Raw genomic sequence first — 229,194 nt, forward strand, 5'->3', positions numbered from 1 at the left:
GAACTTTCTATTCGGTTTCCCCCAAAAATCTTAAGCAGCACAACTGATTTTTTGCTTTGATGTGTGTTACACCTAAGACAAAACTTCAAAAGTTGTCAAAATATTAGTCAGGTTTTGACGATGTAAGACATAACATGTCTAAGCTCTTGCTGCTGTCTAAACATTTAAGCAATGTTGTGTCTTCAAAGTCCTCTTTGTTTTAGGCCATTAATCCTGAGGATTCTCATACAGACCCAATTTTCATGTAACTATGATCTAATAGGTTATCAGTTCAGAAGTGAGTTGCAACTCAACTGCAGCAAAAATAATAAAATCATAGGCTGTATGAAGGAAATCTAAGGCTTAGGTTGCATGAGCTTCATTAAGGTTGAGGGAAATGAAAAGCCATGTGGACTATGTTTAAAGAAGACAGCAAATACGAATCTGTGGCCAACCACATTTTATGCCTCTAGGATTCCAGCAGCGCATGTAGATGGTACAAAGCAAACCACCACTACAGCTTCCGATGGTTGGGGTTTTAAAAGTTGAATCAAAAACAGATCTCTTGCTCATCTGCAACATGGCAACTCTTTAACAGAAAAACAAATCTCAAAGTAAATACAAAAGAACAAATATGGTGGTATTTACATGACACACCAAGGTACTTTGAGAAATACCACGGTACTTTTGATTGCTAGAAAAGTTAGAGGATAAATTCTTTAATGGTAAGATAGATAAAGTAGGAACTAAGGCAACAGGAGGTCTCGCTCTCTTGAAGGCTCAGCAGTGGTGAGTTTTGTCAGAGTTTTCTTCAGGATATTTGGAAGAGGGGTTTAAGTTGGACCTCAGTAACCGGAATGACTTCTAAGGTGCTCAATCAAGCGAACAGAGCCTGAGGCTTTAAGGCCTTATAGAAACGGATGAAATTGCATGCCCTGGTCTTGTGGAAAGTGATCTGGGAGTGATCACAGTAATCCATCATTATCACAAAGCTGTGGGGGTCTAACTATATAAGTTTGATGTGGAATACACAACAAATGGTCTGACTTTTGTTTTGATTCTGGAAATCAGTTGTCATCCATGTCCTCAAGGCGTCGGTTGAGGTTTCCCGGGTCTAGTTTTCATATACCAGGCAAGGATAATGAATCACAACAAGTAGCTCAGATTTAGAGCTTGGAATTTATTACAAATCCATTGGAATGTCTGCTTAAAATGCCTCACATAATTCACATACAACTAACTTTGTAAATCGTGAGAAAGACAATCAGGAAACGTTTTCTTTATCCCTGTATTATTTTATCAGACTAGACGTTTCTAACTCGATACTGGCATGAGACTGTGCGAAACCTACGGCAAGCTCTGTACTCCTCAGCGCAGTTTGTTTTCCCAAGAAAAATTTAATTTTGTGACCCGTGCCCTGAAGAGAGAGAGAGGACTGCCAAGGTGGATCAGCATAGAATTGTAAAGGACAGGCAAGGGATTACATAAATCCATAACCACCAACGTTAAACCAGACCATCTCACCTATGAAGAAGCAGCAAAAGGTTTTTCTGTTGTTAGCATTAAGATGTAAACAATAAATCTTTACTAATCCCAAATAGTTTGACTGCTGTTATTAAAATGAAAAGCTGTGATAATTTCTGTCCTGTGAAACTCAAAACTTCGGAGGAGCATGTACTGTACAGTACTGTAGTTCCAGCAATTAAATGTATTATTTGTATTCACTTGCTGTAAAGTATATTAGTCTAATATCCTAGAGATTTGCACTGCATACATCCAATGCTGAAACTAAAGAGCTCAACAACAAACTTGGTTATGGAAAAAAAATGTGAGCCAACCTGCAACCATGTTAATCGATTTAAGAAAATGTCCCTTGTAAAACAAAAAATGATTACAATAAAAAAAATGACTGAAATGTGCTTTCAGTCTAATGTTTACAGAGATAACTTGCACTGGCTATGAACTCTGCATGCTATTAAAATGAAGCCTACCCACAGTGCAAAAGCCTTATTTCCTCCAGCTAGACCATTCTGAGGCAACTGTCTCTGCTTTTGCTCCACCATGAGGGAAGTTACATGTTCTGTGGTCCATAGAAGTGGTAGGAGATGGCCTACACATGGGGAGTTTACACCCTTACATGCTCAAACCAGACGGATTAAGAAGCATTTTACGCCACATTTAACCCTAATTCAGCAGTTCAATCTACTTTTGCATGACTAACTGCATATTGTGACGTGTTATAAAAGCAAAGACATTTGATACCGAAAATCTACATTGGGAACTGACTGTTAGACAATGTGAGTTAATTACAGGGGAGAAAAAGACAAAATTCTATCACCATTTACTCATGTTGTTCCAAACCTGTATGACTTTGTCTTATATTTTTTAGTAGATATTTTGAAGAATGTTGGTAACCAAACCATTTCTTAAAATATCTCTCATGTTCAAAAGTCAGTTTTAGAATGACATGAAGATTAGTACATGATGACAGAATTTTCATTTTTGGGTGAACTATCCCTTTTTTCTTTAAGCAACAACAATTAGTTCATCCCTTCAAATGACAAGAAATTTGCTAAACAAATCTTTTTGATATTAAAATTTGATGTGAAAATACACTCCAAGTGCAAAGAACAAACCAGAGAGAATCTGATAATGAAGTTTTTACAGCAGAAGATTAAAATTAAGCAAACATTTTTCAGATAGTAAAAATATTCACAAGATTTGAGCAGAAAGCCAGAACTATATATATATATATATATATATATATATATATATATATATATATATATATATATATATATATATATATATATATATATATATATATATAAGAAAGATGATAGCCATTTACCTTGTTGTTCCAATATGAAAACAACCGCACTTATTACAAATAAGAAGGAAAAATCCATGATGCACAGTACTTTAATTGGAAAGCCTGTCTCCTGGATGTCTATCCGCACTCAAAGAGCAAAGCTGTGTGGAGAGAGAGCAGGTTGTGGAGTTTCTCAGGAACTCCTGCCACTCTCTTGACACCTCCAGCCTACCACACCCTCCTCCCCCCAGCTCCGTCTTTGGATCAGCCTGCCAAGTTGCTCTTCACAATGCTGGGGACAGGTGTTTGACAAGACGCATCGTATGTGAGTGTCAGTGGGAGAGAGAGAAAGGGAGAGCTTGTTCTCTTTCTCTGGAGATGCTCTATCTCCCATGAAAGTGCTTGTGAAAGAAGGTTTCTCAACCCAAGTGCTTCCAGCATGATCAGAGGCATGGGCGAATTGGGTGAGCAGGGAATTTTTTCACACTCTTTGTTTTTGCCTTCCCGATGCTGCTAATGGAGGTTTGAAGAACAAAGTCAAAACTACAGCCTGGAGAGGAAACCCAAATATTTCAAAGTGGAAAGCCTAGACAGACCAGTTTTTCCCCCAAACCAAGGGAAGCCCATTGTGGTAAACCTCCATCTTAATTAAAACAATAAAAAGCCAATTGAAACATCTCAATATAAGCATCTGCGTGCCAGACTCTATTAACTGTGGAGGGTTCCTCTAACATTTTCTGCAGTTCAAAACAGTTCTTGCTCTCATTTTAACATCTCAAACTTTGTGAAAATTCATATAACAAGAGATCCACCGTCCAAACAAGCGAAGAGGTATGAACTGTGGCGTGAAAGTTGTTGAGAATGGTCCTCAATGGGGCCTGTCATTTAATCACAGTGGGGGCAAACTGATCTATTCTATGCAGTGCCACAGGGGTTATTTTTTCCCACCCGTAGTTCTATTTAGCTCACTTTTTGACTTCTCATTAGTCCAGATTAGGCTTAGTTTTGCATTCAGGAGAGATAATTAAAGGCTGGGCACAACACAAAACAACATATTTGGTCACAGAGCCCCTGGCTACAGCAATTAGATCTGTGAGGTGAGGTGCTGTGGAGAAGGAAGGAGAACTTCAGAGCTCCAAACAGCTTCTTCCTGCAGCTGTGGGAGAGACTTAATGAACAGTTTGACCGACTGTCTGAAAAAATGCTCATGCTCCTGAATTGAACTGTGAACTATGGGACACCGTGCCACTATATACAAGTTAAACTGATTTTTTTTTTTCCTTTGTTCTTTTATTGAAGACTTGCAGTCTTGGTATTTAGAAGAGAACGACTGGTGGAAAAGGACAGGAAAGTTTTTGTAATCTTTGTGCCAGTCTTTGTTGCTGTATGGCATTTCATATCACATTATGTCAGCACTTTATATTTCTGTTTGATAAATAGTCTTTCGTAGCTACATGTGCTGAACAAGTGTTTATTAAAGTAACAGAAATGAAAATACTAAGGCATGCGGAATCTCTCACTAAATCAATCAGTATATCAATAACTTTTCTGTTTTCACAGAACACTGACCTCTATACAAGAAGAAAGCTTTGTAAGCTTTTCAACAGAATTATTGTTAGCTCGCCAAGCTGGCCTAAAATGAAACAATCTGTTCATGATTATCCATCCTGGAACCAGCAAATATATTAAAATGAAAATTAAAATATTATTGAGAGAAGACAATGATAAAGATAGACTATCTCTTTCTCCTGAAAACCAATGCACAGAGTTTCCTGCCCCCTTCATCTGCTTCATGTGCAGGTGCTTTTTACACACTCCCCTACTCTCACTGACCCCCAGCTGCACTTCCCCCTTAAGCCTCTAATAATATATGCAAAAAAACATATTAAATAGGCTGCCTGCTTCACTGTCATTTCTTGAGATGTCCCAGATGTCTCAAGAAATGCTTTCTATATGATGGAGGTGATATTTGCAGTACCTATCTGAGATTGTCGTGATGGTCCTATTTTTCCTAAAATCAACAATTATTCAATTCAGTAGAGTATGTGTGTGTTTGTGTGTGTTTTTGTGATTTTTTAGGACACAAATTTGTATAATGACATGGGAGGGGTATTATACTGGTATCACGACGTAAACATGAAATATGAGGACATTTCATGAGTCCTCATAGCCTATATAAAATAGCTTTAAAACATACAAATGTTTTCTGTGATAGGTTTAGGAGTAGGGGTGGTGTAGGGGGATAGAATGTACAGTTTGTACAGTATAAAAACCATTACGGCTATGGAATGTCCTCACTTTGATAGCAAAACAAACGTGTGTGTGTGGATGGTACTTATCAGCGTGATCAACAATTCCAGGCATGGATAATGAAGGTGATGTCATCGACAGAAAAAAGTGCGCTATAACTCCACCTAGTGCTCAGATGTGGGAATTAAACGAAGCGTTCAACTTCAATCTCATTTCTAGGCCAATTTTTAAAGGTAAGTAAAACGTTGATCAAATGAAGATGAGTAAATTAGCCTTCTTTTAATAACTCGACAATCATGTCTCCTCCATTGGCCCACACAGTGGATAAGAAATGGTTGTGGCGCGTTTTTCCCCCTGTGTGTCGAAATAAGGTGAGAGATTCCCGCTCAAAGCAGCACTTCAGAGTCAGTCAGAGCTTCAGCAGGACTGGATAATGTCCGCATTGTTTAGAATGATTAGAATTTGTGGGCACCTCCCAATTCGATTTCTATTTAAATTCAAAATGCTATTTTAAAAACTCGATTCTTGATTGAATTTGTGTACAGCAAATGTGTTGCTACATATTTTGAAAAGTAGGCCTAAAAAGTTCTCATTAGCCTACTGTACGTTATGCTTTACATTAACTTTATAAAGCATATTGCTTTTGAAAAATAAGCAGTAAGCAGTAGCCAATGCCAGTATTGCACTACAAAATAAATCCTGATTTTTATGTGCTGGATTTTTGGATTTCAGTTTTATTAAGTTTTAAAGTATAATAAGTTAATTAAAAAAAGATCACAGCAAAGAGTGAAAGAAGTTATGATAATAATATGATTTTAAAGTAAGTTAAGTTTTTTTTTTTTTTTTTTTGCCAGCACAAACCATGTTATATTTACAAAAATACCTCAGATTGTAAAAGGTCAGGAAGTGCTAATGCTTTCTTCTTTCCAGAGTGAAGCATAATGTACAAGCGCATGGTAATATTATAAAAAAAAATCCTGCTAACACAGGTCCACCACATCCTGTCTCATATTCAAGCGCTGGGCTTAGACACACATACGCAGGGAAATTAAATGTGACTTATAACCGATTATCCCAGCAGGAAACCAGGGAGCCGGATGCATCAATCTGAGAAACTTTCTTACTAAAAACCATACTTTTTACCTTTGATTACAGAATGAATAGGCCTGTTGGTTGACTGTTCCAGACAGCTAATGGAGCAGAGGTGACTTTTATTGCCACTGAGAGGCTGTCAGCCATCAATTTGATCTCAGGTAGCATGACAGCTTGTCAGGTACAGATTTTGTCCTCTAATTTACACTAAGAACTGCTAGAACTTTTCTGTAAATTTCTCTACAGCCCCGAGGCCAATATTTTGTTTTAAGTTTAATTGCTTTCAGTAATTAAAAGTTAATAATTTCTTCTTTAAAAAATAAATAAATAAATAAAATTCTTTAATAATTTACTCAAGCAAAAGACTGACTTGCCTTTGGCCCGTGACCCTACAGAAGAAAAGCAGTTTAGAGAATGGATGGATAGATATGACTGACTTTCTTTCATAGATCACAAAAAGAGATTTTAGTTACACTTCTTTTTTGTACAATGAAAGTGAATGATTATCAGAGGATGTTAAGCTCCAAGAATGGCAAACAACACCATAACAGTAGTCCATAATAATTGTGCAGTATATATAAGTTTTCTAAAGTCATTCAATAACTTTGTATGAGGAACTAAACAAAGAAATTAAGTCATAAATATTTACAATGATGTGACGGTCGTAAATGATGACAGAATTTCCATTTTGGATGAATTATTCCTTTACGATGGCCCTTCATTTTGTGGAACCATCATTGCATTGACAAAATGTCTAGTATTTAGGGAACTATACACACTATAAAAAAATTTAGAAGTTATAAATAAAACAAAGATTACTGGAGTATGTTTTACAAGAAAATACTATTTGAGTCTGTCTACTACAACATTTTATTTAATTCAGTGAGTTACTAGTTAATAATTCAATGTGTTACTAGTTAATTATTTGTGAAATTTCTGAGAAAATTTTTAGTGTATTGTAAAATGATGTGCAATAATACTAATATACCCGCTGACACTAATGCTGCTAAAGAGTTTATGGATGCTTTTATCTGTCTGTACATCAGCATTTTAATTGTTCTGATAAATCCAAGAACCACTTATGGAGCATATGAATTAGATAAGACAACAAAACTAATTAAAGGTTAAGCAAATGATAATTATGTTATTTTTGTGCCGAAACACAGTAATTACACAACCAGAAAAACACACGTTGGTCAACTGCAACTTGAAATACCGAAAAGATTTTGAGGCTATATTTAGATAATTGGGCTCAGGCAAAGGTCTTAAAGAGTTATTGGGCAATTTCTGGCAAACATTGAAAGTAATGGTTACAAATGCACATTTTTTTTCTGATGACTTACCTCTGATGACTTACTTACATTTGTGTGTGTTGCTTTTTTTTCTTTCTTTTTTTAAATCACTAATTTTATACATACAATACTGTGCTAAAATCATTGGATGCAAAAAAAAAAAAAAATCTCAATTATTACAATAATTGTAAAAGGAATATTTGAAATGATGTTTTAATTTTTCCTACTGGCATAGATAACCCTATTAAAACAAATGTTGTTGTGAAGCATCTAATGTGTGTTTGCACAGTTTGTACAAACCCGATTCCAAAAAAGTTGGGACACTGTACAAATTGTGAATAAAAACAGAATGCAATGATGTGGAAGTTTCAAATTTCAATATTTTATTCAAAATACAACATAGATGACATATCAAATGTTTAAACTGAGAAAATGTATAATTTTAAGGGAAAAATAAGTTGATTTTAAATTTCATGGCATCAACACATCTCGAAAAAGTTGGGACAAGGCCATGTTTACCACTCTGTGGCATCCCCTCTTCTTTTTATAACAGTCTGCAAACGTCTGGGGACTGAGGAGACAAGTTGCTCAAGTTTAGGAATAGGAATGTGGTCCCATTCTTGTCTAATACAGGCTTCTAGTTGCTCAACTGTCTTAGGTCTTCTTTGTTGCATCTTCCTCTTTATGATGCGCCAAAGTTTTCTATGGGTGAAAGATCTGGACTGCAGGCTGGCCATTTCAGTACCCGGATCCTTCTTCTACGCAGCCATGATGTTGTAATTGATGCAGTATGTGGTCTGACATTGTCATGTTGGAAAATGCAAGGTCTTCCCTGAAAGAGACGACATCTGGATGGGAGCATATGTTGTTCTAGAACTTGGTTATACCTTTCAGCATTGATGGTGCCTTTCCAGATGTGTAAGCTGCCCATGCCACACGCACTCATGCAACCCCATACCATCAGAGATGCAGGCTTCTGAACTGAGCGCTGATAACAACTTGGGTTGTCCTTGTCCTCTTTAGTCCGGATGACATGGCGTCCCAGTTTTCCAAAAAGAATTTCAAATTTTAATTCGTCTGACCACAGAACAGTTTTTCACTTTGCCACAGTCCATTTTAAATGAGCCTTGGCCCAGAGAAAACGCCTGCGCTTCTGGATCACGTTTAGATATGGCTTCTTTTTTGACCTATAGAGTTTTAGCAATGGCGAATGGCACGGTGGAATGTGTTCACCGACAATGTTTTCTGGAAGTATTCCTGAGCCTATGTTGTGATTTCCATTACAGTAGTATTCCTGTATGTGATGCAGTGCCGTCTAAGGGCCCGAAGATCACGGGCATCCAGTATGGTTTTCCGGCCTTGACCCTTACGCACAGAGATTGTTCCAGATTCTCTGAATCTTTGGATGATATTATGCACTGTAGATGATGATAACTTCAAACTCTTTGCAATTTTTCTCTGAGAAACTCCTGTCCAATATTGCTCCACTATTTTTCACCGCAGCATTGGGGGAATTGGTGATCCTCTGCCCATCTTGGCTTCTGAGAGACACTGCCACTCTGAGAGGCTCTTTTTATACCCAATCATGTTGCCAATTGACCTAATAAGTTGCAAATTGGCCCTCCGGCTGTTCCTTATATGTACATTTAACTTTTCCAGCCTCTTATTGCTACCTGTCCCAACTTTTTTGGAATGTGTAGCTCTCGTGAAATCCAAAATGAGCCAATATTTGGCATGACATTTCAAAATGTCTCACTTTCAACATTTGATATGTTATCTATATTCTTTTGTGAATAAAATATAAGTTTATGAGATTGTAAATTATTGCATTCCTTTTTTATTCACAATTTGTACAGTGTCCCGTTTTGGAATCGGGTTTGTATATATACTGTAAGAACACACAGTACTAATATGTAAACAACATGCTAAATATTTAGTACTGTGTGTACTCTGAGTGCAATTGGCAGTTTGCTATTTATGAGACCATCAGTGTACAGCAAGATGACGACAAAGTGTTCTAAATATAATAGACTATCAGAGGGTGGGCAGCCCTACAGTGCTCAACTGGATCAAAATGCGTCAGCTCCGCAAGAACAGTATTCTGTGTCTGCCATGACTTACTGGGTATGCTTTGGCTAAAGGCAGCCTGAGAGCCACTTAATAACAGAGAAGAACAGATTTTTCACCATATGCCATGCAGGTCTTGCTGGGATTGCATCTAGCCCTTCTACTGCCCGCCTGCTTGTCTGCCTGCCTGCCCGGTCACTTCCTCCCTGACACTGTACATTATACATCTCTATTCCACTCGGGTGTGGAATCCTACAGTATGTCCATAATGTACAAGATACGATCAAAGCCGAACTTCCAGGAGGAGATTAAGCACAGCTAAACATCCTCTCCTGGCTCCTGTCCTGCAAAAACATGACACCTTTGAGGCTGTAGGTGGAGTGATTTAGAGTTCTGCATTAATGGAAAGGTTCTCCTGCTCTTGGCCGGACTCCTGCTCTGTGTCCTTGGCCTTAGTCTATGGATGGAAAGTAACCTCTCTGTATGTACCTGCACGCCTCCAGCTTTTCCACAAGCCACCAAAGCAAAACTGATGTTGTTCTTTCCCCAAGTGTTTCCAAATGAATCACTTTTAAAGGTGGCAGCGGTGATCACAGTTTAAACTCCTCTGACTAGAAAGCTCTCATCTGTCTCGTCCTTCTTCCTGATGTTTGTATTACCCTTTTTAACTTTACTTTGTCAGGAGACTGCCACACTTTATTCACCATTTAGAATTGTTGATCGTTGATGGTAAAAAAAAATTCATATGCTAATGCCATAGTCCCATAGAGATAAACGTAATGGAAAGTTTGGAATGTGTTGAAAACTATAAACCAATCAGTAATGTTCTGCATTGTTTGCCAGCGGTTTCCAGTTGTTTTTTTGTGTATGGAGTTACATAACAGTCGACAGTTCAGCGGTTCACAAAACTCACAGTTCGGATCATATCACAGTTTTTAATTCATAGATCATTTTTTGGTTTCCACTTTGCTTTCCATGTCCTTTTTTTTATTATTTTTTTTTCTGATACCACAGCAAAAACTATTAAATATTACAAACTTACAAATAAATTAAGGTCTAACTGTAGTGTTTTCAGGTACAGATGTAATAATTAGGCCTAAATGTAAAATAACACTGTATGTATATATATATATATATATATATTATAACACTATAAATTAAAAAATATATTAATCTTTGTTAAAGCCCTTTGATTTACTCACCCTCAAGCCATCCTAGGTGTATGTGACTTTCTTCTTTCAGACAAATACAATCAAAGTTATATTAATAACAAAGTCCCTTTAAGACAAGTCATTTCACTCGGCGGCCATCTTTGAAACGCCTCTCGGGCATTCAAGTGCAGCTCCTATCTCTTTGAATGGGGAAACATCAAATTCTCCAAAGCTGTTTGCCAAGCTTTCGATTAAATTTCATATTTAAAATCACCAATGAAATCTGACAAAAACTTTATCGTAAATTTTGTTTCTAAACGCTCGAATCGTGACAAAAAACTTGTATTTTTCAGGCTGGATCAACCTAATGTGCATGCGCAGTCTCTTCAAAAGCGTGTCTCTTGTGCCTCATTTCGGGGGCGCGCTTCTGACTGTTTCTATAGAAACCGGAGCTTCTAATGGCCGCTGCAGTGAAGTGATGACTTTACCAATCGGCGATTGGCTCTTACTTAGAAGGCAGGACTTATTCCGCCATATTGCGTGATGCACTTTCTCCCATTCATAATAATACGAATGACGCGTCTTGTGTTATTCTATAATCTTTGCTAATAATCACCCTGATGCTCCCAAGCTTTATAATGGCAGTGCACAGAAACCACCTGTTTGAAGCTCAAAAAAAGTGCATTCATCCATCACAAACATACTCCACACGGCTCCAGGGGGTTAATAAAGGACTTCTGAAGCGAAGCGATGCATTTGTGTCAGAAAATATCCATATTTAACATGTTATAAAGTAAAATAACTAGCTTCTGCAAGAACGCCTTCCATATTCAACTTACGAAACAAACTTTTTCGTAAGTTACATACAGAAGGCGGTCTGGTCTGGTTATTAATATAACTCCGATTATATTCGTCTGAAAGAAGAAAGTCATATACACCTAGGGTGGCTTGAGGGTGAGTAATTTTGGGTAATTTTCATGTTAAAGTGAGCTAATCCTTAACAAAATTAATGACATAGGCAGCAGCAGGTATTAGGTCACTGTCACTTTAAGACTGAATGCACGGATCCAATATACTGATCCTCACCCGATTTCTTTCTCAACTGTTTACAGTCACAGACATAACCAACTGTGTTTTATGAGAATACTTGCCGAGACTGGTATTTTGACACAATTTTGTGTATGTGTCCATTCAAGTGCTTGGAGATGTGAAAGAGAAATCAATTAGCTGTTCTGAAACGCGCCTCTCGGTTTTGTGCTGAATTGATGGTGAAGCTTAGCAATTAATTTGCAAAACTCATGGTTGCTGAACCATGGGGCCTTGCCCGTACAGATCGCGGATCAATTACAATACGGTTTACCCCTACATTAACAGCTGTATCATTTGGCATCACAGCGTGGTGTAATTTTCTTTGGAAAAGAAAAAAAATTTTGCATGTGAAGAGCATAACATATAATGAAAAATATATATATAGTAGTACCTTGCTAAATAATAAAAATTTAAATGTAAAATGTTGGATAGGCAACTCAACCAGCAGAAAGTTGAGCCTTTAGGATTGTATTAGATTGCATAGTGCACAAGCATTGTAGCATTTGTTGTCCACTCTTACAAATAAAGGTTCCAAAAGGGTTTTTTGTAGGGATGCAATAGAAGAACAATTTAGGGAACCTTTCTGTTAACAGTTCTTAAAAGAACCATTTTTTTCTTAGTGTGAACAATATTTCAATAATATTGTTCACACTTTCCCACTATAAAGAGCCTTTTGTGCAATGGAAATGTTCCAGTAAAGTTGTCTTTTACCCCACCCTGCAGATGCTTTAACATCTGCCATGGTTAATAGCTGACTGTACAGAAATTCATTGACTTATATAGTGACTCATGTGACACTGTGACAGTAACATTCCATCCGCTTACTGTCATGACATAAAACACATGATACATGTCAGCACAGAAGCAATTAGTTTGCACAGCAAGAAAATCTCTGAGCAAGTATTCTTCCATGATAAGAGTGGGAAAATTATTGCCTGTAAATTGATTTGGAAAGTTTTACAGAAGCCCTTCAAGCACAAGAGAAAGCTGGAGGAAACGGGCCGTAAACAGTGCTATAAGTCTGACTTTGAGACCGTCGCTGTCTCCTTTACATCTGGTTCTTATTATTGGCTCTGAAGTTCCCTCCAAGCCATATATGTCTGTCCCTTACAGACAGGCCCAGACAAACAAGCTCAGTATAGTGAACCACATCACCTAACAATCCACTCCTTTAGTGCTTACATGTGTCTTATCTGTGTGCCTTAATGAGCACTGATAGCAAACATAGGGTGAATTCAGGTTGATTGGGACACTTTTTCCAAGTCATCTCAATGGCAAAAAGTGTCCCAATCAACCTGAATTCAACATACTATTGACATAAGTTGCCCGAGTGCACTTGAACACTCAGATACGGCCTATTTCATAGACCACCTTGATTTATAATTCAGGCTAGTATAGTGGAGCTGGGTAAAAATTTTGATTTTTCTGAGATTTTCATGTGTAGTCCAATTTATTTTTATTATTTTTTTAAATTCTCACTTGGTTGTATTTATTGATCAAAAATACAGTGATACTGTGAAATATTTTTCAAATTTAAAGTATTTGCATTTAAAAATACATTTTGAAATGTAATTTATTCCTGTGATATTAAAGCAAAATTTTCTGCTTCATTACTTAAGTGTCTTAAGTGTCACATGATCCTTCAGAGATCATTCTAATATGCTGATTTCTTATTATCAATGTTGTGCCGCTTAACATTTTTGTGGAAACGAAAAAATATAAAAAAAAATTCTGGATTCTTTGATAAATAAAAAGTTCAAAAGAACAGCATTTATTTGAAATAAATGTAACATTATAAATGTCTTTGTCACTTTTGATCGAAATATTATTTAAAAAAAAAAATCTTAATGACCCAATAGTAAAGTAAAACACACATTATAATGGCAATATACAATCAAAATGAATCAAATTCTGCATGAATTGGGAAATTTGTATCGCCATCCTGCTCTACAGTGTAGTGCACGGATAAGAAAAGACTTTTCATGGTGAATTAAATACTGTTTGCTTCCTGTTATTGCATATTTCAAAGATCAGTAGATCTGACAAACATTTTATTAAAATTGCATTTTTAAAATATTGCAAGTCACACGTGCATGCTCTGCGCTGTATTATTGCTCATTTACAGTATAGTGCTGGAAAAAGCACAGTTAAATCCTAAACCAACAGATGGCAGTATGTCTTAAAGAAAAGACCAGGACGAATACTTGGTTTTACACACACACTGTAACACTGCAGCATGTGACATACTGCCAATGTGAGAAGTTTGAAATTACACTAAATTTAGCTTGAGGCCTCTCAGTAAATTTCTATAGACTGATCTCCAGACATGATCTTATTCTCAGAGTTTGTCAGAGATGACATCCGGTCACCTCCAGCAGGACAGGCACTGTTGTCGCCCTTGAATAAAGCTGTGCGGGAACATTGACTACACATGGAAAATGTGGGCTGTGGTTTTCTTCTCTTCTTGGCAAGAGGCTGCTGTAGTAAAAAAAAATTGGAAAAATGTTAACCGTTCCAAACATATGTTCTCATGGAAGGGGGTAGCACTTTTAGTTGGTCCCCCAACCAATGTACAGGCCTAACATACTAATTATGAATTATTTTCTCCACATTCAGTCTGTACAGAAGCTGTTTAGATATAAAACAGCAGAGGAAAATATGTCAGTCTGGTTAAATAGATCACAAACATTTATTGTAGCTCGTGTGTTCCAGTTAATTCTAATCACCATCAGTTTGAACAAGGTTGCCGCTATTTTTTGAGACTTTGTTATTTGTGCGCTTGTGTAGAATTCTGATACACACATTTTTATGACAGCAATCAAGTTTCTTCTTGCCCAATACAATGATTCAGCTGCATGAGGCTATATTGCGCACTCATTCTATAGAGGGAGGCATGTGAAATGGTTCATTATGTAGAATAGGGAGGCAAACTGTGTCACATTTCTTAAAACACTCAAGATTTCCTCATTGTTCAGGAAACACAATTCTCTTGTTCAGTTAAACAGTAATGGATGTGTCATATGACACCACATAGTTAATGATAAATGTAATATGTCTTATTTTGGCAATAATCAAGAATAGTAAAAAAAGGAATTCCACATTATTTCAAAAGTACTGTGACAAATAATACAATGGATTTATCCCAATAATCTCAACACTCGATCAGATTTTGGATGACGTGGTACAAGGTCAACAGTGTCTCAGGAAAATGTTCAGCTCATGTAACTATGTTAAATGTACAAAATGTGTAGATATTCTGATTATTCTGATTCTGATATTGTAATACTGTAAATGCGGTGAAATTTTGGGGAGCAAAAGGTCTGAGTTTAAATAGGTTGGAAATATTAATAAGGTTCAAGGTCAATAGTTCTCTAAAACTTGGTCATTCAAAAAATGCATTTTCTTTTCAGAGGATGCAAATGATCACATCACTGATTATTAGAAGTTTACAACTACTTTTTTGCTGTTGAGATTATAATAATTTAAAAGACTATTAGATAAAGATTGATAGGTTGATCTAATTGGTAAATGCACAAAAGATGTCTCATCAACCTACTTGTGTCAACATGTATTAATGTTTTGGCATTACAGTTTTCATGTAACAGTCAGACTACTAAAATTAGCAGTGCTAGACACGTCTTTGTATACTGACGTCGATCTGATCACGTGGCTGATCCCTTTCAAATTTGTTGTTTTGTCTTCTGCTTTCTTCACCTCTCTTTTGTACAAAAGTTGAAAGAGAATCTGAGCATTTGCATTTTTGAAAAACATTAAGACATCACGGACATGCAAAGTTGCCATAGTTGTATTTATTTGAAAACAGCAATCTGTATTTTTTTCACCTGTGCTGTGATTCGTCAAAACCGATATTGTACATAGTTTTTCCACTGAAAATCACAAAGATACCCTTTTTTATTTTTTTATTATTTTTATAATTATGTTTGTCTTTTATTCTTTTTGTTTGTTTCAATACAATGATTTGTGCTTTTGATACCTTAGGTTTTAAAGACATGTTAATACAGTTAAGTGGATAGCAGGGACTACTGACAAAAATGTCAAAGGAGTCAATTACATAGATCATATACACACAATACAAAATACAGATATACACACAAGAGTGCACTGGCTTCATTCTCCAGTTCAGTTAGGTTGCTTCAACTCAAAACATGTATAAAAAAAAGAAAGAAAAAAAAAACTATTTCCAATCCCAATTCTAAAAGTGATATAATTTGGGATTCTTTAGGAAGGTTTAGGAAACATAAGGTGCATTTTAGGAGTTCTCAGTATTGGAGTTTTTGTAAGTATAGTTATAAAAGTGTTTGAGGACTGATGACATGGCCCATGACGAACTCCTTCAATGTATGAATATGTATGGCTATGAGCGTACAGAACCGTAGGCATCCAGTATTTACATCTGTTGGAATGTTCCCCATACTAATCATCAACAAGTCAAGTACTTCAAGCAACATAATTCACAGAAGATCAAAATACCTTTCACATCTACCTCAGTAAGTGGTGGAGGAAATGCAGAAGTGCGAAAGTTGATTCACTTGCTTAATGCTTAAACAGTTCTACATTTAAAATGTGAACGGTGAAATCACAACTAGTGTAGCCTACCAGCCAATAGGAAAGAGAAGGGTACAAGCACTTAGAACCAACTACCATACTGTATGTGGGTGTCAATCTAAAACATGTGCAGATATATTGTTTTTTGTTTTCTGTATACTAGGTATATAAACATTTACTTAAATTATATAGAATTCTAAATAAAGCGAGTTTACTGAGAAGTATATGCACACATACTTCTAATATATAAAGCCATATTACATGTACATAATTTTTGCTCTAATTATGCAATAGCAAAACCCATGCTTTACATAGAAAAGGCATCCACAACATTAAGAAAAATGTACAATTTATGAAACAAGATACAATAAATAGTATTATAGAATCGCTGCTGTACACAAAAGCCATTTAATTTCACACATATAAAAATATGTTTTAGTGCAACCTTACACGTATTGATACTTCACATCATTCAGACCGAAAGTGTCCAAAAAGACGGTAAATTGCATTTATTACAAAGCGGGGTACACAAAACTCGATATATATTTACATGTCTTCCTGTTTAATGCTTATAAGAATATAAGCAAAAAGTAAAGAAAAGGCACACACATCTGTACATTTTTTAAAAGTACCAGACAAAGTCCATAAGCAATTTTGGTCAGGCTCATATATGTATAAGTTAACATATATATGTATGTATGTATGTATGTATATATATATATATATATATATATATATATATATATATATATATATATATATATTCTTTGAAACTTTAAATAAGAAAGTAATTATAGTTGAGATAGCAAACCATTTTATAAAAGGCATGCTATACATGTACATTGAACCCACGGAATCAGTTCACTTGTTTCGAGACTGTGTGCATGGATGTACATTTGTAAATATAAAATGTGTTAGCATAATTTACCACTCTCCCTTCGACCTTGTTCACCTGTTGTTAATAGCGTCTTTTGAATCTTTGCCTTTCTTTATGGTCGCTGGCCTCTCTCCACGGCCCTGTTGGCCAGGCGCTCGCTCTGCCGTCTCTGTGTTGTAGAGAGTGGGATGGCTTGCTGCGGGAGTCTTTGATGTGGCAGACATACTGCTCTCTGCTCTGGAGTGTAGGGGGTGACTGATCTCTGAGCTGCAATAGTGTTGCGCTCTCGCCGCACAGTCTTGCTGAGCTGCGGGTGAGTGAGATAATGTGTGTTGAAGGTAAGGATCAACAGGAACTGACGATTTTTCGGGGGTTTCCTCAGAGGCGATGCACAGCGATGCAATTGCCTTAGTGCACGTTTGGATGCACTCTTCTTGCTTGCTTTCCTTGTCGGACACGTCAGTGCTGTCCTCTCGTGACTTTTGTGAGGAAGGTGATGGAGCATTGGGGGACATGGATTTTTCATGGGGTTGAGGTGAGTCTTCTGGGCCTCTGCTGAAGGGCCCTCTGCCCTCAGAAAGGTGGTAGGACACCTCACTGGTGCTGGACTCCTCCGAGGTGCTCTTCTGCAGGGGAAGGCGTGTAGGGTGGCCATGACCTGTGACAGAAGCGGGCACAGAATGGACCATCTGGATGCCGCCAATGGGTATCATGGAGAACGGAGTGCGGATCTGTTGCTGGGAGTGCAGGGGAAGGTGGCTAAATAATCCCTGGTGGATGCTGGAGGCATCTGTGTTGCGAGCATCCCCTTGACGATGAGATGTCTTTCGCTGGTCCTAAACAGTTGGAAGACATGGTTCATTTACATTGCAAATTGTCAAAATTCCTGGACAAAAAAGCAGTGTTCAAATAAATACTTGTGAAGCTAAATTCACATTAGATAAGATTAGCAAGAATTCTTGAAATACTTATTCTGCTTATCTGGGGCCTGTTTCACAGTTATTTAAACTGGACCTCTTCGAAAGTTTGGAAAATTTAACAAGACCAACAAAGAGCAAAAACAACAGTTGCCAGTAAAAAGGGCCAAGCTTACATAATAGACCTTGCTCATTTGTCTTATTATCCCCCTAGCTTCATGGGAACAAGCCAGGTAGAGCTGAAATGAATTACTCTACTGCATACACTGTATAGGCACTGCAGGTTCCCATTTTCTCCAGAGGGTTCTTAACTAGTACACAGTATAAATAGAAATGCTCCATTCTGTTGTATGATGGCCTTTTGTTAGTCTGTTAGAACTGGCTATCACTGCAATTTATTTGTCCACACTTGTCTTGCAATTGTAAACTTCAGCATTCTATATTTCATTCAGAATCATATACTGTATTCACATTGCCTTTCCTTTTGGCATATTATTATTATTAGCCCTCATTTTGAACAGAAATTATTTTAACTCATCAATGTATGCAGGCATGTGCACTGTGTCATTTTGAGATGGACTGGATAGGGTTGCCTAGCTAGTGCACTGTTTATAGCTATAATAATTTTCTCTAAAACAAATTAAATGTGAAAAACAGTTCTGTAATGACTGGAGCTATAATGTTTTAACTGTTTATGAGGCAAGTATAATAACTTACCATCTCCAATTCTGCATGGCCCTTGGTCTTTTGGCTTAACGATATCATCTCTGCATGTGGACTGGGGCTGAGCGCCCATGGGCTACTTTGATAATGGAGAGCCCTCCTGGGAGACACAGGTCTGATCATGCCCCTGCGGCTTCTGGGAGAAAGTCTACCCGAGAGATCCCTTCCTGGGGATGTCGGTCGTCCTGTCTGGGAGATGGGAGAGAGATGCCCTCTAGGTGAAAGGTCCCTCCTTGGTGACAAATCCCTTCTATAAACATCCCGCCTGGGGGAGATATGCCTAAGGGGAGATGCTTCTCGCCTTGGTGACAAACGGCCACGTGGAGAGAGGTCCCTTCGAGGGGACAGATACCGCCTAGAGGAAGGTGAGCTTTCTCGAAGAGGGGAGGAATCACAGCCTGGTGAAGACAGATGGGAGCAGAAGTCAAAGGAGGATGAGCTATGTTCCAGGTCTTCATCCATAGAGCTAGGCACATCCAGTCTGTTTTTGTGATCTTCACCCAAAGCCCCTTGAAGGAGCTTCTGGTATTCAGCCATCTGGGCCTCTCCAGCTTTCTCACTGGGTGCCATGAGTTGGGTGATCTGAATACTGGGCAGACTGGTGAAATAAGTGAAAAGAGGCTGTTTGGAGACGGAGCCCAGAGGCTCTGGGGTGGATTCCTGTGAAGCAGCGACGGTGATGGAGTGTGAGGGGATGGCACATGGCTGTGGGCTTGTGCTTCGAGACCGTGTTTTCGGTGTTGAATCACCATCATACTCGTCATCCTCATCCTCATCTTCATCAACTTCATCGCCATCCTCTTCAGCACCCTCTGAGTCATCAGCGTCAGAGAACTGGTGCTCTGCCATTATCTCTGACATCTTCTCTGATGCTCTTTGAACCTCCTCAGTGGTGTCTGGGAAAACATGAAAAATAGCACATTTTCTCAATTGACTTTCACAGGTCAACATTGTTTGAGGTGTGGTGAAATCGAAGTGTTTCATTTGTTCCTTTGAACAAAAATGCATAAATCTTGGCCTAGAAAGGTTAATGGGCTTCCTTGCCTCTTGTGCTCAAAATCAGAAAAATGTTCTTTTTAACTTTACTGTTTAATTAGGCCAATATTCCTGTACTTTCAGATTCAAATATATTGCAATGTTGGGTTCTCTCAACAAAAGCATACCTGGTTCTTCTGCCTCAGCCTCATCCACAGATGTCACTGACACTCCAAGCTCTAAGCACTTCTTCATGTGAGCTTTTGACTTCATGTGTTTCGTAAGGTTTCCTGAAAACAGATTTTAAAATGTGTTTGAACTGCTTGCATTGGCTAAAATTATTTCTAACCCTCAATTTAATCTAATAAAATAGTACAGAGAACTTCTGTTGTTCAGTGTGGTAATGACAGATGTTTTTATTATTTATTTTTTTATTATTTATTTAAAACTTATACGAATCATGGTTTAATCAAACTATAAGACATTATTTGTATATTTGCATGTGTGTTGCTATTGGAAATGAATGAGAAAACCCACCTTTTGTTTTAAAAGCAAAGTTGCAAAACTTGCAGACATATGGCCTGACATCTGTGTGTGTGCGAATATGTTTCTTCAGCATGCTTGGCTTTTTGCAGCGGATCCCGCACTCCTCACAGATGTACTTTCCCCGGCCTCGGCCACGCACATAAACATAGTCTTCGTTGGATTTGTACCTGAAATTAAAACAAGGCAAGGGTTATTAACATTATTGGAAAGTATCAAATATATTGGTGAATGCTGCTGATGGGGAATTAAATCACATACATCAAAAAGCTAATGTCATATATTTTGATTCTTTTATATGTTTTAAACTAAAACATTTTCACAGCTGTATCGATTCAAGTTTTTGTTCCTGCCCAGGATAATATTATATGGAGCACCAAATATTTTAAAAGCACAAGTTTCATTTTAAATATATATCAAAGGCACATGCATTTGCAGTACATGTGCAATCTATATTATGATACAAAAACACAAAACAATAATATATCATACACATTTCAGCTGCTTCAGTTTTAACCGATTTAGGCACCATTAAATGAATTTGTATGTTGACAGATGTTGGATTCCTCAGCTCCTAATATTTGTTTCCCAGCAGTATTAAACTTTAATTGGATTTTAGAAAAGGGGGAGTTCTCATGTTCTATAAAGAACACTTAGTTAGATGTTCAAAAATAACCATACATCTTCACATACCCTCCTTCAAAGATTTTGATGCGAGTGGGTTCAGCCTGCTTTGAAGAAGCTTCTTTTTCTCCATGGTCCTCTTTTCCCCTGTCTCTTGAGCTAATTCCCTTCATTTTCTTCCCAAACTTTCCGACATCAAACTGTATAAGCTCAGGCTTCAACTGGAAATGTAAACAGAAAACAGTTTGAATAATGAACCCAAAAACTGTAAACATAATACACAAGCAACATTGGTCTGTCCATTTTCCCATCCATATTTTGCAAGCAAAATATATAGCATTTTCTAATTTTACAGTTTGAAAGTTGTAAATTTAACATTTTTCACAATATATCTCTATTATATATATATATTATATCTCTATATATGTTATATTATCTGTCTAGACAAATACTATTAAAATCTCCATTTTCTAGAATAGGTATTTATTCACAAAAATCAATAAAATGAAATGTATATTGTTATGTGTAAATATTTTTCTTTTCAATTAAATTTGAATTACTTAAAGTTCTTATATATTTTAGGAAAGTCAGGACTACCTGCTCAAACTTCTGTTTCCACCGGAGGGATGAAACAAGTTTTCCAGTGCCAGGTTGATGCATAGCAGCCATTGTATACATCTCTGTGTTCTTCCTCTGTTTGGACCGAAGAAGTGCCAGGGTGGCCTTGGTGCTGAGGTTGAGTGGGTTGGGATTGTAAGAGCTGACGCACCAAGAACCATACACAGAGGTTAGGGGAGTTGTATGTGCGTAATTTGGCTTGGTATAATTTAAGAAGCACCAGCTGACACTAGTTGGTGTGCGAAGACTTGGGAATTGAAAGAACTGATGTACATCTGCCAGATCAGTGAGTAGGAGAGTGCTACCAGCAACTCCTCCACCACCCTGATTGGCAGCTAGCTGCACCAGCATGTTTACTGGGAACTTGTTACCCATGTTCTGCTTGGATTCTTCTTGAGTATCACTTGAGGAGATTACTGATTGTGGGCTTGAGCTTGCCTCTGGAGTAGACTCATCTACATCAAGCTCTTCTGGGGAATCTGCTCTGCTAGCCACATTTGTAATAATTTGCAAGGGTGGAATGAAGTTGTCTTTTGGAGGCACATCAGGTAAATGAGGTGCAGATGGGTACCCAAGTAATTTAGACGACAAGAAATCAGAGGGTGGAGATGAGGACATCCTCTCTTGTTCATCTATGGAGTCATCTCTCTTTGAAAATTCAGGTTTGGGGGACTTATCATCTTTTGGTGCACTAGAATTGCTCAGCTCAACTGCACTAAGCTCTTTCACTATCTGTCCATACATCTTCTCTTCCTTGACCCGTTTCTGTTGTTTGGTTTCAATAAAAAGCTCAAGACTGCTAGCTGGCGACAACATTCTCTTGCTCCCCCCGATACTAGAGGAAGCATCTGTAGTAGAGATAGTTCCTGACGTCAGAGACAAAGGAATTCCTGTATTAAGGCTCCCAGGTAAATATTCAGGAACTTTCCATATTGGAAAATTTAAGGACCCTTCAGAATGTCCTAATATTTTGGATAAATTGATGCCTACTTGGTGCTTTGATCCAGTGCCTGTTAGGGAAGCAGTCGACACACTGTCTGTGCATATAACTCTGATAGAATTTGTGCTCTGAGCATGAGTGACAAAGATTTGTGAAACACTTGTATACATAACACTACCATAAGATGGCACATTTGTCTGGATCCTGACTGGGACCAGCATTCCAGGGAGTGATGGTTGTGAACCTACATTTTGAGTAGCAAAGACAGGCTGAACTTGTTGTAAGAAGCCTGTAGTCAGCACTTTAGATGACAAGACCCCAAGCTGCTGTGGGGAGGCTCTTGAGGGATAGGGATAGTTGTGACTTGCCCCATCGGTTTTTGAGTCTGTTTGCACTTGAATTTGATGAGGAGGTTGGTATTGTTTCTGTAGAATGGGCTGTAGATTTGGCTGTTTGATATGTAGTTTCTGTAACTGATGTGTCTGGAATGCCAGGTGCTGCTTGTTTCTTTGTGTTGATTCAGGATGCCAGAGCATTGGTTGAAATGGCATGAAGGGTGAGGTTGCCAGGTTGCTCTGAAGTGAAGAGTGCTGAATTATATCCTGGGTCATGTGCTCATGCACTGAATGCTCACTATCTGATGAAAGCTGTGCAGGCAAACGAGGAGCGTTCTGGAAATGATCCTCAGATTGGCTGTCCTCACTGATGCTTTGTTGCAGCAAGTGATGCGATCCTAGAACTGACTGTGTAGCTCTTCTGGGTCTTGCCATGTCACTAGTTACACAATAGGATGTACCAATTAAAGCAGCTTGAGAAACATGGTCAGAATGCTCTTGTTTGATATTCAACTCTGAGATTGGCTCTTGAACCACTACTTCAGGATAGACACTGAGAGACGCCTGTCTAACCAGGTAACCACGTCTACGCTCCTTCATAGCTGAAGCACTTGCATATACTTCTCCTTGTCTTGAACCGGTTGAAAGACTTCCATAATCAAATGACTTACTACGTATTTCTGGTACTTCAGTGAGCAAAGCACAGGGTGCCTGCTCTGATGAGGAGCGTCGCATCTCTCTTTGATGATGCCCTGGTATAGACAGAGAATGGCCACTGCCTGGAACAGTTAAGAACTCAGACTGCTTAGCAAAGTCATCTTGTTTAGTTGGGGACACAGATTTGATGCTTTCCTCTCTGTCAAATGACATTGAAAAACTTGAGCTATGAGATAAGTTACTTTCTTGACTAGGGCTTCTTGAAAGGCTAGTACAAGTGGACTCAAAGCTTGACTCCCCAGAAGAGTGCTCCATATCTGCGAGACGCAGACGTTTCTTTTTTGGGGGTAGCTTCTCTGCAGGAAGCTGGGACAATGTTTCACTCCTTTGTGGCCACTGAAATTCCTCAACATGTTTCTCTGGTTCTTTCACTAATACTTCAGGTTCTTTTTCTGGTTTGTCAGGCTCTTCTGTAACTCTTATTTCAGGCACTTGAATGTTGGGTTGTCGTACAAGTTTGTGGGGTATATGATACAATGGGTTAGAAGAGAAAGATCCATGCTCATTGTCACCCTGCTGCTGATGTTCCATGCTTTCTGATTTATGATGAGAATCAGGGCTCTGCACATCATCAATGTTTTCTGTGTCTGATTGCTCAGAAAGATGTCCAGCATGCTTATCTGGCTGATAAAATGGATGTTCAATGGATTCAGTCTTCTCAAATGAGTTTGGCCTGCTCAGCGAATTAGTATGTTGAATGACAGATATTACATTACCAGCAGTCTTTGTGTCTGAATCTTGAACAAGTACCACATCCTCTGGTGTCATACATGAGCCTCTGTCAAAACTGTCTGATGGACTGTGGGCTCTAAACATAGATCCCTTACTTGCAGGAGCAGCCTTGGCAGAATCTTGACTTCCTTGTCTTAGGTCATAGTCCCCTGTGATTTCAGTAGAACCACTCCGACTGCCATCATCTTGTCCAAGGCAATCTTCCTCTTCACCAACACTCTTTTTCATGCGCCGTTTTCTTGTGGTGAACTCTGTTATTCCCACCTTTGTACCATATGAAGTGTATGCTGTGCGTACTTCTGGGCAAGCCATCTCTGAGCCAGAGCCTTTAAATTCTGGCATCAAAGACCCCCTCTCTCCCATTTTTAAAGAGTTCGGACCTGTGATCTTCCCATAGTTCTCTGACTCTCCATGCCCTTCTTGGGCAGAGTGTTCAAAGGCACCCTGTCTCCTTAACCTCTTTAGACCCACGGCTCCTGTGTAAAAGACGTCATCTTGGGTCATCATCTCATCAAATGAGTGACTCCCTCTTAGACTTGGTGGGACATTGAGGTTGGTAGGGGAAGGTGTTGGCATTGAATTGCTTCTAATAAGTGGCCCTGAATCAGAGGGTGCTTCAAGAAGACCTGTGTTAGTTTGGCAAGAGCCAGCATGATAATGCTTTGGGTCACATCCAGCAATTAATTGAGATTCTCCATTATCACTTTGATAAAATACATGACCCTCTGATATCTTTCCCATGGCCAACTCCTGCATGGCACTAGAACTGTTGATATTAGTGTCTTGACTAGCAATAGCTACCATCCCAACTGTGACTGATTGTCTAGATCTGGAGTTGGTTCTGTGGTACCAAGTTCTTCCAAACATTATCTCTTCATATGTCTTTACATTGGTGTTGGGTGGACTAATCTGCTGTTCAGCACTCTCTGAGCGGGAAAAATAACCAGAATCAGTGCTACCTTTGCTGTGGGGGCTTAAGAGATTTTGCGACTGCTCTGAATCCTGGTCCTTTTTCTCAGTTAGTCTTAAGGCAAGTCTCTGTTTAACTGTATGAGACTCATCTCCTCTGCCCATCTGTCCACCAATAACTGAACCTTTAATGTCTGTAAACTGGGGACACTCTGTGGCAGGTGATGGAACCCCTTGTTTTGGAACAATTAAGATAGGCACTTTCATAGATGCCACGGACATTTCCTCTGCTGGATCTGCATATGCTGGTCCCCTTTCCATTTGGCTCTTGTCAGACTCGAATGATATCTGTGGGCTACGTTTTTCAGGGAACACAGCCCCTTCTGCAGTTTCCTCATCAGTGTCTGTGCTTTGTTCACCGTCAGAGTGTGCCTCTGCTTCCCCAACTGAAGATGCTTGATCAGTGTCTGTTCGAGTTGCTAGCTCAGAGAATGGAACAAGTCCTGCTTTGATAGCATGAGCATGAGATTTTCTATGTTTATACAAATTGCTCTTGGTTTTGAATGAGAAACCACATGGAACACAGGGATAAGGACGCTCCCCTGTGTGGGACCGGATGTGTTTTTTGAGCACACTGGGTTTAGCACATGCCCTGCCACAGTAGTGACATATGTACTTTCCTGGTTTCTTGGGTTTTTGTTCCTTCTTATGACTTTCATCTGGCTGCTCGGGTCCAGATTGGGAAAACTGGCCAAAACTGGCTGGAGACTTCTGACGGGGAAATACTCCATGAGAGCGGGAGTGAACAGGAAACATATCATCTGGTGGCAGAGATTGCAGTTGACCAGAGAAAGGCCAGGCATGGGCCTCTAACCCAGGTTGTGGCTTTGTACCACCAAGGAAAGGCTCTTGCGGGTATGAATGTGGCAATTGGTAGGAGTAAGGCCGAGGGAAAACCTGTTGAAACTGGCTTTCTTGTGATGAGTGTGTCACTGCAGATGACATCAACTTTCCAGAGCTAAACTTTTGAGTTGAGCTTGCAAGGCTTGTCCCACTTGTAAGACTTTGCTCACGATGCGAGTGTCTTTTAACATCTGGATCTGCGAAGGTACTTCTTTTCGTCACAGCAGATGGCTCAGAGACCCATTTTCTTTGTAAGAGGTTCTTTTCTCGTTGCTCCTTGGTGCATTTTTGGCCAACAGCAGGTTCATGTGGCTCCATTTTTATTAGTACTTCAATGGGGTTTCTTAAGATGGGTGTTTGCTAAATTTCATTCATGTACGCTGTCATGTCAGATGAGTTACTTAAGTGACTCCTAAATAAAAGGTCCTTCCACTTCCATAGTTCAAGTGTCGCTCCACTTTAAAAATGTAAATTATGTCCCTCTGTGACAATCAGGCCAGTATTTTTCCATCACTCATTTCAGCAGTCCATTCACTTTTTGTTTCATCCAAGGTTGTTCCTCCTCTGTTTAAAGACCTCTGATGTTTCAGTATCTATAAGAGAGAAAAAAATCAAACCAAAATTTGAACATTGCTTTTTAGAAAAAGATTCTAAATGTACTAAAGAAAATACTACATGTTCAACACTACTACCTTAAGATTTTGAAAGTTGATATCTAAATAAGCTGGGGAAAAATCATACTCAGCTGTCTAAACAAAACAGTATGGTAGTTGATCATGTGACTTGCTCATCATACTTCAAATACAGCTTGCTTTCTTGTTTTATTTCAGTTTGATATCTAGACAGCTGCACAGATGTGTACTTCTCGTCTAGCAAGTGTGTCAAGAGTTTTCAATGAACTGATGCAGAGGAGCTACCACCTCCCTCTGCTCATGAGTCATCATTAACAACCTTGCCCACTCATTTCCTAAAGTGACACAAACATATAAAAATAGCCCAAGGAATGCAAATGACATTCGAAGTAGTGTGGGTGGGTGTTTAAAGGGCAAACTCTAAGCATTTTCTTCCTTAAGAGTTTTGGGTTTTTCTGAGCTTTGAAAAACTTTAACACCGTGAACACTTAAGGACAAAGGAGGAAGCAAAATACAGTGTCAAGGTACAGAACAACTTTGGACAGCTTTTTGTACAACTTTACAGAACTCAAAGCAATAAATAGAACATGAATGTGTTCGTAAAGGGAAGACGATGAACACGCTCTCTGTGTGATGTATATCTTAAACTCATTCTGATTGCAACAGACAGCGCTGCTTGAGAATGAGTGAGGAAACTGTGTGACGCTGGTGTCTGGAAGGCGATGTGAGCACTAAAAATAGCAGGGCAGAAAAACCACTGGTATTTATAGCACTTGAAACATTAACTTTTGGTTCATTTTGTTTTCATAATTCTTCCATGCCTGACACAGGAAAGTATGTGTTCACAAACCAAGACAAACCATGAGTTGAACTCCTCAGTTGCTGTTGCACTAAAGCAGTGATTTTAATTGTATAGCAGCCTTGTCAGCCATTGTTTCCTACAGCAACATGCACAACCAAATTGTGTATATTAGTGAGGCTTTCAGAATGATGACACAGAAACTAGAGATACTGCTGACACCCCTATAAGGACATAGATATGATATGTATTGACATACATCTGGTCTTCTCTCAAATGTTTACATTCACTTAAGACAAAACTGTTTTAATGAATCGTCACAAAGACAGGAATTTTGACATAATTCAAGTACAATAAGCCATGAGTCGCATTGAGTTCTATTTTGCTGCTTATTGCACTTTACACTTTTTAACATCAGGCACTTTATTTTTCTCATTCAGGCATGCCATGTTTCTTTATCACTCTGAAGTGTTAATAAATTTAAGTAGTACTGTGCAACATGGATATTTACCAATGTAAACAATATAGAAAAACCTCTATTAATAGACACTTTATATTGCCGCCATTATACATATTGTCATACTGTCCTCCCCTATTACTCGTGCTTTTCCCCACTTTTTTTCCTGACTTTCGTGACATGATGGATTTTTGGGTGGCGAGATATCTATTGAATGAATTGCATAATCTATGTTTTAAAGGCAGGTTAAAAATACTTTGAATCATTTTTTTAAGAGGCAAATTGATGTGCTTACAATTTGAGGGCACATGTGTGGGACACATACTGTGAAGAGGGTAAGAGCAGTGCCTCCATTCACAGCAAATCCATCAGAATTTGGAATAGCATGACTAAGTCATATTACATAAACCACAAGATGTTACAAAAGTCTTACATGACATGACGTCACTGTGCTCTCTTCTACTGGTGCCCTGTGAATCTACAGTAAGTCCTGTTCTACACACATAGCTCAAAACATATTTTTCAACCACCCCATGTTAGATGGTTATGAAACTTGTTTATGCCTAAAGATTATTGTGATCCTTGCATGGCTGAGATCAGTACGCTGCTGTCTACTGTCCCACTCATCTTCCTGCCCAATTTTAACATACAAAGTGTAGGAGGTACGTAGCCTGGGGCCACAGCAAGGTCTCTACACTGGATGCACAATGCCAGTATAATAAAGAACATAAAAACTTTTATGAGGACACTTGCTCATGAATAAAAATACACCACCTAATCTAATGCAAGGATTATGCATTTTACAGTTCTGCTGTCAGATTCCAGTGAGAGGATTAACATCAGTCTTCTCAAAGTCTGTTTGTCAAGGAGTGCTGCATGGTGCAGCAGTCCTAAAAGGATTTGGAGAGGCATTATGTCACATTCTAAGCCATTTGGATATCCTTTTCACTTGAAGGGAGACTCCCTGTCTTTTTTAAGTGCCATCACATTTAAAGCCATTACGCAGTGGAAATGCCTAATCTCCCAGAAGTTCACCACAGGACACTGCAAGACTACAAACAAATAAATATAGAAATGAACAACTAAATAAAGAATAAAATAAAAGCAGACCTATTTCGCCAAAGTATGTTCTTAAAATATTCTGAGTCATGCTCTTTAACAGGCATTGTGATTATCAACTGCCTAGCTGTTTAGCTCCTGCCAAAGTTACAGGGTTATAGCAATAAACAACTAGAGTAATTCAGTCAAGCTTGTCCATTTACCGCTCACCACGTTTTAAAGGGATGGTTTTTCAGTCCAAAGCCCTTATGGTGTGATATGTTGGTTTAAGTACAAAGAACTGCAAATTCAGTAGTGCAAATGACTCGATAAATAATTAGGAAATATGTATGTGACTGCAGTTTACATACTTAAGCTAATGGACTCTTTGGAGGTAGACAGTGATACTAGATCATGTAGTTCACTGAGGTGCACCTGGACACTGAGCGGTATGTTCCAGAGATTGGGTTCCACCTTTTGTCTACTCCCCCATGACATCACAGCCACGATGCTGGGGAGGTACACAAGCCAGATCTCATTGCCCGGAGTCCAAAGTGGGACAATTTTTTGTTCCTTATAGGACAGACACTGAATAATTCAACAAGCTGCTAATTGTTTCAATTCAGTGGTTATAGAAGTTATCGTGACAAACTTCTACTGCTAAAACAATTGTTGTCATTCCCTTAAACTATTTTGCACCTTATTTGTATTTGTCTTGTTGTGCTCTAAATTTTGCTTACGCCTTGCTTGGTTGTCTCAAGAGTAACTTTACTGCCATAAGGGAATTTCAAGTGTGCATGAATACCACTACTCTTGCAGAGGAGGAGAGGTTGCTAAGTTGATTTTTCCACGGCCCTTGTTCCAGCTATCCCAACTCATTAGTGATGGAGGCAACTTTTACTACTCCAACTGAGCTTTATCATCTGGCACAGAGCAGATAAGAATGAGTATGAAAATAGATTGAAGTAAGGACACCACAATAAAATCTTCTGTTTTAAAGGAACTGGCACATGTCTTTTCAAAGCAATTATTCAAGCAACCTCGACTGCATGCTGGAAGGATCTCAATGGCTGCTCTTTTATTTAACTTCCTTTAACTGAAAAAATCCATCGTCCGTTTGCTCAAATAAAGGAATTTTCTGAGACAATCCTGAATTATGGCACACTAATGCTATCCTCACATTACCTTTTCCTTCACTCGCACAGAACTTTTGTCTTTGCAGTTTATCTCAGCTCCCTGCAAGATTTACCTTTTGCTCATCCAGCAACTTTTACGGTGTGATTTTGGTCTGTGTTAGCAGGACCAGAGGATGTATCACCCAAAATGTGTGTGAGTCAGCCCCCTGGAGTGTCATACTGACTCCTCATTAAGACTCCAAAGTTGAATCTTGGGCAGGCGACTCATCCAACTCCACATGCAGCCGGGTGAGAGGCCAGCACAGAGACACAGGCCTGCTAAAATCATGTCCAGATGGTCAGCATAGGGGAGTTCTACACATCGGCAATATCACAATCACATTCCAAGGGCACAGGACTTCCATAACTCGCTACTTAACAATAGCTACAATGCCTTCAAAGCCTTCTGAAAGTAGGAAATAGGTGGATTGATAGGAGTTCATAAAAAGGCTCACATGCAGGTCTTTTTTTTTTTTTTTTTTTTTTTAAGAATCACACCACTGCATACAAAAGGAACCATTACACTAAATGGCAAGCAGTTTGAAATAACTTCCTTCTATGAACTCATGTGGCTTCTTATCACAAAATGAGGCAGAAATTATATTTTTTTATCGTATTCTATACAGTGATAAAGGCTATGTTGACTGGCATTGCATTATACATATACATTATCACTATGAAAATACCCAAGATGGCTTGAAGAACACAGATAAACCATATATTGTCGCAATTGTGTGTTAATTCTCAAATCAGTCAAAATGCCTCTATCTGCATTTCATTCAGCTACAGTGTGCAATATCTGGATGTCTTTGTCCATATTAGGGATTTCCTGGAACATCCTAAGTTTCATATCTCCTATAAGTATCACTTGTGGACTTTCTGTGTGATTGAGCCCTCCAGCGTCAGGTATGAATGAAGCAGACCTTACATGTGAGAGTTTAGCGTTCCATAATGCTCACATCGTCCTAATTTAGGTAAAAGACAGGTATATTGTGACACCCCTAGATCAGACAGATAAACCAGTCTTTGAAAGCTATATGGAGGAGAGGAAAAAGCCATTAAAGCAAAGGGGAAGTATTTTTAAAACTCTGTACTGGAGAGCCTGAACATTTATGTGTGCACTGGAGAGAGAAAGCATGCGTGGGAAGCATCTACAGCCATCTCGAGACGGGGTGAGGAGAGTGGGTGACTGTTCCTGTGTGGGTGGAGAAGGCATGAATACCATGCAGGGTTATGGTGTTGATGAATTGCGTTATGAAAGGGGCTTCAGTTACACAACCCAGCCTATCTAATTCACTGCCTGTGTGGGCCGAGAGGGATGGCAGTGCTGCTGTGATCCATGCGCAGCCGGAAACGAGGTGCATACAACCCTTCAAGACATTTGGTCGAATGCGTAATTATCTAGCAGCTGTGATGCCAGCAACTCAGCGAGAGTGAGAGAGTGAATGTACCGGAAAAATCAAGCATCAACAGACTCACATTCATAGAAATGATGGGCAATTCTTTCATAAGGACAATATCACGGCATAAAGAAGAGGGAGAAAACGCTCGCTCGCTCGCTCTGATTAGTTTTGAGATACGGCAGCGGAAAGGACACATTATCCATTAGCTTGTCATTATAATCATATCAATGGTGATTATTTAAATAACATCATCTGTCCAGACGGCTGCTCTCTCAACAAATTGCTATGCGCTAAAATTTGACTGGGCCTTGACATCAGTCATTAAATAAGACATTAGCACTGTCTCAGTTTGGGAAATGTTGCGATTTATCTTGATGAACAGTAACAGCAGTTAAGAAAGTGCCCAGTTATTATGTCCGCCATTTATGTCCTAATATTGAAAAAAGCTACTGATACCTATTTGCTACAAGCCAACAAACATTTGAAGGGGTCTGATGGGAATAAACCTATCACACTGAAGCAGCGGTTCTTTCTATCTTCTTTCTCTGTCACCGAAGAGGTCTATATTACAGCGATACCACAATCGAAGTTCTGCTGTGGGTGTCGGGTCAAAAGGCAGTGCCTGCTGATAGAAATCACAACAGCTATTAAGGACAGAAGAAATCCCTTTCAACATGAGGTCATGTCTAATTTAACTGCCACACTGAAAGCCAAAGCACGAGATACTGTTACCAGTCAAATTAGTGACTGGACCGACCAGTAGAGAAAGAGGGGTCCTGGAAGGAAAAATGTCCCCCAGTCTGGGATAGAGGTCTGGCCCGGGACTCTGAGGCACACCAGCAGTCCAATATGGGGCAAAGCAATATAATTACAGGATAGCTCCATAATTGAAAACGGCACAGATGAAAACATTCTCTGTGAATAACCCGCTCCCAAAACAAGAGCTACATATTTGTGGACTGGTGCAATGCAGGAAAACGTCATGGAAGTAAATGGAGTAAAGATCATCAGCACCATGTATAGGTCATTAGATGGATTTATGACACATTCCTGGAGGCGGTGTTTAAAAACATGCCCGCCTTGCGGACTGTGGGAGGGAATGTGTGATTTGACACTAAATCTTCCTGTAGGTGCCACTGCTTAGATTGCTTAGCAAAGCGCCAACAATCCTAGGGGTTTTTCAGACTCCACAGCTGTATCTGTTTTAATGTACATGTTTCCATTTAGCCTTGGCTTAAACATAGAACACTGCCCTATGGAAGGAAAGACAGATTAAAAAAGTGAAAAACAGGGCTTCATGTTGGTCTTAATTGTCTATGGAAAGACTGTCATATTTTCCACTGGGTAAGCTTGAAACCATTACAAGCTAGCCTTCATTAAATTTTCCACAACATTTTGCAGAAATGTCAGGAAGCAGCTGTGGAAGCACTGATTAATTGTCTTTCTTACTGGTTCCCCACTTACAACATTATGCTTCATTGAAATATATCCTTCTTTTTTTTTCACTTCCTCTCACCTACATTAGGAAGTCAACTGAAGCATGTATAAACGTAAAAGCTGTGTCTAGTTGTTGACATTTAAAATCACAGAATCCAAAGGGAAATGACTAAGGAGGTCTTAGCTTGGCTCTACCTTTAAAGGGGTTTGGACACAGCATGGATCTTGTAAACTAACACATGTCGACCCTTCCGCCACATGAAGGTCTCCCCACAGCTTACTGGATGCAAGTACATCAAAAAAAGGTGTTGCACAGGACTAGCCAAAGCAAGTGGAACAGTATACCTCATAAGTATGTCCACTGCCAAAATTCTATAAAGAGAAGGTGCAAAACAAGAGAGCATCTGGAGGTTGTGATCCCGAGTTAAAACATCTGCAACAAGTGTGCCCTGGCCTCTTGGAGTAAAACAAATAAAAGACTCTAGTCACTGTCCGAGGTTAAAAGCTTAATCACTGGTGGGCGAGCAAGCACGAGTGGGACGTCTGGCTGCCACTACTCTGAGCACCACTGAAAATAAACCGTCACTGTTTTGGGCTCAGGCTTTGAAGCACCGGCATTTGTGGTGTCCACAAACACATCATAGAACTGTGGAAAAGATTCAACGGTCTGATCTTTGTTCTGTTGTAGGAGACTGAAGGCTGCAATACACTGCATGACCTTTGCCTAGAATTTTGCAGAGTCAAGAGCCAGTCAGAGCCAATCTGCAGATTTTGGCTAGTGTATGATGGGCATAAACTATAATTTTTTTTTACTTCAGACTGATTCTATCAGTCGGCAGTTATCAAACATGTATGATATTTTGAGCGATTGTAGAGAACCTGCAATGAGGCATATGATTCTGAGTGAGTTTGAAACTAGTGTTTGAAACTATTTGAAAGTGTGTAAATCCTCAGTTGTTAAGTGTATGTCTAGATTTTCTCTGTAACTATTTACAAAGTCGGCAAGTGTTTTAAAATCTGTTCAGATTTTAAAAGTCCTATAGTGTATTCCAGCCTTAAGCCATCAAAAACGGACATTAGAAATTACATTTAGAGGACTAAAAACTGGAACTGATACCAAAATAACATTTTTAATCTTAAAACTTACTAAAGATACGCTCTTAAATATAGATGCATCTATATGGTTCCACTCGCATGCTAATCAAGAGTTTTATTAGACGTGGTAAATCAGACATCATCAGCGATGCACTTTTATCTTCCTACTGCATCTGTGACGCATGCAACCTCAGCACACGGTCCCGCCAGATGCACAGCCCGCAAAACATGTGTCTCCCTAACTTCTCTTTTCCACTTTTTCCATATTAAACACCTGGGTCCTCCATGGGCTCCCAGATATTCCGCATCCTGCTGTCTTTGCTCTTGTGTGGTGTGACATTGTGAACTCACCCAAAGGTTCTCTGTAAGTTTGGGATCTGCTTGTTTCTCAGGGTAAAGGCCTCACGCTGCGTCCTCTGTGGTAGTCGGGTTAGGCAGGCAAAGGCTGGGCAGTGAGGTGACAAGTAAGATCCCCTGGCCAGGGTGCTGAGATTATGCAGACCACTGTAGAAACAATGAAACAAATATAATAATATATGAGACCATATAGACACTATCAGAGTAGCTGAAGGCTCTTCATATCGAATAAATAAACTGGAACTGAGCATCTGCTAGAACAATATTTCCACTCCCCTTGGAGCAATCTTACTCTATTAATATGAATCCTCTGATGTGTTTATGCACAAACCATATTGCAATGAAGAGCTTGTCTGTGGGATAATACAGGCAAAGCATTATGAGACATGGCAGTACAAATTCAAACTGATTAAACATCAACCTTTCCTTTGTCACATGAATGCAAGTATAATGTATCTTTATTCACATTATTCTCTAAAATTGTTCTTGGACTTTTGCAGTTTCATAAAAAGATACCAGAAAAAGCCTCTCTGACAATGGCCTTGTAGTTTTAGTTCTTAAGTTAAACAATTTGTTTGGCCTTTGTAGTGCTTTTGAGGCCTGTTCTCCAAAAGCCCATCGAGAGAAGCATGCTTCACCGTGTTTTTATGCTCCCTGTCTTGGAGTGAATGCAGCCAAGCTGTGCTCTTCAGCCTCGCAATCTTAAATGTGCCCCAGGGCTGGAGATATTACAAACACCATTATGCTGCTCTGCTGCACTAAGACAAGCTCAGCTAACCCAGAAAAACAAGACATTTCTGTGAGGTTGCATCACAATCTGCAGTGGAGCTCACCCAGGGTAAACACAGGCAACACTTCCTCTCACCCGCAAAAACAGAGAAAAAAAATCCCTTTTCACCAGGACTCACATATATCGCACTGCACACCAAATCAAGACATCAGACTTTCAAAATCTTTTGATCCCAGTATAAGGAAGGTTTAGTATATCTTCATAATAAAAAATGTTTCTTAAAAAGGTATAAATCATCAACCTTACAGACTAGGCATGAAGTGAAGTATATTTTGATTGATGAAATAGCTTTCAACGACTTTGGTGCCAGTAAACCCACAGCAGGCCCCAAAGTATATTATTAAGAGTGAATGAACAGGAACTGATGCATTTACTGTACTGTGCTGGATGAACATGATTTAAAATGTGTTTTTATTGTCATTCTTTTATAAATCCAATTGTCTACCACTAACTAAACTCTAAAAAGGAAACTCTATAAATTATCCAACTTGTAAGAGTGACAGTTGCTTGAAAATTCTTTCAAAAAGCAGAGATTCTACATAAGCACATTAAAGGGTTAGTTCACCCAAAAAACAAAATTTCTGTCATTAATTACTCACCCTCATGCCGTTCCTCACCTGTAAGACCTTTGTTCATCTTCAGAACCCCCATTGAAAGCAACTGACCACATTCAAGGTTCAGAAAGGTAGTAAAGACATTGTTAAAACAGTCCACGTGACTACAGTGGTTGGCCAATACTTGGTCGGAGTCAGTGTTCTGACACAGAACCCGTAAGCGTAGGAGAATGTAAGAGAAGAAATTGGTGAATAAAGTCATGTTTTTTGTTTTGTTTTTGCACACAAAAAGTATTCTCGTCGCTTCATAACACTAAGGTTGAACCACTGTAGTCACTTGGACTATTTTAACAATGTCTTTACTACCTTTCTGGACCATGAATGTGGTACTTGCGTTGCTTTCTATGGGGTATCAGAAACCTCTCACATTTTATCAAAATATCTTAATTTGTGTTCTAAAGTTGAACGGGTCTTACGGGTGTGGAACGACATGAGGGGGAGTAATTAATGATAGAAATTTCATTTTTGGGTGAACCCTTCAAGTGAAGGAGAAAGTTTTGAGCAAGTAGCTTGAATAGCTGGGCTGGCTTCCAAAAGCATTGTTATTCGTAGATCTTCGAGACCACCGGTGCCAATGGTTTCTACAATCAACAGTATGTAGGTTTATGATGCTTTTTGATTACTTGCTCAAAACACTTTACCAAGGAGCTCACCCACAACAGGTTGCAAGAAAAATTATTCTTACCACAGAGATGTGCTGTGATGGGGCAATGACGAGTGCTTTAAAAAAAAGCATCCAAAATAGAGATCCAACATAGGGCTGGTAGCTAACTGAACAGGCGATGAATTGGAGATGTACAGGGTATAAATAACTGCCTGTAATTATATGCCTCCACTTTTTTCCCTGGAAATTATCATTTGAAAGTACTTGAGGACATGTGGCACATTTTGTCAAAGCTCTCATAAACTATGCTCCGTGCCACTCCACAGTGTGTGAATTAAAATGTAAAGAGTGACAAGTGAATGCATATTTTCTATTTCAATGGTCTGAGTAATTTCTGCAAAACGATTTCAGAGGAAAAAGCACCATAAAATGTCATGCCATAAATGCATTTCCAACCCCCTTCCCAACATCCTCACACCATTTTCTGCCTCTTTGTCTTAAATTGAATAGGATTACAGAACTGACACAGGAAATATATTATTATGAAGCTTTTTCTACCCTAATCCATTTCATGTACTTCAGTGAGAGAACACAAACTCCTCCGGCAGCCTGGTAAACCAGGAGGAAGTCCTACTTGTTCAGATGGATCTTATGTAATATATAAAAAAAAAAAAAACATTTAAACAATTCTTTATTTAAACATTCAAGTTTTATTTTTAATGCTTGTTGCGTGCTAAGATGTAGGCACAATGCCAGATTTGTCTTGTTATTTATGTACTTCTTTGGAGAAATCTGCAGTATATGAGTCACAGAATCTGAGATACCAATTTATACAGGCAGGTTATTGAGCACATCCTGCCCAAAAACCAAGCAGCTGAGTGTAGCTTAGTGCATTACCCTTATTTACATTGACCCGGCTCTAATGTTGCACGTGGTCAGTGACCACATCCTTTAAATAAAATTTGTCAAGGCGAAGAGCCTTCCTGTTGCCTCACTTCCACAACATTATTCAGGGTGCTAAAAAATTCATGCAGAGTAATACAGGAAAGTTAGCAAGATCATTTGAGGTGGCATTAAGAAGCTAAATGTATCACGGAGGAGGAAGGGCCCTGGGGCTAGTGAAGCTGTCAGCATTCTGACTCGCCACTCATCGTACCGACCCTGCAACCATGGGAACCAATGAGCACTCTGTCAGGTGCACCTGCCTCAGCCTGACACCTCCATTGCGCTCAACGCTCTCTTTCATTTCCTCTTGTACTCATTCTCTTTTAAATCTCTGCCCGTGTATCATATTGCATTCTCTTGCATGTCTGACGAACCATGACGCCATCCTTTCCAAAACCGAGACTCTTTTTACTTGAGGAAGTCGGTTTAATGAAGCCCAGCTGGGGACAAATAATAGGGTGAGGAGGATCTGTTGATACCCAGAATAGATCAGCCCGACACCAGTCAAATCATCGATATGCAAAGTATTGACAGCTTCATGAGCAAATCGTGCTAACATTGAAATGGCACTCGTGACCCTTGCAGCATCGCAAGTTCTCATCTTGCTCTCTCCTCTTCCTCCATAATTAATACCATACTTTTTATTAAATACTCTTAACACTCACTGCCTTTGTGTCTCTTTAATAGGACTTGTAGCTCCAGGCACCATATAGAGACAATGCAATTACCTTATATTTAATGGGCCGGCTTAAAAATTTATGGAAGGAAACTGGAAAGTACTTTTGACAAATGACACAACTAACAAAGGTGACAGCTCCCTCCTTTAGCTTAGTCTTAAAAAAGAAGGCAGAAAAAAAGGAAAGGATCCCGTTAAACCATCACATGTCTTCCAGCGCAAACAAACAAATCAGTAGGCTCTGTTGTTCTCCTCCAGCCCCAGCTGCACACAATCCCCCACTGAAACCCCCCTTTCTATCTTTCTCTCTGGTTCCTTCCACCCTTTGATTCCCATGTCTCTTCATGACAGGGCGTTCTAATGGAAAGAGCACCTCTGATAGATGAGTGCATCGGTGAGGAATTTGGCACATAGTTGCGGTCATGACATCAGAGTCACGTTTTATTGTTGGGCGGTGAGTGTTCCCCTGACACCCGGGTTCCAGTGTCATGTTACCCCTCACAAGAGCCGGGAAATCAGGCTAAGTGGATTTCCTGACGGCACCCGCTGACTTGTACTCAAATTAGCTCCAATGATGGGTTAAAACCAAGATCCGAAATAAAAGTGGCAAGAATGGCTCTCTGTGCTTTTAACTAATATATCTGATCTTTACAGCAGACTAAAAAAGCATTCACATCTGGTCAGTGGGTTGGCCATCCAAACATTTGTACTCTGACAGAAGAGTTACTTTCATGTGTGTATGTTTGGTGAATCCAGAGCAGTATCTGAACAGTATCAATTAAACAAAAGCAATAAATAAAGGCACCTAAATATATATATGGGGTGTTTCCTCAAAGGAGGCAAGGGAGGCAGTCTCTCCTCAAAAAAAAAAAAAAAAAACAGATAAGAAAATAATCGTCAATCGACATTAAAATCAATAATGTAACATTATTTAAAAAGCGTAAAAGTCACTTGTTTTTTTTTTTAAAGTAACAGGTGAAGCTGCAGCGGGGGGGTGGGGGGGGCATGCCTCCTCTCCCTTCATTGAGTTAAAATAGAACCCCTAAAGCATGCAGTGGGGTTGAGGTAATTGAGAATGAATGGGAGAAAATCACTTGAGAGGAGGCAATGTCTCCATCGCGTGTTGATTGGATATAATTGATTATATTTAGATATGATTGGTTCACGCAAAAATCCTGCCTCTTGTTTTCATGCGAGTTTTCATTGGCCTGAATGAAGACAGCGATTGCGTTAATGGGAAGACTAATTAAAAAGTAAGTAAACAACTAGACAATAAAGCTATTTCACCACTTTGTCACGTCAAAATCAAACTTGAAATGGCCTAAAAAACATGACTGTGGGTTTTTTTTAGTGAGCAATCAGCTGGGGAAATTAAAGGTATATCTCCGTGTCTGTGACCAGTGTGTACAAGATGAAAATAAGTAAAAAAAAAAAAAAAAAGCTGAACATTAGTTCACAAATAAAATATATTGTTTAAATTGTTACTGCATTTAGTTATTATTTTGGAATAAATGTAAACATGCGTAAAAACACTAACTAGATGAAATTTATACTTGGTTTTATAAATAGAACTAGGGCTGCACGATTAATCGCATGAGATTGTCATGCGTGTCTCATCAGTAAAGGCGGTTCTGTGATTAGCGGTAAATGTCCATCACCTGCTTTCAAATGGAGCGGCGCTTAATATACAGAGCCGTAGTTCGCGGACAAGCTACGCAATATCTGCGATTATGAACGCGATATTGCGTAGCTTGTCCGCGAACTACGGCTCTGTATATTAAGCGCCGCTCCATTTGAAAGCAGGTGATGGACATTTACCGCTAATCACAGAACCGGCTTTACTGATGAGACACGCATGACAATCTCATGCGATTAATCGTGCAGCCCTAAATAGAACATTACATAGTTATTGCAAAAAATACAAAATAGGATTGTATTTGGTCTCTCTTTTTTATGTAATGTTTATTTAACGAGGAAAATTAAGAATTACGAACATACATTTACATTTGATATAAAAAAAAAATGTGAGGACTTCTCATTTTAAAACATCACCGATATATATATACATTTTTATTTTATATAATTATATAATAATATATAATAAAATAAATTGTGCACAGCAACCATTATATCACGACTCCAACATCATGAACAATTTAAATGCCTTTAAGATAATAAAAGACGCACATAACAGAACCAGCCACATGCCCCTGTGGAAAATTATGTTAGGTATTCAATGATTTTACGAGTTGTCCAGTCTTAAAAGGTGAGAAATTGATTCATTGCTCGTGACTAATTTGAAACATCATGAGGCAAATACCTCTAGAGACAAAACTGCTGAAACAAAAATATTTAACTTTCATGGTTTATTGTGATTTAGATGAGCTATAAAGCCCTGATCACACAACGTTGATTAGGCAAAGTTCCAGAAGGAGTGCTGTCTCTTCATTGCTTGTTTATCTAAAGAGTGGAACCACGTGACCAAGAACGAGGCACAATGAGCATCTTCTCAATCCAGCAGGTGTAGAAGAGCTGGGCTTTCGCCCTGTAATCAGCGCATTGGGAGACAGGATTTGGGCTGCAACAAATTGGAGCCACATGGTGTTTAATGGCCATTAATCACAGAGTGCCACGGCCATCTTGCGCAAGCCACGACAGTCGCCCCCAGAGCGAGCTAATCAGTGTCATCTTCTCCAACCCAGTGCATCTGACTCTAAGGCCCAGACTGAAAGGGGGAAGTGACATTTACGTCATTGCGGGATGAGTGAACCGGTTACCATCCCCGTCACCCCTTTCACAAGCAGCACACTCTTTTCGGATAAGAGGGGGGCCGTGGCGAAGGACCAGTGCCAGTGTCAGTGCGAGTCCATCCGCTGCCAAGAGAATCCTCCCCTGAGATTGAAACGGAGAAAGTGTGACATATCGCACAAGCTGAGCACATTACATTGGGTGTGATAGTAACACTGAACCGTAACAAGCACACCAAGACAATGGCTAGAGGAACCCATTTGTAGAACACCCCATCCCGGCATCCACGCTGGCCGAGGGCCGAAGAAGAACCTCTCCTCAAGGACCACACCAAGGTCACTGGGTTCATCTGTCTTTTGCCGTGTAAGGCAAGTCCGCCCACTTGTCCTTCTGTTCTGCTTCTTCTACTAAAGAAAAACAAGAGCAGATTCTCCATGATAGCACCGTGAGTCAAGCTCGCTCTATCTGTTCCAATCTCTGCACTGTTATACAAGTCAAGAAGCTGGCGCTGAGCTGGTGTCTGAGTCAGTCTGTAAAATACATCCAGGCCCCGTCTGTCCAGTTTCCACTCATTTTCTCTCTAACATGCCTTTTCACCAATTTACTTTAGCTGAGGGGGAGGGCAGTTGTTAAAAGTACCCAGGCAGTTTGGTGGGGACTTTGACACAGCAATGGCAGCTATTTGGGCTGAAATGAGAGCTTTACGGCTGTGTAATTGATGGGCTTGGGCAGCACAACCGCACAGTGCCATTACCCTGCGAGAGTCATGCACTTCTTTTATAGAAGCCCACCATATATAAACATACCAACTCAAGGTTGAGGAGTCAGGAGACTTGAGGCAGCACTGGCTATTAACACCCAATCAACAATGGCACCAGTCAGAATGAAACACAAAATAACACATTTGCCACCTTTTAGGTTTTCACAGAAAAAACATCATTCCAGATGGCTGGCTAGAGAAGAATGGGAGAATATATACTGTAGGATCAGTACGATTCCCTGCTAAATGATCTGAGGTGACACAGGGCTTTTTTTTTTGTTGGATATTAGGTATTGCAGCAGGAAGAGGGTCTTCCTGTAATGGTCTTTGATAGACCTGTAGTGAGAAAGCAGCTGCTTTCACCAGCATCCTCTAACCAATAACCCACTGCTTTCTCCTAGGGGGTAAACAGCACTTCCTTTGCAGCAGTCTCGTAACACAGTGCCACTCCTTCCATCCCTGCAAACCTAACTCTGACTTTCTTGATTTATGATGAAATTTACTGAAACCTGCAATACACAACTCGCAAGTGAAGAATGAGTATATAATATTTCCTTCTATACATCAGGAGGAACTCACAGTCAATGAGGGTGTCGAGAAACATTTAAATACAGCTTTATAGACAAGTTTCCATGAGGAATCAGTTTTGTATCTCCAAAGCACAACTTCTAGAAAGAACTGGTTCTGAACTTCCATTTGAACCAAACTGTACCCAGAATATATGGAGAAAAAGAAAAAAAGTGAAATTATTGCCTCAGTATGTGTAAAAATATTAAACAAAAAGGTTTATGCACAATTAAGAATTTTTAATTTTGAATGTATTATAACTTCCAATCCAATTTGTAATTTAGAATTTAATTTGAATTAAGGTAGCAAACAGGATGCAGAATTGCAAGTTAAATTTGAATGTAAGGAAGTAGAATTAAAATGATTAAATTGCAGATTAAACTAAACCTCAACCTCATTTAGGTTTTGTTTATCATTGGTCACAAACTATTCATCAGTCTATTCTATTTGTTAGGCTATCAATATCGAAACTTTTTAACCAAGTTTCATTCATAATTTTTCCCTTTTTATCTTAAGTAAAATGTCACACAAGTATGATAGATAGATAGATAGATAGATAGATAGATAGATAGATAGATAGATAGATAGATAGATAGATAGATAGATAGATAGATAGATAGATAGATAGATAGATAGATAGATAGATAGATAGATAGATAGATAGATAGATAGATAGATAGATGGACGCACGGACAGACGGACGGACTTACAGGACGTCAAGGAGTTTCACACTGAAGGGAAGTTGCTCATAAGACTTTTCCGTAACCCCAATGACATTTCCAATGAACAAACCTCAATGCCACAAATAGGTCAAAGGTGACAATGAGTCCAGGAACTACTGCATTACATACTAATACTATCACTCATGACCACACTTTAGCAAGAGACACTTCTAGGAAAATGAGTATTACAGCTGTTAAAAGTAAGATAAAGAGTTGTGGGCCTACTTAAACAGCACTTTAGGGAACATAAAGAGTATATTAAACTTCCTGTTGTCTTACTGAAAAGTGGATCTAGCATTGCTATACCACAAACACTGAGAAAAGCTGTTTCGAGGGGGTGAAATGCTGATTCACCACTGCAGGGATAACAGTGCCGTGGTCATACCATTCTCTGGCCTTTGATATTCACTCTGCTGTGTCTGCACTGAGCTGTTTTTAAACCAACACCAGCGTCAAGGAGGCTGTGCCGCTGCTGAAAGCCCTTCTTCAAGACAAAGAGTTTCCTGAGAAGATGGTGGTTAACACATAAACGAGACGCTCACACACAGCGAGAGTGTAGCAGACAGTGCAATATGCTGATTCAACCTCGACCGTGCTCCATTTCCAACTACACAGGAGGATTTTGCCCATGATCAGAGCGCATCACAAAGCCATTAACGGAGCTGAGAAAGTTTGACATTTTGCGGCTCTCCCCTAAGACCCGATAGAATAATATTATTACTGGAGAGAAAGTGCCCTGCCCTCCAACCACTCCTATAATTAAGAGTGAATACAGGCCACGGGGGACAATCCTGGGGGCCAAGAATATCAATCAGTCACCCCACAGTGTTTCTCTGGGCTCTGCTGGCTGGCCCACATCATAGAGAAAATGAGCCTGTTTGCTCTGTGGCGCCTGTCCCTTTAACTGTCACTCTGTTGGAGACAGACATGCACGGGAGATAATAACAGCCCCCTCCGCAAGCCTCCTGATGCATTAATATTGAAGTGCAGGACTAAAGTGGCCCACTACAGTCAAGCCCGGCAGTCAAGGCCACATAATCCAGCGGAAACAGAGAGGGAGGGAGAGCATTTTGAGCAACTTGAGTCCTAAGGACATGGTTGTATTTCCAAAAACAGGACCCTGTCTTTATGCTGTGCATGTGGGAAGAGCTTGTAAAGTAGCTCGTGTCCCACACACACAATAACAGAGCCAGAGTCACACCTCGTCATGTTGTCCAGGTGCCAACTTTCCCAGGAATTGCCGTATTTCCATTTCCCACCAAAGGAACACTGTCAGAGTCTCGCTCTACCGTCACCAACCGCAAACAATTCTTGATGCTAAGATCTTTATCAGAGTAAGGCCTTTTTCACAAATTGGTCCTATCTGTGTAATGCGATTAAAGCCTTTACTTCCAGGAATCTGACAGAGAGACAAAGAGTCTTTGGTGTCTGGCTCAAGTGCTGAGGGTGGAACTGTCACAGCTGTGTGAGGAAGGAGAGGAAGCCACTGTGGCATCATAATTATGGCATCTTCAGTAAAATAACAGCATCTCCATTTCCTGTACACGGCTGCTCTTTACCCCTGGCTTTGCGCCTTTAACACATCGACTGGCCAATGCACGATGAATTTTCAGTCTTTTCACATGTGTTTTTTGGTGGTCACTTCTAAAAGTCTGTTTATTCCTGTAAATGGAATAAATTTGTGCAGACTGTCGCCGGAAAATTATTTTAATTGTACACCTATAATTGCAACCAATCCATCCAGTCCTTTTCAGCATGCAAGACGTGGCTAAAATAATTATTATTCAACATCTTTTGACAGAGCGGCTGCGACAATGTTTTCAATGCCTCAAAAATCGGGATCTATGGAAGCCTGTTTTCACCTCAGAGTCAAAAATAAAACGGGTAATTATAAGATAAAGTTTAAAATAAGAAATAAATTCAGATTGCATAGACTTTTTGAGATATTGACGTGCAAGTCACAATAAGTCACTGAGTTATTGCAATTCTGAGATATAAAGTGATATATAAAGTAGTGAATACCAGAAATTCATTTGCAATTGAAGTCACAATTGTGGGACAAAGCTATAGTTTCGAGATATTAAGTCAGATTTTGTGATATAGCCACAAGAGAAATGGAGTCACAATTATAAGGAAAAAAAATCATTTTTCAGTTTCATCAATTCTGAGAGATATGTGAGTCATAATGCGAGACATAAATACGAGAGTTGCAATTGCAAGATATAAAGTCACAACTGTGAGACATAGGCACAATTACCAGAAATAAAGTTGCAATCGTGAGATGTAAAAACACAATTGTGAGACATAAAGTCACAAATAGGAGAAATAAAGTTGTAATTACGGGATATAAAATAATATTGTGAAATATAAAGTCATATTGTGCGATATAAAGTCACAAATACCTTTTAATTTTTTACTCGAAGGCAGAAATAGGCTTCTATGGGTCTGATGTAAAGAGGGTTTTGGTAAAAGAGAACTGTCAGACAACAATATAATAATTGTGTCTCCTTATCTAAATCTGCCTGTCTCTATCCCTGAAAGGGCCTCAAGCGTGTGCTCAGTGGGGACAGATTTTTCCGACATTTCTCAAGTGGCTCTGGACCTCTGAGGAGCTGCTGAATTCAGAGACAAACAGGAGATATTACTTTAATAGCGTGACCTGTGATTTTGATGACTTTACTAGTTCTTTCCGTCAAGTTATGCATTAATGTTCAAGATGATAAGGAAGGTTCATGGTAACTGAGAAGATTTTAGCACTAACACTAAAATTACAATCACAGAAAGTCAGTGAATGTAAAATCTTGGGTGGCATCCCAGGTTGCAACGTTCAGATCCATACAGCGACTACTACTGTTGAGGCCGGAACTGTGTCAGTGACGCTGGAGGAAGTGGTAATGTAAAGGTGTGAACTCAACTCCCACAAGACTGTAGCTACAACACCACAACAGTGCAGGCGACTGACTCGCTCACACACACGTACACATCCGCCCACATGCAAATCTCTTTAGCTCTCTTTGAGTGAGGAGACAAAGGAAGTGGGGCAAAGAATGGTAAAGAATTGTTTTTTTTGTTGTTTTGTTTTTTTTAAAGTTTGCTCTGACTAGAGGGGCAGGCCTCAGGTTTTCCGGCCATGGAATTGGGGTCTGCCACATGTACTTGGGCTGAGAACAAACACTTATTAACAGTTCCAGGCTTGGAAACTCTGGGTACCACTGGAGAAAAACGAAATGGAGGAACAGGCCAGATTTCCCCAGACCAAATATTACCCATAGAAAAAAAACTAGGCACTAGCACGCAAACACACATATTTGCACAAACAAGCGCAAGCACTTTCTGATGGCATTGTCATTTTTTTCTTTCCCTTGTTGTGAGTCTCTTTGAAAAATTATTTTTCCAAGCTTCATGGAAAGTGGAAAATCAAGCAGCTCTCTGCCGTTTTCCACATCTGTCATAACGTGACGAGTCCTCTCCCTGGGCATGTTCATTTCCAGAGACAGGTCCGTAGTGTAACATGAACCATGAATTTCCATTTCTAACACAACTACATCACAAAGGCAGCACAGTGGGGATGAAACCGCTCATTCACAATTTCTCAGCCTCTCCCAGCACTGGGACAAATCCCCTCAATACAAAATTAAGATAATTGTTTTTCCAGTTCCATTGACATGCAGCTGTGCCTTTCCGTGTGCCCGTATTTCCCGCTCAGTTTGTTCAGTATCATGTTTGTACCATGGCCGCATTCAGCTGAGTCACAAATGATACTGGGGAGCTGTGCATCTACATCAGCATCTACATTGACTACCATATTGAAACTACAATTTCCAGGGATGGAATATATATATAATATATACAATATAATATAATATATATGTGTATATATATATATATATATATATATATATATATACACATAAAAATTTTAGCACTAAATAACTATAAATAAGATAAAATACACACCAAAATATATACTCACTCACACACACACACATATATATATATATATATATATATATATATATATATATATATATATATATATATATATATATATATATATATATATATATATATATATATATATACACACACTTATTTTAGCACTAATTACTATTATTTATTTTATTTTTTATATTGCCCACCCCTATATATATATATACATATATATATATATATATAGGGGTGGGCAATATAAAAAATAAAATAAATAATAGTAATTAGTGCTAAAATAAGTGTGTGTGTATATATATATATATATATATATATATATATATATATATATATATATATATATATATATATATATATATATATGTGTGTGTGTGTGTGTGTGTGTGTGTGTGTGAGTATATATTTTGGTGTGTATTTTATCTTATTTATATGCATTTTATTTACATTTTTGATATATTTTTACTAGTGGGTGCAAAATAGTGTGGATAGCAAAATAAAGTAAACTGTGACATATTATACCCAAAAATTCTTCCTACAGTGGAAGTTGTGGAAGAAGTTTTCCACTTTAAAACTGATTATTCAGATTATTAAGTGTTACCTGACATAATTAAGATTATTTTTTTCTGACACAGTTTACTTCTGAGATCTTTTCATATTTTAATCTATAAACTATAGTGAATAAACCGTATTAATGAATGAAATGTTTAAGGTGTCTGAATAAATTTTGGATGGACTGTATATAAATAAATATATATATATATAAAATAAATTCTATATATATATATATATAAAACTTATTAATACCACTAGTCATATCAATCTATAATTCATCAGACTGACTCACATAAGTAACTCCTGAGTTTGTGAGCTTGTAATTCTAAAAAGCAAAGTCTTGTCTATCAGCACCAGTCAAAGCGAAAACAACATCCATGTCCAGACACAAATCAAGTGCTCCAGTCTGAATGGCCATTGCAATTTCAACAGGCAATTTCCCCTCAGATTTCGGTCTTAAAAACACATCTGCCACACTCAAACAACCTGAACATTCATTTCACCTGACAGACACAAAATCTTTTTTTCAGTTCTCTGCGTGCAGGAAAGTGTAACTGTGGATGAGAGGAAAGTTCAGTTGATGTCATAAGTTGGCTCTCAAGGGGAAAGCCCTGTCTTAGAGGATCAGGTCCAGACAATGAAGCACTAGCGTCCTCAGAGATCTGAGGTAAGTGTGGAGCAAATACAATTCAGCACAAAGAAAGACGAAAAGAGGGATGAGCCTCCAAATTCCCGAAATGTGAGTCTGTTACGTAACACCCAGGATGCCCTCTTTTGTGTCTCTGACAATGCAGACCTCCTCGCAGATGGAGGGGACGAGGTGTCACTGAGATCCACTGCCTAACTCAGTTGAGAACCTCGCTGTGAACTCTGGCAGTATGTGTATGTGACTTACATAACAGATGCTGCGCTGTCTCGCTGGGGCAGAGGGGTATACAAATGTGCTGTGCGAGTCTGTTTGTGTGTGTGTGTCAGAGGGGTGGAGGGCTACACTAGCTTCTCTGTTAAGCGTCTGAGGTCACTGCTGGCCCCCATCACAAACAAGTCCTCATCATCTGGCTTCGAGCAGGAACGCACACATGAGGCCTCTTCTGAATGTTTAAGTGTGTACGTATGCTGTTTGTGTATGTCTCTTAAGGGTGTGTGTACGCAGCCTAGGAGAGCTTGTTTGTATGCGTGTATTTACATTTATCCCTGGAGACCCATCAGACTAGGGGTAAGAGAAGTAAATAAACACATAAACAAACCGCATATGCAAATCACAGTTGTTTTTTAAAATGAAGCAAAAATGGATACGCTGTCTTGCTGCTGAGGTCTTTCTGACCCACTAAATACATTTTCATGTGCAGTTATAATCAAGCTAAAGTCTTTATCAACGTTGAGACCAAATGTCATCCAATTTACATGTATGCATGCTGGATGAAGCTGAGCTACAGTCATATTATTTAGGTCTGTTAGTTCAACAAATGATGAGTCTGACTTGAATCGAATTTATAAAATTCTATACTACTTTTTCTAAATAAATTAAAAATTAAACAATTAAAATCCATAGGTTGAAATGCTACAAATAATTTATGCATCACAACATTATAATTTACAGTACAATATAAAGAGTACAGTATATATAGTTTGAGATTTGCTAAAGATAACATAGTGAAATTAAATTATTAGAGTTTTTTTTAAAGATTAACTTTAAGTGAGCGGTAGATGATGGCTGGTCATCTAAATGTAAAAATAGGTGAAATAAACAATTCAATATTCAATATCGACCCATATACTGCTAAATTAAATAAACGTCTAATAAACGTCTAAGCCAATAAACAATATAGTAACTAGTAGTGTTGTCAAAAGTACCGACTCCGATATACCAAGTCGATACTGAAATTTTAAAAACGTGATGCCATTGTGCCATTGTGTTCATGCGCTCAACATATATGTCTGTGATTGGCTACAATGATCAATGCACAGGAGCGTCTGAAAGCACACAGAAATGTTTGAAAGTGTTTTGGGAGCGGGAGCCTTTCAAAATGTTTGTATCTGTGTAAGCGTTCAGTGAAGAGCATCACTGATGTCTATTTGCATGTTTTTGGAGCGTTGATCATTGTAGCCAATCCCAAACATGTTGAGTGCGTGAACACAATGGCCAACAAGAGGTGTTTGCGAATCCACTCAGCACTCAAAGGGTCACATTTTTAAAATTTCAGTATTGACTTGGTATCGAAGTCAGTACTTTTGACAACACTAGTACCTACAGTATATAATTCTGAGCAAATTTCCCCAGGATACTGTATGTATCACTGAACTTAATGCTACTAGTAAAAGTCTGCATCTCTTTTGGGTTCACAGTTTCATTAACCTGTTGACAGTAAAGTAATGAGTAATATTTGTGACCCAGGAACCAAAACCTGCTAAAGCCATCTAACAATAGTTTTGAGGTAAATATAGAACGGAACATCTAAATAATAATGTAATCTGTCACGTTTACGAAAACTGCTAAAACTGCCACATCACTGCAGCACCTGATTGCGAAGCAGTCTTAGATTAATATAGAAAGGGCACCCAAATTCTACGTAATCTATGATGCGTTTACGAAAATGAACTAAAGCTGCCACGTCACAGCTGCACCTGATTAACACGTGTTGCTATAATCTAAAAAGAGGTTCTGGGCTTAATTTAGAACAGAACACCCAAATAATACCAAAAATGGATTGTAATACTTCTCTAGCAAAACAAGGCTGATCCCATTTTAACCCAGATTAGCTGTTCATGTACCCTCTATTGTGGAATTGTAGTGAAATGTGACTACGTCAAATCTGTTCAAGAATCTCAGACGTGGTCGTAGACGTCACAAATTCCAAATGTGTTTAATATGGATTTCAAAGAAAAAAAAATACCAGATACAATTGTTACAGTGTAAACTAGACTGCTAAATGAATTCCAGGCACTATCATTTATTTGCTGAATAAGCCTGATTCAATATCCTCTGCACTGTATTTGAACTTTGTGTGTATTTATATATCTAAGACAGATAATACAAGCACATGACTTCTAGAAGGCAAGAGCCGGTATTTCTACATAACATCATGCATTGTGCTGTCTGTATTGCGTCTACAGGACATGATTTTCTGGTGTCGCTCGTGTCAAAATATGTTCTGACAACCATAAATACACCTATTTCAAGCACTAACAAGAATGAAATAACATTCAAACTGAAGTCTTGTTTAGAAATCCTTTGTCCACCCTGCATATTATACAACCAGTCCTTTTCCATGACACATTACAAATCTATCAACAGTTCCTTTTCAATTTTCCATCGCTAAAAACACTTAACTGGCATTTAATTACTTTTGGATCAACAAACGCTGAGCGAATGACTGCCTGACCTGCCAGCTCATGAGGTCACACTATATCGCACGCACAAAACATGCACGCATGCAACTATAATATACACATATTATGTGGTGTTGTGTTGCATGCTGATGACTGGAGAAGTAGAGAAAAGGAGCATACCAGTTTTTTATACCACTATTAAATGAGCCATGAAGGGGCCACCCTACGTTGTCTCGGAAAGAGGCCCCCCAGTCAGGAATGTAGCGGCCGTGCCGCCCAGCGCATCTGTGCTCTGGAGCCACCTCAACGGAGGAATTTCCAGCGTTCTTATAAAACTGATAATGGGATGTGTACGCAGCAGGAGTGGAAAATCAGAGGTGCGTTACAAGGTTTTCCACATTCCTCTCTCTCCATGGGCCAGACATGCATGCCCTGCATATGCTGGAGTCTGAGTGTGTGTGGATCTCTTGGTGTGTTTATGTCTACCTGCTGACGGGATATCCCCACAGGCATCCACTGGTGTTGTTTAGCACTGCCAGAGTTTCTGTATATACACTGCAAAACTTGTAATGGACTTGGAACGCTACAAGACAATTATATTTGTGAACATGCGGACAGAATCAAGTCTAGACATTTTAAAGAATGGAAAAAGATATACACTACCATTCAAAAGTTTGGGGACAGTGAAAGAAGCCTCTTTATGCTCACCAAGGCTTCATTTTTGATCAAAAATACAGTAAAAACAGTAATATTCTGAAATATTATTACCATTTAAAATAAGTGTTTTCTATTTTAAAATGTAATTTATTTCTATGATAGCAAAGCTTAATTTTCAGCATTATTACTTCAGTTTCTTCAGTGTCACATGATCCTTTAGAAATCATTCTAATATGCTGATTAGGTGCTAAAGAATCTTTTTTTATTATTATCAATGTTGAAAATATTTTTGTGGAAACAGAAATGAACTGAATATAGAAATATATAAATTTGAATATAGACAAAAAATGAATATAGACATATGAATATAGAAAAAAAACTGATTGACATCTTTTTTATCTATTTTATTATATTTTAAAATGTAAATTATTCCTGTGATAGCAAAGCTGAATTTTCTTCAGAAATCATTCTAATATGCTGATTTGGTGGTCAAGAAACATTTCTTCTTATTAAATAATAATTATGTTTTCTTAGTATTTTTGTAGGATTCTCTGACGAATAAAACATTCACTTTCTATCTATTTAATGCATCATTGATGAATTAAAATATTACTTTCTTTGATTCTCTGACAAATAAAACGTTCACTTTCTATCTATTTAATGCATCCTTGATGAATTAAAGTATTAATTTCTTTGACCTCAAGCTTTTGAAGGGCAATGTATATCAAACTCGCCCAAAAGTGGCACTAATGGCAGCTGAGGTTTCATTCTTTAAGGCCACATCCTGGCTGATACAACCAATGGCTGGCTTCAGCAAACTGCTATATTAATACAGTCCAATAGTAAAGCCAAAAACTGATACCCATTTTCTCCAAGGACGCACGTTTTTACTTCCAACCTGGGCAGCATCAGCCATTTTCACAGATGATAAATGCAGACAGAAACCAAATAAAGATCTAGTTTCTTCCATTGTTGAATGGCTTCCTGCTCAGCTTTTGTTTGGTGTGACTGTATGCAGATGGACGAGTGGCAGTCTCCTCTCCTCAGTATCACAGAGCGCTCTCCCTTAACTGGCAATGAGGGACGAACAACATGAACCAGTGGGCATATGGGAATCGGCTCTCTGTGTTACAGACTGTTGCCACAATTTTACAATGTTTCAACAAAGTTCTTTTTCCTGCGATATCAATTTAAGTGTTTTTTTTTTTTTATTATTATATGAAGTGAGAATTTTTTTATTTTATGAATTACTGTTAACTTCACTATTCAAAAGTTTGGGGTCAGCAAGTTTTTTTGTTTTTTTTTATAAAAGAAATTAATAATTTTATTTAGCAAGGACACGTCAATCTGACCAAAAGTGACAGTAAAGACATTTAAAATGTTCTTCTTTTGAACTTTTTATTCCTCAGAGAATTTGGAGAAAACAAAATCCATCACGATTTCCACAAAAATATTAAGCAGTGCAACAGTTTTCAACATTGATTATAAGAAAAAACATTTCACCAAATCAGCATATTAGAATGATTTCTGAATGATCATGTGACACTGAAGACTGGAGTAATGATGCTGAAAATTCAGCCTTACTGTCACAAGAATAAATTACATTTTAAAATAGAAATCAGTAGCAGTAGTAGTAGAAAATCACAAAATTCTACTGGTATCAACTACTGAAATTCTGCTATCAAAACAAACCCATGCTGAATACTGATGCAAAACCATCAGTCAATCACTTCAATGCTCACCAAGGACAGGGGTCAAAAGACAGGGATGTTAAACTGTAAACAGTCATACTATATCATTCATAGATAAGTGTCATGCCCACAGCAGAATGTGGCCAGATCTGTGTCGCACTGTAATGAGGGCTGCAATGCTAGCGGCAGTTTTTCTATTTCCTACCCTCTGTCCTCCCACTTACTTACACACTCCTGTCTCTCCATCTCCACACACATAACATGTACCCCACGGCAGCATTAACAAACTCCTGTGGTTTTTAAATAGAGCAGCAAAATCTCAGTCACAGAAACCCACGGCTGCTGCCTCTCCATCTGCCTTCCCATTTCCTTTCTGTCTATTCTTCCCTCTGACTCAATTCATGGCTCCTTCCATTCACAGGCTAAAAATATAAGTGAGGCCCTCACCTTGCCTCTGTGTCAGTGCGTCAGAGCGTCAGTAGGCTGAATAAACGTCAGCTGCTCTCTTCTCTTTAGTGCTTGAAGATTCAGGTGGGTTCCATTAGAATAACCTCTCTCTTTCCCCATTAATCTGATTCTACCCTGTTCTGAAAGCTCTGTATGATTCCCATAGGATGTGTCACACACTGTCTCCCTAGGGCACAGGGATCTTGTATATCTGTGTCTGACAGGTAAATGCAGATGATGCATTCCCAACATCCTCCTCTAACATCATTCTTTTATCATTTTTAATGTTTAAAATCTGTGTTGCAGCACTAAAAAGGTATGGTGATTGCAAACACGTTACACACATATTTAGCTGTGGTGCTCAAGTGGGAAATGAAGGTTCAAATCTCGTCTATGTCCGGTTTCCTGCTGAAAAGACCAGTATGCACCAGAATGATTCCCATGTTAATGCAGGCTGGTTCATGCTGGTCTAGCTGGTTAATATAGTCAAGAAGCCTCATTGGAATCAGTGTTGTTATTGTTAACTAAAACTAAAAATAAAAAAATATAAAATAAACGTTAACATGTCAAAAGTTTTATTATATTATTTCCGTTAGTCACAAAGGCAACATTTCATTTAGTCTAAGTACTAAAACAAAATTAAAATTAATAGACACTAAATTATGGAGGCTTGTTTCCACCACTGAATAAAATAATCAAAAAGGTAATTATGAATTTTATATCTTATAATTTTATAATTCTGACTTTTTTCTCGCAATTGCAAGTTTACATCTTACATCAAACTTTTTTCTTTGAATTGCGTGATATAAAGGTGCAATTGCGTGTTATAAAGTCAGAATTGCATAATTTTTTTTTCTAATTGTGAGTTCATATCTCGTAACTGACTTTATAACACACAATTGCGAGTTATAAAGTCAGAATTGTGAGATATAAAAGTCATATATATATTTCTGACTTTTCTGACTTTATAATTCGCAATTGCGAGTTTATATCTCACAATTCTGACTTTATAACTTGCAATTGCGACTTTATGTAAAGATGTAAACTCGCAATTCTGAGAAAAAAATCTGAATTGTGAGATAAAAAGTCACAATTATCCAGTTTTTTTAAATTCTGTGCCGGAAACAAGCTTCCTTGCTAAATAGATACATTTTTAAAAATAATGCAATGACTAAAAAACACAACAAAATAACAAAATCTTTAACTAAGATTAAAATTAACATGGACAATAAAAATAAAAACTCATTTAAAAGGTAAAAATATGTACCGTTGGCGCTCTAGTGGTTAATAAACAAAACTGCATGCGTCTTGCAGAAGAACATTGTAGCTGGAGCTATTTCTCATATGACGAGTCACGCAGGTACTGGGATACTGCGCAGCAGTTGTCGTCCCACTCGGATATAAACACTTATTATAGGCTTACCGTAGTGATTCAGGGTAAGACAAAAACACGGTTTGGAAGATGGATTCATTATGTTCTCGCTCATTATATAAATTTTGTACATTTTGAACAAAAAAAGGTAAATAGTGTACCTTTAAAGTATGAATACTAACATAGTAGAGTAATGATAATAAAATAGCACTGGTTGGAATACCAGCAACTAAAATACAACATATGCTTGCCCTCCAAAAAAAGCTTTTGTTGAAAAAAAGGATTTGTTGAAACGATTGCCTATAAAATCTTGCATCCAGCATGGAGTGACTCATATGCTGGATGATATGTTTTATAGGGTACAGTGCAGTCCACCAGCCTGGTGTGTAAAGCCAGATTTTTTTTTACATTAATAATGGAGGCCACAGACTCTCAGAGAGCAAAGGGAGTCTGGGTGAGAAAAAGAGAAGGGGAAAAAAAAAAACAAAAAAAAAAACTATGATCTGTCTGACAAGGCTGTTTGAAAAAAGAAGAGATAAAAAAGGAACCTAATTTTAAAAAAGCACCTGACATTCAACTTCAAACTTTTACCTTTAAACCATGCTGTAAAGGTGGGTTCAGACAAGGTTGTCTGATAAATTTATGCCTGTGCAATAAAAGTCATTGAATATATGCTATCAACTCTGTACCTGGGATAGATCTAGACCATAAATTGCTTTTATGTGAATCTCAATTGCAGAAAACTGATTTTCCGGTGTGAAAGCTGCCAGGAATGTGGTTTATTCAGGCCAGTAGAGACAGGTGGTCTCACCTGTGATTCCATGGAATAAACCCACCATTTTCCTGGCTGTTCTCGAGCATCTTTCTCAGCTCTGCATCTCCGCTCCCCATTTCTCAAAATCTCGCTCAAATTTGCCAATGCTGCGAGCCGCCTCACCTGAGCAAAGGTAAAGTGTCTTTGTGCGTCTTTCATCTGAGAGTCTCACACTGTTGTCTTTTCATCCTTTGGAGCTGAGAATGTCATGAGACTCGCTCTCTCTTTCTCTCCATATGATGTCTTAGCTGACCCCAGGCCTGGGCTAATGTCAGTGGGCCATCTGTGATAGGAACCCTGGGGCCCAAGTGGCGGAGGGCCACATGCCTGCCTGCCCACTTCCTGAGTTCAGCCCACACACTGGGCCTGGCCATTGCAATGCCTGCACACACACATACAGTATGATGCACACAAACACATACAGACACACAAAAAAAATGCTGCCGGCAGTACACTGTACACAGTCAAACACTGAAATCTACATAAACATGCTATAAGCCAAGGGGTCAGCATGACTGAACTTCCTACCTACTCTCTGCTGCTTTACTTGTGCTCACATTATGCATTTCAAGCCATACACAGCATAAATAACTATACAATCATCAGGTCTGGAGATCACATTAATGTTAAAAACAAATCATGATTCTGAATGTCAACACTGGATCCCATTTTTTTCACCTTCTCTCTCTCTCACTGAAGTGTGAGTCACTGAGAGCTTGCCCATTTGGCTCAGGTTGGGTATCCAGGTCTCACTGTTTGCTACAGATCTGGCATTGGCCAGGACCGAACAGACGGTATGGAGAGCTTAGCCCAGTCGGAGCCTAGGCCACAGACACAGAGAGGGGACGCAGTCAGGGTCTGTCCAACCTCCATCCACACACCTCCACACTCTTCTGGCACTCGGATCAGTGACATTTGCGTCACAAGGCACAGCTAGAGTAGGTTTGAATGAAAGCCTAAGCATTCATTATGAAAACCTGACCATGCTGTTTCGATCAGACCCTGATGCATTCGCCCTCTAGTTGCTCATATGCGGTTTATAATGACGGCAGCTGTACATTTTAGCACTGTTTCTTCTACCTTTGATCATGGACAGTTTTGGTCAAAATAAAAAGATGATTTATATGGGCCATCTGTTGATATTACATTATATTATATTAAATTATATTATAATACAGCTAAAGTACACACACACACACACACACACACACACACACACACACACACACACACACACACACACACACACACACACACACATACATTATATATTATATATATGTATTATATTATATATAATAATATATTCTATATATATAATATATATATATAGAACAGAATTTTTGGTATGTCCTCACTAATTAACTAATAGAATATATATGGAAAATATATTCAAAAATATTAATGCAAGAAAATTGTTAACAAAATGACAGCAGCGATATATTTCAGCCTTTATAAAAATAAATAAATAAATAAATATATAATAAAAAATGGAAGATAAATTGAATGCATTAAAACAGAAATAATCAAGAAAAGGATTAACCAAATAGAAATGATTGAACAGTGAACAGGAAGCAGCCACAAAATATGCAAACCATCTACACCTCAGCATAATTAATTCACAGAATAGCCACATTTACTCACACAAAGGTCAGAGAAGTTAATAGGGGCAAAATGCCAGTCGCGTCACCATGGACACGCTGCCTCTCTCCTGTGCATCTCTCTAATGCTGCTCAGGTAGCAGTCTTGACTTTTAACCCGCACTGATGGTCACTACAGAATCATTCAAGACTGCAGATGCCGAACCCGTTGTCAGGAGACAACAAAATGCTAAGCTATTTCATCAGTATCTGTCAACACATGACAAAAAGGGACCTCTATGTCAGCACAGAGTTTCTTGGGAAAAAAGGAAATCATGTGGGAGTGAGTGAGTGTGGATTTGCTGATTGTCTCTTTCACTCCTCTTCATCAGAGGGAGGAGCGTCGTGGTGCAAGGTCATAGAGGACCATTCCTCTCAGGTGTACAGGTGGCCTCCTCCTGCCATCTGTACTCTATCTTTCTCTATTCATTTCAGACTTTTTGTCTCTAAATAGAGCTGCTTTCAGCTTAGCCATTGAATGGTGGAATTTTTCATCAAAACACTATTTTCTGTACTCCTAAGAAATCAGGTCCTTAACTATAAATGGCTGATTCTAATCTGCATGTGAAGATGCAAAACATCCACTTCTGCCTGGAAAAGGAATGAAAATGTGTCATGATTATGAGGAAAATGCATACTAATGTGTGAAAATGAGTGGCGAGAAATTGTTTCATTCAAGTAAACTAAAAAGAGGAAGTGTACAAAGAAAGCAAATGAACACTGTGTATAGGAAACACAAAAGAAGACAAGGTCAGATACTGAATGAAGTGCCATCTTGTGCTCTTCGAAGGCTGAAAGAATCTTGATGGTTGGTCAAATATTTATCTAGCATTTTTAGGGTTTTATAAAAATAGTTCACTTTCACTCATCATACACCGTCATGTCATTGCAAAATAGCTTTCATTTTCTATGAAATGCAAAGGATACAAATACAAAGAATTTTGAATAATGTACTGGTTTCTCTTTTCCTTGCACTTACAATGAACTGGGACTGGAGCTTTCAAGCGCCAGAAAACAACAAAACAAAAACCTTGGCAACTAAATGAAATAAAATAAGTTGAAGTTGAAGTACTAAAAGTACTACTTACTAAAGCTACAGTAAAACTTAAATAAAAATAGCCTAATTAAAGCTAAACAGAAATATAAAGTATATAAAAGTTCTAAAATTAGAATAAAAATTGAAAATATAAAAATAAAATCTATTTTAAAAATATTATTATTATTAAAATACTATAATAGTATATAAATAATATTAAACAACCCTGCAAACTGTTCTTGCAATGAATTAACTGATCTGATTCACAAATCAAGAATCATGGACTGATTCATTCAACACACCAAGCTCAGTGACCTGATCGAAGCGGTTTACAAATTCAGTAGATTATTAAGCAAATTGAAGATTATCAGTTATCAGCTGAAATGATGGTCTGTTTCTCAAACAAATTTATCCATATTTACTTTTATGTTCATTTTATGATTATTTTGCTATCTTTTCAAAGCTTGAAATCTTCAGTACAATTTAATTCAATGTTATGGCCACATTATTAAAACATTTTCCCTTTGTGTTCCACAAGAAAAAGAAAGTCCTACAGGTTTGGAATGACATGAAGCTGAGTTAATGTTGTCTTTTGAGGTGAACTATTCCTTAAATTAATTGAAATAAAATTCCTTCAAAACTGATCAGTAAATTGGGAAAACAAACTAGTAGACTCATTCCAATGGCTTCTGGGTGCATATATCTGTTATGTGAGATACACACACACAAATCCAGAAAAACAAGTCTTTGGGCTAATCAAATAATGGCAGGCAGAAAACAAGCAGTAAAGAATGCAGTGCCCAAACCTGGACACAATTACTTCCTGTCCCACTGCCAAGACAGAGCAATTGATGAAGCGGGGTCTGTATCGGGTTGTTGTGCACAAGGGTCTGCTGTAATCCCGTGAGTGCAGCGGTGGCAGGCTAACATCGCATTACTCTCATGCTCACGAGCGGGCAGAGCTTCCGCACCGATCGTTAATTGCTTTCTCTCTCACGCCGGCAGGTCAGAAAGATCCGCCGTGGCAGGCTACCCTCCGCTGACACGCTTTTGATGTTCAGAACCCAAGGGAAAAGTGGAAACACCAAACAAACAACAAAAACCAATCTGTACACAAGAGATGCTTGATATTCCTTGACGCATGTCAAATGGGGCATTTCCTGAACCCCGTCACAGAGACACCTCTCCGAACTACAGTACAGCAGACAAATCCAGAGCGTGGAGTATTTGTGAATGGAAAATGCTTTAGCACACTTGGCAGGGAGGATCATTCCACTGCTATCAGACAGACTATTGCAATTCTTTCTCTACACAAGCAGAAATACAACAGGAGGAGGAGGATAGAAATAAACGAGGAGGATGTGCTCTCCTGACCTGCATCTCAAGGTCACTGTTGAAAACGCTCAGCATTTCTGAATGAGACTTAGATTGTACGTGCATATTAGTGTGGGTTGTATGCGAAAGAAACTGCTGCATCTTTAAACTTGTGACGTTCAACTAAACGCGCCTGTGACATTCGCCTGGTGTCTGCATGGTGTTCCCCTGCGTTATCACCGGAGCCTTCCCTCACATAATGAATTATGCCATGCTGATAAGGCAGACAGCTGTTTGGGGGGTAGCATATCCGGAGACAGATGAGACGCAAACAAGCATTTTTTAATAATTCCTGGTGCAGTTGATGGATGACATGAGGCATGTGAGCCCAGGGGGAATGTGGTGGGGGTATGTGAGGGGTGTCCCTCGACCGAGAAGGGAACTGACATTCCTCTGCACACAGACGCTAGGATGGATCAGTATCAATGGAAGTATAACAGCTACGTGCCATCCACAACAAGTGCATCGCCAGGAGAGAATGGTAGAAGAAAGGGCATGCACAGGAAAAGGACTCCTGACAAACGCAAGGTTTGTTAATTCCTTGTGTTAACGTTATGGCAGTGTACGAGCTGTACGGGGAAATCGAGCATGCAGAGGCTCTGTCACTGACAGCTTGCTGCAACCCACAGATAAACAGCTAACACACGCTTCTCCACTCCTGTACCTGCCCTCGCGGCTCGCTTCAGCCCCCTGTCAGTTTACAAGCACAGACGGGGATATCACCTCTCTGATCAACACTAGATACATTGGTAGAGACAACACGAGAAGGGGAAAAATGGATTTGTGAACCAACCTGGCTTCTCAAGGTCCTCGGTCATCCACAACATTCCGCCAATCTCAAATTCTCCTTGTCCATTCTAGGAGGTCAGGAATAAAACGGCAGCGAGCCCCAGCCGAAACTCCCATCAATCAGAAGGCTCTCGCTGATAGAGCGTATACTAGGAGACCTACTGATGTAAGCTAGTCACCAGAGAAAATACCCAGTCGTGACGCATATCCAGGAACAAAAATAGCACTGGGGCCCCTAGAGGGATTATACAACAGACTACACTGAGAGGTACTTTCGCAGTGCCTTCTCTTCTGGGCTGTTTTAGTGCCTTTTAAATCTCTAAAAAGCTTGACATGAACACAAACAGATGGGACAAAGTACTTTGCGAAAAATCACAGACGACCTTTTGAACGTTTGCTTGCATTTGTGGGCAACGGCACTCGGGTTTTATCGGCCAGTGATTTAATTGCAGTCTGGCCTCGGTGCCTTTGACCCTGGGATTGTCCACAGAGTGCGGTGTATAACAACACGGTATCACCGCTCAACCCTCCCTCCCCACCTCCCGCAGGGCTATAAATAGCTCACCAGGCTAATTCTTACAAAATCCCTTTATAGATGTGCTTTCACCGATCACTCTCGGCCAGGCCAAGACACTGATACGATTAGCGTTTAGATCACGGCATGTAATTGCGAGTCTGTGCGAGCCTGTATGCATTTAGCAGGTAACAGAACAAACTGTGACATTGGACAGGTGTGCACTGCGACAGTCCCGAAGAGAGGATTTAATGGGAGAACCAGGCTGCTGAGCGGAGACTTCCGGCCACCCCCTTCACCGCAGAGAAGATTAATTCAAACTTATGCTAATATATTTATCTCCGCCACTCTGTGTCATGAGTGACAGCAATGCAGCTCTTCTGAGGGTCACCTGAATGAGCTGTCGACTCAAGAGTTATGGCCACATCGGCCCACAGCTGCGGCGCTGTTCCAGGGAGCATTTACTCAACCTGCAGATGACATCAAGCTGTCAGGAGTCACCATGATAACGACCATCCCGGTTATCCCAAAGATGAATCAGTTAATCACATCTGTGAGCTAAACATACACAGCTATTCAGCAGACTTTTGCCCTTACCAAAGAATCCAATTTACACAGCTAAATATATTTGACCAGGTCTGACCTCTGGAGAGCGACTCAATGACTAACCGAGAATCTGGCCAACTGGGAACCAGTATCCCCCATGACATCGCCCACTCAGAGATGCAGAGAATAAATAATAATAAAAAAAAAAAAAACATTAAAAGGACCCAAACCAGTTCCCTGGGGGTTCTCACTCGCTGTCTGAACAAGTCTCTCTGTAAGCCAATCTGTTGGTTTAGCTACCAATAGACCTCCAATAGGGCACCACATTAAAATGTGTTGGATTGTTTTTGATAGTCTGATAAAACTATTTTTAATTGGAGTAGCAAAAGAAAGGCAGAAATTTGTCAAAATACTTATTTAATAATATACATTATGCATTTAAAAACAGTTAATTATGGTAAATCCAGTAAAAAATGAAGGCTTTTATGGCATTTAGCTTTTTAAATATCTTTAATAAAATAATAATCACAAATAATATCACAAATCTACCATTGTGATAGTTTCAAGGTCACAGAAAATATTAATAGGATTACATTTATTAAAATGTACACTACCATTCAAATTTTTGGAGTTGGCAAGATTTTTTAATTTTTTTTTTTTTTTTAAAGTATCTTATGTTCAGCAAGCCTGCATTTATTTGATCAAAATACAGTAATATTTGAAATATTATTACAATTTAATTATTACAATTTTTAAACTGTTTTCTATTTTAATATATTTTAAAATTTTATGTATTCCTGTGATGGCAAAGCATAATTTTCTTCAGAAATCATTCTAATATGCTGATTTAGGGCTCAAGAAACATTTCTTATTATTATCAATGTTAAAAACAGTTGTGCTAGTTTTGTGCTACATTATATTTTTTCAGGATTCTTTGACGAATCGAAAGTTCAAAAGAACAGCATTTATTTGAAATGTATTTTTCGTAACAATATAAAAGTCTTTACTGTAAATTTTAATCAATTTAATGCACCCTTGCTGAAAAAAGCATTAATTTCTTTAAAAAAAAATTACTGACCCCAAACTTTTGAAAAGTAGACTTTTTTTTTTCAAATCAAAATGCTTTCATGCAATATTATTTATGATTCGCTATCAATATCTATGAATATAAATCAATCTTTTTCTGTTTTACTGAACGATCAGGTGGTATTCACCACAGGCGTCCATCATGAAGAATGCCATCTGCTAACTGGAGAAATAAAGAGCAGGCTTCATCTATGTTCCACTGTTTTGTTGCACAAATTAATTATTTATCCACCTATACCTACATGCATGCAAGCATACAAATGTATACAAACTCCTACTAAATGCACTAACACATAATAGAGCATTTCTTGCTAAACTAGGCAGGTGAAGTTTAATTAATATTTAACTGCTCAGAATGTGAATGCCCTTGATCTAAAAGCAGCGTCAGTCCACATTCTGCCTACATGTAGGTGCCCCTTAACCCAAGTCATTGCTGATGAGACAATGTGCTGAGCGTGAGAGCAAATAAAAAGGCTCTAGTGCCATCCGTGCAGACAGGTACAGGCCTGTCATGTTCACGGTAATGGTCAGAGAAGAGATAACGGTCTAGGACAAGATCTAGGGCAGGATGGACGTCTGGCTGTTTCTTTGCATCATCCTCAGTAAGCAAGCAGCCTGACAGGTCTGTGGCCAAGGGACAATAGGACAGGAACAAGATCTCAGCTGGCATTAGTGCTGAATGAACAAGTTTAATGGCTGAGGTGAGGCTCTGGACCTTTGCCAAGCTGTGAGCACTCCTTTAATCAGCAGGCTGCGATGAGGGGAGAGACTCAAGGGAACTGAAGGATCCTCCCATCACCACAGTACACTCTGTTTACCTCACAACCCTCAAGCTGGGATTGGCCATTATTTTTCCCCTTCTCATTGAAGTTTTCCCTCTTTGACGTTAATGGCAAATCTATTGTACAAGCTACCTTGAGAAGTGACCTCACTGCCGAACTGCCACTGTGGAGAGATTAAGGTTACAGTACCAAACCTTTGAACTTTTTGACACTGATATATTGCAACTAATTAGTCATGGTATTATTCATAGGATTATCATTACTTCATCAGCAACCACTGAGAACTCACTGAAGTTAGACATCTTGTGAAACAAGATGAAAGACATGTCAACCTCTGTTTCTTGTATATTTAGCATGTATTAATTCTAAGATCAGATGATCTATTCCAAACTGTGTTATAAGCAAAGGATTGTACTTATGAGCAAAATCAATCTCCATCTTCCCTCAGGGCATTTCATGCAGTATTTCTTAATTTGACATTTCATTTGAGGACACAAAAGTTCTTGTAAACACTTGCTGTACATAAAAAAAAACTTTTAATTACTTTTTAAAATTTGGAAACATCAGTGCAATGATTCTATTCAGGAAATTTCCTCAATACTAAATATTCCAAGGTCAACTGTTAGAGGTATCATAAAGTGGAAGCAATTGGGAACAACAGCAACTCAGCCACAAAGTGGTAGGCCACGTAAAATCACAGAGCGGGGTCAGCACATGCTGAGGTGCACAGTACGCAGAAGTCTGGGTTTGGTGAAGGAGAACGGTACTTGTCTGACTGCATTGTGCCAAGTGTAAAGTTTGGTGGAGGGGGATTATGGTGTGGGGTTGTTTTTATTTTTTTTAGGGGTTGGGCTTGGCCCCTTAGTTCCAGTGAAAGGAACTCTTAATGCATCAGCACACCAAGACATTTTGGACAATTTCATGCTCCCAACTTTGTGGGAACAGTTTGGTGATGGCCCCTTCCTGTTGAAACATGACTGCACACCAGTGCACAAAGCAAGGTCCATTAAAACATGGATGATTGAGTTTGGTTTGGAGGAACTTGACTGTCCTGCACAGAGTCCTGACCTCAACCCGATAGAACACCTTTGGGATGAATTCGAGCGGAGACTCGAGCCAGGCCTTCTCGCCAACATCAGTGCCTGACCTCACAATTGCGCTTCTAGAAGAATGGTCAAAAATTCCCATAAACACACTCCTAAACCTTGTGGAAAGCCTTCCCAGAAGAGTTGAGTCTGGACCACAAAACCAGTCATAAGTACCATGGGTAGCCAACAATATATTGTATGGGTCAAAATTATTGATTTTTCTTTTATGCCAAAATTCATTAGGATATTAAGTAAAGATCATGTTCCATAAAGATATTTTGTAATTTCCTACCGTAAACATATAAAAAAAGTATATTTGTGAGTGGATATGCATTTTTAAAAGTGATTTTCTCAATATTTTGATTTTTTTGCACCCTCAGATTCCAGATTTTCAAATAGTTGTATCTCGACCAAATATTGTCCTATCCTAACAAACCATACATCAATGGAAAGTTTTTTTATTCAGCTTTCAGATGATGTATAAATCTGAATTTCAAAAAATTTACCCTTATGACTGGTTTTCTGGTCCAGGGTCACACACACATATATTTATACACAATTTAATATATGCTATAATTATAATAATTAATAATAATATAATTCACTGTAAACAAGAATAATAATTTAGAAACAGAAAGTTTTGCTGTAAATAATAATAATGTTTTTGTTATTTGCTTTGTTTTTCACAGACACAATGTTAATTGGAAACTTCAATTCCCCCAGTACACCTTTACTGCATCAATTATTAATATTACGTATTGCTGAAAGTATTATTTTCCCATGGAGGTGTACAAGAAAGACAACTTCTGATATCTGTATCAAAGTGGTTTCATTTAATACTGAATAATTAAACGTTTCTCTATAACAATGTGTTTGCATCATAATCTATTTGTGGAACTGTAATGAAAAAGCGTCTGTTTAGAACGGAAATGAGGGATGTTTTGTTTCCATGCTTAGCTGACAACAGAAGTTCGTGCCTTTAGGAACCATCAATCCTCCAGCGTGGTGTTTGTCAAGGGAGCGTACAATTGTATATAACTAGCAGCCAAATCAGCAGGGTACATCCTGAAATCACTTCTCCTGAGCCCGTTTTACTTTCACAGTCATTCATTCACATTTGCTGGAAGTACTGGGGTTGTGAAAAGATAGTAAAAAGAGGGAAAATCATGCAATAGTGGATAACTAGAGCAGAGAAAATTGGGAGGCAACCTGTGCTGGGTCTCATTTGTAACGCTGCACAGTACTTTCCATCAGATCCCTCAAGCGCATGAGAACAGGGCACAGCCAACTGCTCGAAAACAAGAGCTTACGCACACATAAATGAATCACACAATTAGAGCATGTTAACATGTTAACAGTACAGAGGGGTTTGCAGATTCAGTAAGTGATTAACCTGAAGATAGTCTGGAACTGAGGCACAGTGCACCAAAAGCACTGCAGTATCCAATTAACACAAAACATCACAGCTATCAAAATACCTATGTTCTTCCATATAGGACGTGATAATTCAACTGTAATTACAGAGTGATCGTGAGGAGAAAACTATTATTCACTAGATGATCTGGGATATAAAAGAAAGAAATCGATCAGAACAGCAACAATGAACCAAAGTGAAATAAATGCATTCTTTTATTCAATGTACAAATGATTTGTTGTGTAAAAATAATCTAATAATCTTAACCAAAATCTGAGTATGTGCAAAATGACACGATTTCACAATAGGACAGTTCACACAAAAATGAAAACTGTCATCGTTTAGTCACTCTCATTTCATTCCAAATTTCCAGTGCAGATTTTTAGGTCCAGAGCACTGATGGTGCGAGGACCCTCTTGGAATTGTTTTTCAAAATATAAAATTGTTCCACAAGAAAGGTATATATGTGATCCGTGCTTGCAAAATAAGTCGTAATGCATACGGACTAATTTCGAGCTACAGGCAAAACAAGTGAAAAATGTAAATTTGGGTCGAAATTGAGGTTGACAAAAATGAGCTCATTAAGCCCTCGTTTAGCAATCCCAATGCTCCAAATAGCAAATAAACATCTAAAAGTATCTTTATTTGTACATTTTCTGAGAGGAGTACCTTTGACCATGAAAAATGACATTTTTCTCTGCTCGCTTCTTAATGACTGGTGCTTCCCTCAGAACAAATTTGGTATCCTTTTAAAGCACAGCATTCCAACTTTGTGAATATTCTTAGTGAATTATCAATGGTATAAATCTGCACCAATGAAATGTGATTTTCAAACTCATGCTGATGTAAACAAAAAGATCTTACTCGCTCTGACAGACAGATCCAAAGCGTGCTCACAAAGATGCCTCAGGCAGCGTGCAATCCCGATATAAACAGAATTACAACATTTCAAAAAAATCTATCTTGGCAAGTATTCACGTAAACATTATCTGTTATGTCTTAAGTGAACGTTTGGTTAACTATTGGGGGAAAACTGACTTTGCTGACTCGAATTCAAACAGGTGTAGCTCAGTAATTTGTTGTCGGATTCCAACAAATCATGCATCATTTTGAAGGTTTTTAATAGAGAATGAGATTAACAATAAATAATTTTTCAAAATGTGCTCATTGCAACTCATTTTCCAGCACAGGTCACATATATGTACACACACACACATATATATATATATATATATATATATATATATATATATATATATATATATATATATATATATATATATATATATATATATATATATATATATATATATACATACGTACATACATCAACTAGTTGACCATCCTGACTATTAATACTCTAAAAAGGAAAAATGATATTGTGATTTGCATCATACAACTTTCAGGCTAATTTTCCTTAAACTACTGCATTCCAAGCTCAAGGTTTCATTAAAATCAAGATTAAATTAGCTTTTCATTCAACACACTGCAGGGTCACAGTCACACATTTCTGACATCTCACTTCAGGCCTTGATAAACAGAGCACAAATTCATGTCAGTGTTCCATTTGACCTCTCAACCCCGGCGTGACTCGCGGCAGGAGTGATTCTCCGACCTAGGAGGCCCGGTGGGAGTTCAGGGGGGTGCGTGTGTAGTCTGATGAAAACAGTCACTCAGCAGCCATTCCAAAACAAACAGGCTCTCAAGCGAGGGCTGCACAATTGCTCACTGGAGTGCAAGGCAGTGGCTCACACTCCGTGCACCATCGGGGACCTGCTTTCTCCTGTTATGCAACCCAGGAGCGTGTTTTCCTATCTGCGCCGCTCCCCGGCAGCTGTCTCCAATTTTGCCCGAAGGAAAAAAACGGGGGGAAAGAAACCTTCTGGAGTGAATACCCCTCTGAGCATACTCCCCAGTGCAGCTCTCTCAGCAGTCTGTCATTCCACAAAGCTCAAGTTGCCCCACTGCACCTGTTACATTCAGAGGCAAGGCACGGAGGGGGCAAGGCCGCCCCAAAAGAGACCCCTTGTCCGCAGTGTCGGTTTACAAAAATCGTCCAGACAAGCACGACCAATTTTAGCTTTGGCCCTGAGTCAGATCAGCTGGCTGATGTTGGGAATGAACACCGGGGGCTTCCCAAACAGAAGACCCCCTGTTGCGTCCAATTCCCCTCCGCTTGCCCGAATCATAACACACTGCGGCACAGGTGACTCACCCGCTGCCGCCTGCCCGATGCAAGAACAAGAATCCTATTAAAGTGCACAGCAAACAGATTCAGGCTTTGTACATGCCGCCCACCGCTTATTCAGCGCCCAGAACCGGATGCAGTCCACCAGGGCATGGAAAAAGGACCTCGGATCATGAGTGTAATTTGAGAAATTATATTTTTTCACTTCTGAACAATTACCGTGAATAGAACATTAGCAGCTGGAATTAACTAAATTGCTCTGACAACATGTTTCAGCAACATAAGAATTCAAAAGAAATGTCAAGCACAAAAGGCAATTGCAGCTTTTTTAAACAATGCTTTATACATCAACTCTATATTTTAATTCTTATTGTATATTTTCATTTTTTGTAGAATGTGCTATGCAAGGCTAATAACACATATGAGTGAAAAAAAAAAAATCTTTAAACAAATGTCCATTTTACAATAAATAGTCTTATTAATGGCTTTCTGAAATTCAGTGCTTGCTCTTTTCATCACAAACTTCTAAATCCAGTGAGTTAAGTATACCCTTTTGGCAACAGTTTTGTTTTTGCCTCCATTTGCACACCGTGTAAAAATACAGGGCTCTAATCTAAACTTCTGTGCAAAAGTGTTTGGAAATATTTAGAATAAAAAAAAAAAACAATAAAATTGTTTTAGAAGTGAAAAAAAAAACAGTGAAACATGGTGCTCGCAACACCAAGGTCATGGGTTCACTTCTCAGGGAATGCATGAACTGAAATAAAATGTATACAATGTAAATTAAAGAAGCAAATACCCTCAATCAATCAATCAATCAATTTATTTATTGTATATTGTATTTATTATCATGTTTGCTACAGTAAGACAAAGTCAATTCAAATCCAGGAATTTAAATCAAATTTAAAAGGCATTCTCAATTCGGCGCAGAACCCTAACTGTGCGGCAGGTCTAAACTTGGCCCTTGATCCTGGCTGAACAGTAGGGCACACTGAACATATTGTTGGACTCTAAAAATATGCTAGGCTGTCCCGTGGATGCCCCTGTAAGACTCTGGAACATTCTTAGAGTAAGTGCATGAGCCACTCATATTCTCTAAATGACCTCTGCACTGTGAGAAAAACTGAAACTATTTCTGTTATTTTAGCTTCAAAAAATATCACCAAGATACCACTGTAGCATAAAAATAGTGGTAAAAAAAACTAAGACCAGTGGTTATAAAAGCTGGCAGGACTAGGTTAAAAAGAAAATTGTCTCCAGTAGGAGGATTTATTCCAAGGCTAAGCAGGTTAGTGAACATGAATAGTTTGCTGGAGAGGACGAATAAATGAATTTCTGTCAATGAGCTGGGGAACAGTATATCCATCTCTCTTGAAATGTGATCCACTCACAATGCGATGGCCTGGTCACAAGCGCCCCCTCCGAGCACCCCCCAGATGCCACTATCATCCCACCAGCCATTGCATCGCAATCAGTTAGCAGTTTGAGAACGTCTGTTTGCTCCAGGAAAGGCTCAACATGCTGTGACATTATTTCCTGCAGTGCAAAACAAACACAAAGATCAAATCTGCCTTGTAAGACTTTGAGAAAGAATGACTCAGTTGGGTGTATCCGTGTTAACTCACGTTACCTTACCATATCACGGCCAGGTCATGACACTTAACGTTCCAGTTGTAAACTATACAAATGTTCTTCTCCTGAGGGGTTATTATGTTGCAGCCCGTTTCCAGTCAGATATTTGTAAGCTGGTGCCATGCCATGAGCTTGTTAAAATCTACTGTAAACTTCTCTGCTTTTGGGAAAAGAAATGACTCATTGAGGCTTTCGGCAATTACTCCAACAATCAACAAGACCTGTTCGTTTACAAAGAACATTGGACTAGAAAACATCTTGAATTGATCTCTCATTGAGAGATTCTGACAGGCTAATCACGCACAACAAAGATAAGATGCCAACTATACAATGGCTTCAAAAACACTTTTGCTGCAGAAATGTCTTTTATGTAAGCAAAAGTTCAGTTTTTTACATTAGTAGTTTATCAGTCCATTATAAGACAATAAAACAATCTAAAGCGATTTCAGTACAGTTTCTACAGGAACATTGCCTCCTGATTCTGATATATATATATATATTTTTAATCTAATCTATTTTAATTGCGAGAAAAAAAGTCACAATTAACCGTTTCATTTTTTTATTTTCTGGTGGAAACAAGCTTCCATGCGTCCATATAATTTGATAATTATTACCTTTTGCAACCTTTTGATTACCAGCTCAGATTTGACAAAACTGACATAGAATGTTCCAGGTTAATGACAGCAGCAGTTTCCCCTCAAGCTGCCTCATATCTCCAAATGGAACATAAGCTTGTACTTTCTTCTTGACCCTAACACTCATCTTCAACTACAGGATGGGACTGCAAAGAGCCTCCTTCTCCAACATTCAAGATGAAATATGCATCCAATTATATAACGCATTATATAATGCATCCAAGACGTACTCTGCCATGCTGTGTGCTAATTAAGCCATGCACTGCAAACACAACAGAGAGTGCGAGGAGCTGCTAAATTTAGGTTTCTCCCAGAGCCCATCCGCAGAACGAGAGATACATGAACGGATGCCCATTCGCTCACCCAGATCCGCATCTGACATCACACAGGGGAAAGATCCTGAGCTCGTTGGGGGAGAGAAATACAGACCTACAACAGCCAGGATGCAGAAATAGAGGAGGACAAGTAGGGAGGGAGAGAGAGAGAGAGAGAGAGAGAGAGAGAGAGAGAGAGAGAGAGAGAAAGAAAGAGGAAGAGAACATCTATCAAGGTTGCAGCATGTGCTTAAAACACACTCACAGCCAGACGCGACAATATATTCAGAGATAGAAAGGAAAAAACTGTGTGTCAGTAGGAAAAAAACATGATAAAGTGTAGGAGCGGCAGAGAGTGTGAGGAGAGGGAGGGAGTAGTAAACAGTAAAGGAGGGAAGGACTGGGGTTGAAAGTGGCCTTGATGCAGAGTAGTGACAGGACGAGAAAGAGAGAGAGAGAGAGAGAGAGAGAGAGAGAGAGAGAGAGAGAGAGAGAGAGAGAGAGAAAGAAAAGTGCAGCTGTGTCACTCCTCCACACACAAATCCAGGGTCTGTCCCACCAGAGGAAATCAATTCACCCCCCCACTGCCAGGGCTTCCAGTGCTGTGTATTTACACAAAGCAGATAGTCTAAGCCAATAAAGTGCTTCCCTCAGCAGGACATTGTAAAATCCAGACTACGATTCTCTTCCATTTACTCTGACCGTGCCAATCCAAGACTGAATATATGTAAAGCAAGACTAAATATTTCACACATCAAAATACAAGGCTCTACATAGTAATTGGGAGTTCCCCTCTCAAATGGGAATGAACCGTGTCCCTACAATCCCAAAGCGGTTTGGGCAGAACACTGATGTACCCATTTAGTGCTAATTAACACAGTTCAGCTTCCTGTGCTGAGCCCCAGTCTCAATGGGAGCCACATCGCCGCATCCAGTTGTGGTAAACACAGCAAAGCCTTCTGTGTCCTAAACTTTTCCTGCATCCCTCCTTGGATCTTTAAAACATTACTCACCGTGCAGCAAACTGGCAGCCCGTGACAGTGTTAAATGTTGGCTACGAAACCCTCAGATGGCCCCTGCATATATTTATGGAAAGGAACCTCAGCAAAAATTCTGTCAAAGATAGTTGCATTTCAGTGCTGAGCCTTGAAATTTGCTGCTTCAAAATAAAATAAAATAAAATAAAATAAAATAAAATAAAATAAAATAAAATAAAATAAAATAAAATAAAATAAAATAAAATAAAATAAAATAAAATAAAATAAAATAAAATAAAATAAAATAAAATAAAATAAAATAAATAAAATAAAATAAAATAAAATAAAATAAAATAAAATAAACACTTTACAGTAAAATTATTCCATAGTGGTATATGACTACAATACCACCTATATTTACTGAATGTTTCTAATATGTATTCATATATAATTATTAATATATAATTATATTACAATTTGTATTATACAGTTCTATATATTTTTTTATAATTTAATTAATTTAGGTGAACATTAAATATTTAATTTAAATAAATTTTATTTTTTTTTAATTTAATTTAATTTAATTTAATTTAATTTAATTTAATTTAATTTAATTTAATTTAATTTAATTTAATTTAATTTAATTTAATTTAATAATTCCAAAGGTTATTATTTAATCCCCTGCATGCCATTCCAAACCTGTATGATTTTTGTAACACAAGCAAAGAAATTTGGAAAAAATGTACTTTTTTGTTTGTTTGTTTTTGTCTGTTTAAAAAAAAAAAAACCTGTACAGTATTTCAGGAAGAAGGACCACTGGTGCACACACAGTATATACCAAACTAGCATGCCACCACAGTCCACATTTCCTCAACGCCATGGAAACCAGCAGCACGGGAGAACGGATGCACTTGCGATTCTTGGATGGGCTGCAGGGCAAAAATTAGAAGGTGAGATAGGAGACTAGCAATGTCAGTTTAACAAGGCTGCCAAGCTCACAGATGGGATGAGGAAACAGACAGAATTGAGATAAAGTGAAACCCCCCTCCTGCCACGCTACCGGTGCAGCCCTGCCAAGATACAGTCCTCCAGGAACAGCGCCTCAAGTCTCACTTAAAATGTTCCTGCTTTGCCACACAATTTGTTTTGGCTAGAGGGTGACTGGAGGGAGAAAGTGAGCAAGGGTTGAGATATTTTGGTTCCGAAACCATTTAAATGGACGTCGTACTCGCAGGTTGCAATTTACAGAGATTGTAAAGCCACTTTCATATGTTGTACCTCCAAAGCTTTAAAGGCTAGTAAAATATTTTCATGGAACCGATAGACACCTTGTGACTAATGCAGTTTTGCATTAGGAGGACTGCGCACCTGACATTTCAAAGGAACAGAATTTCACAGTGTTTGCACTTGCAAGCACAAACGCACACACACATGCTCGCACAAGCAGTCAGAAGAGAGCAGATTGTCAGCTCAGGCAGGAAGCTGAGTGTATTCAGAGTGGGTTGCTGGGAGCACCAGAGACCTGCCACTGTGGCAGCTCACACTTCCTAAGCCTTCCCAGTACGGTGTGTGCATGTGTGAGTGTGCGTGTGTGCGCGTGCACCAGCAACACCTCCTCTCACTCAACCACCCTACATCACACCACATGTTGAGCAACGAAAAGCAGACATCACTGACATCACACTGAGCAGGTGGCTACCCCTTAAAGAAGAGGAAACCTATATCATCGAGCTAAATGAGTGTGCTTCGCTAAACGACTGTGTAATCTTCCATCTATTTCATGACCACAAAAAACAAAAAACAAAAAAAAACAAAAACATTTTGAAGCTTGAAAAGGGATCAAATACTGATTTTTATCATCAGGTTTTGTGTTTTGACTATGATGTCTCATGTCAACCATACAAGTAACATAAAATAGCATTTGAAATCTGTGCTATAGTCCCAATCTCAGATGGCCTGACCACTGACTGACCATGAACTGTTTAATGACTCTAATGCATATATGTGTATATACATACATACATACATACATATACATACACATACATACATACATATATATACACATACATACATACATATATATACACATACATACATACATATATATACACATACATACATACATATATATATACACATACATACATACATATATATATATACGTATATGTATCAATATTGCATGATTACAGGAGTGTTTATAGGTATGCATTTGTACATTTGTATATGTATCATTATTTTATTTTTTTCTATTATTATTTATTACTTTTTATTTTCAAGTTATTTATATATTATATATAGTTTATTGTTTGTTATTGATTTAATGGCATGGAGGGGGGGTTAACCCCACTGTTTATTCTGTAAAATGTGAAAAACTGTAAATAAAATATTTTGAAAAAGCAATAAAGAAAATAGAATGAGAGAGAATAAATAATAATAATAATAATAATAATAAATTATATAATAAATAAAGATGCATTATACACACTACTGTTCAAAGGTTCTGGGTTGGTAAGATTCTTTTATAGTTTTTGAAATAATTCTCTTATGCTAATCAAGACTGCATTTTTAAAAATAAAAAATACAGTAATATTGTGCAATATTAATACAATTCAAAAGAACTTTTTTCTATTTGAATATATGTTAAATTTTAATGTATTCCTGTGATGACAAAGCTGAATTTTCAGCATCACATTACTCTAGTCTTCAATGTCAGATGATCCTTCAGAAATCATTCTAATATGCTGATTTGGTGCTCAAGAAACATTTGACCACTTTAATGCATCCTTGCTGAATAAAAGTAAAAAAAAAAAAAAAAAAAAAAAAACTGTGGTTGGTCAAATGTCTTATTCTTTGCTAGAATAAGCTGCAGTGAAGACCTGAAGACCTGACCAAGGCTGGCATAATGAAACAAACCATGCTAACTGGGTCAGTTGTGAAGAAGACCAGATGGGTTAAACAAAGTAAACACACTCAAATAAAGATAACACAGGTCTATTTTATCTCATCACAAACTTCAAACATCTGGTAAGGCATAGTGTATGTCTAATATTGTGGTTTTTATTTTTTATTTTGGCTGTCAGCGAAATAATGTCTCTGTTTGCAATGCTTCCTGTCACACAGTGGCCCAGACAAGCTGGTTGATCATGTCGCTCAAGCAAAAATAAGCCGTTTCTTCCACCGCACGAAGAAACACTCGTTCACAGCCAAAAGCGTTTAAAAAAGCATGTCATGAAGCGTAGTTGCCCCCCTCCCTCGTCTTATTCAAAAGACTCCCAGCTTTCTCAGTGGGCTCTCAAAGCAGGGCATATTTCGACATACGTCAAGTCGAGGGCTCATCTCTTTTGCTAATACTGTCAGTGTTTTCATTTCTTTTTTTCAGAGAGACTGGGATCAATGCTCCTAGGCAGACAGCTCGGGACTTTGAAGCATCATGCACCACACATACTGTACGTCGAGCGGGTTGCATGTTTGGTGGTGCAGGCGGCTGTAAAGCCTCTGAATGTGCTGATCAAGGGAACCGGGCTCAAAGGAGGAGGAGTGGCGGCCCTTCCGTCCCTTCCTCCGTCCTCCTGTGATGAAGAGCTTAACACAAATCAAATGCAAAGACTCAAAGGGCATGTACTTCAGTAGCCCGCGCATTTAAATGCCTCAGAAACATGCTGGGCAGCACACCAAAAGTTTTGCTGCTTCAGTTTTGTTCAATTTGTCACTCAAAACTTATAGTTATTTAGAGGCCGTAACCATGTTTTGAACATTGGATTATTTTTTGGGATGGGTTCTTTTTTATTTTAAGGATTTAAAAATGGATTTAAGGTATTATAGAAAAGAACAGTAAAAGAACTACAATCAGTTTGAACTATTTGCTAATATTTTTGTTTTAAAACATGTACACAATCATTTGCTTAATGTGCTGAAAACAGCTGTTAATGTTTATTGTCTCATCACAATCTGTTATGAATTACATGAGCCTATATTTTTAATTCAAACAGTGAAATTTGACAAAAACGTAAAGTAGTTTTGCATCACTGTATATTACTGTCCGTCGTTTAACATTTCTATCATAACAGTTGTTGAATATTACATATTTAGCTACTTATATCTTATCTCGCATTCTTGCATTGTGCTGTAATTCATGTTTTGCTTATGTGGACAGTAAATCCCACCTTCTTTGATTTGATTTGATCAGTCATTATGACATTGACAAGTGTTAGACCTCTGAGTCAGACCAGCCTAAAAATGGAATTCCACCATGGAATAAAGCAATTTAAAATATAATTGTGACTTTTTATCTCTCACATTTTTTCTCAGAATTGCCAGATATAAACTTGCAATTACGAGTTATGTCAGAATTGTGAGTTATAAAGTCAGAATTGTGAAAAAATCTAACTTTTTTCCTCACAATTGCGGGTTTACATTTTGCAATTCTGACTTTTTTCTTGCAATTGCAAGTTTATATCTCGCAATTCTGATTTCTATAATGAGAATTTACAACTGCTGGGTTATAAAGTCCCATTCTGAGGGGGGAAAAAAGGCTGACTTTATAACTCGCAAGTTTATATCATGCAATTCTGAATTGCAAGATGTGAACTCGCAATTGCGAGAAAAAAAGTCAGAATTGTGAGATTTTCTTTTGTTATTCAGTGGGGGAAACAAGCTTCCATAGTTAAGCTTACAGCCCTGATTTAGAGTATAAATATATAAAATGTCATAACATTTTTGTCTTGCTAGAGACAAATATCAAGTTAATTTGTGAAGCACATTTTAAAAACCCAATCCCATGATGCTGTTGTTTCCAACACCTCTTTCCAACTTGTCTGGAGGGACTGTTAAAGTGGAAAAAGAAATTCTATGACAGAGACGTCAGGTGAGTAATATGTCGTGAGTTTTGTCAGCACTTTGCTAGCTTTGATTCATAACGTCTGTGACTCCCTGTCTTAACAGTGTGAGATATATTAAGAGTTTTCTTAGTCAAAACCTTAATCCATGAAATAACAACACAGATACATCAAAGTTGCCATCTCTTTATAAATACTGCAGCAGCTACAGTGAAATCAGAGAAATGTTAACACATACAGTAAATTAATTTAGTGGCCTTTAAAATCAAATCAGCCAACTGATAGACCCAAGATAACCAGCACTTTGATGCATCACTACTTTTGAGTATTAGTAAAGGTGACTCACTAAGGTGTATTTCCAAGGCAGTGATACATAGATCTGTACTACACCTGTAATCACCTTTCATGTACAGGGAGAACAAAGAGCTTTAATATGTGTCTCCGCTCGCATGCCGTAATTAAACTTTGGCTTCTATTAATCCCTGCAGTAAATTGAAGCAAGGGAAAGATTTAGCAGGCCATTCATCACCAGACGACGTGAAGATGGCAGTTTTAATAAAAACATTCCAAGCAGTCTATTGGGTAGTCCAAAGAGTTCAGAGTTTTCTTATTTAGCGAGGAAGAACAACAAATTATAAAGAGCCATTCTGTCCATGTCATGACAAAATGTCTCATTAGGAAACAAAATGAACACTATATACTGTATATAAAATGTTGGCAATCCTGCATGGATGGATTGGTCAAAAGCTATGAGGAGGGCAAGAGAGGGATTATTAACATATGCAGATTCAAATGTGTTCTCCATCACAAATGCCTAAAGATCAGAACCACATGTGTACTGTACGTCCAGAATTGTTCTTTTCTGTCTCTCACCTCATAAAACTTCATTAACGTAATTAAATCCATTAACGGATTCCAGATGTCCAATAGTGGCCAACCAATGTGTTTTTTTACCTCAATGGCAACTGAAAAAATAGGGTGGCTCATCTCTAATACTGTACAATTACAATAAAAAGGGTTATAATAAATACTGATGGGAATCAGAATTTAGCGATGCCAGTTCCGATTCCTCTTAACGATTCCTTGATGCTTGTTATATTGTTATAATAATTGTTTAATATCCATATGGAAGAAATGTACAGTTCTAAGAGAATACAAATTATCTAGTTAGCTAACATCATGTATTCATTTAAGCAGAAACAATTAGATAAAGTTCTCATAATGTTTACAATATATATAGAAAATTTGCCAGTTTTGTCTCTAATCACATTACTGTGTATAACAATAAATGGTCGATAAAAATGTTTTGCAACGTCACACATGATACCACTTTATGAACACAATTTCTTAAATTATGGGAAATATAAAGCATATCTGAGAGAACAACAGTTACCAAAGGGCTTAGTAAAAGGCCAGTTGTCAAAGACATGACCTGGTAGATATTCTGCTAATTAGCCAAACGCATGCAGTTATTGGCTAATGCCAATAATTGCAATTTGATGTTGTTGAGGACAGACAGATCAGATTCTGTTTAGCTCAAACAAATCTAAGAATTTAGTTTGACCTAGAATTAAGTAACCACTTCTTGATCCCCATGTGTGCTGTTGTTAGTCTCCTGGCCAAAGTACAAACATCTTAGGGCACCTCTTGGCTGCATCTTCAGCTGGAGAAACCGCCGCTAATTAATCGCAAGCACCCTTCCTGATTGCAGAGAGGCTGAGTGTCATCCGCCGCTCATTTGTGTCAATAGAAGCACACTGTCCAGCCTGTGCTCTGTTTAATAAGCACTTCAATGTACTGCTATCAAGTGTGAAGGACAGCTGCTGAGGAACAGCGTGGGACTGCTAATGACAGAATGTTGGATTATTGACCTGGGAAGATGAGCCAACAGGCCAGTGTCGGAGGTGCTCTATTCCCAGCAGGGCACACATCATAAGGGCAGGGGGGTGGCCTACCCCCTCTATACCCCTTATCACCAGCCAAATCCTCCATATGCAAGAGTGTTGGATGACAGATGACATACTGTAGGGATTACCTGCCTTATACCACACAATAGGGGAAAATACTCCATGTCAACTTATAAGTAGGTCACCTTCAAATAGAGGAGATGGATGAGACTGCTGTTGCACCAGTGAACAAAAATTAAGCATATATGATAGACTGAGGAAATAAATCTTGGATATGAAGACTGACAAAATGAGCAAAACAATGACTACACAGTGTCCAGATACTAAAAACTGTCAAAAAGGCAAAAAAATCACCTCTGAATGCAGGATTAAATGCCTTAGTTTTTGTTTTAGTCATTGTTTTTACATTTTTTTCAATATTTTTTGTCATATTATGATCATTTATTTTACACTAAAAAGGCATAATGGCATCTAATCAGTGTTGTTATTGTATAAATAAAAAATAAATATTATTGAAAACTTAACCAAATTTTAAAATAAGAAATATTGCACTGGCAACCAACTAAAATACCAAAATGACTAAAGCTAAAACTGATATATATATATATATTATAATTTTATATGTATATATGTGTGTGTGTGTTAAAGAATACACTGAAATCTTTCCTCATCTCTCCGTTGCACTGATTGCAACACCAAACACGCCCCCCCATACACACACCTCCAACCAACCGCCCTCTCACTACACCCTCATCCCGTCACAGCGAGAGTGGGGCGAGAGCCTCTCTTTTCGGCATGCGGGTGGCACGTGGGTGTGCTGAAAGTGAGGCGGGAGGGAGGAAAGCGCTACTTTTTGCTCGGTGCTCAATGCAGCTGCCACCTCACCAACTCAACGAACAGCCTCTGCCAACCAATCCTACCGAGCTCAGCTCACCACCTGTTCAACAAGCACCACAGGAAAAGACAGAGTAAAAACAGAGCTCTCCTTGAATAACCCCCAATCAGGGTTTCCTATTTTCTCCAGCTTTCTGACAAACCACTGCCAAAAAGTCATTATGATGAGCAATTACAGACAATTCATGTATTAGCCGGTAATATGATATAAACATATTCCTCCATCCAGGGATATGTGATCAATTACAAAAAAATGAGACAAAGGACAAAAAAGCTGTTTACATAAATATACTGTGTACACCGGTTACTGACAAGCCTTAAAGGTGCCCTAGAATGTTTTTTCACAAGATGTAATATAAGTCTAAGGTGTCCCCTGAATGTGTCTGTGAGGTTTCAGCTCAAAATACCCCATAGATTTTTTTAAATTAATTTTTTTAACTGGGGTATCATTAAATATGTGCAGGCTGCGGCCCCTTTAAATCCTCGCACTCCCCGCCCCCGAGCTCGTGACTATAAAACAGTGCATAAACAAAGTTCACACAGCTAATATAACCCTCAAATGGATCTTTACAAAATGTTCGTCAAGCATGTATCGGATAATGTGAGTACAGTATTTAATTTGGATGTTTACATTTGATTCTAAATGAGTTTGAGGCTGTGCTCCGTGGCTAAAGCAAACATTACACACTGTTGGAGAGATTTATAAAGAATGAAGTTGTGTTTGTGCATTATACAGACAGCAAGTGTTTAAAAATGAAAATAGTGACAGCTCCATGAATATAGTAATAAACGATAGTAACTTTAACCACATTTAACAGTACATTAGCAACATGCTAATGAAACATTTAGAAAGACAATTTACAAATATCAATAAAAATATCATGATATCATGGATCATGTCAGTTATTATTGCTACATCTGCCATTTTTCACTATTGTCCTTGCTTGCTTACCTAGTCTGATGATTCAGCTGTGCACAGCTACAGACGTTAATACTGGCTGCCCTTGTCTAATGCCTTAAACATGGGCTGACATATGCAAATATTGGGGGCGTATATATTAACGATCCCGGCTGTTACGTAACAGTCGGTGTTATGTTGAGATTCGCCTGTTCTTCAGAGGTCTTTTAAACAAATGAGATTTACATAAGAAGGAGGAAACAATGGTGTTTGAAACTCACTGTATGTCATTTCCATGTACTGAACTCTTGTTATTCAACTATGCCAAGATAAATTAAATTTTTAATTCTAGGGCACTTTTAAAGGATCAGTCCCTTAAAAATGATTTCAGACACAGGGTCAGAATGAGAGTTGAAAAATAATATTTTTTCCAGATATATTTGTTTTTATGAGCAAAAAAAGCTTTATTGACATTATAAGTGAACCTCAAGGGATATCTATTCATATAACATCCATGCCATGACCTCTTCAAAACTGATTGTGTGAAGAAATAAAACAGTTATCTCATTGCCATCTGGTGCTATCTTACAACCATCTAGTAATCTGCATACTGGGTATTAGTAATGTAATGATGTTAGTAATCTAATGATGGATTTTCATGCAAATTAGCGACACATTCTGCTGTTCATCTACAGATTCTGGGTTAATAGATTAAGCATGATTAAAATAGAGGATTAAGTAAAAGAGGTGTCACATATGTGTTTCTTTGTCCGCCTTTGACTCCGCACACATCCGGAGACAGATAGCAGTGCACAGGGGAGCCTGTGAGATAGGGAGATATGCATCACTAGAACCCAGAGTTCGACTCGTGAAACCGCCGCAAATGTAATGGGTCTCTTACTGTGATGCAATACCATGCCAGAAACGGCATCGCCATCTGACCTTATCAAGACAGCTGAGCGCCCGCACACACACTTGCATGTGGCAACCGAGTGGGCATGAAAACCACAGGCCCGGCTTCATCTCCAGCACGCATCCCTCCACCTCTGCAGAAGCTCACGCATGCACCTTGTCAAACAGGAAGCGTGCTCCGTTGCAGCGGTGCAGCTTTTGGACGGTGTGTGATTTGCATTGACAAAGAGAAGGAAATGAAAGGAGGGCGTATTTCAGTTCTCTGCCAGCACGCCGTGTATAGTGTGCGGCACGATGTGTGGGAGAGCAAGGCAGGACAGTTCCTGCTCGCTCTCTCGCTGCTTTCCATGTGCTTTGCCTACGGATACATGCCGCTCGCCTCGTCTCTGCCCGGCTACAGGAAACAGCAGAGCGCAGGCTTGTTGTCCAGTGCTGGACTATTCAAATTCAAATGCTGTTATCTGGAAGTGGCATGAGGAAGAATAGAACAACTGAGGGGCTGTGCGGTGCTGAATGCCTACTGTACAGCCTGGCTGTAAACCAGGGCCCAAAATACAGTTATTTAAAGGGATAGTCCACCCCAAAATGAAAATTCTGTCATCATTTACACACCTTCATGTGATCCTGTATAACTTTCTTTCTTCACTAGAACACAAAAGGCATTTTAATAAATCAGAATTTTTTCTATATAAGTGAAAGTGACATGTAAAGGCCAAGTATGGTAACCCATACTCAGAATTTGTCCTCTGCATTTAATCCATCCATTTAGTGCACACACATTAGGAATATGTAGTGAACACATACACACTGCAAACTCAAACCCGCAATCTTCGGGTTACTGGTCTGACTCTCAAACCATTAGGCCATGACTGTTCCATATAATGAAAGTGAATGGGGTCCATACGACTAATGCACTATATTACAAGTAAACCAATAGAGTACCTCAGAGATTAGATGTTTTTGTAGGCCAACCCGGAAGTTAGCAGCGCACGGGTTTCCTCGATCGAAAGCCTATGCATTTTTCCCATAGACTTTTGGAAAATCGCAAAAAATAAGCTCAGTGTTTAACAAAGGGTTATGACACTTACACGTTTTGCCTATCAAGATAATCTTTACAAGTTAACAACATTTATACATTTTGAAGCCTAAATAAAGTCGTCAGATATAAAAAGCTAACAGTAGGCTATAAACGGACTACAGTACACCATGGTCGCGGATCAACGTCACCACCACCAATCTTCCACAAACTTTATTAAAAAAAAAAACATTTTAAAAAAAATAAAAAATCATGTTCGCTGATTTTGATCTGCGCTGTGTATGAATACTTATCAACTTTTTCATGAGAAACGCTGTCCAAATGTGGTGTGACTTATGTCATAGATCAAAACGAGAAAATATTTAGAGGCTTTGTTAACCACAGAACTTATTTCAGGAGATTTAGCAAAAAAACTCATTCAAAAAACCCATAGACTTTAGGGCGATGGAACCAGAAGTCCTAAAATGCTAACTCGCTTCCGGGTTTTGCATACAAAAGCACGTCATCTCTGAGGTACTCTATACCAGTGGTTCTCAAACCTGTCGTGGGGACACCCCACCACTGCACATTTTGCATGTCTCCCTCATCTAACACACCCAATTCAACTCCTGCAGTCTCTACTAATTAGCTGATGACTTGAATCAGGTGTGTTAGATGAGGGTGACATGCAAAATGTGCAGTGGTGGGGGGTCCCCAGGACAGGTTTGAGAACCACTGCTCTATACAATAGAGTTGTGTGAAGAGCAATTCGAAAGTAGTTTTTCACTGAAAAGTTCACAAAACCAGATTTGTCCATGAATCAGACTAATCCAGTTCTCAAATTCAACTTGCTAACTCAGTGATCCATTTGTAGCAGGCCGACTGGATTGGAAGAGAAATCGGTGAACAATGACTTAAATTTCAGTCTCATATATTGTACACAGTAAAAAAAAATCCCCCTAAAATTTACGGTAAAAAAACATCAACTGTGGTTGCCAGAACTTTACCGTAAAAAATACGGTAGAAACATTTTCGTTTTTTTGGGACAGCACTTAGTTTACTGTTTATTTTAGAGTTCAAAAACCATATAATTTAAAGGTTTATACTGTAATAATTACAGTTCATAACTGCTTATTTTACACACTTTAAAACAATTCCGTTAAATTTACGGTAAAAAAACGGCAGCTGCAGTTGCCAGAAATTTACCGTAAAAAATACAGCATAATTAAAACAAATCTGTTAAATTTACGGTAAAATAACGTATTTCATTAACGTATTATTACCTTTATAATACACTGACAGTCACCAAACACAGTGGTGATAAGAGTCACATGATGAATCAAAGTTCATCACAAGGAGATTTTCCACAAGCTGAGAAGGACAACACTGACATATAGAAGGTGCACACAGTGTCATTCACACACACACTAAACACCATCATGGTAACATGCATGAAATTTTAAAAATGCAATAAACATTAATTTAACAACATTAGATGTAACATAAAACCCTAATGTACATAACTGATTAGAAAAAAATGAGAAAAACTAAGAAGAAACAGTTATTTCAATGAAAATATATCAAATGTGAAGTGTCACGCAGGGAATTGTGGGAATGTCAATTTACGGTTTTTCACTGTAAATTTTACAATGAATTGTTATTTTTCACTTCCAAAAACTGTGAATTTAACAGTATTTTAACGTAAAATTACATTAAATGTACCGTTAGATCTATTACAGTTATTCACCGTATATAGTACGGAAACTTTCTGTAAACCAATTGACAGTTTTTCACCGCAGCATTTTTACAGTATTTTACTGTTAAAATCACGGTCATTTTTTACAGTGTGGTTTCCATTAATTACATTAAATGTATGGTTAGATCTATGCACTGAATATAGTACAGAAACTTTCTGCCATTAAACATCATCATTTAACATCATTAAACGAATTAACTGTTTTCCACCGTAGCATTTTTACAGTCTTTTACTGTTAAAATCATGATCATTTTTTTACAGTGTAGAATCTGGAATATAACACACAAGTTGTATGGACTACATTTATATTTTCTGATACTTTTATGGTGCTTTTTTGCAGCTTAAAAAAGAAAGCTTCCATTCATTTCAGTTGAACAGAGAGTGCCCAACACATTAGTCAAAATATCTCCTTTTGCATTCCATGGAAGACAGAAAGTCATAAAGGTTTGGAACGACATGAGGGTGAGTAAATGATGACAGAAATTTCATATTTAGGTAACAACTCCGTTAACCTATTTTCCGTCCCACAGACACTGTATCTAATGTAGCATTGTGTGTTAAAGAAAGGTGCGCTCCATGCGTGGTTACTCGTAAACGGTTTAGGTGAATGAGAATGTATGTGTGTGCTCGTTGGTGCGTACGTACGAGTTTCCGTGTGTCTTTGTATAACTGTATGTGTGTGTGGGTGGGTGGGTGCTCTATTTCTGATCAGATGAAACACCTGCACATACTATTGTTCTGCTTGAGAAAGATGAGACTGGTTTTGGCCCCTGTGCGGCATGCGCTTCAGTTTTTACATGTGTATGTGTGCGTAGAGCCTTCCTCTTTGTTTGTCTTTTTTTACTGTTACCTAATTAGTCAGCAAAGAGACCATGTAATCTAGTGACATGTCTGGCAGCATAATAAATTCTTAATGTATTGAATCAATACAGACAGATCAATCAAAGCAAGGGTTGAGGGTCAAGAGTCTCCCCACCGTGCTCAAAGACAGATGTACTGTATCTCCATTCATCCTCACACATGCTGCTTCCTGCTTTTTATTCTTCTTTCTCTGTCTGTTCCTCTCTCTTCTAAGCTCCACTAATACAGCTTCTCTATCCATCTGATTCCATCAAGGACAAAGCACAGTTCTGGTAGGTTCCCATAGTAACAAAGTATGTGTTGCTGCTTTAGGGGGCTTTTGTGCATTGTCTTCATTGGGGTTCACACAAAAGCGGCGGGCTGACCAATAGCTCTCATTTTCCTCAACCTCGAGCCGTTGGTGCGACCTGGAACCCCTGCCGTTGTTCAGATCGTAAACAAACAGCTTTGTATATCAGGGAGGTCGCGCTCTTCTGATGAGCAAGATCCTCCATTAACATATTACATGCAACTGCTGACAGGGAAATATTCGTATAATCATCATGCATAGTGTTTTTGCTGCGTCTTGTGTTTTCCTAAGTCAATCGCTCATACTAGACCGCCTCCTCCACTTAAGGGCTAATGGACGACTAAATGTATCAAGGAAGAATTTAAGTGATATCAGATGGCATAAAGGAACTGTAAACAGGCAGTGCATCTGGGTAAATTTATGCTGTACTACCTACACACTATGGCTGAGAGATGGAGTTTGCTTCATAATGCATATTATAAGACGGAAGTTTCAATCGACAGCATTTGTGTCATTATGTTTTGTGTACCACAAAAATGTATGTCCACTTGTCAACTCCGAATCAGAGTGACAGTGTTGCATCAAAGTAGGAATTTGCAAAGGCTGTAACCCAAATCGTGCAGCCCATCATAGAAGTAAACAAGGCCAGTCTGTAAACGTTAAAATACTCAATGGTTTACCCAAAAGACATAAAAAAATATGCTCATTAATATGGCTTTTTTTTTTTTTTTTTATTCTAAGAAAAATTGATATACACAATTTTTTAAATATTCTAATGACTTGCATCCTTTGTAGTGCCTCACTGTAACCTTGATTATATTGAACCCTGAATATTCCTTTCCTGGGACCTATTATCCCCTTTTCACAAGATGTAATATAAGTCTCTGGTGCCCCCAGAATGTGTCTGTGAAGTTTCAGCTCAAAATACCCCACAGATCATTTATTATAGCTTGTCAAATTTGCCCCTATTTGGGTGTGAGCAAAAACACGTAATTTTTGTATGTGTCCCTTTAAATGCAAATGAGCTGCTGCTCCTGGACTGCTTTCCAGAAGAGGGCGGAGCTTTAACAGCTTGCGCTTCAATTGCTCAACAACAACAAAGCTGGAGAATCTCACACAGCCAAAATGACGATTGTCAATGACGGTGTTCAGCCTTGCATTGTTCAAACAAAGTCGGACACTGATGGAGAGACTCAGGAAGAAGTTACAACTTTTAGAATGCAAAAATGCTGTCATGTTAATCTTTTGTGCCAATCCAGCGTTGAACTGACCCTCATTTGTGAAGCAGTCTGGCATAAAATGACGGCATGGTAACAACACTCTATTACAACAACTGTTCCTCGTCTCTAAAACAGCCCAACATGGCCTCGCCCCCTTTGTTGCATGTTCCCAGGAAAAGGGTTTATGTAAATTTTGGGGTTTATGATGTCACCAACCCGGGCAGAAGCTTGTTGTAGTCCCAACCAGATGTTTGTTGTAGTCCTTAAAAAGCAATTTCTGTAAAAGAAAATATCTCCCTTTGTTTATGCTTAAACAGTAACATTACACACTAAGTGTGAAATGCAAAAGTGAAATCATAATCAAGGTAAATCGCATGTCAAGCAACTCGGAAGAAGAGCATTCAAATGTTTTTGCATCGATTTGTACAGGAAAAAAAGACAAACATGAGCCAAACAGTTCAATCCCTCACTCTCCTTGCTCAGTTTCATTCAGTTGTTTATTGCTTTCTCCCTGTTTGGGACAGAATGCACACTTAACGAGTATTCAGAGAGATTTTAAACCGCTTACGTTCTGAGTTGGCAACAATCAGGGGCTTTTTGTCACAGACTAATTGTAGATCAAAACATTAAAGAGCTGTAAGGCAGAAAGCACGTCTCTCTCCAGAGAACTGTGGTCACTGCATTGGCAGCTCTGACCTTTTTGCCTTGGATGGAAGATGCCTGACCTGACAGCCTCTCAATAGGGTGAAAAGTGTCATGCACTATAGGGACAAACATCTACATATACACACACAGGTCAGGAAATGCCCTGACCATGACCATTTTATGAACGATAATCCATAACAAAAATCCTGAATCGCCACATTGAGCTGAAAAGGTGAGGAGGTGAGAAGGTGAGAAGCATTACTCAATGCTGGCTTATTATTGTTATTGCTGGACTGTTGTTGAGCTGAATGACATCACGCTCGTGCTGGTCAAAAGTTCAGATGGTATTCAATACTAATGTCACAAAAATGTGATCCTGAAAGAATGTTTAAAAATATTTCAAGCATTTTCAAAATGTATTATTTACAAAGACAACTTGCTGATGAAAATAATGGGCTGAAACATCAGTCAGAAATTAAAGAGACAAAATTAGTTATGTGATTAAATGCATGGTGTGCTGGGCACTTAAAATAAAAAGACTACGTGCTTCAAAATATTGACAATAAAAATGTCTTTCTATTGAGTTGTCCTAGGGCTTCACACAAAACAAACATACAGGGAGACCTGCGTAGTCTGATTTGCAACCAAATGACCCTTACAAGTCTGTACTTTTTAGTGAATCAGAAATATACCAATCATCGTCACTGTAATTAACACAATTATTATTGTTTAATTAGCTCAAATTGTTAATTGGTAATTAGGAGTCAATAGTTCATACTTTAGATTAGGTAATGGAAAATGGGAAATTGCCATTAATTAAGTGCTTTCAAACCAAACTTTATTAGACATTAATTGCATATATAATCAGTTCCTTAAAATGTTTGTAAATGCATGAAGCACACACACACATGTATATGTGTGTGTGCTTCATGCATTTACAAACATTTTTTTTTTTTAAGAAATAGTTCCATAAAATGTTTTTAAATGCATGAAGCACACACACATATACATGTGTGTATATATATATATATATATTTTTTTTTTTTTTTTTTTAAGGAATACTTAATACCAATGCAATTAATGTCTAATAAAAGTTTGGTTTAAAGCACTTAATTAATTACATTTTCCCATTTTCCGTGACCTATTCTAAAGTGAGCTAAATTACAATTAATTGTTAACAAATCTCAAAAAAATACATTATCTAGACTAACTCTTTACATATGAGCTAATTAAACAATAATTTGGTTAATTACAGTGACAATGAATGAAGAACTCACTCAGTAATAAAGTACTTTATTACTGTATACTTATTATAGAGTGTAACCAATGAACTTTATCACTGAAATACACACAAATAAAATAGAATCTGAATCAAAAATCAGAATCAAATCGAATCAAAGAGCTCAGGAGATCTGTATCAACAGTCATACTCAGCATACAGGTTAATATATTATCTGGCATGATGATTCACTTCAACAGGTTGCAGTATACAGCATAAATGACGTCCAAAATGTGCAAGTATTTTCCATACTCAAAAGCACCCATACCAAAGCTCCTTTCATCACCTTTGTCATTTTGACCCAAATATAACCCAACCCCTCAGTCAAAGAGGATTGGCAGAATGACCTTTTGACCTCTTCATGCCCACCACACTCGCACTCCCTGAAGTAAACAAGGGCAAATTCATATGCCACTCAGACAATGCCTGACTGTAGTACAGCTGTCTTTCTTCCAGGGGCTGCATGTTTTTCCAATTAGCACAGCGTATAATAACCAGAGGGTACTTTAATGTCACCTTAAATCAGCAAAAAGCATCACAACACTGCTAGCCAATTGGAGTCAAGAACAATTAAATGGCATTTAACCCACAGTGATACACATCAGCATGACAAAACCTCTCATCTTATCGATCAAACCATTTAAAATTGTTGCTCAACATTACCTGAACTTTACAGACTAAACACAAACAGAAAAGTTCAACAGCCTGCCTGTTCCATCCCCTCAAGCAAACTGTGGTTACATCACTGGATTGCTTCAGGCATGGATCAACATTTGCCACCCACAATACTCCGGTCCAGACAGACACAACAGTTCACACACTACCTACGGCCCTTGGTGCTAACCACCGAGCTTCACATCGACAAACACACACTATAACAGACATGACTTCACCACACCCTGAATCAACCAACACACATTCAATTTACCTTTATACACTCTTGTACAATTTGCTCAGCGTAGCTGGTGCCTCATTTTGTTGATCCACTGGCAGGCTTGTGTGGTGCCTGATGGTTATCAACATTTTATACATCTATTTTTACGGCGCAAACTATGTATAGTCAAAAAAGGCTCTTTGTATACTGAGCATATGGTCAAGGGAGACTGAAAGAAAGAAAAACAGAAGAGGTCTGCTCTACACAAAGAGTGGCACACAACAAGACAAATACATTCTCTCAGGCCTACCTCAAAAACCTCCGCTAAAACAATGCATGCACTGAAGATGACTGAATTCAAGAATAGATTAGAAAGTGCATTCTACTTTTACTATTTTCACTTCCTCTTTCCGATTCTAGTCCCACTTATTCGTTCTGTGTTATCTTAAACTCATCCCTGAACAAAGTTGAATGCAAGTTCATCAAAAGTGACTGAAAATAATGAGAGCCGAGAAATGCTATCCAAATCGGTCTGTTGCGAAGATATTCATCATTCTTATAATGAATAATTAGCCCAACTCAATTACCTGCACATTAATTATTCAGTCCTATTAACAAAGCTCGGAAACTGCAGTTTAAAAAAAGTGTGATAGCTTTCAAGTAATACATCCTTGCACAAGCGTTTCTGGGGATGCTTTACCAAATACACCGAAACCGATGACGTCGCCTCTTTGCGAACTTCTGATTGATACAGCTATAAGCATAGCTTAAACACCTGTGCTAATTTATGTAAATCGACATTAAACACAACATATGTCAAACATACTGTACCCAGTGTTTGGTTTTCTTCTCCTGACAGTCCCGGGAATCTAATCCAGGTACACACCCTCCTCACACACCCTGTTTAGAAAAAGATAATGTCATTAGTGAATGCAACACTGGTTTTATTAAAGTACACACACACATATACCAACAAAAAAATATGTGCATCAACATTAATTATGCCATGTCATCTAAGTTATCTATAATCAGGTAAGGTATCTGTATTTAAAGACTACCCATTATCAGCAAAGGTTTGACAGTGTGTTAACAAACTTGTTCCCGTAAGCCACTAAACTTGCGCGAATGTGTCCAGCATCGGTCAGACCCCCTGTCAATGCCCGCTAGCCAGATGTCACTTCAGACAGACTCCATACAGGACTTAAAAACAACCAGCAAAGCAGCACAAAACCAGCTTTTCTTTACTTTCATTCTCTTTTTTTTTTCACCGCTTCTCTACTATCTCCCTCTGCCCAGGTCAGTTGCTCACCTGACATGGCATCCTTCAGATCCTCAGGGGCTCCAAACCTCCTTCCTCTCAGCTGAGTCAATCGCGCAAGCCCGTACAATCACCATTCGCTCACGTTCTGTGCAAGAAGCTATTTCCCTACCGCTGTCTGCAGCCTTCTCGATCTCGCTCGCTCTCACTCCCTCTCTCTCTCTCTCCCTCCTCCTCTTTCGCACACTCTTTGGTTGCTCCCACTCCTGCTACCTTCACTTGCTCAGAGAAAGGAGCAAAAGAGTAAAAAAAATGATCATGTTTCTTCGGCGTAAGCAGCTGCACTCTGATTGGCCGGATGGTCAGAAGGAGGTGTCACAGGCATACGGGCAATGGCTGCAGGCATTAAAATAGGTCTCGCCTTGCCCTGCTGCTGCAGAAAACGAAAGAAAAGAAGGGCAGGAGAGTGAGCACGAGCAAGAGACTACCTCTTTTTCAAAGCAGGAAGGAGGGGAGGCCGTGAGTATTTCCTGTTGTGCAGCTGAAGCGAGCGAGGACGTCACATGCAGCATTCTCACTCTGGCGGGGTGTCAACACAGACGCCGGCTCATCTTGACACTCTCAAGACGACCTCAGGATTACAACACACACATGCAGATTCTTCCCAGCATCCTTACCAGATTCAATTTAACACTGTGATGCGAGTTAGAGAGCTAGATATAATGTTTAATATTGGCATGAAATAGTGATTATTTGCTGTATATGTTGTACAAACTGTTATGAGATTATTAAAACCACATTAAAAGAAGCACACTCACTCTTCACTGATCTCTGATCATCCTTGATAAGGAAACGGACCCAAATATGTGGCCACCCCAGATCGCTATCTTCCTTCTTAACCTTGTATTTTCAACAATAAATCCAATTATGTAACCTGAAGCAACAGGTGGAAAAGCACAACCCAGATGCAGGCATCCATTCTGTCACACTGGGTAAGCGGTGATACGCCTCAACTGTTTCCTTCCATACCAGCACCATGAGAACAAATCCTTCCCCTCGTCATGCATGCAAAAAAAAAAAAAAAAAAACAGTGGCTCACTGCACAATTCAACATTTACTTTTTCTTGTAGCTCAAACAGCATGCCACTAACAACCCCAAGGTCATGGGTTCAAGTGATTAAATGTATACCTTAAAGGGATGGTTCACCCCAAAATGAAAATTCTATCATCATTTACCCACCCTCATGTTGTTCCAAACCTGTATGAATTTCTTTCTTCTGTTGAACGCAAAAGAAGATATTTAGAAAAAGGTTGGTGACCAAATGGTTGATGGACCCTGTTGACTTACTATGGAAGTCAATGGGGTCCATCAATTGTTTGGTTACCCATATTCTTCAAAATATCTTTTTTTGTGTGTGTGTGTTCAGCAGAAGAAAGAAATTCAAACAAGTTTGGAACAACATGAGGGTCAGTAAATGATGACACAATTTTCATTTTGGGGTGAACTATCCCTTTAAATTAGGGGCGAAACAATAGATTCATGTCACAATTCGGTTCAATTGTGAACCGAATTGTTTAAAATTGTTTATTTTATTAAACTTCTCCCGGAGGCACAGGACAATGGTGACACCAGAATAGAAATATTTATGATTCTGCTTAGCTAAAAATACAGAATTATGTTAGACATGCATACTAGCATACATTTAAAAAGCTTAAATATTGTATTTTATTAATGCATTTTATTTTTAATTTATTAATCATAATTAACATGGAAGCTCAAATGTGTGACCCTTTTGGGTTTACCATATTTGATGTTCAATTGCCATATTTTATGTTAAATTAAATCTGTCTAAACTTTCATTTTGGGTGAACTATACATAGTACATATTGTTGCAATCCATGATACATGTTGCATTTTTGTATTAGGATATATTGTGACAACCCTACATTGAATACAAAAGCTGCTTTGGATAAATTGATCTGTTAAATTCACAAATGTAAATACAACTTAAGTGTGCAGTTTGTTCCTTCATCCAATTAAAATGGCATGAGCTCTAAAAGACTTGAAGTGAGAGCCCTCTGTAGCCAATGACAGTGCTGTGGTTTGAGTAAGCGCTGGAGAGTGACCTTTGCCTTCCTAAAATTGTGCTGAGGGTTCTCTGCATTTAATGGTTCGGTTTGCACAGAGGAACTGGCTGTCACAAAGAACGCTTATTAAAATTTCCGTCAAAGGGCTACTTAAGAATTTGAAGCCTTTGAATACGCTTCCCTAATTCCAGGAACCCATTTGTTTATGTTGGCATTAATGAAAGCCATTTTGAGAGGAGAATCATAAATGTGTGTGTGTGTGTGAGGGTTTAAAGTGAGAACATGAAGGTGGGTCAGTTTACCTTTAAAAGTGACTTTCCATCAAAAACAATTACAAACAAATTGCCAGAAAGCCTAGATGTGTCAAAGCTCAACATGGAATCAATGTGATTGATTTTGTTGTGGAAAAAATGCGTAAGGACATTTGTCAAACCTCCAGCTCTGTCTGTTGCTTCTTGATGGATAGAACCCAGGTGATGGAAAACAAAATGATGTTTATGTATCATATGTCAGTGTCAGGAAGAGATACTGTGGGTGTGTTTATGCATTGCCCTGGATATATATATCAAGCCAGAGCAAAGGGCACTGGCTCATCTATTTGGCATAGTCAAATAAACTAATTTGCCTGATGGGTTGTAAATACTTGGCTACACCCTTGACCCTGCTCTGCTACTGTGATGCTGTCACGCTCTTACATAACCTCACTTTCTATGTATAAGAGATATACAATATATAGGCCCGGTTTCACAGACAGGGCTTAGACTAAGCCAGGATTAGGCCTTAGTTCAATTAAGATATTCAAGTAACTTTTATAAACGTACAACACTAGAATAAAACATTACTGGTGTGCATCTTGCGGCAAAACAATGGCACCGACATATTTTAAGATATGTCAGTACAAGTTCCTTTCAGTTAAAACAGCTCAAACATGCATTTTAGTCTAAGACTAGCCTAAGCCATGTCTGTGAAACTGGGGGATAATGTCCTAAATTAATCACAAAAGAACAAAAAAAAATACAAATTCAGAATAAAATGAAATAAAAATGAAATAGAATACAAAAAAATTTTTTTTGACAGACAAGTGATTGATGCAATGTACATGGGTCACATGTTTTAATTATATATATATACACACACACACACATTTTTTTGTTATTTTTTCAGTTCTCTAATTGCATGTAAATTATAATTACATGTATGTAATGTATGTTTGACACAAACAAAAAATAATAACTGTTCTATCATATCACAACATAGTAATTTATAGCAGGTGCCACCTGACTTAAACAACAATCGCACATCGAGAGTCTCCCTAAAGGGGCCCTTCACTGACTGAGAGCGCGTCATGGAACATTCCCGGAACGAGCCAAAGTCCCACCCACCTTCTCTTCTGCTCACACACATACACGCGCACTGGCGGTGTGTACATGAAAATACAGATCACAACATTACCCATGCTGAAAAAACGAACGGTCTACAACAACACAAACAGCACAGACCCTTCAACATTAATGACAGTCGCTCTTAAGATAGAGATTTATTTCGCTTTTCGCACCAGCTGTGCAAATTCCTTAGGATATTACGCAATATTCACTATCTGCAACCAAGCAAACTGGGTATTCCCCACATGTCCCAATAACTGGAGGAGATCCATCCGCAAGTCATTTTACTTGAATCGCTCTTTCAAAAGAATTGTCACTCCCTGACATAGGCTACTAAGAACAAGGTGTACTCGCACTTACCGGTAGAACGTTTTCAAATCCGCCCACAACATTCCAAAAGAGTGTCAAACGCCTCATGCAAATGCCACTGTCGCTTTCAGACGGACACAAAATATCAGTTAAATTCGAATTGTGACAACTCGAAAGCTGCAGACGCCAGGTGTTGGAGTACAATGTTGTGCTTCTTTGCTTCAGGAAGAGATGAAAGTGAGTTAGTCCGCTTCGGCTGGGGCTTCGCGACCGGCTCGGGGGGGGGGGGGGGGGGGGGCAGACGGGGTTATTCCTAGCGTCGCTTCCCAGAATAGAAAAGCAAGAGAGGGAGAAGTAGAGAGAGAATCTGCGCGCGCGCGCGTGTGTGTCAGTGTGATTGTGACGTCATCGGATCCCCCAGCGCGCGTCCCCGTGGAGCGAAGGGGGGAGGGGGGGTGTGGGGTTGACCGAGACTACCCGCCCGGCCTCTTCCTTGTCTTGATAGGAGGAGGGAACTCCCTTGGTGAAATTTCTCCAGAACGAGCTCCTCTGACTCCAAACCGCGACAGATGTCTTGTGTTCCTGCAATTTGATGCATCAGGGCAGGGCGAGAACGCGCAGAGACTTTAGGTCTACTTGAATTGCACATCACAAGATTTCATTTTGAAATTTTGAATATCTACCAAGACGTATATGTTATCGTCCATGTACTAGCCTATTGCACAAGATGTGACTTATTTCTATATTTCTATTCAAATATAGAAGTGACCTGTTTTCCCATGCCTCCATGCATGACACATTGTTTAGGAAAGAAAAACTGTAGGCAGTAAATGATGAGACACCTATTGTCAGCTCTGCATCATTGACTCTTTACATACAGGGTCTGATATTAACGAGAATTTAGGCCTATTTTGATTACTGTAAGTGTCATGTACTGATTGCCATACTTTAGACCAATGTCGAAATCTGAGAACAGCTGGCATATCCCTGTATTAATTAATAGCTAATTTTAGGTCATGAAAACTCTTTAATGTCCAACCAAAGAATTAGAAAGAAATATATTTTGTAAACATTTAAAGAAACGTCATGGCCATCACACATTTCTTTGTTATTGTTAAGGACACAAATTAAATGAATACAGAATATTATAATGTTAATGAGAATTTGGTCATATTTTGATTATATAAGTGTTGTGTAAATGCATTATCCTGATTGGCATACTTTAGAGGTCAAAATTTCACTTTCTCAAAGTCTGAGTAAAGCTAGCATATCCCTTTATTAATTATTTATTTGGGGTCATGGAAACACTTTAATGTCCAAACAAAGGTAATTCTGGGTAGTAAAAAAGACATTTTTAGAGGAAGGCAGTGCTTCAACATTTTGTAATCATTAAAAGAAATGTCACATGTTTGTGTTATTGGTAAGGACACAAATGAGAATTAATAAGTTAAAATTAGTTGAATAACTTACAGTTGTTTTCTGAGTAAAGTTTCCAGAATTGGAAAATTATATACATGTAAACATGATCATTGTTCAACTGTATAGATCTTGTTTGGCCCTAAATAAACAGGGATTATTAAAGGGTAAGAAAATTCTGTCATTTATTACTCACCCTTGTGTCGTTCCACATCCATAAGACCTTTGTTCATCTTCAGAACACAATTAAGATATTTTTGATGAAGTCTGAGAGGTTCCTGTCTCTCCATAAAGAGTTAACACCACTACCACTCCAAGGTCCAGAAAGGTAGGAAAAAGACATATATTAAAGGTGCCCTAGAATCAGAATTTGAATTTATCTCGGCATAGTTGAATAACAAGAGTTCAGTACATGGAAAAGACATACAGTGAGTTTCAAACCCCATTGTTTCCTCCTCCTTATGTAAATCTCATTTGTTTAAATCGGATCTCAACATAACACCGACTGTTACATAACAGTCGGGACCATTAATATGTATGACCCCAATATTTGCATAATGCCAGCCCATTCGACGCATTAGACAAGGAAAGGCAGTATTAACGGCTGGATCTGTCCACAGACAAGGTAAGCAAGCAAGAACAACAGCGAAAAATGGCAGATGGAGCAATAATAACTGACATGATATCATGATATTTTTAGTGATATTTGTAAATTGTCTTTCTAAATGTTTCGTTAGCATGTTGCTAATGTACTGTTAAATGTGGTTAAAGTTACCATCGTTTCTTACTGTATTCACGGAGACGAGAGTTGTTGCTATTTTCATTTTTAAACACTTGCAGTCTGTATAATGCATAAACACAACTTCATTCTTTATAAATCTCTCCAACAGTGTGTAATGTTAGCTTTAGCCACAGAGCATAGCCTCAAACTCACACAGAATCAAACGTAACCATCTAAATAAATACTTTACTCACAAAATTCGAAGCATGCATACAGCATGCATGACAAACATCTTGTAAAGATCCATTTGAGGGTTATATTAGCTGTGTGAACTTTGTAAATGCAATGTATAGTCGAGAGCTCGTGGGGCAGAGGGAACGCATCTCTTAAAGGGGTCGTGCTGAAAAAATCAGTGCATAGTTAATGATGCCCCAAAATAGGCAGTTAAAAAAATTAATAAAAAAAAATGTATGGGGTATTTTGAGCTGAAACTTCACAGACACATTCAGGGGACACCTAGGACTTATATTACATCTTGTAAAAAAAACAATCTAGGGCACCTTTAAAGTACTCCATGTGACTCCAGTGGCTTCAAGCTATTTTAAGGCTTCATGATGCATGTTAAAGTCTCCCTGTAGTCAATAATGTTTTTTCCTGTGAAAAAAATTCTTAATGCCTTAAAATAGCTTGAATGTAACTCTACACCCTTGCCTTATTTAATATACACATATCTATGAGTATGATAATTAGCCCTGCCTCCACTCGCTCGCCCGAGCTCAGACGAGATCCACTGGGTCAACTTACTGAGGTAAACGCTGCACAATAGTATCACTTTTTACAACGGTCGGACACATAACGGTAATTAATGTCGGTGTCTGTGAAGTTTCAGCTCAAAATACCCCATACATTTTTTAAAATGTATTTTTTAAACTGCCTATTTTGGGGCATCATTAAATATGAGCCGATTTAGGCTGCGGCCCCTTTAAATGCTCACGCTCCCTGCCCACGGAGCTCGTGCTTGCCTTAAACAGTGCATAAACAAAGTTCACACAGCTAATATAACCCTCAAAATGGATCTTTACAAAGTGTTCGTCATGCAACGTCTAATCGTGTAAGTATGGTATTTATTTGTATGTTTACATTTGATTCTGAACGAGTTTGATAGTGCTCCGTGGCTAAAGTTAACATTACACACTGTTGGAGAGATTTATAAAGAATGAAGTTGTGTTTATGAATTATACAAAAATAATGTTTAAAAAATGAAAATAATGACAGTCTTGTCTCCGTGAATACAGTAAGAAACGATGGTAACTTTAACCACATTTAACAGTACATTAGCAACATGCTAACGAAACATTTAGAAAGACAATGTACAAATATCACTAAAAATATCATGATGTCATGGATCATATCAGTTATTATTGCTCCATATGCCATTTTTCGCTGTTGTCCTTGCTTGCTACCTAGTCTGATGATTCAGCTGTGCACATCCAGACGTCCTGCCCTTGTGTAATGCCTTGAACATGAGCTGGAATATGCAAATATTGGGGGCGTACATATTAATGATCCCGGCTGTTACGTAACAGTCAGTGTTATGTTGAGATTCACCTGTTCGTCTGAGGTCTTTTAAACAAATGAGATTTATATAAGAAAGAGGAAATAATGGTGTTTGAGACTCACTGTATGTCATTTCCATGTACTGAACTCTTGTTATTCAACTATGTCATGATAAATTCAATTTTTAATTCTAGGGCACCTTTAATGAACTGCTAAACCCCGCCGGCACGTTGACGTGATTAGTTACAAGGTAGTTTGTGACATCAGAAACACCAGCGACTGTGTTTGGTTTACTGCAGTTTTCACGAGTTCACACTTACAAATAATCAGATAGAAAAATGTATGCGTAGTAGTATGCGTATTTGGCGTGCTGTCCGAGGAGAGGGCTCCGAGCTCGGTATTTTGGCCCGAACCCAGATTACTCCCCCCATTCTGGTTAGTATTCTGGAAAGTAACCAGTGCAGGTGTGAGGAGACAGGGTGGTGGAGGGATGCTGTCAAACTGTCGAGGAATATGGGTGAGTCGACCGTGTCATATATATATGCTTTCACTCGTGCTGATTGGGTAGATATGTTGATTACTGATTGCTGACAGCTGGCCGAGATGACGTGATGATTAGTCAGATTATTTGAACATTGCTCCTCCCGAATTTTGTTAATAAAACATAATTTAAAGAGAAAATACTCAGCAATGGTGTTGACTTATGATTTTGCACATGGTTTGTCTTAAAGCATGTTAAAAACACCAGATAGTCATATGAACAACATTAAAAACCTGATTTTCACCACAGGGGAACTTTAAAACTCGCATGTCAATGCACATGCGTTTTGTGTTTACGCGAGAGCTGACATTATTGCGTGAACATGCGTTGGATAATATTATTTTGTAAATAAAGTGGTAAATTATGTTTTTTTTTGTTTGTTTGTTTTTTGCACAAACAAAGCACTCATGTTGCTCCATAAAATTGAGTTTAAGCCATTGGAGTCACATGGAGTACTTTAACTATGGCTGCACGATTAATCGCATGAGATTGTCATGCGTGTCTCGTCAGTAAAGCCGGTTCCCTGATTACCGCTAAATCGCCATCACCTGTTTTTAAATGGAGCGCCTTTTAATAGACGGAGCCCTAGTTCACGGACAAGCCACGCAATATCGCGTTCATTATCGAAGACGATTCATCTGCGATATGAACGCGATATTGCGTGGCTTTTCAGTGATCTACGGCTCTGTCTATTAAATGCCGTTTCATTTGAAAGCAGGTGATGGTGATTTAGCGGTAATCAGGGAACCGGCTTTAATGACGAAATGCGCGTGAGAATAGCATGCGATTAATCGTGCAGCCCTAACTTTAACGATGTCTTTTTCCTACCTTTCTGGACCTTGGATTGATAGTTGTGTTGGATCTCTATGGAGAGACAGAAACCTCTCAGATCAAAAATATCTTAATTTGTGTTCTGAAGATGAACAAAGGTCTTATGGATGTGGAATGACATGAGGGTGAGTAATAAATGACAGAATTCTAATTTTTGGGTGAACTAACCTTTTAAAGTAAACTGGGAGGATTTCTTGCTATACAAGGACCTGTTACTGTTCAATTTGTGTGTGAATCAGCTTTTTCCTACATTGTGGGGACCAAATATCACCACAAGAACCATAAAAATGCAGGAAGGCTTGTTTGAGGCTTCGGTTTAGGGATAGAATATAGAAAATATCTTTAGCTCATTATAAAGTCAGTAGAAATCAAGGGAAAAATCCTGTTTGCGATATGAACCATGTGTATTGTCTTGTCAGGAGTGGTGCATCTGTTCTGTATTGTGTTAAATGGATTATTAGGTTAGAGTGGCTTTCGTTTCCTTTAAGGAGCTCGTGATCACATCAGCTGTGACCTGGAGTTCCCATCACAATGGCAATAGGGATCTCCTCTGTAATCCTCAGCAAGGGCATCCCCAAAGAAGCACTGGCATCTGAGTCACTCAAGCATAATTGACAGCACACAGACATAAATCAGAGTTGCCGGACAAGCTTAGACATCACAGCCAATAGCGCTTTCCCATAGGAAATAAAGTGGAAATGGAAATGTCTGTGCTTGACCCAAAGGGCATGTTTCATCAACATTTATCAAGTCATCGTGTTGCACTGGTTGGCGTTTGCTTCTGGTGAGCGCCTGTGCAGGTGTCTGCATGTATTCAGTGTGTAGAGTCATTTTGCTCAAGGACACCAAGGGTGTTCCCAGCAGCACAGAGCTGTTCTCAGTTAATTATCGGCAGACTGGATAAAAACACTGCTCCGTGCTATTATAAGAATTTGAATGTCATGAATCACAATGCACTCTTGTTTCCCAGAAGTGATCACCACTCCTAGAAGCAAACTATATCTCCCATGACCAGTGATGACTGAAGTATATTTCTCCTCCTCTGCATCTTCATTTATATACGTAGCTATATCAAATACAGAAGTCGTAGCTTTTGTTTAGAGCAAGGAAATTAAGGGAGGGCCTTTATATCCGTACGTGCTGTTGTGCCACATATCTTTGTTTGTGAATGTGTGCATGTACATACTGTATGTGTGTGTTTGTATTTAGACATAAATGCTGGTGTAAGCATAAGCATGAGTCATTCTGAAATATTACTTTGTCTCGTTCCTTTTCCAGATTTGCATGAAGCGCAAGTTTCTTAGAGGTGACTTAAAGGTGCAATAGGACATTCTCTACAGAAACATTTTTTGTTACACTGGTTGAAAGACTGCTGCTTATATCCTGATAGCAATCACTATGTTAAAGGGTTAGTTCACCAAAAAATGAAATTTATGTCATTAAGTACTCACCCTCATGTCATTCCAAACCTGTAAGACCTTCGTTCATCTTCGGAACACAAATTAAGATATTTTTGATGAAATCCAAGAGGTATCTGAACCACACATAGGCAGCAACGTCATCGCACATTTCAAGGCCCAGAAAGGTCGTAAAGACATCGTTATAATAGTCAATGTGACTACAGTGGTTAAGACCTTTATGTTATGAAGCGACGAGAATACTTTTTGTGTGCAAAAAACGATAACAAAAATAACTTTATTCAACAATTTTGTCTCTTCCCTTTCATTCTCCTATGTTGTTGACATTGTAGACACAGTGCAGCGCTTCCAGGTTCTACGTCAGAACGCTGACCCTGTTCGCGCAGACATCATACGTCATCAGCACTTTTCATGCTATGCAGAGTTTATACAGACAGACCTCAGTCATGGAGCACTGCAAACAAACAACAGCCACCTTTTACAGTTCCTACCGAATCAAAACAACGAGCTTATGCTGCATTCACGTCATAACTACCGTAATAAGAGACAGCAACCCGTGATGTTCTAACCAAAGCTGTTCAGTCTCGGATTTATGTGTATCCATGTCAACAGTATCAACGCTGAAATTAATCTGCAGCAGTCAGGTACAAGCTCTCTGAGCCGTTTACGTTCATTATTATTGTAAAGTTATGTGCTTTGAGACACAGAGGTGCAGGAAGACGTTTTAGGGGCTTGGGCCTTTCCGTAAGCTCAGCCGAACAGCTGATCATATCTGTACAGGGAGGGGTTTTATTTCTCATCTCCATAAATATATCTAATAGAAAAACTAATGCAAGGCCTAAAAATTAATTAATCCTTTGCTGATACTTCCTCGTGGAGAGCACAGTTCATGGTTGCATAGCAACGTCAGACGCCACGGGAGCACAAGCACTTTCTACACGTATTTAGACGCGACATGTGAACAGCCCCTAAAACTCATCAAAACTCCATGAAGTACAACAAGCGTATCAATGAGAACGCTAGTTTGAAAAGCATACACTCCGGGGCATTTGACTTTTATCACGGGGCATTTGACTTTTAGCACAAAAAACGGCCTACCTTACACAAAATCGAAAGTGAATTCTTTCTACGCACACTGCAACGGTCACAAAATGATGTCACGCTCTGCGCGTATGTTTTAAGAAGCATAATTTAACATATAAATAACAGCTTTTAATAGCCCACTTAAAGTGTTTAATACAAATAAAATACTACATGCTACATGCAATCTGAGTTGCATTGACAATCCTGTGAAAACAGGGGTTGCTGCAGCACCCCCAGCACCCCCACTTCCCGTTCCCCTGTTGAGACATGAAGTAGTTTAACGCTGTCTCTTGCCGAGAGCAGCTGTGTGTGTGTGCACGGTCATGTATTTTGGAAAAGGCGTGGCTTTGGACAGCGATTTGCAGGGAGGGTGGGTTTGTAAGCTTTCAATGCTAGTAGGCTAATGTTAGCATTTCCCAGATCACCTACTGTACCTTTAAGACTTAAGATGTTAAAAAGTTGTTTTATAGTTGATCAATGTTAACAGTCAGGCAATAAAAAATAAAATGAGTCAAAAAAGACAATGGATATATTGTGGAGTCAGTAATTCTTTTAAGGAATTAATACTTATATTCAGCAAGGATGCATTAAATTTATCAAAAGTGACATTTTTAATGTTACAAAAGGTTTATATTTAAAATAAATGATGTTCTTTTGAACTTTCAATTCATATTAAAATGTATCACGGTTTCCACAACTACATTAAGCAGCACGTTGAGCAACTGTTTTCAACAAATATAATAATTAGAAAAGTTATTTAAGTACAAAATCAGCATGTTAAAATGATTTCTGAAGGATCATGTGATACTGAAAACTGGAGAAATGGCTGCTGTAAATTCAGTTTTGCCATCACAGTAATTAATTACATTTTAAAATAGTATATTGTAATAATATAAGTTCAATTGTAATAACATTTTATATAATGCATTTTAGATCAAATAAATGCAGCTTTGGTGAGACTTCTTTCAAAAACAGTAGTGTATTTTGTCTTACACCTTCTATTCCATTTTGGATTAAAGCAGATCTGAAATATTCAGCATAAATATATCTAATCTAAAGCCACATTCTTTGTAATCAAGATTTCAAAACAACTAGACAGTGGTGAACTTCCTCATTCTTTCTTAAAGACACATTTCTCATCACACTTCAAAAATCTGAGAGAAGTCACGTACACACTCTCGCCTATATATGACACAGAGGAATATATCCCAAGGCTGTATCTGTTTCTCCTTTAGAAATGGTGTAAAATTGCTTCAACAGCAGTCATTCTGCCAGAACCTACACAGAGGGATCTGCCTCTCCCTTTTCCACTCCTAGTTTTACCCCCAGTAATCTGCTCTATATTGTGCGGCTTTCACATCCCTGTGATTAACCTCATACTCAGGAACACGTCATTCTCAGGAATCCCAGAGCTTTCTTTCTGCTCTTATAGCACTGCCAGGAAATTACATAAGAATATGTTACACTTGACAAAGGTCAGGTTGTCTCTGCATAAGGCAGGGCACTAATGTGTGAATCCTTGCCAAAAAACTCCTTTCATCTCATGCACCAAAGCTGTAAAACCACCGTCTAAAAATGACAAAGGCCCGGCGAGCAGACACACCTAAAGTCTCAGAGTCCATACCATTTTAAAAAGTCCTTTATTGGGTCTGCTGACTAAAAGAGAATGCTGCCGTTTGTTCAATTGCAAGCGGTCACCTGGATTTATAATGAATAACATACTTCTTAAATGAATATTGGTTGAAATAACATCATCAGGACCATTAAATTAATCTTCAACATTTTTTTTTTCCAGACACTAAGATTTTGTCTATTTAGAATTATGAAATATAGTAGTTTGGAAACAAGTTTCCAAGGTCATTTTCAATGGAAGTCATAAGTTCTCCCTATTTTGAGGAGCTGCCTCAAGACCTCTGGTGGTTGAGAATGAAATTGCAATATCATCTGATCAAATTTGACATTTATAAGGTTACAAAAGATTTCTATTTCAAATAAATGCTGTTCTTTTGAACTTTGTATTGATCAAACAATCCTGAAAAAAAATTAGCATATTAGAATGATTTCTGAAGGACCATGAAAACCTGAAGACTGAAATAGTGTTGAAAATTCAGCTTCGTCCCCAAAGGAATAAATTACATTTAAAATATATTAAAATAGAGAACAGTAATACTATTTCACCTGAAAGTTACTTTATGTTACAGCCATATTGAGAATAAAAAACTTCTAAAAAAATAATATAATAAAACTTTTTTTTTTTATAATATGTCACCTGGTATTTTAGTGTCACCTGATATTGTGCCATATTTTGTTTGACACTTAATTTTGTGCCTTTTAATTGCCTTCTTTTTCATGGTCAATATGACTTTCAGTGTGAGCTACCTCATCCCAGAATGTCTATCTCATTTTCCAGGATCCTGGAAAGGACACAGGGGCCCTGCACAAAGGCAGTTAACATGTTTCCATGAGATAAAAGCTCAGTGATTCCAGACTCCTCACTCCCGTGAGACCGAAGCTTTGTGTTTGAAATTGACAACTGACAGAAAGCGGTCAAACATTGATGCCTGGCAGTGCAAATGTTTTTCACAGTGGACTTGGCACACATGAATTCTGTCCTCATGTTTTCCCACAGATCATGAAGGACATCCTTCTCACAATCAAACTGTTTTAACAGCCACTGGCTCATTTTTGACTGTCTGTTAAATGCAGTGACATTCATTGAATATAGTCAATGAAAAGGATTGTCATGTTAATACAGTTTTTTAATGAAAGACAACACATAGTCGCAGTGAAGTGTGACTGCTGATATTATTCTGAACTGGTCTACTACACCAATGATGAATAAAAATAACACTCTTGGCTGAACACCAAATTAATTAAATGAAAATAGTGCATCCATGCATCTGATATAAAAGAAGATGATAATAGAACCACACAGGAGTTCCTATAAGATCACAAAATGATATCTCTCTCCACAGACAACCCACCATTTTATTTAATAGTTGAATGATTTATTTGCACTTTCAGTCTAACAGCCTGAATGACTGGTTCAGGGCCTAAAATAAAAGCCAATAAATACACAAAAAAAAAAACATTTTGTGCTTTATTTCTAAACAAGAAATCTGGCGAGTGACCTATTACGAACAGGTAATGGAAATACTTCAGCGTAAGGAGGCGAGGTATTCCTATTCAGTCGTCATCTACATGTTATTATTGCTCATAATTCTGTTTGCCCAGCTCTTATGCTGTCATTGTGGATGTTTGCCTTTTTTAATCACTTTCATCACCAAACCAGTGAAAGTACAGTGTTTGCACACCTCTCATCGGCCATCTGTCTTTTCACACCTCTCCATTATGGATACACACCTTGTGCTTTAAATATCTCTGCAGGTGTGTATGTGTGATCTGTATATTTAGACAGACTGGGACCGCAGACCATAAACAGTAATGATATGGAAGTGTGGTGTGACTATGGAAACACCATTGCTTTTGGTGAGTGTTTTATATACACACACAGTATCATTTATTGCATGTTAAGATGATGATGAAAGCCACCGGCACAGTAAACAACACTCAAATCTCGAAGTCCACAGGGACCATCATAAACTGCACCACATGCATCATTCATTCTCAAGCAAATGGGCCATGAGAAGGAGGGAAGATACAGGATGCAGACCTGCCAGGGTTGTGAAAAATTCAGAATTGAAGAACTGGCACCATTTCAAATCATAAATTTGAATTTTAATAACAAGATATCACAGGAAGTTGAATTGGAATAACAGGAAGAGGAATTTTCTGAATTGCAGTTCAAAGACATTCAACAGTCGATACTTGGGAAATAAAATGTTGTACCAACTTGGTCCACAAAAGTACATTTTTTTATGTTGAAGTAGGCCTATATTAAGTGAATACAAATTTCTATAGGTGGCATTTCAAACATATCTAACGATCCAACGCTTTCTCACGACCAATTTGTACGTATTTTACGAGGTGGCTAATTCGTACAAATTCGTACGACCTCACTCATATGAATTCATATGATTTGTCTAAACCCCAGTGACGGGTAGGTTTAGGGGCGGGGTTAGGGCTAGGTCATTTGTACGAATTCATATGAATTTGGCAACTCATAAAATACATACGATTACGATTAAGCAAAAAACGCATGAATTCGTATGAATTGTAAAATATGTTCGAATTGCCAAACAATCTACACTGCTGTTCAGTTTTTAATGTTTTTAAAAACATCTCGTGCTCAAAATGGGTGCCTTTATAAAATAAAGTAAAAAAATTAATATTGTGAAATATTAATACGATTTATTATATTGAACATGATTTCACCAAGTACAACATGTTCCTGGATCAACATATTTGTTGATCCTGGAACAAGATTCCAATCAACCAATCAGATTTGAGGGACAAGTTTACAGTTTATGTCAAGTTTAGGCTTAAAAGCAGGGTTAGGTGCTTCTACATCAGTGTTTTTCACCTATATTTCCCTCTGATTTTAAGGATTATTATGGGCAGGGTTAGGTTTAGAGGTAGGGATAGGGTTAGGACAAAATTTCTTGGACAGGAATGTTGTTCCAGGATTAACAAAATATGTCTTAGGCCGCGTGTTCACCAAAGTGTTTTAGCCAGCTGAAAACGCTAGACGCTCTGCTGAAAAGTTGAAAACGCCAAACTCTCAGCGCTTGAGAGTTAAAAAGACGCTCAGCGATTACGCTCCTGGCATTTAAAAAATGCAGCGTTCCCATTGAAAACAATTGTAAAAGTATGATAGCTACTGGAAAAAAACGCTTTCGTGGACGCACGGCCTTTTACTACATTCCAATTTTCAATTCATTTTAATACTTGTTTATATTCAAATTCTGCGTCCTCTTTGCTACCTCAATTCAAATTCAGGAATTTAAAAACAGCTCTAAATAGTGCACAACGCCAAAGACCTGAGCCCTCAATGTGTGCAATGTGATGCTGAAACTCTTGCGGTCCTGCCAACCTCCATCCAAAAAGCTCATAATCTGTGTAGATGTTTTCTGATTAACCGTAGGACAGTTATGAAACCAAATTTGAATCTGGAGGCAATTGTAACAAATGAATAATATTTCCTCATTATCTGTGGGATTAGAGTGGGAGGTTTCTGAGAAGAGACATCTAATTGGCGGATCCAGGACAAAGGTATGGTGAGCAGGCAGATGTGTGTGTTCCCTCTCTTCATTAAACTGATTGGGCAGACTTTGATGTCTGCAAACAAGTCTAAACATCAGTGCCCACTCCAGTGTTTGGTCCATAGCATTATGTTGATGTAAACAAAACAACATTTTAATGAGACACTGATAGTCTGTTTATAGGCTGCTACAATGCACTTTGCTACAATGTCACGCTGGTATACGTACGTAAGGGCAACTCGCCCTAATTACATGGGATCTTGTTGCAGATCTGACCAGAGATTGATAAGGGGGAAAGGGATTAGTATGACTTTCCCCACACAACTCCAACCATGACGATAATGTATCCAAAAGACAGATATATTGCTCTACGCGCCGTCTGGGAACTGCATTAAAACTTGCGGTTCAGTGCCTTAAACTCTCTTTTCAAATGTGGTTAAATGATGGTTGCCATTGCGCATTTATTGGCCATAAGCAAGGCTATGAACTTTAGTTAATAGAAAATCTAAAGAGACATATAGAAAGCAGAGCAGGCCAGCCTTACAAGCCACAACTCCATCACCTCAGCAGGCCTCTCCACAGTCACTGCTTTTTTTTTTCTTACTGCATTCAAAAAGGCAGTATTTCTTCGTTAATTCATTATACACATGTTTGGTGTTGCATTACTTTAAATAATACAAAGTTTTACGCTCTCTGGCATGCATGATTGGTCAATCGAGTGGCATTCATCAATCTAGAGAACGTTCAAAAAAAGATTGCCTCAGTCATGATAATTCTATCCTCATTCATTTGCCCTGTTGTCGGAAGTTGTACTTTAGCATTAGAATGGGGAAAACAATTGTCTGTACTACACAAGGCAGTGTGACATACTTAACACAAGCGTGTGAAGCCACAAGCGTTTGGCCAGCACACATACTGTACTTGCTTTTGGTTATGAACCGCATGCCGACACATTTTGCAAAGTCGATCTTGCGTCAAAAGTCTGAGGTCAGTAATTTCTTTTTAATGTTTTTGAAATAGGTCTCTGCTCAAAAAGACTGCATTTATTTTATAAAAACTACAGTAAAACAGTAATATTATTACAATTTAAAATAAAGTTTTCTATTATAATATATTGTGAAATATAATTTATTTTTGTGATAGCAAAGCTGATTTTTTTAACAGCCATTACTCCAGTCTTCAGTGTCATGTGATCTTTCAGAAATCATTCTAATATAGCTAGTGATTTTGTGCTCAATAAACATTTCTTATTTTTATCAATGTTGAAAACATTTCAATTCATTTAGGCCACTTATTTGTATTCAAATTCAAATTCTCATTCAAATTCCTACGGCATTAACAAAATAATCAGTATTAATTCATTATGCGCGTGTTTGGTATTGCACTAGCTTACTTGATAAACTTGAATAAAACAACATTCTATTTGGCTTTCCGGTAGCTATAAATGATTCTGATTGGTCGATGACAATCTAGACAATCAAGGAAAGTCTGATCACTCGGCAGCCATATTTGCAATGCCTCCGGGCAGCTATTTCGGGCATCCAAGAACAAGTCCTATCTAATTGAATGGGGGAATCCTATAATCTCAAAAACTGCTAGTCGAACTTACAATTAAATAACATATTTCAAATCAGCAACACAATCTGACATGAACTGTCCACTACATTTTGTGTCTTATGCACAAATAGCATTAGAAAAAAGCTTATTTTTCAGGTTACATGAGCCAATGCGCAATCCTAAGCATGAGTCTCAAGTTTCTATGGGAACCAGAGCTTCGAATGGCAGCTGCAGTGACGCAATGACTTTATCAATCAGCGATTGGCTCTTTTACTTAGAAGGCAGGATGTATTCCGCCATATTGTACATTGCAGTTTCTCCCATTCATAACTAATAGGAGTGAACCAATGCTATGTCACGACCAATTCGTACGTTTTTTATGAGGTGGCTAATTCATACAAATTCGTACGACCTCACTCTTACAAATTCATACAATTTGTTTAAACCCAGCAACTCGTAAAATACGTATGAATTAATGTGAGATCAGGTTAAACCATCTTTCTATATCTATAGTCTTTGATCCAAGCACAAATTGTGCCATCTTACGTACATTGATTGTATTGAAAAATAGAATGTACAGTAATCAGACTGAAGAAGGCTTCAGTAGGCTATTACAGTAGGCCGATTCAACATAATATACAGGTAAAATTATATATTTCAACTCAAATCAATAGCCTATTTGATGTTTGCGTACTATATTTATTTATTTAAGGAGTAAGCGTATAATGTACAATCATCCAGTTATCTCAAAAAAAAAAAAAAAAAAAACTAAACCGAAATAAAATAGATTGGCTGGGCTGACTAACTATACACTACCCTTATTTACTTAGCAAGCATGCTTTTCAAGTGAGAGATGGGGTGCCAAATCTTTTTTTTTTTTTTTTAATAAACACTGAGATCTACTCTTGCACATATTTTGGACTTGAAATCTGAGCTTCCCATGTCAGAAAGCTTGGGGCCAACTGAATGAGATGAAGTTTTGGGTTGCTGGTGGGCGCACTCATCTAGAACCACACGCACATGCATCTCACTCAAGTGCACTTACTGTGAACAAGCTTCCTCAGCTTTGGAAACTCTTGCATGCTCCCCACAGCTAACCACAAACTGTGGAGCACTCCTGCACTCTGGCAGACCCCATCAAACCCCACAGTAGGTGAAGAGCCTGCATAGCAGTCAGTGTGCCTTATATTTTCTTTATATTTTCTCATTTTGCTCATGGGGCTCAGGTTGAGTTAGATAAATATGAGGTTTTAAATATTTCAGAGGGAAAAAAAGGACTGTACACACATCATCTTGTGACCTGGTGAGTTTAAAATATAAAAAAGCAATAACATGCTGGTAATAAGTGGATTTGGTTGAGATAATATGGCATGTGAGTGACAGTAAGTCCAAACATGAAAGCGTCCAGTTTCATAATGCTACTTGAAATGTGAAGACTAAACTTGCGTATTTTATGCAGGTTATCCCTTTATTCAAAATATTTTAAAAAATGCACTGTCTTAGGTAATATAGGGATAAACTTAGACAAGAACATATAGTCCAGGTCACAGGAATCTCACTGGCCCCTGTAACGCTGCTTTAAGTGGAGTAGTTCTTTAATCCTCATTCTTCCATCCTCTTAATAGCTTGTTCTAGGAACCATTTGTATCCCTGTGGAAAGGGATTTTCCACTGTAAACCTCTTTGGCTGCCTTGTTGTATCATAATGTAGGTTTTACGGGGGCAATTTTATTTATTTATTTATTTATTTATTTATTTTTATTTTTTTGGTCTGCTACTGTCCAACATCTCTCAAAAAGTGATGGACTAAATGGGCAATTATAGGTTACAGTAATAGGCTACAATTCAAAAATGACCTGGTGAGAACGGGTAATGTTTTTAAATGGTTATTTATGTTTCATTCTATTCTTGTAACCTCTATGCCTGATTTTTATGGTGGTTTGAAACATTTTTGTGATTTTTTTATTTATTTTTTTATTATTATTAAATAAAAGCTAGGTCTTTTATTTTTGAGCTAGAATCTTTTATTTCAGCCAATAATGGTGGAAATGTGTAACCGTTATTTGTTTGTTTGTTTGTTTGTTGTAGGTAGGCCTACAGTATTCACCATATTTTGCAGGTAAGGGTGCGATCGTTTGTAAATTTAAAGGGTTATTTCACCCAAAAATGAAAATTATGTCATTACTCACCCTCATGTCGTTCTACACCTTCGTTCATCTTCGGAACACAAATTAAGATATTTTCGATAAAATCCGATGGCTCGGTGAGGCCTGCATCACCAGCAATAACACTCCCTTTTTCAATGCCCATAAAGCTAACATATTTAAAACAGTTCATGTGACTACAGTAGTTCAACCTTTATAAAGCGACGAGAATACTTTTTGTGCGCTAAAAATAACAAAATAGCGACTTTATTTCACAATATCGATGACGCTTCAAAGCTTTTCGAATAATTTGTTTCGAATCAGTGGTTCAGAGCGCCAAAATCCCATGGTTCAGTACTTCGTTCACGTGACTCTGGCAGTTTGTTACGCGCTCCGAACCACTGATTCGAAACAAATGATTCATTAAGCTTCATGAAGCAGTGTTTTGAAATCGCCCATCACTAGATATTGTTATTTTGGCGCACAAAAAGTATTCTAGTCGCTTTATAATATTATATTATGATGAACAAAGGTCTTACGTGTGTGGAACGACATGAGAGTGAGTAATTAATGACATAATTTTCATTTTTTGGTTGAATTAACCCTTTAATGTGTCTGGCTTCCGGTGTCATTAGCTTTCGAGTTACTTTTAGCTGTCCAAAACTGCTCGTTGTGCTGCTTGATATATTGCAGGTATTTATTGCCATATTATTTCAATGTATTGTCTTAATTATAAAATTATAAACACGGTTTGAAGCGCAAACAGTTTTAGTTTGCTGCTCTTTAATATTCTTCCCTTAAATCGGAAGTCTCGCACATTCACAGAAAACACCTTACTTCCACGTTAAAAAAAACATATTCACAGAGTAAAAAGTGTGACCAAACAATGATCTTGAATAAATAGTAGACTATATGTTTCACCTAAATATTTTACACTATATTTGGACAGAAAATGATTTGCCTAGTGAGAAACAAACGAAAAACACCAGATCTCCTCTTCACAATGAGCATGCGCGAGCACAAAGAACAGTGACACACGAGCTGCTCTGCACAGGCAGCGATGCTCGTTCCTATAGCAACAACCTCTCGCGCACATCCGCCGCCTCCACCAACGTCTCGCACGGATCCGCGCGACCCTCTCCTCCTCCCCACTGCATAACAGCATCCCTCTGTCAACAGGATATTTCCTGAGACGGAAATACGACGGGGGAAGGAAAATGGCGCTCATCCCATCACAGATCCTCAGAGTAGCGATACTCCTCTCTTATTTTTCTATCCTCTGCAATTACAAAGCCATAGACATGCCCGCGCATCAAACATACGGCGGTAGCTGGAAGTTTCTTACGTTCATAGATTTGGTAAGTGCATGTGCATCGTTCCCATGCAGTGCCTGATTATATATATGAGATCTCCATAATGTATTATATAGACAGGCCCCTGTTATGCTGAAATATGCCAGGTTCCTACAAAAAGGAAAACGCCAACACAAATTGTCTTACGTCATATTTACTGATTATTAAATGTTAATCACATGACGTAATGACTTTTTAAGTCTCTAACGATGATGTCATGCTTTTCATATCTCACATCCTCATTAATAATGAATTTTATTATGAAGGGTTGTGCTGAATAATGATCAGTTCTCTGGACAATTAGAAGGACAAATTAAGGATGCATACACAGTTTTGAAATATAAATAGCAGCATCCTTGTCTTTTGTTCTGGCAGTCTGTTAGAGTAAATACAGGTCACATTAGGCGCCAGCATCTGTACGCACACACACATACGCATTGACTGTTATGACAGTCTGTGAGCCAATGACTCACATTTTCCACATAAACAGCCCCTTTTCACCCCCTTTTTCGAACAGTGATTTTTAATAGCAATAAAAGTTGTTTTGTTACACTTCACGTTTGCACATCTGGTCCAGTGCGCTGTTTGCTTTTTTTAATTTTTATTCTTGTCTGGGAATAATTTCACATACAGATATGTTCTGTACAGATATGTTCGGATTATTGTGGATGGAGCTTTGTAAAACTCATGTTTGTTCATAACACTTGTTATGATGTTTTCTTTAGCGCTCTAGTGACTGCATTACAATTGAAACACATACTATATTTCACAATATTACTGTATTTTGATCAAATAAATGCAGCCTTGGTGAGCATAAGCAACTTCATCTAAGAACATTAAAAAAATTTGCAGACTCCATATTTGAATGTACCAGCAGTGACTGCATTACTATTTGAATTCCATGTACACTGTAAAATTGTTTTATACATTGAAAATACAGTTATTTTCATACTTTTAATAACACAAATGACACTTTATATACAGTGTATATTAAAGTGGTCATATAATGCCACTTTTACAAGATGTAAAATAAGTCTCTGATGTCCCCAGAGTATGTATGTGAAGTTTTAGCCCAAAATACCCCACAGATCATTTTTTATAGCATGTTAAATTTGTCACTTTTTGAGTGCTCCATTTTTGTGTGTGTCTCTTTAAATGCAAATGAGCTGCTGCTCCTACAAAGAGGGCAGAGTTTCAAGAGCTCATCCGCTTGTTAAGTCGTGATGTAAGGAACGCCGTTTCTGGGTCCAAGCCTCCACTCGTTTTAGTTGAGAATGCCATTGACGTCCGTTTATGAGTGCTATTTATTCATATTAAACATCAAACATTTTAAAAGTTAAACATTTTAAATACTTACAGTCTACACAACAGTCTCCGTGCTCACAGCGTCACAGACATTAATATTTTAACAATTTATAAAAGATGAATCACTGTCACTGGAATTTTGGTATGGAGATAAAAGTTATGATTATAATTTTTTGTAGTATTACACCACATTGTGTGTGTACTGTAGCACCGTTTGTTGTTTTTCTTGTGGTATGAGATAGACCGTTTGGACCCGGAAGCACGTAACGTCAGACTTAACCGAATATTAGCAGCGCTGATTACCTCAAACATACTCACTGACAATGGCAGAAACTGTTCAGCCTTTTATGTTCAAACCGGAGTTAGACAATGATGGAGAGACTCAAGAAGAAGTGACAACATGTAGAATGCAACAGGACATTTCTGAATGGTTAGTTGATGAATTTATGTAGCTGATGTGGTTAACTATCTTAAAGTTATTGATTGCATATTCTGTTATGATAATCTATAAATCGCTCATGTGGGAACTGTTGTAAGATGCCTATAGTGCCAGAGAATATATATGAAGATAGAACAGGTATAGTTTAGTTTAATCACGGTTATAACTTATGTTGGCATCTTGCTTTTATGACATGCTATTGCATTTGTGTTACGTACTGTGTTGCAATAACATGGCCTTACCCTTTGTTATGTTCTCGGGAGCAGGGTTTATGTAAATTTTAGGGTTAGTGATGTCACCCACCCGGGAAGAAGCTTGTTGTAGTCCCTACCAGCCATTTGTTGTAGTCCTTAAACAGAGAATTATTTAGAATAAAATATCTCCCTTTGCATTGAACTTTGAGCATTGTAACTTTGCAGATGTTGTTAATGCTCTAACAGCATCATCACACACTAACTAAAGTTTTAAAAAAGTGAAATCGCAATGAACCACCCATTTAATGTTACATTAATAAACTCTGTAAACACAGATGAACTGGAATCACTTTCTCCATAACCATAGAGAGATAGGGAAGTGAGTTATTGTTTGTGCTGCTTTGTGTTATAGTAAAAAGATTAATTATGACAGTATTTAAGGACCTCTGACACCACTCAACCTGGATGATGGGGCTGTGTGAAACTAATATTAGAACAAACGATAAACACATGTCAGATTCAGAAAGACAGATTATCTCATCTTGGCACAAGAAATGCAAGTACGTCTGGATCAAATACTTTTCGCTGAAATATCCACAACTGATATACTCCACTGTAGCATTGTTACATTTATTAACACTCTAAGTAACTACTATTGTGCTAACTGTGCCACTTTGATTTCAGCCATTTATGTTTTCGTCAGGCCTCATTAATTATTAAATTTAGGGGTTTAGATTTGACTTTCCATTGTCACAATAGGACACTTGAGGAGCCTGGCACTGAGTTGAGCTCTCGGTGTCATACATAAAGTGCCTGGTCAAGTGTGGCCGAAAGCTTTCAGTGATCAGACAATGAGATACCCATGGATTAATTAGCAGAGTTTAATTAGCACAGATGCACAGGTTTTTTGAGTGTATCATTACTTTGATGAAAGGCAGTCTATATTTTTATGAGAGCAGTTGCTATGCTGCAAACGCCTTGCAACTATTATTATAAATTGAAATGATGCATTTGAATGCATAGCGTCTGAACTACAAGTGCACTTAGTTTTATGACATTTATTTGAACATGAATGCAATATTACCTTAATTTTGTTGCAAGCCGCTGTTTCTGCAGTATACTGTAGCAGCAGTCTGTCATTCGATAAGAAGTGAGTTTTCCTTATAGCCCAATTATTATTATTCCCAGCCTCAAACAAGCAATTCACTAGATTTCATGGAGACTTGAATCTCAGTCCAGGAATCCTTGTGGTTGTTTATAAGCACAAAATAAGGCTTTGTATTGCTAATAAATGATTTTATGCCTCTTTTGGCTTCATGTTCTCGCACCGAGGCTGTTTTTTAAATCTTAAATGATGCGAGAAAAGGATCGACGTCCATTTTTAGCTCAGCTAAAGCGAAGATCAAAAGCATTAGTGAGGGTAGAGTAAGAAAAATAGATCATTTTAGGCGGCTAGTAATAGGGATTTAAGACTTTTCCAATAAAAGATTGGTTTTGAACAAATCGAACATTTATATGAAGCCTTAGCAGGGCTTCTCCTGTCTGCAGACACCAGGAAACAAATTTAGGAGCAGAAAGATAATGAGGAATGAAATATTAAAGAGTGTATTAATGGGAGACTTTTTTGCATGTTGGATATCTGTGGAGGAGATATAATAAAGAAACCCTCATAATTCCATAATGTCTTTCCATCGTAAATTAATGTCAAAGCAATCTCCTAACACTCATCACGAATGTTCACTAATGGAAAATGGACTAAAAAAAGACATATTAGCTTAACACAAGAAATAGGTTATGGAGGAAAGGTTGTGTATTAAATCATTTCAATGGCAGTTTTCTTGCGGCCTGTCATGCATTGTAACATTTTAAAGCATGTCAACTGTATCAGTATATCGTTCTGTTTTCTGTGATGTGAGTTTGTTTGCTTTGGAAAATGATGGCACTTAGAAATACTCATTTTCTATTTTGAGACAACCAAAGATGAATGCATGGCTTTCATCAAGTTTCCCTTCAACTTCCCTCTTGTGTTCCTTTTAAAAGACAGCTTTGATTTGTGTGTCAATGAAAGGCCTTCAAAAAAAAAGAGGTAATTTCATTTATTTATTTATATTTATAAAAAAAAAAAGCTTTACCTGCTCTTTTCAGTTAGGTCCTCAAATACAGCTAAATATACAGTTTGTATTTCCTTAAACCAACATAAATATTTCATTTTCTACAAACTGCCATTCTTGGCTCATTTTCAGTCAGACTTGTGAATTCAGTGAATTGTTAACTGGAGACTCGCTCTGACCGGATGATTGGAATCAGTTAGTTGTTGACTCTATGCAATCGGATCGGTCCAGTTCATAAATTAATCATTCAGATTTGCAAACCCATTTAACAGGTTAATTTAAGAGAATCGGCATGTTCACAAGTTAAATAATGAGGAATGACGTGTTTTTATGAAATGTAGTGGAGTTAAAAGTATGTTATTATGCTTTGGAATGTAGTGAAGGAAAAGTAAAAATACTCCGATAAAGTACAGATACATGAAAAATGTTTTCAAGTACAGTAATGAAGTAAAAATACTTTGTTACTGTCCACCACTACTACTTTTTGGACTACATTTTTGAATAAGTTTATATGTACTCTTTACTCCAATACATTTGTAATGATTAACACTAGAAGTCCCAGAGATTTGTAATCATCCTTTACTTTAATTACTCATTGGCTGCATCTGAAAGCTTAAAAATGCTGACTTTGGAGGATGCGTTCCAAAGTAGGAAGGCATCAAGGCACGTCCGAATCCAATGTTAGCTAGCTTCACTTCTTGTTTCCTGAGATATCTTCATCTGATCATTTTTTGAAGGCAGCATAGATAAATCTTTCGATATCTAGCTAAAAGCTAAAAAAATAAAGATGGCGTCTGAAAGTTGCGGTTGGTGGTCAGGCTGTGTGTAAATGTATGTTTTTGATTGTTTTTCACTTCTGATGCCATTTCTAGCAAGAAATTACTATTGTACTAATTAAATATTTGCTTAGTTTTCACCAAAGCTCGCTCTGTTTTGCTGTAGATCATTAAACATGACCTCAGAAGCTTGTCAGAAATTTTGTGTGGTACCTTCTTGCGCAAACGCTGCCTACAAAGTCATTGTCTGATAAAGCAGCAAGGCAACAAGTCAGCTGCCTAACTTTTACATTTTTCATGGCACCTAACTCTTTCTGCAGCAGTTTATTTCTGCTACAAAAGAAGCGATCTCGCCATCTACAGGGCATTGAAGATACTATATCTTGTGCGTTTTTCCCTTACTCACCCAAACTTGTCAACAAGGCTACTTTACTCAAATGTGAGTGTATTAGCGGGTAATTGTTGAATCACGGGTGCTTAGATGAGAACATGGCTACAGCTGGGGATGATGCCAAAACTAGCACATCCAGAGCAAGTAGACTTTGACTATTTGATTTTACTTAACAAAATTTTATTTATCTGTTAACTGTTATATCAAAGAGACCTTTTTGAAAGATGTCTTATGTCCTTTTGTAAGCTTAAAGGGTTAGTTCACCCAAAAATGGAATTTCTGTCATTAATTACTCACCCTCATGTCATCCCAAACACATAAGACCTTCATTTGTCTTCAGAACACAAATTAAGATATTTTTTATGAAATCCGAGGGTATCTGATCCACACGTAGGCAGTCGTTATTTTTTTGTTTGTTTGTTTTTGCGCACAAAATGTATTCTCGTCGCTTCATAATGTTAAGGTTGAACCACTGTAGTCACATCGACGGTTTTAACGATGTCTTTAGTGCCTTTCTGGCTCGCAAAAGGTGCAACATCGTTGCTGCCTATGTGTTGATTATATACCTCTCGGATTTCATCAAAAACATCTTAATTTGTGTTTCGAAGACAAACGAAGGTCTTACAGGTTTGTGAGGGTGAGTACTTAATGACAGAAGTTTAATTTTTGTGTGAACTAACCCTTTAAGTGAGACTTGAGTGTTTGTAGACGTTTAAGAGGCCAGTTTTAGAAAATAAACATGATTGCTGCAGTCCTCACTAGTCAACCTTTTCTTATTTTTAACTGGCATATCTCTTACTGTAGATGTTGAGGACTAGTGCATCTTTAAGCCTATTTTCAGTATGAGTAAAATACTAAAGTAGTGTTAAAATCAGATACTTTAAGACTTTTACTCAAGTGGTAATGGAATTGGTGACTTGTAATGGAGTCATTTTCACTGCAAGGTATCTCTACTTTTACTTAAGTATGGTTTTCGGATACACTTTACACCTTACAAATCTGCCCCCTTTCTTAGGTATACTACATTAATCTTTCCTAACCAGTATTTTTGATTCTCTATCTCAGGTCATTCAGGCAGTGTTCTTTGGAGTATGTGTCCTGACGGACCTCTCAAGCCTTTTGACAAAAGGCAGTGCCAGTATGGAGCAAGAGAGACAGTTGAGGAAGCTGATTGGCTTACGAGACTGGATGATGGCTGTTCTGGCCTTTCCCGTTGGTGTGGTATGTATAAATCACCAATCAGATTTCTCATTTTGCATATGTACACTAACTGACTGAGATCCGTAAAAATACACTTTATTTGTGTTAGTTGGACCTACATCCGGAGATTATGGGCAGTGCTACAGGCTCAGTGAGAATATGTTGATGTTCAGATAACATCAATGCTTAGGATCAACATTGAAAATTGGATTGAAATTGAATAAAAACACCAATGTGGCCAATTTTCTAAGTAAAATAATGCAGTGATCCAGATTATTTCAGTGCAAAACAAATCTAAAGTTTGGAAAAGTTTCAGCTTTTATATAAGCCTGTACATATATGCAAACATTGCACTTTTTTATACAGAAAATCAGAAAAAGTAATTGGCTGAAGGTGACTTATGGTGCGGTTAGTTTAAAGTGTGTGAACCTACCATAAACTCTCTGAGCCATCAAGTTCAATTGTTAATGCGGGAAAGAAAAAAACAGTACTGTAACGGAACATGAATGCAATACTTTGTCTGGAGCTGCCCTTCCCCTCCCACACATGTCATTGACATTAAGATGTCTGAAACCACAGAAAAACAGAGGCAACTGTTCAAAACTTGTTTCAAGCAATCATTCACTGGATCTAAGAAAGGAGGTTTGTGTACTGAGTACATTTATAGAGGGTGCCAATGGTAAAAATTCTGCTTGCTGCAAATGTATGACAAATGTTTTAATATTTTTGCAACCTAGCAATTTTCAATGCCATTCTGTGTTTCTGTTTGGGGTCGGTATGTTTTTTTTTTTTTTATGTTTTTGAAAAAAGTCTCTTATGCCCAGGGCTGTCTTTATTTGATCAAAAATACAATAAAACAGTAATATTGTGAAATTATTGTAAAAAAAAAACATTGCAAAGCTGAATTTTCAGCATCTATTACTCCAGTCTTCAGTGTCACATGATCCTTCAGAAATCATTCTAATATGCTGATTTGGTGCTCAGGAAACATTTCTTATTATTATCAAAGTTAAAAACCAGTTTTACTGCTTAATATTTCTGTGGAAACCATAATACATTTTCAGGACCCTTTAATGAATAGAAAGTTCTAAAGAACAGCGTTTAGGCTATGTGTCCAGCAAAGTGTTTGTTCCCAAGGTTTGCATATTTTTCCCATTGTTTTCAATGGGAGCACCGCGTTTTGAAAATGGCAACAGCGTGACGAGGTGCTGAGCGTCTATTTCACGCTAAGCATTTTTTACCGGTTGCTGAGTGTTGAAGAATCTTCAACTTTGGGAAAAACACAGTGCTCATCACTGTCACTTTTTACCCAGCCGTCCAATCACAGAGGGGCGGGACAAATACCACACCAACCAACTGCCACATCCTCCTTGTACAGCAAATAACAAACAACAACAAGCACATCTCTTCATCCAAAACTAGTCATAGCATTCATGTTGTAAAAAAGTTTTTTTTTCTTTAAAAAGAACGTATTAACCCCAAAATGTATTTTTTTAAAAATCACATTTTACGATAAATGTAAGTCCCTCTAAATAAAACAAGAAAACTAAACAAAATAACAATTACAAGACATATATTACATCAAATCAACATGCATATGTGCAATCCAGTTCAAATATTTACTGTGTTTGTCTTTGTAGGACAGAATATACACTAGGTGCCTTTAGATCTGTATTTAGACCATCAAAACAGTGAATCATCGCATTCCTTAAAAGGTATAAGCCTGCAAGTCAGGTCAGACAGCATCTGTATTCTCTCAGCATATACCACTATATCTGGACACATCAACACATGCTGCTTTGCATAAGGGGACTATACAGACACCAATACGCATTGTCTTAAATGTACATCTCGTTTGCTTTGCAAATCCTGATCTGGTACTGCCACAAAATCAGCTGTGCAATAAAATCCTGTCCTGCAAAGTGGAGAAGGAAGCACTGTGTTGTTTCTGTTTTGTGTGTGTCAGTGATGACCATCAGATAATTACATGGAAAATATTTAAATTGTGGTCACAAATGTCTTGCTTTGTCTCTGGCTGGCTAAAGATCTTTTAATATTGCATGGCACAATGTTATTGAAGAGTTTAAGATGTCAAATGACAGTGTCAAAGTGACTTAAACCTTAAGTGGAAAGAAAATCGACTCTGCTCATTTTATTTTAATGAAAGAGACACAGGCAATCTCCTTACATTGCAAGGGATCACTAATAATAGAAGCCCTCTCTTCATATAAATAAAGTAAAGTACATTTTGAAGTGTGCAAGTAAATCAGCACTTTTTATTTTTATAATTTTCCTTACTCTTTTGGGGGGAATTCTGCATAACATATTTAAAATAGCTTATTTTTATGTTTATATTAAAGATCATCTCTTTCTGTGTATATTATATTTAAAAATAAACTGTTCAGTTTGGAATGAACATTTTTAAAGTTTTTGAAAGAAGTCTCTTATGCTCACCACGGCTGCATTTATTTATTTTAACAAAAAGTACAGAAATACAGCAAAAACAGTAATATTGTGAAATATTATTAATGAATCTAAAATAACTTTTTCTATTTTAATATTTTTTTCTTGTAATGACAAAGCTGAATTTTCCTTCAGTAATCATTCTAATATGCTGAATCAATTATTATTGGTGCTCAATTATTATTAATGGTTCTTATTATTATCAATGTTGAAAACAGTTTTTTGCTGCTTAATATTTTTTGTGGAATTATTTATTTTTTGAGGATTCTTTGAAGAATACAAAGTTCAAAAGAACAGCATTTACTGTATTTGAAATAGAAGAAATCAGCAACTCAGCACATTAGAATGATTTCTGAAAGATCATGTGACACTTTTGACTGGAAGTGTAAATATTTGTTGTTGTTTTTTTAAATACAAAATTAATACAGCATTTTAAATATAATAAACATAGACATGCAGCTTTGACCGTTGCATCATTCTGTGGATATTTGCAGAACTTGTGGTTGCAGATTCTCAGCGAGGCTTAACGAGATGGCAGCCCGAGGATGCTTCCTTGTTAGCTTGTAAAAAACTTAGCAGCCAGACAGCCATGATACAAACACGAAATAGATGCTTGACTTGGCCCTGGCCCTCAGTTTAAGAGCTAGGCATGAGGCTCAGCTTACAGCCATCTCAATGAGCATCATTAGTGCTGAGGTTAATATTGGGAAACGGGCTCTACTGTGTTTGATTGATATGCAGACTTTGTTAGCCTTTGCCAGGTTATTTTATGACACCTATTAGTGGTATGTGTGTCTTGCTGATATCCACTCTTCTGAGATACAATGGGACCAAATTCTGCTCCATCTGCCTGATGACCTTAGACTATACAGTATGTCAGACGACAGAATGAAGTTTCCCAGTCCAGCTAGTTTGGCTGGATAATAGAGAAGGTTTGCCGCGTTCTATGTGGTTCATCCACAGTGCCCAGAGAGAGTGCATGGAACGGGCAAATCCAAATAAACCACCTGTCCGGCAATGAACTTATTTAACTTGCACTTTCAAAAAGAAGCCCAACATTTACTTGAAATATGCTTCAAAAGCACAACAGATCCTTTCACAAGGCCTATCCTCACAGTGCCGCCCGTTTATTTGGGTACGGTGACCATCATCCAAGCCCTTACTGGAAACAAGAATCCTGCAAAATAATCGGAGACACCCAAACCAAACAGAAATCTGTCACGCCCATAAATGAGACCCATTAATGCAAATACGTTTGAGCAGTTCAGGATTACAGCAGGGGAACTGAAATTCCTCCTCGGAGAGCCTGGGACTTCAAACGCTCTTTCACAAGGCCTGCATGCTCCACACCAATGTGCCTGTTTTTTAAAAGCGTGTGTGATGTCCTCATCAACTTAACACTGTCCTTTTTCACAGAAGGCATCTGTAGCTCAAAGTAAGTGCTGGATAAAAGCAAGGAAGTAGTAGTCAGCTCTCAGGGATTAATTATGGTATGCTGATATGAAAATATGAGCTCTGTGTGTTGGTTTGCTGTGCTCATGACTGGTTTTAGTGCTTGTCAGTGTTTTGCACAGAGATTGTGTCCTGTAGATGGGGAATCAAAGAGGATATTAGACAAGTTTTTTCAGCATAATGAGATGTGCCGGCATCAGGCGGGAGTTCGGCAGTCTTCCTGAAGACCTGCTGGGAATCTGGGGGTGAGGAATGGGCTCAATTTAAAGTCTTTGTGGGGAGTGAGAGGTCTTAAAAAGTTATGAAGTTCCTCCGAAGATAAAATGTAGTTGCAGTTTCTCTTTTTGAGCCCTTTTTGACAGAGATGGCTGACACCTGACATACAAGGCTGACATATAGGAAAGCACTTTAGCAGTGTTGATTTTTAGTCATAGAGCTCAGGAATAATCACAAATATGTCCAGTAGCATGTTCATGAGCAGAGCTGTGTGGTTTCGGCCATGTGACAGTAGAAGTAGATTCTGCTGAACTGTTTATCTCACACTATACAGCATGAGATCAGAGCTCACCATCATCAAATCCGTCTGTGATTACATGAAGAAACATATGAAACTGAGACAAATCAAATCCAGAAGAACTGTGGCCGTGTCTCCAAGAGATTTAAAGAAACCTGCCTCCAAAGCTTCCTGAAAAATGATGCCCAAATGTACCTGGACAAGAGCTGTTTTAAATGCAAAGGGTGGTCACACAAAATATTGTTTTGATTTAGTTAATATAAGTTAATTGATAAATAAAATCTATTTATAACAGTATTTTTAAAAAACATCCTTACTTTACAGCATTTTTACACAAGTGCCTAAAACTCTTCACAGTACTGTATCTTTGCAGGCAGGTTTCTTCAGGCATCTTAGAGACACGGCCACAGTTCTCCTGGATTTAGTTTGTCTCAGTTTCTTCTGTTTCTTCATGTAATCACAGACGGATTCGATGATGGTGAGATCAGATCACTGTTGTCAGACTACTTGTGTATTCAAAAATCTCACTGGATTATTACAATTAATGGCAAAATGAATGTTTGGAAATGTGAACAGATATTTCCTATTTACACACTATAGCAAAATATATAAATAACTGGCTTAAAACCTTTTTGGGGGGGGTGAAAATACTGATATGCCTAAGACTTCTGCACAGTACTGTATATATACACAGATCAGGCTTAACATTATGACCACCTTCGTAATATTGTGTTGGACCCCTTTTGCTGCCAAAACATCCCTGACCCATCGAGGCATGGACTCCACTAGACCCCTGAAGGTGTGCTGTGGTATCTGGCACCAAGATGTTAGCAGCAGATCCTTTAAGTCCTCTAAGTTGTGAGGCCTCCATGAATCGGACTTGTTTGTTCAGCACATCCCACAGATGCTCGATTGGATTGAGATCTAGGGAATTTGGAGGCCAAGTCAACACCTCAAACTCGTTGTGCTCCTCAAACCATTCCTGAACCATTTTTGCTCTGTGGCAGGGCACATTATCCTGCTGAAAAAGGCCACAGCCACCAGGGAATACCGTTTCCATGAAAGGGAGTACATGGTCTGCAACAATGCTTAGGTAGGTGGTACATGTCAAAGTAACATCCACATGGATGGCAGGACCCAAGATTTTCCAGCAGCAACATTGCCCAAAGAATCACACTGTCTCCACCGGCTTGCCGCCTTCCCATAGTGCATCCTGGTTCCATGTGTTCCCCAGGTAAGCGACGCACACGCACCCGGCCATCCACGTGATGTAAAAGAAAACGTGATTCATCAGACCAGGTCTTCCATTGCTCCGTGGTCCAGTTCTGATGCTCACATGCCCACTGTTGGCACTTTCAGCAGTGGACAGGGGTCAGCATGGGCACCCTGACTGGTCTGCGGCTATGCAGCCCCATATGCAACAAACTGTGATGCACTGTGTGTTCTGACACCTTTCTATCAAAACCAGCATTAACTTCTTGAGCAATTTGAGCTCTAGTAGCTTGTCTGTTAGATCGGACCACTATGGCCATGCTCTCCACGTGCATCAATGATCCTTGATCCACCCATGATCCTGTCGCCAGTTCACCACTGTCACCACTGCAGACCGGGAACACCCCACAAGAGCTGCAGTTTTGGAGATGCTCTAACCCAGTTTGGCCCTTGTCAAACTCACTCAAATCCATACGCTTGCCCATTTTTCCTACTTCTAACACCTCAACTTTGAGGACAAAATGTTCCCTTGCTGCCTAATATATCCCACCCACTAACAGATGCTGTGATGAAGAAATAATCAGTGTTATTCACTTCACCTCTCAGAGGTCATAATGTGATGCCTGATTGGTGTATATATAGTATCTATAATAATCAACTATTTATATTAATTTAAAAAAAAAATATTTAGGCATTTGATACCATATTTTGGTCATATCATATACTACACATAGTCTACTCATCTTATTAATTACTAGGAATTACTCTAAAAAAATACTATAAAAATTACTATAAAAAAACTGATTTTGTTTGTGATCTGATGATTATTTATCAGTTGCGTCTTTCTTTTTTGTTTGCAGTTTGTGGTGACTATGTTCTGGGCTCTTTACCTATATGACAGAGATTTGGTTTACCCAAGACTCCTGGACAACTTTATACCACAGTGGCTAAACCATGGCATGGTGAGTGGGAAATGTTTCTTTCTTTCTTTCTAGAAAGTACAAGACAGGAACAAAAGAAAAAGTACATTATGTTCTTTATAATCTCTTGGGCGACATTGACATCACATGTGTAAATGGCAGTTGTTGTGCAACTGTTCATTTCAATCAGGTGGAACAAAAGCTCTAAGGTGGGGTCAGATAGTGGCAGTTCTTGTTTTTATGACAGGATCTGAATTGACGTGTGGTGGCTTTATTGTTTGGTGTGTAATTCCAGTAGCAAATGTGTCTCTGTTAGCATCAGTGAGCAAGAATGTTTACATAAACATATTGTTATTAATCTGTCATTAATGTATCTACAGAACTGAAAAGCCTTTGCTGCAATTAGTCTAGAAGAGTCTCCACAAGAGATATTTTATAACCTAAACGCTTCCATATTGAATCCTTCTTTAATCTGCTGAAGTGGCCTTGAGGAAAGAGGTTTTGGGACCTAGAGGCTTCTGATAGATTGATAGGAAATACAGCTCAGAATGAAGCTATTACTGGAAACGTGGTTGGATGTCTTAGTCGTTGCTAATCACAGGATGTATTCAGTTGACTTGGGTATAGCCCGGGGCCACTGACAACACACGTAGCGGTTGCTAGGGAAACATGCCTCGGTTATTAATCAAAATGAATGTAACCTTTGAGCCTAATCAGAAATCGCCTCTATCTTTAATGTGCAGTGGCATTGTGAAATCATATGCAATTGGATTTTCCGCAGGGTTTTTAAACCTTTTAACATTTTTCATTAATACACATTAGAGAGTACATGATTTTTTTTTTTAGGTTTGGTTTTTAAGTATGTGCTAAAAATGTACATTTCTTTGCTTCATTTTCCCCTAATGTTAGATCAGTGATCATCAACTGGTGGATTGTGACCCAAAATGGGTTGAGAATCTGTTTTGGTCAAAGACAGCAGGGAAAAAGCAATTCAAATTATAAAAACTAAATGCAAATGTAAAAGCTGTGATAGTACATTGTTAGGATAAAAAGAAAAAAAAATGGTCCAACCCCAAATTCACATAATTAGTTCAGCCGATAATGCTAATTCGGGGTTTTCAATGAAGAAAATGCTCTTTCCTGCTAGTCAGTGTGTTTTTCCAGCCAGTGAAGCTGCAGAGGTCTTGTGATCAGTACAGTTGGACTGCTGAGGGTTGACCCACGGGAGAGAAGTACCTTCCAGCTGAGAACAATTTGTGCTATGCAAAACGTTCCAGATTATCCCGCCTGCGACCGAAAGAGGGTTACTCCATTGTAAATATTTTGAAGCATTCCATGGTACCACATTTGTTTGTTTACCCATGCTGCCATGGCAACAGTCTTCTGTTCACTGGCTGCTCTGACAAAGAAACAGCGATTAAGCCTTGTTACTCTTTTAGCCAGAATCAAAGTCGAATCCGAGCTGTGGCCCCAGCATTCAGATATTTTTACAGATATTCATACAAAAAATAAATCTGAAAAATATTTTAAAAATGAAGACCATTTAGACTGCAAAACAACTTTGCATAAATTATAACAATAAAAGTATATTTAAAATAAATCTGAAAAATATTTTTAAAAATAAGCCCATTTAGACTGCAAAACAACTTTTCATAAATATAAATTATAATAATTTTTTTTCTTAAAATTTTAAGATTTATTAACTTGCATAAATTATAACAATAACATTTTATTAAACATAAATATGAAAAATATATTTAAAAAATAAGCCAATTTAGACTGCAAAACAACTTTGAATAAATAATAATAATAATAATACTTTTCTTAAAACTATAAAATTAATTGATCAATTAACATACATTATAACAATAAAATATGTTTAAAAATATAATAAATAAGACCATTTGGACTGCAAAACATCTTTACATATTCAAAAAATTATAATATTAATATTTTAATTAATGATTTATTAAATCGTATATTATAATAATACAATTATAATATTAACTTAAAGGTGCCCTAGATTCAAAAATTTAATTTATCTTGGCATTGTTAAATAACAAGAGTTCAGTACATGGAAATGACATACAGTGAGTCTCAAACACCATTGTTTCCTCCTTATATAAATCTCATTTGTTTAAAAGACCTCCGAAGAACAGACGAATCTCAATATAACACAGACCGTTACGTAAGAGTCGGGATCATTAATATGTATGACCCCAATATTTGCATATGCCAGCCCATGTTCAAGGTATTAGATAAGGGCAGAACGCCTGGATGTGCACAGCTGAATCATCAGACTAGGTAAGCAAGCAAGGACAATAGCGAAAAATGGCAGATGGAGCAATAATAACAGACATGATCCATGATTACATGATATTTTTAGTGATATTTGTGAATTGTCTTTCTAAATTTTTCGTTAGCATTTTGCTAATGTACTGTTAAATGTGGTTAAAGTTACCATCGTTTCTTACTGTATTCACGGAGACAAGAGCCGTCGCTATTTTCATTATTAAACACTTGCAGTCTGTATAATTCATAAACACAACTTCATTCTTTATAAATCTCTCCAACAGTGTAGCATTAGCCGTTAGCCACGGATCACAGCCTTAAACTAATTCAGAATCAAATTATATAATATATATATATATAAATACTATACTCACAGGAATCGATGTATGCATGATGAACACTTTGTAAAGATCCATTTTGAGGGTTATATTAGCTGTGTGAGTGTGAACTTTGTGTTTGCTGTTTAAGGCAGTTGAGAGCTCGTGGGGGCGGGGGAGCAGGAGATTTAAAGGGGCTGCACACTTAATCGGTGCATATGTAATAATGGCTCAAAATAGGCAGTTAAAAAAATTAATAAAAAAAAAATCTATGGGGTATTTTGAGCTGAAACTTCACAGACACGTTCAGGGGACACCTTAGACTTATATTACCTTTACCTTTTACCTTTATATTTATCTTTTGTAAAGGGGTTCTAGGTCACCTTTAATAGATTACAATGTTTATAGAAGTATTCTTATTTTAATATAATAATAATAATGATAATAGATATTATTATTAATATTTTGTATTGTTGTAGCCTAATGATCATTTAGTTATTGTGTCAAAACACAAATATAACAAATCAATTTGGAATACTGGTATCAAAAACTTGGATATATCAATCTATCTCTAATTCATACCATGATGTGCCCATCAGTGAAACCCCCACAGCAGGGCATTTATGAATCCTTTACATCTTGATTCACTGAAAGCGAGAGAGAGAGAGAGAGAGAGAGAGACTGCTTTTCACAGGCTTCCTTCGAAATTAGACCACAACAAACTATAATAAAGCTGGACGACTGCTCCTTTTAAGTCATTGATTCTGAATACACTAGACATATTTATAGTTATTCTGGTGCAAACAGCTCATAGCTACAAAGTCCTTTAAAACTGTCAGGGACTCATATGTAGACACATGCAAATATTTGTGAATATTAATCACATCACTAGAATTTGAAAACTTTTTCTCAGTAAGTGCAGACAGGAAGTGACATGAAAAGATGAGACAAAAAACACTATATTTCCCCCAAGTGACAAGGGAAAGGACATTTTCCCTGTTTTGAAGCCGTCAGCGGCAATTCTGTATGTTTGGCAAGCCTATCAAGACTCATAATGTGATGATAACAATCAAAACAGAGCTATTTCAATAGGACTTAAAGAGGCCGCTACTAAACTTTCATGGCATCATCGGGAGGCAGTTTACCTGCGTCAAAGTATCTGTGACAATAATCCCGTCTCTGCTTTGTGATTACTCCACTGCAGAGAGAGGCCTGTCAGAAGAGCGTTGCGCTGCTCTAATGTTAATGCCAGTGGCCTCCCGCTGAGCAGCTCCCACGTTCAAAGCGAATCGCTCCAAATGCATACCGCAAATAAACATCTTACACCTGCTTAGAAAAAACACTACTGCTGCACATCTCAAAATAAAAGCACCAAAGAATCAGAGAGGCCGACTTCCCACGTGAAGGTATTTTCTGGACTAGCCTAGCTCAGTCTGAGCGTTAACTTTCCTCATATTTAATTCAGCAGGTAGCTTTTAAACGATACAGGTCATTGTGCTTGGGGGCTTTTATGACTGATTACCTGTGGTAAACAACCCCAAGTTCTCCGCCGCTCCTTTATTCACACTGCTAATTGTTCGGGGGAAACAAACACGATACACGGCCATTCCTTTTCCACGGCGTGACCTTGAACACACTTGATTCTGCTAATTAATCATGCAGTAAGTTCAAAGACAAAGTCATCAATATTTATGAGCGACTTACAGTTTCAAAACCTTCAAAAACATCCATTGCTGCAACAGAGAACAGGAATTTTTACACAAGTATCCCATTTAACCAAGCATTATAGGTCAGTAATGAATTCCAGTTGCAATTTCAGCCTGTAAAGAAAAACTCACACCGAGAGGAACCTGACTTTGCAGACTCCTCTTTTTTTTAATTGTCTCTCAACCTGTCAGTGGCATTTCTCAACAATTCCTTCTTCTGGATTTGTGGGATGTTATTTAGAGTAGAAAATAGCTGTGCTCACAGGCCAATTTGAAGAGTGCTCTCTTTTGAAAATTGTCTCTAACTGTACACTCCCGCTGCGACCACCAGTATGTTTAGACTGTGGGGATAAGTGTTTCACCATTTACAGTAACAAGAATCCTTCCTCCAAAAGAGAGGAGAAATACATCCATGTGACTGAAATCGATCAATGTCACAGTCCATGGCTGCGCTAAACTGATCCGGGCTTCGGATGCACTCCAGTGGTGTTTTCTCTGCTTCTAATAACATGTTTGGTTTGCCAGTGTCAGATGAACCTCAGACAGACTAGTTTCTGCTTAACCAATGGTATTGCCCACCGTCTTTAGGATACCGCAAGGATAAGAACCAGATGTCAGAGCATATCAGACATTTTTCAGGATCTGTTACACTTTACACTTTTATGAAAAAAAAAAAAGTCACTCACTGTAAAAATTAATTTTCATGATTTGTTATCACAACATTTTTTCTTGTCAAATCAACTTAGATAATTAATGTGGTTCAGATAACATAATATTTTGAGTTTCTGTTGAATAAACCAATCACCTTGATTGTATTAACCCTCTGGAGTCTGAGGCTGATTTGGGGCCTGGAGAAGTTTGGACATGCCCTGACATTTGTGCTTTTTTCAGTTGTTCATAAACATATTAATGGAAAAAGTGTCATTACACTGTATTCAGCACAAACTAGGCTACAATAATATGTGAGGAACATGTATGTACATGTTTGTGTTTTTGAAGGAATAACATTTATGCGTGGTTGTTGAAAAAACAAAAAACTTAAGTCACTGAAATAAGGCCAAAAAAAGTATAATAAATCTGTGTTCATAAGACTTTAGGGTATTGGAGGTTGTAGACTAGAGTTTTTGCTTCAAAATTATGTAAAAATTATGCTGCCTACTCCTTCATATAAAACAATATATTGATTTAGTTTTTGTAAGACACTTTTTGCCAAGAAACACCGTATGCGAGGAGGCGTGAATCACCACTGAAAATGGGCCATTCTCACCTGAGAAGACAAAAGAATTGGATAGTAATGAGCTGAAATGACTTGCATATTAATGAGGCATTTCAGTCAGGTAGGCTGTGAAAAAAAACCTTCTGTGATGTCTCAAGCTCATTATGATATATGAAACATATAGAAAAATATTATTATAATATAAAGTAATGGTTTTATATTATACTTTAAAATATAATGTATTTCTGTGATGCAAAGAGTCTGAATATAGGCTTTTAGTTTAAAAGCATGCACATTTGGAGAAATATTGGATTCTCATATGCTTATGTCAATTTTCTATACAGAGGAGTTATATTAACTTAATATTCATTGTCATTACTATGAGCGCTGGTGTTTTCAATTCATCCTTGAAGTCGGAGGGCGCTCTGTGCATTTTAGTCCACAAATTCATCTAAAAGAAGAAGAGGCTATTCCATGAATGGATTTTCCAAAACATACAGTAGCCGGAGGGCGCTAAAGAAACAAAAACTCATCTAAACTTCATCTGTAGAAGACAAGTAAACAGGAAGTAACTGCATGTCTTCTAGAGATCGCTAACCATGACTTTTACATCCAGATAAACACTTTTCAAGACAATAAATACACGATTGAGATAATAAATGCATGTATTGACTGAATTAGCGTCTGAATAGCGCTGGCTCCGTGGGCGTGGCCGCATTAGCAGATAATGAGCTGAATCACGGATTTCTGACATGGCTCTCTTTTCATACAGATTACATAAACAAAGAAGGTTTGTTTTCGATTTGACTTACATGATTTAAAACCTGACATCTTAACGTTTTTTTAGACATAAGTGTAATTTTTTTGTCATTAGTATTCACTAAGTTACAGTTCATTTTCTGAGAACTATCAGATTGGAGTTCGTTCAGAGGGAGAGGAGAGATCACGCATCATGTTAGTTTTCTTTATTTTACAAAAAGCACAACATTCTGTTTTTACTCTGAGTGTACACAAATGAAAGAAGTTATTCCACAGATTAAAATGGTGTATAACTCTTAATTGTATGTGCAACATTGACGGAGTATTTTGAGTCTCTTTCACACTGATAAGAAAAAAACCACGGTGGTATCGCCGGCGATACCGTCAGACCTCAGTACTGTTTTTTTCTTTCCCGCATTAACAATTGAACTTGATGGCTCAGAGAGTTTATGGTAGGTTCACACACTTTAAACTAACCGCACCATAAGTCACCTTCAGCCAATTACTTTTTCTGATTTTCTGTATAAAAAAGTGCAATGTTTGCATATATGTACAGGCTTATATAAAAGCTGAAACTTTTCCAAACTTTAGATTTGTTTTGCACTGAAATAATCTGGATCACTGCATTATTTTACTTAGAAAATTGGCCACATTGGTGTTTTTATTCAATTTCAATCCAATTTTCAATGTTGATACAAAAAGTATTCTCGTCGCTTCATAACATTAAGGTTGAACCATTGTACTCCCATGAACTGATTTAAATTTGTCTTTAGTAGCTTTCTTGCTGGCAATGCAGGCCAGCCATTGGATTTTGTCAAAAATATCTTAGTTTGTGTTATGAACAAAGGTCTTTTTGGGTGAACTAACCCTTTAAACTAACAATTCCTCTTTTTTTTTTTTTTTTTTTTTTTTTATTACAGTGCTCGGACAATAACTTATCTAACTGTAAAGGATGTATATTGGAACCTTGGTAAAAATTAGTAAATTTTGTCATCATTTATTCATCCTCATGTCAATTCAAACCTGTATGACTTCTGAAACACACACAAAAAAAAAAAAATCAACTGTTTTTGTCCAAACCAAATCAATGGAGTAAGTGATGATAAAATACACCTAAATTCAATATTTTTCTGGCATAAACTGGATGCAAACTACCCATCAATTATCAAACTAGCCAAGTACACAAACCAAAAGGGCTGCCTGACAACTAGAAATTAGTGATTACTAGCCTAGTAATCACTTGCATTTCCCAGAATCTGATTCATATGCGCATTATTGAATGTATTAGTCTCCATTAATGTAAAATAAGTTGGGCTGTTGACAGATTGCCACCTGGTGGTCGTTGCCAACTTGGGTACTGGTAGTGTACAAGCTCAGACTGTAATTCCCCAGATTGATGCAAGATGCAGAATCATTTTAATGACATGTTAAAACAAGGCTCCCCTTCATTATGGCTATTGAGGTTTCCCTGCAAAATCCTTTGTCCTGTGGCTTGCCATTCCTCGTATGCAATGAAGTAAAGTGAAGCAAAATAAATCATAATTTTTGTGGTATTTTCCACAACGGAGTGCCACCATCATCTTCCATAGAACATTTACCCACGGATTCTTTCATGCATCGCCGGAGGATGCACGCTTTGATCTTATATCAGGCTGGCCGAGAAACACAAAGTGTCTCAGTTTTGTTGCAAACAGCGTAGTACAGTCAGCGGTTGCACTGTTGAACATAAAGGAGAGGTCAGTGTTGTTATTGTTCACAAACTGAGGGGGGAAAAAAATCCATGACTTCAATGCTAACAAAAAAAAAATAACTCATACATTATTTCAGTATTAGTTTTTAATACATACTGGCCCAGTTTCACAGACAGGGCTTAGATTAAGCCAGGATTAGGCCTTACTTCAATTAGGATACTTAAGTATCTTTTATAAACATGCCTTAGTGGGAAAAAAAAATTATTGGCGTGCATCTTGAGACAAAACAATGGCACAAACATATTTTAAGATATGCCAGTGCAAGGTGCTTTCAGTTAAAACAGCTCAAACATGCATTTTGAAACTAGAAAAAAAAACAATAACAGTGAAAAGTGTGTCTATGTGTACAAATGCTGTATTGCTCAAGAATGCTTGTTAGAACACTAAAAAAGCATCTATTAACATGACAGCATCTCTGTAAATTCCCCTCATTGTGATTTAACCACGTACGCTGTTCCGCATTAGAGCGGCTGCTCTTGTTTTCTCTGTCATTGTGCTGTGGTGTTAGCGTTATCTTTTTGCTTGGCAACCATCTCATTCACTAAAGCTCTAGATTGACAGGAGGGATCTGGTTGTTTTGTCTGGCAAGCCTCCAGCCACTTACTAAGGACATAATGTGCTATGGTCTTATGCAATGAGGCTTCATTGCAAGTAACCCAGCATAGTGAGGTCAAAGTATAATATCCTGATGTTTTATCAAAAACCTGTTACATTTTGTTTGAATCCCAAAAAGACATGCCACATCTAAGGGCTTTGACATCTTAAGCTGGATTTTCAACAAATGCTATTTGATTATATCTGATTACGACGGTCAGGTCCTAATGCGTTATGGATTAAATTAAAGCAAGCCGTGATGGAAAGCAAATTAAAGCAGGATCAGTGCTCTGCATTAGAGTGTTGAGGGACAAATTAAGGCTAGATCAGCATCCTGTCATGCGATAGGCCAAAGAGCAGCTACCAAACCAACACACTTCTTGGCACAGGGAAATAAAAAGCCCCATCATGCCAGCACTGTATCCACACTTGCCAGAGAGCATCCCTGCAGCTGTGCCAGGCATATACTGAGCCAAAATAGCCTGTCATAACAAGAGATCATCTCCCCTAGAGACTGCCAGCAGAATACAGCGTTCTGTTCAAACACAAAAAACACAACTGCCTCTAATCAAGCAGACAGGGGAAAAACATATTATGATTTATTTTTACAAATTGTTCAATGTGAGCTCATGAGTATTCGTGTGAATTTTTACATAAAGTGTGGTTCTACCACACGTACATTTCTGTCATTAAATCCATAAGTTCCAAATCCATAAGACTGCAACACAACTACCTCTTTCAAAGCTCAGAAAGGTAGTAAAGACATCGTTAAAATCATCTGTGACTACAGTGGTTCAACCTTTATGTTATGAAGCGACAAGAATACTTTTTGTGCGCAAAAATAAATAAATAAATAAATAATTAACCCGGAAGCGCTGCACTGTCTATACATCGTAAACAGCATAGGAGACTGACATGAAAGAGAAGAAATTGTTAAATAAAGTCATTATTTTTGTTTGTTTTCTGCACACAAAAAGTATTGTCGATGCTTCGTAACATTAAGGTTGAACCACTGTGGGTGAACTAACCCTTTAATATTTGACAATATTTATTCATCTCACTTGCACAAAAACAGATTCAGTATTCCTCAAAATGAATAAACTGCAATCTCTGAATATTACACAAACCTATAATAGTTTAATAGTCAAATAACACAAATATACTTTATGTATTTAATCTCACTTTATTAACCAGTGTCTTTCCTGCTGACCTTCTATTATCTAATTCAACCATACTAATAAACAAAAATTACTCTAGATAAACATCACATTTGTTTTTCATTTTTTTGTTTTTATTGCTTTTTATTTTTTTTTGTCTTTATTCCCCTGTGTCTTATTCCTTTTTAATCCAGAATGGCAGCACAGCTGAAAGGTTTGTTTGAGCTGCGCCCTCTACTGTACAGGCCTGAATTTGCATTTCCGTCAGCCTGAGGCTTAATCAATTCAGTTTATTGTGAAAGGCCCTTTATGTTTGGCAAAAATAGCCAACAATATTTTTTTGTTATTAAAAAACAAGCAAGCAAGCACAGCCCAGATGTGAAATGGTATTGCAAGAGTAACGAAATGCATTACTTTCCATAAAAAGTAAGGGAGTAACACAATATTGCAATGCATTACTTTTAAAAGTAACTTTCCTCAACGCTACTATCACGACAGGTGTCTAGTTGACAACTACATCAAGTGGCAAGTTCCTGTAGCCTCCCTGGACCTGATTTTCATTGATACTCAGTTTGCTTTAAGCATGGGTGTCAGAGAACAAGACCTCTGGATGATGACATGAAAGACAATGAACAGTGACTCATTCAGCCAAACCAAGGGGGCCTATCAACAATACCCCCTCTGAGGGGCCACTCAAGGGCTATTATGAAACAGTTTTATGTTTGAAAAAAAAAAAAAAAACCTTTAAAGGTAAAATGAGATATTAAGGCTGTTCAGACTGCAAGCAAATCAGATTTTTTCTCAAATCAGATCTTTTCAGGCACTATGAATTGTGTGTCCAGACATAACCAACCTATCTACATGGGCTGCTTTGGTAATGACATAGGCATACCCATGTATGTGACGAGGCTTTCAAAACGGATGCAGAAAAATGGAGGTGCATCATCTTGCTCTCCAAATAACACCTGGAGTATTGTGATGTTCCGTGCTGTAGTCACGGCTGAAATCTTTGTACATGTTTGAATACCGCATGAATACGGCATTTCCATCACCAGTTTTGACCTTATTGTTGTGTGTCACTTTAAGAGTTACACAAATTTGAAATCCGATTTGAGCAGGCAGTGTGTCCAGACTGAGCCGTATCTGTAAAAATATGATTGGAATTGCATTTCAAAACCACCTCCAAAATTTAGTGGGATTCAGATTTTGAATCAGATTTTTTTTTTTTTTTTTTTTTTTTTTTTTAAGTCCAGACTTTCAAAAAATCATCTGAAAAAAAAATCTAGATATGCAAAAAATCTGATTTTTGCTGGCAGTCTGAACATACAATTAGTCTTGTTTTCAGAGAAATTTAACTTTAGTGAGGTTTATGCTTAAAAACCAGAAAAAAACAATTTGTTAATGGGGTAAGGAACAAAAATTAAACAATTTTATTTACTATTATTTAGATAGATTTCTCAGAAAACAAGACATTTTCCCTTTCAAGTAAATGTGTCTTGTGTTTAGATATTTACATTGTAGCCCTATTCCAACTAAAAATATCATGCGCTTACATTTTTGGACATTTTCAGACACTTTGGTCAGCTGTGAAGAGTGTTGGGGGTAATGCATTCCAAGTAACGTAATCAGATTACTTTTTTCAAGTAACTAGTGAAGTAACGGATTACTTTTACATTTTACATTTACAACAGAATATCTGAGTTGCTTTTTCAAACAAGTAACACGTTACTTTGTTTTCCCATTTATTGACTGACACCTCTCCTGTCCCCATCTTGAGAGAGATCGGGAGTAAGTGCAGAGGTGTTGTGTAAATATGATGGTTATTGTAGTTCTAGACTAAATTTTTCTGTATTCTAGAATGGCAGCACAGCTGAAAGGCTTGTTTGTTTGAGCTGCGCCCTCTACTGTACAGACATGAATTTGCATTTCCTTCAGCCTGAGGCTTATTCGTTTCACTCTTGGTGTGAAACTGCCTTTACATTGCCAAAAATAGAACTATTTTGTTGTTATAAAAACAAACAAATAAACAGCCCAGCCCAGATGAGAAAAAGTAACGCAAAAGTAATGTAACACATTACTTATATTTACCCATCTCAACCCAGTGAAAGATGGCCGTAATGTAACTTAGTTACTTTTCATAAAAAGTAACTAATTAACACAATTTGTTACTTTTTTAGGGAGTAACGCAATATTGTAATGCATTACTTTTAAAAGTAACTTTCCCCAACACTGGCTGTGAATTTTTTCAAATATCCAGCTGTGCATGTGCGTATCATTAGGGTGAACGAGGAGGTTTCAGCTGACAATCAATGTGATTCTATGTGGTCTGAACTGGTTTTACGTGGAGCAGAGGAAACAGATGTGTTTTTCTGCAAAGATCAAGAGACAGATTGGGTTTTCACAGAACAAACCCAAAGTCTTAAACAACTGGTGCAAAGAGGCAAAAAACTACTATGTTCAATGATATTGATTCTCAACAGGCAAATAGTCTTTTGAAGTGCTTTCTGTTCAGCTATTTCCTTTGGTTTCCGTAAGTGCTGGTGGATTACTTTATAAAGATCAATAATTGCAGGTCCATTTTTCTGGATGCTAATATTTCACGGCATGCCGGTGTACAATGTCACCCTTGCACTTATGATTGAGTTGCCATGTTGAGCCTGGAAAAGTTACTAGGTGAAGTTCCTCCATCCAAACCCCGTCATTAAAACGAGTGCATAGCTGGCTCGCTAGCTCATCCTTAACAACTGGGAAAATATTTACCCATCTCAACCCAGTGAAAGACAGCCATTTCGTAGTTTGCTTTCTTGCCCATTGTTGACAAAGTTGGCGAAGAAGTTTTCACATTGGAGGGGCTGGAAAACATCTCTAGCTCAGAATACTTTGTGTATATTTGACAGTAGAGAAACCAGTAACTCCTGCTTTTAATTTGCGCATAGAAACATCTGTGTTCACACCAGTTTTGGTATAGCAGGCTGCCAGTGAAGTGCGATCAGCAGTGCATAATGAGCTTGTGAAATCTCGTCATGTGCCTCACACTGAAAAATAGTCTCACACTTTATGCTGGAGTCTTCTGCACTTGGTCTTGCACAAAACTTGCTCACAGTTTTCTGGCTAGTAATTTCACTATCCGTTCTGTTATCATGGAGCAGGTGTCAACAACAGTATTTATAAGTGAAGTAACCTAATGTATTGATCGTTTGGATAAATACTCACTTTTAAAAATAACAGTCGTTCATTTGTAAGTGAGAAATGTAGCTTAAAAATTAAATACCCCAAAACAAAGATGAAAAACTCTGTTAGAAACCAACTTTGTATAAATATTTTTTTTAAATTATTGTTTAACTAAATGATAATTCAATTGCAACAAAAAACAATATGCATTATAAATAACTATTAATAATAATTATGAATAATAATTTTATTAGTAAGACACTATTATTACTAATCAAATTATTATTATTATGAATAATAATTTTATTAGTAAGAATAAATAACTGAGATGATGTTTATTATTATTATAAATAATAATAATAACAATATAGGTTTCAGCATCCATGTGACCCTGCAAAAGTTAAAGCAGTTTAGGAAATGGATTGATAGATAATAATAATAATAATAATAATAATAATAATAAACTCATAATACATATTTTACAGTCTAATGACAATTTATTTAAAACAAATACAAATCATTTTTGCATATTGATTATCAATGATGAGGATGATGATAATGATGATGATTATTCATTTTATTATTAAGACTAAATGAAAAACAATAAATCTGTGATTGTTGATTAATAATAAACTCATTCATATATTTTGCAGTCTAATCATCATTTCTTTAAAGCAATCATAAATCATTTATGCATATCGATTATTGGCGATAATGATATTAATTGTATTATTAAGACTGAATAAATCATAACACAGACGATGATGATTATTAATAATAATACATTTACAATGCAGTTTAATTATCATTTATTTAAAACAATTACAAATAGTTTCTGTATATCAATCATAAAAAGGCTACATCTTTCAATATGTACTTCAGTAATTGTATCTCACCATTCGTTCTGCTATCACAGAGCAAGTGTTTGACACTCGAGCAGCATCAATCTGAAGTGTATGCGGCACTTTCACTGGAACGGGAGGATACGGAGTCAATCCCAGGAGTTTTTGACATGGCCTGTCTTGCTTATAGTTCAGGGTCCTCTGAGTGAGATGTGCTGTTTTGTTGGAGGGGATTTTCCGCAGACAGTCCAGGCACGCTTGCCAAAACCACAAGACTCCAAGAGCTTCTCAGCCTGGTGGTCAGAGAAAGAGAGCTGCCATGTTAAATTAAGACAGGGGCCCACAAACACAAGCTAAAATAAAACAAGTCTGGGTCACATTCAAGCTCGTCTCGGTGGCGAAAAATGCACCGTCAGGCCAAATCTACTGATACCCATCCAGCTGAGCGGGGACCTAAACAGGCTCTCCTTGTGGTAGTGGCTGTTTGCGGTGCAGTTTAGGGAGGTATTTAGTGGGGATTCACGCTGCCAAGGGGAGAAGGGATAAGAGGTCATGCGAGCCTTTGTTGACTGGGAGCCGTGGGGAGTATGTCACAACCAGCCTGGGAGGTTAAGCAGGGAAACCCAACACCCGACCTTGGGAGCACTCTCTCCGTCACACTATACCCTCTGTGAGCCTTCTATCAGGCGGCCCGCTGCACAGTTAGCACGCATATCTCCTGTTCGGATTCCACAGGGCTCTGCCGCTTTGACAGGTCGGGGCAAGCTGGACTGTGATAAGACAGCAATGCAAAGTGAATCATGGGCCCTAAACCAACTGGCTCATCTGTCACAAGTAACTCTATCCACAATACCAAACAAGCTGTAGTAGGTGTATATATGACATCCCATTAATCATAGTTGTCTTGTATTTTGCTCTCTTTGTACAAATAATAATCACTATCGATTTCCAAGAAGAGCCTTTTTGTAGGCCAATTTTACTATATTCTATATGCTTTGCCTTTTTTGTCAGCAGTGACTAATGACAAAAAAGGATGTAAATATTTGTTCTGACACTGATTCAATTTGATTACAATTGTTTGCCTTAAACATCATGAAAAACGATTCAATCCGATTCAGTCCCAATTGGTTACTTTGTAATCATTCATAATTATTTTCACAAATATGCTGCTGAATACATAAATACATAACTAGAAAGATAATTCACACTGCAGTCGAATGTAGACCAAATAATACACCAAATATGTACTCTACCTTTCAAATGTTTGGGGACAGTATGATTTTTTTTAAAGAAATGTATACTTTTATTCAGAAAGAGCTTATTAAAATGACTAAAAGTGTCTTTAAAGACATTTATAATGTTACAAAATTGATATTTCGATACATCGATATTTCTTTCTCAAATAAATGCTGTTCTTTTGAACTTTTTATTCATCAAAGAATCCTTAAAAATGTATCATGGTTTCCACAAAGATATTAAGCAGCACAACTGTTTTCAACATTAAAAATAATATAAATCAGTCCCTCCAGAAAAACGCGATTATGCGATCACCTGATTTAATGCATAATCAGCCAAAGTCCGCATATTTATGCGGGGGTCGCATTTTTTTCAAATACGCCGCACTTTCGCCGCATAAATATATAAATAATGTTTCTTAAGCATCAAATCAGCATATTAGAATGATTTCTGAGGGATCATGTGACACTGAAGACTGGAGTAATGATGCTGAAAATTCAGCTTTGACCTCACAAGAATAAATAACATTTTAAAATATATTAAAATAGAAAAGTTATTTTAAATTGCAACACTATTTTACAATATTATTTAGTTACTGTATTTTTGATCAAATATCTGCAGCCTAGGTAAAAAAAAATAAAAATCTTACTAACCCCAAACGTTTGAATGGTAGTTTGATTTTTAGAAATATGCTGATCCAATAAAAAAGAAAGTATAATATTGTGTCGCTAAATCAAGCTACATTGTAGGATTAACAAATATATATTAATGGCACTTTACAGCAAATTTCTAAGTATATTGTCAAAATATTCCAGAATACACATAATAAATAAATAAATCACTTTTAGGAAGGAAAACTACAACAGCTTGCTTTGGTCAAATGTATGCAGGCATTTATGAATAAATAGGTATGCAGAAATCCAAGGGGTATTATTATAGTCATCATAATCGATTATTAAACTCTGTAATCAATGCATTTGAGTTTTTATTATCAGATATGCATTATGATATATTTTTATACCCTTAATGACAAACTATGTCCTTGGTTCAAATACAGAGTGGCAGACCAGAGCCAAACACTAATGTGGCAGTAGCTGAAGCCTTGACACTTTGACCACAGAGTGTTGGGTTGAATCCCAACCAGGACGCAGCTGTGAAATCCTCGCATACGCCGTCTCACCACTGTCAGAAGACAAAAACAAGAAACTGTGCTGCTTAACAGACTCCAGGAGCTGGAAGGTTTGGGCAAAGGTTCTGCCAATGAGCATATTCATCTGGAGCTCTCCATATCATGAAATAACTATCAGTGTCAGAGAACATTAAAGTATAGCTTATCATTGATCACAAAGGATTAAGTGTGATCACCATGCAGGCAGAGGGCTGTTCTTGGAGCTTTAGCTTTTTGCACCCACAGATATAATCTCTCTTAGTCTCGCTTTTCCCACATTGGGCAGATTTGGTCTATTCTGAGATCTGGCAGTTGTGCATCCATAACCGCAACTCATAATTGCATGTGAGGTTATGATTATGACCATTTCCAATGAAACAGACACGATGTATGTGAAGAGAGGGTCCTTGGGGTCAAGCCGAACACTATTCCCAGAAGCAAGGCTGCGCTCAATCTGTGAAGGAAAGTGTGAGAGACATTTTATGATGGAGATAGTCAAGCAAAAAGAAACTAATAAAGTGAAGCAATAGTAGTGTGGTTTATGCCAGAGGCAATGTCAATAATATTTTTAATTTTAGTATTGGATGAAAGTAAAAATGTAAAATAGCACCTGTTCGATCAACTAAACATAAACAGCATAGGAGAGTGACAGGGGAGAGAAGATATTGGTGAATAAAGTCATTATTTTTGTTTTGTTTTTGTTTTCTCATCACTTCATAACATTAAGTTTGATCCACTTTAGTCACATTGATTATTTTAACGATGTCTTTACTACCTTTCTGGACCGCGAATGTGGTACTTGCATTGTTTTCTATGGGGGATAATAAAAACTCGGATTTCATCAAAAATATCTTAATTTGTGTTCCGAAGATGTCTTATGGGTTTGAAACGACATGAAGCTGAGTAATTAATGACAGAAATGTCATTTTTGGGTGAACTAATCCTTTAAATTCATTGAAAGTCATAGGGGATGTGCTGGAGGAGACTTTACAAAGTGCTCACCTCTTGCATTGTCAATACAAGATTTTGGCCAAAAATGTATGCCCCTCTTGATGGAAATAACATCACAACATTTATTTCCATCAAGAGGTGCATGATCCAATCATAGACTCTTAAGCATTTGCCCATTTAAATCCAAACAGCAATTTTTTTTTTTTTTTTTGTCTGGGCAGTGTATATTAATATATATACTTTACACATACTTTTGAAAGACACCAGCAACTAGGCTGGAACTAGGACTCTGAAGAGCAACAGCAAATCATTAACAAGTTAGGCCTCATATTGTGTTTGATTGAATATTTTTGGCCTTCTTTGTTGTCATCTCTGTGTAAATATGTTTTTTGCTAGTTACAATTCACTTACTTGGTATGCAGTTTCAAAACCCACGCCAATCTCTGCTCGAGTGCTCAAGTACAGCCACAAGTCTCTCAGGATCAGCCTGGAGAGGTTGAGATTCATTCCAGCAGATCATGAGGGGTTTTGATAGCGGGGCATTAATGATTACCCCTCACTGTGATTTGTTGGATGGAATGTGTGTGGGTGAATGAGCTCCTTCAAGAATACTTCAGTGTTACATGCATGCCAAGACGCATCTCCACACCTCTAGAAGCATACGTTCTTTGTTTTTTCTGCAGAGGTTTGGCATTATAGCAATTAGACTGTAATCACCGTAATGAAAAGAATAACCATCTATTATCCAAGTGCCAACTTTGACTCCTGACTTGCTTCTGGGAAGCGATGAAAAGGTTTTCTGAATCTTGCAAACTTGTCGCAAACTTGTTTTGTAAATATTTGAGGGCATTGAACAATTAGGGAAAAATCATTATGGTGAAGGAAGATGTACGTACGCATGCACACACAAGAAGAATAGAAGGCACAAAGGTTTAGAGAGAGTATACAATATCACTGCACTGTAAAAAAAAAAAAAAAAAAAAAAGAGAGAAAGAAATTACATATACATATGTCCTGCATGAATCTCCTTTGAATGTACATAAACAGTTAAATTAACATGTTTATTTAGATTATCAATCTTAATGATTGATAAAGTAATCTATATAATAAAGAAATGAACAACTACAATAAACGTCTCATGTACCAACTTAATGTCTTTGTAGCCTGCAGTCAAACTAGCAGCCACTAAATGCACTGTGTCAAACCACACTTACTGAGAGCAGACAGCACAGAATGAGTCATAGACTCATTCACACAAGACGTGTTATAGATGGGGAACAGAATGTAGGGGTCTCGCAACACGTTTATAAAACCATCTTTATTCTCGACACTAATACCGGTTTCACAGACAAGGCACATTCCCAGACTAAAATGCATGTTTTAACTGAAAGCAACTTGTACTGACTCATCTTGAAATATTAGTGCCATTGTTTTGTCTCAAGATGCACACCATAATGTTTTTTTAAGGCACATTTATAAAAGCTATGTAAATGTCTTAATTTAACTAACCAGGTCTGTGTCTTTAAAAACGCTGCACTCATGTTGCTGAGAAAACAGGTAAAGATGTCTGCCTGGATGTGTACATAGACACATTTCTCGAAAGTGGATTGACGATTGATATATACACTAGTGTCCAAAAGTGATGTCAGAAGGGGATATGTGTTTTTTTATAACACTACAAGTTTGATTAAAGCTGCTGTCCGCAGTTTTTCCTCTTTGTCGCCATCTCTGTTTGAAACATGCGATTGCAGTCATATGCGGAACAGTTATCTGTACGTGCGTTGTGCATTGGCACAGCTCGTCAGCGCAGATGAATCTAATGCTTGCTGTCAATCACCGCACCTGTGTGGGTACTTCAGAATCACAGATTCTATGTCTTGAAAGTATGACCAATATAAGAATTTTCACTGGAAAATATAATCTGAACAAGTAAGTAACATGTCTGCCACTTTTGTTTTGAGCAACTGAGGAAAAAAGCATTAGGCCTACAATAAATCACGCTGCCAATGATGATTAAATCTAACGATCGCTTAGTTCGGATCACGTCAAACCGTGCAAATTATTATTAATGTTATATTGTTCTCAAATTGTTATTGTTAACAACATCAGCACTGCGTGACTGTGTATCTAGTGTGTATTAGCATTACCTGTAGATTTCAATTTCTGTAGTCACTCCACAGTCCAAAATCTTTTGCTTTTTGTCTACGGCTGAATCTCCAGTTGTCACTGATGATTGTCATTTGGACCTTTCTGGGTTACAATCCTCCATCAAAATGATAAGTTTAATTATTTCAGCTGCTGAGAAAAGGCTATAAATGTGCCGCTACCGGCAGCTTCCTCACACAACTAGCCTGGATGGGACTCCTTCCTTTGTTTATAGACGTGACGTAATGACGCACAGACGAACTGCTGCATGCTTGAATTTCCCGCGGAAATCCGCCATGTCGCTCTTATTATAAAACATTATTACAAGCTTACTGATAAAGATAATTAGATCGTTTTGAACACTGGCTGGTTATGTACTTGTTCAAAAGTTGATTTTGGATCATTTTTAACCAAAAAAAGTTGCGGACTGCAGCTTTAAACTATCAAAATATGAGGAAAATATTTTATATTTTTTAAATATGATTTAAAAAAAATCAAAACACTAAACTTGGTTAAGCTATTTATCAGACTAAATTATGTGGCAAAAAAGGCAAGCTTCAAATCAATAAGCAAAAAATGCATATAAAAACAAAAAGATCACAGGAAAAGCATAATCAGTTATTAATATTTTGTTGGTTCTCTCTTGTCTTTGCATGTGTTCATAATTTCTTTATATGACCTCCTGGCCAAAAATTATATCTGCACAATTTGGCATGTTTCATTGTGTTATATTAAATAAAACAATTGACTCTGAGCACAACTACTTTAATAATATTTTTTTAAAAAAAATAAATAAATAAAAGGTAAAGATGTCATCACTTTTGGCCACTACTGCTGCATAACCTCTTATGCTCATAGACTGCATTTATTTGAACAAAATTACAGTAAAGACAATGATATTGTGAAATATTATTACAGTTATAATAATTGTTTTCTGTTCCTTCAGAAATCATTCTAATATGCTGTTTTGCTGCTCAAGAAACATTTCTTATTATCATATTATGTTATGTTGAAAACAGTTGTGCAACTTAATATTTTTTTGTAGAAAATAGAAATCGTAATACTTTTTTTTTTAGGATTCTTTGATGAATCGAAAGTTCAAAAGAACAACATTTATTTGAAATAAAATTAAAGTAAATTTTGAAACGATTTGGATTTTGGTCGATTTGGTTATCCTTGCCTAATATAAATATTAATACAGTAATAATTTCTTTTTATATATTATTTATATATAAAGAAAGAAGATATATATATATATATTCATGCAAAACAATCTGTTCAGCCATTAATTTAGTGTCAAGACAGTTATGAGTTATTATAGCTTGTTGCCATTTTATTCTTTCAAATGACTTCATATGACAAGCAAATCTAAAGAGAACATATTGCAAAGCAAAGGCATTAGGTGCAACAGTTGCACAAGGATGCACATAGACCACAACACTTTACACAAAACCCTCAATGACTGTGATAGTCGTCAAACAATTCTTAGCTTTAGAAGGAGGAAGTGACAGAAGAATCATTTTGAAAATCCTTTTGACCACTGATATGTGATATACATACAGTACTATTTGACTATTTGACACTTATTTTGTCACTTGGCTATATGGGATATTTTGTCTTTAGTAAACAAACAAACTCAACTAACTTAAACCAAGTAGTGGCACAGAGAAAAGATATTAAGACTCAAAAAAATCTGCCTTGTTATTTTTTTATAGTTAGCTGCTTATGATACTCTGTAAACATGAACAACACTGGTGAAGACACCAACTACATGCTGAAAACTGAGTTACAGTGAATCAGAGCTGATCAACCAACTTACAGTATATGACTTTTGATTGACAGTGGCCGTTTTTCTAGAACGTTACAGTATCTGTTAGCAGTAACGTGACTCATAAAGCACATCATGGGTTCAGTCACAGGATGACACACACACACACACACACACACACACACACAAATAGCTGCTTTCTCACTGACTGTACATCTCACTCCCGACACTTGTCAAAGACAAGCTCAGACCTGCCGATCTGATGAGACGTCAACTTGCTAAGGACTTAAACACCCAGCATCCGAGTTTTAAGCGGGTTGGCGCATTCACATCTAGGGAAAGCCCGGTAAATGTGGTCTGCTTTTTATTTAGCGTGGAAATATGATTATGTGTTGCAAAAGCGGGTTCAATAAGAGCTGTGGTGGCATGTTAAAAGCATATCAGAATGATCAGCATGTCATGTAATTTCAGTAAGGCTCATAAGTCTTCCTTTGGATGCCGTTTCCACCACAGACATGGGGTCAATTGAGGCAAAATGTGCAGAGAGCGAGAGTTTTGACTGTCTTTATGTAAGAAGGTTGCCATCTGGTGACTAACAGTGGAAGTGAACATGCAAGGAGTCCCATGATAGTTAACATTAAAGGGATAGTTCACCCAAAAATGAAAATTCCGTCATCATTTACTCACCCTCATGTCATTCAAAGCCCAAAAGACTTTGGTTAATACGAAATACATTATGAAGGCGTCGTAAAACGAGTCCGTATGAATTTAGCAGTTTAAGATACGATCGCTTCATATATTGAACAGATTTAACAGAAGAACCATTTTTTTGTTCCCCAAATAACCTTTCAATAAACTTTTTAAATTTTTTTTTAACTTTTAAAGAACCTTTTGTACAATAGATAGTGTATGTTCTTCATGGTACCATCAATGCCAGTAAATAACCTTTATTTCATTTTACGATGTCTTTATGACCTATTTGAATCTTTTAAGTTTTGGTTACCTGGACTTTCGATGGAGAGACAGAAACCTTGCAGATTTCATTAAAAATAATTTGTGTCTTATGGGTTTGGAATGACATGAGGGTGAGTAAATGATGACAAACTTTCCATTTTTGAGTGAACTATCCCTCTAAGTACACAATAAATATCTGTTTTAAAATGATTAGCCTTTAATAGAGTACTTCAGGGATGACGCATTTTTGTAGGCAAAACCCGGAAGCGAGTTTTAGGGCTTCCGGTTCCAACGCTGTCAAGTCTATGGGTATTTTGAATGGGTTTTTGCTAAATCGCCTGAAATAAGGTCTGTGGTTAACAAAGCCTCTAAATATTTTCACGTTTTGATCTATGACATAAAACACACCAGTTATAACCCACTTGTGATTTTTAAACCTTTACTGTGTCTTAAAAACGGCGGTTGCTAACAAATTGCTAAAAGGGACTACTTCCTTTGGCGGGGACTTTAGACGTCATCATGACAAACAGGACATTTGGACAGCATTTCTCATGAAAAAGTGGATAAGTATTCATACACAGCACAGATCATAATCAGTGAGCATGTTTTTAAATAGAGTTGTTTTTTAAATACATACCGTTTATAGCCTACTGTTAGCTTTTTATATCTGACGACTTTATTTAGGCTTCAAAATGTATTTATGTTGTTTTAACTTGTAAAGATTATCTTGATAGACAAATTGTGTAAGTGTCATAACCCTTTGTTAAACAAAAAGCGTATTTTCTGCGATTTTTCAAAAGTCTGTGGGAAAAATGCATAGGCTTTCAACCGAAGGGAACCCGTGCGCCGCTAACTTCCGGGTTGGCCTACAAAAACGTGTCATCCCTGAGGCACTCTATACTGACCTAATATAATATGTTATGTCATCATCGTAACTTTTAACGATCAGTCTATTTTTTCATGCACGATGCACATGGTAGTGTAACCCCTCCTGTTTGAACTGCCTACTCTAAGCGGGACTCGAACCTGGGTCTGGCGGCATGGGAGTCGGGCGCTCTAATAAGCAGTCTCTAGATCAGGGGAGTGAGGTTTACATGCACAGCTCTTCCATTACAGTAGCACTCATAAAAATGAAACAGATGTTCAGCTCTACAAGAAAAAAAAAACAATAAACTAACTGTATGTTACCATCCTTGACTTGAAGTGTTTGTATTGGCTTGCATAATGGTAGTAATGGTTATAATGATGATAGCTCACCCATTCTCGTCACTCACATGGTGGAAAAAGTTCCCGCCCAGGCTTGGCTCGTCTAGCATTCCTCCATCTTTTCATCTGCATGAAACCATGTCAGCTTGTTTGTCAAACACTCGGCTTGAATCCACACCCAGCTTCCTTTTCACTTCCTTTTCTCGTTTAATGAGTAATTTCGCTTGAAGTCGTGTAACCGTTCTATTCTCGGTCCTAACACAGGTGGTCGGAAGAGTGGAACGGCGAGTTAGTTGAGATGGCTGAAAAAAATAGCTGTTTGACATCTCTATTGCATAGATGGTTATTCATAGCCTATTTTTGCCATACACCACTTGCTTTATCCTGCTATGTAAATGTCTTTTATCAACAAGCATTTGTGATCTAGGCTTTTGTGAAGGAACATAAAATAATAGAAAGAATTACGCACCCATTGTTTGGGGTTGATTGAAGTTGTGATCCAGACGCAGTGAAAAACAGCACTTTTGATTCAGTAAATCTGCCTAAAATAAGATGTTTTAAGCAGATTATAGGTACACTTTGTGGTTTGGGTTTCATTCTGTGCAGATTAATAAGCGTTTGGATGTAAATGTGATCCCATTCCACCTGTAAATTACATTTCAACAACTGAGTTTGTTATGATTATCATTGGCCCTCTCGCTATAACCATTTTATAATTTGTTGGCGTTATTAAAGGAAATACTTTGATTGGAGCTTCAAACTTGTAATATTTATAATATAGTCAATAGTCCAAAGGATATCAGAGTAACAGAAGACAGATAGTATAAGAACTGTCAATCTACAGTGAAATCACTTTTAGAAAGTGAACATTTAAAAACTTCCCAGAAAATATGGCATTGCAAGAGCCAGTGCAATGCAATTTGGTGAGATGTTATGCTTTAGAATCATTTGTAAAGCTAACTGTGCTATATTTATGTCCTTTTCAGCACACAACAGTTCTTCCTTTCATCATAATTGAGATGAGAACAACACACCATCGATATCCCAGCAGGTCCTGTGGACTCTTGGCGGTGTGCACGTTTGCTGTGGGATATGTTGTATGGTAAATCTCCCCTTCCAGCACAGTCATTTTTAATATCACACTGGGTTAATTTACAAAGGACTCCCTGTAGGTATGATGATCAGGGGAAATTGACTTTGCATTGTTCTAGCACAGTGTCAATCAAAAGATAGATTCCATCTGGCCACCTGATCTTCATGACCTCCAAATCATTCCCTTATGTCTTTCTGCACAGTAATTAATTTGCCCGAATTCTGGCACTTTCCATGAATAGGGTAAACTATGGTCTCACGTTACATTGTAAAAGCATTAGAGGCACAAATCCCATGTAAACTATCATCTAACATGAAATTAACCTAGCAAGGGAGGTAGTTTTAAACACATTAAATGTCTGTATCCCCACTTAAAATGGAGACTTTGGCATGTCTCTTTATAGAACATTTAAGTAACTACAAACCAACAAATGGTTAACTAGCTACGGGCTATACTGCGTCCCTGTTACACATTCTGGTGTAGTTTAAAAAAATAACACCAACAACAATAATAATAAGTATTGTTATTGTTGTTGTTAATATTATTATTAATAAATATGTTATCATATTAAAAATAATGTTATAATAATAAATGTAAAAATGAATAAATAATACGATAATAATAGCTATTAATTAGTATCTTATATTTTAATAAATATTATTGTTATTAATAATAATGAATATTAGTAATTACGATTTATAAATATAATAAAAGGTGATGTTATAATTAATAAATACATAATAAATGTATTTATACATATTAATAATTATTTTAATAATTATTATAATTATTATTGTACATATTATTAGTATTTTTAATAATGATTGTACATATTATTATCATTATTATTGTACATATTATTAGTATTATTAAAATAATTATGAATTATTATCCTACACATAATGAGGTGATGTTATAATTAATTAATAAATAATGATAAATAAGATTAATCATACATATTAATCATTATTATACGTATATAATCATAATTCTTGGCTAAACAAATAACAAAATACACAAATCCAGACTTTTACACTATTTAGACCCAATTCTCAAATTGGCAACAGGGTTGGAAAAAAATGGTAAGCCTCATAAAATGAATAGAAAATAAAAAGTTCATATAACATTCAGTTTGACCTCCTGCGGTTGACAACATTTGTTGAAAAAAGATATTTTAAGAGTTTCAAGCCCTGTTTTGTACCCAATTCATGGAAAGTGCCTTTTGCAGATACAACCCCAGATTCATTGCCCCAGAATTCTTTGGAAAATTATCAGGCAAGGATTTATTTAGTCTTGCATATAACAGATTAATTAGCAATGTTAAGAAAGTCCTTGCAGCCATACTAAACTAGCCTGACAGCACGGAGGAGGCTTCTGTCAAAATCACCTTAAGTACAAGATTATCAGCACACACCTCTCTGTCTTATTTCCATTCCCTAAATTAAGCTGATTAGGCATTGCTTTTTTATTTAGTCAGGGAATAAGAAATGCCTGCAGTTGTTAAATCCATAGGCAGCTTTACATGAGGATTACCTTCCAGAGACAGCTTTTATACACTGTCTGAGAAAACAAGGCATTTGAAAAGTAGGTAGATGGGCCTTCTTTAATATTCATCAAATATTAAAGCTAAGGTTATGAGTGCAAGAGTAGATTAAACAGACACAATCCATTACATAAACGGACTGTCAGGCTGTAGATTATAACCATGTGACCGCATTAAAATTGCTCTAGCAAAAAAAATTATTGAAGCAGCACTGCATCGTAACAAAAAGAGCAGTGTCTAGCATTCACAGACGTGAATGGTAGACACATTGATAGTGCGGTGACTGCTTCTGCAGCCTTTCAAACGCTGGATTTAGCAGACAGAAGGACAGACACATTACACAGATCACGGGTGCAAAGGTAACAGATTTTCTCTGTCTCGCTCTCATAGGATGTGCTGGGTACACAGCATGACGGGGGTGTGGGTTTATCCTTTGCTGGAGCACATCGGGCCCATGGCCAGAATTTTCTTCTTCATCTGCCTCACGGCTCTGATCAACGTCTACTACGTCTTGGGAGAAATCCTGAACAACTACATCTGGGATTCCTCAAAGAGTAAGTTAAAGGGATAGTTCACCTAAAAAAAAATTTAAATTCTGTCATCATTTATTCGCCCTCATGTCAGTCCAAACCTGTATCTACTGAGGAACAACAACAACACAAAAAAACCCCACCATAAATGACCATAAAAGTTCATATGACTCATGCACTACTGTATTCCAAGTCTATATGATAGCTTTGTGTGAGGAACAGATAGGGAAGCACCAATTTTAAAATCTGGCTGATAAGCCATGTATTTTCATCTTATAGCTGGATAACTATGGAACAGGGCCGGATTGGGACTCATTTTCAGCCCTGGAGTTTCATGCCTTAGACCGGCCCACTTTAATTCACGACTGACAATATTAAAATAATATAATTAAAACCTCAGTATATAAGTCTGCAGTAGTGCACTGTTCTCTACAGCCTTGTAATTAATTGTATTTTCAAAAATATTTTCAAAAATTATAGTACAAAAAATGCTAAAATTTGATATAGAGTCATTTTTATAGTTATAATAATGATTTTATAATGTGAACCATTGATTAATTCTCTAGCCATCTAGTGGCTGCAGTTAAAAATTCATGTTATTTTAATTTTAATTTAATTAAGTGTTTGCTTTCCAGTAGATGGCAGCAATCGTCCACTAAACCCAGGCACATTTTTCATGTCTATCACTATGAATGAAAATGAGAAATGTAGATCTTTATTAAAGTTGATTTACAAAATGTTTTGCTATTTTATATAAATGTATATACTTAATTTATTACAAACTGAGGCAAATAAATAACACAAAATACCATAAATCCCCCAAAATTGCACAACTTTACAGTAAAATATTAAAGTATTACGTTTGTTTAAAAAAAGTTACAGTATGTCACAAAATCACATTTTACTGTCAGGTTATGTAAGCTAATTGGACAGAAAAATGAATATTGTTGGCCAATATGTAATAGCATAGCTAGCAACATAACATAAGTGATAGGCCCTATATTTTATTATTTGCCTACTATTATTACAATACGAGTAATAGCTGCTTTATCTTTTACATGTTTTCCCCTCTTCCCTTTTATTTATTTACGTTACTTAAATCGGCCTCCGGTGGCTTAGACCTTTTGCCTTACCATAATTTAGTGTTGATTTAGAACTTGTCCTGTTTCCCCTACAGACGTCACCTCATCCCTTCTTCTCGTATACTTTTGAGTGAGTTGTCTTCTCCGGGCGCACACTCCGAGTCCCTCCCGACCTGGTTAATTTACCCATTGAGTGACATGATATCATTGATGTTATGTGCAAATGAGCAGTAAAAACCCGATCGCGCATTCGTTAGTTTTTTTTTTTTTCTCGCACGTGTGCCCCGTGCCGCCCCTGGCAAGATGCCGCCCTGGGCCATTGCCCATGTCGTCCAGGCCTAAATCCGTCACTGACTGGTTTTAAAAGTTGGGCTACTCGGCTTAGTACATTTGGCCGCGTCAATAGTTTCTAGAGCATCCATATTTCAACATAGTGCCATGCAACACCGGTCCTTGCGGCCAAGTAAACAGACCAGCCCACCGGGAATCCTATGGATGCTTTTTTTCGCCACGAAAAATTATTATTGCAACTTTTTTCCTTAGAATTCCTTTTTTCCCTTTGCTCACTTCCTATGGAAAAGAGCGGTGTAAACACCAACCTTTTGTGTTCCTCAGCAAAATAAAAATTCATACAGGATTGGAATGACAATGACAGGACTATCCCTTTAAGTGAGTGTGTGCATTTCTGATTTTGTGTTTTCCACCATTGACTGGCTACATGTGTGAGTTGAATGTTTATCATGTCTAGCTACAAATTTTCTTGCTCCCCCACCCACGCCGGGATAATGGCTACATTATACACTTTCCCTCAAGTACATATACATCCCGCTTAGCTTCCTGATGCACCCACGCACACTCCTCCACCTGTTAACACTATAGACTGAGAGCAGTGCATCGTGGGTGTAGTGCCGCCAAAGGCAGCGCACAGCAGATGGGAACAGAGCCCGTGAGCAGTCTGAGAGCAGCAGACGGCGAAGGCTTCTCTTCCTCCCACCTGTTTGACACTGACCTGCAAATCACCAAGGCAGCATACACACACACAGACACACTCTCTCTCCTATGGAGCTGATCTTTGTCCCTTTGTCCTCAGTGCAAGATCTCCCTCTTATGTCCAAAGCAGCAGTACTGTAATCTCCAGCAGCCCCTCCAGCTAAACTAACCATGAACACTTCCGTCACTAATGCTTTGTGCTGTTGTTCACTCTGACTCACGGTTTGAACAGCTTGTTGAAATGCACAATCAGTTGCCAAGAGATCACAGATCTTGAATATGTCACTGCAGTATCCAACAATTATGCTAAAATATTAAAGAAATCTACTAAAGGAACCGTTGAAGAGAATACTAATGTTTTGTGATGCATATTATATGGCATCAGCTTTAGTTACTGCATTTTAATTACCAGCATAATTCTGAAGATGCAAGCAAGAATGAAACCACAGACTGATAATGATTATTACTAATTGCAATTCACAAAATACACCAATCAGGCATAACATTATGACCACCTTCCTAATAGTTTGTTGGTCCCCCTTTTGCTGCCAGAACAGCTGCAAATGGACTCCACTAGACCCCTGAAGGTGTGCTGTGGTATCTGGCACCAAGATGTTAGCAGCAGATCCTTTAAGTCCTGTAAGTTGTGAGGTGGGACTTGTTTGTTCAGCACATCCCACAGATGCTCGATTGGATGGAGATCTGGGGAATTTTGAGGCCAAGTCAACACATCAAACTCGTTGTGCTCCTCAAACCATCCCTGAGCAATTTTTGCTTTGTGGCAGGGTGCATTTCGCAAATCATCACACTGTCTCCACCGGCTTGCCTTCTTCCCATAGTGCATCCTGGTGCCATGTGTTCCCCAGGTAAGCAACGCACACGTACCTGGCCATCCACGTGATGTAAAAGAAAACGTGATTCATCAGACCAGGTCACCGTCTTCCATTGCTCCGAGGTCCAGTTCTGATGCTCACGTGCCCACTGTTGGCACTTTCGGCGGGTGGACAGGCATGGGCACCCTGACTGGTCTGCGGCTATGCAGCTCCATACACAACAAACTGTGATGCACTTTGTATTCTGACACCTTTCTATCAGAACCAGCATTAACTTCTTGAGCAATTTGAGCTACAGTAGCTCATCTGTTGGATCAGACCACACAGGCCAGCCTTCGCTCCCCACATGCATCAATGAGCCTTGGCAGCCCATGACCCTGACGCCGGTTCACCACTGTTCTTTTCTTGGACCACTTTTGATAAATACTAACCACTGCATACCGGGAACAGTTTGAAGATGCTCTGACCCAGTCGTCTAGCCATCCCATGTCAAACTCGCTCAAATCCATACGCTTGCCCATTTTTCCTGCTTCTAACACATCAATTTTGAGGACAAAATGTTCACTTGCTGCCTAATGTATCCCACCCACTAACAGGTGCTGTGATGAAGAGATAATCAGTGTTATTTACTTCATCTGTCAGTGGTCATAATGTTATGCTTGATCGGTGTATCAGTTAAGTTCATAATATAATCATCGGTTATCAGTATCTGTCAAAACATCTATAGAGTAATGCAGGGATGACATATTTTTGTAGTCCAGCCCAGAAGTTAGCATAACCCTGATTTCCTAGACAAAAACCCAACAGGATTTTTCCATTGGCTTTTCACAAGAGGGTATTACTGATGTATTTTATATTGTAGAAGAAAACATGAAAATGTCATGAGTTTGTGGTCATCACAGACCTTATTTCAAGCATTTAACCAAAAGCCCATTTAAAAACCCATTGACTTCAGGAAGATGGAACAGGAAGTGCTAAAATACCTCGTTTCTGGGTTTTGGCCTACAAAAATATGTCTTCCCTGAACCACTTTATTGGTGCATGCCTAATGATATCCATATAAAAATGCTTTTTTTTCCCCTCTCTTTCTAGGCACTCTGGAATCAGACAAGACCAAAATGGACTGAAGACCACCATCTCTTTCTCTTCTTCTTTCAAACCAATATTTATCTCATCCTCATTACTGCCCCTTAACTAAAGCACAGACCTGTATTGGCTTGAAAATTAAATTTAATAATTCATGCATTTAATTTATGGTATGAATGTTACCGTATTTCAGAATACCTCAAGCATTGTGTACTAAACTGAATGATGTGTACTATACACACGATCTCTTCGCGTGTCCAGAGCCAGTGTTAGAAAAAGTCACATTACATATATGACTCATGTCAGGTATTATTTATTTACCAAGGGATGATTTATGAGGGATTGTGTCATTCTTTGCCCCAGTAAAACAAATAAGCAACAGCTTTATATCCACAATAGCATATGGCAAACGACAATGAGCACAAGATAATTTGATTAGATGGGCTGTTTGTGGGCCTTCGTAAAAGTTTTTAGACTAAGCTCAGCAGATATTGCCGCATGAAATCCAAACATTGTTAGAAGAGAAACTGACTTGTTGGAAAGGCATTTTCCTATTTGGTAACACTTTACAATAAGGCCACATGAGGTAAGATATGAGCAATATATTTTTAGATCATTTATTAAGTCACCATGAATTCTTGTTTTTTTATTTTATTTTATGGAATATTTAAGTATTTATTAAAAATTGTTTATTCATGCACATCATTATTTTTGGAAAATTCATGTGCCCTCATAATCTTCAATCAAAATAACTTGCGCTTCCTACTTTCAGCGACATATCTTCTCTGATGATGTGTTTACTGCTGCGAGGGCGGGACAACTTGTCACTCACGTGAGATTGACCAATAGCAATCAATTCCCCCGATGGACAAGTCCCGCCCTACATTTTTCTTGTTCGAGAAGCCACTATAGGTCACTATAGGGAAGGAAAGACGATCGCATCTTCCATTTCATGCTGACTTTAATCTTTGTACATGGTAATGCTCGCTTTGGCGCTTTTCCACTTCATGGTACAGCTCGGTACGGCTCGCTTAAACAGTACCACCCCGGTTAAGATTCCAAGTGTGCCATACCGATACTAAAATGTGACAGGTAAACACTGCAGATCACTGATTGGTCCGAGAGAATTGTCATTACCAGCATCATTGGACTCAATGGCGTCGCACACAACCGTGTCTCGGTAGCGGCATACTTAGTGCGCTTTATTTATTTTCTTTTTTCCCCCATCACATATTTTAGTAATCATCATAAATTAGGTATCATTCAAAAGTTTAAACACTGACTGAAAATTCGTCCTGTGAAAAACGCTTTAAAATCGAGCATTGCGTTAAGATGAAAATGGTACTTTAAACCTTTTAGCAGGCTCAATTTTTGTGATATCAACTTCAAATTTGGAACACAATTTGGTTAGACATATGGCTTTGATTTTGTAGCAATTTTAGAGTCCAAATTACTTTGTAAAATATACATTTTGTGTGAAATAAAATGTTTTTTAGTTCAATACATTTTCTTTAGAGTAAACAAACTTTTATAATTTTTTTAAGCTTCTTTCACTTCTGCAATAATCTGTTGAGTGTCTTTTTTAAAAAAGACACCAACCTTAGGTCTGTATTCCAAAGCAATCATGAATTACAAACTTTTAAGTTCAGAGCAAAGCTCAAAAAGGTGTCTGACATGTAACGCAGAACCTGATTTCACCAAGTGTAAATTTTTGTTGATCCTGGAACAACATTCCAATCAACTAAACTCTCCAATCTGATTGCAGTTTAAGTCAATTTTAGGCTTACAACCAGGGTTAGGTGGTTCTACATCAGTGTTATTCACCTATCATTTCCCTCTGATTTCAGGGATAAGTTATGGGTAGGGTTAGGTTTAGGGGTAGGGATATGGTTATGAATTAAATTTTCAGACAGAAATGTTCCAGGATCAACAAAATATGCTGACCCAGGAACACGTCTGACTCCGCAAATTCAGGACGTGTGACAGGTAAATAAAATACATGTTCATTTTTGTTCAAGTTCATAAAAAAATGTATTTTGTAAATGTTTTAACATTTAAAAGTTAACAAATGGAACCCTATTGTAAAGTGTTACCTGCAATTTAAATAACTTTTTATCTTAAAAGGATGTAATTCTTCATATCTCATGGATATGACTAGCCTTTTTGTTTCCTTCACTAACATGTTGTTTTTTCTTTTTTTATTAAAAAAAACTTGTGAAAATCACTTTTTCTCATTGTCATTTTTATGTTCTTCCGAAGCTGTAGACGTAAGGAAGGGTGAAACGAAACCTACAGTCTTCACTCAGCTATTTTCTTTCTCCCCTTACACACAGACGCACCACAATTCTGTGGGAAAAGTAGAGCCAACCGTTCAATTACAGAGGAAAAAATTGTTGTACTTATGATTTAATGTTTGGCCTATATTTTCTCTGGCCTTTTTGCCCTGGCCTTTTAAGAAACAGATGTTGCCCAAACATAACAATTCCTTTGTGCAGAGCTGGACATTCTTTTAATGAGAAACACACACATTTCAGGCCTGAGGAAAAGGTTTGTTCGACAAGGAATAACAATCACCTTTTGATGGACAAGTCCAAATAACCAGGGCCCTGCTGAACCTCATCCCCTTAAAGTACGATTTAAAGTCCGAAATGTCTCCCAAACAGCCAAGAAAAAGAATTTGGTGCAACTGAAAAGTAAAATGCCATGAGATAAAAGCGGATACGAGAGGAGCAACAGCCTCTCGGGCTGTTTCAAAGAAAACCGATAATGAGAAACCTTGTATTATCACATTTAAATTTTCAGACGAAACTGTCAAAATACTCTCCGGTTTTATATTCACACCCCATCATGCATTATTTTTTTATTCTCGGAGGAATCGTCAAAAAATAGATGCAGAATACCTTCAACAATGACTGGCAATTAAATGTAATTATGATCCATCATAAATATTACACTTAAAATTCAGATAGGTCTGCCTGACAACAGTCTTGTTGACAATTTAGTCTGGGCGCTGTGTGTTTGGCAGTGTGTGGAGAGAGTGTGTGCGTGTGTGTGCTTAAATTCTCTGTCAAGAGTGTTAATTTCAGAACGACACTTCATAGTCTCCTCATTAACACTGCCTCTCCTGCATGTAGAAGTACCAAACTGAACGGTTCCCTAACGTGTATTAACAAACTTTAAAAAAAAAAAAAATGTAAATGAGGTGAGTACAGCTGATTTGTGTAGAAAGGTGTGCAGAAAGTTCAACACTCTTCAGCAATAATATATATTATATTATATATATATATATATATATATATATATTTATTTATTTTTTTTTTAAGGTCCGATTTTTATTAATCTCATTTAATAAAATGAGATTAAATCCAAAAGTATATTTATGTAACTAGTAATGTGCGTTACTTGTACTTGTTGTAATGCGTTACTTTGATTCACCCTGTGAATGAAGCATTATAAAATACCGTCTATAGATGAGACAAAATATTGTTCTCATTCCATGTGAACAGGGACTGCGTAGGTGGGTGCAGCTTGTTTTATGATGTTCTTTATTCGTACTGACTCATGGCGTAACACTGCCAGGGCATAACACCTGTCAAATGCTTACCAGGTGTGGGACCAGTGCTCTGTTGTTTTGAATCGGTTACTAAGATCATACTACTTACACAATGAATCTAAATGATTATTTGTATTTATTAATGACAGCTCCTGTCATTTCAACATCAAGATAGTACATTCATATTAAAAAGCCAGCTGTGAGCTCTCAATGTCTGATCATTCATCACAAAACAATTAAACCCATGGGTTCTCTACTTACAATGACAATAACAGAGCAGTAACTGACCGAGGAAATGTTTCAAATTCATATGATATGGCCGGCAGAACCCATAACCGTGTAAGACGACAGGCTTTGAAAAATGACAGACCTAAAGATCTCAGACACCTCATATCTACTTCCAAAACCGCTTGATTTCTCTTTCATACGCACCCACAGAAAACCCACTTCCAGCCACTAATAACACATTACATTGCAATTTAATAATGTGGGGTTTCGAAACCATTATGGTATCGCTCGTGAGAGCTAAGTTATACTTTAATAGCCAGAAATGCAACACGACATGAATACTTTCACTAATGGAGGTGAGCAAATCAGGGTTGTTATTAACTAGAACTATTATAAATGTTTTTGTTAACTGAAATGAAGCTGGAATTAAATTTGACGCACGAAAGTTACTATTTTGAATTAATAATTAAAAAAAAAAATTAAAAATGATAAAAACATAAAATGACTAAAAATCAAACTAAAATTAAAATGAAAGCTGAAAATATAAAAATAAGAATTAGTGCGTGCGAAATAAATATAAAAAAAAGGCAAATCAAAGGAAAGATCATCAAATATTTCACCTAAAATGAACAATTTAGTTATTATTTTCTAACCCTCATGTCATAACAAACCTGTGTGACTTTTCATCTTCCAGGAAACACAAAAGGATATAAAACAAAGCTATGTTTTATGATACTTTTTAATTTTTTTTTTTTTTTTGCCATATTAAAGCTTGACAGCCTCAGTCTTCATTCAAACTGGTGGGTATTCTTTATAAAATTCACCTTTTTTGCTCCATGGAAGAAAAAAAAAGTAGGGTGAGAAAATAATGACAGAAATTAATTTTTTTACTATCCCTTTAAAGTTTCTTGCAATGAAGTAAGTGGAAACACCACCTGGGTCTGCCCTACATCTGCTAGTGAGTCCAAGACTGAGATCATTGAGAGTTCACAACCAGTGTTCTGGGTTGTTTAAGGACACAAAGAGAGCAAAAGCTGGAGAAGAACCTGTGCTTTAATGCAGAACAGGCCCAGTCTTTTGCTTCTACATGCTGTGAAGAGATTCACTGCGTCCAGCCACAGAGAAGAAGAGGCCTGGAGGTTTACGAGCGATGCGGTCTGGCTAATGAGCCAATGTGGTTCCTCAAATAGATTAAATCAATGATCTCAAAAAGATGGCAAAATCATTGAGATACAAGGTCTTGTAAAAGTCTGAATGTTCAAATATTTTCCACTTCAGCTCAAAGGAGCAATTGTTTCTCTCTTCTCATCTTGCGGTCCTCGATTTACCTGAATGACTACAGCTCCACCTGGTGGACTATTCGAATCTTTCCTCACTTTAGGTTTGGGAGCTAACAAATGGGAGAAAAAAACATCATGTCAATGAAAACATCAATAGACATTATCATGCATTCATTAAAAAGATTTCCCTTACCATTTGGGTTTTCTTGTTTGTAAAATGTCTTGAGCATTTCAACGGCTTCTTCCGCTCTGTAGCCTGCGATGCACTGTAATAAGCAAATAAGCATGTGCTACATCAAAAATATGCAATGTGGTCTAGACTAAAATCTAGGGAATGTGGAAGTTCCTACAAGAAAAATATTCTAGCCACACAGAACGGCTGAGCAAAATTATGAATTTTAGGAACTGGCTTCCTTTTGGAGCATGAGCTGGAATTCAAATTTAACTGGATAGGAATTGGAGGGAATTCTTTTACCTTAAATGTAGTTCCAGTGTGTGGTAAATGATCTGATGAGACGTCTAGGACAGAGCCACAGCCTCCGAACCGCTCATTTTTGCACCCATATACAACAAGAGGTATGTCTGACTAAATGTTAAGGTGTCCATTTAGTGATGACATGATCATTTAATACTGCTAGACAATAAAAACCTAATAAAAATTAATAGTTTTATGCAGCAAGGATGCATTAAATTGATCAAAAGTGATAGTAAAGACATTTATAATGTTACACACGATTTCTATTTCAAATAAATGCTGTGCTTTTGAATTAAAGAATCAGAAAGAAAAAATGGTTTCCACAAAAATAATAAGCGGCACAAATGGTTTCAACATTAATAAAAATAATAAATGTTTCTTGAGCACCAAATCAGCATATTAATGATATATATATATATATATATATATATATATATATATATATATATATATATATATATATATATATATATATATATATAATCATTATATATAATGATTTCTGAAGGATCATGTGACTGAAAACTCAGGTAATGTCATCACAGGAATAAATTACATTTTATAATATATTCACAATAGAAAACAGTCATTTTAAATTGCAATAACAGTCAAAATATTACTTTTTTTAATGTATTTCTGACCAAATAAATGCAGCCTTGGTGAGCTTCTTTCCAAAAACATTAAAAAAATCTTAGCAACCGCAAACTTTTAAATGGTAGTGAATGTGTAAACAGCATTAAACTAATAGTAAACCACATTTTGGCTTCAAGGATACGAAGCAGGCGCAGAGCAGCTGCACACATGATACATGGCTCCACTGTCACATAAAGTACAGTCTGTTCACACACCTCCTTCGGGTCCTTCTCTCTGAAACGGCACCAATCGAGCACTTGATCCAGTGCCACCATTTCTGCATGCCGAGTAGCCTTGAGCAAAGCAGGCACAGACGTCAAGTTGTTTCATCTAGTCCAAAGTTTCTCCCTGCTTTACTAGGAAAAAAACCATTAATCAAAATGCCCTGACATAACATAAACTGTAATATATGGGTCAATGGGAAATAAGGATGTTTGAGATGACAAAAAGAAGAAATTATTCTAAAAATCTAGTTCATAACAAACTGCAAGTGCTAAGTTCTTAGAAATGTACATTATGCAACCACTTAAGTGAAACATAATCAAATAGTTTCCTTAAACCTTGAGTATAAACTCTTACTTAATCATTTACAAGAAAATAAGCCTTGTAATGAGACTTCTTTTTTACAATCTCTAAACTGTAACACCACATACACATTTTGACTATCAAAATGAATTTAAATTCAGAAAATGAAAACATGATATCCATCACATTCCATCATAGAAGAGGTGTATTCACATCACAGTCTTAATAAATATATGTATTTAGCAGATCCGAAAAATATGATTGTATAAATTATAATTTGCAGATACATTCTGGAGCATAGGGTTATAGTTAGCTAGATTAAGTGTTGTTTTTATCTTACACATAATTACAATAACTGTAATAAATTTACGGAAGAGGATTAGGGGCCAAGCAATAATAAAAAAATAAAACCATCTCGAGATTAAAGTTGTTAAATTTCGAGAAAAAAGTCGAGATAAAATGTTGAGAATAAAGTCATTAAATTACGAGAAAAAAGTCAGACTATGAGAACAAATTCGTAATTTAACGAATTTGTTCTCGTAATTTAATGACTTTTTTCTTGTAATTTAACAAATTTGTTCTTGTAATTTAATGACTTTTTTCCTTGTAATTTAAAAGAATTTCTTCTCATAATTTAACGACTTTTTTCTTGTAATCTAACGAATTTGTTGTCGTAATTTAATGACTTTTTTCTCGTAATTTAACAAATTTGTTCTCATAATTTAATGACTTTTTTCTTGTAATCTAACGAATTTGTTGTCGTAATTTAATGACTTTTTTCTCATAATTTAACGAATTTGTTCTCATAATTTAATGACTTTTTTCTTGTAATTTAACGAATTTGTTGTCGTAATTTAATGACTTTTTTCTCGAAATTTAACGAATTTGTTCTCATAATTTAATGACTTTTTTCTTGTAATCTAACGAATTTGTTCTCATAATTTAATGACTTTTTTCTCGTAATTTAACGAATTTGTTCTCGTAATTTAACAACTTTTTTCTCGTAATTTAATGACTTTATTCTCAACATTTTATCTCGACTTTTCTCGAAATGTAACATTTTTCTCATAATTTAACGAATTTGTTCTCGTGATTTAACAACTTTTTTCTCATAATTTAATGACTTTATTCTCAACATTTTATCTCGACCTTTTTCTCGAAATTTAACGAGTTTTTTCTCATAATTTAACAAGTTTAATCTCGAGATGGTTCTATTTTTTTATTATTGCTTGGCCCTAATCCTCTTCCGTATAAATTGCATCATACTAAATTAGGATTCTTTAAATATCAATAATTAGTCACATTGTGAAGTCACTTACATTTTTTGTTTCATTCACCTCATTTCTTCCTTTTCCAATAATCTCATTGTTGTAAACCATTAGACAGCCAACTGGAACCTCGCCATTCTCAAGGGCCTCAATTGCCTTTAAAAGCAATTCATACGTTTAATATTATAGTCTCAAAACAACCCAAAGTACTATTACCATACACCATTACTATAACAATCAAAATATCATAGCAACTTCAGTTATTATATACAATATCTCACAGAAGTGAGTACACCGCTCACATTTTTCTAAATATTTAATTATATCTTTTCATGTGACAACACTGAAGAAATGACACTTTGCTACAATGTAAAGTAGTGAGTGTACAGTTTGTATAACAATGTAAATTTGCTGTCCCTTCAAAATAACTCAACACACAGCCATTAATGTCTAAACCGCTGGCCACAAAAGTGAGTACACCCCAAAGTGAAAATGTCCAAATTGGGCCCAATTAGCCATTTTCTCTCCCCAGTGTCATGTGACTCAGTGTTACAAGATCTCAGGTGTGAATGGAATTAAATTTGGTGTTATCGCTCTCAATCTCTCATACTGGTCACTGGAAGTTCAACATAGCACCTCATGGCAAAGAACACTCTGAGGATCTGAGAAAAAGAATTGTTGCTCTACATAAAGATGGCGTAGGCTATAAGAAGATTGCCAAGACCCTGAAACTGAGCTGCAGCACGGTGGCCAAGACCATACAGCGGTTTAACAGGACAGGTTCCACTCAGAACAGGACTCGCAATGGTCGACCAAAGAAGTTGAGTGCATGTGCTCAGCGTCATATCCAGAGGTTGTGTTTGGGAAATAGATGTATGAGTGCTGCCGGCATTGCTGCAGAGGTTGAAGGGGTGGGGGGGTCAGCCTGTCAGTGCTCAGACCATACGCCGCACACTGGATCAAATTGGTCTGCATGGCTGTCATCCCAGAAGGAAGCCTCTTCTAAAGAAAGCCCACAAACAGTTTGCTGAAGACAAGCAGATCTGGGTCTGATGAGACCAAGATAAACTTATTTGGTTCAGATGGTGTCAAGCGTGTGTGGCCGCAACCAGGTGAGGATTATAAAGACAAGTGTGTCTTGCCTACAGTCAAACATAGTGGTGGGAGTGTCATGGTCTGGGGCTGCATGAGTGCTGCTGGCACTGGGGAGCTACAGTTCATTGAGGGAAACATGAATGAGCAGAGCATGATCCCCTCCCTTCGGAGACGCAGGCCGCATGACAGTATTCCAACATGTTAATGACCCCAAACACACCTCCAAGATGACCACTGCCTTGCTAAAGAAGGTGATGGACTGGCCAAGCATGTTTCCAGACCTAAACCCTATTGAGCATCTGTGGGGCATCCTCAAATGGAAGGTGGAGGAGCACAAGGTCTCTAACATCCACCAGCTCCGTGATGTCGTCGTGGAGGAGTGGAAGAGGACTCCAGTGGCAACCTGTGAAGCTCTGGTGAACTCCATGCCCAAGAGGGTTAAGGCAGTAATGGTGGCCACACAAAATATTGACACTTTGGGTCCAATTCGGACATTTTCACGGTCTTGGCCACCGTGCTGCAGCTCAGTTTCAGGGTCTTGGCAATCTTCTTATAGCCTACGCCATCTTTATGTAGAGCAACAATTCTTTTTCTCAGATCCTCAGAGAGTTCTTTGCCATGAGGTTCCATGTTGAACTTCCAGTGACCAGTATGAGAGATTGAGAGCGATAACACCAAATAATTTAACACACCTGCTCTCCATTCACACCTGAGATCTTGTAACACTAATGAGTCACATGACACTGGGGAGAGAAAATGGCTAATTGGGCCCAATTTGGACATTTTCACTTATTCAATTTTGTGGCCAGCGGTTTAGACATTAATCTTATTTTGTTAATTTACACTGTTATACAAGCTGTACACTCACTACTTTACATTATAGCAAAGTGTCATTTCTTCAGTGTTGTAACATGACAAGATATAATAAAATATAAAATCAAATAAAATAAAATACAAAAATGTGACTCACTTCTGTGAGATACTGTATAATACTCAAGACACAAAATTACTAAATAAATACATACACACTTTTTCGACAAAGGCAATCTCACAGTGAAAGTAATAATACTATACCGCAGTTACTATGGTATTGGAGGGGAAATTGCAGTTATCATGGTAAATAGAAACAGTAAACTTCAGTCTTTACCATGTCAAACGCCTTTGACATCCATGTTTGAATCTCACTATCTGATGGCTGCAGAAAAACACTCTTCCCGGGATTAAAACTGTCTGCTTGCATCTCTATCAGTATCCTCAACAAAAGTATAACCGTATATATAAAGCAGTACAAATCTGGGAAAAGTAGCGTTTTGTTTACACGCGCACGTGCTTTCGGCGGAGCTTAATACTGGATGGACCTTCCAGTGAGAGCGGTGGATCGACCGCATAATCGATCAATCGACTCAATCTGTTATCTGTAGTTCGCCTGTTTGCTGCTGCTAACATGAGAAGTTATTGCCATGTAGCATTGTGCTAGCTAGTGAGTTACGTCTAAACACGCTCCTGCATCTAGTTTTTCGTGTGTGTGTTCTTTCTTTTGTGGTGTCAAGTCTATTTTTAAAATGTTGAGTTCTACATGGAATTTCATCAAACGCCATAAGAGGAAATTCATCTTCACTGGGGTTTTTGTTGGAGGTAACGTGGGCAGCTAGACCACCTGCATGCTTATAGTTCAGAGATTTTTAGCTTGGTGTGACTGTGCATTAAATATTTCTTGTTTTTAATAGATGAATAAAAATACTTGTAGCTATAATATCTTGTATACAGTTTAACATGTTATGACAGTGTTGTCAAGCATTTCCACATTATATTCATTAATCTCAGCTCACCTGTCACCTAGATTTTCTAATGGCAAAGTCGATATGGACTTTACCCTAGTATTTTTATCCAGCAGAATTTTTTTTTTTTATTACTGAATTGATCTTGCATATTGCATATCACTTTCTTAGCATGTATATAATATTGTAATGTATTCTAAAACTTAATTCCCAGGTGTCTATCTACTTGGTAAATATGCACAAAGAAAAATTCAGGAGATGCAGGAGCGAGAGGCAGCTGAATACATTGCTCAAGCTCGGAGACAGTTTCATTTTGAAAGCAACCAGAGGACATGTAACATGACAGGTAAAAAAAAAAAGACATTATCAGTTCATGAGGGTGATGTTTGTTCTGCTTGATGTATGTAATTGTGTCTTTTATTTGTAGTATTATCAATGCTCCCCACTCTCCGAGAGGCAATCATACATCATCTGAACTCAGAGAGCCTCACCGCTTTGCTGAAGACCAAGTGAGTCATTATTTATGTACATTATAGATGATTATCTACATTATAAAATCAAAGAATATAACTGACATAAGTGATCATGTCTTCCCACACAGGCCAGCCAATAAACTTGAAATCTGGGAGGACCTAAAGATTATTAGTGAGTTTCTTTTTTTATAGTTTCCAAATGTTTTCAGTATAAAATCAAAATTGATCCTATTTACTTTATTAATGCAAATCTTATTGTGAACTATCGATTTGTGTACTTTATTCATAAGAAAAAGAAAAAAAATTCTTTGCTATATGTTTCTTTTTGTTGAGTTACGGCAATTTAATGTAGCTTTTTCTGAGGAAAAACTACAGTTCAAAGGTATGGTGTCAGTAAGATTTTTATTAAAGAAATTAATACTTTTATTCAGCAAGGAGGATGCATTAAATTGATCAAAAGTGACAGTAAAGACATTTACATTGTTACAAAAGATTTCTATTTCAAATAAAATCTGTTTGAACTTTCTATTCATCAGAGAATCCTGAAAAAACTGCACCACCATTTCTACAAAAATATTAAGCAGCACAACTGTTTTCAAAATTGATAATAAAGATATTTCTTGAGCAGCAAATCAGCATATTAGAATAATTTTTAAAGGATCATGTGACAATCATCTGAAAATTCGGTTTTGCCTTCACAGGAGTAATATATTACATTTTAAAATATATTAAAATAGAAAACATTTTTTAAAAATTGTAATAATATTTCACGATATATTTTTAACTGTATTTTTGATCAAATAAATGAAAACTTCTTTCAAAAACATTAATAAATCTTACCAACCCCAAACTTTTGAATGGTATTAAAGGTGCTAAAGAGGATGTTTTGTTTTTTCCACCCCTGGGAGTCAGCCAACATTGGCTTAATGTAGCACCATCTTGTATATGTTACACATTACCACGCTTGCTTGTACAGCTTATTTTTAACCACTTCTCTTTTTTTTCTGTGCTTCTAATATGTAAAGCTGCTTTGAAACAATTACCAATTGTAAAAAGCACTATATAAATAAATTTGACTTGACTTGACTTTTATACATTTTTGCAGTATTACTTGAAACTGTCTTTACTAACTGATAAAAGACTATTTATTAGGTGCACTGAAATGAATAATATTAATATACATCATCTGAGCACGAGGTAGGGCCTTAAAAACATCAGCCAATCGTTTACGCGATCATCACGTAAACGATTGGCCCTCTGGCTTGTCAATCACTTCCGTGACATTCCTTGTGAGAGACGTGCGCGGATTGGCCCTCTGGCTTGTCAATCACTGCCGTGACGTTCCTTGTGAGAGATGAGCACGGCTGTGCTCTCCAGTAACTTTCCACACTCCACAGGCGCCGCATGCAATGTTTTTGTCAGGAGACAGGAGTAACAGCTGCAGATTATGAGTTACCTGCGGTGAGTCCGACATAATGAATCCAATAACACGACACAGCGAATGCCGGTGGTAAACACTCGTGTTCCAGCACTCGTGCACGAGTTTTGGGAGGGGGGTTGTTCTTACGCATGCGCTCATTTCAAAAACTCAGTAACAGTCTTTGGTTTCTCAGTCGACGAAAAGATCCTCTTTAGCACCTTTAAAAAGTCAAATGTAATCACATTTCTTTTTCCATTGACATCATGTGGGTTATTGGAAAATGTTGAGTAGTGACCAAAGAGTTATGGCATTGTTTTGGCTCAGTTCTCATGTGGAACACCCACTTCTCACAAATCAAATAGATTCCCACCCTACAATTTTTAGTTGAATGTCCTGTTTCACAATACATCACATTATGGAAGTAAAATGGGTTATGAACAGAAATCCTAGTTGACTAATCAAACTCTCATCCATTCCTTGTTCTAAAACAATGGTCTCCGCCCTCCAGGTTTTACCCGCAGCATTGTGGCAGTTTACAGCACTTGCATGCTGGTGGTGTTACTCAGAGTTCAACTCAACATTATTGGTGGCTACCTGTACCTGGACAACTCTGTGACAAAGAATGGAACGGTATGTCAGGGCTTGGTGTTTGAAAGGCAAAGCAGCATCATTTTACTATGTTATAGCATGTAATAGTTAACACATTTCTCTTGTACTGCTACTTTAGACCCCCTTCGCCCCTCCTGATGTTCAACAACAATATCTGTCAAGTATCCAACACCTTCTTGGAGAAGGTGAGGACAATGTCAGATCTGTATAAGAGCGTCTAATCTGTATTATAGTTTAATCCTCTGTTCATGCTTGCCATATGCTCTATAGTTTACAACAATGTTCCTTTTTTCTGTCTTTTCAGGGCTCATTGAACTGATAACTGTGGTGAAGAAAGCTGTCCAGGAAGTTCTTGGAACGTACGCTGAGTGATTGATTGAATGAATTTGAATCTAGTCATCCCATACTTGTGGCTTTATTTGCCATTGCAGCTATTGAGCTGTGTCAGTCTTCCTCAGCTAACTGCTGTCCGTGTCTCCTCAGGGTGTCTCTGAAGCAGAGTCTGTCCCTACAAGACTTGGAGCAACAGTTAACTCAGATCAGACAGTTAGTGGAGGAGGGTTGTGCTTCCTCTAAACACAAAAGTCTTTCCTGGTACATGATGCCTGATGAAGAGAACACGCTAGCATCACAGGTATATCATTTATTATTTAATTGTAATTGTATTTATTGATATCGGAGCTGCACGATTAATCGTTGAAAGATCATGATCTCGATTCAGAAAGCCACGCGATCTTATTCCTAAAAGACAATGATTCGGCTATGTCTTATAAACTTTTGACAAGTACGATCACAGCAGAACATTAAAATCTGCGCTGCCGCTGAGCCAGAGAGAGCAGTTGTCATGTGTAGGTATAAAATAGATTCACAAACACACAGTGTCATTCTGTCTTATCACAGAAGAACTGGGATAAAAGTTTATAGCTCGGATATAAACACTTCATCTACAGTAGCGATCAAAAAAGAGTAAATCACCTTTTGAAAGTAACTTGATCCTTCAAATCGTTAGCCTCATAGCATAATTGCCCAAAATAATTTGGCCAAAAAATGACTTAGGCAATTATGCTATGAGGCTAACGAAATAAAGATTGTACCAATTACGTCGTTACACCAGTAGGTGGCGACAAGTGGCTGTTAAAAATGAATTTGTCATGGAATCATTGTCAAGAGATTCATTCAAAAACGCTGATTCATCCAGTAATGAAACAAGTGAAGCCTTTAGTGAAGTGAGTCATTGAATCATTCATTCAATCTTTTTGTTGTTGTTGTGAATTTTTCATTCAAATTAAATATATTTTTAATAGACTGCAGCAATTAACATTTTGTCAGAACCTCTAGTAAATTATGTTATTTTGTTTAATTGTCCAAACAAAAATAAAAAAATAAATATATATATATATATATATATATGTGTGTGTGTGTGTGTGTGTTTATTTTCTTTTTTCTCATATATATAAAATTTATTTTGTGTTATAAACTTCATTTAAATATTTTATAAATGTATATAAAATTAATACTATTTTTTTTGGCTGTTTTTATATATTTATTTATTTATTTATATATAATTTTATTTTCTTCTCCTAGGCCTGTGGTCTCACAGAAAATGATGTCACAACAATAAAGCTGCTGAATGAAACCAGAGATATGCTTGAAAGGTGAGGGAAATCATGGCACCTATATAAACCTATAGAATTGAAAATAAAAAAGTTAGGATTGTCAAAAGTAATTAATTCACATGATTTATTTTCATTACTTCAGCATTGGCACATTTGGACATCATTGAGCTCTGTAGCTAGATACTAATTGCATCTAAACTTTGTTTTCAGTCCAGACTTCAATACTGTACTCCGTACTTGCTTGAGCCGAGGCTTTATCCGATTCCTAGACAACATGGCAGAGTTTTTCCGACCCCAACAGGGAGACTCCACCCCCTCCAGTACATCTGATCGGTAAGTTTCCATGCATTTAATTTTATTCAGGAAAGTATATATATTTGGACAATTAAACCACATTTTAAAATGTATTAATGTATTTGCATTTATATTACAAAATATCAAATCTGTGGAAGCTTGAAGTAAGAGAGAGTAAGAAGTAAGAGAGGGAAAAGTAAAAAATGTGAGATAAAAAGTTGCAATTAGCTCCTTTTTTTTATGCATTGGCTTATAGGTACACTTTGAAACTTTTTTTTTTCTTTCTCTTTTTTTTCAAAAACAAAATTGAAATAGAGTATATATAGCATCAATCTTTCTTCCAAAACATGTTTTTTTTTTTTTGTCTTACCCTGATTGACTATGGTAAGCTCATTATAAGTGTTATTATAACCTGATGGGATGTTTTTCGCAAGAATTGGATACGTCACTCGTGTGTGTCTCGTCATATCTGCAAATAGAGAAAAGTTGCTCCGGTTACTTTGGTGCGGGAGTGGCATAGGTTAGCTGTCACAAATGAGGAGGATCATTTCTTTATGGTTGTTGTAGCACTTTGCTGGAATTAATGGGTTAGTTCACCCAAAATGAAAATTCTGTCATTAATTACTCACCGTCATGCCGTTCCACACCCGTAAGACCTTCGTTCATCTTCAGAACACAAATTAAGATATTTTTGTTGAAATCCGAAGGCTTAGTGAGGCCAGCATTGCCAGCAATGACATTTCCTCTCAAGATCCATTAATGTACTGAAAACATATTTAAATCGGTTCATGTGAGTACAGTGGTTTAATATTAATATTATAAAGCGAGGAGAATATTTTTGGAGCGCCAAAAAAACAAAATAACGACTTATTTAGTGATGGCCGATTTCAAAACGCTGCTTCAAGATGCTTTGGAGCATAATGAATCAGTGTATCGAATCATGATTCGGATGGCCTGTCAAACTGCCAACGGCTAAAATCACGTGACTTTGGTGCTCCAAACCGCTAATTTGACACGCTGATTCATTTGTGCTCCGAATCTTCCTGAAGCAGTGTTTTGAAATCGGCCATCACTAAATAAGTCGTTATTTAGTTTTTTTGGCGCACAAAAAATATTCTCTTCACTTTATAATATTAATATTGAACCACTGAACTCACATGAACCGATTTAAATATGTTTTTAGTGCCTTTATGGATCTTGAGAGATGAAAGTGTCATTGCTCCCTATGCAGGCCTCACGGAGCCATCAGATTTCAACTAAAATATCTCAATTTGCATTCCGATGATTAATGAAGGTCTTACAGGTGTGAAACGGCATGATGGTGAGTAATTAATGATAGAATTTTCATTTTTGGGTGAACTAACCCTTTAATTTTCAAGGAAGTACTGTGTCTATGAATGGTATAGCTACAGTAACGTCTTCAGCTAGTCAGCTTGAGATCCTTTCCATCTGAACTGGTTATATCTCTTAAGCCTAGCAGTGAATATTTTATGAGCAGTAGGATAACCATATTCATCTGCACAGTCACGCAGAGCTGAAGTACAACCAAAACAATGTTCTTTCACAAAATGCATGAAGTTTTCTTTTTTAGCCACCAGAGGGCAAAAAGGTGCATAGTGTACCTTTTTAAACAAGTTTCATTCAAACCAGTTACCATTTGTTTTCAAGATCATGGAATTTTAAAATGACAATTTCCAGACCTGGAAAATTTAGCACAGATTTTAGCACTTTCATCCCAAGGCCAGTATATTACGGGTCTGCAAACAATATTTATGATGATGAAAAAAGATAATCAGTGCTGCTTTTCATGATTTTCTTCCAGACTATCGCATGTAAGCCTCCCATTAGCCAAAATCATTCCCATCATCAACGGACAGATACATTCAATATGCAGTGAAATACCTAGTCACTTTGTCCAGGTGAGAACCTGCATATGCATTGACACATTTTGACTACCACGTGGCATAAAAGCCCACGCACACCAATGTAAATTGTTTTCTTTCTTGTTTTAGGATCTCTTGTTGATAGATCAGGTGAAAGAGTTTGCCGCCAATGTGTACGAAACGTTCAGCACCCCTCAGGAAGTTCAGAAGTGAGCACGGGACTGAGTGACATGTGAACTTGTGAAAGTCTAACACCTTACAAACCTACTTTAAAGAAACTCTCACGCTGTGCAGCACAGAATTGTCCTCCTCGCACACACTAAAATCGACCCAGGAAAAGGAACTCGTGGCTGTTCCGAGAGACGAGTGATAGCTTCTTATGACCTGCTAGCTGTATGTTGTGACCCCCTTAACCTTGTCCCAGGCATGCCAAGGTTTTTACAGGCTATAAATAAACCGTAGTAAATTTTATTTATTTTTTAATCCCTGTAGCATAACATTCTCATTAAGTAACTCTCACAAAGTGGAAAAAAATCATATTGGAATGCAGTATCTGCAGTATGGACTTCAAAGAATGAATTGTAGACATTTTGTATATTATATCTCTGAACCTAATGTTGCAGCTGCTGGAACAAAACCCATGGCCACCTTTGCAACAGTAACAATGCATGATTTTTGCACTGCTACTGGTTAATAAATGCATATTTTGGGAGTATTTTCATTTGTATTGACTTTAATATTTCAATGGTTCTACTAATTGTAATAGGAATTGTTGGACTGTCATTTTTGTTTGGCAAATTCTTACAGGTTGTATGTAGTATGCTGTTCTTTTTGTAAAATGACCCGTGAATGTTAATAAATAATGCGAGTGATAATACTTTTAAAATAATATTTTTAATGGCTTTTCAAATTTGAAATTGTACCAACAGGCGGCTATATTACAGTAAAAAAAAAAGGATGTTTGTTTTGGTTCTTCTCTTCCTCGTATGTGAAGTAAATCTTGCTGGTTCCTCTAGAGGGCAGCACATATCTACAATTGAGTTCATAGCAACTAAACAATTAGGTCACATCGTGGTCTAACAATAAGCTTTCTCACCAGTTAAAGTACAAAAATAAAATAAGGGAAGATATTAAGTAATATCTGACAGAATGAGATGCCTAAACATGAGAGAAGCATATGACGACTGCTCTTGCACAAAACACCACCCTTTTGATGCAACTTCCTTATACACTAAAAAAAAAAAAAAAAAAATCTAATCTGCTTTGAATGAGAGCATATGCCACCCCTTACGTAATGTTCTGGAAATAATTGAATGCATACATTTATAATAAACAATCTAATTGTTCACATCATGACACTGCATAATCTTTTGTCAATTCATATCATTATGGTATTTGGGTTACACTTTATTTTTAAGGTGTCCTTGTTACAGTGAAATTACACATTTAAGTGCCAAGTAATAAGTACATGTACTTACTATAGGGTTAGGATTGGTTTAGGGTTAGTTGCATGTAATTTACAGTTATTACTAACTACATGTAACATGTGTAACAATGACACTGTAGAATAAAGTGTTACCCATATTTGTTTAACATGTTATGGCCTCTAAATCAAGAATGTTTTCATTTATCGTCTACATATGAAAAACCAACAGTTCAAAAGTTTAGGGTCGGTCAAAGATTTTTTTTAAATAATGTATTTGATTCTTGTGATGGCAAAGCTGAATTTTCAGCAGTCATTACTCATGATCCTTCAGAAATGATTCTCATATGCTACAATGATAGTTTAGTAGCTGCACTATGCTCAGTTCCATTTGAATCCATGAAGTCAAAAATAATTAATTTGTAGGGGTGAGAAAATTAATTTTATTTGGCAAAAGTCAAACAATCTGTATCGGTGTGAAATTATCTGAAGTGTGAAATTATAGTTTTTATTAATATTTAAATTTTTATTTATAAAAAATGTTTATTAATATTTTTAAGTGTTAGTATTTTTGAATTTTTGTTATTTTTTAATATTTTTTGTTATTTTTAAATATGTCTATAGTGTTTTTTTTTGTTTGTTTGTTTTTTGTTCATTTAGTACATCAAGTTTAACTAAATTAAAATGAGAAAATTATGCTTTGGCAAATAATTTAAATAAAATAAGTAAGTTTTTAATATTTTATTTTAGTTCAATTAACATTTTATTTCAAGTAATGAAAATGTTTTTTGGTAACACTTCAAAGTAAGATTTCATTAGTTAGCATTAGTTAACTACTTTAGTTAAAAAGAAATAAATACTTCTACAGCATTTATTAATCTTAATGTTAATTTCAACATTTAGTTAATACATTATTAACTAACATTAACAAAGATTAATAAATGCTGCAATAAATGTATTCTTAATTAATTTTTTTGTTGTTTTTTTGTCAATGGTCACCAAAAACGGTTTGGTTACCAACATTTTTAAAACATACCTTCTTCCGCAGAAAGAAGTTTTGGAATGACATGAGGGTGAGTAAATGATGACAGAATGTTCATTTTTCAACATCAACTACCCCTTGACACTTATACAATGCTTTAGATAAGGAAGCGTTTGTGGGATGTCCTGTCAGGTTCTGAGGTTTTGAGCACAAGCATTTGGAGAAAACAAGTAAATTACATCATATTGAGGCATCAGGCAGCTATGTAGGTCAGCTCGTGGCTAAAGCAATACCGATACCTACAGGATGAAAAGGAGATGTAGTGATTTAAAGGTTATAAAAAATATGACGTCAATTCGCCGATGATTATGGGCTAGACAAGTGAAACTGCATTGGTGATGCTTATGACAGTTTGTTTGACAAGGGTGAGCTATTTATAGAGTAAAGAGCAAAATAGGCTCATTGTTGCATAAGCCGCTTGAATGTGCTGAATAACTATGATGGTGTTTTCCACTGCACACTGCACATGTAGCACCTCCAGTCACATGACTCGCTCTGGGCTCAGCGTGCTCTTTGTTGTGCACCAGCAAACAGGAAATTCCCCTTCATCACATGACTTGGGTCTCTGATTCTGTCCCGTGACCTTTTTACCGAAACTGTTTACATCAAATCCAGGAATATAAAGGAAACATCTTCTTGTAATCATTAAAGGATTAAATAACAAATTATCATTGTTTGCTGATGATAGCCCACATAATACTGCAGGACTAAGCAATTTATGGTTCATTTCTGGATCTTAAAGTGCTCTCTAAAAGGTTATAAGTTATTGTTTTTGTCTTGTGAAAAAAATATTCATTTATATAACATTTGGACAAATACATTTTTTAAACAGTACCAGACAAGGAATATAACCATATATTTAAGAATGGGATGAGTATTAAAAAAAAAAAAAAAAAATTAAACTTAAAAAGTTATAGTTTTTGCAATTCAGTTCAGAAATTACATCCTTCACCTTTTAAATAACCATATAAACTGTAGTTATGAATGTTGACAGTACGATGTTTGTGTATTGTTTATAAAGCACATCAAATTTAACTGGTTTCTAACAGGGGTTTTCAATTTTTTTTTTTACATGCTACAGACCCCTAAATATGATCATCCTTGTTCAAGAGACAAAATTTAAAAGGCATCTATATAGTTTCTTATATAAATATTACATTTATACTGTGAAAAATCAATATTATAAATGTCTAAATAATATTTAGTTTGTATTAAATTTATCAAATGTTTTGTTCTGCTCAGTGTAGCACTGTACTGTCGGATGTATTATTTATTTATTTATTTATCTACAAATTTATTTTAAATAAATGTATTAATTTACAAATTTTTAATCTAATTTTATCTATTTATTTTAATATGTATATTTTTAAATATATTATTTTTTATTTATTTATTTTAAAACTTTTTGTTCAAAAAAATTATTTATATTATTATATAGCATTTCCACAGACCCCCATCACTCTCTTTGACCCCCAGGCTTCCAAACTACATTTCCCATAAATCCTTGTGGAAGCACAAGTTTGATCAAACATAATTTACATATTGCCATGTCGTAATTTCCGTAAATAGGGCTCCGTCTCACTGTGTTCACGGCATGTCATAATTACCATAAATAAATCTCCATCTTGCTGCATTCACACCATGTCGAATTTACCATAAATAAAGCTTCGTATTGCTGCGTTCACGCCATGTTGTAATTACCGTAAATAAAGCTCCATACAGTTGCGTTCACACCATGCCGTAATTACCGTAAATAAAGCTCCGTATTGCTGCGTTCACGCCATGTTGTAATTACCGTAAATAAAGCTCCGTATTGCTGCGTTCACGCCATGTTGTAATTACCGTAAATAAAGCTCCGTATAGTTGCATTCACGCCATGCCGTAATTACCATAAATAAAGCTCCGTATAGTTGCGTTCACACCATGTCGTAATTACCGTAAATAAAGCTCCGTATTGCTGCGTTCACGCCATGTCATAATTACCGTAAATAAAGCTCTGTATAGCTGCGTTCACGCCATGTCGTTATTACCGTAAATAAAGCTCCGTATAGTTGCATTCACGCCATGTCATAATTACCGTAAATAAAGCTCCATATAGTTGCGTTCACGCCATGTCGTAATTACCGTAAATAAAACTCTGTATTGCTGCATTCACGCCATGTCATAATAACCGTAAATAAAGCTCTGTATAGCTGCGTTCACGCCATGTCGTTATTACCGTAAATAAAGTTCCGTATTGCTGCATTCACGCTATGTCGTAATTACCGTAAATAAAGCTCCGCATAGCCCCATTCAAGCCATGTCGTAATTACCGTAAATAAAGCTCAGTGTAGCCCCGTTCACGCCATGTCGTTATTACCGTAAATAAAGCTCTGTATTGCTGCGTTCACGCCATGTTGTAATTACCGTAAATAAAGCTCTGTATAGTTGCGTTCACGCCATGTCGCAATTACCATAAATAAAGCTCCATATTGCTGCGTTCACGTCATGTCATAATTACTGTAAATAAAGCTCCATATAGCTGCGTTCAGGCCATGTCGTTATTACCGTAATTAAAGCTCTGTATAGCTGCGTTCACGCCATGTCGTAATTACGGTAAATAAAGCTCTGTATAGCTGCGTTCACTCCATGTCGTAATTACCGTAAATAAAGCTCTGTATAGCTGCGTTCACGCCATGTCGTAATTACCGTAATTAAAGCTCTGTATAGCTGCGTTCACGCCATGTCGTAATTACGGTAAATAAAGCTCTGTATGCTTTCGAATCTTTCTCGAGGTAATTTGATGCCAAAGCGCTGCTTCATGTCGAACACACCTTAAATCTGCAGTGGTCAGGTGGTACAACGCCCATGTGGTACAAGTCGTAGCTCTTGCTTATGTTGTAATTACATGTTCTACAAGCACGTGAAGGCTTTTTACAGTTCAGAATTTTTACGGTAATAACGACATTGCGTGAGCGCACATTATGTTACTCATAACTGGAGTTTCATGTGAGTGTACATGATATTAAGCATATTTTTCAAATGCAAAACTCCCCTAAATAAAGGGAAATTACTAAATGTACCTCTAATTTAGTCGTGACATATTAGACAAAGCGCTATATAAATTTATCTTTTTTTAAAAAAAAATAAAAATCAATAAATAAACAGTAAAAGACATATGAATGTGCATATTCATACTTACATGTATGTATTTATATTTTATATAATAATCAGGAAATGCTAGGACAGAGTGTTTTTGTTTTGCTGCTGGTCTTTGAGATTATGACTCATCTGCTTCTACCTGCATTTCCAGAGTCCTGTTACTCTCTGACTCATCCTGATGTCAGACTGCAAACACTAGACTCATCATCACATGAGCTTGTGCAAGTTAATATTTGACTTAATTGTGGTTTATGACATATAAGCAGGCTTGAAAACAATACATGCTGATAAAGGCTAATCAATAAAGAATATTATGGTTTGAGATTTCAGATTAAATATTTTTAGAGACAAATATCAGAAATCTTTGTCCTTTTTATAATTTCACCTGTGCTGAAGCTCTTGTAAAAATAGGCGTGTATATGCACTAACCTTGGTTCAAATATACAACAGATTATTATTATGTAGATATCAAAGGTAAGGCCGAGTACTGTGATTTGGCTCCAGTCCTGCACTGCATTGATGTTTGTGGACATGCCCTGACCATGTCCTTTATCTCCGCTCTGATTGGCTGATCTCAAGGGATTATCATTAACTATTAATCCTATGCTGCAATGATGCATTCTGTAGTCACACCACAGAGCAGTCAGATGATGTCATCTCACCTTAGCAAGCTGATTGGCTGAATTATCTCTCGCAGCTCTGTGCTCACCGTATCAATATTATATCACTCCAAGATCCTTTACAGGCAGTCACATGACTTCTTAAATATGACGTGGCCCTTAAAGACTAAGTGCAGTGGGTTTTTTTTATATAGGAGGCCTGTGTTGCTTCAATTCCCTGCTTGAAATAAAATACCAGAAATTAGAGGCTGTTTAATTCTGCCAGTAAGAAGTAAAAGAGTCCCAATTAACCCTGTTCTTAGAATTTACAGCAAATTGAAGAAGCGAGGAATGGGAAATGTATGATGAAAATGAGGTTTGCCTGAGGTAATGCTCGGATTCTGACTGGATGTGGAATGAGGGAAAAAAAAAATTCATAGAAACTTCCTTAGTCACAGAACGGCCAAATATGTAGAGCAGCACATTACTTTCACATCTGCAGGAAGCAGATAGCATGTAGTTTATGTTACCATACATAGAAGTTTCGTTGTAAATGAAATCCAAAAATTGAAGAAAGGAAATCAAGTGACAGTGAAAAGAGGAAGTCCTTGCTAAATGTGTTTCATTACATGTACTATGTTCTGAGCGTGATTCGAATTGGTTTCCTTATGAATTACGTAAGGCATTTATGCTTTAGTGGGGAATGACCTTTAGGTATTTGCTCCCACCCTACATGATGTTTGCACATAGGACAGAAATAACAAAACCTAGGAGGCCTGCTGGAGAGTGAAATGAGGTCATGGCCTGTGACGGGGTTGGGAATCCTGGCTTTCCCTACTTCGCCTGTCTGCGACGAAAGTCTTTTGGGCGGGAGTCCGTCACTATGGACGCAGTCAGTGTAAACATGTACACAGTGCTCTGGTGTGTATACCAGCCTGAGGGCAGTGTGAAGGTAGCACTGTGTTAACTGGGACTTTATAAATAACTATGAGGTCCAACAGCTGTCTATGTCACATATGTAAGAGGAAAGCTATATAAACCATTATTTAGAGAACGCAGTGTCAACATTTATACTGAGCAAGTGATGCTATGCATATTTGGGCCCATTGCTGCTGAGTCATTTAAGACAATTTACCTTTTAATGTTAACATGTAAAGAAATACAGTATATTATCAGATATCATTCTAATATGTTGATTTGGTGTTCAAAAAACATTTCTTATTATTATCCTCAATGTTTAAAATAGCTGTGCCGCTTCATTTTTTTTTTCTGGGAACCGTGAAACACGGTTAAAAGTTTAAAAGTTTGGGGTAAGTACGATTTAAAAAAAAAAAGAAGAAGTCTTAATTTAAAAAGGATGCATTAAATTGATTCGACTTGACAGTAAAGACATTTACAATGTAACAAAAGATTTCTATTTCAAATAAATGCTGTTTTATTCATCAACGAATCATGAAAAATGTTTCAGTTTTTCAACACTGAGCAATTAGCAATACTAATTGATAATAACTGAGCACCTAATCAGAATATTATAATGATTTCTGAAGGGTCATGTGACACTGAAGACTGGAGTAATGACGCGGAAAATTCAGCTTTGTCATCAGGAATAAATGACATTTTGAAATATGTTAAAATAGAAAACTCTTATTTTAAAATGAAATAATTTTCCTGTTTTTACTTTATTTTTAACAAATAAATTCAGACATGGTGAGCATAAAAAACTTTCAAAACCATTTAAAAATATCTTAATTTACACACACATCACACACATACATATTATATATATATACATATTATCTTCATAATATATATTTTATATATATATATGAATGAAGAGTTGAAGATGCTTGTGTACGTTCCCATAATGACAAGGCTGGAAAATATTAATTTCAGCCCACACAAAATTCTTGCTAAATATAGAAGTACAAAAGAATAAACCACACCAATTGAATAATGAAATGGTAACATATGTCATCAGGCTTGAAATATAGTCTTTGATTTATTCTTCTTTGTAAGGTGGAAAGCCCTGAAGCCTTGGAAGTGACTCGTTTCACTTCAAGCCAAAATTTTTTTTTTTTTTTTTACATTGGACACTGTGAGGCAACCCAACATGTAAAAATCAGACATTTTTTTAAAAATTACCAAGAGCTGTGTAGCCCCAACAATATGCAAATTAACATGACAAACTGACATTTTGTACATACATAAACAACAGCAAAAGTGTGACACAGAACAATCCCTGCATGGGCCAAATATTATCAGACCTGGGTCACGACACACCAGTTGAGAATCACTGATCTAGGGTTTGGTCCACAAATACCACTACATTTACTTTTACATGTGAATATTTCTTATTAGCTCTGGAATAAACAAAAACTAAACCAGAGTGCATCGTCTAGCCACATTATTACAAATACATTTTAGTTTCAATGTAATCTAGAAAATAACTTACTTTTCAGTATGTTTGAATATGGATTCTTATGACAAAGCTTATATTTTTTCAAGTCAGGCAATATAATTCGGAAACTGCAGTCAGGTGATGTCTAAATGGTGAAGCATAGCCTAGTATACAAATACACTGAACCTTTATTAAACAGGCCTACCTAGTATTAAAAAAAACGTAATATACATTGCTTCACCAAAATATCGTATTTAAGACAGTTATTGTTGGAATTGTAAAACCTTAATTTAAATATATTAATAATAATAATATGTGATTTGATGACAATATTAGCAGGCTATCGCTATTTGTGTAAATGTATTGACCTTGTACCTAGTGTGCTACATAGTATACTAATTTATAGGCTACTGTACACTGTCATTACATTTGTAAGTTTAATAACATCTAGAAAGAGAAACCATCAGGCGTTTTCGATGACTAACGTTTGACTGGAATGCGATGTGTCAGACCGAAAGTGCAAATCAAAATATCGATCCCATCCTTTCATTATTCCAGCAACATACGTTTCGTTTCAAGCGCGTGGTGTTTTGGGAAAAGGGTGATTTGACTTCTCACCTCGAAGCCTAGAAAACAACGGACAGTCTCAGGATTACTGTAGTCTCGACTTCCCGGAAGGATGACGTGTTCTTCCCTGGCGAGAATACTCGAGTAAGCTTGAGTTAAAGAAACAATACGCAGTCTGTGCTTCTTATGAAAGTGCTTTGTGTGCTGCTTAACCTGTGACACAAAGGCCACATCATGTGGCGTTTGAAATAAATAATAAAAAAATAAAGGAAATTAAAGTGTATCAAATATTAAAATAATCTGATTGTTACAATATATTCTTGTCTGAACTTGGAGTTATTAAAGGGACAGTTTACTCAAAAATTTAAATTCTGTCATCATTTACTCACCCTCAAGTTGTTCCAAATCTGTATGAATTTCTATATATTTTGAAGAATATGGGTAACCAAACAGTTGATCCCCATTGACTTCCATATGGAAAAACACTATTGGGCCCATCAACTTTTTGGTTACCGACATTCTTCAAAATATCATATATTTGTGTTCAGCAGAAGATGGAAATTCATACAGGTTTGGAACAATCTGAGGGTGAGTAAATGATGACAGAATTTTCATTTTTCCTGTGAACTATCCCTTTATAATGCCACAAGCCTTGGATTTTCATAATGCCCACATATATTTTAACCAAAAATGGAAGGAGATTAAAATAAGAAAAGAGAGAGAAAAAAAAGTGATAAACACTTTGTACACAGTAAAAATATTTTTCAAAAGACAATGAAGCCAAATGAAAGATATGCAACATTATTATAATCATATATAGTACATCAAGTGATTCTAATGTGGTCAACTCTTTTAAATAAATGAATAAATGCATACATACATACATTACTTCCTTTAAAAATGTGACTGTGTGTTCTTATCAAAAAACTGATTAGACGAGCAGTAAAGACAGATTTCATAAAAACAAAACTGAAAGACATGACTGTAAATTGCTCTTCACATCAGAAAGAAACTGAATGAAAAATAAAACTTTATCTTACACTGTAAAAAAAAAAAAAATTCATGATTAGTTATCACAATATTTTTTCCTTTGTCAAGTCAGCTTAGAAATGAATGTGGTTCAGATAACATTCAGATAACTGTTGATCAAACCAATCGCCTTCATTGTATTAACTCAAAATTATAATTTCAATGAACTCAAAATTTTAACTTACTTTTTTAAGTTAAACCAACAATTTAAAGTGTACAATTTGTGCAAATGCCTTAAACGTTTCAAATTATTCGAGATCGACAACAATCAACAAGTAACAACAGATGGAAAAGTGAAATCACTTCTCCTGAAACTTCACGGTGTATTAATAGCTAACAGGTCAATACTGACATCATAACAGCTGTATCCATGTCACAGACACAAAATGGCCGCACAGGCCTTTAAACACCTGTTTGACTTTATACGATGAACTCTATGACGTGACTCAGCCCTGTTAGATATGATAAAGAGATGATAAGATGGTGAATACTTCTATATTAAGCTCTGTGTAAGGTTTTAGATATAGATCTTTCGGACGGGTCCACACATGCCCGGTATACAGCACATTATATAAAATTAAATATTGCGGAGTGACTCTTTAAAATATTGAATGTATTTATGGACACATTTGATCACAAGCACCATTATAGTTTTAACAGCACCTGTTGTCTTTGGGATTTTGGTTTACTACTAATTCAATTAATACATACATTCTTTTGGACACGTATAATGATGTATGAATTTCATTGCGTTGGGCAACCTCAAATCAAATTGCATCATGCAAACAAATTATATACGAGACCTTTTCTCAGAACTAACTTCCCTTTTCTATAACCAATTGGCGTGCATGTATGAAGTCAGTTCCCCTCAAGTTCACACAGCTATCTAGTATAACCACATGTGTAATACATCACATTATATGATCATGACGTTTGAAAACTAGAAAGTGCTTCAATGCTGTCTATCTTAATATTGAACAGTATGTTTATTGTTTCACAATTTTAAACCTAACAAACTTATTTAATAAAATATTTTTGTGCTATATTTCTTGAAAAATAAAAGCTATTTGGTTTGGATTTTAAAAATATTTATAAATGTTTGTATGTACTTAGGAGCCAGTGTATCATATATCAGTGGATAAACAACAACAAATTCATTTTATAGTACTTAATTTTTTTGCAAAATGCAAATAAGGAAAATGTTAACACTTTACAATAAGGTCTCGTTTGTTAACATCAATTTATGTATTAACTAACATGAACTAATAAGGAGCAATACATTTGTTATAGTATTTATTATTATTTTTTAATGTTTGTTAATAAAAATCCAGCTGTTAGTTTATATTACATTAGCTAATGTTAACAAATACAACTTTTTGTTTTAATAATTTATTAGTAAATGTTGAAATTAACATTAACTAAGATTAATAAATGCTGTAGAAGTATTGTTCATTCATGTTAACTAAAGTAGTTAACTAATGATAAGATAACCTTCTGTAAAGTGTTGCCGGAAAAATAAACCACATCAAATGCTATTAAAAATCTAATTCTTTGGTACTTAAGAAAACATAAATATATAAACAAATATATTTATTTCCATATATTCATGGATGTCAAAACAACAACAGCAGCAGCAAATTCAATTAATGTTAAACCATGAGTCAAAATGGAAATCATTCATTACACTGATTCATTAATTCTGAGAACTTTGTTTTTAAGCCCGACAGTCATAATTTCTCTTGGGAAAAATAAATATTGCCATGTTTTGACTTTGTCTCAGGTTTAGACAGATCTCCTTGGTAACATTATTTTGTGTTCAAGCACAATTGTATGTAATAAGGGAGTGTTTTAGTAGTGATTGCACCAGGACTGGTAAAAGGAGATCACTGGAAATTTCCAGAACACAGAGGTAAGAGCGTGTTGTACTGGGTAATGACCCAACCAGAGCAAGAAAGCTGCGCTTCACATCCAGGAGAGGAATGCAGACACTGCGTACTGTCCACTCCCTCAAATCACTCCGTTGAACTCAAACAGACAAAAGCTGAGCTCTAACATTTGTTTCACCATCTTTTATCTGATTATTTCATAGAGGCATTTGTTGTTTTTTGATCATTTCTTTTAATAGATTACAAAATATGTAAGTCTGTTCTAAAACATCTATTAACAATGGAATATGAATGCAGCTTGAATGGAAAATAAACAACTTTTCATATCCACTAGCTTAACATTGATTAACACCCACAGATAAAAGAGGTTCACAATAATCAAAATAAAACACGATAAAGCCATATGCAGCAATATTTACAACCTTGAATTATATTTTAAAAATTGAAAAGTTTATTCTTTGTAAAATCAAAGTTACATAGATAATTATTACACTTTTTCAGTCTTCGAATTTAATGATGAAAATCAACATGAATGAACCTCTGAAGATCATGTGGAAATCACAGAAATTACTATAGGACAAGTTATTGAATTTGAAGATGTTAAATGGTGAAAACTGCCAGTGGACCAAATGCAAAACCAAATGATCACATTTGAATACAAAATTTTTACTTGTGGACTTAATAAAAAGCTAAACAGACTAAATAAAATACACTGACCTTGGGATCAACTCTCCATCTTCATATAATTCTCCATTAACACACACACAAAAAGAGTGTTTAGCTAACAGAGTGAGAGGGATTTTCTGGTCTCATTCTGACCAGCTAGCCAGTCAATCTCTCCTCTCCCAAGTCTTTTATTTTTTTTTTTCATAACTATTCGGTACATGACATTTGAGCATTCCAGAGATCCCATGTCATTACACGGGTATGTCTTTATTTGCTCATTAGGTTAACATGTCAGCCTACGACTTCGATTCCTCCATTGTACGGGGAGGGCGGGGGTCTGAGCGTGCCCAGTTATGGTGCGCGCAGAGGGTTGCCTGATTGCATCATCGCAAAGACAGCTTTCCTGATACTATAAATAGGGTGACGTCACTCGCTCCGCCTCTAGTAGTAGTTCACGTCCTCCAGCCATTAAAAGGGGTGATGCAACGAGCCGGCGACAACTGTAACTTTACCAGCTGAGCGCGAGAACACTCCAGCCGGAGGAGAGCATCACAACACGCGCGTTTTATTCAGTCAAAACAAGGTGAGTGACAACATTGTTCCGCTTGTTGTTTATGGGTTTTGTTGGAACTGTTCGAGAACACACTGGAAAATGTCTACGCTCTGTTCTGATGAATCAACTCAGCCAGTGGGTTAAGCGATTGTATAGGTTAACAATCTTAATTTAAGCTACTTTATATTCAAAACGTTATTTTTTAGACTATATATAGGTTATTTATGTTGTAATGTATTTTTTTTCTTATCATAATCTTAGTTATCTTGTTCTCAAGAGTAGTTGCAAAACGTGCGGAACTGGGCTGCAATAACTCATGTTGTAATATTTGTATAACTGATTATCATATGTTGGCTACTTCTTTTGGCGAATCGTTTTAGCCAACTGTAAAAATATTTACCACAAAAACAGTTTACATTAACGACCAACACAGGATACAGTGTCACCGGATTAGAGCTTATTAAACCGTTAACGATGATAATTTGACAGGATTTTACTGATTATGTAGACCTGCATTGTATAGTTAGAGCATATATTTTACAAAATATTTGAGTATTGTAATTGAATGTAGTCGCATGACTTTTGAATAAAGCAGAAAGTGTGATATATGTAGGCTAAGCTATATGTAATACATCACTGTAAAAAAAAAAAAAAATACGATAAAATATTGACAACTGTGGTTGCCACTAAAAATAATGTGATGTTAAAAGCTTTACTATATATTTTACACTTCCTACGTTGTATGTTAATACTTGTTTTAGCTACTCAAATCTGTTTGTCATTGTAAATGTACTGAGAATAAGAGAATGTGTGATACAATTTAAGGCTTTAATGAGTTTCACTTTGATGAAAATTTGCTTCTGTAGCAACTGTGGACATATAATATAATAATAAGACAGAACACAGGTTTACAAACACAAATCACCTTAAGGGTAACACATATTGTATTAAAATTATACTAACAACTAACTTAACAATATAAGAGTCTACCCCTTCTTTCTCACTAAATCATAACAATATTTTACCATAAAAGTGTATTTATGGCCTTGCTAAATATATTTTTCAAATGTAAATAAAAATATTAATATTTTGAAATAATAAATGTATAAATATGTTTGATACAATTATATAAATTCATACTTTTTATTTCTAGAATAGTTTTACAATATTTTACAGAGCAAGTACATGTTTTTTTTTTTACAGTTATTCATTCAATAGGTTTTTACTGTAGCATTTTTTTTTTTTACAGTTAAGTCAGTAGTATAATATTTTATAGAGAAGGGAGGGGGTAGAATGTGTAACTGACTACAAAAAGTTTACTGTAATCTTTCCGTATTAGGACCATGAATTAAATCTTGCCTCATATGTTTTAGATTTCGGAATGATGCTTCAGCATCCTGGTTTGGGTCCCTTTGAGATCAGTGCATCAGCTTTGGTTCCCTGCCTCTCCCCGCCCGGCTCACTCACACTGGACGACTTCACCAACTTCACTCCAATAGTGAAAGAGGAGCTGCGCTACGCCATCCAGAACAAACGCATGTCCAACGGCATGAGCACCTTGACCTCTGATAGAGCGTGTATGAACAGCGAACGACCCACTGAACAACCTGTAATGAAGCGCGAGGTAAGAATGACTCATTTACAGTTATAACGTTTAAAACGAATGTAATTTCTTGTATTTCACATTGGTGATATTGAGTAACACATACGTAGCAAAGCCATGCTTGCACAATTCGCTTGTTCATCCACTTGTGGACCTGATTCAGAATCATTAGGTTGTTGCATAAAATCAATATTCATTATACAATTTGGGTATGTATATTTTTTTAATGTATGTGATAAATATTATAATTTCAGACCAATCCAGAGGAAAGTGAACGGAAAAAAAGAAGGAGGGAAAGAAACAAAATCGCAGCAGCAAAATGCCGAAACAAGAAAAAGGAGAAAACTGACCATTTACAAAAGGTAGTCTTTGTTATTTTCTCTAATATATAAATAATATTATATATTATATTTTTTCTAAATTTAATTTTTATATATATAAAAAATATAATTGAATTTATACATTTACATACATTTGTATATATAATTTAAAATATACATACATTTTATATATATATATATATATATAATTTACATTTAAAAAAAATTAAATTTATACATTTAAATACATTTATATATATATATATATATATATAATTTAAAATATACATACATTTTATTTATATATATATATATATATATATATATATATATATATATATATATATATTTTACATTTATAAAAAAATAAATGTATACACTTATATTTATATATAATTATAATTTTAATGATATCTAATATACATGTAATTTACATTTATAAAAAATACTATAATTTTAATATATATATATATATATATATATATATATATATATATATATATATATATATATATATATATATATATATATATACACAATTACATTTATAAAAAATATATAATTAAATTTATACATTTATATACATTTGTATATATAATTTTAAATATATACATTTTATATTTATATATATATATAATTTACATTTATAAAAAAGTAAACTTATACACTTATATATATTAAAATTATATATATAAGATTATATAATTATATATTATTTATTTATTTATTTATTTTAATTCATATTATTAATATCTAAAATATTTATTTAATATTTATAACATTACAAAAAATTAGAATTTTACACTCATTTATGTTCTACAAATTTTTTTTACTTTATTCAGGAGTCAGAGAAGTTGGAGTCCATCAATGCCGAGTTGAAAGCCCAGATTGAAGAGCTGAAGAACCAAAAACAGCAGCTAGTTTACATGCTCAACCTGCACAGGCCCACCTGTATTGTCCGTGCTCAGAACGGCCAGACCCCTGAAGATGAGAGGAAGCTCTTCATCCAACAAATCAAAGAGACCACCCTGCAGGGTCTGAATCTTACCACAAGTGGACCAACACACACCGCGATACCAACTAGCTGTGGGCATCTCTGAATCACAAACTGTACAGGCAAGAAGCTAATGGCTCCGCAGCCCTCGCCAAGGAACACTGGGAGGTTCACCCACGTTATAAAGGACTAAACACGGGTGCCTGCCATGCTGCCACTCAAGGTCGGTCTGAAGTACACTGAAAGAGACTGTTAAAGCACTGAAGTGTTGAAGGACGTCTGATGCGTTTTTCTCTTATTTAAATGTGTTCGTAAATGTATGATATGCTTTTTGTATGCACCAAAGCTTGATGTCATGTTGATGCTAGAACAACATGATTTCCTTTATTTATCAGCTTGTTGGTTAAATTAAACCCTGGCGGTGTGTTTGACAGCAAGTACTATTCTAGTGAGGGGGAAAATGTAGTGATTTGTGTGTATCTTTTTCAATTTTTGGCAGACATACAGGGTGATGAATGAAGTTGTTTAGTTTAGTTACATATTTATCTGTGCCCTCTGCCTTGTTAAGTGTCCACATAACATGCCACGTGAAGTATTTCAAGCTGCTACTAATCTCTCAGGACTTGGTCTATATATATTACAGGAAACTCTAACTAAAACAGATAAAATAACAGGGAAGTCGACGCGGAGTGGACTTTGAGACGCTACTTACAAGGAAGTCCCTACCCTTCACCACTGAAAGCCTATCTATCACCTCACCCATCTGACTCTATCGTTGTTACAATGCTGTGAGCAGGAGGGTCTGCGTTTATCAGCACACTGTAAAAAAAGAAAGAAAAAAAAGGAAAAAAAGAGTGTTTTTGTGCTTTTAGCAAGGACATACTTATTTTCTGATGTATACTGTAGCTGTGTGTTGTTATTGTCTAGATGCACAAACTTCTACACTCCCAGCTAACATGAAAAATGTTCTCAGAACGTTCTGACAAGGTTCTCTCGAAGTCACGAGCAAACGTTCTTCCAGTAACATTAATAATAGAATGTTCTTTCAAAGCTATGTGGTTTATAATATTGTTCTCAAAATGTTGTTTATACATTGTTCATGGAAATGTTTTAGTTTGTCTACTTACAACTTGTTTCAGAACAATCAGAGAACATTCAAAAGTAACGTTCCCATAATGTTTGCAAACATTTTTTAAATGGAACATTCCAACACAATCTCATGGCAATTCGTATGTATTTGACGAGGTGGCTAATTCGTACAACCTCACTCGAACAAATTTGTCAGAATTTTGCTAAATGGTATGTATTTTACGAGTTGCCCAATTCGTGTGAATTCGTACGAATGACCTACCCCTAACCCCGCCCCTAAACCTACCCATCACCCAAATTAGCCACCACGAGATAGCTTAGTGTTAAACATTCCCTTAATGTTTGCATAACCAAGAAACCTTTGAAAAAAATGTTAACAAATTTTAAAGTTTCAGAAAACATTCAAAAATAACGTTTTCGTAACTTAATGGGAATGTTAGCAAAACGTTCTTAGAACATTTTTGTGAGCTGGGCTTATCCTAAATGAGAAAAAAAAAAGAAGCTTAAAATATTTTATGTAATGTTTAAACTTTTCAACGTAAAGCTCTTAATAATTGTCTTGCTATGTTCCTGGATCATGTGTCAAGCAATTTTAGTGTCACGCCATGTTGTTAGTAAAGGGACACATACCACAAGACATCTGATCAGGCAGTGTGACTGCATTGCTTAATATTACACAAAGGTGTAAGAAATTTTAAAAACATCACTCCATTTCTACCAGACAGAGGAAAATCCCTTATTGTTTCACAAACTTCTGCCTCTTGTTTTTGAGTATAGTCTAAATTTATGTTTTGTCATGTACTGAAAGCTTAAGTGACGCAGGCGTCAGGTAGCTTTTTCCTTTTTTTTTTGTATTTGTTCAAACAGGCATGCCACAAACTGTGGTACTACTGACATTTAATGTGTAATAAAGACACATTGCGGTTAAAACAGGTTTTATCCATCACGCCATTTCTGTCCACATCAAAGTGTTCAAGTGCAATTGCTACCAGAAGTCATGATTGAGAAGATAATGGCCTGCAACATTCAATTGCATATTTATATGAAATATATATATATATGGCTTCATTTTGACTGTCCGTTGTTTGTTTTTGATACTTTATTAATAAAAAATGATCCCATTTGAGTCATACTTTGCTGTCATTATTGAAGTCAAATGTGATTAAGAGACAACCAGATTGCATCAGAAGAGGCAACACCTGAACATTGTTACTTTTTAAAGCGTACTCGACGTGTTCAAAAAAAGCAGTTGTGTTGACATATTTGCTGTAGGGCAAGTCCACACATGTATAACCTGAGAGACGTGCTGACTGTAACGCTTAGGTTGATTGAGTTCCTCCAGCCAGAGAGCAATGATTCGGCAGATTTGCAGATTTTAATGATTATTACTGTTAAAGTGGGCGGTTCAAGGGAAACACATATTGTGTTTTGTAATTGATTAAAGATGAGGATAGCACTGGAAGGCTTCTAGCAAAATTCATTGGAAAGCTCAAAACTGCTAAGGAACTCTTGGCTTTGGCAATACCTGCATGTGTTTTGGTAACTCCCTTTTTGGGGAAAAATACGGGAATTATTCAGAATTCTGAATAATTGCTAGTAAATGCCTTGGTTTGTTTTTCTAAAAACTATTCTAGAAAAAAACGTGGTTGTACAGGAACTAAAAGTACCTTTTAAGCATTTCTCTTTGAGAGGGAGTAACTTAACATGACTATCATTGTTTTAGCAGTGATAAAAACACACACACATACACACATAGAGACACTGCCTAACTGTCAGTGGTTATCAATAGAAAATACATCATCAGTGGCTTTTTAATGCAATGTTGTAGAACTTCTACCAAATATATAATTAAAAGATCGTACTTCTTTTTATTGTTAAAGTTCTAAGAGGCTTTTTTGTCAAATGACAAAATGAAAATGGCTGTTAATTCTAATATGGCACTAAATAAATAAATTAAAATAAGGTTCCAAGGTTGATATTCTCTGCCAGAGTCTCCGAAGAGTTAAATATCTTATATGGTCATAGATAATCTTACTATTAAATTATAAACCATCATTGCTTTGTGCTCCATCCTTTCCATGATCCACAATACATAAAAAACGTCCCTTTTATTCTTTGTATCTGCTGTGCTCCAGTTTACTTTGAACTCGAGTCATTTTTTTTGCTTGTCCCTTAAATCCCTTAAAGTGGAAAACATATTTATGTGGCAATCAAGTCTGAGTTGCTGCTCATTGCTTCATCACTGATGTCAAACATGTGATAATAAACTCTCAGAAATTACTCCTGGATAACTTCCACCTTTTTTTCAGAAAACATACCATATTTTGCCCATAAAGAAGAAACTGTATTATCATCAACAGGAATCAAACACTCTTTGTTCACATTTGTTTCCTAATCAGTGCACAGAAATGAATTTGAGTCATTATTTGTGATTCTAATTCAGATATGAATACACTTTTGTAACTAAATGATCACCTTACAGAACGCATAATATGGGACATGCATATTTTGAGTGCGAAATAAACTTTTTCTGATTTCTAATCTATCCATACAATATACATGCGTGTGATTGCGCTCCTTTGACATCTTACACTGAGCTGTCAGTGAACCCGGTCACAAACACCATGACCTGACTTTCACAGTAATTCAAGTGCACTTTGCCCTGCCAGAATGTGAGCCAACATGGTCACAGCCCTTGGCAATTAATGCAATAAGCGGAAACTTCTTATTCTGATGCAACCTTTTAAAGTGTTGCAATGGAATCTTTAGATGTCAAAAAAGGGTGTTGTAATGATATTTCAAACATTTGGACATGATTATAATGATTTTTAAAGTTTTGATGTAATGCGTTCATGACTGACAGGTTTTTAACCTGTAAGATCGCAGGAATGCTTTACTCCAGTCTGTGTAGTGTTGATATTACTTTTGTTTTCCCTTGGCCCATGTAGATTAAATGGATAGTTCAACCAAAAATGAAAATTCTGTCATTATTTACTGACCCTCAAGTTGTCCCAAACCTGTATGGATTTCTTTCTTCTACTGAACACAAAAGATGATATTTTGAAGAATGTCGATAACCAAACAGATTCTGGTTCTCACTGACTTCCATAGTATTTTTTTTCTTTTCATACTTTGGAAGTCAATGGGGCCCATCAACTGTTCAGCGGACGACAGAAATTCATACAGGTTTGGAACATCTATAGAGGGTGAGTAAATAATGACAGAATTGTAATTTTTGGGTGCACTAAACTTTTAATGAATGCATAAAGCGAACAATCTAGAACACTTCCTTCCCAGTTCAATGGAAATGTCCCTTCTATTTACCAGGGGGGAGATCAAGGAAGTGTATAGGTTCAATGGGAACTTCAATGTCCACATTCTTCTTCAAGTTCCTGTAAGGTTTCCAAGAGTTTTTAGATGTGAGGGCTGAGGGCAACCACCTACATTCGCTACCAGGAACGTTGATAAGGAAGGAAAAGTTACCTCAACAGAATTTTCTGCCGCGAGGCGAAGAAGCTCAAGACACACCCCTGATTTCCCATTTCACAACACGCATTTGCATGCGCCTCTATTCAAATTTGAAAACATATTCACTTTAAAGATAATGCTAAACAGTTTCTGATAATCTTTTCTACTTCCTTCTATTTTCGTGTAGTGACGAGAAGAGCCTTTTACAGCTGTGACAACAACCCGAACTTTTACGATGTAGCCTATAGACTACATAACATTTGTTGCAAATATTGATTACATTGATTATATACAAACTATATCTATTTTTCGGTATATTTATAATTTATAACTGATTAAATATATAGATTAAATAAAATATTTAGATAAAAAAAAAATCATTTTAATGCATGTTCATTAGCAGTGTGTCCACTAGAGGGCATAACAATCAAGGAATTGTAGTAGGCCACAAAAAGACATCAATCAGAGCACATTTCAGACGACATCAGACTATATGTAGTCAGTCTACTGTATCTATCTATCTATCTATCTATCTATCTATCTATCTATCTATCTATCTATCTATCTATCTATCTATCTATCTATCTATCTATCTATCTATCTATCTATCTATCTATCTATCTATCTAATGTCCAATAAAATATTCAAAGACCCTGCTGTCTAAGATTATATAACTCAATTATATACAAGATTATATGAGGCTGGCTTAATGGTGTACATTTTTTAGACTATGTTTTTAAGACTTTTTTAAGACATATGCTGAAGCCCCCAGTGGTCATTTATTTAAAAATCATCCAAAGAAGAAATATTTTACGGAACTTGCTCTGAGTCTATGAAACCCTGTAACTGAAACTCTTGATATTTTGGGAAAAGGTTCAAATCCAGGTATACAGACCTCTGTGACCAGAAAGTTAATAGAAGTGTTAGTTTCATTGCCATTTGGATTCATACAGGTTCTACCATACTGTACATACCAGAAGACCCAATTATGTGTGTAAAATTTTTATATTTTATATTTTTTATATTTTTGCAAACTGAGGCTGTGCATCGTTGTAATTGCTGCAGTAATTTCCTAATTCCCAAATTAAAATTAAAGCAATACTTTTTTCTGTAGAAACTATATCCTTTACACTCATGCTAAACAATTCCATGTGTGCTAGCATAGTCATAAACAAACAAATATATCAATTATACTAAAACTTTCTCTGTTTTATAAGGTTTTGTTTTTTTGACATTCTCTAGCAATGCTTTTTGGCTTTAACGTTTTAAAACGAAAGTCAACAGATCCATGTGGAACTCTAGGACTTTTCAGAAGAGAATAGAAAACTGGAAGAGAAATATGGAAGTGTGTACCCTGCATTGGTTAGGAAGGTAAGTCCATGGGGGTTTGAGGAAGTGATACACTCAAGAAAAAAAATCTGAACACCATTTTACCGCAACCACCCCCAGATATGGTTTCAACACAAATGAGAGGAAAAAAAAAAACACTACACATTTAGTCCTTTTCTGATTTGATGACCTTATTTTAATAGAAATTGTATCACTATTACAATTGAAGTAATACTGGATTTCAATCTGCATCTGCGTCACAAAAAAAGTAATTCCTTTTGATTAAAATAAAATTCATCTTCTTCTTACAATACACACCCACAGCAAAACATGACCAAGCAAGACAGAATAGTAACACTGCCATTTCTGGTTATTTGTAATAGTGCAGCCATAACAAAAGCGGCTGTAACAGAGTTTTGAAACTAACCTTTAGTATTTTGGTCGGATAGGTTCTCATAAAGCAGAAGTCCATTTTCGCATGTCGTTCATTCACAGTCCACTAACTGTGGTATAACAGATGGTTTAGTTAGTGGTTATTTACTCTATCACAGTAAATACCAAAAGTGGAAGTATTCACGTGAGGCATGGCCCTGGGAAAAGTAACATATGACTATAGAGATTCTGTATTCTGAACGAAACCTGTCAAAAACGCAAAAGAGAAAGTTCGAGCATGAATTAATCATTCAACTGCATGCTAACGGAAAACACTGCATACTGAACTCACAGGTTAATACTTTCGAATAAAAAGCATAAAAACTGCATGCCGCTAGTATGCACGAATCACTTGTATTAAAGATAATTAGCTTAATTTATCCTTAAATTGAAATTCCGACATCAGATGTGAATGTCTTGTGGCACTGTCCCTGTGGACCTTGTTGTTGAGGTCATACCACAGTTCAAGACAGGGCACAAAGGCTCATGGGCTTTGAGGGCATCTGTTAAGCGTTGCTGTTCCTCTATCAAAAGCTGGACTTCCTTCCTCAGCAGGCTGTTCTCCTGTTCCAGACACTCATACGCCTGGTTACACAAAATTTCAGTATATTGAGTCAAAAACCACATCAATCACATTGGGCATTTGGTGTATTTTCCAATGTCTGCCCATATATCTGTATGGGGCAAAATAAACGTTACATCTGCAGTTTACTGAGAGGAACAAACACTTCAATCAACATCTTCTACATTCTATACAGTATATAATATGCAGGTGGCAAACCTCGTGCAACTCGTCAGCTCTCTGGGTTTGTCTTTTGCGGCTCCTCTGGGCAGCAACTCGGTTCTTTTCTCTTCTTTTCAACCTTTTCTCATCATCATCAGAGCTCTGAATAACAATCATATGTTGTAGAAGTTATGATGTGTTTACATTACTGTGCAGGATTATTGTATTAGTAAACCATAAAATCATTTTGAGTGGCACAGATCCAAAAGATGTGAATGCATGTTAGATTGAAAGTCTGATTTGTAAGTTATGTAGACTACATTTTTTACATATGGTCTCATTAATAACATTGTTTATGCGTTTGTAATTATTTAAAGAAAAGAAACGGGCGTAAAGAAGTAACATACCTCACTCTTTCGAAACAACCGTAAAGCTGGAGCATCACTTCGAGTAAAGTTACTTGTCGCATTGAAAAGTGACATGGCAGGTGCAGGAGAGCACGAGCACAGTGAAGATTTACGTCCACTAAACTAGATTGAAAATTAAAGCAAATTACGAGGCTGTGTTAATTAGCGCAAAGTTAGCCATTTTTAAACTGTCAGTCAACGTGCTACAGTGACATTAGTGATTTCTTGCAAATGCCATCGGCGGATGTTCTTTGAAGTCACGTGGTGCTCTCGAGGACGCCAGTAACTTGTCAATGTGAATGTTTTCGCTTTATGGTCATTCCACGAAATGACCGTTTTGAAATGGTGCTTTTTAATTTATTTTTAATTTAAACATTTTATGAGGCAAACAAATAAGTTACATTACGTTACGTTAATAGCCTACGGTGGCATGTGACTTATAAAAGGTAACATGATTTGACAGTTTTAGTTCATTTAGCCATTATTGTGCTCGGAAGTTATGGCACTATAATGGGTTTATTAGAAATAGAATTGAATTCAATCCATTTACTTTACAAATGTGTCAGTTTAATGACTAAAAAAAGACTTCATAATTAAAAATATGATGTATACAGTGCTCAGCGTAACAGTTTAAACAATATCTCAATGAACACAAAAACAATTTCCAAAATGTTGACAAGACTAAGTTTAATATAACATATGTTCAACTTATAACATGAAAGATTACACATTTTTCAGTTTTACTCAAATTAGGGTGATGCAAAAATGAGTACGCCCCACAACAAAAACTGCTACATCTAGTACTTTGTATGGCCTCCGTGATTTTTAATGACAGCACCAAGTCTTCTAGGTGTGGAATGAACAAGTTGGTGACATTTTCAACATTTTTCGTTCTTCAGGAATGAGCTCCGGATGCTGGATGGAGAGTGATGCTCAACTTGTCTCTTCAGAATTCCCCATAGGTGTTCGATTGGGTTTAGATCAGGAGCCACTGAATCACTTTCACCCTGTTCTTCTTCAGAAATCCAACAGTGGTGCAGAGGTGTAAAGTACTTGAGTAAATGTAATTAGTTACTGTACTTGAGTATCTTTTTGGCTACTTTTCTAGTTGTATTGAGTATTAAAGAGATCGGCAACTTTTTCCCTCTACTTGACTACATTTTTGAGCAACTAAATGTACTTTTTACTCCACTACGTTTGTGATAAGTAATGCAATTACAAATTACATTTTTCATGGCAGCTAACTTTTCTGCAGCAGTTTGTTTCTGATATAAAGAAGCGATATCACTATCTAAGGGCATTGAAGGTACTATATCTTGTGCATTTTGCCTTTTCTCATCCAAAACTTGTCATCAAGGTTACTTTATGTGAATCTGAGTGCATTAGCAGGTAGTTGCTGATCGTGGATGTTTGATTTATTAGATGAGGAAATGACTGCAGCTGGTGATGAGGCTCAAACCAGCACATACAGTAGACTTTGAAGGATATTGGTTTACTTATGACCTTTCTGTGTACTTGAGCTCAACTGAGACTTGAAAGTTTGTAGAGGTTTAAAAGGTTGTTGTGTCGACCTTGATTTATTGCAACATTGAGGTGTTCAGTTTTATTTTGATTTTAGAAAATAAACTTGATTTCTCATCTTACAAATCAATTGTTTCTTATTTTCACTGGCATGTCTCTCAGGACTAGTGCATCTCTGAGCCTACATTCAGCATGAGTAAAATACTGTTAAACTCAGATACTTTAAGACTTTTACTCAAGTCGTATTGGAATTGGTTACTTGTAACTTGTAATTGAGTCATTTTTGATGTAAGGTATCAGTACTTTTACTCAAGTATGGTTTTCAGGTACTCTTTACACCTCTTGTCATGTTGGAAAAGTGCACGACGACCAAGGGCACAGAGTGATGGTAGCATCTTCTCTTTCAGTATAGAGCAGTATATCTGTGAATTCATGATGCCATCAATGAAACGCAGCTCTCCGACACCAGCAGCACTCACATAAGGACACTGCCACCACCATGTTTCACTGTAGGCACCATGCATTTTTCTTTGTATTCCTCACCTTTGCAACACCAGACAGTTTTGAAGCCATCAGTTCCAAAAACATTTATCTTGGTTTCATCACTCCAGAGTATAGAGTCCCAGTAGTCTTCATCTTTGTCAGCATGGGCCCTGGCAAACTCTAGGTGGGCTTTTTTGTGCCTGGGCTTTAGGAGAGGCTTCTTTCGTGGACGGCACCGCATGCCATTCCTCTGCTGTACTGTGTCACTGGAAATAGTCACCCCAGTTTGGCTTTCTACTTCTTTAGATAACTGCAGTGAACTTGCATGCCGCTTTTCTTCAACCCTTCTCATCAGCAGACGCTCCTGTCGAGGTGTTAACTTCCGTGGACGACCTGGACGTCTCTGTGAGATGGTTGCAGTTCCATCTTTTTAAAATTTTTGTACCACTTTTGCTACAGTATTCTGACTGATAAGTAAAGCTTTGCTGATCTTCTTGTAGCCTTCACCTTTCTGGTGTAAAGAAATTGTTTTCTTATTCAGGTCTTGTGACATTTCTCTTCCATGTGGTGCCATTGCTGACAGCATGAAATGGGAAGGAGTTTTAACACCCTTTTATAATCAGCTGTCTGCTGGATACCTGTGCAATGAATAATTAGCCTCACCTGTGGTTGAATTCTTGTTAAATTAGACATTTGTAGTGTAAAATGTAGCTTTGCTCCAGAAACTTTCAGTGGGGTGTACTCATTTTTGCATCACCCTAAATTGAGTAAAAATGAAAAATGTTTAATCTAACATATTATTAACCGTACTTTCATGTACAGAAGTTATATTAAACTTAGTCTTGTCACCATTTCGGAAATTGTTTTTGTGTTCATTGAGATAGTTTAAAATGTTACTTTTCAAAGGGGGTGTACTCATTTACGCTGAGCACTGTACATGTATTCCTCCACCCTATTGGAGAAACTAAAAGACATAAAAAAAGACTTACTAAAAAAAAAAGTGTCAGATCTTCCTTTGTTCATGAAGGATACAAAAGGAACTGTTTCAGTCAATGATATGATAATTGGTTCATTTAATAAAAAAGTGCCAGTTAATTTTGAAACCAACACTGGTAGACCAAGAACACCTTGTGGTATGAACCTGAACCACATCAGCAGCACAACACTTCTCTAAAAATTTAATTTATTGGATTTAATGGAAAAAGAAAGTGGTGAAACTATACACACAACACATTTTTTACCAGAATATTTATTTACATTAAATGGGTAAGAAGCGGCATACAAAACACTTATATAGTAGCTGGTGTCAATGCACTCCCATACCGCCCTTCTCCATTTCCACAAAAATGTACAAAGATATACACATTAAATTACATTTGCATCAGTCTTTTGGATGATTTTTGAAGCAGGAACATAGTCTGCACTGTATTCTGAATCAGAAGCAGCTCTTTTGATGCTAGAAGGAAGTCTGTGGTGAAGGTCTAGACAGACATCTCCGACTGAGCTGCCGAGCACTTCTCTGTAGACTTCCACCGTCTCCGCTGAAGGCTGCATGTCAAGAACCTGACGCAAGCCCTCAGCTGCCTGCTTTAGACTTTTTAGAGACTGAACAGAATGGAGGAAAATGATGCATGTTAATACAAATGTATTTTATCTATAATTACTGAGACTTTCAGCTCATTAGTATACTTAAAGATTTTTTTTATCTTAATTGGAGAAGCACATTGTAACATGTAATTCAGAAGCACTTTATATAGATAATTATCATTGATTTGTACCTTCATAACCGTACTGGCTTGTTTGAACATTGTTGGTGCAGCAGCTGATACATTTCTGATGATGGTGTCTGTGAAAACCATGTTTAACAGGTACTTATTAATATTGCATAAAACACTGTTTGTACCACAATATACTCTTGCTAAAATAAATAAGTAATTATTAATAAAAAAACTGATGGGGCAAACACCATGAGCTGGGTCCGGCTTTATGTCTTGTGGCTTCACTGCCTGTTCATACAAACCCTAAAATAATGGAGGAAGAGTAAAAACATATAAGCTACATTCACACAGCAACATCAGGGGATTCAGTCTTCTAGGAGCTGTTCAATACAGTGTAATAAACTTTTAGCATCAAAGTGTATTGCATTTTTTATCCCAGTATCTCATTTGAGTTATAGCAAACACAAAAGCTTATTTTTAAACATATTAGGACATCTAGTGGCCAGAGGTGGAACATCTACATTTTTAACAATTTACAGAATGTGATGAGTGAATAGTTCCAATTATAAAAGAAATAATAAATAATAAAGACTAATATAATTTTTTCTAATGTTATTATTTTAATAATTGATTATTTGATTGTGTTTTCTTTAGAAGAATGTTTCTTTAAATATACTGTCAGTTCAAATTTTTTTTTTTTTTTAAAAGAAGTCTCTTATGTTCACCAAGGCTGCATTTATTTGATTCAAAATACAGTAAAAACAGCAATATTGGGAAATATTTTTAAAATTTGAAATAACTGTTTTCTATTTGAATATATTTTAAAATGTAATTTATTCCTGTAATGGCAGAGCTGAATTTTCAGCATTTTTTGATGATCAAAATAAAGGCAATTATCTGAAATAGAAAGCTGCAACATTATACACTATCGTTCAAAAGTTTGGAGTCAGTAAGAATTTTTAAAATTAATTTTAAAGAAATGAACATTTTATTCCGCAAGGATGCAGTAAAGGTGACAGTAAAGACATTTATAATGTTACAAAAGCTTTCTAATTCAGATAAATGCTGTTGAACTTTATATTCATCAAAGAATCTGGAAAAAATGCACACACCTGTTTTCAACATTGATAATAATCAGAAAAATGTTTCTTGAGCATCAAATTAGCATATTAGAATGATTTCTGAAGGATCATGTGACACTGAAGACTACAGTAATGATGCTGACAATTCAGCTTTGCCATAACTGGAATAAAATGCATTTTAAAATATATTCAAATAGATAAATTTTAATAATATTTCACAATATTACTGTTCTTACTGTATTTTGGAACAAATAAATGCAGCCTATGGAACTTCTTTTAAAAACATAAAAAAATCTCACAGATCCCAAACTTTAACGGTAGTATACACACACATAGACTTATAATTATTCGTGTAATGGAGTTAGAAATGAAAAAACAGCATGTCTTACCAGAAGTTTCCTCTCTGCTCTTAACGATCGCACAACCTGGTTGCGTATTTGTTTTGGGTAAGAACTGCGTTTGCAGGCGGTCTCTACAATCTTCTCATCCAGAATGTCATTTACTGTGCTCTCATAATCTAAATATTACAAAAGAATATTGATTCATAATGTCGACATAATATGTTCTCTGAAACCGTGACAGTAACTTACCTTCACAATATTCCTCTGACGCCTCGTCCCATGACAAGCCACCAATAACTATATTTTCTTGTACTACGAACTCAAAATTCTAAAAGAGACAAATAAAGTGAATATAAGAAAAACAAAGAATACAAAAAACAAAAAAACAAAACACATTTGAGTAAATGAGCTTTGAGTTTAGAACTACAGCCACAGTTGCAAATAATAAAAGTCGATATCATAAGTAAATAAGTTAAAAAAAAAAAAAAAAAAACATACCAAAAACAGATGTTGTTACTATAGAAAAACTACTAAAGAGGATTAGGGCCAAGCAAGAAAAATAAATAAATAAAACCATCTCGAGATTAAAGTTGTTAAATTTCGAGAAAAAAGTCGAAATAAAATGTTGAGAATAAAGTCGTTAAATTACGAGAAAAAAGTCGAGATAAAATGTTGAGAATAAAGTCATTAAATTACGAGAAAAAAGTCGTTAAATTATGAGAACAAATTCGTAATTTAACGACTTTTTTTCTCATAATTTAATGACTTTATTCTCAACATTTTATCTCGACTTTTTTCTCGAAATTTAACAACTTTAATCTCGAGATGGTTTTATTTTTTTATTATTGCTTGGCCCTAATCCTCTTCTGTAAAAAACAATGGTAAACTTGATAAGGACAAGAATAATTCAAGTGACATATCTTTTATGTAACTAGACTTACCACAACCATTTCTTGCAACAGTTTGTCTTTATCTTCCGGAGAAATGTGGCACTGGCCATCGAGCAACTTTTTAAATAAGTCTTTATACTTTTCAAGCTGATCACGAACAATTTTTTTTGACTTGACATTTACTCTAAAATCCGCCGCGCTCGCACGTTCGTCCTCCATGACTGCCGCTTATTTTTCAAAATAAACCCTGGAAACGGAAGCAGCAGATTCACAGTGTGTTACTACGAAACAAACCCTGAAAAACAGTTAAGCGGAAGAAGCGTTCCAGTCTCCACGCAATCGTGAATACGCCAAACGGACAGAAATCATGAAACCAAAACAACGAGTGATTTAAAAATAAGGTTATTTATTTGAAGAGAAACAGAAACAGTGCTCAAAATATTTTATATACACTAAAATCATGGCTAGAGAGTTAATTGACTGTCACTGTCACCTGTCAGCAAATGAGTTTACACAGGTAAGAAAACTCATGCAGTCATCAAATTCATTGCGAAAGACTTATCTTAAAGTAATAACCACCAGAGCAGGTCTTTATTGTCTTATCTGTCACTTCTTATAAATGTGTTACAGCCCTACTGAAAAAAAGTTACACTTAAACCAGCCTAAGCAGGTTTGCTGGTCTCAGTGTGTTTCAGCTGGTAGTTTAGAACCAGTGTAATTCTTTTGCCATAGTACAGTATACTTATAGTAAACTAGGCCACTTTTTGACAATAATCAAAACAAAGACAAATGTTTCCATATAGTGTTTTATGTAAACTGTTGTATAGGCTATGTATGTCATCAGTATCATTGTGATTATGTAAACTATATACAGACAAATGATTTGTTGCTACACCAAGCAGAAATCAAGTGCACAGTGATACAGTTACAGAAGTTATTTTTATATTTTTTCCCCCTAGGACATAGACGATGTACTTCTGAGAGCTAAAAAGGTAAGCTTTTGTCAAAGAAATGAATAAAAGCTGATAAACAAGACTCAGATGTCGCAACAATGGCCCCTTCTGTTTAATGTAATTGTAGGCTGGAGTGAAAGCTCTTGTGGCGGTTACAGAGGGAGCCAGTGAGTTTGAGAAAGTTATTCACTTGTCAAAAATGTAAGTTGAACACAACCTCTCATGTATCAACAAAAGCTTTGGATGAAAACATTCTCACTTAGGAGGATCTCAAAATCACCATGTTGCCTTTAGAATGACAAAGTTTCATTTGCACCACGTATGCTTACACAGCACCGGACACATGCAGCTTTACTAATATTTAATGTTTTTCATATAGCTATCCTGGTTTTGTGTTCCCTTGTTTTGGCATTCATCCCCTTCAAGAGTCAGGGAGTGACTTGCACAGTGTCAAGGTTCAGGTGAATATGACATAAAATAACAAAGAAAGATAGTTTTACTGTGCTTCATGACCTTGGTGCAAAAAATATTAGTTTTGTTTTGACAGGACCTGGAGCCAATCCTTCCTTTGTTCCAGAGGCATAGAGATAATATTGTTGCGGTTGGAGAGGTAAAGTATGAAAGTGTCTTGGGAAATTATATTAAATAGACACTATTGGGGATTTTTATAATATTATTTGAATATTAATTTGAATGATTTGACCCAACACTCACCAAACCAAAATAAAGCATTCAGCTTACTTTAAATACATAGTTTTATACCTTCTTAATGGACCTTATAGTCTTGTAACATAGAAGTAGGGAAATCATTTTTAAAGGGATAGTTCATCCAAAAATGAAAATTCTGTCATTAATTACTCACCCTCATGTCGTTCCAAACCCGTGAGATTTTCGTTCATCTTCGGAATGCAAATGAAGGTCTTTTTGATGAAATCTGAGAGCTCTCTGTCCCTCCAGGCTTAGTCCAAAATTTCTGAAGCGGCTCGATCGCTTTATATGATGAACAGATTTAATTTAGGCTTTGATGTATGAGTTGATGAATGTTTATATGTGAATGAAAGACTAAATTCAATCTGTTCATCATATAAAGCGATCGAGTCTCTTCAGAAAATTTGTACTAAACCACTCAATTCATATGGATTAGTTTTACGATCTCTTTATGAGCTTTTTGAAGCATCAAAGTTTCAGTTGCGTAGCTGTCTATGGAAGGACAGAAAGCTCTCAGATTTCATCAAAAATATCTTCATTTGCATTCCGAAGATGAACAAAGGTCTTACGGGTGTGGAACGACATGAGGGTGAGTAATAAATGACAGAATTTTCATTTTTGGGTGAACTGAAATTAGTCCTAAGAAACTTGGGTAAAGTTGGTTTTATATTCGCACATTCGGACATCCGTATTCAATAGCCTTGTTAATCACACTACATTGGACATTCATTGGACATTCACAAGTAAATATGCTATTAAAACAATACTTGCCTATTTTGATCAACTGTGAAAAATGTTGTAATTTGACAATCGTTGGTTGTCAAAATCCTGGCGCTGCTTAAAATTTGCAAACATTAATTTATTGCACATTTACTGGAAAGTCTGAATTTATCAGAAGTCTGAATGTGCGAATATAAAACCAACTTTACCCAAGTTCCTAAGTGAGAAAAAGTAAAGGAGGCCTCGGCAAACTTCCAAAGGGGCTTCAATATGACTTAAAATGCTTTAAAATAAGTCAAAACGAGCATTAAAATAAGTCAAAACAACTAGATGTAAATGATATGAAAACAAACTAAATAGATATTTATTATTTTAAATCATGCCCTTAACAACTGTTTTTTTTTTTTTTTTCCTTTTGAAGAACTCTAATAGAGTGCCTCAGGGATGACGCGTTTTTGTAGGCAAAACCCGGAAGTGAGTTCGCATTTTAGGACTTCCAGTTCCAACGCCGTAAAGTCTATGGGTTTTTTGAATGGGTTTTTGCTAAATCGCCTGAAATAAGGTCTGTGGTTAACAAAGCCTCTAAATATTTTCACGTTTTGATCTATGACATAAATCACACCAGTTATAACCCGCTTGTGATTTTTTTTTAAACTTTTAATGTGTCTTAAAATCTAACAATGCTAACAAATTGCTAAAAGGGACTACTTCCTTTGGCGGGGACTTTAGATGTCATCATGACAAACAGGACATTTGGACAGCATTTCTCATGAAAAAGTGGATAAGTATTCATACACAGCGCATATATAATCAGTGAGCATGTTTTTAAATAGAGTTGTTTTCTAAATACAGTTTGAGGAAGCTTGGTGGTGACGACGTTGATCTGTGACCATGGTGTGCTGTAGTCCGATTATAGCCTACTGTTAGCTTTTTATATCTGATGACTTTATTTAGGCTTCAAAATCTATAAATGTTGTGTTAACTTGTAAAGATTATCTTGATAGACAAAACGTGTAAGTGGCATAACCCTTTGTTAAACACAGAGCTTATTTTCTCGATTTTCCAAAAGTCTATGGGAAAAATGAATAGGCTTTCAGTCGAGGGAACCCGTGCGCCGCTAACTTCCGGGTTGGCCTACAAAAACGCGTCATCCCTGGGGCACTCTATTCCCATGGTTTTGGAAAACCTGGCTGTACGAGCAAGCCTAATTTCAAAAGTGTGATTTCTAGACCTGGGGAAAAAAATAATAATAATAATGTAAATAACTAAAATCTTGTAACTCAGTGGGCATTTTTAATTATTTTTTTTTTTAAATATTTTCTTTTTTTCTAGTTGTAAAAAAAACTAACATATTTTATCAGTAGAAACTGGGAGTAAAAAAAGCATTATCCTTAATGCTTATCCAGTAAATCATATAAAATGAAAAAGGTCATGGCACCTTCAAATATTGTTGTATACAATGGAGGGTCTTGGAGTCAAAAAGAACCACTGGTCTAGGGATATTAAAATAAGACTAGGCCTCACATTCCTGAAGTTGATTTTGAATCTCAAGTCTCAATATTGTACTAGTTGAACTACTTTGTGTGTTTTTTTTCTCTCCACAGATTGGTCTTGACTTTACCCCCTGGTTTGCAAATACTAATCAAGATCGTGATGAACAGATAAAAGTCTTTATAAAACAACTTGAAATATCTAAAGAACTGGATTTACCAGTGTGAGTGGCAACATGACATTTTATTACAGAGTAACAGGAAATCATACAAGCAGCCCAGAAATGTTTGCACAATTTGCCTCATTGTAACATTACTTTGCATAGCAACATATATTGTACATCCTGAACGGACAGTTCTTTTTGCAGCCTCTTCAATGCTCTTATCACTTGTCTTGAAGGAATGTACATTCCCGCTCAGCAGCCAAGGTTACTATAGCCACAATGAAAGAACTGGGTAAGAGCAATTAGCTAGCAAATCATTGTGTCTCTGTGACCTTTCTGAATTTCTTGCGTAATTCTGCTTTTATGTCTTTAGGGATTAGACAAGCATTATTGCATAATTTTGCTGGGAAGCCATCGGTTGCTATGGAAGGGGTTCAGGCTGGATTCTACTTCTCCTTTCCTCCTGCCGTCAGCAAAAACGAGCAGGTTGGATAAAGATTCTCTTTTAATAACCATGCTCTTCTGCCATAAAGTCATAAATAAGTATAAGTATGCAATAAAGACATGAAACATGTGTCAATGAATCTCAGATGACCCTGTTGCACGTCACATGCCATTTCACTGCAAATATTAGCACATCCTGTACACAGAATGTATTTTTTAACTGGAAATGTATGAATTATTTAAACGTGTATGGACCTTATGTAACAGACATAGAGTTTGACAAAAGTTTTGTTTTCTTTAAAGGTTTAATTCACCCAAAAATGAAAATTCTGTCATTAATTACTCACCCTCATGTCGTTCCACACCCGTAAGACTTTCATTCATCTTCGGAACACAAATTAAGATCTTTAATGAAATCTGAGAGCTTTCTGTTCCTTCATACAACCACTTTCACATGGTGAAGTCACATGGATTAGTTTAATGATGTAATTTACTAACTTTCTGTGGCTTGAAAGTGGTAGTTGCGTTGGCTGTCAATGGAGGGACAGAAAGCTCTCAGATTTCATCAAAAATTGAATTCATTTCTGTTCTGAAAATCAACAAAAGTCTTATGGGTTTGGAACGACAAGAGGATGTGTAATTAATGACAGAATTTACATTTTTGGGTGATCTAACCTTTTAATATATTATACTGTACTTTAAATACAGAGAGCAAAGTTAATCAGACAGATTCCACTGGAACACATTTGCCTTGAGACAGACTCTCCAGCCTTGGGGGTTGACAAACATGTAAGTCCTAACCTGTTATAATAATCCAATTTTTATGTATCACTGAAATGTTTTGAACCTCACTGCCTGTGTTTTTCCTTTTACTGCTCTAGGTTAGAAATGAACCCGGAAACATAATAATCAGCTGTGAATACATTGCAAAAGTTAAGGGAATATCTTCAGATGTAGTTATGGAAGTCACAACACAAAATGCCCTTCGATTGTTTTCTAAGTTAAAAACCTAGAATAATTTATTATCTTATTTAATTTTATAAATAAAGAACTCACTCAAAAACCAATTGGTTTTATCCATGCACTCAAAATGAAGTCTGGAGTCTGAAGCTTTTAAGCTACAAAAATGATGTAAGTATCACAAAAGGATCAATTAGATTAGTGACTGTCAGGCCAGCTTTGTTTTGTGAACAAATTTTCCCCAACAAAGATTTTATTTTCTGTTTCTATCAAAAGAAAGACATTCATACAGGTTTTGACATGAGTATGATGGGCAAATGACAAATTTTTAATTTTTGGGTGAACTGTCTATTGCTTTAATTGTGACTTTGTTAACATCATTGTATTTTATACGTAAATGGTTTAAATAAAAAAATAAACCACTATGTTTTATTGCCAGATTGTTTCATTATACATTTTTATTACTGTCTGTAGAAAAACATTTGCTTTGCACTGAGGTTGATTGCAGTTCCTCACACCAGGTGAGCTTTATCTGGAAGGATAAAAGTAGACCATATTTTATTTCATCTCATAAAGCATGCAAAATGCTACCAATGCTATTTAAAGTATAGCTAACTTTCCCAACAAGTTTAAAACCAATTTGAGGTTCATCTTACAGCCGTCTTCAAAGTGTCTCCGCTCGGGATGTGTAGTGTTGTTGCTGCTGCCCATCCAGGAGCACCGCTGCTCGGGACGCGCAGTCTGCAGCCCGCTGAAGTCACAGCTGTTTCTGAGGTGACAACGGAAGTGTTTCCTTTCAGGTAAATTCCAGAACCTGCTGGTTGTCTCTACGCGACACCACGTCTCTCTCTGCATATTAAACTCATACAGTTGGTCTTGCTTTGATTTTGACATGTTATTATACGTAGGCTAGGCTACTTGTTAAGTCGAAATAGCATATGGCTAGTTCAGTCGTTAATGTTTAGAAAAATGTAACCATGGTAACCACGCATGGAGCCTACATGTAATGTGTCCAGAGGTTACATATTTCAAAATTAACTTAAATTTCAGAGTTCGCTGTAATTTCGGTCGTGTTCAACTTGTTTTGTGTAGCGATTGATTCTATTTGACATGTTAATAATAAAAAATAATTAAAAAAAAGAATGATTTTTGATATCCTCTCTATCTATATAAATCTTAACAGTTAGGACTTAATTCGCGTCAATGGAAAGCATATTTACACTCTCTGAATCGTTGCCTATTCTCTATATAGTGCACTATGTGCCATTCATCATAGAAACTAGTAAATGTGTGAACAAATAAATGACCGATTTCAGCCGCAGCTTCAGTGTCTTTTGGTAGTGTAGGAGGGGGCAGGACTTCAGATTCTAGAGAGCATTTGATTGGACAGAAGATTTGATGAGAAGCTGAAGTGCGATGTGATGTCATGAAATTCGTGATCCATTTTAGCGGAAGTGAACGACTGTAGGTGCGTCCCAATTCGTACTTGTGCAATATTCTATGACGTTTTTTAAGTATAAATAGTGCGAGTAGTGCGTTCACACAGAAAATTCCAAAAAGAAAAAGTGCACTTTAAATACCCGGATGATGCACTTATTTAACGGAAAAAATGAAGTGTGGAATGTTGGACACTTCGTGCACTCAACTGTCGCAGCTTTAATTATGTAGTGGAGGGGAAGGGAGGATCGGACTCCGTTGTTAAATGACAAAATAACCTTATACAATTCACGCACTACATGGATGAGTGCATAGTGCATAAGTACATAGTGTATAAGTGCATAGTGTATAGTGCGTCATTTGGGACGCAACTTGTAAGTTTTGAATGCTAATATCTCAATGTAAATTTTGTCATTGTTTTGGAACACACTTACTTATAACACTAACATATTCATACTTAAAGCTAAAAAACTTAAATTTTGATTTCAGGGGGGCTTTAAGAGAGATTTCCAAACCGTCTTTATAAAGCAAAATTAAAACAGTAACGTCAATTTCACTTGACCTAAGTTTAAAAATTGTGTTAAACATATGTAATTCTTTTACATTGTCACGCTTTTAACAGCTTTTTTTTTTCTTCTAAAAGTCTCACAAATTTTAGCTACTCTGTTCCCCAGCCAAGTTTGAAACTGTAAACTTTTAGTATTTTATGAAAATATTTAAATGTAATTTAATATAGAAATTACATTTAAATATTTTCATTTCTGTATAGTGTGCTTATTAAATACATTAAACATTTTAGGAATACGGAAAAATAATTTTATTTGCCAAAAGATCAAAAGGTATTACATAGTCACCAGTGTTGGGTAAGTTACACAAAAAAAGTAATCCACTACAAATTACTACATTAAAATTGTAATTTGATTACATTACTGATTACTGCATGTAAAAAGTAATCAGATTACTACTTACTTTACATTCAAGTTACTTTGAAAACCTATAAAACCTACAAAAATAAACCACAAAGTGAAACTCATAGTTCTTTCCATAATTTAAAATTGACTGAAAAATATTACAGAAGTATGAAAACAGCAACTTGACTTAAAGTTCCAATGCATTACTAGAACTTAAACTTAACATTTTTAGAACCTGCCTAACAATGAAAACTATTCTCTTTACATTTGTCTGTGAATGTCTTATCTACAACAGTCCTTGCTGTATGTAACATGTGTGTGCTAACTTAACTGTGTTTATATTGTTATGTAACTGCATTAAAGACAGGAGAAAAATTGCCTTATAAATAGAAAACATTTCTAATAACATTTGAAAAGAGTATTGAACAGTATTGTTCAGAAGTTACCTTCCCACCCGATCATGAACAAAAATTCAGTCTTGTTTAGGCAAGTTTGTACCGTTCTCATTTTGGGCACTTAAACAGAAAGCATTCTACAGCAAAACCCATTGCCAAGGAGGATATCTGTGCCCAAAGCGAGAACGGTACAACCTTGCCTAAACAAAATTGTTGTTTAGGCCAGGTTGTACCGTTGTACTGTTCTTGTTTGGGGCGTGGGTATCCTCCTTGGCAATGGGTTTTGTTGTAGAATGCTTTCTGTTTAAGTGCTTCAAGAATTTGCTGGTCAAGTTAATAGCGATATAAAGTTTGTTAGAAATTGCACACAATTTGCATTTAACAGTAATATTTTTGTTTTTACGCATATTGAAATCAAAATTATATTTGTATTTCCACTTGAAAAAACAACCAGCACACTCATCTCCGCCCATTTTAGCACACGTTCTCTGGTGATTCATTAAAGCGCTTGCTCATCAAATGACGCATCCGTGCCAAACGTGATTTCTTTTAGAAATGTTTTATTTCCTTGTAACAACGTAACGTAATTTTATTGACATCAGTAACTGTAATCAAATTACATAAATTTAAAGGATTAGTTCACTTTCAAATTAAAAGAAATGAAGGTTTTTGATGAAAACATTCCAGGATTTTCCTCCATATAGTGGACTTCAATGGCCTCCAAACGGTTGAAGGTCAAAATTAGTTTCAGTGCAGCTTCATAGCGTTTAACAAGATCCCAGACGAGGAATAAGGATCTTATTTAGAGAAACCATTGCTCATTTTCTAAATTAAAAAAAAGAAGTATGTTTTAACCATAAATGCTCATCTTGAACTAGCTCTCTTCTTCTTTATTAGAATTCCAGCAGTGTAGACACTGCTAAGTGTATTACTGCCCTCCTCAGGTCAAAGTTTGAACTAATTGTTATATACTTGCACTAGCATATTGTATATGACAATTTTATTCAAACTTTAACCTGAGGAGGGCAGTAATAAACTTAGCAGTGTCTACACTGCTGGAATTCTAATAGAGAAGAAGAGAGCTAGTTCAAGATGAGCATTTATGGTTAAAGCGTAAATCATTTTTATTTATTTTATAAGAAAATGTGCGATGGTTTCTCTAGATAAGACCCTTATTTTTCGTCTGGGATCGCTGTAAACTGTAATTTTAACCTTCAACCCTTTGGAGTCCATTGAAGTCCACTATATGGAGAAAAATCCTGGAATGTTTTCATCAAAAACCTTAATTTCTTTCCGACTGAAGAAAGAAAGACATGAATATCTTGGATGATATGGGGGTGAGTAAATTATCAGGAAATTTTAATTTGAAAGTGAACTAATCCTTTAAAATGTAATGCGTTACATTACTGCGTTATCAGGAAAAGTAATAAGATAAGTTACTTTGTAACGCATTTGATAGTCACATACAACAATAGCTAGCTGCCAAAAAAGCGACACAAATGTCAGTACATTTAAAACGTTATAGGCTGTTTTCAGCAGTTTTTTTTTTTTTTGGTTTGCTTTAAAAGGTTTTTCTATAATTTAAAGTCATAAAATGTAAGAACTTTGGTTTGCACATTAAGGGTGCTTTCACAGTGGGTTTGATTGCCTGGACCGAACCCGAGTTCAGAACACAGTGATCACATCATCCAAACGAACGTACCGAACTCTTACGTCAATCGAACCCGGGTGCGCGCACCAAAAGTGCAAATGTGAAAGCACCGAGTAAAGAGGAAAAAAATGCCTGAAGCGCCTCGTTCAACGCAGCTCATTGTTCACTGTCTACTAGTGTACTTTGGGCTGTTGAAGGCTCGCCCACTTGCCCCGCCCCATCTGCAGTCTCATTGGTCCTTGCCAAGCCTATAAATCCACTTACTGTAGTGGTTGACGAGCTAAAGCGGAGCAAGCAAATCCGAAGGGGATGCGCACATCACGCCATCATCTCTCACATGCTGCTGAAGCCGGTAGTAATCGGAAACGTGTCCCCAATTCACGCCGTTGATCAAAATTACATGGTTTTATTTACATTATTATCAAGTGGACCATCCGAAAACGTCATCCTGATCTCTTTGTGTCATACGCCTAACAGGAAACGTTTTGAGAGTTGCGTATCTAGTCCGATTTGATATGAACTAGAATCGTTTATGTCTAAGTGAAAAGGTTAATTTTGTCGAAATGGTGGCAGGTGAGTTTCTTCCAGAGCAGCATGTTCTGCCTGACAGCACACCTGACGGTAGAGTCACAGAAGGAAATACAGACGAGGACAGCGGCTACAAGGAGCTTTCCAATGGATCGGTCCATATAACATTGGATCCAAAGGTGCTGGAACAGGAGCTTCCACCACCGGATGAAAAAGAAGCGATGCTTCCCGCTGAGCAGAATAACGATGAGCTCGAGACGAGACTCTACTGGAGGCGGTTTGCTGTTCTCGCCGTGTTCAGCCTCTATTCGCTAGTCAACGCCTTTCAGTGGATCCAGTACAGCATCATTACGAACATCTTCATGGAGTATTATGAAGTATCAAGCACCACGATTGACTGGCTCTCTGTGGTCTATATGGTCGCTTATGTGCCTTTAATCTTCCCCGCGACGTGGCTGCTGGATAAGAAGGGGCTGAGGATGACAGCGTTGTTAGGGGCCGGGTTGAATGCTTTGGGTGCGTGGGTGAAGTGCGCCAGCGTAGGGCCCAACCTGTTCTGGGTCACCATGGCCGCACAGATCATATGCTCTGTGGCACAGGTGTTCATCCTCGGTCTCCCCTCCAGAATCGCGTCCGTTTGGTTCGGCCCGAAAGAAGTTTCCACGGCCTGTGCCACAGCGGTGTTGGGCAACCAGGTGTGACCTGTAAATGACATGACATTTGTGATAAATTTGGTTAAATATTACTCGACATGTGGCATATTACCAATGTCACTTCACTTGGTATTTAAAATTGCTTATAGTTACAGTGAGGTCAGCTTCATTAAATAATTTCACGTTATGTTGTTAAGTAGCCAAAATGCCATGGTTACCGTAGCTTCCACTACTGGAAATTTCAGCTCTAGCTGGAAGCTGTGTTTTGGAAGATGATCATAAGTGAATTAGCTCTATTAATAGGTCTTTCAAGCATTCAACAAGTTCAAGCTGGTCCAGGTATTCTGTTCCCATTGACTTCCATTGTATGTTATTACCAGTAACTGTAGAAATGATTATTTTGGCGGGAACTATGGTAACCATGGTACATTTTTTGTTAGGGTGCTTAGTATTTAAATGCATAGTCATATAAACACTTTAATTTACAGTGAGACCAGAAATAATTAACATTGTGTATTATTCTTAAAGGGATATTTCACCCAAAAAAAAATAAAAAATCTGTCATTAATTACTCACCCTCATGTCATTCCAAGACTTTCATTCATCCTTGGACACAAATTAAGATATTTTTGATGAAATCTGAGGCGCGCTTTCTGTCCCTCCATAGACAGCTATGCAACTACTACTTTGACACTTCAAAAAGCTCATAAAGAGATCGTAAAAACTAATCCATATGAATTTAGCAGTTTAGTCCAGATTTTCTATACAGACTGGACCGCTTTATATGATGAACAGATTTAATTTAGGCTTTTATTCACATGTAAACATTGATCAACTCACACATCAGTCGTGGTAAACGGAAGCTCAAGCATGTTTGCTTGACGCATGTGAGAACCAGTGAGGTTCAATCTCATGTGTTGCGCAGTGCGTTTGAGCTTCTGCAAGAGATTTGTTTTCGTGCGTCAAGTAGGTTTGGTTGAGCTTCTGTTTATGTTCGCTGATCAATGTTTACATGTGAATAAAAGCCTAAATTTAATCTGTTCATCATTAAAAGCAGTCGAGTCTCTTTAGAAAATTTGGACTAAACCACTCAATTCATATGGATTAGATTTATGATCTCTTCATGACATTTTTAAAGTGGCAAAGTGGTAATTGCGTAGCTGTCTGTGGAGGGACAGAAATCTCTCAGATTTCAAAAAAAAAATCTTCATTTGTGTTCTGAAGATGAACGAAACTATTAAGGGTTTGGAATGACATGAGGGTGAGTTATTAATGACAGAATTTTCATTTTTTGTGTGAACTATCACTTTAAAGAGTGTTTGTTTTATTATTGTTTTATGTGCTGATTTTTTGTGTGACTTACAGTAAATGTTATTTCCCTTCAGCTTGGTGTAGCCATAGGTTTCCTGCTCCCACCTGTTCTGGTTCCCAACACTGCAGACGACAAAGACCTCATGGGCCACAACATCAGCATAATGTTCTATGGAACAGCTGGAGTTTCAACTCTGCTCTTCCTTCTAACAATATTTGGTAATAATCAATGTGCATTTCACATTGTTAGAACTTTTTTCCAGAAGTTGAGTAAAAGATAAACAAGGAGATTTAGAAATAAATCCAACTGATGCATATATTAATGCTACAAATTATGCAAAATGACCTTCTCTCATTCAGTCTTCTGCATGCTATGCTTTTATGTCATTATAGTTCACAATACACAGTCATGTTGCAACTAGTTGATTTGGAACACCTGGCACATTATCCTTGCATATGATGATGTGTCATCTGTCATCAGAATATAGGAAAGTGCTGTTTTATAAACACAGGCAGGAGAGTTCTATGCAACAATGATTAATATTTTAAAGAGTATAAAAATTAATATAAGTATGTTAATCTCTCACGACAGCTTTAAACATGTTTAGTAATCAGATTATCAGAATTAGATGTTAATGTGTGTGTCTTTCAGTCATTAAGGACAGACCTCCACTCCCACCCAGCAAAGCCCAAGCTGTTCTCTCCACTGTTCCAGCTGAAGACTATTCATACAAAAAATCAATCGTTAACCTCTTTAGGAGCAAGCCCTTCATTCTGCTCCTCATCAGCTATGGTGAGAAAGGCAATTATTCAATACAAAAATTGGCCTGTTCATACCAAGAATGAAAACTATATTAGCGTTCACAGCATATCGTTCTGTTTATTCTAAGCACACGCTGCAGTTATGGATGGACAACGCTATCTCAAGACCAATTCGTACTTATTCTACGAGGTGGCTATTTCGTATAAATTCATACGACCTCACTCGTGTGAATTCGTACGATTTGTCTAAACCCCAGTGACGGTTAGGTTTAGGGGCGGGGTTTGGGGTAGGTCATTCGTATGAATTCATACGAATTTGTCAACTCGTAAAATACATACGATTTAGCAAAAAACGTATGAATTAGTACGAGTGAGGTCGTATGAATTCATACGATTTAGCCACCTCGTAAAATACGTATGAATTGCCGTGAGATCGGGTTGGGATGGAAGGATGATTGGCTGTCAATGATTTTATGTTTCATCAGCTGGAAAAAATCATTCTGAAAGTGATTCCAGCAACATTGTTCTTCTATGCCGTTATTGTTATAGTTGTTGTCAGTGTGGATTCTGATATTCTTTATATTTAGAACGATTTTTAGAACTATATCTTTATTGTTATAGTTATCGTACGTCCTTGGTATGAATGGGCCATATGATGTTTTAAACATTATGACTTTTTTTTCCATGAAACACAAAAGCAAAATTTGTTTTTCTTTAAAATATAATGCATTTCAATAGGTTATCTATATTTTTAATTTTTTTTTTTATATTTCTTAAATTTTTGGGTTAACTGTTCCTTTAATCTAATTTTAGTATTTTCCCTGTGCTTTTAATAGAGCACCATATACCATTCATTATGAGATTTTGTTATTTTATCTTGTGTATGTCTTATTAATTTAATACTGTAATTATACAGTATCAACCTTCTCTAATGCTGCAGTTTTAGTTTTATTATATAGAAAGTTCTGCACTTCAGCAAATATTGTCAGTTCTTTTTTTTTTTTTTCTCTCATTTTCAAAATATCTGATTATGTTTTTAGGCATCATGACCGGATCATTCTATTCTGTATCTACACTTCTCAATCAAATGATAATTACTTATTATCCGGTAAGTGACCTTTGATAAACTCTGCATGAATATGCAATGCTATGTGCATGTGTGTAAGGGGTCTTTCTGGGTCCGTCTCAGGCGCACCACGGTACTCTTTGCCGGGAATGGGCAGCTGGTCACCGATTTATTGTCCAGTTCATTAGCAGCTTTTCATGCATGCCTGCTACTCATGACAATGATACAAATGAATAGACGAGCTCTTCTGTGTACATTCCCAAGTTTGATCTGTCCGAATGTTCTGCAGACTTTCCCACAAGGCTTAAGTTTAGTGAATATCACCATGTGATATTTCTTACTGTGCATAGCACTTCCATATCTGGTCATGAGAACTTTTAAAAAGAGGTGTCACTGACAAATGAAAAGTTAGGTCAGGTGCACACTGTACGATTTATAATAGTCCTTGACAATAATTGCTTGTCACAAGATCCCTGTAAACCATGTCACAGTCAAGATTCGTTAAAAGGATTTGTTGCACACAAGAAGACTCGTTCAGAGTTTTACATCATCAATCCATGACATGTTAGGGGTCTTAATCTGCAGTTTTGTATGTATTTGAATGATTAAGAGCAATAAGCCACGAAAAATAACTCAACTTGGTACTCACAAGCTGTTTGAGAGGCAGCTTTATGTCCGCGACACTTATATAGATCAGTGGTGCGCGTGCTTACACCAAAACCTGCGAGAATGAGTAAAATGCGCAGTAGCCACAAGTAGTAATAGTGAGCGAGAGGAGGCGGGTGTGTGTCAATTTGCCATCTGAGAGAAGAGAGAACGATAACGCACAACTGTTATCGGTGTATCGATACTGCGGAAAATGAGTATTGGAATCGTTTCAGATATTTTTGTGTCAATACATATCAATATATCAATATTTTTGATGAAAACAAAGGGTTTTCTTGACCAAAAACAAAGGGTTTGTTTGTACCAAAATCCTGAGTGCAAAGCTTGCAGGAGGACAGTATCACTAGCATGTTTAAAAGTCATAGAAATGTTCATTTGACCTATTAAAACACCTTTAAACCTTCTAAAACTTTTTTTTTTTAGGGTGAAGAGCTAAATACAGGCCGAATCGGCTTGACTTTGGTGGTGGCTGGAATGTTCGGCTCAATACTGTGTGGAGTCTGGCTGGATCGTACTAAAACCTATAAGTATGTATGTCTGCTAAACCAGTGGATTTTTTTTCTCTGATGTTTTGAAGTACTGGCTTTAAAGCATTTAGCTCTTGCACTCATATTAGTTTTCATTATTAGCTGCTGCTAATCAGTAAATCGTTTTGACTATGTTGAGTATATTTATTTTCTTTCTAATTTTTAATTTAAGGTGCTGCCATTGGCAAAATTTCGACAATATATTGTGGTCAAAAAGGTCCATTTTCTGTTGTCAATTGTGTGACAATGCATTAAGTAGTAAGATTTGGACCATGAAAATGTCATTTTACTATCCCTCATCAGTTAATTTTATCAATCTCAATCAATTCATTTTTCCTCTCACCCTTTAGATTGACAACATTGATCGTCTACGTGCTGTCCTTTATTGGAATGGTGGTGTTCACATTCACGCTGAACTTGGGATATCTGCTTGTTATCTTCTTTACTGCTGGGGTCCTAGGGTAAGCCTGCCATTAAAGTTCAACTTATTGTGCCTGTTACTATCATTTAATTTGTTACTATTTAATTTCTTACCTGTTACTATCATTTAATATCCAGACCATAGCTATTTCACAAGTTCACACATGCAAATAAGTCAGATAGATTAAATGGTATAAGTATTCGGCGTGCCGTCTGAGGAGAGGGCTCTGAGTCCGGTATTTGGCCCGAACCCAGAGTACTCCCCACGTATTCCTGGTTGTGGGCAGCTGTTTCTATGGTGCAGAGATGATGCATTTTTGTAGGCCAAAACCCAGAAACGAGTTCGCATTTTAGCACTTCTTGTTCCATTGTCACAAAGTCAATTGGTTTTTTTGGATGGCTTTTTGGTTAAAAGGCTGAAATATGGTTGTTGGAAGCTTGGTGGTGACGTTGAAGTCGTGGGACCTTGGTGTATTTCATTTATAGCCTACCTTTAGCTTTTAACTTCTGGCTTCAAAATTCATGAAAGTTGTGTTCATCTGTGAAAATTATCTTGATGGACAAAACTTATAAGTATCATAATTCTTTGTTGATTACAAAGCTTGTTTTTTGCAATAATCCAAAGGCTTATGGAAAAATCCTATTGGGTTTTTGTCGAGGTAACCAGGGTGATGGTAACTGCCGATTGGCCTACAAAGTGACCTCATACCTGCACCACTCTATTGGAATGGTCAAAGCCGGTCTGTGAACACTCGAGAGCAAGTTGACTATGCATCAGTACCCGTCATTCATGACACCTGTGTGACAGCCGACATAAACTAAAGGACTGGGCTTATATACCCGATACCAATCAGTAAAAAAAAAAGCATAATCAGCCCCGATACCTATTCTTGAGATCGATCCGGGATATATATATATATACACACAGTGGCATGAAAAAGTATGTGATCCCCTTGTACTGAGTAAGATATCTGTGAAAATGAGAATTATTTTAATAAAATAAGAGGGATAATAAAAAATGCATGTTATTTTTTGTTTAGTACTGTCCTGAGTAAGATATTTTACATAAAAGATGTTTGCATTTAGTTCACAAGACAAAACAATAGCTGAATTTATTAAAATAACCCCATTCATAAGTATGTGAACCATTTTGCATATTTGAACCCTTTCCAGCAACCCTTTTTTCATACTGAGGACAACTGAGGGACTCAAACTCAACTATTAAAAAAGGTTCAAACATTCACTGATGCTCCAGAAGGAAACACGATACATTAAGAGCCAAGGGGTGAAAACTTTTGAACAGGATGAAGATATTATATATAGTCTATATATAATATATATATTATATATAGACTATATATAAGATATTATATATATATATATATATATATAGTCACAATTTTTCTTATTTTGTTTAAATATCATTGTTTTAATTTAGTAATGCCCTTCGGAAGCAACAGAAGATACTTGCATGTTTCCCGGCAGTAAAATTAAGTACAATTTACCTTGATATTTGAATTCAAAAGTTTTCACCCCCCGGCTCTTAATGCATTGTGTTTCCTTCTGGAGCATGAGTGAATGTTTGAACCTTTTTTAATAGTTGTGTTTGAGTCCCTCTATTGTCCTCAGGGTGAAAAGATGAATCTCAAAATCATTCAGTCACTGCTGAAAACGGTTCAAATATGCAAAAATGCTTGAAAACTGATGAATCTGCAGGACCTGGAGGAATTTTCTGAAGAACAGAGCTCAGTTTAACTGCTCAGGACAAACAAAAGACTCATGAACAACCATCATAAAACAAAAAAACAGTCGTAGATCATCAGGTTACCACACACAGTATTGAGAATCAATGGTTCACATACTTATGAATGGGGTCATTTTAATAAATTCAGCTATTGTTTTGTCTTGTGAACTCAATGCAAACATCTTTTATGTAAAATATCTTACTCAGGACAGTTCTAAAAAAAAAATAACATGCATTTTTTATTATCCCTCTTATTCTCATTTTCACAAATATCTTACACAGTACAAGGGGATCACATACTTTTTCATGCCACTGTGTGTGTGTGTATATATATATATATATATATATATATATATATATATATATATATATATATATATATATATATATATATATATATATATATATATATATATATATATATATATAAAAGCATGTGTCTTAGGACTAATTCTCATTTGTCTGTGAAACATTCTGATTATTGTAAACAAGTCAGCAGCACAAGTTCTTTGTTTAAATATAGCAGAAGTGGTCACTGGTCAGGTTTCGGTTTCCTATTGTTGTTTGATACATGCTTGTACATGCTGTACGTTAGCTATTCACATTCAAATAGTTCTCTGTCAGCCAGGTACATATGACTCATGTTACTACTATTCTAATCAAAAGGTTTTTTATGACTGGTTACCTTCCCATTGGCTTTGAATTCGGCGTTGAAATCACATACCCTGAGTCAGAGGGCACATCATCTGGTCTTCTGAATGCTTTTGCACAGGTAAGTTTGGACTGCTCATTCTCAACTTGCTTCATTTTTGCAATAAGCTTTCAGCTGATCATTTCCATACTCGCCCTGGTAACCACTATCAGTTTGAAGAGCCTGGTGGAATACAAACCCACATTTAATTATCTCCAATATTTTGAAGAATAAGTCGTTGGTATTTCAATATTTCTGTCTCATACAGTAACTTTAATTTTTAGGTGTTCGGCATAATTTTTACTCTCATACAAGGGCGACTGACCACAGACTACGGCCCACTCAGCGGAAACATTTTCTTGTGTGCTTGGATCCTCTTTGGCATTGTTCTAACAGGTTACTTTTCTTATTTACAGGCCTTTCTCTTATTGATCAGTATTGTTGGTGAACAGCATTAAAAAATGTTTGTGTTGTTCTTACAGCTCTGATTAAATCAGACCTCAAAAGACACAACGTCAATATGAGCAATACAGACAAAGGACAAGCAGTAAGTCTCATTTTTATGCTATTCATCACTTTTGTAAAATAAATATGCCAAACACAGAGAGGCAAATCTTGATAACGTGAAGTGGTAGATATCTCAGTGAATTTATTATCAGTTTAGTGCGAGATCAAAGTCAAAAAGGGCAAAAGCCATGCTGTTTGACCAAAGTGAATATTCATTGGTACAGAGAATACAGAGATTTTGCCTCACATATTTGAAAGTAAAATGTAATGTCATTTTTATTTTGTATTTTATTTTGTGTTTATTTATTTGTATTATTATTTTTGGTTGTACTTTATTTTAAGATGATGTAGTTAAACTGTAATTACTGAGTAATATTAATTAACTACATGTACTTACTATAGAGTTATGGTTAGGGTTAGGTTTAGGGTTAGTTACTTGTAATTATGCATAATTTACTGTTATTACTATAGTAAGTACATGCAGTAATGTGTAATTATGTCACCTTAAAAACAGTGTTACCTTATTTTTTTTGGAAAATTATGATATAAATCCAGGCATTGTTTTTCAATGTACACTACCGTTCAGAAGTTTAGGATCGCTAAGATTTTTAAAAAATTTATTTGGTAAAGAAATTAATGCTTTTGTTCGGCAAGGATGCATTTAAGAGATTTCTGTTTCAAATAAATGCTGTTCTTTTGAACTTTCTATTCATCAAAGAATCTTGAAAAAAAAAAAAAATCATTGTTATCATGAAAATATTAAATGGCACAACTGTTTTCAACATTTGATAATAATAAGAAATGTTTATTGAGCAGAAAATCAGCATATTAGAATGATTTCTGAAGGATCATGTGACACTGAAGACTGGAGTAATGATGATAAATTCAGGAATTACATTTTAAAATATATTACTATGGTAAATAATTATATTAATTTGTAATAATATTTCACAATATTAATGTTATATGCTATTTTTAATCAAATAAATGCAGCCTTGGTGAACATAAGAGACTTCTTTCAAAAACATTTAAAAATCTTACCGACCCCAAACCGTTGATCGGTAGTGTATTTGGCCTTCGATATCCTGAAGTTGAAGATAGCCATTTTATCAATTAATTGCTGTCTAAAGGGAAATGAAAAACATTTTCAGGTCTTAATGAGATCTTAATTGAACACATGTTTCTCTCCCCTGAAGGTTCCCACTGAGCTGCCTTCTGAAAAAGTGTCCAGTGACGTCAAGCTAGAGTCCTCTAGTTTACCTCATGAGACTGCGATTTAAGTTTTAAACGTTTCCAACAGCACATCAACAATCACAAGAGATTACAAACTCTCCTGAGATGACTTGAAATCTCCCTATTTTGCTGTAATATAGTGTAATGTAATGATGTTCTAGCACAATTTTCTGTGAAAATGGTAGGGCTGCTCCCTAATAGTCGACTAACCCTTAGTCGACTAGAAGACCCTTAGTCGACCAAAATTTTATTAGTCGGGTTAGTCACGAAAAAAAAACTCCACAGAATGTGGCAAAATCACGCAGTCCGTGAGGGACGGATCGTTAACAGTGGGTCCTTGTGGTAATTACAGTATGTCGGGCAGGATATCCAAACATTTGCCTATCACCCATCGACCTCAAATATGGCTTATCATTTGAAACATACAAGTAGTAGCAACTTTACATGGTCGCTCGCTCTGACTTTAACCTAGATAAATGTGCGCTATTTGTGTGGAGTGTGGAAGCTGGAGTATTAGCGCACTTTACTGTTTGACATGGAGGCGCCAGCGCAATCACTTGCATTTTTTTCCTGATAACAGCGGAAACAACTTAAAATACACCAACATTTTTGGTCATACTATACGCAATTATACGCAATACATCATGCAAAACTGTAAGGGGTCTACTTTTATTTGTGTGAACTCGCAATAACAAGAAATTGTTTTTGTAAAATAAAGAAAACAAACAGGATGCGCTTTCTTCCATCTCTCTTCCTGATCTGGAGCGCGTCACAAAAATGAACCGAAACTCAGAGCATATAGGCTACTTAACTCACAGACATGAGAAATATATCTATAAAACATCTATAGATAGAAAAAGTGAAATGTCTACTTTTAAATGAACCAATTTGAATGGAAAAGAAATGCACTGCTTATGTAATCCATATGAATGGTGCATTTCTCTCTATAGGCGCGTTCACTATACTGCAGAGACGAGTCAGCATCATCAGCTTCATCTTTGCGGCCGACACTGACTCAGAAAACATTCCTTTATTATAAATAATTATAATGTCTCCTTAGTATTTTTTCCGGCACATTCATAATCATTACTTTTGCTGTTGTTGCGGCAAAATTTAAGCCTGCACTTGAGTGCAAAATAGGGTATATATATCAACCCCCCTCCCCTCCCCCTAGGATATATTTAAGTAATTAAATTAATATAAATGTGCGATTAATCGACTAATGGCTTAAATGAAGGATGACTAGTCGATTTGAGAAATCTTTAGTCGGGGCAGCCCAAGAAAACGGACCGTGATAATTGTTCGGAAATATACTGTGAATGAATTTCTCCTAATCTAGGCTGATTGTATATACAATCTGTCTCTCAAATATACATGCATGATACTTTTTATTTGTTTCAAGAACTGTGGACCAAATAGTAGTTATTTTACAGGGCTTGTAAGGCCCATATGCACAAGCATGTTTGTTTGCTTCGTCTCAAAGCACTTTTCTTACTGTGCGTTGGTTGTTCGTTTCTAACATCTGCTGATGCATTGCAGAACATCTACATGTCCACAAAGGCCATAAATTCCCATTTTATTTATTCAGGACGATGAAGAATTCCCATGCTTTCAATGAAGAGTGTTCTGTAAACTAAAAAGACATAGTATGCAAATTGTAGTGCATAGGTAAGTGCTTTAGCAAATTGACCTACCATTATGAGACTGACATTATTTCAAATACTTAATGCAGTCATTGCAAGATAAAATCAAATGTTGTGTAAGTGCTTTTTTGACCTGTAACACATATAGTACTAGGAGAAGGCGTTTAGTCTTTTCCAGAGAGCACAAACCAACCTTTCAGCATTTGTACCATGTTAAGAATGTGTTTAGTTTAAAAGGAATGTGATTTATTTGTGTGAGTGTATTGCTGACAGGCCTAGTGAGGTTTCATGAAAATGTCATTCCTCAGAAGTGTGGTAGAAAGGGGACTATTATTTTAATATTTTATAAGCCTATAGGTTTACTTTCTTTTAGTAACTAATTTTTGCACTTTTGATGCATATTTATTGGAAAGATGGATTTTTCAGGATTGTTTTTGTATTTATTCATTTCTGCTTTGAATTTCTACTGTTTCTACTTAGTATACTTGTCGTTTAATGAAGACAGCTGTGCAAACTGGGGTTTCACACGATTGTCACAAAAATGATGCTGGGAAATTCACTGTAAAGTTAAAAACTTATTTGCATTACACTGAACATTGGAGGAATGGAAGTGGCTCATGTTTCCATCACTGCTGTTGTAAAGTAAAAATGATATTGTTAAAACTAAAATGTCCAGTTTGTTTATTGCAATTATGTTATGATACAGGGTTTTTCAGTCTTTTAGATGCCACGGACCCCCAGATACGATCATTCTCTTGCAAGGGACCCCATCCTTTAAATAAATGTCTAAAATATTTTTCTAAAAAATATTTAGTTTCTATTTAGTCACATCCCCCCCCCCCCCCACTCATTATATTAATGTACTGTTACAGTAATGTAATCTATGTACATTTTTTTACACTGTTTTTCTTTAAACTTTCCACTGACCTCTTAGCACTCCCAGACACCAGATTGAAAACCTCTGAATGTGTTGTAATATTTTTTGAAGGATGCTTTAGAAAGTAACTTTCAGAATTCAGATATTACTAAGACGAACATACAGATTGTGGTTTTCAATTAAAAAGAAGGCTAGGCTTATAAAGTTTACAAGACAAACAAAATAGATAAACTTGAAATGATCTCCAAAACAAAGTTTGAGTGGAGTCTGAGCACGTTAAGTTAACTAAAAGGGTTAGTTCACTCAGGGTTCCTACACATTTTCCATTTCAAAATTCCATACTTTTCCATACTCAAATTTCCAGACCTCCTTCCAAACGATTTCTGCCATTGGTGAGCCTCGGTCTCCTTTTCTATGTTTTTTGGCGCACCAAAAATATTCTCATCACTTTATAATATTAATATTGAACCACTGTACTCACATGAACTGATTTAAATATGTTTTTAGTTCATTAATGGATCTTGAGAGAGGAAATGGCACTGCGTCATGTTTGTAGTCCGGGTCCTACAGTGATTTTTAAATTAGTGTTTGATTGTTGAAATAAAGTTTTGTATTTAGTATTCACGTCTAGGCCCTTGTCTTCTTAAAAACCACATACCTGTGAGACTTTTGTTGGGGATTAATCTACAAGTACTAATATATTCCCAGTTTAACAAGTTGGTATGACTTAGTTGTTTCCCTTTCCGAACATACCACTCGCTACATAGGCGTGAATATTTAATTTGTCTATTAATTCAATACATTTACATTATAGAGATCCTTCTGTGATTTATCCATTCTGCTCTGTGCTTGCTCTGTTCTCAACATTGGTTGTTTGTATCAAAGTATTTTTACAGAGTAGCCTACGAGTACGAGTAGCACAAGCGAAGTATGACAGTTTCCATAATATTTTAGAAATTTCTAACTCTATAAACATATTTGCAAAGTGAAGAGAGGTGAAAAAGGTGACGTGTAGAAAGTAGATAGTTGTAGGGGGGTCTGGGGGTAGGAGAAGATTTTTGTGATTTTAACATGTAAAGGAAGCATTCTGGTGCTCTCTGACAAGAACATAAATGGAAATAAATAAATAAATAAAATGAAAACATTTTGGCACCAGTGCTGAGCACTGACAAATTTCACAATTGAATGTGATTTTGATTCAGAAGCTTGCGATTTTATTTTGATTTGATTACCTTTGATTCAGTATTGATTAATTTGGGGCCTATCAGGTACAGTACATGGCAAATTTCCTTAAAGAAAAAAATCTCTCAACTAATGCTGTAAACTATACAGGGAACCACAGCTGGTACATCACTATAATATTAGGTTAAAAGGTAAAATCTGTAATATTTTTTTTTCTGCTAGAGGTCGCTAGAAGCCTATTCAAAACAAAGGCGTAGTTTGATGACGTCAAGTTTTAGAGCGGAAACTTGGGACATGTGGTCTCTATCTCAACGGACGGTGCAAAAGAATAGGGATTGGACTCGAGAAGAAATCATGTTCATGGATGCGATCATTAACTTTACTGTAGTATGAAGCAGAGCAGGACCGAGTGTTGTGGAGCTGAACGAGGAGCTGGAGCGATTGATCAACACACGCCTCACGAGCAGCGGGACTTTTATTATGACACAGTCGCCGGCGTCGCTTCCGCTTTTCCGGTCATGAGTTTACGGGAGCTGTCCTTGTCGACAGAACCAGCGGCAGATGGTAAACAGTAATTATGTTCCATAAATAAGTAACACAATCCACCATAAAACGTGCAAGAAGTAAATAAGGAACTGCTTGAAGCAAGCTAGTGGTTTGCTGGACGCTAGACACTACTTCCGCATTTGTCCACGGCACTGTTGTCATGTGGTTTCTACATCAGTAAAGGCGGTAACAAAGGTAACTGACGTCATTGACAGGCGACTGCACTGCCCCGTGTCACTGTTTAGAATGGGAATTTTCTAATGATTTACAAGTAGTTGAAAACATTAGAGATATTGTTAGTAATCAGCTGGACAAAATATATAACACTAGCCTAGTGGTTTTTGGATATTTTACTGCAAAAATTTTACATATTGTACCTTTAAATTGACTGTAAGCTACTTACATATAGGCTAAATTACACATAAGGAAGTTTTTATAATTATGTTCTAATACAAGTGACAATTATTTTTCTACTCTTTTTTTTGTGTGTGTGTAAGCCTAAACATTTAAATGCTGGCTGTCATAAAACGGATTTATATATTCCATATCGAAGCACATGTTAAGTACAAATACAATGAATATATAATAGCCTATAGTACATATATTTAGCAAAATGCTCCTCTCAAAGTTCATTTTTGTAGCTAAATAATGAGTTTTTGGACATTGAAAGGCTTTTCTGAGGTAGGCTAAATGTGACATGTTTACAAGCTGTTTTACTGACGCCTTTCTGAGGTTGAAACAATGATTGATCGATTGCATATGACATGACACAGATTTCAGTAAGTTGTACTGTATCTTTCAACATACCTTCAGATGTTCAATCATGTTTATTTTGCGCTGTAACTAGTAAAGCCGAAGAGATGGCTGGTTCACGAGCGCTACAGCGATCTATCACACCACAGAGCACCAAGAAAGATCACAACTCACTCCAGTCTATGGGAAAGTAGCCCATTTGCAATTCTTATGAGAATCTTGTGACACTCACTCACCCCGAAAAAAACCTCTCCGGATCAAAACGATTCACATAAATTATGTATTTTGATTCAAAACTGCTAATTTCGCCACAAAGTGACTAGTTTGCAGGTATAATAAATTAGAAAACTGAATTAAGGCAATAGTCTGGAAACACAAATATTTTTCCATACTCTGATTTCTTTTTTCCATACTTTTCCAGACCTGGAAATTACTCAAATCAAATTCCATACTTTTCCATACTTTTCCAAACCGTGTAGGAACCCAAATGAAAATTCTGTCATTTATTACTTACCCTCATGCAGTTCCACACCCTTCGTTCATCTTCGGAACACAAATTAAGATATTTTAGTTGAAATCCGATGGCTCCGTGAGGCCTCCATAGGGAGCAATGACACTTTCGTCTCTCAAGATCCATAAAGGTACTAAAAACATATTTAAATTGGTTCATGTGAGTACAGTGGTTAAATATTAATATCATAAAGCGACGAGAATATTTTTGAAGCGCCAAAAAACAAAACAAAATAACGACTTATTTAGTGATGGCCGATTTCAAAACACTGCTTCAGGAAGATTCGGAGCACAAATGAATCCGTGTATCGAATCTGCTGTTCGGAGCGCCAAAGTCACGTGATTTCAGTTTGACAGGCGATCTGAATCATGATTCAACACACTGTTTTTAGTACCTTTATGGATCTTGAGAGACGATGTGTCATTGCTCCCCATGGAGGCCTCACGGAGCCATCGGATTTCAACTAAAATATCTTAATTTGTGTTCTGAAGATGAACGGAGGGTGTGGAACGGCATGTGGGTAAGTAATAAATGACAGAATTTTCATTTTTGGGTGAACTAACCCTTTAAGCAATGAAATGCTGACCTTTAATTAGAGGGGTTGTTGGAGCAAGTTTGAATTTAGAACTCTAGCGCTCTCTAGTGATGATACAGGGCATTTGTCATTCATTAATACGTTTTGACCTTAAAGCCATTCAGTTAGAATTAAAGGGATAATTCACCCAAAAATGAAAATTCTGTCATTTACTCACCCTCAAGTTGTTCCAAACCTGTTTGATTTTTTTTCTTCTGCTGAACGCAAAAGAATATAATTTGATGAATATGGGAAACCAAACAGTCTGGGCCCCATTAACTTCCAAAGTATGGAAAAAAAAAATACAATGGGGTCCATCAACTGTTTGGTTACCAACATTCTTCAAAATATCTTCTTTTGTGTTCAGCAGAAAAAGAAATTCATACAGATTTGGAACAACTTGAGGTGAGTAAATGATGACTGAATTTTCATTTTTGGGTGAAACAGCATGTAGATGACAACATAATTTGGCAAAGTTTAGATCCAGTATGTAGATGTTTTATGGCAAGTTTGGCAACAGTTATATTGTTTGTGTCTTTTTTGGAGCAGAAACTAAAAAATGCTGAAATGGTTGGGTAGGACTATATCTTCTGCACAATTTTTTTTCATTTTAGACACCTTAAGAAGACAAAAATGACAACAGGATTTAGAAATATACAAAATATCTATATTAAAATAATATAAAATATCAGTATATTTTAAAAATATATATAAAAAATGTGATTAAAGCTGATGAAATTAGCACATATGTAAAATAACACTCATATGAAGGCAACTGGAATAAAATATTTTACTTTCTTATGAAATAGTAATTAAGTATAAGTTAATTCCATCCCTTAAAAATGTTTTGTACACTATTGGCATTTCTTCTTTATCGATATAGCCGCCCACACAGGTAACACAGGGTTATTATAGTTGACTAAAACTAAAACCTTAAAAACACATTTTCATTACTTGAAATAAAATAATGTATTAAAAAAATTATTTTATTTCAGCTTGT

At 36.9% G+C, this 229,194-nt stretch overlaps 12 protein-coding genes across 20 annotated transcripts in view; 6 read left to right on the top strand and 6 right to left on the bottom strand.

Moving 5' to 3' along the window:
- Window positions 1-2,888, bottom strand: part of si:ch211-202p1.5 (uncharacterized protein LOC103909337 homolog) — a 5,685-nt gene extending 2,797 nt beyond the window's left edge. Inside the window, exon 1 of the mRNA XM_067384199.1 lies at window positions 2,831-2,888. Within this exon, the coding sequence (XP_067240300.1) occupies window positions 2,831-2,888 (58 nt within the window). The remainder of the gene's footprint in view (window positions 1-2,830) is intronic.
- Window positions 1-6,313, top strand: part of adgrg6 (adhesion G protein-coupled receptor G6) — a 56,973-nt gene extending 50,660 nt beyond the window's left edge. The window contains exon 31 of the mRNA XM_067384188.1: window positions 6,197-6,313. Within this exon, the coding sequence (XP_067240289.1) occupies window positions 6,197-6,201 (5 nt within the window). The 3' untranslated portion in view covers window positions 6,202-6,313. The remainder of the gene's footprint in view (window positions 1-6,196) is intronic.
- A 9,220-nt stretch (window positions 6,314-15,533) lies between these two features.
- hivep2a (HIVEP zinc finger 2a) lies at window positions 15,534-138,917 on the bottom strand. Of its 5 annotated transcripts, XM_067384171.1 has the most exons (10): window positions 94,236-94,424; window positions 90,457-90,671; window positions 89,979-90,047; window positions 34,499-34,651; window positions 21,555-26,704; window positions 21,027-21,178; window positions 20,328-20,503; window positions 19,979-20,080; window positions 18,810-19,711; window positions 15,534-18,011 (listed from the first exon to the last, which is right to left on the bottom strand). In XM_067384171.1, the coding sequence occupies exons 5-10, from the start codon at window positions 26,427-26,429 to the stop codon at window positions 17,247-17,249; spliced, it is 6,972 nt and encodes a 2,323-aa protein (XP_067240272.1). In that variant the 5' UTR covers window positions 26,430-26,704; window positions 34,499-34,651; window positions 89,979-90,047; window positions 90,457-90,671; window positions 94,236-94,424; the 3' UTR covers window positions 15,534-17,246. The 5 variants fall into 5 exon arrangements, with proteins under 5 accessions (XP_067240272.1, XP_067240277.1, XP_067240275.1 ...); XM_067384176.1 differs by lacking the exons at window positions 90,457-90,671; window positions 94,236-94,424 and adding an exon at window positions 138,802-138,917; XM_067384174.1 differs by lacking the exons at window positions 90,457-90,671; window positions 94,236-94,424 and adding an exon at window positions 95,797-95,844.
- On the top strand, window positions 111,816-155,684 carry aig1 (androgen-induced 1 (H. sapiens)). The gene is made up of 6 exons (XM_067384196.1): window positions 111,816-111,971; window positions 118,247-118,402; window positions 124,883-124,984; window positions 149,162-149,277; window positions 151,202-151,365; window positions 155,339-155,684. The coding sequence occupies exons 1-6, from the start codon at window positions 111,831-111,833 to the stop codon at window positions 155,371-155,373; spliced, it is 714 nt and encodes a 237-aa protein (XP_067240297.1). The 5' UTR covers window positions 111,816-111,830; the 3' UTR covers window positions 155,374-155,684.
- adat2 (adenosine deaminase tRNA specific 2) lies at window positions 138,538-165,767 on the bottom strand. 3 transcript variants are annotated; one of them, XR_010894965.1, is made up of 8 exons: window positions 165,537-165,767; window positions 163,346-163,450; window positions 161,644-161,794; window positions 160,869-160,975; window positions 160,587-160,659; window positions 160,442-160,503; window positions 148,227-148,430; window positions 138,960-139,040 (listed from the first exon to the last, which is right to left on the bottom strand). XR_010894965.1 is itself a non-coding variant. In XM_067384197.1 (7 exons), exons 1-7 carry the CDS (start codon window positions 165,627-165,629, stop codon window positions 138,939-138,941), a joined length of 693 nt encoding a protein of 230 aa, XP_067240298.1. In that variant the 5' UTR covers window positions 165,630-165,767; the 3' UTR covers window positions 138,538-138,938. The 3 variants fall into 3 exon arrangements, 2 of the variants coding, with proteins under 2 accessions (XP_067240298.1, XP_067240299.1); XM_067384197.1 differs by lacking the exon at window positions 148,227-148,430 and having other exon boundaries at window positions 138,538-139,040; XM_067384198.1 differs by lacking the exon at window positions 138,960-139,040 and having other exon boundaries at window positions 147,346-148,430.
- Window positions 165,768-165,833: 66 nt separating this feature from the next.
- Window positions 165,834-173,738, top strand: pex3 (peroxisomal biogenesis factor 3). The gene is made up of 12 exons (XM_067383147.1): window positions 165,834-166,024; window positions 166,382-166,513; window positions 166,595-166,676; window positions 166,769-166,812; window positions 168,569-168,690; window positions 168,788-168,854; window positions 168,974-169,028; window positions 169,153-169,303; window positions 170,254-170,324; window positions 170,496-170,618; window positions 172,402-172,498; window positions 172,592-173,738. The coding sequence occupies exons 1-12, from the start codon at window positions 165,952-165,954 to the stop codon at window positions 172,673-172,675; spliced, it is 1,101 nt and encodes a 366-aa protein (XP_067239248.1). The 5' UTR covers window positions 165,834-165,951; the 3' UTR covers window positions 172,676-173,738.
- Window positions 173,739-185,658: 11,920 nt separating this feature from the next.
- Window positions 185,659-190,893, top strand: atf3 (activating transcription factor 3). The gene is made up of 4 exons (XM_067383148.1): window positions 185,659-185,796; window positions 187,140-187,390; window positions 187,624-187,731; window positions 188,532-190,893. Exons 2-4 carry the CDS (start codon window positions 187,148-187,150, stop codon window positions 188,787-188,789), a joined length of 609 nt encoding a protein of 202 aa, XP_067239249.1. The 5' UTR covers window positions 185,659-185,796; window positions 187,140-187,147; the 3' UTR covers window positions 188,790-190,893.
- Window positions 190,894-194,739: 3,846 nt separating this feature from the next.
- Window positions 194,740-196,344, bottom strand: batf3 (basic leucine zipper transcription factor, ATF-like 3). 2 transcript variants are annotated; one of them, XR_010894913.1, is made up of 4 exons: window positions 196,133-196,344; window positions 195,783-195,887; window positions 194,997-195,586; window positions 194,740-194,821 (listed from the first exon to the last, which is right to left on the bottom strand). XR_010894913.1 is itself a non-coding variant. In XM_067383149.1 (3 exons), the coding sequence occupies exons 1-3, from the start codon at window positions 196,205-196,207 to the stop codon at window positions 195,404-195,406; spliced, it is 363 nt and encodes a 120-aa protein (XP_067239250.1). In that variant the 5' UTR covers window positions 196,208-196,344; the 3' UTR covers window positions 194,746-195,403. The 2 variants fall into 2 exon arrangements, 1 of the variants encoding a protein (XP_067239250.1); XM_067383149.1 differs by having other exon boundaries at window positions 194,746-195,586.
- A 3,036-nt stretch (window positions 196,345-199,380) lies between these two features.
- nsl1 (NSL1 component of MIS12 kinetochore complex) lies at window positions 199,381-202,386 on the bottom strand. The gene is made up of 6 exons (XM_067383150.1): window positions 202,219-202,386; window positions 201,527-201,605; window positions 201,326-201,453; window positions 200,103-200,157; window positions 199,915-199,982; window positions 199,381-199,741 (listed from the first exon to the last, which is right to left on the bottom strand). Exons 1-6 carry the CDS (start codon window positions 202,384-202,386, stop codon window positions 199,502-199,504), a joined length of 738 nt encoding a protein of 245 aa, XP_067239251.1. The 3' UTR covers window positions 199,381-199,501.
- An 87-nt stretch (window positions 202,387-202,473) lies between these two features.
- On the top strand, window positions 202,474-208,028 carry tatdn3 (TatD DNase domain containing 3). Its single transcript, XM_067384202.1, has 10 exons — window positions 202,474-202,684; window positions 203,127-203,159; window positions 203,248-203,321; window positions 203,500-203,581; window positions 203,668-203,730; window positions 206,153-206,262; window positions 206,439-206,494; window positions 206,576-206,688; window positions 207,355-207,435; window positions 207,528-208,028. Exons 1-10 carry the CDS (start codon window positions 202,628-202,630, stop codon window positions 207,657-207,659), a joined length of 801 nt encoding a protein of 266 aa, XP_067240303.1. The 5' UTR covers window positions 202,474-202,627; the 3' UTR covers window positions 207,660-208,028.
- Window position 208,029: 1 nt separating this feature from the next.
- On the bottom strand, window positions 208,030-208,500 carry LOC137019118 (spermatogenesis-associated protein 45-like). Its single transcript, XM_067384204.1, has 2 exons — window positions 208,263-208,500; window positions 208,030-208,138 (listed from the first exon to the last, which is right to left on the bottom strand). The coding sequence occupies exons 1-2, from the start codon at window positions 208,498-208,500 to the stop codon at window positions 208,119-208,121; spliced, it is 258 nt and encodes an 85-aa protein (XP_067240305.1). The 3' UTR covers window positions 208,030-208,118.
- Window positions 208,501-211,722: 3,222 nt separating this feature from the next.
- On the top strand, window positions 211,723-225,195 carry flvcr1 (FLVCR choline and heme transporter 1). 2 transcript variants are annotated; one of them, XM_067384200.1, is made up of 10 exons: window positions 211,723-213,223; window positions 214,567-214,711; window positions 215,145-215,285; window positions 216,295-216,362; window positions 217,410-217,513; window positions 217,864-217,974; window positions 220,344-220,449; window positions 220,653-220,764; window positions 220,851-220,915; window positions 222,072-224,714. In XM_067384200.1, the coding sequence occupies exons 1-10, from the start codon at window positions 212,564-212,566 to the stop codon at window positions 222,153-222,155; spliced, it is 1,596 nt and encodes a 531-aa protein (XP_067240301.1). In that variant the 5' UTR covers window positions 211,723-212,563; the 3' UTR covers window positions 222,156-224,714. The 2 variants fall into 2 exon arrangements, with proteins under 2 accessions (XP_067240301.1, XP_067240302.1); XM_067384201.1 differs by having other exon boundaries at window positions 212,137-212,352; window positions 222,072-225,195.
- The last annotated feature ends 3,999 nt before the right edge of the window (window positions 225,196-229,194 follow it).

Source organism: Chanodichthys erythropterus, chromosome 4 (assembly GCF_024489055.1).
Source record: "Chanodichthys erythropterus isolate Z2021 chromosome 4, ASM2448905v1, whole genome shotgun sequence".
Lineage (NCBI taxonomy): Eukaryota > Metazoa > Chordata > Actinopteri > Cypriniformes > Xenocyprididae > Chanodichthys > Chanodichthys erythropterus.

What these genes read in the sequence shown, in the direction of transcription:
- hivep2a (XM_067384176.1), bottom strand. Translation starts at nt 26,429, where the DNA reads ATGGAGCCACATGAACCTGCTGTTGGCCAAAAATGCACCAAGGAGCAA. An exon ending in ATCAAAATCTTTGAAGGAGG is followed by an intron (nt 20,504 to 21,026) that starts GTATGTGAAGAT and finishes TTTTAATTTCAG; the next exon opens with GTACAAATCCAACGAAGACT. An exon ending in GGCTGAGGCAGAAGAACCAG is followed by an intron (nt 19,712 to 19,978) that starts GTATGCTTTTGT and finishes ATGTTTTCCCAG; the next exon opens with ACACCACTGAGGAGGTTCAA.
- aig1 (XM_067384196.1), top strand. Translation starts at nt 111,831, where the DNA reads ATGGCGCTCATCCCATCACAGATCCTCAGAGTAGCGATACTCCTCTCT. An exon ending in GCTGTGGGATATGTTGTATG is followed by an intron (nt 149,278 to 151,201) that starts GTAAATCTCCCC and finishes TCGCTCTCATAG; the next exon opens with GATGTGCTGGGTACACAGCA. An exon ending in CATCTGGGATTCCTCAAAGA is followed by an intron (nt 151,366 to 155,338) that starts GTAAGTTAAAGG and finishes CTCTCTTTCTAG; the next exon opens with GCACTCTGGAATCAGACAAG.
- adat2 (XM_067384197.1), bottom strand. Translation starts at nt 165,629, where the DNA reads ATGCAAGCAGACAGTTTTAATCCCGGGAAGAGTGTTTTTCTGCAGCCA. An exon ending in AGGTGAATGAAACAAAAAAT is followed by an intron (nt 161,795 to 163,345) that starts GTAAGTGACTTC and finishes GCTTTGCTCAAG; the next exon opens with GCTACTCGGCATGCAGAAAT. An exon ending in GTGGAGCTGTAGTCATTCAG is followed by an intron (nt 139,041 to 160,441) that starts GTAAATCGAGGA and finishes TCTGACCACCAG; the next exon opens with GCTGAGAAGCTCTTGGAGTC.
- pex3 (XM_067383147.1), top strand. Translation starts at nt 165,952, where the DNA reads ATGTTGAGTTCTACATGGAATTTCATCAAACGCCATAAGAGGAAATTC. An exon ending in GAGGACATGTAACATGACAG is followed by an intron (nt 166,514 to 166,594) that starts GTAAAAAAAAAA and finishes TTTTATTTGTAG; the next exon opens with TATTATCAATGCTCCCCACT. An exon ending in CCCTCCAGTACATCTGATCG is followed by an intron (nt 170,619 to 172,401) that starts GTAAGTTTCCAT and finishes ATTTTCTTCCAG; the next exon opens with ACTATCGCATGTAAGCCTCC.
- atf3 (XM_067383148.1), top strand. Translation starts at nt 187,148, where the DNA reads ATGATGCTTCAGCATCCTGGTTTGGGTCCCTTTGAGATCAGTGCATCA. An exon ending in AACCTGTAATGAAGCGCGAG is followed by an intron (nt 187,391 to 187,623) that starts GTAAGAATGACT and finishes TTATAATTTCAG; the next exon opens with ACCAATCCAGAGGAAAGTGA. An exon ending in AAACTGACCATTTACAAAAG is followed by an intron (nt 187,732 to 188,531) that starts GTAGTCTTTGTT and finishes TACTTTATTCAG; the next exon opens with GAGTCAGAGAAGTTGGAGTC.
- batf3 (XM_067383149.1), bottom strand. Translation starts at nt 196,207, where the DNA reads ATGTCACTTTTCAATGCGACAAGTAACTTTACTCGAAGTGATGCTCCA. An exon ending in GGTTGTTTCGAAAGAGTGAG is followed by an intron (nt 195,888 to 196,132) that starts GTATGTTACTTC and finishes ATTGTTATTCAG; the next exon opens with AGCTCTGATGATGATGAGAA. An exon ending in GAGCTGACGAGTTGCACGAG is followed by an intron (nt 195,587 to 195,782) that starts GTTTGCCACCTG and finishes TTGTGTAACCAG; the next exon opens with GCGTATGAGTGTCTGGAACA.
- nsl1 (XM_067383150.1), bottom strand. Translation starts at nt 202,386, where the DNA reads ATGGAGGACGAACGTGCGAGCGCGGCGGATTTTAGAGTAAATGTCAAG. An exon ending in GTCAGAGGAATATTGTGAAG is followed by an intron (nt 201,454 to 201,526) that starts GTAAGTTACTGT and finishes TGTAATATTTAG; the next exon opens with ATTATGAGAGCACAGTAAAT. An exon ending in AAGCCAGTACGGTTATGAAG is followed by an intron (nt 199,742 to 199,914) that starts GTACAAATCAAT and finishes CATTCTGTTCAG; the next exon opens with TCTCTAAAAAGTCTAAAGCA.
- tatdn3 (XM_067384202.1), top strand. Translation starts at nt 202,628, where the DNA reads ATGGCTAGAGAGTTAATTGACTGTCACTGTCACCTGTCAGCAAATGAG. An exon ending in ATATTGTTGCGGTTGGAGAG is followed by an intron (nt 203,731 to 206,152) that starts GTAAAGTATGAA and finishes TTCTCTCCACAG; the next exon opens with ATTGGTCTTGACTTTACCCC. An exon ending in AGCCACAATGAAAGAACTGG is followed by an intron (nt 206,495 to 206,575) that starts GTAAGAGCAATT and finishes TTATGTCTTTAG; the next exon opens with GGATTAGACAAGCATTATTG.
- LOC137019118 (XM_067384204.1), bottom strand. Translation starts at nt 208,500, where the DNA reads ATGTCAAAATCAAAGCAAGACCAACTGTATGAGTTTAATATGCAGAGA. An exon ending in GAGACACTTTGAAGACGGCT is followed by an intron (nt 208,139 to 208,262) that starts GTAAGATGAACC and finishes TTATCCTTCCAG; the next exon opens with ATAAAGCTCACCTGGTGTGA.
- flvcr1 (XM_067384200.1), top strand. Translation starts at nt 212,564, where the DNA reads ATGGTGGCAGGTGAGTTTCTTCCAGAGCAGCATGTTCTGCCTGACAGC. An exon ending in GATCGTACTAAAACCTATAA is followed by an intron (nt 217,514 to 217,863) that starts GTATGTATGTCT and finishes CTCACCCTTTAG; the next exon opens with ATTGACAACATTGATCGTCT. An exon ending in TTTACTGCTGGGGTCCTAGG is followed by an intron (nt 217,975 to 220,343) that starts GTAAGCCTGCCA and finishes TCTAATCAAAAG; the next exon opens with GTTTTTTATGACTGGTTACC.